Below are 224,982 nucleotides of genomic sequence, written 5' to 3'. Positions count from 1 at the left end.
ATGCAGCTTGCACCCTGATACAAAAACCCAGGATGAAATATCCAAATGGAAGCATGATGTGTCCCAGAGGCAGGTGGGGGCCTGGTAGCACAGGGGTGCTGGGTTTTTGTTTTTTTTTTTTATATATATTTTTTAAGATTTTATTTATTTATTTGACAGACAGAGATCACAAGTAGGCAGACAGGCAGGCAGAGAGAGAGGAAGGGAAACAGGCTCCCCGCTGAGCAGAGAGCCCAACGGTGGGGCTCGATCCCAGGACCCTGGGATCATGACCTGAGCCGAAGGCAGAGGCTTTAACCCACTGAGCCACCCAGGTGCCCCAGGGGTGCTGGTTTTTAAGGATGTATTTTTTTTAAAAGATTTTTATTTATTTATTTGACAGAGAGAGATCACAAGTAGGCAGAGAGGCAGGCAGAGAGAGAGGAAGGGCGGGGTGGGGGGGAAGCAGGCTCCCTGCTGAGCAGAGAGCCCGACGTGGGACTCGATCCCAGGACCCTGAGATCATGACCTGAGCCGAAGGCAGCGGCTTAACCCACTGAGCCACCCAGGCGCCCTTAAGGATGTATTTTTCATGGTTTGCAGGCTTTCCTACTTGGGGCTATAAGTCCATAACTGGATGCCTCTTGTGTCTGATTTTGAAATCTTAAACCTATTCCCTCCTATGAGAAACAACCTAGATTCTGAGCTAGCTCTCCATCTGCACATGCATCTCAAGGTGGGGAGCCAAAGGCTGTGACAGGGTTTTCAGCGTACGTGGCTAACCTGCCATAGTTAAAATCAACTGGGAAAACTAGAAATTCAGGAGGTTATTGTGTTGTCACAATGCCCATGAATTGAGTTGGGGGACTATATGAAAATGGAAGAATATTTTTGGTTTGGCAGTAATTGATAGTGTCATTTGGCAGGAAGTGTCTCAAATTCGCTTATTCAAATTCACTTCTATTTAAGCCAGTCTGTAGAGCCTGCGTAGAGGATCAGAATGTACAGACGGAATTCTTGGCAAAATCTCTGGAAACTTCCAGGATTATCTGGATTCTATAGGGGTCTGGTCTTTCACTGCCCTTGACTATTTTGCAAGTCTATAGAAACTGAAGTTAATTTGTAAAAGGCTGAAGATAATGCAGATAATTCCCATTCTTAGAAATGCAAATGAATTTTGTCCAATGAGGATGCATCAATTTCTACTTAGCGGAAGAGGCCAGTTTTGCCTTTATCAGCAAATTCAGTTCGCTATTCTGGATTGCCTGTAAATAAATGTCTTTTTCCTTGGATTCTCCTTTGAATCAGTTTTTACTTCTCATTAATTTCCTCACTAAGTAATGAGTGAAATAAAATCTTTGACACAAATTCATTTTATATTTGTATGAGTCAACATTTCTAAAAATTACCTTTTAGGACTCTGATTTTCCAGCAACTTAGTTTATTCCCAAAAGTGAGGGGAGTGATGGGAGAACCCTGAATTTCTGACTGAACATTTATCCAGAAGTGACTGATTGAATGAACCACTTGAAAAAACAAGATAATGTTTACACTTATTCCTGGATATAGAGGTTCTAGATTTGGATTGATTTCAGAATAGAGTTATAAAAAGCATTTTATGTCTGCACATCCAAATTTGAGGACTGCTGTGATTCTCCTTTTTTTTAATCCTACCATTTTAACTTTTTCACTTATGTAACAAAAAAATGGTAATAACAGATGTGTTAGGCTTAAGAAAGAGAATGGAAACTTGAACACCATTGGATATCTCTCTGTCTCTGCTTCCATCTTCCCCATCCCCACCCCCTACCTTTCTCTCCAGCGCCTGTTCCCGTGTTAATTTCACTCTCCCAGGCTAGCTTCTCACCCACACTAGTTGTGGTCTGGCTGCTAGCATCTCGGCATCTCTTACTCATATCCTCTGTGGAAAAAAACAAGAGCACCATTAGCATAAGTCTTTTTTCAAAACTGTTGGCATGAGAAGGAGAAGGAGCCTTTTAACTTGGGAAGAAGGGTGGAATTTTTTATAGGGTTTCAGCAGGCAGGGTCACCTGAAGTTCAGCTAGTTTCAAGAATATTTGTTCAAAGATGGTACTCAAGGAAGGGAGGAATTATTCTGATTAATTAGCAGCCATTATATGGACAATTCGGATTTTACTAAGAGAAGTGGAAGGAACAGTGAGGGGCTGAGGTCATGTGCAAGAGGGTGTGCAATCTACAGTGACAAGGACATGGAGGGCCACAGTAGAAACTGTATAGTTTCTATAAGGAAACTATATAGAAACTTCAGTATCTCTTAGACCTTACAGTCCTCAGATCACAGAGACCCTTTTTCCCACGTGCAGTTGGCTAAATCTTAGGGAAGGATTTTGACTGATCGTGCCTATCTCTGGACGACTTACTGTGCTCAGGGAGTGGAGTCAAGAATGAAGAGGCTGTATCTAGGCAGATCCAAAGACTATAGCAGGGTAGGAGCAGGAGGGAGTACCCCAGGCCTGGCCCCAGGGGTCATCAGGAGGGAATAGCCCAGACCATGGCCCATGGGGACTGTGAGCAGGACAGTCCACCCTCCATCTTCATTTATGGTCACAAAAGCTTCCTTTTCTTCCTCCCAGGGAAACAGCTCAATTTTGCCTTTAGGGGACACTGCCTAGGGGAGGACCACTCAGAGAACTTTTTGCTAAATGAGTATGGGGAGCAAGCCCAGGGGAAAGGAAAGCCTCTTCTGAGAGCATCTTAGTGCAAAAGGCTGACACAGCCCTGATGCCCAGATTTCTTCTGAAAGCCTTAAAACTTTCTAAATGATCACCATGGTCACTTCCAGAAGATAGACAAGTTTGGTTTAAATAAACATCCCAATGTTGGCAATGCTCCCTGTCTCTTCATTCTTTTCTATTTCCCCTTTCAGGTGTCCAGTGCCCATGGCCCCTTCTTTCCTATTGTAGAGCCCAGGGCAGGCTGCCCCAAGATGGACCACTGTGGCAAAAAAGATTATTTTGAGTTAAAAGTAATCAAAACCCAACAGATGCAGGAAAAACTCTCTGCCTCCCCCTCAGCTGCCTAAATTTATATAGGAGAGGAGAACCTGTACCAGAGAGCTATTAACAGAGATTCTCTTTACCTAAAAAACTTGTCTGCATAATAGAACAACCTTGCTTTTCCAAACACTCCTTTCACCTTTCTCCCCTTTGTATCCTCAGACCCTATCCCTCTTTAGCTCATATAAATTCCACATTGCCTCATTGTCTTTGGAATTTCATGTTTGTGTGGATTTCCATACATATGCCTATTAAATATGATTTTCTCCTGTTAATCTGTCCCATGTCAATTTGATCCTATCCAGCTAGAAGGACCTTGTAGGACAGATGAAGATCTTCCTTCCTAACACTAAAAATAAGACAGATCTGCCCTATGAACATAGTTAAAATAATTAAGATTCAGGGGAAGGAAATATCTGTCCTTAGCATTTTTATTTTGTTAGAAGAACAAGTTGGTGACATATCATGGACTTTAAAGTCCAAATCCCCAGAATCTGAATCTTGACTTCCCACTTAATTGCTCCATGACTGTGGGCAAATACTTAACCTCAAAAAGTTCCAGTTTTTTCATTTGGGAAATGAGGAATAACGCCTACCTCAAAATTTAAAGGTATCATGCATGTAAAGAACATATGGAATATATTAAAATCCAATTACTATCATTTTTTGTGATGATGATGATGATGATAATTAGGAAGGCATTAAAACCTACTCATTTCTATGTTTTCATCCCTCATTACTATTTTTAAAATAGAATTTCAGGATTAGAAGGGAATTCACAGATGACTTCAGCCAGTGGTCAAGCCTCTCTAAAGAGATCTTAGTTACTCCAGGACCAGCAAGGGGTGTGTGTGTGTGTGTGTGTGTGTGTGTGTCTGTGTCTGGATCTGTGTATGTTGATGGGATGTGATGATTAAGCAGAATGTGACATCAAGAAATTATCAACATTAACACTGATTACAGATACTGGTGAATTAGCAGTGTAGAAAGGGGAAATGAAATTTGGCTTAGCTGTGAAAAAGTAATACTAATTATAGTAATTTACATTAGCCCCTTACCATTTATGCTTAATTACCATGCTGTACAATCATAATTATATGTGTCATTAAATATATGCCCAGTTAACGTCCATGTAAGTTGTCTTGATTAGAATCAACATCTCTGGTCCACTTAGACACCTGTTCAGAGATATATTGCTTAAAGTCATTGCTACTTCGGGGGCTAACAAGAGGGACTTTCTCAAACTAGAGAAAGCAGTTTTCTCTATCATATCCTAAAGTAGGAGGAGGCACAAACAATCTGAGGTTTTTCCTCCTCTACTTCCCCATCAGAAGGTCTTCAGAGTGCCCAGGGAGTTCATCTCACCCCACCTGAGGGGACACACACACACACACACACACACACACACAGCAACAGGTAGCAATAGAGAGATATAGAGATAAATAAAGACATGCAGACCAAGAAACAAGCTGACAGTCAGTAAGACATGCAGGAGATTCAGAGAGTCAGAGAGGTGGCAACAGAGAAGAAAGTAGGCAGAGATAGAGAGATAAAAAGGGGAGGGGTAAATGCACAGACAGAGTCAATTCAGCAAGAATGAATTCACATGCCTTCTCAGACTCAGTTGATTTTCTCTGATAATTTATGAGACAAAATATTTCCTGGAAGTAGACCCAGACAATCATAGCATTCCTCATTGTCGTGGATGGTGATGAAACAGGAAGAACAAGGTGAAAAGAAATGGAAGGTAGAGAGAAGAGAGACAGAGAAGGCAATAGAAAAACAGAGACATGGGGAAAGACAGACAGACATGGAGAGGGGATGAAGGAAAGGGAAGAAGGGTATGAGGGGGTTCATGAGTCTGCTGGATGCTCAGTCTGTGCCATGCTGTGGAGACAGAGAAATGTGGGGGAATGCATTCATGTCCTCTTCATTGTGCTAAAATTTCCATGTCCTTAATGTGCAGTGTGGAGGTGATTTGTTTATTGGGCATCTACTATGTACCTGGAACCAGGCTGAGTGCTTTCACCTATATTGACTCATTGAATCCTCAAAATGACACTAGTTGCCAGGTACTATCAGGATACCCATATTATGGAAAAGGAAACAGAGGCATGTAACTTGCCCAAAGTAACTCAGGTAGTAAGTGAGATTCAAATCCTGCCATCTCCCTGTAGAGCCTATGTTCTCAGCCATGACGTAGCATCAGCAAAGACAGTTATGTAATAAACAATTGTTAAGGGATCCATGATTTAAAAACATTCTTGCTTGGGGCACCTGGCTGGTTCAGTCAGTAGAGTATGTGACTTTGATCTTGGGGTTGTGAGTTCGAGCCCCATGTTGGGGATAGAGATTACTTTAAAATCTTTTTAAAAAACAAAAATAAATAAAAAATTCTTGCTTAATTATAATTTATTTTAAAGTAACTTAATATGCAAATCAATCAACATTTCCAGAATATAACATTTTCATTTCCATGAATACTTCCTTGTCAACTCAGCAAGAGAAGCAAGGGCAGAATTCCAGTGTTGTGGTTGAAAATAAACAAAGAGAAGCCTCCAGGGGTCTCTACTACTTCATGATTTTTCACACAGCAAGATGGGCAGATCCTAGTGTCCTTCCTCCATGGGTCCTACTTCCACAGTGACTTTGGGTTCTGTTGCTTTTTCACTAGGAGACCTTGAAGGGACTGGCATTGGTTTCTCGTGACTCGTTTCCCCTGCGGAAACTTATGTAAAATATCTTCATTGGCTTTCTGATCTGTTAATAAATAATGATAATTTGTAGAAGAGCTCATTTGGTTATCATCCTTGGAGATTAATTGGGTAATTAATTTTAGCTAAGCGCATATGAAATATCAAGTGCCTCATACGTCTTCAGGATTTATGTTCCCGTGTTCTTATGAGGCCCTCAGGCCAGAGATTCTCTGCTTCGAGATGAGAAGCTGATTATGAATGTCCCCAATCAAGGCTGTTTCTCACTAGATTGAGCCAACCCCCCTCAAGAACTCATTGGGAAGGCAGACAATTGTCAGGGTCATTTTTCCTTGCCAGACTGGGACTCTGGAGCTCTGAGCTGCAAATCGAAAGGAACTGGCAAGAAAGAATTTGGCTTCCTGGTTGCTCCAATGCAGATAATCTATGCACCATCTTGAGCACAGTAGGGGGAATCTTTTCTGGGAGCAGCAGTGGTCGTGAAAAGGTCTTCTTATGTCCATGGGAGCTCCAGGGGATACTGGTGCGACTGGAGCCCATGCTTCCTTTCTGTAACTGCTGACTTTTGAGCATACTGACAGCTAACACAAAAAAAAAGGTTAAGAAGGTGACGATACTGGTTTGTGGTTAAGAGCATGAACTTTGGAGTCCTACAGGCTGGGTTTGAGCCTGGCATAACTGTGTCCCACCTACATGCTCACAGCATCCACCATTACTTCTGTGTGGAGAACAACTCAGTTAAACTTATATCACTATAAAAATGACTATGCTAGAACCTTTAGAGAACTCAGTGATTGTGGCAGACTGAACCAAAAAGATCTGTCTGCAGTTAGGGGCACCTGGGTGGCTCAAATCAGTTAAGCGTCTGCCGTGAGCTTCTATCACTACCTCAGGGTGCTGGGATCGAGTCCTGTGTTGGGCTTCCTGCTCAGTGGGGAGTCTGCCTCTTCCTCTCCCCCTGCTCATACTCTCTTTCTCTCCCTCTCAAATAAATAAAGAAAATCTTTTTTAAAAAAATCTGTCCACATTCTAATTCCCCCCAAAACCTGTGAGTATTACCTTATATGGCAAAAAAAAAAAAAAAAAGTATTACCTGATATGGCAAACAATGGGATGATGTTAAGGATTTTTCAAGAGGGTGCTTATCCAGGATTATCCACAGGAGTTTAAATAATCCAGTGACAAGTGTCCTTATACGAATGAGGCAGAGGGAGATTTGACAGAAGAGGCGGCAGCAATGTGACCACGGAGGCAGACTGGAAGTGCTGTGGGCCACCGGAAGCTGGAAGGGTCAGGGGACAGATTCTCCCCGGAGTCATCACAGGGAGCACAGCCCTATTGATTCTTTGGTTTTGGACTTCTGACCTCCAGAATACATTTCTGTGAGAGAATACATTTCTGTTTGTGACACACTTTGTGACAGTAGTCACATACGGCAAACTCCGCCATGGCTCATGGGATGAGGTGAGTCCTAACAGGGAAACCAGTTTGGCTTCATACCTGTTACTGGTTTTCCAACAAAATAACAGTCTCTTAAATCCATTGTTAAGCACTCCGGTTGATCTTAGAACTGCATTCTCACAGCAATGTCTCTTCAGGATAAAAACAGAGCAACCCAAAAGTCATCATTTACATTAAAGAGCTTAATTTATTACCTCTGAAATTTTCCCTCCCTTCATACTTTCCACAGTTGTGAAAACATGTTCCTTTTAGTGCCAAGAACTATACTATATTTAGTTTACTTTGCTATGTGTTTATTCCCGCACCAGAACACACACACTCACATAGAGCTCAATGACTGCATGCACGGTTTAGCTACAGCACCACTACACAGGTCAGACTTCAGCTGGGCACTCTTCTGTTGATACTGCGGGCACTAAACCTGTTTGGAAGAAATCCAAACACATATTACAGAAAAAGTCAATGTTTTGGCCTCCATTAAAGTGCCTGCATGAAAGCATACCTTTTTTAACTCAGATGTATTGAGATGTGATTTACATAGAGTAAAACTTAACCTTTCTTTAGTCTACAGTTCTGAGTTCGAACAGACACCTAGAGTCTTAGAACCACCCCATGATCAAGATACAGAACAGTCCATCATCCCAAAAAGTTCTTTCACAGCCCTTTGTGGTCAGCTCTCTTCCCTGGCTACCAGCGAACTCATGACAGGCACAGATAAGCAGAGCAGAGGTTGGCCTCTGGCTACCACTCCCGCCCTCCAAACGGAGCTGCCTCTGCCTTGGCCACACCAGCCTGACAGGTTCCTTGTGCTCTCCGTGCTCCCACCCACAAGGTCTACCTCTATTAGAACATACTTCTCTGTCTTCTGCACCTAGGTTACCCCTACTCATCCTTGAGATCTCAGCATTGACACCTTTTCCTCAAAGCCTTTCCTGAGTAGCTCCATTCCCTCTACATTGTACTGAGCACAGCGATTTTATATTTGTGTATTCTTTGATTAATGTCTATCTTCCCCTTAAACTTCGAGTTTCGTAAGGGCAGGGACCATGATCTTATGCTTAGTCTATAGTACGATCATAGGTATCCAATAAAGACTAAGTACATGCATAGATACCTTGAAACCAGCAATGTTCTAGGTGTTTGCTTTTGATTCTTTAATAAAAAAAATCTTTGATTTTTTTTTTCGATGTGATGATCTTAAACCATAAATCCTTTGACACTCCTCCCTCCAAAAGGTGGACTCTTAATTCCCCAACCACTGATTCAGTGACTTACTTCTAATGAATAGAATGCAGCAGAAGTGACAGCATCATAGAAGGCACTGCACTTTCTCCTTGCTACCCCCCGGGGTCTCTCAGTCATGGGGCGGGGGATGCCAGTTGCCATGTCATGCAGACATGTGAGAGCAGCCTTATGAAAAAGCCCACATAGTGAGTTACTGAGGCCTTCTGCCAACAGCCACGTCAGTGAGGGAATTGGATCCTTCAGCCCCTGTCAAGCCTCTGGGACTGTAGTCCTGGCCCATGTCTTCACTGCACCCTCAAGAAAGACCCTGAGCAGAAACAATCCAGCTACGCCCCTCCCATATTCCTACCCCGGGAAACTGTGTGAGATGTTTGCTGTTTCAGGCTGCGAAGTTGGAGGATCGTTTGTTACACAACAGTAGCTGAAAGAACTTATAGGGGAAATAAAGAACAGCAAGTGGAGGTGACTTGTTCAAGGTCACACAACCAGTCAATGGCGGGTGCAGGATCCCTGCACAGGTCGTGTGGCTCCGAAGGGCATGTTCTGTGTCCCACACTGCGTTGCCTCCTCAAGATGCTTAGCCTGGCAAATGCAAAATCATCCGGCTGCAAGTATAAAATCTTTGCAAATTGGTTCATGTTACAGTTTTAGGAGGTTGCTTTGCGGAATGCCAAAGAAGCTGCTGACTGGAGGAGTTTCTGGAGAATGGTAAGTAAAAAGGCAATTCTAATGAAGAAGTTATACTGGATTGAACTATTTAGTCTCTGCAAAGACAATTTGTTGGAAGAGTAGATTGAGGCAAGTTTGTTAGAAATTAAAAAAGAGATAACTTAAAAGTTGTTTTTCTTTAGCTCATTATTATGGTATTGTAAACCAGTTTTCACACAGTATGAATGCATTTTCCTAGAATGCTCATTTTTTATATATCCAATATATTTATGTGTTTAGTATTTCACATATTACACATCTTTAATAGTGTAAATATTTGTAAATATGTTTGTAAATAGTGTAAATATTTAGTATATATGTGAAGGAATTACTGAAATTCAGTATTTTTTTTTTAAAGATCTTATTTATTTATTTGACACAGAGAGAGAGATCACAAGCAGGCAGAGAGGCAGGCAGAGAGAGGAGGAAGCAGGCTCACTGCTGAGCAGAGACCCCGACGTGGGGCTCGATCCCAGGACCCTGAGATCATGACCCGAGCCGAAGGCAGAGGCTTAACCCACTGAGCCACCCAGGTGCCCCGAAATTCAGTATTTTTAAAAAGATTTTATTTATTTGTCAGAGAGAGATCATGAGCACAAGCAGGGAGACAGCAGACAGAGGAAGAAGCAGACTCCCGGCTGAGCAGGGAGCTTGATGTGGGACTTGATCCCAGGACCCCAGGACCCCAGAATCATGACCCAAGCCGAAGGCAGAGGCTTAACTGACTGAGCCATCCAGGTGTCCCTTAAATACAGTATTTTGCTCAGATTTCCTAGTTAACATTCCAAAGGCTCGTACCTTGCAGTAGGCAAAGATTTCTTAAATAGGACACAAAAGCATGAATCTCAACATACAAGCTTAATTAGCCATTGCAAGCTATTTATCTGCATGGTGCCCAGTGGTATTGCTGTCTATGCTGATTAGACTGAACATCTTCAACCCATCCCTCTAGAATGATTGACTCATTTCCCTTTCTCCTCTTATGCCTTTCCTTTTCCCAAATTAATAAAACATTCCTGTCATCTAATCACTCCACTCACCTTTATTGTCTTTCTTCATTAAAGCATTGTCACTAGTTCCCTCCTCACGAGTACTGGACTCTTTAAGCTAATTTATGTTGAGGTCTCCTGGCACTAGGATGCAGGAACGTTGCTGGGCCATGGTAAGGCCCGCAAGTGTGAACCAGAGAGATGTCTCTCCATCTGTTGTCAGCGATCCCGTCTTCATGTCTGTGGAGATTTGAGAATTGCTATTCAGTGGCAAACAACATGGAACACTTTCATTTTCCCAATAACTTTGCTTTCAAGAATCTCAATTCACTCTGGAGCTGGAAAAAATTTAATTATGCCAAGTAGCAGCTCCTGGGTCTCTTTGGCTAAATTAAGCCCATTCCAGTGCTTGTCTTTAGAGTGGATTACTAAAATCTCAGCCTCCTGTCCAGTTCACAGCCCATCCCCTCAGTGGGAGCTCAGCTGTCTATGACATGGTGCTTGGCCTCTCTTTTCTATTCCTCTTGGGGCCTGCTTCCCGCTGGTCGGATGAGTGGGGAAAGGGTTCAGGCATGTGAGCATATGAGTGCTGGCACACTGGGGGTGACCATGGGGACACTGAGCAGGTCCATTTGTTCCCTGTGGCTACTTTACCTACCACTGGCTACAAAATGCTGGTGTTGTCTGTGGCTGGGATGGGACTTTTGGGGACCCAAAAAATAACCCCCCTTCCACTGGGAGGCAAACGTGGGACTCAGGCTATGGGAGACAGGAACACCATGGCAACTCCTGATAATGCTTCTACTGGCCTTCAGGGCTTATGGAGCTAAACACAGCATGCAGGTCAATGCTCCATCTCTGCATCGGACAGATGGACCCAGTCATGGCTCCCAACACTGCCACTTTCTCTTATGGCCCTGCAGGGGTGAAGGTGACCATCCTTCCTTTCTCACAGCCAAGAGGGAGAAAGACAGTGCTGAGTGAACACATACAGTTCCTCTACCCCCAATCACCAATTGGGCAAATCCCTCTGCCTCCTGGGATGGGGAGGGTGTGAAACTAGAGGCTGAGAGAAGTCTCAACCAAATAGGACAAAACCAATCAGAATGCACATGTATGAATACACATGCACATTTTAACTTAATTTTATAAGCAACATAATGAAAGATATGGAAGGATACCTGGTAGGTGGCTCACAGCATTGCCCAGTTTGGGGGGTGGTGGGTGGGATATAATGTGAAAGCAGGAGAAGAGAGTATAGAGATAAGCCAAACAAAAAAAAGAAAATCACCAAGAAACAGTATGTACGGTGTGATCACTCTATATTTATGTGTGTGTGTGTGTATGTGTGTATATTTGCCTTAAGAAGTGATACTCAAGGGAACCTGTGTGGCTCAGTGGGTTGGGCCTCTGCCTTCGGCTCGGGTCATGGTTTCGGGGTCTTAGGATCAAGTCCTGCATTGGGCTCTCTCCTTGGCGGGGAGCCTGCTTCCTCCTCTCTCTCTCTCTGCCTGCTTCTCTACCTACTTGTGATCTCTGTCTGTCAAGTAAATAAATAAAGTAAAAAAAAAAAAAAAAAGAAGTGATACTCAAAATTCTTCAACCTGTATAGCATGGTTCATACCCCTCCAGTTAAAGTAGACACCAAAGAACTGGGGCAGAATCCCTGAAAATTCTCTCACTGAACCAGGCATTCATCTGAAGTGGAGGGTGGCCCAAGGGGTTTTGGGAGAGAGACTGGGAGACCAGGGTGGTAGGATGGGATTTGGGGGCTGAGGGTGGTAACACTTGAGACGCTCAAGGCAGTAGCTATTCACTAACCCAATTCAGAAGCACTTCAATGTTTTGACAACATGTCCAGCTCTATCAATGCATTCTACTTGAATAACATACTTGTTGACTTACTCATAAGTTAAGGTCAAATTCTTAAACTGTAATAGGAAAGTTTCCTTCCTATGCTATGTTATCTAATTCAACTGGGAACAGGCACCAGTCATATGAAGAAAATCTGAATTCTGGGGGCCAGAGGAGCCACTTCAAAGCTTCACTCAAATGACTGGAAAGTTGAGGCTTGGCTGTTGGCTGGAAACCTCAACAGGGCTGTGGATTAGTGCCTTGGTTCTTCTCCATCTGGGCCTCTCCTCAGGCTGCTTGTGCTTCCTTTCAGCATGGTGGTTGGGTTCCAAGAGAAATCAGGAGGCGTCCGTTTATAATCAAAGAAGTCACATAGTGTCACTTCATTATAATCTATTGGGCAGGGTAGTCACAGGGGCTCACCCACTTTTTAGGGGAGGGGACTAATACCCCACCCCTCCAGGGAAGGAGTGTTGAGGTCGTACTATAAGAAGAGCATATGGCAAGGAAGACACGGGAGGAAATACAATATGCTACAACACACTTCTGCTGTCTGTGATATCTACAGTCCGTGTTGGCCTGGGTTCCAAAGGTCTCTGCTTTTATTCACGCTGCCACATGTAGGGAACAGATTAGCTAGTATAACCGAAAGATTGGAGGAAGAAGGGAAAAGTTAAAAATGCATAGGCAACCAAAAGAAGAACTAAAGTGAACATTTGTGAAACTCCTACTTAACGTGGCAGGCGTTGTGCTAGGCGCCTCTCATAGGTCCTTATTACTTTCAAGCTTTCAATATCTTTATTAATTTACACCACAGCTGTGTGAGGTAGGTACTATCATTACCACTTGGAAGATAAGGAAATTAAGGCAGAAGAGCTATTTAGCAACTTGTCCAGCTATACAACCTGTAACTGACAGCAGGATGGCAATACTGGGCTGCTCGACTTCAAGCACTATGTTCTTGCTACTATATTGTGCCTCTGAGCATAGAACATAAACACATTCTGTACAATGTTGCTATGTAGTTCATTTTGTTTCTTCTTCTACTTATATAAAAGATCCCCTTTTTTACCTCTCAAAAGGCTTAGAGTAAAATATGGCAAATAGTAGAGATGTATAAATGGGCTTCTCTTTTCCAAATAACTGACAAAGTCTTCTCAAGGAGCACATTAGATAACTTCCTTTTCAGTCAATTCCCTAGTTATCATTTGTCCCTGTAGGAATGTAGAAATTACTAGCTGGGATTAGATAAGAAACCCTTACTAATTATTAAGCTAATTGTGTTATAAGGTAATGTAAATGTTAAGACATAGAGCGGAATTCAACATGGGAGTTTATTAATACAAAATGATGGGTACATTGTGATACAAGTGAAGTCCCAAGAAGCTTTGCATAAATGTACTTTGGGAATATGTATTAATATATTTTTTAAAAGATTTATTTATTTATTTAATTCGAGAGTGAGAGCGTTCGCACCTGGGGTTGAGAAGGGCAGAGGGAGAGGAAGGAGGAGAGCAGCAGACTCCCCACTGAGCATGGAGCCTGGGGTTCCATTTCATGACCCTGAGATCATGACCTTAGCCAAAATCAAGAGACACTTAACTGACTGAGCCACCCAAGCACCCCTGGAAGACATACTAATATTAGATGTACTAATATTAAATATACCACAGGACTCCCTGTTTAAAGAAAATGCACATTTCTCTTGTTGCAGCAGGAATTTCTCTAGAGGGGGACACAGATAATGAAGTTCATCATAATTAGAATGCCCCAGTCATTAACTAGGTGTGTTTAATCTGGGCATAAGGACCCCTGTTGCAATGATCAGGGAGGTTTTCACTGAGATACCTATTTATAATAAGATCTGGCATAGGTGATGGAGAGGATAAGAATACCCCTCTTTCACCTGGTGCTAAATTCGAAAACCCAGAGTGGTGGTGAATGACAGAGACTGAAAGGATGACACGTATTTTACCATAACCTAAACATAAATGCAATTCAACTGTAACACAATATGTCATCAATTCTTGGGGCTACTGAGAGGCTTTTGACACTGACTTGGAAATTCAATTTCCCACTGAGGCCTACTCTTTAAAATGAACAAATGATTGCACAGAATAGAAACATGCTAAGTTACCTGTAAGAAACAGAATGGCTTCCAAGCTAGGAAAGCTCTGCAGTAATTTAGTATTTTCAGAAAGCACTGTGTCCACAAGAATTTAGGTAGAACTGAAAACAAACAAAAGTGGAGTCACTGGGGCAAATGTTGGTTGGGTCTATCTGATCATTGCCCAGGAGGAGGAAGCCTTAGTGGTAAGGACGGTATGGACCATTTTGGATGGTATGGTCCTATTCATTCATTCATTGAACTTTCTCAAGTGCCTCCCTGGCCAGGCATTATCTTACATGCTGGGAATATGGAAGTGAGTAAGTCAAAGTCCTCATGGAGTTCACATTCCAGTGGGGGAGGCAGTCAATACAAAAAAATAAACATATATACTAATAACATGAGGCCTGTGCTTCAAAAAACCTTCACAAGGTAGGAAGACAGTGAATGAGGGAGATGATGAGAAAGGAATATGGTATTACTTTAGATGGAAAGGTCAAGAAAGGCATATCTGAGGTGACATTACGATAGAGATATTTGAATGAAGAAAGGAGGTGAGCCATATGAAGATTAGTGGGGTTAGATTGTTCTAAGTGAACAGAACAGCCAGTAGAAAGCTCAGAGGTTGGAGTGAACCTGTGTGTGCAAGGAACAGAAAGGCTAGTATGGGGAGTCATTAGTGCCATTTGCCAAAATGTTCTGGTGCTCTCTCCTTTTAGGCACAAGGTTGCCTTATCTTGGCTCTTCTGTGGATGGGTAGGACTACACCTAGTGTGTTTTATCTTATTTTGGACAGTGAGGCATGAGCAAAAATGACGTGCCATTTATGGACAGAGCCAGCATGCTCTCTAGAGCACTTTTTTCTGTCTCTGGCTTGATGATAAGTAATACTTCAGACAGTGACTGCTCCAGCAACCACAATCTAAGAGGAAGACAACAAGGCAGGCAAGGTCCTTGGCTGACCCTCAAAAGACATAAATGCGAACAAGAAATACATTTTGTATTGTGTCAAGCTTCTTAGATTTGGAGTTGTTACTTCGGTCTGACATCACCTGTCCTGACCAATACCTGTCCTGGTCAATGTAACTAGTGGGGACAAAGCTAGAGGGAGGGAGGCAGATGTCATCTAAAGGATAAGCAGTGGACAGATAGCGTAGAGCCTTGTAGATTATGGTACATTTGGGTTTCATTCCGTGTGAAAGAAAAACTCTGGACCGAGTTTTGAGCAGGGGAATGACATGAAGATTTGCATTTGAAAAGAATCATTCAGTCATGTATGGGAAGTCCTTATTAGTGGGAAATACATAGTGAGGTTTTTAGGGATATAATGTCCTCAACTCGCTTTCAGTAAATGGTTCAGTAAAAATGTGTGTTTTAGTGTGTGTGGCTTGTGTGCACATGAACAAGGGGTAAAATGGTAGTTGGTAAATCTAGATGAAGGGTAGGTAGGTGTTCATTGTATGCTTTTTTAACTTTTTTGTAGGTTTAAATTTTTTTAAATAGGGGCTCTTGGTGGTTGAGTTGGTTGAGCATCTGACTCTTGATTTTGGCTCAGGTCGTGATCCGGGGGTTGTGCGACAGTCTCTCGTGGGGCTGAAGTCTGCTTCAGATTCTCCCTCCCTCTTCTCTGCCCCTCCCTAGCTACACATGCACACATGCTCTCTCATGAGTAAATCTAAAAAGCTTGGGGGATATCACTCTATCAAGACGGGATAGAAGCAAAGGCCATAGGAAGGCTGCTGCGGGTAAGAGATGAGGTGATTTGGGCTGGAACAACAATTGTGAGAAATGGGTGGCTTTGAAATCTAATTTCTGTGTGGAGCCAGAAGGACTTGCTCATAGACTGGCAATGGGATGTGAAGTAAAGTTTAGAGTCAAGGTGTCTCTTAGGTCTTTGTCCCGAGCATGTGGGAGAGTGGTAGATGCCATTAACTGAGACAGGACAGCAGGGGTGAGCCAGCTTTAGGAGATGGGAAAAAGCAGTTCTGTTCTGGACAAGTTAAGGGTGAGTCTCCGAGTAGAGACTGGGTTGGCAGTTCGGTGAGTGAGCTGGGGCCACAGAGAAGAGGTTGTCTGGGAGAATAAAATTCGAAATCATCAGCATATAGTGGTATAGTGAGCAATCACCTCTCTACCTCTTCCCTACATATGCCCTCACCCCCAAAATTACTGCCCCTACCCCTCCTAGTTTGTGTATTCACTTGGAGTTTAGGTTGCTAACAACTTACTACAAAGCTGCATTGAGTAACTATAATGATGATGTGAGAGATGGTTCTTAAGCTATAGGTTTTTTTTCTTCTTTGCTGGCCCTGATGACAGGAAAGACATATTCTATCCCTTTTGAGAGGGGGTAAACAATCTCTGATAAAAGTTTAGACTCAAACTGCATTCTTCTTCCCTTTCCCTTAGTCTGAAACATGGATACCATGCCACTCTACTTCTGGTATAATATGATTAAATAGCTCCCCTGCTAAAGTTGTTAGGGCTATTCAATAGTCTAATGCCTATTGTTTGGAGAATAAAAATAGCTTATGCTGGCTCAATGAAAAAAAATCAGGAGGTTCATAAAAGTTATTGGGGGAAACGTATTTGTGGGAGGTAATCACGTAACCGCAAAACACAGTAATAAAAAACTCAGTTGAGAAGTTACTGCGTATTTGTCCTTTTCCCCCTTCCAGGGTGTGGTAGATTGTATTTTCCAAAATAGCAGCCTCACTATTTCTCTTCCCACATGCTCTTCTAATAATGGGACATTGACACTCTTCCCACTGAGTGGTGGGGCCTATTTCCCTCTCCTTGAACTTCAGCTGACCTTTGTGACTGCCTGAACCAACAGAATACAGTGGAAGCTGTCCAGCTAAGGCCAGGCAACTCCCACAACCCTGAGAGGGAATAATACAGTAGGTAAAATCTGTTAAGTTTTGAGGTTATTCATTATGCAGCAACAAAAAACAGGAACATGGTTTTGACTTTTAATCATCTTTATATTTTCTTTGTTCTTGATCCTTACATTTATATTCAGATTTTATAGCAATTTTATCTGTTCTTATTGCAGGTCACTTCAAAGCCTTTGTGGAAGAGGGCTTACATACAAATGTAATCAAATTTTTTAAAGTGCTCTTCCGGGCAGCTCTTGTCGGTTAAGTGCCTACCTACGTCACGATCCCAGGGTCCTAGGACAGAGCCCCACATTGGTGGCTCAGCAGGGAGCTTGCTTCTCCCTCTCCCTCTGCTGCTCCCCCAGCTTGTGCTCTCTTGCTGTCAAAAAAATAAATAAATAAATAAATAAAATCTTTAAAAATAATAATAATAAATGCTCTTCTGTCTAACCTGGTGATGTAAGCTCCCTAGTCTTATTCTATAAACTATAAAGATAACCCATGAAAGCTCTAGCACCACTTTTAAGGGATTTAAAAACAAAAAAGAGAGATTTGAAGAGAGTTAAAAAAGACAAGACTGTGGGGTGCCTGGGTGGCTCAGTCGTTAAGCGTCTGTCTTGGGCTCAGGTCATGATCCCAGTGTCCTGGGATCAAGCTCCACATTGGGCTTCCTGCTCAGCAGGAAGCCTGCTTCTCCCTCTCCCACTCCCCCTGCTTGTGTTCCCTCTCTCGCTGTGTCTCTCTGTCAAATAAATAAATATGGTCCATATATACAATGGAGTATTATGCCTCCATCAGAAAGGATGAATACCCAAATTTTATATCAACATGGACAGGACTGGAAGAGATTATGGTGAGTGAAATAAGTCAAGCAGAGAGAGTCAATTAACATATGGTTTCACTTACTTGTGAAGCACAGTGAATAACAGGGAGGACACTGGGAGATGGAGAGGAGAAGTGAGATGGGGGATATCGGAGCGGGAGACAAACCATGAGAAACTGTGGACTATGAGAAACAAACTGAGGGTTTCGGAGGGGAGAGGTGTGGGGGGTTGGGTGAGCCTGGTGGTGGGTATTATGGAGGGCACATATTGCATGGAGCACTGGGTATGGTGCATAAACAATGAATTTTGGAGCACTGAAAAGAAATAAAATGAAATAAAATGGAAAATAAATAAATAAAATCTTTTAAAAAAAGGAGAAAAGATTGCTTTGTGTGGATCTATTCTACCTTGTCTGCTCTTTCTCCCCCAAAACATACCCTTTCCCATGAAACTTTGATGGAAATAATTATGACCTCATCTATGAGGATCAAATGACTAATTCAGTGAATAGTTCCTCAAGAGACATTTACAGGCTACTATTGTATGCTAGATATTAGACCAGGTACCAAAAATACAAAGACGCAGGCCAGCTTACAAAGGGACTTCTGGGCTCCTGATTACTTATAGTTACAAAATGCGTATCATACGCAAGGTCATGTCTAGGCATGTCTGGAAGTCTTTAAATGCCTTCAGTGATGGAGAAGTATTTAAAATAACAATAACGAAATAAAGCAGAACTATCAAATGATCTGACAGATAATTTAAAAAGTGAATGGAAAAAGTTATACAGCAATTTTACAGTAGGTTCATACATCTATGAGTTCGGTATAAGAAACAGAGCTAATTGGGGCACCTGCATGGCTCAGTCAGTTAAGTGACTCTTGATCTTGGCTCAGGTCTTGATCTCAGGGTTCTGAGTTTAAGCCCCATGTTGGGCTCCATGCTGGGTGGGAAGCCTCCTTAAAAAACAAAACAAAAAACCAGAGCTAACTTATTCTCTGCATAACCACAGAAATGAAAATATTATACTAACCTTAAAAAATGAAATTACAGTTAATATGAAAGATCATGAGATACCACAAGATAAGACATTCCTCTTTTTAAGATGTTACAGTTTATTAATACATTCGTAGTCACCACTTTTTAGAGTTTTACTATAATTAGAATTTTAAAATCCGGTTTCCTAAATTGAATCTCAATCCAAGTAGTGTCACATCCATTAACTTTTCAAGAGCGGGGCATGAAGATGGGAACCACAGCTACTTGTTTACCACTGTGTATTCAGCATCTGGCCCATAGCAGGCATTAATTAAGAATTCGTTAAATTTGTGGTGCTCTTGGCTGTTCCAGTGGATTAAGCCTGGCCTCTTGGTTTCAGCTCAGGTTGGTATCTCAGGCGGTGAGATCCAGCCCAGCCACAAGCCCCAAGCTCAGAGTGGAGTCAGCTTCAGACCCTTTCTCCCTCTCCCTCTGCCCTTCTAGCCTACTCTTTCTCTCAAACAAACAAACAAACAAACAAAAGAACTTGTTGAATTTATGTATTGCAAACATGTATTTAAGAGAATAGATTAAATGTAGCAGTTTTAAACAATAGGCAGGTCTGAATACTTGGTACAAACAGCCGTGTTTCGGGTGTTGCAGAGAACTACTAAAAATAGAAGACACTGTGCTTCATGCAGAGTATTACAAGCACTTAAAAACCTTTAAAATGAAATATAAATACTGCAAAATTCACATTTTTGAAATGAAGAATTTTCAGCAGGTCGCAGCTGCTCGAGCAGTGGAAGGAGCTGCAGCAGCCAGACAGCCCAGCTTCCGGAAGGCTCTGGTGCCCCCCCCCCCCCCCCCGCAACCCTGCCAGCTGTGGCAATGATGCCCAGGAGGAAGGGCAGCTCTATCGACAGCACAGCGAAGGAGGAGCCCAAGAGGAAGTCATACAGGTTGTTAGCTAAACCTGCTCCTGCGGAAGTGGAAATGACTCCCAAAAAAAAAAAAAAAAAAAAGGAAAGTAGGAAAGGCAGGATCCAAACTTAGGAGACCATGGTATCTGGGAACTGCTACTGCTGTGCTACTCCAGGCACGACTTTTTCCTAATGAAAAGCCATCCCCAGTTGACTCCACGGTCTTGTGACATTTTCAGTGTCTAAGATTGTGACTGTGAAAGTCTCAATCAGATGTCATACTTGCCTGAAACACAGAAATTTTCTATTTTCCTAAATTTTGTAATAGCAGTAAAAGATTTTTGTTTTCTGGCCTGGGTAAAAAAAAAAAAAATGGATATGGTAATCCTGTTTTTTTACGGTAATATAACATGTCACAGTCATTGTGCTGCAGAATTTTAAAGACTTAAGAAGACTGAAAATACTACTAAGTCTAGTTTGCAAAGGAAATCCATTCTTGTGCTGTGTACATCCTGGTTAGTGCTTGCCCATTCCTTGCGTACTGTGCTTATTATTCTTGACGATAATCCCAAAGCCACAGTTGAGGCCAGGAGAAAGGCTATGTGTAGGTTTTTGAGGATAAAGTTCTCAAGCTAAGGTGCAGTGAATCCGCTTGCCCATTCCTTGCGTACTGTGCTTATTATTCTTGACGATAATCCCAAAGCCACAGTTGAGGCCAGGAGAAAGGCAATGTGTAGGTTTTTGAGGATAAAGTTCTCAAGCTATGGTGCAGTGAATCCGCGTGCAAGGGTACATACATCATGACTTGTGTTCTTTGAGAACATAATGATTTAAATGTTGTGTTGTTGGTTTGTTTTGCAACTATGTATAAGGGAGTACATTACATCCTTCTATTATAAGAAACTCTGAATTAACCCTAAACAACATTGGAGTTGTTTCCCTGGAATACATTCAGGATTACATTGTTCAAATTGAAGGTCTCTGGAATGAACTTGCTCTTGAGTGTAATGTTTAAAAACTTGAGTTGGGAAAGCAAAGTATATGTAAATCATTGTAACTTTGGTTTTGGGTGTAGTATTGAAACCACCTTCTGCAAAGATGTCACCCTTTTCAGGGGAAATTCACAGTATGATTAATTTCTGTACACTCAAAACCTAAGTGAGACTTTGGTGTTAGACCCCTTTTCTAAAAGTGGAAGTTTAGCACTGCATAATCAATTCTTTACTTAAACGCTGTACAGAGGGGCACCTGGGTGGTTCAATCAGTTAAGTGTCTGCCTTTGGCTCAGGTCATGTTCCTAGGGTACTGAGACTGAGACCAGCATCTGGCTCCTTGTTCCGCGGGGAGCCTGCTTCTCCCTCTCCCTTTGCCGCCACTCCCCCCTGCTTGTGCTCACTCTCCCTCTGTCAAATAAATAAATAAAATCTTTAAAAAAAGCAAAAACAAAAACATACCAAATTAATGTAAAAGTCTCAAACTTTCCTTCAGGAGAAAGTTCTACTTTTTTTAAAAAAGTATTCAAAGAAGGTATAAGCAGAGTATGTTAACAGTATTTCTCATAACAGAAAGTAAAACAGTAACTCTGTATAAAAAGTTAAGTAAACCAGGAATTTTTCAAAAAGGCCAAAAAAATAGCGGATCTTGTTGTATAATGATGGAGTAATAATAATATTATTATTACACATCTTTGAGTTTTTTTTTTTTAATTTAAAACCAATTCGCTTAAGTACTAAAGAAAGAAAGAGCAAAAAGGAAGGAAGGAAGGAAGGAAGGAAGGAAGGAAGGAAGGACTTTCAAACTATTTATTACTCTTGAACTCTGGCTATGCACAAAATACTAGAAAAGCCAGCACATACATCAATTATTTTTACAAGCTCTTAGGGGACAGGAAAAAATGACAGAATGAATTTCACAACCTTTCTGAAACTAACTTTTAACTACAGAAAAGAAAATAAGTTTATAGTGCACAAAGTCATATTGCCAGTTATATATTCAGTGGTGTATGGATAGTGAAAAAATATATCCAGGCTTTCCCACATAAAATGGATATAAATAAGGGGATATTTAAAAGTAAAGACTAATTTATATGCTTGAGAAAAAAAATCAAGACTTTTATTCACTGCTTTAGAAATTATGAGTAGAGAAAACAAATTATTCTGAATGAAGCAAATACTGAATTTTGTATTTTAAACCTTTAATACAGGATGACACCTGAAGACTCCATCCAAATCTCAGATTAAATGATTCTATGAACTAAATAAATACGGAAAGGTGAGGACAGATGAAGAGAGTGAAAGAAAATACAGAAAAGCAAAAAGGTGCTATAAGGAAACACCCTCCCATATATACACGAACTAACACAGAGCTGAGACAGGCACCTGTAAGAGGAAGAAAGACACACTTAGTCAGATCTTGGCTTCCCCGTGTGGAAGGCTTCCTCCTCGGAACTGTTCCATAATATTTTCTAGTATTTGTGTCTGAATGTCTGCCAGCCTCCTAGTGTACTTATTCTAAAGGCTTTTTAAGTTTTGATGTTTTCCTAACTAGACTGAATTGATTTGAGAATCAGTTGTCACATCCTTCTTTATTGCTTGAGTTGAATTAAAATTTTAGTTAATAAGAAACTTCCAATTTTATACTTCCTCATCTGAATCTTGGTCATACATTTCCCGAGGATGTCTCCTAATATTGATTACTAAATCAATGGTTAAAATTTTTGTTAAACACTGAAGAACTGAAGTTAGTAATTGGTATTTACCAGCTACTGATTCAAAACCTGTCTGACTGCTCACAATGGGTTGATTGGTTTGTAGTGCACGGAGAGTTCTTATATATATTTTTGGAAAGCTATACTTTCCCTTCTTAGACTTATACAGGATTTGGGGAATGCCTAAAAGAGCATTAGCTATTATCATGCTAACCATAGTTTCTTCTGACTGCTGACATTTTCTGGTATAGTTGAGAAGATAGTAATGTAACAGGATCTCAAAATTACCACCCACTGGCAAAACACAACCTGCTGGTAGAGTGGAGCAGCAGTAACTCTGGGAAGTACACATCTCCAGTGACTTCTCTCTCACTGGCAACATGTTTCCCTTTCCAACAATTTTTGTGACTTGTAAATTTTCAGAGGAAATTTCTATTCCAGTGTTTTCTGCTGTTGAATTAGCAGAATTACTCTCAATAAATGGTTCGTTGTCATCAATTGTCCTGGTTTTAGTTGGAGCTAAACATCTCAGTGTTTCATTTGTCTGGTATGTATCTGTTGGTGTCACTTTTGGTGTGGAACATGGAATACAGGTTTCTAATTCTACACTCGGAACTACCAAATTTGAATATACTTTTAAATATGTTTGAGTCTTTGCCAGATTACCTTTGTTCTTTACAACCGTGCCCTGATACGGCCTTTGTATTAAGCCATTAACAATTTCTGGCAATGGATTACTTTCTCTGCTATCCTTATAAGTAAGAGGACTTGATGTATGGTTTTGATCACTGGTTTGTATCATGTAATTTAGATCAAGATCTTTAAACAGCTGTCGAAGCATTTTAAATGCTCCATGTAAAGCACCTTCATGTTGTTCAACAAGACCCTGCACTGGTCCACAGAGAACTATACAGTGTGGTATAAATGAACATGTGCTAATCAAACCAAGATGAACATACCTTTTGGATCTCAAGATAAGGGGCTTACAAAATTTCACCAAAGCTGTGTTATAGATTTCATACTGGGAAGAGGCCTGTGGTAGTATAAAGGGAGAAAGACCTATGATCCTCTGGATAAGAGAAACTTCTTCCGGTGATAAACACTCTACCACTGATATGCCATTCAGTCCGGCATAATAAGTAACTAAGTCCGGCTGTTTCACACTAGACAGGAGCAATTTTACATTTTGACTCTGTAAATGTTTCATTATTGCTTGTGTCCTTTCCATAATCCAAAACTGAGAGGTCTGAAACTGTGCTTCTGAATTTAGAATAAACTCTGATGCAGAAGCTGAAAAAGGAGGCTGAATGGATTCTGTTACTATTACTATTCTTATGTCACCATCTGCTGGACAGTATACAGAAAAGTCTCTGTGGAGCACAAGCCCAGCTATGATCCTGGAATCTGAGACAGGAAGGCCGGTGACGCCAACATTCAACTCTACAAAATAGTCATCCACTAAGTCAAATACTTCTTCAAACCCACTTTCACAAGCCATACACTTGAAAAAGTAGTTACACATCAACTGTGAAATAAAGTAGTGATTATTTCTCCCCACTCTTCCGCAAAAGTATGCTTCTAGGAGCAGCTCTAAAGAGCTCCTACACAATGCTCTCTCTTTAGTGGATGAAGAAAAGATGGTTAGAAAGTGTTTACTTAAGTAGTGGTCCATAATATAATCTAATGTTTGTGTCTGAAACGTCAGAAGAGCTTGAGAAATAAATTTCCACTGACAACAATTTTTCCAATGCCTTCTATGGGTTTGAATATTTTTGGAAACCAAAGAATCCTGTTCTTTGTCTATGACTGTATGAAGTCCTCTGAGTAAATGACAAAGAAAGATAATAAATGTCTTAGCACCATCTCCTGTTTTTCTTAGATGACTGGAAACACAGGCCACCACCATCCTGTACAGAAAAAGAAAGAAAGCATCTCAGATTTTCAGAGGGCTGCCTTCACACATGTAAACCAAGTTGAAACCATGGTTTCACAACTAAGGTCGTAAGACTTTAATGACTGATGTTTTTAGTTTTACTTTTTACAAAGTTTTACTTTGTTCTATTTTAAGATTCTGGGGTTGGGTGGAGCGAGGAGGGAAATAAATGTTCTTGGGTGTTTGGTAAGATTTGATTTCCAAAAGAACGTTCCACGGGACAACGCTCGATCCCTAAGCATACACTGGTTTCGCCCAAGGTGTCTTCCCAGGAATACAGGCTAAGGGTTCAGGGAGATGGCCTGAGGTGCTCCGCTCTGGGTAGAAGAGTAGGACAAGAGTACCTGGCTATGGGACGCTGTTACGAGCTAGAAATGTGCGACGCAGGTACCTGGCTATGGGATGCTCTAAGTGTAGCGCCTCCAGGAGGCAGCCTCCACTCCGGCTGATCAGCACCTCGCCGGTGGGCTTCGTACACAGAACTTGCCGCCCCTCGGGCCCCACGCAGCGGCTCAAGATGGTCTCCAGCACTTCCGTCACCTGCAACGCCGCCTTCGCAGAACCGAGGACCGCCATGGCGCGTAAAGTTGGAAGAGCTTGCGACGAAAAACCTGCACCACCAGGGAGGAGAGAGGTGGGACGGCCGGAAACGGAAGGGGCGGGGAGGAGGGCAAGCGCCGGGGCTGCTGGGCTTACTCCCTTACCCTCCACGGGCCGAGTATTCGGCCGTTCGGCCACCGGTCCCGATAGTCCGCGAAGCTGGAAAAGTGGTCAGGGCTTCTCAGGAGCTGTACCTGCACTGGAAACTGCCAGCCCTTCCCCTGCTCCCTGGGTGAATTTATTCCCAGCAGTGGCTTCAAGTGCCACCAAATCTGTCTCCCAGGAAACGCCCTTCCTTCCCGGAAGTCCGCAAGCTAGGGGAGCCGACGTGGACGAGAGAATGGGTAGCCTCGGTGGAACCGGTTTCGTGCCCCACCCCTGACAAAATCTCTGCGTTTGACTCAGGAGTATTCTGTCCACGGTATCACCAGTTGCTCTCCTAACCATCACAAAATCAGTGTCTAGATGCGGGACAGCGGCAGGCTTTCCGCTTTCTGCCGGGGACCTTGCCACATTTCCTGGGCGCGGATTTTTGAAAACCCCAGCCACCACACTTTTTCTTTAGCAGAGGAGACAGATGTGAAAACAGCTACATGGGCGATCACTAGTATGCTTTAAAAACATAGTGGCCTGAGATTGTTGGATACAACTGCATAAGATGCCTGGCATATATACCAAGTACTCAACGGCCAAATATTTATAGCACCCCCCCCATTACTGTGATATTCACTAATGTATGGACCCACTCTACAAGAAAAGGATTCTTTTGTAAAGTGCGGAAAAGCCAATTAGGAAGATAGGTAATACGGGACACCTATGACAGTGCAGTCAATATTAGACAACGATCTTGCAGATTTTTCATTGAGGTTAAACAATGAGGGGCTGTCTCCTTAACTCTTATTCCTACGCAAAGAACAGGGGGAACCTGTAAGCCCTCCTCCCCGCCCCCACCTCCAATTAATAAGAACCGAGTGATTATTAGCCAGAAGCAAAACAGACCCTGAGGAGAGAGCAAGAATGGAAGAGGAGGAGGATGGAGGAAAAGAGAAAACCAGACAGGAATGATTTGGAACTCACCTGATGTTGACTCAGTATGGAATAAATGATTTGAGGGGAAAATCTTTTTATATATGTTTTGTATATATACTTGTTTAATAGTAAGTTTTTTTCCTAGTTCCACCCATCACAAAACAATGGTAGATATAGCTATAGTATATAGATTGGAACAGTGGATTACTCCAAACTTTTTTAAAAGGAAAGTACTACCAGCAGGGTTCTATTTAAGTGTACAGTGGAAGAAGAATGGACCTTGAAGCCAGACATGGATTTAAACTTGTGCTTGCCATCACTCTACGTAGCTCCTGGAATCATTTAACTTCTCTGAGTCTCAGATTCTTTATTTATAAAGTTGGGTTAACTTCCACTTACCTTAAGGTTATGATGAGCATTTAAGAAGAATGAACATAAAGCACCAAGGAAAGCATACATAAGGGATTCTAACTATTAAATCCTTCCTAGCCCTTCACCATCCTTCACAAAAATCCCTACAAAAAAGGTTTTTTTTAATTTAAAAACTAGGATGAAGTCATCTTATGTTATATTCAAAGTCATGTGATCACAGTTAGCTCTTTTTAAGAATTTTATTCAGAATACCTACATGTAGAAGTTAGCATAATTTTACAGATTAGAAAAATTCAACTTTTGTCTCTGCAAACATTTATAATAGGTTATTAGGAATAACAGATTAGAAATGTGATACATTACAAAACAGTTGCCTATGACTATCTGTACATCTACTATGCACCTTAGGGAAGGGATTTGACAGTGTGCTGTACTTACACTGCAGATAACATACTTTTATTCTATTATACAAAACTGACCGGTGGTAGTGTTTGAATTTATAAATGGCCATTCAACAGTATATTTAACTTAGATGTATATTTAGCATGCTAAAAAGTGAAAAAATTTTCAACTGAAGTTCTGTGGCTCATCAGTTCAAATGTTTCATGGCATTCTTAAAATAAATTTCAATGTTATAATACTAAAATAATTTTACATGATAAATGCAAAAAGATAATATTTTCCAAACATTTTAGAAAGTATATTCACATTCATTTTGTCATGGGTTTCTTGTGGCTCTTCTAAATATGTTAATCATATGAAGGAGACACTGGTCTTATACAATTTTAACAGTCCATCTTCAATTAAAAACTGTAACAAAACAAACAGTATGTTAAAGAGTAACAAAGAGTAACTTAAATATACTAAATTCACACACTGTATGTAAACAAAATGAAACCAAATTACATAATAGTGGCAGATTACACATTTTAAAGAATTTCTTTATCCATGTAGTCAAATGAGATAGAAGTTGAAATGTAAACTTACTGATTTGTATGGTGTTACCCCTTATTGTTTCAAATTGGAAAATTTGGTATAAATGCTAATATTAGTATTTTATTTCTGTACATTTAACATAATTCAAAATAATCTACAGCATCATGTATGGCTCATCAATATTGCCATCATCACTGTATATCAACCCAAAAAAACCCCCAAATATATTCATTACTCATCAGAAATGCTAAACACTGGAAAAAAGGGAATTTTATACATTTATTTTCTTAAATATTTGACTAAGATATTCTTCAAAAAGTTAAAACTGCCTTCTACAGAATTTTATGTGTATATGGCACAAGTTGACAGCCAAAACAGTGTGAATTCCATCAAAAAGGCACTGTTTACAATACTCAGAATACTCTGACACGTCTACTTCAATGATATCTGAGAGTGAATATATTTGAAATAGTTAAATAGACAAACCCTTATAAAAGTACAGCATTACTGTTTATATATACTAGAGCTATATAAAAGGAAATAAAATGACACAGAGAAATGACCCTTTATGACAAGTAAGCCTATAAACACTTTGAATTATACTGGAGAGTTCTGTAACACAAAAATAACAAAAAGTATTTTGTTAAAGGCACAAAAGCATGAATACTAAATGAGTGTTGTATTTTACAAGGCCAACTTTTTCAATGGAATGGTGACAAAGACTACACTGTACCTTTACAAGTGATACAAAAAAGTACTAACATGAAATACAAATGAAGTATCTATTGCTGAAAATTACTTGTTTTACATGCCCTATTTACTGTCTATTCCTGGGCCAGCTACACCCCACTAAGTGGTAGATAAGTGAAGGCATAGTACATTTAATAACCAAAACAAATGCAAATGTCAATAATTATTACTATCTAAAATTTCCTGTGAAAAAATAAAATTTTTGATCAAATGAAAAAAAAGTGGTCATAAGATCTTAAATCCTAGAAATTGTTATGAGATTCTCAGAAAATTGGGAACTGTAATCACAATTTTTATGAATCCATGTTTGAAGGAATATTAATTTCAGGAAGAGAACATTCAAAGTCAATTACATATATGGCTACATACAAAGTTAATTATGTGTTTTAAAGGATTCACATACTAAGTAAGCCTAGTATAAGCACTGATCTAAAACTAAGCCACCAATTCCTGAGTTTCGTGTTCAGTTCACAGAAAGGAACTCATACAACTAAAAGCATAAGAAGACCATTCGATTAGATATATGCTTTCAGTGTATAAGAAACAGTCATGAGTAACCCTGCTCTTTTTCATGAAATAGTTTTTGACTCGAGTAAAGAACCTAAAACATTGCCTTAAAAAAAGAAAATAATTACCTTTCCAGTCCTAGAAGATACCTATACAAATAAAACACTATTTAGACCATGTGAAAATAATACACAAGTAGGTAAGATTAAAACCCCAAAGTGGGTTATCAACAAAAAATTTAAAATAAGTTTTCAGGGTTTAATGATGAAATGATTTTTGTGATCAGCCAATCAACTTATATATGATATAAATACTAATTTAAACCATAAAAAGGATCAAATTGTACAATATTTACAAAATATCATCTATCAATGAATAGGCCGTTGAGCATACAACATTGGTAACAGAAAGTAAGGACAAAAATTATATTGACAAGTATGAAATACCAAAAGATCCAACCTGTTCTGTGTAGTCATATTATACCTATACTTACACCAGGTGTAGGCATATCTTATTTATATTTCAGTTAATTAAAAAAATGTTTTTGCATGTACATATGGAATACAGCATTATTTTGCCAAAACTACATGGGAAATGGCTCTTTTTAAAACCTCAGGCTACTTAAGATAGCTATATTAGGGGGAAAAAAGCAGGCTCTTTTTCATCACTTTCCATTTTTGCAATTTAGCAATCATTCCTTGATTTTATATTTATCATGGCATAAACAGTTGATTGTAATCTTGCTAGTGTCTCACATCTCTTCTTAATCAAAGGCAAATGTAGCCAGAAGTTATTATTTTATTTTTATTAATAGCCATTTTGAAATCTATACTTTCAGGATTCTGAGACCTATCTTAGGAAAACATGTTCATAAGCTTAACTACATTTGCAAAAATTGCTTCTGAGGAATGTAAACATTTATGAAAAAAGTAAAAATATTACCCCCCAAATTAGGAAAATGTTTGCCTGAGCCTGAACAAAAAAAAATCTTCAATAATTGTGGTTTTATCACAGAATGAAGCTGCTCAGAGGAAGAAAATAAGGAATTAAACTTCAGAACTTGATGCTCTTCTTAAATGCTCAACTTATTGCACACTTTAAAGAAACCAATTGTAATGTACATGTAAATGCTACTACACAAAGTGTCCTTTCTTATCGCTTTTCTCTCTTTTGGCTTTTGAAATAAAATATTGGCTGTAATTTTTTCTATTCTATTTGTTCACTGAACACACTAGGATCTAAATGAAAGCTAAAGTACGTGTTTCATAATGAAAGAAACATAAATTATCAGAATTTCATATGCCCTATAAACATCTCCAGAATGTGGCATATGCTATTGGACCAATGGAGTTACAAAAAACAAAAATAAGAAAAAAGAACAGCAATAAATTTTGACCAGACCTTTTTAAGCAAGTGCTTAAGGTGGTATTGTATAGGTATAAGAAAAGACATAATGAACAGATCCAAATAGCTGCATACCAATTCTTTATATTGATATACACACATACACTTATACTTTTATCTACAAATATTAAATTCTAGGGGTTAAAAAAAATCACGTGTAAACTTTTAAAAAAGCAATTTTCCATCTTGTCTCTCTCAGTACATCAATTTTGACTACACTTTGTTCTTGCTATTTCTAAGAAGACAATTGATCTGGGTACTTTGGAAATGATTTTTTTTTTTTAACAGGACCGTGTTTTGAACTACTGATGTCTATTATGCCATCATTTCCCATTCTGTAATTCCTTATGGGTAAGTCTTGTGCCTGTTTTATGAAGAAAATAGACTGCTATATATATTTCATAAGAATGTTAATGCTATATCTCAGAACATACTATAGAATACAAAGACTACTGTCAGATATATGTAAGACACAATTTTGTATACATGTGGATTTATCATACTCACATGTAAACACATTGTCACAAAAGCTAGAAATGTTCTGGCACTTAACACAGAGATCACTTTAATAACCAATAGTTCTTATTTCAGGTTAAGAATAAAATGTATGAAAGGTCAACACCTCTACATTTATCTCTAAGATTTTTGTTTTAGAAATATTGTGACGTTTTAATAAAGACCAAAGCAACTTGAACATTTGGTCCCAGGCCAAATCTGATCATTCCAGGTCATTGATTCAACTGTAAGGAACTTCTACTTGAACATGAAGTTTATTATAACTTGAAGCAAAATCAGGAGGAAAATGATGAAGTAGTCTTTTTGTTGCAGAAAATAATCCGTGGCAGGTGTGCTTGAAACTAAATGATTTCGAAGAGCCATAATATTTCTACAAAAATAAGAAACAATAAATTTTATAATTACATGTCAAAAGTGTTAGCAGAGAACTCACAATTTGATATATGAGTCTTATTAGAAAAGTCTTAGTTAACCAAACAATTACATTATCTAAAGTAACTAGTTTAATCAATTACGACTACCTAAACAGGAAGCTGATTATTCTACATGTAGCCATTTTTAGGTCTTGTCTAAATCTACATTCCATGTTTTACTGAAAATATTACTCAATGATGTTCATCAAACATAATGTTAAAACTTGATGATATAAAAATCTATCATCTTTCTCTCAGTGTTTTTAAAACAAAAATTATACCTTTTAAGTTAACCCATTAAGGTTCTTTTACCTTTACTTTAGGGAAGATAGAAATAGAGTTGTAGAAAAATGTTAAATTCTCCAGGAAAAAATAATTCAATAGATTTCATGACATTCCTAACCTGAAAAATGCTACACAGGCACTTCATATGCTAACAAAATGTTAACTTAGTCATGAAATGAGCTTATGCCATCCTCATGCTATCCTAAATGCTTTTGGCTAAAAAACACAAAAAAACTGGTTAGTGAAGACACTCCACCCCACTCTCACCCCAACTTCTTCTATTAATGTGTTTTACCAGTATAGAGAAAGAAAGGAAGTAAATGAACAAGTAGGCTCATTAATTTATAAATCTAATTAAACTAGGAAACGAAAATTTTATATAAGGGCTGATGACACCAAGACGCAGAAGACAAGCCCCCTTCTGTAAAAGCACTCATGGTCTGAGGGGGGACAGTGGGGGCAAGGTCAGCAGACACACACAGTAACAACTTTGTAGTCTAGTAAATGCTCAAAAGCATTATGTATGGAGAACTGTACAAGAATGACAAGATTAATAACTACAGGTCATGGTGAGTAATGAGAAATGTTAGTAAAAGGGTGGTATTTGAATTATATTCTGAAGGATAAACAGGGATTTTCTTAATGGGCAGGGTAGGAGGAAGAACAATTCAGTGTTGGCAAAGCTCCAAAGATGACACAGCACAGTGTACCCTGGAGATGTGAGGAGCTTCATTCATAGAACTAGAACATGGGACAGGTGTAGGGGAATGGCAGAAGATGAGGCTGTAAATGAAAACAACAACTAAATGTAAGCCATAAGATCACTAAGAGAAAAATCACCTTAAAAAAACAATTTCTCTGACACAGCAATGGGAGGCAACCAGTCTGCACTCATGCTAGCTTAGCAATGGAGCAGGAACGATCAGGACCCTTCCCCCTCCAAGGAGCCTTCCTACATGTTAATGACCTTGTGCTGCTGGATCAGGAGAGGTGTGTAGGAAGAAGGGTCTGGAACTACAAAAAGAGCACTCAAAGGTCTCAGGCTATTTAACCATTGCTATGAAGTATTTCCGTATTTCAACAACTGATGCACTCCAATTAAAAATCAGCCACATAGAAAGGGACGGCAGAAAACTTTGTTAGTCGACTTTCTCAGAAACCACCCCACTTTCACACCTAACCCAGCTATATTTCTAGTATGCTACAGCAGTAAGATTCTTTTTTTTTTTTTTTAAAGATTTTATTTATTTATTTGACAGACAGAGATCACAAGTAGGCAGAGAGGCAGGCAGAGAGAGAGAGAAAGGGAAGCAGGCTCCCTGCTAAGCAGAGAGCCCGATGTGGGGCTCGATCCCAGGACCCTGAGACCATGACCCGAGCCGAAGGCAGAGGCTTAACCCACTGAGCCACCCAGGCGCCCGTACAGCAGTAAGATTCTAATTCTACCCTCACAGATGAGAAAAAAACCACCACTTTCCCCCCATATTTTAGTGGTGAAGGAATTTCATAAGCGTTAGTCATCAGGCAATAGAAGCCAAGGTTCTATTTTGGCCCAACAATGTTATAAAACTGTAAAGTTTGCATATAATTTCCTACATAACAGGATTCTTAACTATTCCTCTAGACTTAAGTGAACAGCCACTGTCCATATATTACCTTTTAATTTCTTCCTGTGTTTGTTTTATAGATTCGATGGAATTTTGAATGTCTCCCAGTTCTATCCCTTTCTTTCTTCTTGTATTTGGTTTTACTGACTGAGCTGAAAAGACATTTGGAATGAAATTGGTGAAAACAGTGACCACATTTAATTATAAACAATTTACATTTCAGCTTAATGATTCTTGTACAGTAAAATTTTCCTAGGCATTACTTTTATGACTTAGAGAGTAACGTATTAATACTCTGCATTTTTAAAGTTTCAATCATATCACTTCAAAACTAGAAAACTACAAATATGTTTAAAGTAACCACAAATTAGTTACATTTTAGATGGCATCAGTTTTTTAAAACTTATTAAAATAGACAAGAATACATTAAAAATACATGTATACCTTTTCTATACATTTTTACTGTCGACCAGTACACTATATTTTTTCCCCCATCAAGCCTTATATCCATTCCTTCCTTTCTGTTTTTGTTCAGATCTTAACCTCTCTCCACGTCTCAGCTTTCTCATTTGTAAAATAGGAATAACAATAACGCCACACAAACTTCACATGGTAATAGTACAGTGTGTAATATCTAGCTTGGCGCATATTAAGTACTCAGTGAATGTCAGCTAATAAATTACAGGTAAATAGTGGAGTGTGTAAGAGAGTGAATTAGGGAATCAAAATATCTGTATATATTACATATACATACTGCCTTACGGGATATGTGACCCTGAGCAGGTAAATCTGTGCCTCAATTTCCTTTTCTGTAAAATGGGAACAAAATAGTATAACTAATACTGCTCCCTCTAGCACACCAGTACCCTGTGACTCATATTTTTAAACTTTTATTGATTTTATTCCTCTTTTACACTGGAAATCTTGCCCCCCAACCACACCCCTCAAGCCTAGATTGCTATAATCCATTAGAAATCCTAATAATTCATCAGGGTTCCTCTAAGAACTTTCCTCAAACTGAATTCAGCTCCCTTTCCCTTAAACTGTTACTTGTTGTCTACAAACTTCCTGGCATTCATCATTTATTCACCTCTAGTGTAATCTCTGTAAAAATAAGCTACCCAGCTTAGTGTGAGCTCAGTAGAGAACTACAGCTTTATTTTCTCAGATATTACTCGAACACTTTCTTGATTATATCTCAGTGTAATTCAAGACATTTTACACATTATCTGACTTGAACAAGAATGACATACTATTTAATTTAGTCCATAATTTTGATATAGTTATATTTTTACTTGTCTGTAACTTCTAAACACTACAAGAATTTATTCTAAAAATGGAAAACTTTTTTTGAAGCATAGAAATGAGTTCAAAGCTCAAAAATTGCTTCCTGCATTGAATCTAGGAAACCATCAACAATTTTTCAGAAGCTAACAAGACATAAGAATTAGTACTACAGTGCGGTTCTTGATTTTCATGTTCTCTCTTACCTTTCCCTTGTGACCTGGTCTTGAAATTTATCTATAACCTAAAATAGCTTTTTTTGCAAACCATCTCTGTCTCCAAACTCCTACATTAACTTCTTGATTTAAATATGATAAATACTTTTCATATATTAAACATAATGTAGTAATATCCCCCACCTTTTTTTACAGTAATATCCTTTTAAAAGTTTAGTGAATAGTCTGTAGTAAATATTTTTACCTTCACTTCCAGATGAGTCCTGGATATCAGGTTCTGGGGAGGAATAGCCTTTTGCCATTTTCTTCTGTTGCCTGGTTGGCTTATGTTTCATTTTTGGGACACTAACCTGAAAAAGAACCCATGCTATGTGAATTTGCAATGAATTTTTAAATTAAAGATCAATGTTGTACAACTGTCAAAACTATCTATTCATGGGTGCAGTACACTGAAATAAAAACAGACATGAAATAGTCTAATTAAAACTTAACAAGATGTGATACACTTAGACAATCAAATTATTAAATTATAACAAGAAACATTAATTTGGCACAAACAACAAAAAAAATTTTAAAAACATGCAATGAAGAGTTTCTCTTCACTCCTGAACTCTATCAACAAAAATACTTACTATTTCTTTGTATATCCTTCAAGAGACATTTCTATACACAAAAAAATATGAATATAGACTCCCCCCATACTTCTAACTGCACCAGTCAATATCTCTAGTTCAATGTCAAATAAAAGTGTTCTTTTTCAATTGTATTTATCTTGTTCTCAACATTAGAAACATTCCCTTGAATAATGCTGGGTTTCCCATAAAATTATTCACTTACTTTTAATAATATCTGGATAACGTAGAAGGCATCTTTTTATTTTTTTTTAAGTTTTATTTGAGAGAGACAGTGTGTGCGTTAGTAAGCACAAGCAGGGGGAGGGGCAGTGGGAGAGGGAAAAGCAGACTTCCACTGAGGAGGGAGCCTGACATAGGACTCAATCCCAGAACTCTGAGATCATGACCTAAGATGAAGACAGATACTTAACCAACTAAGCCACCCAGGTGCTCCGTTGCAGAGCATGATTTAAACTTTCAGAAAGTAACAACAAAACAAAACAAAAAAATTAAAAAAAAAACCAAAACAACTTATAGAAAGTATTTGAATGCATGCACAAGATTCAGAAGTATATCAAATGATCAACTAAGACTAAATTTTTCTTAAAATAATGTACTTTAGACTCTATTAATAGGCTTGCAATTTTGGAGGTCAATCCTAAGGTTAAAAACTCAAATTCAAGAGAAGAAACTAGAATCAAAAGGGTAATTTATATGTTTAGAAAAACTGGGAACCAGTCATCATAACTCCTAGATTCTATTCATACTATTCTAAATAGGAATCATCTATCAATTACCTATTCTTTTGCAAAATCTTATTCAAAAGACTGAAATTCAAATACAATTTCTATAATTTTATTACAGAAAATAAGTAATGAGCAGATAGGTTCTAGATTCAGCCTAAACTATGCCCTACTTCAAGTCATAGGGACTGAACATTATAGGATTAGAATCCAAATCCACATTCTTAGAGTAGTTCAAACTGGAGACTGATAAAGACTGGTGAGAAGTATTTAAAATGACAAAGGAAGTCAGCAATTGATCTCTCAGTAAATTCCACCTTTAGGAGGAAATACAGATGCCCTGTCTCTATCATGCTAACATTGTTAAAGGAAGAAAAAAATTTTTTAATGTTTTAAAATTTATTTTTAATTTATTATTAAGAGAGGGAGGGAAGGAGGGAGAGTGGGGAGAGAGAGGAGAAAGAGAGAGAGAGAGAGAAATCTTAGGAAGGCTCCATGCCTAAGCATGGAGTCTGATTCAGGGCTTGATCTCACAACCCTGAGATCATGACTTGAGCCAAAATCAAGAGTCAAATGCTTAAATGACTAAACCACCCAGGCACCCCTAAAATGTTTTATAATTTCTAAATGGTGATACCATGTATGTTTACAGATATACATATATATATAATAAATTTTTCCGTCTTAGTCATTTTTAAGTGTACAATTCAGTAGTATTAAGTAGATTCACAGTATTGTGCAAATGTCACAGCTACTTCTAAAACATTTTCATCATCCCAAAGAGAGACTAATAATTAAGCAACAACTTCCCATTCTCTCTTCCCCTCAGTCCAGTAGCCTCTTTTTCACTTTATTCTATTTTTGAGCTCCAGAATTTGGTTCCTTTGTATAATTTCTCTATTGATATTCTAATTTTGTTTATGTATCTTTTTCTTGGTTTTCTTTAGTTCTTTGTTCTTGTTCCCATTTAACTCTGTGGGCACATTTGAGATAACTGTTCTAAAAACTCTGTCTGCTGAGTCTGATGTCTGGATTTCATCAGGGATGGTTTCTGTCAATTTATTCTGTTCCTTTTAATGGGTCATGCTTTCACGCTTCTTTGTATGCCTTGTTATTCTTTTTTTTTTTTTTTTAAAGATTTTATTTATTCATTTAACAGAGAGAGATCACAAGCAGGAAGAGAGGCAGGCAGAGAGAGAGGAGGAAGCAGGCTCCCTGCTGAGCAGAGAGCCCGATGAGGGGCTCGATCCCAGGACCGAGATCATGACCTGAGCCGAAGGCAGCAGCTTAACCCACTGAGCCACCCAGGCGCCCCTGCCTTGTTATTCTTTATGGAAAACCAGAATCTGATTGTTATAATGTGGTAATTCAGGAAATCATATTCTCCACCTTCCCCAGGGCTTGCTGTCTTCTGGACTGATGAAAGCTACAGTACTCCATTTGTTCAGTAAAGTCTCTAAATTGTTTTTGCAAATACTGTATTCCTTGTTCATGGTTACTGAAATCTCTGTTCCTTAGCTTGTGTTCAGCTAGCATTTTGACAGAAGCTTCCTTGAACACCAGTAGCTAAACAAACAAAAACAAAAACAACCACAAAAAACAAAACAAAACAAAAAAAATCTCCCAGCCTTAGCAGACTGGCTCTGTGTAACGGCTCTCTTTCAACACTAAGTCAGGCTTGCACATGTCTTTTTTGAGCAAAAGCATTTTGCCTTGGACATTTCCATGGTTTTCTAAAATCCCTGATTCCCTAATTTCCCAAAAAGATTCTTTCCCTAGCTTTTGTTTCTGGCCTTCCACAGTCTGTTGTTTTGTTTCAGTGGTAATCTTTTGCCCTAGGACTGGGCAGGCTGTCAGATGGCTCACAGTAATTCCAAGCAATGCCTGCAGCCTTCGTGCTGGAGCTCTGAGTTAGTGACAACAGGCATCCTTCAGGTAGCCGCCAGAGAGGTTACAACAGACAAACACAATTTGTGAATAAGGTCTGCTCTGCTCCCTCTGGAACCACGTCTCACACTGGGAATCTGGGGACCCTTCAAGACTACCAGTACACCCATGAGGAGTTAGGGTAAGGATAAATAAAAATGCCATAAAGCTTTCCTATGGCTTTGAGGTCACCTCTGTCTTGATTTAACATTCACTTTGTTGCTGCAAACTTCTGACTATTTTCCATAGTTTTGGAAAATTTGGTTCTGATCATTTTTGCTTGCTTTTTTGTTTCCTTGAAGGGACAAGGGCTTAGAGCTGCCTACTCTGCCATTTTGCTGACCCCAAATTTTAAATTTTGAAGCCAAGTTTTAAACATTGGTGGCCAAAGATACTAAGGGTTTTAAAAATTTGTATGCCTATGTATGCCTGGGTGGCACACTTGGTTAAGAGTCCAACTCCTGGTTCTGGCTTAGGTTGTGATCTCACAAGTTGTGGGATCAAGCCGTGAGTCAGGTACCATGCTCAGGGAGCAATCTCTCTCCCTCTGCCTTGCTCATTTTCTTTTTCTAAAACAAACAAATAAATAAATCTTTAAAAGAAAAATTTGCATACCTAGCAGGTCTTGTTACTTTTTTTTTAATTTTTTTAAAGATTTTATTTATTTATTTGACAGACAGAGATTACAAGTAGGCAGAGAGGCAGGCAGAGAGAGAGAGGAAGAAGCAGGATCCCTGCTGAGCAGAGAGCCCGATGCGGGGCTCCATCCCAGGACTCTGAGATCATGACCTGAGCCAAAGGCAGAGGCCTTAACCCACTGAGCCACCCAGGCGCCCCTCTTGTTACTTTTTTATTACATACCATTGGAGTGCGATGTTTTACTTTGGTCTGGATAACACCATCTTTTTCAAACTGTATCATATCATTAAGTGGATCCCATGGTCTAGTACTGAAAAAATGAAAAAAAAAAAAATCCCACTTGTTTAATAACTGAACAAAACACTCAAATACTTTGCCAAAAATGTATTCTATAAATAGATTTACATTAGCAATTATGAACCTAGCTGTAATATTAAGATTTGTCATATCTAATCTTCTGATCCTCAGCTTATTTTGTAGACTACTTTCATGGGGTCAAATTTATAATGAATGGAACATCAAGTTTAAAAATCTCATACTAATTTATATATGTGGCTTAATGAAAAACTACTTCAACCAACAGTAAAAATTACAGAAATAAAGGCAAAAAACTATGTTGGTATATTGTTTGTAATATACTCTTTTTAATTACTTACTCTGCAAACTTGTAATGCCACTCCCCCGTGAGTGAATCAAGCTCAAATAACTTGCATATCCATTCTTCACTTTTTGTTTTCCGGTCTCTGGCAGCTTGTCTTTGAGCTTCTTCTAAAACATACTTCTCCTGAGTAGCTTCCGTTTGGTCTTTAGCATTTATGGCTCGAGTTACCCGCTGCCAGAGTCTAATACATTTGCAAAAACAGCAATAAAGAGCAAGAGAAAATCAAATCTACATAGAATAGACTTGAATCCCCTTGAGAGAAAATGGTACCCATGTGGGTTTTGGGCTTTGAAAAAGCTTATGCTCACAGGCATCAGAATGTGTCAAAAGATAAAAAGTGGTGCCTTGAGTAGAGAGATCACAGTGGAGACTAATTTTTTTTCTCACCAGGAGAGAGATATTACCTGGGTTCTTAAACATATGGCAATGAATGGTGCTGACCCAAGATGATAAGAATATAATGAAGCCTCAAGAATCTATATTTTTAAGCTCCCTGGATGATTCTTATCAGTTTAAGATTCACTGGCTTCAAAGATCCAATACTGTAATGCATGCTTCTCAACCTTGGATGCACGAATCATCAGGAACTTTTAGAATCAAAACCTTGGGGGTAGGCCCAAGTATTGGTTTTTAAAACATTTTCCAGGTGATTTTGATGTGTAGCCAGTGTTTAGAACCAATGATATAACAGAAAAGACTGAGGTGAAATCTTTTCCCCTACTAAAGTTTAGTTTAGTTTTTTTTTTTTAAAGGTTAGTTTTTTTTATAAGACAAATAAAAATATACTATCTATATTCCATCTACCTAGGAAGACAGCATGTTGTGACTGAAAGAACACAAGCTTTGGAATCAGAGTTGGGATGAATTCTTGGCTGGTGAGCTAAAAGTTACTTATCCTAAGACTCATTTCCTCATCTTTAAAATATGCTAAATTAGATTCACACCTCAAAAATTGCTGTATGCCTTGGCAAAGCTTCACTCTTGATAGAGAGCATCACGTGGTTATAGCTGAAACAATTTTTAGAACTGGTACATACATATTCTTCCATTTTTGACAACCTCAATTTGAATGTAGAAGTAAAGTACACAGACATGAATCCTCATTCCAATGAGATATGAGAATGATATGCATATGAAAACATGTGGTGAGAGCTAAATTGTGTAAAGTACCTGGTAGACTGTCCCTTACATAGAAAACTTCTAACACAAATAAATATATAATAAGAATAGAACTGGGCAATACTTAAACAATATTTTTGGTTCAAAAGTATAAGAGATCAGCAAGAATTTCACAACTTATGAACAGAAACTATCCTGGTAATTATTACCCAACTAATGTAAGTCCTCTAGAAGCCCGCATATCCTGTGACATGATTCTTTTATTTTGAAAACCAAGAGTAATTAGTCCCATGATTTTATACAAAGAGAACATAAGTTTATTATTTTTGTTTTTAATAGGCCCTAGGGCAGATAAGAAAAGGAAAAAAATGGGAAATTTTGGTTTAGAACTGCAGAAAACCAGTATGTTTTGTATATTTATTTGACATTCACATATATCAAAAAAAAGTCCTAACACCTCCCAAAAATGTTAAATTATTTTGCTGAATTAAAATGTGACTGAAAACTGACAGAGAAAAGTGTCCATACTATTGAGGGACTAAAAAACACTCTTCAATATTCATGATATTAGCTGACAAATGGTATACTTACTTCTCTGATTCAAAATCCCCCTGCTCTTCAAATTTTACAGTGTGCCTTATTAATCTCCACTGCTTAATGTCTGGTGTTGGATTCCAGAAAACCTCTGAATTATCAGTCTTTTTGTCATTAATAAAAACTTCACTATCCTACATTTAAAGAAATTAAAAATTAATGTAGAGAATTTTCATTATTTAAAAAGGATTATTTAGTATAACAACATAATAATACTTTCTTCCTGATGTAATCCCACAGTTAAACACATTTTAAAAACAAATACAACTAGCACTTTTCTAAAGGTCCCAAATCTCGTCATTTTATAAAATCATTAAATATGTAATACTAATCATTTAAAAAATTTCAACACACAAAAAGTTCATGAGATTTCACAAGTTTTACTTAATAAACAAATTTCAAACAATTACTTGCAAAAACCTCAACAACCATTTCAGAACTGTCAAAGTAGAGCACAGTATTTGCTAGAACTACGAGATGCTGTTGACTATCTATGTACTCAATATATACAAAAACCTCAACAAGCTTTTCTTACCATTAAAAATTTTAGCACAATCTTAGAAATTTCATTTCTTTAAAAATATATTTTTATCTTTTTTTCCAAATGATTTTTGGGTAGAAGTAAATTTTTAATATTACAGAGCATATGTGGCCTATTGATTGAGTCTCTAGATCTCATCACACTTCTCATTTTCTGCTTATTACAATGTAGAATATAGCATATACTCCTTGTTCACAGAGACTGCATCTAGCCAGTACCATGATATATCCTTCTCATTCATTTAAGCTCCTCTTAACAAAATTACATAAATGTGAATTTACGTCAGTAGAGAAAGAAAGAAAAACCATTGCTCTCAAATACCACTGTATCCTTTCCATGTTCCTCAAAAGGAAATGTAACTCTAACTGGAAATGCCTCTTTCTTCGAGGTGAGAGGCAGTATACTGCTCTGAGTAGAAGCACAGCCCTGGAGCCAGAGAGCATGGGCTGGAATATTGCTCCATCATTTTGAGAGCAAATTAAACTCTCTGTGCCTCAGTGTCCTCCTCTGTAAAACAGAGATAGTTAACAGAACCCACCTCATACAATTATTTAGTATTAAATGAATTAATAAGAGTAACATTTTTAGACAGTGCAGTACATTTTAAGTGGTAAGTGTTAGCTATTTTTATTGAATTCAAGTTTTGGAAAGATAAAGTATTACATGAAACTAAATACTGTTGAAACAGTTCAATGACAAAATATTTGTTAAGCTGAAGCTTATGTTGAATAGTGATGATGCTCTTAGCAATGGAATAAGTGAACTTATAAAATGTTATTTTTATTTTTTTTCACAGAATAAAATTCTTTTTCTAAAGCTAAAATACAAAAATACTTACCCAATGGCCTTCCAAAGTAGCTAGGACTTCTTTTCCCAATTTAAGTTTCCCTGATATTTGATTAACACAGTCACTACTACCTAGAAATGGCTTTTAAAAGAGAAAAATGTTAAGAAATATTTTGCTTTTAACTTATATTTATATATAATGTAGACAAAAAAGAATGAAAGATGTAATTGTATAGTTACAGTGCTACTGAAGGCTAAAAGGGAGAAATTTTAGTCAGAAATGTTCCATGAAAAGAAATTGGAATTTGTGGGGGAAAAAAGGTAAAAACAGAGTGTGTGAAGTCCAAATAAACGTAGTGAGAAAGGTCACAAATGATGACTCATGCCCCTGTGCTCTCTTCCGACTCAACTCTGGTCCATCAATGTTGTAGTCTACTTAAATAATAGTCAGTGGACTTGAGGGACTTAATTCATCTATTAGAATAGCTCTTCCTTCAAAACAATAATAAAATAATAATTAACCAAAAAATCCTCCAAAAATCAAATTAGAAGAAATACACTTTGAGTTATTATATTGCCTTACTGATGGCTCTTATCAGTAACAAAATTTTGATGTTCCAATCTAGTCCTTAAAGGTGTCAGAAATTACTTAAGACATCTTTAGTCATCATTTTCAGATATCATTATCAGCATACAAGCAAAAAATCTGCTAAGATTAAAAAAAAAGGGCACTGCACTAAATAATACTGAAGAGACACTTTTTATCAGAACAAAGCTGCTGATTAGTCACTGGATCAGTTGGATATCAAAATAGAAGAAATTTAGTAACAAATATTAAACAGTTCATAGAAATACTCTTATCTGACCATATGTATTGTCCTAAACCAATAACTGCCACAATGAAAAGGTCTTAAATTTCCCTTCCACTTAGAGGCAGACAAAATTTTCCAAAATACAGCCATCTTCCCATTGAGAAGTGGGGTCTACATCCTTTCCCCCTGAATTTGGGTGGGCTTAGAACTCTTCAATTAACAGAAAATGGTGGAAGTGATGTAATTTGATTTTTCTGCAACCAGGTCATGGATGGCAATGCAGCTTCCACCTTGCTCACGAGAACACCGGCACTTGGAACCATGAGCTCCCAAGTAAGAAGTCTGACTACCCTGAAGCCACTGTGCTGTGAGGAAGCCAAGCCACATGGAAGGGCCATACATACAGGTGTTCAGATCAGCAGTCCTAGTCTTTAAGTTGTCTCTAACCCATGCACCAGACATGTAAGTGATGAGCCTTCAGATGATCTCAGCCCCAGCTGTTGAGTCACTCACAACCTGCAAGTCTTCCTGAGGCCCCAAACATTATGTGGCAGAGATAAACCATCCCCAATATACTCTGTCCAAGTTCCCTACTGATAGGCTCCCTACTGATAGAACCCCCACAGATCAGAGCAAGGTTGTTTTTAAGGCTGTGAGTTTGAGTAGATTGTTAGGCAGAAATAGTAAACAATACAACTCTTAGTGTATAGAACTTTAGCTCAAGTTGATACCTACCTTTGTGGTATCTGTAAAGAAATGCTTTAATTTACTGAGAAATTTCTATCCATTCACTTCATATACCTCATCTCTCATAAAATACCAACAGTTTTATTAATTAAAATCAATAAACAAAAAATGAAGGCCTTCTGTTGATTTGGATCTGCCAAAGCTGCCCTCTGATGAATTCTGGGTTCTTAAATTTATTTTTTAAGGAGGTAAACTGTGCTCTTTGTTCAATATCTATAGCACAGATCCTCTTTAATTAGGTGACACCTTCTATCTGTACTAACCTTTAGTTTGAATTCAAGTATTGCACTGTATCCAGTTTTTTGACATGTAATATTGACTATGCCACCAAGCTCCAATGTCATTGTGCCATAAAGAATTCCTAAAGAAAACAAAATAAAACAATTTTGACAAAAGGTTCAAGAGAGATGCTGGCTAATAATAACAAGCAAAACTTTACAATCTACTCTCCTTCTAGGAGAAACCCGTAATTCAGGGGTATTTTGTCCCACCCAATAACAATCTGTCACATACACAGAGTTGTTTCTGTAGGACTTAAATAGGTAACAGAGGATACAATTATTTGCAGATTCCACTCCATTTGTAGATCCAATTATTTGCAAATTCAAATTCACACTAAAACACGTTAGCAATTCCAAAATAAATACTCACAGCACTTTTGTAGTCCTTCATGGATATGCACAGAGTCGTGAAAAATTTGAGTTGTCCTATGTGCAAATTGCCAGCTGAGGTTGAACAAGGTTAACAGTGCCTTCTGGTTTCATCCCTCATTTGGTAAACAAGTGCCTTTTTTGTGGTATTTTTAAGAGCCACATTTTTCACAGTTTGGTGATTTTTGTTGGTAATTTTACAGTTTAAAATAACCTCCAAATATAGTGCTAAAATGCTGTCTAGCATTCCTAAGCATAGAAGGTTATAATGTACCTTATGGAGAAAATGTGTGTCAAAGCTTGGTTTAGGCATGAGTTAGAGTGCTGTTTGGCTGAATCAATAATATACAATAAGGTATCTTTAAATAGAAACAAGGTTAGATATTGATTGGTTGATGAAAAGGTGACTCAAAGTAACCTAATTTTATGTTTGCCCTAGGGGCAATGGTTTAGTATTCATTAAAATGTGTTTGTGGTAACTTTACCGAACGTAAGTACTGCTAATCACAAGAATTAACTGTAGAAGTAAGACAAACATGTTAAAAAGAAAATCCCTCAAGATAGGTTCTGTGGCTAAAAGTTGAGAAAATTCATTTAACTTAGTTAAAGAGTGTGTTTGTGCAAGACTTGTTCTTGGACTAAACTGTTAAGGGAGCTTTTAATATGCAAATGAATAATGTTAATTTCCAAGAAGGAAGAGACTATACGATGTGTCTCATACTTAATTGGTTATGGAACTCACTTTGTTTTTGTTTTGTTTCTAAATTTAATTTCCTTTCAATGTAACAGAATTCATTGTTTATGCACCACACCCAGTGCTCCATGCAATACATGCCCTCTATAATACCCACCACCAGGCTCCCCCAACCTCCCACCCCCTGCCCCTTCAAAACCCTCAGGTTGTTTTTCAGAGTCCATAGTCTCTTATGGTTCATCTCCCCTTTCAGTTTCCCTCAACTCCCTTCTCCTCTCCATCTCCCTATGCCCACCATGTTATTTGTTATGCTCCACAAATAAGCAAAACCATATGATAACTGACTCTCTCTGCTTGACTTATTTCACTCAGCATAATCTCTTCCAGTCCAGTATGGAACTCACTTTGTAAAACAATTTGTGAAATTAACGATTTGAGGAGAACATCATAGAAAATACACAAGGGTAGGGACGCCTGGGTGGCTCAGTTGGTTGGACGACTGCCTTCGGCTCAGGTCATAATCCTGGAGTCCCGGGATCGAGTCCCACATCGGGCTCCCAGCTCCATGGGGAGTCTGCTTCTCCCTCTGACCTTCTCCTTGCTCATGCTCTCTCTCACTCTCTCTCTCTCAAATAAATAAATAATCTTTAAAAAAAAAAAAAGAAAAAAGAAAATACACAAGGGTAAAAAAGAATCATTTCCTATGCTCATCCATGAGGGGTTATATTCTAAATGATAAAGATTTTAAAATATACTTATCAATTTAGTTCATAATTTCAGATATTTCACTTCATGCCTATTTCAAGAACCACACAGGAAGCTCTAAGAATTATCTAGCCTGAGGCCACAGGTGGCCACTCATACTTCAAACAAGGTAAGTCCATGTTACAGTGGATGGGAGTAAACAAGCCTGGAGTTGAGTCTCAGCGTTCTCACTGGTTTGGCCTTAGATAAGATACTTAACCCTCTCAGTTTTTACATCTGTGAAATGAGGCCACATTAAATAATCCATGTTTTCATGAATCAGTTCCTAAAAGAGGATAATCATTACTCAAAAAAGTTATTTTTCAAAAATGGTTTGCAGGGAAGCCTGGGTAGCTTAGTCAGCTAAGTGTCTGCCTTTGGCTTAGGTCATGATCCCAGAGTCCTGGGCTCAAAGCCCGCATCAGGCTCTTCTCCCCCACCTCTGCCTGCCACTCTCCCAGTTTGTGCTCATGCTCTCTCTGACAAATAAATAAAATCTTAAAAAAAAAAAAAAAAAAAGTGGGTTGCAAAGGATTATACAGATAATGACCAAACTGAGTGTTGAAGCCGATGCCATACAGCTTAATAGTGTAGGTCACAGAGATCTTGACTCTGCAACATCCTAGCTGTTTGATCTCAGGCAAATTAACCTCTGCTATGCCTCAATTTCCACATTCATAAAAGAGACAATATTACCTACTTTATAGGGCTGCTGAAATGATTAAATGAGTTTGTAAATGTAAGGTGCACAGAATGGCTGGGTCCCTGGTCTGTTGTAAATGATAGTATCTTTATCTGTGTCTTGAATAATGGGGTAAAGTATAATACATTAGTTTTTAAGAAATTGCCAAGTGAAGATAAGAAAAATTTTTAAAGGAGTTAGCATACTGAAAAGAAGCAAATTAACATTTTAAAAAGAGGTGGAGGTGCAAAAAAACAAAAATCATTTTTAATAAGATTCTGAAATAACGGGCAGTTTTAAATTTTAAATTTTAAAACCTGTACATTAGGTAAATGGAATTCCATTATTATAACTCAGTCTTTTCCAACCAAAGTATGTGTCATAGAAGTCTGTTGTAGGTGAATTCACCACAGAAACATTCGGTAGATGACAGCGATAATCTTAAATATCTATAAATCAAGGACATTTTCAAACAAAAGGCTGACTCCCTCAATCACAAAACACAACAAATTATAGCCATGTACATTTACTTAAAAAAGGTTTATAGAGTATCTAACTCAAGTATGGAAAACACTTACCTTTACAATGAGCATATGGCATTGTCATGACATAATCTTCACCTCTATTCAAGAAAGTTAATCGTGCTTCTCCTTCTAATATTGCAGATAATGAGTTTCCTAGAATAAATATCATGTATTAAATTTCAGAAAACTAATGCAACCAATTAAAAATAAACAAAATATATTTAGGACACCTACCATACATCTACAGTGGACTATCTTAAAAATGTCTCAATCTCAGTGTGCCCAAATGTGTATTTGTTATTTTATATCCAAAACATATGTGTTCCACATTCCTAGTCTTACAAAATGAGTACTTTTAAAAGGTACAGTTACATGCTTATTATGTTATGTTACTTTATATGAGGCTCTTAAAAATCTTAAACACATAGAACATACAATAAACAAAACACTGTTTTATGGTAGGGCTTAGTAACATATCTGTGTTTGAATAAAAACATTATTTCTTACCTGTATATTACATAGTTAAGTCCCAAGCTTTCAGTACTTAAAACTGACATAATAATATTACAGATAATTTGAAAAAAGAAAACATAAGCATAACCCATCAAAATGCAATTGTTGATAAAATTCCATGGTATTATCTTCTAGCTTTTCTCCCATTTTTCTTCCCCCATCATCAGTTTTATTGAGGCAAAATTTACATATAATATGTGACCTACTCTGATATTTCATTAGTCTTGGTAATTGTATACAGTCATGCAACCATCATCACACAATTATGATACAGAACTTTGCCATCACCCCAAAAACTCCCCCTTGCTTCTAGGTAGCCAATCCTTTCTTCCAGCCCCAGGAAACTACTGGTTTGGTTTTTGTCACTATAGTTTTACCTATTCTAGAATTTATACAGATGGCATCACAGAATATGCAGTTTATTGTGTTTGACTTCTTTTACACAGCAAAATGTTTTTCACATTCATCCATGTTGTTGTATCAACATTTCATGCCACTGTAACAATTTTCAAAATCTAATATACGAACATAGTGTAACTATGTTCTTAAATCTTTAATTTTCCTCAGCAATGCTTCGTAGTTTTTCAGTGTTTACAAGTTTTACGCATTTTTTATTTCTAAATATTTTATTTGTCCACATACTATTGTAATTGAAGATATTTTTAAAACTTCATTCTGTAAGTGTTCATTTTTAGTATATAGAAATACAATTGGCTTTTGTATTTTGACCTTGTATCCACCAACCTTATTAAATTCATTTATCAGTTCTAGTAGTTTTTTGTATATTCCTGAGGGTGTGTTGGCTATGAGTTCTAATACAATTTTGTCCAGAAGTAGTGAGAGTGAACATTTTTGCCTTGTACCTGATCTTAAGTAAAAATTACTTAGTTTTCACCTTAAGAGTATGAAATTGGCTATATATTTTTCACAGATATCTTTAGTCCTAGTTTGTTGAGGGCTTTTATCATAAATGAGTGTTGAAAGTTGTCAAATGCTTTTTCTGCATTTTTAAAAATGATACGGTTTTCCTTCAATTAATATGAACCACACTGATTTTCAATGTTATACCAACATTGTACCTCCAAGAGAAACTCCCCTTGATAAACTGATCATGATATATATCTTTTTAATATATCCTTTTATGTGTGTGTGTACCTCCCTTTATATATACTGATTTGTTACTAATTTTGTAAAGATTTTTAGGTATACATTCATGAGAGACGATGATCTATAGTTTCTTTGTACTGTATGGTCTTGGGATTAGGATATAATGTAGGTCTCATAAAATGAGTTGAGAAATGTTTCTTTCTTTTTTCTGTAAAATGTTCAGTGGTTTTGTTTTTTGGAGTTTTTTTGGTATTATTTTTCTTTAAATATTTAGAAGAACTTAAGACATCTGAAATTGGAGTCTATGTTTGTTTTGTTTTGTTTTTATTTTTTTTTCAAGATTTTTATTTATTTACTGGACAGAGAGACACAGTGAGAGAGGGAATACAAGCAGTGGGAATGGGAGAGGGAAAAGCAGGCTTCCTGCCAAGCAGGGAGCCTGATGCAGGGCTCAATCCTAGGACCCTGGGATCATGACCTGAGCCGAAGGCAGACGCCCAATGACTACGCCACCCAGGTGCCCCTGTTTTGTTTTTTTAAATACTACCTTCCAGAAAAGGGTGCAAACTGAGACAAGGAGAACTCACCATAGAACTTCGACTTGGCCAGGATACTACCACTAAGGCAAAATCCATCCTTTCGGTTACTAACATAAAAGGCAGATATTGGTGGATGATGGGACACCTATTGAACACAGGAAAAAATGTAAATATAATAACATAAGCATATTATTGTGTTATTATCAAAAGCTCAAGTCTTAAAAGTATACTCTAATAAGAAGCAATGTTTGTTAAGTGGTAAAATTAAACATTGGTGATTACAGTAACCAGCCTCCAAGATATCTCCCAAGGAAACCACTTTGTGGTATTCACACCATTAGGTGGACTCCTTTTACACTGTACCAAAGTTACTTTGTGTAAAAGTGACATATGTCACTTCTGAAATTAAGTTATAATACACGATCCATTTTGGTCTCTTGCTCTCTCAGATCATTAGCTCTGAGAAGCCAGCTTCCATGTTGTGAACAATCCCATGGAGAAACCTATGTGGAAAGGAACTGATGTTCTTGTTAAAAGACATGTGATGAGCTTAGAAGTGAAATCTTCCAACTCAGGTTAAGTCTTCAGATAATTACAAAGCTGGCTGACACCTTCACTGCACTCTCATGAGAGACCCTGAGCCAGAACCATCCAGCTAAGCAGCTCTCAGATTCCTAAACTTCACTATAGAAGTTAATAAATGCTTGTTGTTTTAAGCCATTAAATTTTGGCAGTCATTGATTATATAAGCAATGGATAACTAATACAGTGGCTACTCTTCAAATGGATTACAAAATAGGCAATAGGAAACAAAAGCTTTGACAAATATGTTACTTTAGTAATCTAAGACACACACACACACACACACATACACACACACACACATCCCCCTTATGTTTTCTGAAATGAGTCAAAGCTAAAATCAAACTCTTCTCAAGCTTCTCAATTTAGTGAGGAATTATAGTAAACTAAAATGCAAGGTGATATAATAATTTTTAAAAAATTAATACACAGATAAAATGTCTCCACTTGAGAGGTATATCAAAATCTCTAGGGAAAAGAGGAAGGTTTTTCATGAGACACATAATCCTCATCCTTCTTACACTCTAGGTGAGAATAATTACAGTAAGTTGTCCTTGTTATTGAGAAATAACAATGTATTAGGACCAGGGGCAAAGGAGGATGAGGGGAAAAGATTGAGAATCATGAATATGAATGTATATAAGTCTAAATTAATGAAAGGTTAAAACTAAGAAATATTTCTGACTGCTTACTATGCATACAACAAAAAGAGAGGTTTATAGGGAGGGTATTCCTTCAAGGAGCCAACAATTCAATTAGGAAGTAAACAGTCTGTAAAAAGTTAAACAGTGTGTTAAAAATAACAGCTTAATGGATAATCACAAAAAATAATACAAAAGATTGAGAAGCTAGAAATCACTGGGAGATACAGTCACTGGGATCATGAAAGAGGAGCGGGTCAGGGTTGGTTTAGATGGAGAACAGCTGAGAAAAAATACTAGAATGGGAGAATTAAATTATAAAATAATGAGACAAAAAAGTACAAGATCAGGTTGTCTAATTATGAATGCAGAGGTCTGATTACTATAGAGGATTCAGAAAGCCATCTAATTTGAGATTAATTTAGAAAGATATGGAAGACTTTGAATGCCAGAGAAATGGGTGTAAATCTGATTTAGGAACTAGGAAACCACAGGACAATTTTGGTCATAAAGGAAACAAAATCTGGTTCTGGGTAGGGGGAGGCACAGAAAAACAAGATTTTTTTGGTCACAGGCTTCCATGACCATAATAGTAATACTTAAAAATAAGATATTTAGTAGTATTCAGTACTAAAAGGTTAAATGCTTAACTAAATGTTCACTAGTAAGAAAGATTAAGCAACAGTGAATTTACTGAGTTAATATTCTTTATTAAAATATTCCAATAACTTCCAAACCAGTTTTGTTTCTGTAACATGCACTTCTAATACCTGTTCAGCAATATAAAAAGTTTTGCTGTTCGTTCTAGGATGAATCCACAAACAACGGAAAGTTTCACCAAGTATAGGATTGTAAGGTTTCTTCAGTCCCTGGTAAAAAAAAAAAAAAAAAAAAAGAAAGAAAAGAAAAGAAAAAAAAAATACAAGTTTCAAAATACAAATCTGAAAGATTCAAAATAGTTTAAACTAGTCAAAATGGATTTATCGGTGTCATCTGGGATTTATCCATATAAAATTTCACAGTAGAGGGGCGCCTGGGTGGCTCAGTGGGTTAAAGCCTCTGCCTTCAGCTCAGGTCATGATCCCAGGGTCCTGGGATCGAGCCCCTGCTTCGGGCTCTCTGCTCAGCGGGAAGCCTGCTTCCCTTCTTCTCTCTCTGCCTGCCTCTCTGCCTACTTGTGATCTCTGTCTGTCAAATAAATAAATAAAATCTTTAAAAAGAAAATTTAAAATTTCACAGTAGAGACATGAAAAAAACGAAATAAAATGAAATCACTTCAATACACAATACAGGTCTAAATGATCAAGTAGTTTGCAATTTTGCTCACTCAAAGAGGCCTTGTAATGCTTATCAATAAATAAAGATAAATAAATAAGGAGCTCATATAAGGTTAAAGAAAATAAAATATAAACATTACCTTTGGCTTTTTATAGAATCCTGACAAATACCATTTCACTACTTTCTTCAAACGGAAATAAGGATTTTCTTCAAGAGCAGCCCTAAAAAACCAAAATGGTATACACTAAACTTTCACAAAATATATCACAAATTCTCCCTTCTACTTTCAAGTAAACAACCGAGTATGAGATATGACTGGAAAACCTAAGTCATATTTAAAACAGATAATAAAAACAACCATGTATATCAGTCAGTAAGAATAACTTTTCATAGTCTGGTTGCTTTTCTCCCCATTTTTCCTATTGTCTGATATACCGCCCAGGTCTTTGCTCAAGCAGTTTTTGGAAACTCTCCAAACCGAGGTTTTTCAAGTGGGTTCTTGGAGCCCTAGATGTTGTTAGGAGTTCTGTGAGAAATTACAATTAAAAAGTAAAAATAAAAATAAACACATTTGAGATTCAAGGATTGCATGGTTCCTAGCATTTACAACGATGGGGCCAAGCAGTCTCATTAACAGTTTCATTAAAGGTGTTCAGCTCCCTACTTGATTTAGTCTGTTCTCAGTAACTAATGTTAATTAGAGGAGATCAATAACGGGTGAGTGCCATCCTACAAGAAGGGAGGACGATAGGCTGATATTAATATCTCCCATGAAAAATGTTCCATTAAGAAACGGATTGTAGCAAAAATGAACTATTGGGATTTTATCAAGATCAAAAGCTTTTGCACAGCAAAGGAAACAGTTAACAAAACCAAAAGACAACTGACAGAATGGGAGAAGATATTTGCAGATAAAGGGCTAGTGTCCAAAATCTATAAAGAACTTAACAAACTCAACACCCAAAGAACAAATAATCCAATCAAGAAATGGGCAGAAGACATGAGCAGACATTTCTGCAAAGAAAACATCCAGATGGCCAACAGACACATGAAAAAGTGCTCCCCTATCACTTGGCATCAGGGAAATACAAATCAAAACCACAATGAGATATCACCTCATACCAATCGGAATGGCTAAAATTAACAAGTCAGGAAATGACAGATGCTGGCAAGGATGCGGAGAAAGGGGAACCCTCCTGCACTGTTGGTGGGAATGCAAGCTGGTGCAACCACTCTGGAAAACAGCATGGAGGCTCCTCAAAATGTTGAAAATAGAACTACCCTATGACCCAGCAATTGCACTACTGGATATTTACTCTAAAGATACAAACGTAGTGATCCGAAGGGGCACGTGCACCCGAATATTTATAGCAGCAATGTCTACAATAGCCAAACTATGGAAAGAACCTAAATATCCATCAACAGATGAATGGATAAAAAGATGTGGTATATATACACAATGGAATACTATGCAGCCATCAAAAGAAATGAAATCTTGCCATTTGCGATGACGTGGATGGAACTAGAGGGTATCATGCTTAGCGAAATAAGTCAATCGGAGAAAGACAACTATCATATGATCTCCCTGATATGAGGAAGTGGAGATGCAACATGGAGGGTTAAGGGGGTAGGAGAAGAATAAGTGAAACAAGATGGGACTGGGAGGGAGACAAACCATAAGTGACTCTTAATCTTACAAAACAAACTGAGGGTTGCTGGGGGGGCGGCGGTTGGGAGAAGGGGGGTGGGGTTATGGACACTGGGGAGGGTATGTGCTATGGTGAGTGCTGTGAAGTGTGTAAACCTGGTGATTCACAGACCTATACCCCTGGGGATAAAAATATATGTTTATAAAAAAAGAATTAAAAAATATATATAAAAAAAGAAAAGGATTGTATGTTTTTTTAGTTCCTAGTACAAAATACAGAAGTTTCATATCACAAATATGGAAGTTTTAAGATAACTGAGTCATCAAAAAGGATTTAACCTATTCTTAGTGATTTTCCAGTGAATAATATCTATCAGTGTAGCAGATAATCAAAGAACAATTTTCATTTTAAAGAAGAAATTTTTAGAAGCCATTACTCAGCTACCCCCCTTGCCCTTTTGCTGTTGCTATAAACACTGCAGAACACTGACCATGTATGCCACAAGTGAATTCTACTGAGTTTTCATACATACATAACATATAATATATATGAATAATAATTATAATAATTATAATTTAACTATTTATTAGCAAATAGAATTATGTAGCCAGAACACTTTTTAAGTGAAAGAAAAGGTAGCAAACCACACACATTTCTTTGGACCTTGCTTTTTCCACACACGCATAATCCTAACGATCCCTCCAAATCAGGTTATAGACTTCTTATGTATAAAAGTATCATACATTATTTAACCACCTCAACTATGGCTGAATACCTGAGTTATCAAATCTTTTACTATTACAAGCCTTGCTGCAACAATCTTGCATATATGTCATTTTGAATATGCAGAGGTATATCTATAGGAGTTATTACCAGAAGCAGGATTACTGGATCAAAGGACTGAATGAAACTGTAATTCTGATAAATATTGCCGGATTCCCATCAAAAGCACCGTGCTAATTTTTATCAGGCAGCAGCAGAGTACAAGTGCCCATTGCCCCACAAAGCCTTGGCAATGGTATGTGTAGCCAGAACAATTTGGGATAATGGGCTTCTCGCAAGAAGATCTTACTGTGATTTATAGGAACCTGCCTCATACTCTGAGAGTAATGAACTTCTAGACAAATAAAAGAACTATAGTAAGATGTAAAGCACAAGTGGGGTATAAAAGCTTTTGGATTTTGGTCACTGTGATGGATAAAAAATATTAGCTCATAATTTGAACCTGCAGTTTTCTTATTTTGAGTGAGATGTTTAAGGACCGTTTCTATTCATTTTCAAACTCTGGTCATTTCCTCCACTCCTTTTTCTATTAGGTTGCTGATCATTTCATTAAATTTCTAAGAGCCCTTTTTATTTTAGGGAGTTTAACACTTTGGGTGTGCCTTAATTTGCAAAAATCTCCCAGTTTCTCAATTATCTTTTGATTTAGCTTATGATTTTTTTTTGCAATGTTCATTATTGTAACTGGTAGACTAATAATGTAATTACTAAACTGAATACAGATATTGATGCAGAATCTAAAAATCAGGTCATAATACCAGAACTCAGTATCCTAGAAAACAGTGTCTTGAATAGCTGGAATGGGAGCAGCATGCAAAACTTGGAAAGGTATGCATTAAGTTGATGTCTTTCACTGGTTCTCCAGGAAACTGCTAGGAAAGGGGCATCTCTTCCTCCACCTTCTTTATGCCTGCCTTCCTCAGAATTATACCCAGGATCAGCTGGCAGAAAGAAAAGCAAAGATGGAAGTGGGGATTTATATCATGAGCCAGCAACTGGCCTGGTTGTGGTAAGCTGCACATGCCTCATGAGCATGTAGAGAAGATACGTGTAAACAAAAGCACAAGCCCCAGGATGGGACCTGAACAAGAGCTTAGTCGACCCAGGCAGGGGTGGGGGCAAGAGGAACACAAGGAATCCCAATCACCTCTTCCTATGTTAGGACAGTGAACAGGTCAGAGAGCCTGAGAAAGCAGTGCTGTTTTAAAAAAAGGCGGGGGGGGGGGGCACCTGGGTGGCTCAGTGGGTAAAGCCTCCGCCTTTGGCTCAGGTCATGATCTCAGGGTCCTGGGATCGAGCCCCACATCGGGCTCTCTGCTCAGCAGGGAGCCTGCTTCCCCCCCCTCTCTGTCTGCCTCTCTGCCTACTTAAGATCTCTCTCTGTGTGTCAAATAAATAAATAAAATCTTTAAAAAAGCAAGGAAGCAAGCAGTACTGTTGGTAAAGGGGTAGACTCCTTGTCTTCCTCAAGCATGTTGTCTTCCGACACAACTTCATAAATGGAAACATTATAGCAAAGTATTAAATACTCTTATTTAGGTCAACTGTAGAAATGATGAAGAGAGTGAAGAGTGATCTCTCGTAAGAGATGGATTTTGGCAAGGCATAATCACTGTACTTATAGACTTCTGAAAAATCTCTTAAAACCATGAAGTGTCTTTGCTTTTAAAAAATCTACAAAAATCTACAAAAAAAATCTAAGAAAAAGGTAAGAATCTACTTACTCAGACAGGAAATCTGCATGATAGTAGTAATCTGAAAGTTTATCCAGGAAAGAACGAGGTTCCAAAATAAATGTAGGCAGAACCACCCTGGACAGGTCCATGCCAGGACGGACTTGTTTCAGCAGGGTCCAGATAAGGCTTTTGTTTTCTTCAGACACAGTTTCTGTTTGAGAAGCCTCACCTGCCTTTAGCAATTAACAAAAAATACTGAAATATCATATTTATTTCAGGCATTTTAGATATGTAGATAAGACATTTGATGTTGAAATCTGAATATGGTATATAACTATTTCAAGCATTCTTAACATGAGTGGAAATAACTCATAAGGTAGTAAGTCTATAGCTATAAAACTTAAGTAAAATAGTAGTTGTTAATAGACATCACAGGGAAGGATATACACAAAGAATTCATTACACGCTATTATTTTATACTATACTTACTTCTATGCCCTAGCAATAACAAGAAAGTTGTAAGCTCACGTATCTTTGCATTTACATTGTACCTGGCAATGATATCAAGCAGTACTATCCTATTTCAAAAACAAACTGAAGAAAATGTAAACTTTATATTTAACAGAATATGTCGGTACTTGTGTGAGTATATATACGTATTTAATTGTTTATAAATTCTGATATATTTCATATGTATGTGATTTTAAAAATAAAATAGGTATCACACAAATATTTTCTTTCAAAAAATAAGCACTAGGTCAAAGAAATGTCTCCAATCTCACTTGGAAGTTCCCAAGAATTAGAAAAACAGAATCTCTGAAAATGAGATTTTTACCTCTCCAAGTTCTTCATGGCTCTGTTCAGTGTAGGTAGTCTCCTTTAAAGGCTCAATGGGCTCAGGTTCGATATAAGAGTCATCTTGCCTTTCTGATGTATCTGTGTCACTTTCTTCACTTTTTCCCATCACCTCATTATCAGACTCATCATGCTCTTGATCATTTTCTTTATCGGATTTATCAGAGTACATATCTTGGTCCTTAAAATGTTGCCGTTCAATTTCACTATCATTTAACCTTGAGGGAAAGATTAGGAAGAATAAGGAGATTAAGAATATATAATTTATAAATCAGATGATATGAAACATTTATTAAGACTTTAAATGTCAGGCACTATATTCTGTGGTTTACACAACTTTACTCAGTTAACCCTCAAAAATAAGTGTATAAGTATTATTATTATTCTTACCTTACAGATTAGTAAATAAAGGCACAGAAAAATTAAATAAAAACCTGGGAAATATTAAAAGAGAACACTCTGAGTTCTCTCTTTAACACTTAGGGCTAAAAGCTCCTTAAAGCAAAATTTTAGACTTCCCCTTGTTATATTTTTTTCTTAATTTTATAAACATCCTCACTTGAATCAACTTCACTATCAGTTCTGGTCTAAAGAAAAACTTCAAGTAAACGTCATCAGATTCTCAAGTGAGCTCAAATGAATTATGACTTTCTTCCTATAAAGGTCTCTCCAAAGTCAATCAAAGTAAGTGAATATATAAAAGTAATCCTCTATCTTTAATACTTGACTCATGGGCTTAATCTTGAAAAAAAAGTTCAGAAGAATTGCTAATGGAAATTTTGGTTTATAGAAATAAACCTATACTAAAATTGATGAAGTTGCTATACCCCAATTCTATTCTTACTTACAGTGATTAGCATTAATAATTTGTTCAGAAAGGTATTTTTTTTTTAAGATTTTATTTATTTATTTGTTTGACAGAGAGAGAGAGAGATCACAAGTAGGCAAGAGAGGCAGGCAGAGAGAGAGGAGGAAGCAGGCTCCCCGCTGAGCAGAGAGCCCGATGCGGGGCTCGATCCCAGGACCCTGAGATCATGACCTGAGCCGAAGGCAGAGGCTTAACCCACTGAGCCACCCAGGTGCCCCCAGAAAGGTATTTTTTAAAAACCCCTCACTTCCAGAATAAAAAAAATGTAAAATTTCTTTCCCAAAATACTCATTTGTTTGGGTTTTAACAAAAGATACTTAAAAAAAAAAAGATTTTATTTATTTATCTATTAGAGAGAGAGAGTGGGGGCAGGGGCAGAAGGAGAGAAAGAGAATCTCAAGCAGACTCTGTTCTAAGCACAGAGCCAGATGTAGGGTTGGATCCCACAAGAGCTGCATGCTTAATAGAACAAGCCACCCAGGCTCCCCTAACCAAAGCATTTCTAATAGAAATTCATTTTTATAGTACTAATTTTCTTTTGTTCCCTTTATAATCATGTATTTTATAAATGTAGTCTCAAATTCTGTCCCTATTTTCTTACCACCTACTCTCTCCTTGACTTTTCATGGTCTGGCTTTCACTCCCCTGAATCCACTGAATCTGTTCCCTTAAAGGTCACTAATAATGGCTTAGTTGACAAATCCAATGGCCTTGTCTTATCTTCATCTTCTGTGACTTCTCTGTGATTTTTGATGATTATTTTCCTTGAAGTGGTCTTAGTGCTTGGGTTGCATGTAACTATGGTTTGACTCTTTGAGCTCTCTGATCCCTCTTAGTTCGTTCCATCCTTAAGATATTTTATTCTTCCTTGGCCCTTTTATTTTCTTTATCCTTTCTCTCCTTTTGCAAGCTTGCCAATTTCAAGCCTTCATCATCATTTCTATTTGATTTTCAAACCCATGCATGCATAAATAAGCTTCAGGCCCATGTTTTTAAATGCTTGGCTGATATCATCTATATATCCTGGGACCAATGCGTCCTCAGCACGTCCAATATTTAACACACTATCATCTCCCAACACGGTCTTTTTAAAAATTTTACCATCATCTTACCAGTCATTCAGGCTTAAAACCTGCAATATTTACCTTCACTCACTCCCTATCCCTTACATCCAAGCAGACTATATATCTCAGGGAGGCCTCCATTCCCCGCTTCTCTGCATCATCAGCTCTTAGCTCATGTTCTGCCATACAGCCAAATGAACAAATAGCTATGTTGATTCTACCTTTGTAAAAATTTGTTTCCTGATTCCCTAGCTGAATGTTAGCTTCCTATCCTCTAAATTCTCCTGATCCTGTAACATCCTAAAGCATCCCTCCCCTTTGGCTATTTATATCATTCTTATTATTTATAGCTGCCTGGTAATTTTTAGGTTTTAAACAAATCAAAACAAACAAACAAACAAAAACTCTCTTCAGGATCACACAGCTAGTAAAAACTGTTGTACTGGATTCAAATTTAGGTCATATCTGATCTCCCTATTTATAATGCAATGGATAATATAAAAAGTATGTATTATGTCTTATACAGAAAAGAGGCTCAAAAAATTTCAATGAATAAATATGTGAAGAAGATGATGGTTTAAGATTCCAAAATAATAGCACTTAAAAATTACCTGGGATTCAAAAAAAATAATGGACTATTAATAGCTGAAGAGCTTTGAGGGAAAAATCTTGGGAAGAAGCCCCAACATTCATTCATTCATTCCTAACTTTGAGGAAAGTCACCTCAATGCTGATGAGACTAAGTAGTTTCAGAACAGAAGTTGAGTACTGGGACAAGGGAAGGGAAATCTAATTTTTTTCATACAAAGCAACAAGCTGTGTGAACCTCAAACTAAGTATTGGTTAGGTTCCACAGGGAAATGTTTTTTAGTATTAACTACAATGACTATCTCAGAGGATAAAACCACAAACAGGATACAGTTCTAACTTGAAAACACTTAAAATAGGAGAATTCCACAAATACCAGATAGAATCAGTGCCATTATCAAAAAAATTAAAAAGTGTTACAGAACAGCTATAGAAGAACAGATTACACCTTACTGTCATGAAGCAATAAAGGCTTTGCATTTGATGTAATATTTGAGATTGGTCTTGAAGAAAAGCATTATTATAGGAAAAAAGAGCAAGGAGGACTAGGAAATGTTGTTAATGGAGGGAACACCATGTACAAAGACAAGGTATATATTTGGGAAAGAACAATTAATTCATATTAGCTGAAATCAAGGAAATAACTTTCCATACCTTATAATAGCAACTAAAAAGATCTCCAACCAGCCCTGAAGCCATATAATGGGAAGAAAACAGACAAGTTCAATTTCAGATACACTACAAAAATTCTAGGCTGACCAACTAACCTAGTGAACAACATAGTCCCTCATAAAAATTAGTGACAGAAGCTACTCACTGAAAGTTGTCACCACTGTGGAGATTGTTAGCACGTAATAAGCCATACAAAGTCACATGTGTGCTCTCTGATGAAATACTCAGGTCATGTTCCTTTCCTTCCCTGATCATTGTACGTTTAAGAAGACTAGAACATTTCAAAGCCAACTCCAAAGCATCCATCCAGCACCTTCCTAGAAGAACACAGATTCATATGCAGTGTAGATCAAGAAACTATAAAAACCAGTAGCATCTTAATTTAACACTGTTAACCTTTAAGCATTCTATTATTTCTTTGAGAAACATGAACTGGCAAAGTTAATTTGAATATAAAATCTTGCAAGGATAATTTTAATGCAATTTTTCATTTTAACAAGTTTTTTTTTAATTAACATATAATGTATTATTTGTTTCAGGGGTACAGGTCTGTGAATCATCAGTCTTAGACAATTCATAGCACTCACCATAGCACATACCTCCCCAATGTTAACAAGTGCTTTTTACAGACAAAGCAGCTAGTAACCACGGGTTAATGAACAGCATATAGGATGCATTAGAAAGTACACCTAATCTAAAATAAATGTACTTTATTTTTAAAATCTTAGAGCAGTAACACGTAGTATAATTTGCAACTACCAAAGAAGGCACATAAAATATACTGAAGATATTAGGTTTCTAATAAACAAACTTATCAAAACAATGGTTTGTTGTTGATAAAAGGTCTATCCCCAGGTTTACCATCCATTCTACTTACATGTATGAAAATTTCTGAGTCATGGAAATGCCTATATGGTATTGTCCTGAACTGCCGTATTAGTAGAAACACTAATTACCTAATTTTTAAAATTAAAATTTATTTATTTTTATTTATTTTTTAAAAGATTTTTTAATTTATTTGATAGAGAGAGAGAGGTCACAAGTAGGCAGAGAGACAGGCAGAGAGAGGAAGGGAAGCAGGCTCCCTGCCGAGCAGAGAGCCCGATGCGGGGCTCGATCCCAGAACCCTGGGATCATGACCTGAGCCGAAGGCAGAGGCTTTAACTCACTAAGCCACCCAGGCGCCCCTAAAATTAAAATTTAGAACTGTATTAGCAAAACAAAAAACCTGTTAGTTGCTCTTAAAAACGTATATATATTTTAATATGTGCTGGAAATATCAGGCACGTAAAACACTTTTCGTAATGTGGTATTTTAATTTTAAAAATCATCATCAGGTAATGTAAACTTTGAAAACTTACAAGATTTTCTAGGCTAAGCTAAATTATGAAACATTAAAGTGAGGAAGAAATCCATTATCAATTATTAAGATTTAAAGTTAGTTTTGCTATAACATAAGTTTTATTCTCCCCATATTGTTTTAAGAATTAAGTGCAAAGTTTGTACTTGAATCTCTTACATAAAAAAACTCAAAACAGTGTATCTGTGTTATAATGTTAATTTAAAAAATTTTATTTATTTATTTGACACAGAGAGAGTACAAGCAAGGGGAGTGGCAGGCTGGGAGAGAGGGAGAAACAGACTCCCCTCGCTGAGCAGGGAGCCTGATGTGGGGCTTGATCCCAGGACCCTGAGATCATGACCTAAGCCGAAGGCAAATGCTTAACCGACTGAGCCACCCAGGTACCCCTGAATGTTAATTTTTTTTTTTAAAGATTCATTTATTTGAGAGAAAGAGTACATGTGCAAGAACACGGAAGAGGGGCAGAGGGGAAACAGACTCCCTGCTGAGTGCGGAGCTTGACGTGGGGCTTGATCTCCCAGTCAAGCTAGAACTAACAGTTGGACGCTCAACCAACTGAGCTACCCAGGCACCCCATAAACGTTAATTTTTATAATAAAATACAAATAGTATATTAAATATACCTCTAAAATTATAAAACTTAATGAGTTACCACAAAGAACACTAACAAAGTCAAAAGGTGTTAATACATCAATGGAGGATGAAGAAGATAACTTCAGGTTGCCCATTTGTCACTTGATTTTACAATGCTTCCTTCCTATCAGATTTCCCTGTTTGTCTACAACGTTAATGATATTTTAGTATCATAAGCAATTTATGATTACAATACCTCTGCTGCAAATACCATACTAAAGAGATTATCCCCAAAGGTAAATACACAGTGGTATATAAAATAAACCCTTAAAAATCAGGACCCAAATCAAATCCATCAAAATCTGTATTTACCATCTGACTCTGAAGTAGCTCGGATGATCAGATAACTGCTAGGTAAGGGCTGAGTTATAGATCCAACTGCTTCACCTTTTGGACCCTTAAAACAAAATAAAATAAACAGTATACAGTAGGTATTATGAAATCTCAACTTGATATTATCCATTATTACCTGTAACAATCTAAGATAGGTATGGGTTATAACCTAAAAGCAAACAAGCTTTAATCCCATGCTTAAGAAAGCAGATGGTAAGTATAAGAAAAGTTTTCCTCTTCCAACAAATATTGCTCCTTACCAGAAAACTGAATAACTTATAGCTAACTTATTTATGTAGTAAAGAGAAACCTGCAATTTATTATACTAGACCAAACTTCAATTTAAAAGAGAAATTTCCATCCCACAGATACTACTAAGATAAATAATATTAAATTTCGAGAGACCTAAAAAAAAGCTGGAAATATAATTTATAAGAAAAAAAAATGAATTTTGACTAGATCTAGGGGAAAAAAATCTCCATTTCACAACCATTGATAAAACTGTTATAAAATACCAATGAAAAAAGCTAATTTTATTTTTCCAGAAAGAAATGAGTTTTGTTATTGCTGTTTTTTGGCCAGGAATATACAGCACCAAGAACTCTACAGTAATTAGTATCACCAAGGCTAACCTCAGGTGAACCCAGTTCTTCCCTGGAGAGAAAATCTGAGGATAGAATTAATAGTATAATTTTGACAGACAAACCATAATTTTAAGCTGTAAGATCAAAGAATAAAATGAATTTGAGAAGCATAAACATAAAGAAGATATAGATTCAAAATGAAAGAAAAACAAAAAACAAAAAAAGAAAAAGTCAATATAATTTTAACAAGTCCTGTAATACCACTTGGGTATTTTCAAATAGCTTTATATTTTATAGGCCAGCTCCTAGAACCAGCAGAGAGTAGGATCCAGTCACACTACTTGGGTTTTGAGCTTGGTTCCATGCTAGAAAAATTACTTAAGTAACCTATTTAGGCCTCAATCTCTTAATATGGGTAACAGAGAAAATTACAATCTGCTAAGGTATGAGAATTTTTAAGAGTCCACAAAAGTGCTCAAGAGTACCTTATACAAAGTAAGAACTGATAAATATTACTTTTACCCTATCATAGGATACTGACTTTAAAGTTGTTTAAACAATGTCCTAAGCATATTTTGCTTGTGGAAATGTTCTGATGATGATCTAATGGACAAATTTCCCTCCCAACAATAGTGAGAATTCAATAAATTTGACATTAAAAATATTTTTTAATAATTTAAAAATTCATTATAACTCATACAATCCCTAAAAGTAGTAGTGAAGAATAAATACTGTGCATAAAAGGTTTTGAAAGTTATTTTTTTTCTTTTTTCACTTGAGAATGACATGATACATAATGAACAGACGTTATTTGGGTTAAATTCTTTCCCTGTGGGAAATGCCTAATCCCGGAATGGAATTAACTCTCTAATCCTAAATTTGGTCCTGCTATGACTATAGGCTACTGAAATCAAGGTTAAAAGTCCAGATATTTTATAGGTGTATATATATTGCCTAATTAAGCAAAACCAAGAAATATTTAAAAGCTGAAGTTACTTTTGTTTAACCCCAAGTCTCAATTAGGTGGCTTCCCCCAAACCCTTTATTTATGTAAAACTGACCTTTTTAGAAACTAAAACAGTTGCTTTGTCAAAATTTAAACTAAATCCATTTATTTTATTAGCATGTAGTGCATTTTTAAGTTAGATCTTAAAGGAAAACAAAGCCTTTTGGTGTACACAGTTCATCGCGGGTAGAGATAAAAAGAGGAATAATGCACTTAAAAACAAGCAAATTTAGACGTCCTGGCAGGGGTCAGATTGATTTATCTCCATTTTGAAACTCACAGGTGATCATCTTTACCTTTCACCTATGTAACAAGCGCTTACTTACCTTCACTGCCCAAATAGACTGCTCTAAAGGATGAAAAAGTTTGAAACAAAAGCCATCCTTTTTTGATGGACGTTCAATGATTTCACAGGCATTCAGAAGGACTGTTCCTACCCACTGACCATTTTTCTGGGTTTTATAAATCAGTAGCACACCGGGTTTCAAAACACACCACAACTTGGTCCAGCTCTTTAGAGTACCACGAATCTACAGAAAGATAAGTTTGTTTAGGAAATAAAGCTCTTTTTCTTTTTTGCTCTGCAATATAAAAACTCAGTTTTTATATAGGATATTTTAATCTAAAATTTCCACAAAATATACACTTTAGACTCAGTAGATTTTTTTTTAAGCTACTAGATGGTAAGCTACTACCTGCACACAAAGGTAAAAATAGCATGGCTCCTGCCTCTGAGTAACTTAAAGTCTAGCCAGGGGCTAGTGAACAGTTTCAAAATAATGCCAAACCCTCCCGGCCAGCTCAGGAGCCATTAAAACATACTTTCCTAGTATCGAGATTCTCCTCTTACTAGCAGCTACTGTAATTTTATCTGTGAGAGTATAAGAAAATTCCACCCTTTTAAAAAAGATTTTTATTTATTTGTTAGAGAGAGAGAGAAGGAGAGTGCGTGCGCCTGTGCAAACAAGCAGGGGGAGCACCAGGCAGAGCGTGAAGCAGGCTCCCAGCTTAGCAGGAAGCCCGAGGTGGGACTTGATCCCAGGACTATGGGATCATGACCTGAGCCCAAGGCAGCCTTAACTGACTGAGCCACCCAGGCATCCCAAGATTATTCTACCTTTTAAGACCCCTCCCCACACCCAACACACACACTACATCAACAGTGCTGAAATCACTGCTAGCACATACACCAGGCATTTATTCCCTATGTATTCACTGAGTGGTAGGAAGAGGGAAGAACTCTCTTCCAACCCCTAAAATTACCTTCTCTAAATTACTTTGTTCTTAGTAATTACTTAAAGTAGGCCATTTAAGTTCTTGGGGGAATTTAAAAATACAGTTACCTGAATCTCTCTCTCTAGTCTCAAAATGTTCCTTATCCCAGGGTTTAATGTTATGTCAGTAACAGGTCTATAACTGTTTCTCCTATCAATTTCTATTTCTGTCATCCACTAAAATGTTTCTATGCAAGTCACTGAATTCACAATACTGAAAAGAATGCTAATATATTTAGAATAAAAACTAGTAATTATCCTCATTTTTATTTACTGTAAAACATCTGCTCTCTCAACAAACACTTTTATGAATTATGAAATAAATATAGGACTCCCTAAGTCTGAAATAGGCATACCACTGTAATTGTAAAGAAGAAAAAATTAGTAAGGGGGAATTTTGAGCCAGGAATGAAGAAACGAGAATATCTTTGAGAAAAGTATGTGCTTATATATAAGAAATTAAAAGACAAGAAAAGCAAAACAGTTATCCTAAGATAACATTCTAGATCTGGGACATGTGACAATAGAACATGGATGGCAAATATCAAAATGAAGGTATGATTTAGAAAGTCACGCAGGGGATGTGTTGGAGACTTCTAGGGGATTAGTTGTAGGAATCCAATGTTAGAAGACAGAAAGAAGTTTAGCTCTGAAAAACTCAAGTGAGACATAGAGCTTAAAGACTTCTAAGTAGAGTCAAAGTAAGTCAGAATGTGTTTTCAGCACAACACTGAAGAAAACCCTAGTACTACCTGAACTAACAAGAAAACTATCATTAGGTTCCCATTTTAATGAGAGAACATCCACAAAAGATCTAACAATTTTACTTTGGAGGTTCGACCAACTTTTTGGGAGAGTGGAAAACTTTCAGGGCTGAGGTGATTTTTAGGTTAAGGTCAGGAACTAAATTTCCTAGGAGTCAGAATCTGAACAAGATCATTCTTAAACTTAGCATTAGTCTGAAAGATTCCAACTGAATATTCATCAGGTAAGAATGAGGAGGAGGATAGTGGGGGATGATAAAAAAGGAAATAAAAGTAAGTGGAAAGAACATCAATATGCATGTTTTTCTAAAAATTAATCCTTTCTGAATGATAACTTTTACATTAATTTTATTTCATATCTTCTCAATAATGCATACACCAAGTCTACAATAATACTAAATGACAGTCTGAACAGCAAAATATTTCTCTAGACTGTATAATACCACACAAACTAAAAAGCTTTTTAAAAAGAACTGCTATCTATATTTATGTTATTTCAAGACAGACAACGTTAAGTTTCCTTCTCCCCATTAAGACTGGAACATAGATCCTCTGGGATACAATTAATAGGTTGCCAGTGATAAACAATCATCCCAGGAGTTGTTTTTGTCTTGAAGGCTTTAGGTGCACTCTGGGCTTTCCTGTTCCAGTAGGTAAACATCCAGCAATTTGAATTCAAGCTTCAATGCAAACTGACCTTCAACCAATCAGCCATAACAATAACAGAAGGATCTGTGATTGTACTGAGTAACTCCTTTGTGGCTCTTTTCTTTTCTTCTCTGTAATTTTTCTTTTGCACCTATTTTATACAAATAATAGAAAAATTAAAAATTCATTAGAAATGGGCAATTTCTTTCCAAAAATTTTAGGTCTATAACATGTAGAATATAAGATTCTAAACCTGTTTTAGAATTCTAGCATCTTAGGATTTAAAAAAAACACTTTTTAAGAGCTGGTAGGAATTTTTAGAGGTTAGAATCTAGTTTTTCTGATCACTAGTTCTCTGTTATCTTTTTGAAGAATTTTATCTTTTTAAATTACACAATACTACATGTATCTATCCACTCTCATGGTAAGAATTTGAAACAACACAAATAAAGCTAAAAGCTGTCTTTACTATACTCTACCCTATTCCAATCCCCAGAATTGACCACTATTAACACTTTTGGAAAACACTATCTTTTCAGGTTTTTTCTATGTATATAATCTATAGAGATACACAGCTTTCGTGGCTTTGTTTTTTTAAACGTTTTTTTTTTTTTAAAGTTCTCCCATTCAATATTTTTTGGAGCATCTCCACGCCTACTTCATTCATTTAATTGCCACATAAGCTTCATAGTATGAAAAAAACAGTAACAGCTAAATGTTTACTGGACACATTCTGCACACCCGTTACTGTTCTAAGCACTTTACAAGTACCATCTCATTTAATCTTCAAAATAACCCCAGAAAGTAAGACAATTATTATCCTTATTTTACAGATGAGAAAACTGTGGCACAAACAGTAACTTGCCCAGGATCACACAGCTAGTAAGTCATGGAGGCACGATTCATCAAAGGCAGACTGGCTTTAAAGGACATGCTCTTAACCATCATGCTAACTGCTTCTATAATTTTTCTTAAGTTCTCTTACTGATGGAAATCCATTCTGTTATCAGTTTTTTCATATTACAAACAATGCTGCATTTGTTTTCAACTGGCAATTTTGTTTTCCTGATATGAAGATACGAGATATAAATAATTAAGAAATCATAAAATGATATTAATTCATTCAAAATATCAAAATACCTTCATAAGTTACCTCTCAGATAATCTGGGAAGGTTGCAGTGGATTAATATAGTCTTATTATTACTTTATTGTTATTACATGGATGGGAGAAGAGTGGTGATAAACTATCAGTAATACATTTCTTTTAGCTATAAAACACTCCTAGTTGCACTTAATGACAAAAAGACTATATACATCTAAAAAATTTAAATAATTCTATGGCCAAAAAACTTCAAACTTTTAGTCTTTATTAATATGCATATCTGAATAACAGTTGATTTAATATGGGATTGTAAACACAAATGCATCCAGGATCAGATATAAGAAAAAAAGGGGTAAAACAGACCATGCAGGGATCAGAGTCAATTAGAAAGCATGTATTTCTGAAGATCCAGGATCTGTGGCCATTCTGGAAGGCAAGCCCAAGGCCGTATTTCTTAAAGAGAGGCTGGAAAGCTGAACTTGTATTTGTTACCTCAAATTTTTAGAACATTGTATAGATTAAAATATATCTACCTGTGGGTCAAATTCAGCCCATAATCCTGCAGTTAGTAAACTTGAATTTCAAAAAGCACTAGAGCTTCCCATTACACGTTCTACAACACAGTGATGTGCCTAAATAGGTACAACTGTGCAGAGCTATCCAGTCCTCAGCCAAAGGCATGGCCAGTTGAGGCCCGACGCAGCACTGGACAGTCATCAAGTAGCCTCCTCTGTTGACTCCAGTGTGCCATACAAATATTAACATTCTTTATGTGTGCCTGTCTGGATACTATTTTTCTTTCCTTAGGAGACACCTATTTATCTTGTTAGCCCATTTTCAAAAGCACATGCAAAGCATAATGTTATTTATGATAATAACTGGAAACAAACCTTGAGAGATTCTTTTTTTGTGAGCTTGCTTGAAGCAGAACTATCCTTCTCTGAGCCATTATAAAGTTTAGATTCAGACTGAAATCACATAGAAATAAACAAAAGAGAAATCATAATCAAACCTTCACTTTTTTATACATACAGAATATAAAAATTAATGTTAAAGCTATGTTTGTGAATTCTTCCCATTTATTGCTGTGATTTAGGCTAAAATAAATTTTCAAGTGTCAATTTTCTCTATATAGATAGATAGTTTCAGTTTAAAGTAATCCATGTTAAATCCACAAAAGCACAAAACACTAATCAAGGATGCCTGGTTGGCTCAGTCAGAAAAGGATGCAATTCTTGATTTTGGGATTGTGACTGCAAGCCTCATGTTGGATGTAGAGATTACTTAAAAAAAAAAAAACCTAACTAAAAAAACCCCAAAACCCTAATCAATAAATTAATCTACAATGTGAGGTTAAATAAGATCATTTGTAATTTGTGCATTCCATTTTCCAGAATATTTCTAAGACGCATATGCAATTATTTATTCTTAAAAGTATCCAAAGTAACGTAATTTCTTAAGTTAAAATATTCTAAATAAACCAAACCATGTACATTCTAGCAAGTTACTGCACACATTGCCCTACTGCTACACATGTATCATCAGAAATTAGTATTTAAACACCATCTAATTTGTAAATTTGTAGTGTTTAAAAACCAGTATTCCTAGCATCTACTTCTTCCTGCCTATCCAGTGTCCGTTATTATTGTCTTAAACTTGTTTTCCGACTTTGCTCATACTTATTTTTATTTGATCTTCATAAGAACCTTGACAAATAGAGGCGCCTGGGTAGCTCAGTCAATTAAGCAGCTGACTCTTGATTTTGGCTCAGGTTATGATCTCAGGGTGTGAGATCCAGACCCACATTGGGGTCTGCGCTTAATGGAGTTCACTCCTCTCTCTCTGCCCGTCCCCATAGGTGCACTCTTACTCTCTCTCCCTCTCTCAGATAAAGAAATCAATCTTGAATAGACATAACAAGTGATTTTATCTCCATTTTACAAATTGTGAAAGGGAGGTTCTGGAGGTGATTTTCTAAACTAACAATGTAACAGGGACCAGAATAATAGGTCTCCTAATACAGCACTCTTTTGAAGAGACTACATTCTTTCACCAGAATAAAAGAGCATAAATGTGAAAGTTGCTTTTGTAAATCTTGGACAATAAAATTAAACATGTTTAGTGTCATGTGTCCTATGATTTTCATTTTTATCTACTGTTTTATCTATTATTAGACACAGAAGAAGGTATTCAAAGTTCTTAGCATGACTCTTGGGGCCAAAAAAGTATACGGGGCTTGATCCAAATGGTGGCTTTCAAATGCTGAATCGTTATACCTGCAAAGCACTAGGTGTGATTATATATAACAAAATTCTGGGTATAAATTCCCTCACTCAATTTTAAGAGCCATGAAGGCAGGGACCATACTTATTCACCAATGGTACCTAGCTATCACCTGGGGAAAAGAAAGGGCTCACTAAATATCTGATGAATTAATAAAATAAAAATTAAACTAGCATGTGGAACTCATTTTTTTTACCTCTCTGAAAAAACACCTCTGCTACTCGATACAAAATATGGGTTATTGGGGCATCTGGGTGGCTCAGTTGGTTAAGCGTCTGCCTTTGGCTCAGGTCATGATCCCAGGGTCACGGAATTGAGCCCTATATCCGGCTCCTTGCTCAGCAGGAAGCCTGCTTCTCCCAATGCCTGCTCTGACTGATGCTCCCCTTGCTTGTGCTTGCTCTCACTCTCTCTCCCTGACAAATAAATAAATAAAATTTTTAAAAACAAAAACAAAAACTGATACAAGGAAGTTGAGAGGCAACATGGGGTGTTTGGGGGGTAGGAAAGGAATAAATGGAACAAGGTGGGATCGGAAGGAAGACAAACCATAAGAGACTCTTAATCTCACAAAACAAACTGAGGGTTGGGGGAGGTAGGGAGAGGATGGTTGGGCTATGGACATTGGGGAAGGTATGTGCTATGGTGAGTGCTGTGAACTGTAAACCTGGCGGTTCACAGACCTGCACCCCTGGGGCTAATAATACATTATATGTTAATAAAAAAAATTTTTAGGGAGCAAATAAGGAAATATTGAAAAAAAATAAAAATGTTACTTAATTTAAAAAAATACGGGTTATTATGGTGATGATGACAATAACTGGCTGCACTAGATAGAAGGGAACTGCAAACTATGCTTAATGCAGAAGGTGGGGATCAACCCAATTAAATTTTTGTTGAAGTCACTCCCTTGAGAACTGAACTTGAAACATCATACTACTTACTCTCGTGGCAATGGCATTGATTGTGATACCAAAACAAATTTATAAAGTTGCTCAATCCCAAATGGTCTCTGTCTTCTCCTTGTCCCCAAAAACCTAAAGATGGCATAGCTACCATCAGAACAGGATGATTTCTATTTCTCACATCTTAATAGGAAAATGTGTGTTATAATGTACTTCTTAGACACTAGTAAGTGAAGAATAAACACTAATGGAAAGTAATGGGTGCTTATTCTTTACCAAGAACTTTTCTAAACACTTCATGTGCACTACCTCATTCCACTACATCATATAACCTTAAAGCAATCCTATGAGATAGTAACAGTATCTCCCTTTTGCTAATAACCAATTAGAAATAACTTCCCAAATTTCTAACCAATTAGAAATAACTTCCCAAAGTCACAGAGCCAGTAAGTAGATGAACTGGGATTTGTACCCTGGTCTACCTAATTCTCATGCTCTTAGCCATTTCACTGTAATGATTTCTCACCTTTTAAAACTATTCACACAGAATTTTAGTCAGACTCAAATTTAAGATTTATCTTCATGAATAACAGGAAATGCTTCCCTCACATGACATGATCTGGCTTGGTGATTCCTAAAAGATTCTAGTATATAAAGCACCAGCAGGCCAGAAGGGGGGGTCCATGTGAACTTGGTAAATTTTAGAGAACACATTATTTCAAGGAATCCTTGCCATTCTGTGTAGGCAGTTCTGGGGAAACAACAACAACAACAACAACAATAAAAAACCCCACTGACCAAGTTTTACAAGTTTTTTAAATACACTACACTTAAGTTTTCTGGATCAACAGGTTTCCTTTTAAATAGCAAAACACAAACTATTTTTGTTGGAAATATTTTATAAAACTAATTTGCCCTTCTTTTAAAATCTCAATTGGGGGCGCCTGGGTGGCTCAGTGGGTTAAGCCTCTGCCTTTGGCTCAGGTCATGATCCCAGGATCCTGGGATTGAGTCCCGCACTGGGCTCTCTGCTCAGCATGGAGCCTGCTTCCCTTCCTCTCTCTCTCTCTGCCTGCCTCTCTGCCTACCTGTGATCTGTGTCTGTCAAATAAATAAATGAAATCTTTAAAGAAAAAATAACCTTGGGGTGCCTGGGTGGCTCAGTGAATTAAAGCCTTTACCTTCGGCTCCAGTCTTGATCCCAGGGTCCTGGGATTGAGCCCTGCATCGGGCTCCCTACTTAGGAGGGAGCCTGCTTACCTCCACCCTGCCCCAACCCCGCCGCCTGCCTCTCTGCCTACTTGTGATCTCTGTCAAATAAATAAAATCTTAAAAAAAAAAGAAACAATAAATAAAAATAAAACAACACAAACTAAAATTATAAAAAAAAATCTTAAAAATATAAATTAAAAAACAAAACAAAACAAAACCCTTAACTGAACACTATCTTAATGATAACCACAGGGTTTAATGTATAGTATCGTTTGTTTCTTCATTAAATGGCCTTAGAATGCTCAGTATGTTATATTTTCTTTTCCCTTCTTTCTTTTCATCACCTACCCCCCTGTAACTATTGTCCTCTTAAGGGCTGTGTGACTTCAGGTTATTCAATCTCTTTCAGTCTTAGTTTCCTTGTTTGTAAAATAAGAATATTCCTATTGTAGGGTTGCTTTGAGGGTTAAATGAGGTAGTGTGCATGATATGTTTAACATACTACTTGGTATATATTGCGTTTCAGGTTTGTGACTATAGAGGGCAAGTGCTGTCAAAAATCTGACCTTTAAATAACTGGAACATTAACACATAAGAATACTTTCCTCTTGCTTTGAAAACTTAAAATACTACAGATATAAGGGATAATAATAATGTTAATATGACTAATTCAGATATCCTGATTTGGAGGGTTTCTTAAATATCCCGGTAAATATATTTTTACAGCAAGTAATAGATATTTAGCATCCCTATAGATAAGCAGATGTATGTATGACTGGAGAATCAAGTCAATACATAGATCTGGGCTCAAAAACCACTATCCTTGTAACAGGATTACTTTTATCCCACTAAATACATTACCCATGCTGGTAATTCCTTCTGTTGAGATGGACTACTAAAAATACCTTTAAAAATGCTAACAGCAAGATGGGACGGATTTGATTAACTGACTTTTTCAATTCAATCACTTAAAAGATGCATGAGAAATAGAAACTGCCTTTATTTTTTAAAAATGGGGGGGGGTAAAAAAAGTGTATTCATATATTTTAAGAAATAATCCCAAATCCCATGACCAAAATGGCAGTATTAATACTTTTTGCATCAAATTCAGAAAAATATAAGGTTAAAATTATGATGGTCTCAGTTATGCACACTGATTATAGAAGGAGTAACAAAACTCTGTTTCCTGAAGTTACTTAAGTATGGTTAACATGATCAGAATTCCATGAGACTGTGGCTTAATGATAAATGTATAAATTTTAGGATTGTCGTGAAAAACAAGAGTGGGTTTTGTGTTAGAATATTTAAGGACAAACAGGTGACTATGCATCTCTTCAGCTAACAGAATAAACAAGGATTAAATCTAAGTTAAGGCAGAATCGATAGGTTTCAACTATTGGAAAATATCAGGATTTAAGTACAATTTTACTTACACTAGTTACCATGTTAAGAATCCCACTCATTTACTATAATCCCCCCCTCTTAAATAAACTCCGTGTTCAATGTGGGGCCTGAACTCAGGATCCCAAGATCAAGAGTCACATGCTCTACCAACTGAGCCAACCAGGTGTCCCCCACTGTAATTCTTATTCAAAGAAAGAAGATGAATTCTCAAATACCTACTATTAACCAGGTACTCTGTCAGGCAGTTGCAGTATCATAATCTGGGACAAGGACCTTATCTCCTTTGTACAGATAAGAAAACTGAAGCCATTTTGAATCTCAGCTTTACTACTCTAACCCTTATTTAATTTCTCTAAGCTTCAGTTGTTCACTTAGAAAATGGGGCCAATAATATCTACTACTTTCTAGTACTGTTATGAGTTAAGGGGACACATAGTAAGCTCTTAAAATAAAATAGCTATTAAAATAACTGTAATTGGTATCCAAGAAGTCACAGGTAATGTATATGAATCTCAAACTTGCTTTTTTGACTTTAAAGTGCTGTCCAGCAGAGCTTTCTGAAAGACAGAAATGCCATATGTGGTGGCTACTGAGCCCTTGAAATGTGGCTAGTGTAACTGAGGAACTAAACTTCTAATTTCATTTGATTTTTGTTAATTTAAAGAGTCATATATGATTGGCGTTATTAGAAGTACAGCTCTAACGCCGATTTTTTTTTTTTCATTTATCCACCCTGCTTCATTAAGGTATGTAAATTTTCTTTTTGGGGGGCTCCCTACCCTCCCTCTTTCCCTCCCCCCAATTTAGACACTACATATAGGTGGCTCTGATATATAAGTGTGGGGTTTAAGTATTTAGACTTCTGAGTAGGAATACTGTTCTACCATATATTCACCAACTCTGGTATTAACTGCTTGAAAATAGGTTTTAAAAACTCTATAAATTTCATTATATATCTAGCTACTGAAGACTCCAGATAAATTATTTTCTCTTTAATTACACATCCCATAAAATGATCAAGAAATTTCTTACACACACACACACGTTACTATGAAAACTTCTATCCTAAGTACTTTTACACATATGATAGATATTTAAGTAATGAATACTTGAAAAGTCTGGATAAAATTTGGGTAAAATTATACATTAAAAAAAAAGTCATGGACCCTTCCCAACCACTGCCATGAATGGAAACAAAAATGTAGGGTTTTTTCATGTTCTGTTCGTCACACATATGCCCACTTCTATTTTGCTAAGAAAGGGGTGTTTAATCATTTAACAGTTTTTCACAGTGGAATGCCACAACTGCTACCATAAGGACAGCTAAAGACTAGTAGCTACGGCAGGAAAATAATGGGTAGTAGCTCTCAGTAGCTATGAACCGCAGAGAATTTACTAGCTTAAGAAACAGAATTTTCTGACAGTCACTGAACTTTGATTCCACAACCAAAAACTTCTTGCAGTATAACTCTGGAGAGAACACACTGGTTACCAATAGGCTGTATTTCCAAGTAACCAAGAGGACCAACATCAACCCCAGTGGAACTCCTTTCTTCATATACACTGCATGATTTAGATATACCAACATAAAAACATACCCTAAAAATCTGATAGAATTTTATTGTTAGTTCTTCTTCTTAAATATTAGAAAAATGTCATAATCATTTATTTGGGAATAACACATCCTTACCTTGCTCTTTGACATAGAAAGTGAAGATTCATCTTTATTTTGAGAAATGTCTTCCTTTCCTCTTTCAAAACCTTTAAAAAACATTGTTATTATTTTAGTATTACTATATAGCATTCAGGCATTAAGAAGCAAATGCATATAAGTCATCCAATTTCAAATATACATTGTATTTGATATATATTGGTACAAAAAGCCTAGACTAATTACAGTTTGAAATACTTTTAAGGGATCATATGTAGTATAATAACTCTTTAGAATGAAGTAAGGCTTGTTAATTATTAACTGATAATTATTATCTGATAACTGATAATAATTAATTAATTATTAACTGAACCCATCAACATGAAGCTAAATACCTCTTTTCTGTGCTCCTAGAGCACTCTGCATGAACTCAGGCCTCATGGAGCTTTTATTCTAGTGAACTTTTTTTTTTTAAGGATTTATTTATTTATTTTGAGAGAGAGAGAGAGACAGAGAGAAAGAGAGGGACTCCCCAACTGAGTGCAGAGCCTGACATGGGAGGGGCTCGATCTCAGGACCCTGAGATCAACACCTGAGCTGAAACCAAGTCAGTTGCTCAAGTGACTGAGCCACCCATGCTACCCTGTAGTGAGCTTTTTTCTAATGAACAATCCTAACTGAAAGAGCCAACCCAGCATCTTTTAATACCTCTTGCCAAATTGTAAACAATTCTACAACTGGTGATAAAAGACTAGAGGAAAATCAACCTAAACTGAGGGACAGACTTAAAAAAATATTAACAATGTTTTTATTGTGAGAATTAAATGAGGATCCATTAGAGAGCATTTAGCATACTATTTTCCACATAGTATACATTCAATTCATGTTGACTCTTAAGATGATCATCAGTACCGACTACTGTATACAAATTCTAAAAGGATGAATCTAAAATACATAAATGCACAAGGATGAACATGCAGGGATCCCTGCAATTATGTAACATATTAACATAACAGTATGCCAAAAGCAATGAACAGATTAATGTTATTAACAGTATAATTAGAGAAATGTTAACACTGAAATTTGTGTGGCAGATATAAAAGGAGCAGTATTCAATTTAAAAATGTTCCTTCTACTTTTAAAGGCAAGTATTATTAACTCTTCCCTATAACCATTTGTTCTAAGTCCAACAAAAGCCTATATTAAAAATACATACATCATTATTCATAAAGTAGCACTTAAAAAAATCATCAGTAGCACCAGTGCCTGAAGCATTTAAAAATCATTTCTAACATATTAATTATACTTTTTTCTCTATTTCACTTATATTAGCTAAAAACAAATCCATTCCAATTTCCTAATCCAGAGATTTTATTGAATTGGTTTCTATAATACGAAGAAGGAAGTATTTTCCCCTACTCTCCAACTGCAGTAAGGATGATCACTTAATCCCAATACTAGGGAGAAATTAAACTATTCCATAAATGCAACATGAAATTTTAAATAACTTATCAAAATTTTAGACTTTAGTATAAAGCAAACCAAAGTTACCTAATTCAGTTGAAAAACTCTAAAATATTTATTCAGAGTAGTAATATTTTATAAGTAATTCTTTCTTTTTTAAGATTTGTTTATTAGAGAGAGAGCAAGTGCGAGCATGGAGGGAGAGGGCAAGATAATCTTTTTTTTGTTTTTTTAAGATTTTATGTATTTACTTGACAGAGTGAGATAGAGCTAGCACAAGCAGGGGGAGTGGCATAGGGAGAAGGAGAAGTAGGCTCCCCACAGAGCAGGTAGCCAGATGTGGAGCTGGATCCCAGAACCCTGGGATCATAACCTGAGCCAAAGGCAGATGTGTAACCAACTGAGCCACCCAGGCGCCCCTATAGTAAGTGATTCTTAATATTAATAAATTATTATTTTCTACAATGTGTGGGAGATAAAAATTACTTTAAAATTACTTTTTTAAAAAAGTGGTATTTATAGACAAAATTCTGAAGCTTGTAACACATTATTGACCATTATTAATAATGCAGAGCAGTTTCAGATCATAACTTTTTACCAAGTTTGCTTGTTAGTGATTTTAGGTAGTAAATTCTCTTCCTACTATCCTCCCCACTGCCTTAATGATACAGAAATCTATACCCTATCAAAATGGCTAAAATTAAAGGGATACTACCTTCCAAGTACAGATGAGAATGTGGAGCAACTGGATCTCTACTCACTACTGGTAAGAATATAATGGGGCATAACCTCTTTGGAAAACTGTTTGAAAGTACATACTAAAGCGGAATTTACGGATATTCTAACACAATGCAATTCTAATCCTAGATATACCCAACAGAAATGGTTGGGTATATTTGTCAAAATAAGATACAAAAATGTTCATAGCAGCTTTCTTCATAATAGCCAAAGTCTGAAACCAACTCAAATGGTTATTAAGAGTTGAAAAAGTGGTGCTCGCTTCAGCAGCACATGTACTAAAATTGGAACGATACAGAGAAGATTAGCATGGCCCCTGCGCAAGGATGACATAAATTCGTGAGGCGTTCCATATTTTTTTTTGTATCAACGTGGACGGGACTAGAAGAGATTATGCTGAGTGAAATAAGTCAAGCAGAGAGAGTCAATTATCATATGGTTTCACTTATTTGTGGAGCATAACAAATAACATGGAGGACAAAGGGAGATAGAGAGGAGAAGGGAGTTGAGGGAAATTGGAAGGGGAGATGAACCATGAGAGACTATACACTCTGAAAAACAATCTGAGGGTTTTGAAGGGGCAGGGGTGGGAGGTTGGGGGAGCCAGGTGGTGGGTATTATGGAGGGTACGTATTGCATGGAGCACTGGGTGTGGTGCATAAACAATGAATTCTGTTATGCTGAAAAGAAATTAAAAAAAAAAAAGTTGAATAAGTGAATATATTTGCACAATGGAATGTTTTACAGCAATGTAGTAGTAATTAAAGGAACCAATTACTACTACAGAAACAACAGACACAATTTTGAGTGAAAAAAGCCGTCTTTCCACACAGACAAAAAAAGCATATACTGTATGATTCCACTTATACACAGTTGAGGAACTGTCAAACCTAATCTATAGAGTTAGAGGTTGTTACAGTGGTTTACCTTTGTTATAGAAGGAATGGACTGGGAGGGGCAAGAGGCAGTCTTATGTGGATCTGGGAAGTGGTTACGGGGTCTATATATAACTTAAAATCAAAAGGTTATGCATTTAACTATATGTAAGTTATGTCTCAATAAAAAAATAAAAGCTCAGCCTTCTCTATTCTTTCAGTTTATTAGACCTCTCCTGCTTTGACATCCTTCCTCACTTAGTCTATATCCCTTTAACTTATTTTGCACCTAGCTAATTCTAATTCATCAATAGTAATTAACATAATATTAATGAAAACAACAATAAAGGAACCAATATCCATTTGTAAGAACACTTGTGATTACGACACTATGCTAGATGCTCTACTTAGTTACTTTAAAACAACACCACAAAAACCCCTACGTATTAACTATATTTTATATAATTAAAGAAAAACCAACGTTCACAGAAATTAAGGAACTTGACAATGTTAGTAAGTCAAAGTATCAGAGCTGATTCAAACTTGGGTCTAACTTTAAAATTCATGCTATTTTTAGAATGCTGGGTGTCCCTCAAGACCCAAGGACACCTCTTCTGGGTGGCCTTGCTCTGATTCTATAGGCAGAGTTAGCTCTCCCATTCTCTGAGATATATAGCATTTCATACATATTTGTACTACCCCATTTATCACAATATACTTCAATTATTTGTTTTCATGTTCATATTCCATACTTAACTGTGAATTCCTAAAAAGAAAGGTCTAATCCTTATTCACCCTTTCAAACATAAAAATTTGATTATTTGATCCAAAAATTAGCAAAACTGGACTCCAGTTATTTGTAATCATTTTATTAAATATGTAAAATATAGAACAGCTTCAGAAAATGCATAAAATGTAAATGTATAATTTAATGTATACAGTGAATACCGGCAGAACCACCACCCAAATTAAAAAAAAAAAAAATAGTCAAAATACCATAAGATCCTCCCTACTTCCCAGCACCATTCTTGATCACAGTCTAATCTCCTCAAAGGCAACCACCTTGACTTTTGCAAACATTCTTTACCAGCACGTCAAGCACGTATTTCACTCATTTTCATTGCATATTGGAATCCAATTGCATGACTATACCACTATGTATCTATCGATTATAGATACGCATTTGGGTTGTTCCTAATTTGTCCCTCTTATCAACAACAGTGCCACAAATATTCTTGGCAGTGTATCCTGGGAGACATATATATATATATATACCTACCTGTGATTTTCTCTAAATTCTAGAATTCCTGGGTTATACTATATGTGTATCTTTAACTTTGAGGATACCAAATTGTTTATTTTTCTACTAATAGTATGTAAGAGTTCTCCTTTCTCCATATTCATGGTAACATCAATATTGACAAGTTTTTAATATTTTTGCTAATCTGTGGGGTGCGTATATCAATGGTATAATGAGGTTCTAGTTTGCATGTCCCTGACTATTAATGAAGTTGAGCACTTTCTCATGTTAATTAGCCATTTTAACATTCTCTTTGTGAAGGACCTTCTCAGATCTTTTGGGCATTTATTTTTTTTTAAAGATTTATTTATTTGAGAGAGTGCACACATGCATGCGCTCACACACCCAGGGGGAGGGGGAGAGAGAGAATCTTCAAGCAGGCTCCCCACTGAGCGTGGAGCCTGACAAGAGGCTCAATCCCACGACCCATGAGATCATGACCTGAGCCAAAACCAGGAGTCGGATGCTTAACTGACTAAATCACCTAGGTGCCCCAATCCTTTGTGCATTAAAATATAAATAAATATATTGTCTTTTTCTTATTGATTTATATAGGAATTTTTGATGTATTCCAGGTCCCTTGCCATCTATATGGTACAAATAATTCCCTATTCTTATCTTTTTATTACCTGCATTTTTTTAAATAAACCACTCTTAATTTTAAGGTAGTCAAATTTAAGCCATATCATTCTTTAATGATTAGTCCTTTTTGGTCTTAAGAAAGTCCTCCCTGTATCTGTCACCGTAAAAATATTTTTAAGTAGTATAGTAATACAGAGTTTACTTCCTCCTACTAACCCAATGGAATATTATCCCTAAATAAATTAACACTGTGTCCTTAACTTCTAATTTGTTAACAGAATACAAGTGCTATCATCAACAAGGTATAACCTTTTCATATACTTCCGTAATAAATTTGGTTCAATAAATGTTTAGATATAACAAAGCAAGCTTTATGCTGCTTCAGTCTTGCTAAAATGAGATTATATGTACATTATTTACAAATGCAGATTGAGCAGGTATTTACAAAATATAAATCGATTAACTATATTAAACACAGCCAAGAATCCAGAAATTTTACTAAAAAAAAAAAAAAAACAACAACAAAAAACTCTGAGAAGTCAAAATATACTAAAAAGAAACCTATCTGTGCACTAAAGCTCACACAGTTTGTCCATAAAGTGATTTATTTGCTTAGTTTATTTACTCAAATTTTCTGGTACTATTCTAGAGATTGGTCCAATAAGCATATCTAGAAGTTATACCTAAGACTGGGGAAAGAAACAGATGAGCAGACATGAACTTAAAAAAAAAAAGCACTATGGTGTTACTGGAAATACATGGGCAGGTGGTACCATTTCTATATTATAGCTCAGCATAAAGAAAAAGGCCATACCAATATATTTCTTTAGGAAACTAAAATGAAAAGAAGGTTATGTTCAAAGTAGTAAGGCAAAATGATCTTAAAATACCACTAATGTAGAACCTCTCCTCTAATAACGTCAGGTAAAAACGAATGTATCTAAAAATTTTTTTCAGTACAATGAAAGGTCCCAGAAAAATATAGGTTTTATTTTTTAACTGGAAAAACAACTACAACATCTTCATCTTTATGAATAGAATTCCATTCTATTTCTTATCTGATAAAATGCAAAATACTTTAAAGAGCTTTCCATCATGGCTGGTTGCAGTACAACTATTGGTTGTAAAAAGGGGAATATGGAAGCCTCCCTATGAATATGATTTTATTTCAAGAATTAGAAAACAAAGCCAACCATTTACTTTTCCATTCAAACAAATCAACCCAGGGTGACCTTCAATATACTCTTTGACAAGAGAAACTGACAATTCTGCATTTAGTTACCTAATTAAGTAAATACCAAACTTTTAAAAAGTGAAGTTTTCTGTTGTTTAGTAGAGTCACATGGTTATTCTTTAATATAAGTAGACTCATTGCATGAAAGTCAGCAAACATTTGCTAGCAAGCTTGCTAGCTTAAAAAAAGAGACATACACACAAATAGAAGTAAATCACATTGTAAAAGCAAACAGAGTACTTAGCAACTTTAAAATTTTTCAGTATGTTGTATTTTCAAAGCCACTTCTGAACAAAGACAAATACTAAAACATACACCATTTTGAGAACATAAGAAGCATGACAGTAACCATGCTATACTGAGTAGAGGAAAGACAGATTATGAATGCTGTTCAAAGCTTATGCTCCTTAGGCAACAGTTCAGGACTATGGTTTCCAATTCTTTTTTGAAAGAATTTTTTGAAAGAAAATGAAATCAGTGAATTTATAATAATGTATTTTTACTGTCCAGGTACCACCTTCTATAAGGTGTTTCACGATATCAAAATAATGCATATATCATCTATCAGAATGAATATTCAAAAAAGCTGAGAATAAATGTTAGCATGAAGCAGAAAACATAATACAAATTTAACAAAATGTGTCAGAAAAATCTATAGATGGTTAAAGTAAGCACCAGTTTCAGTGATTTCTTTGCCATGAATATTAAAGAATATTTTCATTTTAAAAGAAAAATATAACCTCAAAAGAGTAGACAAATTTATGTTGCAATTTAAAATTTTAAAAGGAAAAAAGGATTTTAAAATATATATCCAAATCTTTGCTATGATAAATCTTTTTCATACAATTAAATTTAAGATCTATTTCATTAACCAATTATTTAATGTCTAAATCATAGCTGTCAAATGCCCAATTTTATTTTTAAAATGTTATTTTAAAAATAACAATTTCTTAGCACAAACTAATTATACAAAGACACATCTAACAATAAGAAGGCTACTTCAAAAATTATACTTAGAAAACTTCACTTTAGTCAGCATTTGAACTATTAAAGCTTAAGCTAAACATCAATTTAACACAGTTACTATTCTGAAGAAAACAGCGAAACAAGTGTCAATATTAAATATCTGGGTTTTATTGGCAAAAACCTCAGATTAATTTGCTTATTTATAGAATTTTACATCTATCTCAAGTCTAGAAAAGGTTTTGATTTTATCAAAGGGCCATAATATTTATTTCTATAATTAAAGCAAAAATTCATGCTATCAGCAATGTAAGATTTGTAATTCACTGAAACACTAGTTCTCAAGTTTGAGTGTAAGAGATTTTAAGAGAAAACATGGAAAAGCCAAGCCATATAGCAGCAGTCACTAAAACTGAACCTTTCACTACAGAATCTGTTTCATTTAAATAAAAGCAGTTTTAAGATATTGGAATATCTAGTTTAATGAAAAGCCTGCAAGAAATTAAGAAAAGAAGGCAAGATTAAACAAACAAACCTGGCAAAGAAGGAGAAAGTTCATTGTATCCTCCAAATGAAGCATTCCGGACAAGCTTTCGGCCATCAATTCGTGGAGGAAATAAAACAGGCGAAACCACAGTACAGGAAGAAAATCTACGTTGTTGTGAGCTCTCTTCTTTCATGGCTTAGAAGGGCTATTTAACGTATACTTTCGCTCAAAAGGCTAATTTAATTAGATCAGTATGGCAAGGAGAGGCTTTTCTCTCACATCTAAATGTAGCGAAACCCACCAGCACAAACAAAGGACACACACATTAAACAGCAAAGGAGAAGGACCAGAGACTGTCAAATCAGCAATAAACAGAGAAGGCATTAAGCTTGCTAATGGATTGTTGTTTTGTTTTGGTTTTTTAATGAACTGATAAACGTGAAAGGCTATTCCACTAATGTTTTACCTTTTTATCAAACCAGCAATGCCCTGAACTGAACAGCTGCTTTAGTAAAACAAAGCAAGATCAATAGAGATTTAGGATGAAGTAAAATGCAACCTTTTCTCATATCTGTTATGTTTTTTGTAGTATCTGCCACACTTCCCACCTCTTCCAATTCCTTCCAGTTTTTGCTTACTTCATATATGGATATAAATATAACACTGTTTATCTTTCCTGAAGCCTCTAGATCTGTATCTAATCCACTGCTTGCTTCAGCCATATTTAAGAATTCATAAGGAAAGATATTCTCTCAAGTACAATTTTGATGGATTCTAGCAGCTAAAGTGGTAACAAATATTTAAGTTTTATCTCTAGCAAGGATATTTGAGTCATTAAGACGATGTTAATGCAAACCAATCCAGAGGGAAGACTGAAGACACCAAAATAACAGAGTCCTCTAATACATGTCCTCTTGAAACAGATATGAGGTGCTATAGTTCCTGTTCATTGCATTTAAACTTTGCAAAATATATCACCTACCAATAAGTATTTTCCACTTAAAACTCTATTTAAAGAAAAATGCAACTTTATTATCACAATAACAAATGGACTATCTTTCTTTACTAGGTTAAAACTAAGTTACTGGTATGATCTCACATTATTAAATCTAATAGTAAAGTACAAATAGCCAAATTTATATACTATGCTATCTCTTTATAACTAACCTTTAAAATTTCAACTGACAGTGGTTCATTTTTATAGGTACCTTACTATACAATCTCAGTTTCCTTCCTACTATTATGCATACATTTCAAGGCTAGTTCTCCACTCAAGATACAATAGCACCCCATGTAATCTAAGTCTGTCTCTCTTTACTAGAAAGTACACTTAACAACAAATACATTTCCTTTATGTAACATGTTCTCTATTGGGTAAAGGCATTTCAAAAATCAAAGGTAAAAATAAGTTTACAGTTGATAATTACAACTACAAACAAGGATTTGGGTTGTTTTGTTTTGCTTTTCTCCATGTCATGAAATATAAATGACCATTAATTATAGACGAGAGAGAAATAACTATAATTCACTCAATTGTGCTTGACTCTCAAGGCATTATAATGTTAATGTGGTTCAAATCCCAGCTGGAGGCATTCAATTATGTTAATTTCTGTGGGTCTCTGTTTCCTCATCTATAAAATGCTAATAATATTACCTGTATTATCAGATTGTTATTAGGATCAAATTGGGTAATATGTGTGAAATCTAGAAAGGTTTCACATTAAAATGGCAGAATGAAGACACTAACCTAATGTACTCCCTCCTAAAACTAAAATTATAAGAGAGGGGTTATTTCTTAAAAATATAAAACAAGTATAGGTATGTATTCCACAAGTATGGATCCAGGATACGATACAATAACAACATATATTTGACATCAGAAAGCATGAGATTAACAAGTAGTCACTGTCTTGCTGAATCACAAACCAGCAATGGTAAAAACTGAGAACCAGCCCTATTTATACCAAAGAATCCTTTTGTATATAATTCATAACACCAAGTTCCTCTAGATCAGGAATCAGATAAGCTATTGACATCACCAACAATTCTGGAATCAGGACCAAAATATAAGCAACGCTTTCAAAATTGGAAGGAAAATGACTTCCAACTTAAAATTCCATACCCAGCTAAACTATCAATTACATATTAGGGCAAAATAAAGATATTTTTAGACATATATAGTCTAAAATTTACTTTCCATGCAAATTTTCAAATAACTTACTAGAGTAGACCTTCTCACCTGGGATTCATTGGGCCTACTGCATTGAAACATCCACTTTTCAATATGAATTAACCTTTTTTCCCCAACATCTATAATGGCAATACCCATGAATAATCCTTGGAAGAACTCAGAAAATATTCACTTAAAATTATTTTCTAAAGGCCTTACTTCCCTCATATGACCCCACTTGAGAATGGATATCATAGAATATGTATTTTACCAAAAAGTTGATAGCAAAAGTAAGAATGCATGGGATACAGGAAACAGGATACTCAATATAAAAGAGCTTTTATCAGGGTGCCTGGCTGGCTCAGTGGGTTAAAACCTCTGCCTTGGGCTCAGGTCATGATCCCAGGGTCCTGGGATCAAGCCCCACAAGCTCTCTGCTCAGCAGGGAGCCTGCTCCTCCCCCCCACCTGCCTCTCTGCCTACTTGTAATCTCTGTCAAATAAGTAAATAAAATCTTTAACAAAAAAAAAAAAAAAAAAAAGGAGCTTTTATCACCCAAGCTTTTATTACTTCTTTGTAAACCAAGGACAAGCTGTTTGGGTGAACTCTGCCCAACTTTTTTTCTGACTTTGGCTTGTCTTGATAGTATGCTGATGAAGTTTCTTCTCTGTTCCCCCATGCCATGATGTTTGGATAAGGTGAGTACACTTGCAGTACACTGAAGTGTTCTACTTTTATTTATTTATTTATTTATTTTAAGATTTTTATTTATTTGACAGAGAGAGAGACAGTGAGAGAGGGAACACAAGCAGGGGAATGGGAGAGGGAGAAGAAGGCTTCCCACTGAGCAGGGAGCCCAATGTGGGGCTCAATCTCAGGACCCTGGGATTATGAACTGAGCCAAAGGCAGACACTTAATGATTGAGCCACCCAGGCGCCCCTCTACTTTTTTTTTTTTTAAGATTTTATTTTTTAAGAGAAGTTTTAGGTTCACAGCAAAATTGAGAGGAAGATAAAGAGATCTCCCATATACCCCTGCCTCCACATATGCAAGATCTCCCCTATTATAAATTCCCCACACCAGAGTGGGACGTTTGTTCTAATTGATGAACCTACATTGAGACATCATAATCACCCAAATTCCATAGTTTATCTTAGGGTTCACTTTTTGTTGTTGTACATGCCATGGGTTTGGACAAATGCATAATGACATGTATCTATCATTACAATATCATACATATTTTAACTGCCATAAAAACCTGTGCTCTGCTTATTCACCACTGCCTCCCTGCTAACTCCTAGAAAGGACTGATCTTTTCACTGTTGTTCCATAGTTTTGCTTTTGCCACAATGTCATGTAGAACTCTAATGAGCAACATTAGTTCAAAGTCTCTGTTGTTGGTGTTTCATTTGTCTCTATTTCAGCACCAACACCTCCTGTCTTACTTACTGGACCATTATGGTAAGTATTAAATAGCCCCTGACTCTTGCTTGGCTCCAGTTCTTCAGGGGGGTCTTGACTCTTCTTTGCCCTTTGTTCTCCCTAGATAGTTAAGGATAATCTTATCAAGTACCATGAAAAAATCCAGTTGAGATATGAATTCAAAATACCTTTAACAGATGAAATCAATTTGAGAACTGACATACTAATAATATTGAATTTTCCTACTAGAAATATGGTATGCCTCACCATTTATTGAGAATACACCATTTTAGTGTTATACTTTTCTACATAAAGATACTATGTTAGCTTTTTTTAGACTTATTGCTAGGTACCTTACTTTCTGTTATTTTTAAGTGGTATTTTTTGAACTGCATTTTTCTAACCATTTGTCTCTGGTATATACAACCACAGTTAACATGTATCCAGTAATTTCTTAAAACTTTAATAATTTACCTGTGAATTTGGGAGAGCTTCTATATAAACAATTATACTAACTACAAATAAAATTTGTTTGCTCCTTTATTTTTATTTCGTTTGATCTTATTCACTAGCTAAATTCCAAGTACAACATTGAAATGAAGTATAGATGGTATACACCTTTTGTTCCTAATTCTAACTTTACAAGGTTAAGAGTTTCCTTCTATATTTCAAATACATTTTATTAATGGGATGATAACATAGTTTTTCTTCTTTAAGCTGTGTGTTACATAACATCATAGTTTTTTTTTTTTTTTAAGATTTTATTTATTTATTTTAATGGGGGGAGAAGGAGAGAGAATCTGAAACTGACTCTGGACTGGGCACAGAGCCAACTTGGGACTCTGATCCCACAACCACAAGATCTGAGCCAAAACCAAGAAATCAAGCCCCCTGGCTCCAGCATGGAGCCTGCTTTTAAGAGTCTCTCTGTCCCTCTCTCTCTGCCTCTGCTCCTGCCGCCAACATCTTTTCCCCCTCTTAAAAAAAAAAAAAAAATCAAATCCAATTTCAGAGACGTTAAAGTAGGAGGAGGGGTCCTTTTTTAGACTTAATGAAATACAGTTTTAAGGCAAAACTGGAATTCTATTTCTCCCTAAATGTTCAGTAGAACTTGTTTGTAAATCTATCTTGGCCTATGATGTCTTTGTATAGCTAATTTATAATACTAATTAGAATACAAAAATCACCAGAATTTTCTATTACTGAATAAATTTTGGGAAGTACAATATTTCTAAAACACTTTCAAATTTATTGGCTAGTTATTTATATCTTTTAAACACCTGCCTATATTTTTAGTTGTGTCTTTTAAAAAAATATATTTTATTTATTTATTTGACACAGAGAGAGAGAGAGAGATCACAAGAGATCACAAGGCAGAGAGGCAGGCAGAGAGAGTGGGGGAAGCAGGCTCCCTGCCAAGCAGAGAGACTGATGTGGGGCTCCATTACAGGACCCTGAGATCATGACCTCAGCCAAAGGCAGAGGCTCAACCCACTGAGCCACCCAGGCACCCCTACTTGTATCTTTTTATTCCTCATGATTATTTCCTCTAGTCTTGCTCAAGTTTTGATAACTTTTATTAGCCTTTTCAAACAATCAATTTTGTCTTTCTTGCTCTCACCTACATCTATTCTCTTATCTTTATTCTTTCCTTCCTTCTATCTACTTTGCATTTATCCTATTACTTTCCTAATACTAAGTTAATGCTTACTTGATTCATTACTTTTCAGCTCTCCTTCTTGTCAAGTATCAGCATTAAAACTATTACTGTTTAGGGTGCCTGGGTGGCTCAGTCAGTTAAGCATCTGCTTTCAGCTCAGGTTAAGTCCTGGGATCAAGTCCTGCATCAGGCTCTCTGCTCAATGGGGAGCCTGTTTCTCCCTCTTACTCTCCCTCTGTGCTTTCTCTCAAATAAATAAAATCTTAGAAAAAACCAACAACTATTAATGTTTACATTTCCTGCTTGGGAATGGTGAGGCCTCCTTAATCAGAGGGTTGCTGTCTTCCACCCTTGATTTATTTATTTTAAAGATTGTATTTATTTATTGGGAGAGAGAAAGAGTGAGAGAAAGAGTGAGAGAAAGAGCATGTACACACAAGTGGAGAGGAAGAGAGAGACTCCCAAGCAGACTCTGTGTTGAGCATGGAGCCCAATGTGGTGCTCAATTTCACAACCCTGAGATCATGACCTGAGACAAAATGGAGAGTCAGACACTTAACTGAATGAGCCACCCATTCATTCTTCTGAAAGGCTCCCAGCATTATCTTTCAATATTGTCTTTAACCCATCAAATCATATTCTGGCATTTGTAATTTTAATTGGTGCAGATGCTGGTCTGGATGGCAGGCAGTTTATGCAGATTCCCTCTGATGGTGGCTTGTTACCTCGTGTGTTTACCGATTTTTCCACATCATAATGCTATCTTGTTGTTTTGTTTATACATGAGCTCATAACTAAAAATCAGTAATTTCTGGAGGCATGTGTTTAAACCTCTCCTCTAACAAGTATCTGCATTGATTGTTCTAGGCACCTGGGAATACTAATAACTCAAGATCATTTTAAACTAAACTGAAGGGTATTTTTGTTTTTTGCCCCAGAGATTGTATGAATTCTGACCCCGAGCCTACAGTAGTATATGTTTGTGCTTCTCAAAGAAGAGTTCCTCTCTCACCCATTCTACCTGGAGTTACAAACAAGATAGGCAAATACACCAGCATCCTCCTCCATGGCTATGCTTTTCAGGTTTTTTTTTTTTTTTTTTAAACTAAGAAGGACTCCTTTTTTCACATGGAGACATCTCCAATCCAAATTTCCATCATTAATGGGCCACCTTTTCTCCCTTTTTCTCATTAAACTCAAGCTCTAGACCTTCAGAAAGTAGCAAGTGCTAGTCAGGACAAATGCTGACTCCAGAACTTATCACCTCTCTGGATTCCCACTTTCAATAATTCTGCTCCACCTGCTAATTCCCTTACTTTGTTGACAGTTCAACCATACATTTTCTTTTTTTAAAGAGTTAACAAAAAATAATATTTATGTGAGAGAGAGAGAGAGAAAAAGAGAACAAGTAGGGGGAAGGAGACAGAGGGAGAGAATCTCAAGCAGATTCCCCACTGAGCACAGAGTGACTCAGGCCTTCATGTTATGAGCCTGAGATCACGACCTGAGCCGAAATCAAGAGTCAGATGCCCAACTAACTGAGGTGCCCAGGCACCCCTCAACTGCACTTTAAAAACAAAATTTTATTTATTCATTCATTCATTCATTTCAGAGAGAGAGCGTGAGAGAGAGAGAGAGAGAGCATGAGGTGGGGGGAGAAGCCAACTTCCTGCTGAGCAGGGAACCCAATTCAGGACTCGATCCCAGAACCCTGGGATCATGACCTGAGCTGAAGTCAGACACTTCACTGACTGAGCCACCCAGGTGCTCCCCAAACTGTGTGTCTTAATGGCACAACAGTAAAGTTTGAAATACGGGATGTAGCTGGCAAGAACGATACCATAGCACGAATGTACTAGAGAGGAACAAAGCAGCCATAGTTGTAGATGATATCACAAATGACAAGCCCTTTGCCAGAACAAAAAATGGATTAAAGAACTTAAGAGGCAAGCCGATTCTAATGCTGTAATAGCTTTATCAGGAAACAAGGCTGACCTTGCAAATGAAAGAGCTATCGATTTCTAGGAAGCACAGTCCTGTGTAGATGACAACAGTTACTCAGGGAGACATGAGCTAAAACATTGACGAATATAAATGAAATATTCATGGCAGCAGCTAAAAAGTGGCCAAAGATGAATGACTGAATCCAGGAGCAAATTCTGTCGGAGGAAGAGGAGTAGATCTACTGAACCCAGAGAGCCAACTAGGAGTCAGTGTTGTGATAACTAAACCTCCAGTTTGAACTTGCTGGAATATTCTTCTGCTTCCTAAATGTTAATGAGAGTGGAAATGGAGCACTTAACTGGTCCAGTGTAACTTCCATAAAGAAGAGACTTATGTTAGAGTCAATTTCTAATATTGAATTATTTTAAGTGTTTTGAGCTTAATTTTTAATAACATGTACGTGACCCTCTGACTAATGTTTCAGAAGTAGAAGTGGGGAATGTGCACTGTGTGTGCACGTTTGTTTTCTTGGATGGTTAGGGGGAATCATTTCTCAACAGCAGGGACAGAGACAAATGATGATGTAAACCCAGAGTTAACCGGCCAGCTCTATGAAAAAGATTAGGTACCTATTAATTTAGGCTTTTCAAAAACACTCTTTTTTGAAGGAGATTCTACAGATATATATGCTTAGCTACAGTATTCAGGCTACTGGTAATTTCTCTTAGTATGCTTACTTAAAATGAACATTCCACATTTTAACAAATTAACCATAATGAAGTCCCACATCTTCAGGGGGAGAAAACAAACATTAATGGCATGGAAATTATAACTAGTCTTGGTATTTTTAGTGGGGTAAAAAAAAAGTCAAATGTATCCTCATGTTGTTTTAGGTATATGAAAAGCATTAAGTGCACCTTAATGGACAGTGTTCCCTTCAAACATGTGAGCTCTTCAACAGAAATGAAACCAATCAGGTGTCTGTGATTTCTGTTTAATCAGAGCTGGTCACTACATAGGTTTTTTTGTTTTGGTCAGGGGGCAGGTTTTTGTACTCTTTGGACATAATATAGTCAAGGCACTAACAATTATATACATTCAAAACTTGGTTATATTAAGTTTGATCTTCAGTGGTACTATAAATAGGGTTCTGCACTGCAGTCTCCAAATATGTTCATTACTTTTCTGTAATATTTATGCTGCTTAAAAGTACAGAAAATGTAGTTGCTAAAGGAGCTAATTTTTTCTTTTCTCTCCCTTTGAAAGGAAGGGGGTCTAGTTGTTCCTACATGGCCAGAACAATGTATGAGTAATTTGTAACATAAGTATTGCAGTGTGTTAGTAATAATCTTGCAACGCTGTTTCCCAAAGTTCATTTTATTTTGATCAGTTCAGTATACTGCACTAATTACTTTAGGTATTTTCATTATATGAAATCTACCATGTGTCAGAGATGACTGAATCTAAGTGTTGAACTGCTAGAACTTGTACATTTATAGCAATTCAGAATTAGTGAAGGAATATAGTTCACCAGTGTTTAGTTTAACACTGAAGTGCTCCGGTTAGAATAAGGTGGTATAAAAAAACAGAAACAAAAACAAAAATATAAAAAAAACCCCCTACCATATCCATCATTTTGATGTTCTTACTAGGAGGGTTTTTTCTGAATGTCTAGTTTGCTATATTACTCAAACTGTAATGTAAAGCTCACGTACATGTTTTTATGCTTCCTTATGTTTCCCTACTGCCTGTCCTGAAATTTCCCAATTACAAATTGGGACTGAGAATATCATGTCTGGTTTGTTTCTGCTTTCTAGTACAGAACTCTGTACAAAACGGAATAAAGGCCAGCTTGCATGAGACCCTTAGAAAATCCTGTAGTCTCCAGGGGGAATTTGTCCATCTGTCACAAACCCTTCCTTTATCTGCAAAACAGGAGTTTGCTAAACTTCACTGTGTCGTACTTAAATAAAACCTACGTATGTTCAAAATTACAACAACCAAAATGAAAACAGAAAAATTTCTATGAAACTGTTTATCTTCTCTCAGAAATTATACAAATACTGGTAAATTAAGTTATTATCTTGTTATATATTTACTAACAATACAGAAAACTTGCGTCTCCATGCCTCAAATAAGGAAAGGAAAATTGTAGCTGTTAACTCTATAGGTGAAACTATTTTACCACTCTTGCTAAGAAGGCAATCTCAACCTCTCAGACTCTGGAAACAAATAGGAGGAAATCCCAACAGAAAACAGCTGAGAAACTAGTCCAAGTGGTACTTGATAATTCTTTAATGTTATTTAAATGTATTTAATTAAATGTTAATAAATATTAAATGTATTTAAAGTAATGTTATTTAAATGTATTTAAAGTAAACACACACACACAAACACACATACACACACACACCTTAAATAAATATATATATGTACACACACATATACATAATTTAGATATACAAAGAACATATATAAAGAAAAAAGTATCCTTTAGTATTCTTTATGTTCATCTTACTGCTTTAATAGGAAGCAATTAATAAAACCTGGCAAGGGTAAGACAGACTCCTCTCATCTTTGTAAAGATGTTTAAAACACAGCTAATTTATTCATTCTCACTTTTCAATAAATGTTTTCAAAGTATTTCAGTTTTAAAAACAATTGTGTCTTAAGAAATGACTTCAAAAATCTAACAGCAAGGATTCAATATCTCAGAAGAAAATTAACATACCTCTAACACGTACTATCTGTAATGAAAACAATCTATGGCTACAAATCAAAGCACGGCATTAAAAGTACTGGGGATAAACTTAAGTACTCTTTCAGATAAAACAATTTTCATGAAATAGAACACATATATTCAAGACACATTTGTTATGTGTGTGTAGTCTCAAATGTTTATGAATTGATCCTAGGAATATCTTACCAAGGAAGGAAGAATTGCTTCGATTCACGGAGGAAACCGACTTCTTGGTCTCCTTTTGTCTATAAACCATTTTAATGAAGGTGCCACCTGAGATTATACCAGCAAGGTCTAAAACTGTCACCCTGGGGAATCTGGTACTACATCTCCACACTAGCAAACTCTGCAAAGAAAATCCCCTTTACTTTAAAGTTTTCTGTTAAGTTGTAGATATAGACCCATCATGTCATGTTTAATGCTACCAGGGAATTCAAGTGAAGGGACTTGGAAGGGTTAAGAGAATTTGCTGAAGGATAAGAGAAACAGAACACGAAGCATACACATTTTAATTGAAGTTTAGATAAAGCAAGCATGGTCTAAATTCATTCTGATAAATTGTTAAGCAGGTAACATTAAGTAGTAACTTTCAGTTTTAAAAGTTTTTAAATTTTAAACATATAAAATTTGTTTGACATAGACTCCTTTAAAAAGCAACATTTTATGATCTCTTATAAAGCACTACAACTGAAAGATGGTTTTGTAAAACTAAAAGTATGCAGAATAGCTTTTTATGACCAAAGAATTACAAGATGAATTATAGTAACTAATCAAGCTTTGATAACAATCTCAAATGTCATATAGTGAGAACAGAGTATCCATGAGATGAGCTTTAATTTGGTCTCCAGGCTCCCTTGGCATTGCCCTTATTCAAAAGTAGAGGGGAGAAAGGCAGACAACAGACTAATTAATAGATAGGCCTTTCTTTCTTGATGAAAAGTTGAAGCAAAGGTCAAAGAAGTCAGCATAAAACAAATTACCAAACCATTTAAGAGACTGTAATCATACTAAAGTTTTAAAAAATTCTTAAGTAAATTGGTATACTTTAAATAAGGTACGAAATCTGACACATAAATAATTTCTGGAATAATCTGATTCATTACCATAACCTAAACATATGACAAATAAAAGACTACCTTGATGTGCGTGGGCTCTAGTGAGGAGAATCAGTCTCCTTATCTCCTTCAAAAAAAAAAAAGAAAAGAAAACCCTAAAACAATAAAAGGAAACCACACTGCAAACAAACAAACTTAACAACTGTTTTTAAGGGATAATGACCTACATTAAATTGGTATGAATCAATATGCATGAAGGAGACTCAGCTAGAAACAGAAACTATCAGAATCTCTGCCGTCCTAAAGCACTGGCAATATAAACTTCTAACACATAAGCATGAGAAAAAAAGAAAATAGCTTACACTGTAATTCACTCTAGTAGAGTGCAGTAAGACTACAGGCTTTGACAGTCCTGAGATTGAAAACTGCCTCAGACATTTACGAGTTTTGTGAATTTGAACAAATTTCTTAACATCTTTAGTCCTTAGTTTTCTCACTTGTAAAACTGATATAGTAACTGTGCCTGTGTCTTATCATATTATTTCAACAGTTCTGTATAGTTTTGACATACAACTTTTAGCATATTAGCCAAATTCGGTAAGTGCTTGATGAATGGTAGCTGTTAGCATGAGTCCAGGAAATAGGATCAATATAAATGCCATTTCTTCCCGATGCATGCTCTTCCGCTCTCTTGTAAGACTCTCTTTAGCATATACAGGAACAGTATTATATGTGAAGCTCATGTCAGATTCAAGTACATGAATATCACCTCCAAACTTGCATCTATTCATTAAAAAATGAGACTAAAGCTTCAGAAGAGCAGGGACTAGCATATAAAAGGTGCTCAGTAAAGACATTCATTCATTTACTTGACACAAAAGTATCTACATGTTCCAGGTACTATGTGTGCTAGGAATAGTTGAGTAGTTTAAAAAAAAAGAAAGAAAGAAAAAAGAAACGAAAAAAAAAATGGCAAGCTGTCATGAGGAGTTTAATGACAATGACATTTACTCTCTACACCTTTCTTCCTTTTACATTAACCCTCAATTATGTCATCATTTCAGTATTCATCTGCTGGAGAACCCTTGCCTCAGCCCCCACAACCACTTACTTACACAATGCCTTTAAGCTGTCCACTAATTTGGACAGACCTCCCCCCCCTCACCAAAGCATTCACCAAACTCACCCATTAAACCTCCAGTCCCCTGCCAGCATCCCACACTTACTCTGCCATGATTACTTTTATTGCACATACCTAGTAAAACCTAACCTTACAGAAGAAAATCTCACACTAAAGCAGATTAATACTAACCTCAATTGAGGCTTGAACAGCACCCCCACTATCATGGTTCATCTACTTTCCAGCTGTATTCCTAGTCCTGTCAATCCCTTCACCTGCACACTAGATGCCATCCTTGCTGCCTCCTCTGAGACCTACCCTATTAATTCTCCCCTCTTACATGTTTTGTATTTCTCTCTACTGACTATCCTGTCAATGTTTGGACAAGCTCAAATATCTCCTTTCTCTAATCTCCTTCTTGCCCTATGTCTTTCTCTAGCTATCATATACTTTCTGGTCCTTCAAGGGCACAATTCCTGAAGAAGTCTGCTATCTGAATTGTCTCCAATTCCTTATCTTTCTTACTAAATTTTATTGCTATCAGCTTCTGCCTTCAGTACTGTCCCTAAAACTGATTTCACGAAAGCAAGCAATGACATCTTGTCAATGGATAATTTTTCAGCTGTCTTAACTAGCTTGACTTCTGAGCTATATGTAAAACTATAGGTCACTTCCCCTTCCTTCATAAAACCATCTGTTTCATTCTTCTGGGATACAACCCTCCTTTACCAATTCTTTCTCCTTCAGACCCTTAAATGTTGACATTTTTTTAGGATGGTATTCCAACTACTTTTTTCAAGCTTCAATTGTTCCCAAACTTTTTATAACTCACAAGAAGAAATATATTTTAATCAAGTATGTATGTAAGCACAGAGAGTATCAAATAAAAATTTCACAGATCAGATAAGCTCTGATCTTTTGATTCTATTCTACTTCATTTTAAAAACAATACTGTCTGGGAATCTCTCAACTGATGCACATTATTGTTTTAAATGTCCTTAATTACTCTCTCTATGCTGATGACTTCCAAATATACATTTCCAGTGCAGAAGTTTCTAATAAGTCCCAAACTCATAAAGCCAATTTCCTCTTTAACATACCACACAGTAGCTCTAATATACTTCTCATCATGTCCAAATCTCACCATGTCCAAAACTGGAGTTCTGAGCATCTTTCCCCAAAACTTGGTTTTCCTCCATAGTTCCCTATCTTGGTGAACTTTTAAATTAGTTTCCCAAGCAAAATATCTAGAAGTCATTGCTGATTCTTTCTTCACTCTTTCTACTTTCACCTCCATCCAGTCAATCACTAATCGCTGACAAATCTTTTTTTTTTTTTTTCTTTTTTAATTCCCACCACTGTCACTCTCATCCAGGCTGTATACACCTCACCTTGACAGTACAGACTGGTAATGAATCTTCTCATATATACTATATTCTTCCAAAATTATAAATGTAATTCTAATCACTCTGTGTTGCTTACTATTTTGGTTATCTATTGCTATACCTTAAACTACCCAAAACTTACTGGTTTAGAACACGAAATTTTCTGCTCCCAATTCTGCAATTTAGGTTAAGTTGGGGGGGGGGGGCTTATATCTGATTCACAGAGTTATCTGCTAGAACACCCAATACAACTTCCTCACTCATATATCTGGGATCACTACAACAAGTGGGGGCAAGCCAGTATGGGCTTCCACACAGCATGGTAGTATCTGGATAGTGAGAGTTCTTACACGGAAGCTGGCTTCCTCTAATATGTGAAAGCAGAAGTGACCAGGTGTTTTTAAGTTCTGGTCTCAAAAGTCCTAGAATGTCACTTCTGTCATATTCTACTGGTCATAGCAGTCACATGGCCATTCTAGATTGAATGGGGGTTAGGGTAGATTAAGAATAAAGTCCATTTCTTGATAGGCAAGTTGCAAGGACACATTTTTTAAAAAGGCATGTAAGATGAAAGACACTATTGCAGTCATCTTTGAAAATGAAATACACCACAGTCCACCTACTTCACATTCCTTCCACATGTAAAATACACTCATCATCTCCCCCTAACCAAAATGTCATCCTACTATAGCACTGGCTTTAAGGCCAGGATCTAGTTATTTAAGCCACATTCAAGTGCAAATGGTACCCCTCAGGTTTACTTCCTCACATATAGCTCATCAGAGATAGCTCCTCTTAAACCAAAATCCTATCACCTCAAAAGATAACTTATTTGCCCCACTGCAGGAAGCCAGGGATAGGACTGCAATGAAGACTTGAGTTCAAAAGATGCAGAGGATAATGAGTTACACAGAAGGCACAACAGTGCTAGCAATTGTGAAATTTGCTGGGCACACGTCATTATCAGTTTGAGTAGAACACAGTCATGTTCTTTGCAAATAGTCCTTTGTGGATCTAGACTCTGCCCTCTGGGCTCCTCACTCCATTCTGTGAGTCAGTCTCCCTATTTCTTAAGAAATGGTCCATGTTTGCAACAGTGGAGCTTTCTCAGCCTGCTTCATGGCCACTCAAGACTGGGATTTTCCCCACACACACAAAGGCTCTACTTATTTGAACTACCTCTATCCTTTTCCATCTAAGCTGGTGGTGCTTCCATTAGCACCATTCTTGTAAAAACTTTGTGAGTTTCTTATGAATTTTATTAGAATAACTTCAGTGAAACAAATGCCACAATCACAAATTTCTTTGAGATAGACCATACACTACCTAGTGCTATGTCATGGTGCTACAGGACAGCAGACCTTAAGAGCCTCAGAAGCTCTTTTGGCTAGCTGAGACTTTCTAAAAGGTACAGTTTTAAGACCCTTTGAAGCCCTTTGTCTAGCTGAAAGAATCCAAGAGACAATGCCTTAAATCCTCCTGAAGTCTCCACATAAAATCGTACAGAAGCACTCTTAATCTGATCCTTACTCTGAGGCCATTTTTTACTAATGGCACCCTAGTATTTGAGAAGTATTCAGATAAGCAAAGGGAAGGGAGAGGACATTCCATAATGGAGAACCAGGATAAATAAAAGCATAGCCAAGCTAGGGAACAGGGAAGCAAGCTACCTTGCTGGGTTCATGAGGAGGGGAAACACGAAATGAAATTTGAAAGGTACAGTAAAATCAGACAAACTAAGAGTCCTGACTGCCAGATTATGGAATATGGATTTTCTGCTCTCGACTATTTGTCCAAACGTTACTACATCAAAGACACTTGGAGAGCTTTATAAATACATGGTCTTGCCCTCGAGGGGAAAAAAAAAAAAAAAAAAAAAGCTCCTAGAGACTTTATAAGGGTGGAATAGAAATCTGTATCTAAGCAAAGCTACCAGGTGATTCTCAGACACAGCCAGACTCAGCAGCCACTGCTTCAGGCAACAGTCAACTGTCAACTTTTTTGAAAATGGGAGTGACAGAAATGGAGGCATCTAGTGAACTTTCTGGTTACAAGCTTGAAAAATTAAAAGTTATATTTTCCCTTGTAATTTTCTATTTCTCTTTATTCATATTATTTCCCTTGGAGACCTACTTCAGAGGATCTATGTACTCTCTGCCTATATATATCTCTTAAGCCCCATTCCCATTATGATCTCACCTTAACACATAAACAGTAATTTTCTGCTTGGTTGTTTTATTAAGAAAGATGGGCCTGAGGGGAGCCCGGGTGGCTCAGTCGGTTCAACATCCCACTCTTGGTTTTGACTCAGGTCATGACCTCATGGGTCATGGAAATGAGCCCCACATCAGGCTCCTTGTTCAGCAGGGAGTCTGCTTAAAGATTCTCTCCCTCTGCCCCTTGCCCCACTTGCACACATATGCACACTCTTTCTCTAAAATAAATAAATCTTTAAAAAAAGAAAAAGAAAGAAAGATGAGCCTGGTATACTGGAGGGCAAGGTCCTAATAGAATCAGGAGGGTGTGGTACTATGTAACATAGGTCTGAAATGATAAGGACCTGGCTTAAGATGTAACAGTGAGAATGAAAATAAAGAGAGATCAAAGCCTTAATGCTGTAACACTTTCAGAAGAGATCACAGAAAATGTTCTCTGCAACCTTAGGGTACACAAAGATTTCTTTAGTTGTGGGGGGGGGGAGCATGAATCATAGGGCAAAAAATGATAAGCTGGGCTTCATCAATATTAAAAAACACCTGCTTTTTGAAATAAATCATTTGTACAATGAAAAGATACGCCAAAACTTGAAGCAAATACAACACACACAGCTAGCAAAGCATGATACTGAAATACACAAAGAACTCTTAAAACTCAATAATACAATAAACATACCAGTTGTTTAAATGGGTAAAAACTCTGAACTTACACTTCAAATATACCAGTGGCCAATGAGGATGTGAAAAGATGTACATCACAAGTTGTAAGAAAAATACAAATTAAACCCACAACGTGATACCACTACATGCTCAATAGAGTGGTTAAATAAAAAAGGTTGAGAATACAGAGCAACTGAAATGCTCATACACTGCTAACAGATATATAAAATGGTACAACAACTTTGGAACTAGTTTGGCCAATTTCTTATAAAACATAAACTTACCATGCTTCATAATTGCACTGTTACATATTACTCAAAAAAAAAAAAAAAAAAGAAAAAAAGAAAGAAAGAAAAGAAAAAGAAAAAGAAAAAGAAAAAGAAAAATCTCCACAAAAGCATTCAATACATAATGGGGTTCTAACAAAAGACACGGGAGCCAAAGGTAAAAGTTCAGAAAACTTGAACCTCAAAAAATCCAATTACTAATTCATTGAAACAATACAAACAAACATACAAACAAACAAAACAAAAAGAACAAGAACAAAAAACCAAACAAGTTCTGGAATCATATCTAGGTTCAAATTTGAACTCTATCATATGTTAATTGTGTGAATGGGGGCAAGGAAATTACCCTTACCAATTGCTCAATTTCCTCACTTGTGAGACAGGGAGAATGATTCATACACCATAAGGTTCTTGCAAGAATTCCAGTAAGTAATGTGTGTAAAAAGTACTTAGAGATGTAAAAAGCATTAAATGTTAGTCATTATTACTGTCAGTAAGTTTTTGGGAGTCTAACTCTTTCCATTCAGAAGCTGATAATACTAAACAAGAGTATTTGAGACATGCTAGACAATTCAAAGAGGTTCACAGGACAATTGTTCTTTTCCTCCAGCATATCATAATCCTCATATCATCATAATCCTCATCATAATCAAGGGTTAATGGATAGCGGGGTACCTGAGTGGCTCAGTCTGTTGAGTGACTCTTGGTTTCAGCTCTGGTCATGATCTGGTCATGATCTCAGGATTGTGAGATTGAGCCCTGTGTGGAGCTCCTTACTCAGTGGGGAGTCTGCTTGAGATTCTCTCTCTCTCCACCCTTCCCTCTTCCCACTCTATATACTCTCTCCCTTTCTCTAAGATAAATAAGTAAATATTTTTAAAAAGTTAATTAATATATTTTAAACAAATTTGACACTTGGAAACTATTATATAAATTTCAGTAGTTAAACCAGAGGGAGATATTTTGCATAACACAAAGTCAACAGGCTGACTTTAATAAATAATAAATAAATAAATAAGAACATTCAGTATGTAATTCACTCCACAAATAATAACTTACCCATAATTAATACAGAAACATTTAGGTGCAAATCAAGATATAACTGTCACTGCAACTGCTTTATTTTTGCAAATGAGAGGTTTACATGGGCATCCATCCTGAAGGAATCTCTAAATGAGCCTCTGTAAGATGCGGAAGTACAACAACTAAAGTATCAGCTTTCAACCCAAAAGAATCATTTATTTAAAATAATAATAGTAATAATTGTTATTTATTAAATCAGCTGTCATGAATGGTTATTATTTACCAAGCTATGTTCTAGGCTTTTCATATGTATTAACATTTTAAGCCTTATAATAGTACCTAGTGCTAGGTACTACTGTCATCTGCATTTTACCAATAATTGAAATACAATGAGTATATTAAAAGGTATGAAGTTCTTTATCATATTAAAAAAACCCTTAGGGGTGCCTGGGTGGCTCAGTGGGTTAAAGCCTCTGCCTTCAGCTCAGGTCACGATCTCAGGGTCCTGGGATCGAGCCCCGCATTGGGTTCTCTGCTCAGCAGGGAACATGCTTCCCCCTCTCTCTCTGCCTGCTTTTCTGCCTACTTGAGATCTCTGTCAAATAAATAAAATCTTTAAAAAAAAAAAAAAACAAAAAACCTTAAGTGCCAAAAAAATTTATGTGTCACCACTGGGAACAAACTTTATATCATCTCTTTAATCTAAAAACAGGTTCTCTGGAAGAAACAACCATTTATCTTGCCTTTCCTATAGGAACTATACTTCAATGTTTACCAAGCAACTCTATGACAATTATCTCCTCTTTATAGAAAAATTTTAGTAACAAATGTAAAAAGAATGACAAAATTAGAAAATCACCATTTTCAACTCCTAATATTTTAACTGATTAAATGGTCATCAAAGGGTGCTTACACATTTAAGGAAAAAGCTGATGGGGAAAAAGACTATTTACCAGGTGCCAAATGATCTATTTTACTTTAGTGTCAAAAGGGAAGAAAGCATGTAATTTTCAATGAAGAGGATAAGGCTCTTACCACCTGAATCTACTGATTAATCTTAAGTCACTAACAGTAAGACAATCAAACATGAGGCGAATTCTCATGTAATACAGCATTCATTCCCCCACAATACACATCTCCTACAAAATAATGTCCCCACAAATATTCAATCTGAATGTAATCAATGTTGCATTTAACTTTCAGTTTACAGAATATATAGAAGATAGGAAAACAAATTAAATAATCCTGCAATAAGGTGATCCAATGTAAAAAGTCAAACATCCCATAGGAACACTGATCCGGTTTTATTTAAAAAAATTTAAAAAGTCAATAACAACAAGAAAAAATAAAAGTAAACAAGGAGACTCTTTGGGATTAAAGGAAATACAATGACATAACAACCAAACACAATCTATGAGCCTTTTTTGGATCGGCCTACTGTGTAATAAGCCTACTGTTAAAAGATGTGAGAACTGAGGAAATCTGAGTATAGACTAGGTATCAGCCTATATTAAGTAATTATCATTAATTCTGTTAAATAGAGGCTTTAATGGTTATGTAAGAAAAAGTTTCTTAACTGCATGACATATTTTGGTGTGCAACATCATGAGGTCTGTAACTTATTCTAAATATTCTAGCCTTACCCTCAAATAAATGAAACAAATATGAAAAAAAGTTAATAATTTCTTAAATCTACCTAATGGTATATTAGTGTTCCTGTACTATTCTCTCAAATTCTGTTCGCCTGAAAATGTTCATAATAAGTATAAATGAGGGTAGTTTTAATTATTAGTAACTAACCTTTTTCTTGCTTCATTAAGTCCGAAATTAAAGAATTCTTCTAAATATTCTAGTACACAGATAAATGAATTAGATGAAACTATTACAGTCAAAACTGTGGTGCACAGAATGGAAAAACCACATAAGCTATATCCTTTAATGAAGGTTATTTATACCAGTGTGTACCATATATCCACTTTCAAGCCTCAAAAAGCATTTTGGCAACAAAAATGCTAACTTTCCAAAACATATTCAACAACTACTTAATAAACGTTAACATAGTCATTATTTTTGTTTTTATATAAAGTTTTTCCAGTTCCAACAATGGTAAATAAAAATTTTCCAACAACCACTTGACTAGGAAAACATTTTCCACTGAAATAAAGTAGAAAATGATCATGTAACTTACTATTTACCAATTAATATTCATCTAAAAAGAAGTAACTAAAACCTACTTTCAAAGAATAATTCAAAAAGTCACAACACCACTGGGACACCCGGGTGGCTCAGTTAAAAGGCTGCCTTCAGCTCACATCATGATCCTAGTGTCCTGGGATCGAGCCCCACGTCGGGCTCCCTGTTCTAGGGAAGTCTGCTTCTCCCTCTTCCTCTGCCTCTCCCCACAGCTTGCGTGCATGTGCGCTCTCTCTCAAATAAATAAAATCTTTAAAAAATAATATAAAGTCACGACACCAAAACCTGACTAATTATACAGAGATATTGTGATAGTTAAGACTCCAAATTAAATTTTTTAAAGTATTGGGTGTATTTTATTTTTATAGTATTTTATATTTATATTTTATAAAGTATTTTAAAGTGGAGCCTGCTTGGGACTCTTTTTTCCCTCTCTCTCCCTCACCCTCTGCTCCTCCCCACCCCTTGCAATGCTCTCTCTCTTAAATAAAATCTTTAAGAAAAAAATTCCAATGGCACTTTTTCACAGAAAGAGAACAAAACATTCTAAAATTTGTATGGAACCATAAAAGACCCTGAATAATCAAAATATCTGGAAAAAGAAGAACAAAGCTGAAGGCATCTTGCTCCCTGGTTTCAAACTATAAAACAGCTATGGTAATCAAAATGGCATGGTATTGGCATAAAAACAGACACATCAGTGTTTATTAGCTTTCAAACACCAAATTTAAGTGCTCAGTTTTAAAAGCAGAAGTCTTTCCACCATGGCTATTGTAGTACAAGAGTTCAAAGCATTTGATTAAACTTTACTAAGAAGCAGAATTCAATATACAAAATTTATCAATTATGAATTAGGAAGTGAGATCCATAATCCCTGGGAGTCCCCAAGACTCTTTTAGAGAGTCTGCAAGGTCAAAACTGTTCCATAATACATATTCATTATGTTGACATTTGTACTGATGGTACAAAAGCAATATTGGGTAAAACTGCTGGCACCTTAACACATATCAAGGCAGAAGCACCCAACTGTAGTAGTCACTGACTTCTTCACTGCCATTCACTTAAAGTAAAAGGCCCATTTCACTTATAGATGTTCCTGATGAAACACTAAATATTATTAATCTTAAACCTTGAGGACATATGGTTTTAATACTCTGTATGACAAGGGAAACATGCATAAAGCTCATCTTTGTATTGTATTTTAAAATGTGTCACCACTTAATAGATATGCATAATTCAGTAAGCAACTACTTCCCAAATGATTAATGCATGATGTTAAAAAATCATGCACGAGTAAAAAGCCATTCAAAGTTCAAGATAGATCAATGGACTTTATGAAAGTATGAAAAGATTATTGATATGTTTCAGATTCCATCTTGCAACCAGTATTTAAAAAACTACCACTTGTCAAATTTTGCTGTAGTATCAAAAAAGACTATGTGCAATTATGTATCAAGCTATTAATATAATCCTCCCTTTTCTGACTACATGTATGTCTGAGGCTGGATTTTATTCATATACTTCAATCAAATCATCACATCCTAACAGATGAACTGCACAAGCAGATATGAAAATGCAGGTGTCTTTTCTTTAGATAGATATTAAAGAGATTTGCAAAAATTATATGACAGTAATTCTCAACCAAAGATAATTTGGGACATGTGGCAAAGTCTACAGCTATTTCTGGTTGTATACAACTGGGGAAAATGCTATTATCATCTAGTGGGTAGAGGCCAAAGAGGCTGCTAAATATCCCACAAGACACATGACAGCCCCCCACAACAAAGAATTATCCAGCCCAAAATGTCAAAAGTGCCAAATTTGAGCAATTTTTTTCTTTTGAGGAAAAGGGAAGGAGGAACATAGCTGCTTTTTAATAAAAATGTTATTCATATTAACCTGTAATGGGTTTATTATAATTTTAAATGAATTAAAACATTTTTTAAATTTCTTCATTCTAATTTACAATAAATATCCATAGGTTAACCCATGTAAAAGTTCTTTGAGATCTTTTAAAAGATCTACTTTTAACATTCTAAAGCGGTCTTGAGAAAACAAAGTTTGAGAGTCACTCAATTAGACAAAAAGTATAACTTAACCAAGTACACCGGAGAATAGAAGAGGAATTAAAAGGACTTTAAAGGAAAATAAACTCATTTCAAGAGTATAATGGATGACCAAAACAAATAAAAAGAATACCATAAAACCAAAATAAGAAAAAAGTTATGGTAGACCTAAAATGTCATTCTCCCCTTAAAACAACAACAAAATTAAAGCACAATTTCTTACCCTGACTATGAGGGCTTGCTGGACTAAAAGATGGCTGATAAAAATCTTTGGTTGGCGTTGGATAAGCTTCTTTCCCTTGGCGCTGATTCATCTTTGCTGGTGTCAGAAGTTGATATTCGTCACTATTTGCTACCACAGCTCAAGGAAAGAAGAAAAAAGAATTAGTACTTCTGTTATAATTTACAAAATGGCATACTTAATAACAGGGACTAGAACTAATACTGAAACAGCCTCAATGGTTATATTCATTTTACCAATTCCATACTTTAATTTGCTTAATTGCTTTGTTCTTTTAATTTTAGTTTGCCATCAATCCAAGAGAAATTGATAGGTATGCAAGAGTCAAATTACACAGAATATAGACATTATAAAAATGAAAATACATAGTCAACTGATAATGAAAGGTACTCCCAGATTACTATGGACTTTTCATTGTTCTATTAACTCTTTATGTTTGCCAATAAAGCAATAAACAAGGAACACATTTCATAAAAGAAATACAAATGGTCAAGAAACACATGAAGAGAGTCAACCTTCATTAGTAATCAGAAAAAAATACAAATTAACAGCAGAATAAAATATTTACATTCACTAGAATTTCTATTCTAACTTCTAATTTTCCTGAAAAGTAGGTATGATTTCTGTTTTAGAGATAGAAAAACTTGAGGTTCATTCAGAGACTGTCTTGCCTAAGACTAAGTAATAAAGATAGGATGTCCAACTCAGCATTTGCTTCCAAAGTCTAATCTCTTTAAAGTCTGCTGCCCCAATAATCAATTAAAATAGTGTTTAAGGCTGTTATTCACCTATCTGGCCAAGCTTACTAATAAAGATAAACAATGCCCAGATGCAGAGAGAACAGAAAAGAGAAACATACTCAATGAATGAATAGAGTAAATTGTGACCAAATCCACAGTACCCTAAGGTCTCCATGTCCTTTCATTTTACATTTCTGTGCTTTCTGCCTACAAAAACTTTAGGTTTATCTTGAGGGAGAATGATTCTGTCTTCACTACAGATTTAATTTTTAACTTAACCAGAATTTCATGTTCACATTTTTATCACCATATCTTCTAAATCAATTGCTTTAAATTCAAATCATTTAAAAATTATATTGTAGCCCTATAAATTTCAGTGTAAAAATTAAAAAAAACCTCCCCTTAATACCCAAGAATCCTTTTACTTATCCCCTCTTCCACAACTACCACCCTGTTCTGAACTACCGTTGCTTTCCCACTGGATCACAGCAACAGATTTTTACTTGTCTCCAAACTTACTGTCTTGCTCCTTGCTTGTGTAGAATTCATTCTCTACATAGAAGCCTGAACAATCTTTGTAAATCATCAATCAGATCGGCACCATGCAGAAATTTCCTCAATGGCTTTTCTCTATACTTGCAATAAATTCATGGCTTAAGAACTCAGAAGTGGGTGTCCTCCCTCCCCACCGTTACCTTTTCAATCTCATTCTTTACTACACTCCTCTTTAGTTACTTGGCTCTAGCTATAATGGCCTTGGTATTCTTCAAAACATGGCATTTTGCCCCAGTCTCTGGGCCTTTAACTCTCTGGTTCCCTCTACCTGGAAAACTCCGACCCCAGACTTTCACACTACTGACCCCACTCATCATTTGTTATCTGTGTTCAAATGTTATCTCTTCAGAAAAGCTCTTCATGGTACTTGTGATAGATAAGTTCCCAATACAACTTGTAAATTTTTTTTTTGGTTATTGTTCACTCTGCCGCAATTATATCTATCACTTCACTGAACATGATTTTCATTGTAGCTCTTACCACTGTCTGAAATTATACCATTTGTTTGTTTATTGTCTACCTTCTCCATTAGACCATAAGCTCCATAAGCGCCATAAGAAGGGAGTTTTGTCTGCTTTACACTTGCATAAATCCTCAATCCTGGTATGGTTCTGGCATAGTGAAGGTGCTCAATAGAATCTTGCCAAAGGAACCCATCAACAAACTTTATATTTTTATAAAACTTCATTATCATAAAGTAAATAGCAGCTCCTTTGGTTACTAAACTCAAGATCCATTTAATTCCTAAAAATCCTTAGTGAAATTAAAAATGTATGGTACTGGGGTGCCCGGGTAGCTCAGTGGGTTAAAGCCTCTGCCTTCGGCTCAGGTCATGATCCCGGGGTCCTGGGATCGAGCCCCGCATCAGGCTCTCTGCTCAGCGGGGAGCCTGCTTCCCCCTCTCTCTCTGCCTACTGGTAATCTCTTTTTTTTTTTTTTTTGACAGACAAAGTATGGTACTGATGTAGGAAGAGACAATCTGACCTAAAGAACATAACAGAGAGCTCTCATAATCAAACCCATGCATATGTTGAGCCTAGACATTGAAAAGAGGTAGGGAACAAAAAAGACTACTCCATTAATGATACTAGGAAAACTGAGTATTAGAAAATTAGGTCCTACCCTCATACCATGCACAAAGAATAGTTTTACGAAAATTAAAGACATAAATATAAAAAGCAAAACCTAAAACCTTTTAGAAGAAAATATAAAAAGAGTATCTTCATAAACTTGGTAGGGAATGACTCCCTGAAAAAGACACAACAAAGCATTATCCAAAAAACAAAGAACTGATAAATTCTACTATATTAAGATTTTAATCAAAAGGTACCATAAAAAGTTAAGAAGAAAAACAGGATATTTGCAACATATATAATTAACAAAGGGTTGGTATCCAGAACGTTAAAATAATAATAATAACCCTATAAATCAATTGGGAAAGGACCAATTCAATAGGAAAATTTAGGGATATATCAAAAAGCATAAAGAACCTAGGAAATTAAAGACCTATACACTAAAAACTATAAGACAGTGATAAAAGAAATTGAAGACACAAATAAATGGAAAGACAGTCTATGCTCATGGACTGGAATAATTAATAGTTAAAATGTCCATACTAGGTGCCCGGCTAGCTCAGTCGGTAGAGCATGAGACTCTTAAAATATCCATACTACCTAAAGCAACCCACAGATTCATTGCCACCCCTACCAAAATACCAATGGCAGGGTGCCTAGATGGCTCAGTCTGTTAAGTGTTCAACTCCTGATTTCAGCTCAGGTCATGAGATCGAGCCCCACATCAGGCTCCATGCTGAGCCTGGGATTCTTTCCCCATTCCTTTTCCCTCCTCCTCTACCTCCTGTAGCTTATGTGTGCTCTCTCTCTCTAAAGTAAAGAAATAAAATCTTAAAAAAATTTTTTTTAATTCCAGTGGCATTTTTCATAGAAATAAAACAAAAAATTCTAAAATTTGTATGGAGCCTCAAAAGACCCTGAATAATCAAAATAATCTTGAAACAGTAGAACAAAGCTGAAGGCATCATACTCCCTGCTTTCAAACTATAAAAGAGAGCTAAGCAAAACAATAATCAAAGTAATCAAAAGGGTATGGTACTAGCATAAAAACAAGACACAATAGAATAGATCAGAGGGCCCCAAAATACACTTATGCATATATGGTCAAATTAATTTATGACAAAGGAGCCAAGAATACATAATGGGGAAAAGGGCAGTCTCTTCAATAAGTAGTACTAAGGAAAATGGACAGCCACATACAAGAGTGAAACTGGACCACTACCTAACATCATATTCAAAAATTAACTCAAAATGGATCAAAAACTTCAATGTAAGACCTGAAGCCCTAAAACACCTAAAAGGAAACACAGGTGGGGCACCTGGATGTCTCAGTGGGTTGAGCCTCTGCCTTCGGCTCAGGTCATAATCTTAAAGTCCTAGGATCCAGTCCTGCATCCAGCTCTCTGCTCAGCAGGGAGCCTGCTTCCCCCTCTCTCTCTGCCTGCCTCTCTGCCTACTTGTGATCTCTCTGTGTCAAATAAATAAATAAAATCTTTAAGAAAAAAAAAAAAGAAAACACAGGCAATAAGCTCCTTGACATTAGATTTGGTGATGGATTTTTGGATCTGACACCAAAAGCAGAGGCAACGAAAGCAAAAATAAACAACAGGACCCCATCAAACTAAAAAGCTTCTATACCACAAAAGCAGCCATCAACAAAACAAAAAGGAACCCTACTGAATGGGAGAAAATACTTGGAAGTCATGTATCTCATAAGGGGTTAATGTCCAAAATACATCAAGAACTTATACAACTCATCAGCAAAAACCAATTTGACTTAAAAATGGGCAGAAGGATTTGCGACGAAGTGGATGGAACTAGAGGGTATCATGCTTAGCGAAATAAGTCAATCGGAGAAAGACAACTATCATATGATCTCCCTGATATGAGGGAGAGAAGGGGGTAGGAGAAGAGTAAATGAAGCAAGATGGGATTGGGAGGGAGATAAACCATAAGTGACTCTTAATCTCACAAAACAAACTGAGGGTTGCTGGGGGGAGGGGGGTTGGGAGGGGGGGGTGGGGTTATGGACATTGGGGAGGGTATGTGCTATGGTGAGTGCTGTGAAGTGTGTAAACCTGGCGATTCACAGACCTGTACCCCTGGGGAAAAAATATATGTTAAAATATATGTTAAAATAAAATTAAAAAAAAAATAAAAAAAAATGGGCAGAAGGTCTGAATAAACACTTTTCCAGAGAAATAATGGCCAACAGGTACATGAAAAGATGCTAAACATCACTAATCATCAGGGAAATGCAAATCAAAACCATAATGAGCTATATTCTCACACCTATCAGAATGGCTATTATCCAAAAGAAAGGAAATATCAAGTGTTGGCAAGAATATGGAGAAACCTGACTGCCTGTGCACAGTTGCTGGGTATGTAAATTGTTGTAGTCACTATGGAAAACAGCATGGAAGGTCCTCAAGAAGTTAATAATAGAAACTATCATACAATCTAGTAATTCAGCTTCCATATAATTTTCTGAAGAAAAAGAAGACAGAGGGGCACCTGGGTGGCTCAGTGGGTTAAGGCCTCTGCCTTGGGCTCAGGTCATGATCCCAGGGTCCTGGGATCGAGCCCCATGTCGGGCTCTCTGCTCAGTGGGGAGCCTGCTCCCCCCGCCGCCTGCCTCTCTGCCTACTTGTGATCTCTGTCTGTCAAATAAATAAATAAAATCTTTTAAAAAATTAACAAAAAGAAAAAAAAAGAAAATGAAGACAGAAATTTGAAAAGATAAATGTACCCCTATGTTCACCATAGCATGGTATTATTTACCATAACCAAGACATGGAAACAACCTACGTGCCAATGATAAATGAATGGACTACTACTCAGCCATAAAGAAGAATGAAATTTTGCCATTCATAACATGGATGGACCTTGAGAGAACTATGCTAAATAAAATAAGTCTGACAGAGAAAGACAAATATGGTATGATCCAAATTCAAAAACCAAGTTCCAGGGCGCCTGGGTGGCTCAGTGGGTTAACGCCTCTGCCTTCGGCTCAGGTCATGATCTCAGGGTCCTGGGATCGAGCGCAACATCGGGCGCTCAGCTCAGCAGGGAGCCTGCTTCCCCCTTTCTCTCTGCCTGCTTCTCTGCCTGCTTTTGATCTCTGTCAAATAAATAGATAAAATCTTAAAAAACAAAACAAAACCAAGTTCCTAGATCAGACACAAACAGGAGGGTAGTGAGCGGGCAAAATGGGTGAAAGTACAGACTTTCAGTTACAGAATAAGTAAGTCATGTGAATGAAATGTACAGCATGATGATTATAGCTAGTTAATGCTATACTACATATTTGAAAGTTGCTTAGAGAATAAATCTTAAAAGTTCTCATTATAAGAAAATAAAATCTATATGTATGGTGATGGATGTTAACTAGACTTACTGTGGTGACCATTTTGCAAAATATACAAATACTGAATCATCACTGTATACCTGAAACTAATATAAATATGTCAACTGTATCTCAACACAAAAAAGATTTTTAATTAAAGAAAAAGGAAAATGGGGGAGTGGACATGAACAGTGAGTTCATGAAAGAAGAAATGCAAATGGCCAATAAATATACACAAAGATGTTCATCCTCTTTGGTAACCAGAAAAAGACAAACTAAGATCACAATGAGGTAAATATTTTAAATTCAGTAAAACTGACAAAAATTAGTAAGTCTGATAACACCAAATGCTGATAGGGATGGGAATCAATGAGACATTTTAAGCACTGCTGCTGGAGAATAAACTGATACAAGCATATTGGAGAACAATATGGAACTACCTTATAAAATTGAATTTCAGCATACCTTATGGGTCCAACAACTCCACTTTTAGGTTTATGACATACAGCATTTTATCACTCATAAAATTAACCAAGCAAAACTTAGTGATACTTTCGGAATTCAAAAATATAAAAAAATACATTTTTTAAAAAAGCAAATGATAAAACAAAATCTAGTCATCACTTCTTGGGGGCAGGCAACAGGGACAGAGGAGAGAAGGAGCACATGGTTGAATTTGAGGGATTTTAAAGATTCATGTTCTTGAGTGGTAGGTTCAACACATACTCACTGGATGAGTCATCAGTACATTTTAGGCTAATTTAAAATACATTATGAGAAGAACAACTAATAGAATTAAAGTATGTTTCAGTATTCATTCAGTAACAGGTTATCTGAAGAAAATAGTTTGAGAAGTGCAAATTTAGTTGCATCTATAATTTCTTACTAGTTGAGGTATTACTATTTATGATTTTGAGAATGTTGAAGTGAGAGTGTAAAGAAATAGCAATATAGAGAGTATACTGTATATTTAGAAAAAAATTATGATTTTTTCCCTATTTATTCTCTTACCCCATTTGCGAACATTAACAACTAGGCAGACGATAGGATTTGCAAAATATAAAAAATCACTTTAATGTCCTACATCATTTGTACAATCTTAGACTATTTGAATGTAAGCTCAAGAAGGGCATTCACTTTGTTTTCATCTGTACCCCTTGGCCTAAAACTGACAATAAATACTTGCTAAATGACGAGGCAGACATTTGACAAATGAATCACTCACTGCATGATTCCAGAATACTTTCTGACACAATTCCCTTACTTACTCAAGATAGCATAATAGTGCCCTCTTCTGGTTCTACTTTATAGTGGAAATAAAGTAACCTACTTTGCTATTCATGTTGCATTATTATCTTAAGTATAGTAGAAACCAACAATGCTAGAATAATTAATAGTAACATAATTAACGCACCAGCTGTAACTCTAAGAAGAACATGATTCTATAATTACCATCTTTATTAAGTCAACTCATCAATACAAAAATCTGAAGAATTTTTTTAAGCTTCATAGTCTGGTGTTTGCACTTAATCTAAGGAAGCTCAGACAAAGTTAAGTAATTAAAGTCATAAGTAATCTCTATGTAAACCATAAAACTCCCCTTACAGATGGTGTACCTTTTCTCAAACACTTAAAGAATCTAAGTATGTTTGCATATATTAAAGTTTTTTTCATTCAATACAGATCCTAATATTAATGAAATTACTTTTCACTCTAAAAGATATGTGATCTCCAGTAAATATACAGTTTCAACCTTCTAATAGTTGACAGAGTATAATATAAACTCATCTCTAATAAATATTATATAGTCTTGTTTGTGTATGCAGAAAATATGTAATCACAATAAATCTCTTCTATTCCAAGTGGTAAGTAAAGACCCCCATTTATAAAATCCAATTCCTAAAACAGAACTGTTTTAACTTGTATTAAAAATTCAATTCTATTTTTCAGTTCAGCACTGCCAATCAGCTCACCTAAGCCAACATTTAAATATATGAGGTAACTAAAGTAATTGGAAAATCCACTCAGGTATCACAAGTAAGGCTGCCAAGAAAACATAAAAATATTTTGATATCTATATACTTTTTTCAACTTTTAAAATTTCTACTATTCTAAGGGCACTTGGGTGGCTCAGTGGGTTAAGCCTCTACCTTCAGCTCAGGTCATGATCCTGGGGTGCTGGGATCGAGCCCTACGTTAGGCTCTCTGCTAGCAGGAAGCCTGCTTTCCCCTCCCCGCTCTCTGCGTCTCTGCCTATTTGTGATCTCTGTCTGTCAAATAAATAAATAAAATCTTAAAAAACTTTTTTTCTACTATTCTAATAATGCTAGTTATAAAATAAACAATATATTTAAAATACTATGAATTGTTGTAATTATGAATTTTTAAAAGGATTTTTGAAAAAGATTTTATTTTTAAGTAATATCTACACTCGGGATGCCCGGTGGCTCAATTGGTTAAGCATCTGCCTTCAGCTCAGGTCATGAACCCAGGGTGCTGGGATTCAGTCCCACACTGGGCTCCTTGCTCAGCAGGGAATCTGCTTCTCCCTCTGCCTGCCACTCCCCTTGCTTGGGTGCACTCACTCTATCTCTCTCTCAAATAAATAAAATCTTAAATAATAATAATAATAAAATTTTTTAAAAGTAATCTCTACACCCAACATGGGGCTTGAACTTACAACCCCAAAATCAAGATTGGCATGCTCTATGGACTGAGCCAGGTAGGTGCCACTTTAAAAAGGAATTTTAACATATTACTTTAAATAGTCTCTTTTTAGAAAAAAAATTACATACATACTATAATCAGTATTGGAGACAAACAGCAACCAATCCATACCAAAGAATTTTACAGCTAGAAAAATGGTTGCCGTTACCCTGCTCAGTCTCCTTCTTTAGCCAATGGGGGAAAAATGAGCCCCAGAGCAGTGAACTGACTTGCAATTGTCAGGTAACTGTTTAGGAATAAATACTAAAACTTTCTAAATCAATGTAATTTCTACATTGCCATTCAATAAAGTTTAAATCTTTTTTTTTTTTTTTAGATTTTATTTATTTGACAGAGAGATCACAAGTAGACAGAGAGACAGGCAGAGAGAGAGAGAGGAGAAGCAGGCTCCCTGCTGAGCAGAGAGCCCGATGCGGGCTCAATCCCAGGACCCTGAGATCATGACCTGAGTTTAAGGTAGAGGCTTAACCTACTGAGCCACCCAGATGCCCCAAAGTTTAAATCTTTATCTGATTTATGACACAGTAATATTTTAATTATGTGGTCAGATCTGAATTCAGCAAACTGATGGTTTCATTATGATGTTTTAAAACCAGGAAAGAACACACTGGGCTAGTACCCAACTCTAATCCCTTGATCCTTTAAGTTCTTAGCTTCAGGCTCTGTATCTACAAAGTTAATGCTTTATTAGATGATATCTGAGGTTCCTTTCACCTCAGTAATTCTGTGATTTTCCAATACAAAAGTTGCCTCTATTACAATGCTCTGAAATTATCTATTAATGGGGGTATAACTCCCCTGGCTAGACTATCATGATCCTTTAGGGCAGGGCACATGTTTTACTCATCATATATCACTCCACATAGGTAGCACAGTGGTCAAAAAACCTTTTTTTCAGACATAAATTTAATGTATATATTTTCTAAATCCCTTAGATGAAACATGTTTCACTTATGAAATCCCAAAGTACAAATAAATGTATTTCATAACCAAATTATCTATTATGTAAAGATTATGAAAAAAACAAAAGTTTTCATTTTCAAATGGTAGTGAATTTCTTGTTCCATATCTAGTCTCAAAGAAGTCTAGTCTATGCTTTATGATGATTGTACAAAGGAATACTATGAAAAAGAGTTCCTGAATTATGAATCAGATAATTAGCTAAGTAAATAATCCATCTTTAGACAATCAAGAAGTAAATATACAAACACTATCAATCTCAGATGGGCACTGACAGCTTTTCAGTGCCTAGAAAGAAAAGTAGATGACTTAATAATCAAAAGAGAAATACTGTATGCCTTTTATAAGTACATAGCAAAATATGTCTCCAAATATGCCATTCAAACTTTGGCTACTTACTTGAGGGCCCAAGGACATCTTTGCTATCACCAAGAAGCTTTAAATGCAGGGTAATTGAGCAGCAAACAAATACAATCCAAACCAGGAAGAAGCAAAATGCATCAGGATTGAAGCAGCAGTGAAACAAAAGGACAAGGAAAATAAGCATTAGTTTATAAGTAGAAAGCACATGCACATCAATCCTAATAATCATAATTCACAAGGAATTTCCTTTGCCACATGTAAAAAGAAGTTGGCTTAAGCATTATCAAATATTTGTTTAAATTTTGGAAAACAAAGATGGAAAGACAAAAATGAAATCAACTAAGTATTTTGTTTTGAAAATTATTCAAATCAAAAATTACTTTCAATTTTAACTCAAGATATGGGTTAGGAGTGGTACAATTATTTAGAAATGTAAGGGAAAGCCCAAAGTCGCTCATTCTTTATATTTAAATGGTTTTAAAATCTATAGCACCCATGCACTATTAAATATTAGTTCTGCATGCCATGAAAGCACTAACTCTACATAGAAATTCAGCCTGTTTCTTCTATAAAAAGAAAGGAACATTTACCGAGTGCTTATTATATGCCAAGCATTGTGCAAAGAGCTTGTACAAAGACATCAATAAAGTAGAACAAATTTTTTCTCAAATGGCCAAAAAAACAGAGGAATATTGATTAGAATGATAAATTGATAAATTTTATTGTCAGGCAAACTTTCTTAGGAGCCACTAAATAGGAACTATTAGCACATGGAACTACTGATCTTTAGGAAGTAAGAAGATCCAATTCTGAAATGAGTAACTTGCAATTAACTAAAAGAAACAGTAAAAGACTACTGACCTTTTGTCTAGTAACTATTTTAACATAGAACATTATGCTAAATGTTGCCTACGGAGATTATGCTAAATGTTGCCTACGGACAAGTGTTTTGGTCTCCTTTGGTAGAAATAGAGTCCTTAGCTTTCTTTCATCTCAAATACCAAGTATAGTAACATCAAAACTAAAGTTACAACAAAAATAAAAAAATTCCCACTGATTACATTATTGCTTGCTTTTATTTAAAGGGAATGAAGGAATCAATTATCTGTGACCAAAAAGAAAGGTAGCAGTTGTTTGCTTTGCCTCTTTCAGAAAAATCTTGGCCCTGTTGCTTCCCTAAAGCTCAAAATTGTGTTTTAACTCCTTTAAAGATATTTACTCTAGTCATTTTTCTGCAGTTGCCCATTCTTCTACAAACTGATTTCAACTTCACAGATAAACTAAAAAAATGTATCTATAATGACAATGAACTAATTGTGCTCAAGTCCCTGTTACTTATGGCCATGTTACCACAACTAGCAAACATGTGGGAAAAGATTAAAGTATTTTTGGCAGGAGAGCTCTACAAAGGCTCCAGTGATCCCCAGGTCTTTGTGTATAATCCCTTCTCTTAGAGAGTATTTTGGACTCACTTAAACACTTCTAATGAACAGAATATGGCAGAAGTGAATGGATGTCATTTCCAAGATTACACAGTAAAACGACCATGACCTCCATCTTATTTATAGTCTCTCGCTCTCCTTGGGGAAAGCCAACTGCAGAGTCATGAGGCAGCCTTGTAGGTAGGCCCATGAGGTGAAGGAATGATGTCTGTCAACAACTGACTACTTGAGTTTGTAAATAAATCTCCTGCATTGACCCTCCTTGTCCTCCATCCACCTGGTCCAGCTTTCAGGTGAGAGTGCAGCACACAGCCTCCCCAGTAGCTTGACTGCAACCATTTGAGAGATTTTTGAGTCAGAGACACCTAGTAAACTGCTCTTGGATTCCTGACCCACAGAAATTATAAAATAACAAGTACTGTTGATTTATGCTACTTAATTTTTGGATAATTTGCTATATATCAATAAATAACTAATATGATAACAGAAAGAAGGAAACTGACTTGACAGGTATTTCATAGACAGTCTCTAAAAATATCTTTTTGTATTGATATGAATAATTACTAATTTCCCTAGAATTACCATTAAATATGAATTTCTTGAAGGAGAACAATGGTTCTAACCATATATGCACAGCTGGGACTATTTAATTTCACAAGGCCAGTCATTTCTGAAGGTTTTTTAGTTGGGTCTTCTATTTAGGATAAACGATTAAGTTCACTTTCATCGTACATATTTTCAAATTCTGTTAATTAACAGCATTATATCAACTTCTTTGCAGCTGTACTCCTTGCCTGTTTGCTCCCAGAAAATAATCCCTAACATACAGCTACAAATTCTGGTATTTGTTTCAAATTATGCTTTCAACATAACTTCAAACATGTTTGTCATAGAGATCTGATTCTATTAATCTATCTTTTTTTCATATTGAGACACTGAGGAATCAAAATAAACACTGTCTATTCCTATCACTGATGGCCCCATCCAAGTATTTATGAGTACCTATTACATAGACAGGTATTTCAGGCACCAAGGGATAATAGCAGTGAACAAAAAAGACAAAAAGTTTGCCCTTTGTGGTAGTTATGTTCTAGTGGGAGAGAGGTACAATAACATACTAAACAAGTAAAAATGTGTTGCATATTATATAGTATAAAAACTAAGGAAAAAATAAGCAGAGAACAAGGACACATAAAGTGTTAAGGAAGAGGGAGTTATAATTTAAGATAAGGTAGCCTAAGAAGACTTCACTACAGAATTGATTGAATAAAATGAGGGAGTTTATCATAACGACATGAAGGGGAAGAGTATTCTAGGCAGAGAGAGGAACAAGTGTAGAGTTGAGGAGTGGGATGGGAGCAAGTCTGGAAGGCTTGGAGCATAGTAAAAAGTCCAGAGAGGCAGGAATACAAGGAGGAGAGTAGTAGGAAATGAAGTCAAAGAAGTAAAGGGGTGCCAGATTATGTAGGACCTAGTCAGGACTTGGCTTTATTCTGAATGAGATAGGAAGCCACTGGATTTCTGAGAAAAGGAGTGACATAATCTTATTATGTTTTAACAGGATTGTTCTGGCTGCTGTGTTGAGAACGGACTAGAGGGACAAGAGTATAATCAGTTAGGAAGTTACTGTAATACTCTAGGGGAGAGCTGAAGGGAAACTTGGACCACGTGGTAGCAGTAAGGGTGAGAGGAAGTAGGTGAGTTCTAAATATATTTTGAAAGTAAAGCCAACAGGATTTCCAAACAGAAAAAGTATGAAGTTTTGTTGCTGTTGTTGTTGTATTTTTTTTTTTTAAAGGAATCAAAATGATAGAAGAGTTGCAGTCTGAGTACCTGGAAGAATGGAACTCTCACTGTCTAAGATGGAAAAGACAGTGAGAAGGGTTAGTTTACAGAAAGAAACAGAAGTGCTAAGTTTGAGACAGGTTACGTTTGAAATCTCATTAGCCATCCAACTCAAAACATCAAGCAGGCAACTGGACATACAAACCTGTATAGAGAAAGGTTCAGGTTGGTAAGAAACAGTATATAGTATGTGTGACAGGTAGGGTGTAAGACCTGAATGGCTAATCACAGGAGACTAAAAATGCAACAGAAAAAAAGAACAGGCACCAGAAAACATACATTATAATGGAACAACAGAACTAAGAATTAAGCTAAAACACTCTAAACAAAAGTGGAAATAAAATTAAAAAAAAAAAAATACGCAAGACTTCAGAAACCTTCCCCAGAATGTTGCAGATACAGAGGCATTAAACTGTAATACAAATGAAATTACCCTCCCAGAATTGCCTGTAAGTAATGCCAAAGGGAAATGGGATATAAGTAATTGAAGATATATTAATTTTACCAAGTAACTTATAACACTTGTATGCATGGCTAAAATTGCATACTACGCTTCTTACTTTTACTGCTTTTAGGACCTGGGCCTAATTTGTACAGCTCCATGTTGTATAACACATGAATAAAGACAATGCGAAATTATTGATGTGGGAACACTCTACGCAAGTATCTTGTAAAGTTTAAAAAGTAAAAAGCTAGCCACTCTTCTTGGCTTTTGTTAGAGAACCAAAATATTACGTGAAACTCAAAGAATCCCAGAACTTTTCCTCAGCTTGTTCAAAAAAAGACCATTAAAGATATGATAGAAACATTTTCTCTAACTGAATAACACCATATTTGTCATTATACCTTCAACAATGTCCACACAGTCATTTCAACAGTTTCTTTCTCCTATACACAGATTCTCTGTTTTGGCACAAAGTATGGGGTGAAAGTGATAAAATAATAGTAACATGCCTAGAATTGTTCTATTTATTACTAATTAGTATGCTAACAACTATTTTAACTAAAAGCATGAAATACAGCCATTACCTAAATCTTTACTGAATTTCGTTGACAAACCTCAGAGAAAGAGCATTATGCAAAAATGGGATTTTACTTAATGTACTTCTAAATACTTGCCACACCACCTATAATTAGCATAAAACTTTCAGAAGTATAAATGAATAGGCAGAAATTCATAATCACACAACCTTCATCCTGGGAAAACCTTTAGTCCTAAGCAATTCAGGACAGATGGCCACTTTATAACACAGAAATAATACTATAAGAACTATTAAGCCTGATTCCATTGCCTTAAGCACAGCACCTCCCCCTTAACATACATATGGATTTGACTTAAGCCATCTTTTGAGCTTAAGCCAAAGCACAGCTTTGCTACAACTTGAAAATAAAGTTAAAAAAAAAAAAAAAAAAGAAGTTTCAAGCAAGTTGCTCCTCTTCCCCCAATATAGTTAGTCAAGTTGTGTTCATAGAAGCAATCCTTCTGCAGCTGGCTCTCAGAAGCCACAATTTGGAAGGAGGATTATATAAAACACCCCAAGAGTGCTCTATTTAGTGTTATCTTTGGCCCTTGAAGTAAGAGTCTTCAGTGAGAGATCTAAAACACAGCAGAGATTTGTTTGTTCTTCCTACAGGAGTCCTCTTTCAACACTCAACTTAACTTTTTATATTCTTGCAATCAACTGCGAAACACACATTGTGTACATTTTATCCCTGGGTTTTATAGGAGATATTTACAGAAATATTTTTCTAGGAACTAGAGCTTATCACTGTTAGATAGAGATTATTAATTGGCCTGCCAGGCAGTTATTTTAAAATAACCTAATCAGACTTTTGATTCAGCAAATGCACTTCTACGAATGTACACTAAAGTGATCACCCAAAATATTTAAAAAGATGTGTCCACAGATATTTATCACATCACTCAGAGTAATCTAAAAGAGTATTCTATTATTAAATAATACATTCATACAATGAAATACTATGTAGCCATTGAAGTTTTTTTCCCACTGGCCGAACATCATTCATTATGTGCTGACTTTTAAAATAGGTTAAAAAAAAGTTTTTATGACTCCACTTTTATAAAATTTCATATGTAAGACATATACATATGAAGAAATTTAGTAAAGAGGCCACCAAAATACTAAAAGTGGTTGCCTCTAGAAGGTAGAACTTCATTTATTATATTCTTCTGTATTGTTTAAATATGCCCCCATTGGTATGTATTATTTTTACAGTTAAAATTTAAAAAAAATTAAATCCATTCGCATTTTGGAAAAAATGAAAACATTTTTAAAGTGATCTTTTCAATCTACATGAATTACTTAGTGTAACGACATATAATCTATGATAAAATACAGTGAAAAATATATTTTAAGAATCCAACTTGAAATCCTCAAAAAATAAAAAAATGTTAACATTTCAAACATAGCACCATATATTACTCACTGTCTCTTGAACTTCAGCAACTTCTGAATATGGCAAGATCTAAAAAAAAAACAAATTTTCTCAGGAGTGATTTAATGTCAAATACTTGAATCTGAATTTAGAAAGCATCCAGTGTATAAATGAATTGAGTGGTGCATTAATCTTTTAAGTAGTAGCCCCCCACCCCCCCAAAAAAAGTGCAACAATATGTTTACACTGGAAACCAAATCCTTTTAAAAACAACAACAAAAAACTCTGAGGCTTTGGGAAATTCCAGTCAATCTGATAATCTGTGAAGTCCTCTCTGGTATGCTCTGGGGCTTTTTCACAGTTTTTATCCTCCCTGCATGTATTTAATTCTATCAGCCTTTTCCCCACGTAAACTTTCTCCACTTTTGGTTTCTAAAGTACTCTACTCCTCTGCCTTCCCTTCTCCTGTTTTCCTGACTCTACTCTTCTCATTCAGTAAGTCAGTGGCCATAACCAGTGCTCAGTCCTCAACTGTTTGTTGTTTTTTTCCTCTATCTACTCTTTTTCTGCAGATTGTGTTCATGCTCAAGGTGTATTTATCACCTTTATTCAGAAGACTTCCAAGTCCTACCCCATCTCTAAAACTTCACTCCAAAACATTGCTACCTGTATGTTCAGACATTAGCGCAAATTAACTTCTGGTTCTAAAATCTATAAACAAAGGAAGGGCTCTAAAACCAGGAAAGTGGTTTTAGAAAGCATCTTTAAGTAAAAAATAGCACTCAGTAGTTTCTCTCCAAAACTAGCTTCCATGGCAATTTGCCCAAGTCTTTCAATGGTAGCATCTTTCTCTCACTCAGACCAAAACCCTTAAATCATCTGAGACTCTTTCCCCCCAACATCTCATGAAGTCATTAAGTTCTGATGATATTTATTGAGACAATGTCTACTTCACGTCTAGTATTTTCCTTCAATTCTCATTAATACTATTACCTAGGCCAGACCCACATCTTCATTTCTCATCTTCCCTTTCAATAAATGTCCCTGCATTACATTTCACCTCACTCATTCATTTACTCTGCTAGGTACTAGAATTCAAAAACACAATAAAGACATGATTCCTACTGCCAACAAGATGACCATATATTGAAGACTGTATGTACTGTAATAGCAATTTATGTGACATTGAGGTAAGTTATCTTGTTCAACCAATATTACTCCTCCTTTGAGCTAGCACAATCATTACCAGGTTATTGAACTCTGAGATTTTCTTCTCAGTGAATACATAATTATAAATATTACAACTTTCCAGAATCACTGTGAGGCTTAACAACAGTTTACATAAGTGGTACAGTTTACATAAGTGTACTTTGTAGATTTTTTTAAAAAGCAGTATGCAGACATAGGTAGGATTACTTAGGAGTGCACAAATGACAAAGACTAAGAAAAAACCAAGAACTTCATTTAGCAAATTAATTCCATAAACTATCACATTGGCCGGCCATGTTACTCCTCCATTTAAAAACATTTGATAGTACCCATTCTTTGGAAAATAAGTGCGAAACCTGATACTGAAATTGTCTACACCATGGACCAGTTATTCATGCCACAGGGTGTTCTGATCCCACATAAGATAGCTTTGCAATTTACCTAAATTCTCTGTCTAGTAAAATTGATTATGCTCAGAGTGATTTGCAATTCTCTCCCTTTCTTTTTGCTTCCCTGTTCAATAGCTTGAAAGTTCCCTGGACCTTGAAGACTCAGCTCAAATTGCCAATTCTGCTACCACAGTTCAAGATAAAACTCTGACTCCCTAATATCAGTTCTTCATCAACATAATTAGTTGTCTCATAGTATTTTCTCTATTGCTACCACAAATAAGAAAAAAATGAATTTTCATTTAACTTTTCCCTAATATTATAATGTTCTAGTACTCTGCTACCAAATAGAACTTTCTTCAATGATGGAAATAGTTTATATCTACAATATCCAGTAGAGTAGCTACTAACTACATGTAGCTGTTAAATTCTTGAAATGTGGCTACTGAAAACTGAGGCACTGAATTTATTTAATTTAAACATAAGTGGCTATCTTATTAGACATTTCAAGTCTAACCAATCTTACCATTCCCAGCTAAACCTCACTGATCACTCTTTAGGACTAGCCATCACGGATCATTCCTTTTCTCAAACTCTCTCCCTTTCCCCAGTTTCCAAGCTATTTTCTCTTTTTTCTTCTTCCCTCTTGTTGCTTGGCTCCCTTTCCCTTCTGCCCCTGCCCTCCAGGTTGTATCTTAGAATCTCTTTTGTTTCCATTCAACATCCTTTCCCCAGATGATTCCATTGACTTAATTTTTAAATGGGGTCTATTCACCAACAACTCCTCAAATTAGTTTCCCTCCTAAACCTCTCCTGAGTTCCCGCTCCTTAAAGGTTTCCCAGTCACCATCCTGCTGCATTCATTCTTCTTATCTCAGATAAAGTATCACATCCTCGGTGAGGGATTTCCTGAACTCCCACACCAGGCAAAACAAAGGGATACTATATCTGTGTTGTCACTGCATCCTTCTATCAGGTAGAACTGCAGGGGAGAGCCCACAGAGTTCCATGTGCTCTTAGAGACAGTGCCACTGCAGCACACCACCATTTTCCTGACTAAGGAGGTGAAAGACACCTAATTCACCTTCCCCACAAACCTCAACACTTAAAACAGCGGAAGCACCACAGCCTGCCTAACAGACCTGCAAGCTCCACAATGGCAATTATCCTTTAGGACTCTGTTCAAAAGTAACTTCATCAAGGGCACCTGCGTGACTCAGTCAGTTAAGCATCTGACTCTTGATTTCAGCTCAGGTCATCATCTCAGGGTCGTGAGATGGAGCGCCATGGGGGGTTAAGATTCTTTTAAGATTCTGCTTAAGATTCTCTCTTTCTCTCCCTCTCTCAGTGCCTGGGTGGCTCAGTTGGTTAAGTATCTGCCTTGGGCTAAGGTCATGATCTCAGGGTCCTAGGAGTTACATGTTGGTCTCCCTGCAGCAGGGAGTCTGCTTCTCCCCTCTCCCTCTACACTCCTGCTCATGCTCGCTCTCTCTCTTTCTCTCCAATAAATGAAATCTTAAAAAAAAAAAAAAAAAATTGTCTCTCCCTCTGACCCACCCCCACTCTTAAAAAAAAAAAAAAGTAACTTCATCAGAAGACTTCCACAGTATTCTCAGAAAATAGCAACACCCATCCCCTAGATTCTCTATCCATCTTACCCTGCTTTATTTTTCATCACAACAATCACCACTTAACGGTATATATTTATGTATTTTTTTTTTCCTTCCTCCACTAGAATGTTAGCTCTACTGAAGTAGGAACCTAAGTTTGTTTTGGTCACTGTTGTATCCCTTAAGACTAGAACAGAGCCTGGCACTTGGGAGGCAATCAACAAATACTGAATGACAAATGCATGAATGAAAAAAAAAGGTTTAGTCATTATTATAACTCTAATACCTAGCAAAGAATTTCTTAAATGTAGTTTGCTGAGTTCCTGTTTATGAAATGAATTGGTTTAAATTCTCTAGCAGCAAAAAAAGTCTTATTCATCTCTGTATTTTCCAAACCTTAACATTCTGCATGTTTCACATAGATACACAAAGAACTAATATGGACTTGCATTCTGAAATCTGAGTTCTAAGCCTAGCTCTCTCAATATTCCCTGGATAAACCTGAATAAATATCTCGAATTCAGCTTTTTTATTTGCTCACAAGATCTGTTAAAGTCTTAAAATTCTGTTATAATAACAATTCAACATAGAAAATTACCTCAAAACCTGAGAACATCTTAAGCTGTAATGTAAAGCATATTCATATTTTCTTCCACTTTTAGTCTTTGGCTATCATATGCCCAAAGTCCTTTGTTAGGAATTCCATTATTTCTCTTAAATAATTCTGTCCTTTATAAATAACACTGTTACAGATTCACCACCTGTCTTTGGTAATGAAGCATAAGTTCTATTTCTTCTGGTAATGGTGGTCTCTTGTTAAGATGAAAGCAACCTCCTTCATCAAGGACTTCATACACAAGGAAAGTTCAAAACTGACTTTGTCAGTTGTAACTAATGTCATGCATCTGGTGAGACTGCTGGTGAAGTCTGTGGTTATGCAACAAGAATTAAATCTTGGCCTTTGACCTCATTAACATTCTCCCCTATATTTGAGCTAACCATCCTTTGTCACCTGATAAGCATAAAGAAACCATGTAATCACATCACAATCATGCCAGGGATGACAATAAGCTTGTATACAAAAATATTTCAGTGTATGATGCTTAATCTTATGACCTACTTAACTCTGATTTTCAGTCTCAAGTAAGAGTTATGTTACTTGGTATTTTATTCCGGCCAATTCCTTACACAGATACATACACCCACATTCTATATTAAATCATGACCAGGATCTGAATTAAGACATAAGGGCTGTATAACAAATAGCTTCTTTCCTTCTAGAGTTCAATTTCTAACAAATCACTGATTAGCATATCATGTTGTTCAGTAGCCAGAGGAAAGACTGCTAATATTGGAAACATCAACTTCCATGACTCATATTATCTGTTGGGTCCCCCAATAATGGGTCCATGGTCAAAGGAGCGAGACTGATAAAAAGCGAAGGTCAAGCAAAGCTTTATTGCTCGCCAAGCATCAAGAATCAAACCGACCGGCAAACAGACCAGTCCGGGCCGCCCCTTACCTGCCTCACAGACTAACTTATAGAGCAAAGGCCATGTGGTTGAGCCTGGCCACACACAGGTGGTGAATGAGATTGTAACGCACAGAGAAAGCTGCACAGTCATGCTAGGTCGCACACAGGTGGCCAACTGAACTACAATTCACCCCATAGTAGCTATCTGAACTAGCCTATCCCCCTTAGTTGGAATTGGCGCCCAAAAGGTGGGGCCCACACTCCTTGGTAGCCAGGGAGACAGTATGCGAGCTTTACTGATTGGATGTCTCCACCTGACCTGACTCATCCCTGGACTCATCCCTGCATTCCTGCCGTTATCTCCATCTGACCTGACACACCCTTGTATTTGGGCTCTGCACCTGGGACTGGTTTACCGGACTTTCTTTTAAGTAAGTTCCCCTTGGGGGGCAGGGTCAATTTAAGTTTTACTGCATAGACAACAAAATGGCTGTTTAACCGGGGTGGGGCCGCTCTGGCTGAAGAGGCCCTTACGATATCTACCACACATAAAAATGCAGTTAACAACTGTTCTTCAATTGTATACTGCCTTAATGCCAAAATATTCACTCCAGATAGAAAAATCAAAATTAGTTATAGAATGGCCAAAATTAGCAAGACAGGAAACAACATGTGTTGGAGGGGATGTGGAGAAAGGGGAACCCTCTTACACTATTGGTGGGAATGCAAGTTGGTGCAGCCACTTTGAAGAACAGCGTGGAGATTCCTCAAGAAAATAAAAATAGAGCTTCCCTATGATCCTGCAATTGCACTACTGGGTATTTACCCCAAAGGTACAGATGTAGTGAAAAGAAGGGCCATCTGTACCCCGATGTTTATAGCAGCAGTGGCCATGGTCGCCAAACTGTGGAAAGAACCAAGATGCCCTTCAACAGACGAATGGATAAGGAAGATGTGGTCCATATACACTATGGAGTATTATGCCTCCATCAGAAAGGATGAATACCCAACTTTTGTAGCAACATGGACGGGACTGGAAGAGATTATGCTGAGTGAAATAAGTCAAGCAGAGAGAGTCAGTTATCATATGGTTTCACTTATTTGTGGAGCCTAACAAATAGCATGGAGGACAAGGGGAGTTAGAGAGGAGAAGGGAGTTGGGGGAAATTGGAAGGGGAGGTGAACCATGAGAGACTATGGACTCTGAAAAACAATCTGAGGGGTTTGAAGCAGCAGGGGGTGGGAGGTTGGGGGAACCAGGTGGTGGGTATTGGAGAGGGCACGGATTGCATGAAGCACTGGGTGTGGTGCAAAAACAAGGAATACTGTTATGCTGGGAAAAAAAAATAAAATTAAAAAAACTTAGTTATAGGAGAACAAAGCTTTGAGTTAAATAAAATAGATCATGTATCACATACTTTTTCAAGTACACATTATACTAGGTAATGCACACAAAAATTTTAAAAGGCTGTGCCTGACATAGATCAATTTATAATAAAAACATTAGCCTTTACATTCAATGACAAGAATAACAAAATCGGAGTACATGTATTTAAATCCTAACATGACGCACTGATTAGCTATGTGATCTCAGAAAAAATTACTAACTCCCTCAGAGTCTCAGTTTCCTCATCTTTAAAAACAGAGTAAATGTCTACCCCACAGTACTACGGAAATTAAATGAGAAAGTATGTGAGACACCGAGCCGAGATCAGGACACATAGTTAAGTATGCAAAAATACATTGGTTTGTTTGTTTGTTCTCCATACTAATAAATTAACCCAAATATGGAATGTGCAAATTCTAAAAATCTAGGGAAAAAAAGCAAAATCCAAAAGGGACATATTTTCTATTCAGCTACTATTACCCTATAAGTTTTAAATGCCCTCTACCTAGATTACACAACTGCATGCTAACTTATTCCCTGGGCTAACCACCTCTATTTTTATAGTTCTCAACTTTGGCCAAAAATCAACTGGGAGACTTTTAAAAAGTACTAATGTCTGCATCTCACTCTCTGAGACTCTAATTGAAATGAACAGGGGTGCAACGTGGGCACTGGGATTTTTCAAGACACCTCAGAGATAGCTCTATAATGTTTAGCTGGTTGTCCCTGCAATATCCCATAATTTTGCAAGATTTTCCCAAGTCACAATTCTAAACAGGTTTTGCTCCAAAAAACAAGAACAAAAAAATTCAATAGTCTGACATTACCTTAAAAACAAAAATTTCAAACTATAGAAACTGTATTCAAGGATCTGTATATTCTGATTCTAACTTGGTTGAGATGCAGTATAGGAAAATAATTAAAGCTTGGCTTATGGAGCCAAATGTATCTCAGTTCTGCCACTTACTAGTTGTATGACCCTGGGCAACTTACTTATTTCTGTGTTCTCTTCTATTAAATGAGGTATTAAATTAATATCCACATTAAATGAGGGTAATAATGCTATCTCATAAGGTTATTAGAAAATTACTTAAGTTTACCTGAAAAGCACTAGGAATAGCTTCTGGCACAGAACAGAAATTTAACAAATGTTAGTTGCTATTAATTTCTTATAGTTTTATTTTCTTGGGGTGAGGGGAGACTTTTTATTTATATATTTGAGAGAGAGCGCACAAGGAGAGAGAAGAGGCAGAGGGAGAGGCAGAGGGAGCCCAAGGCAGGACTCAATCCCAGGACCCTGGCTGGGTTCATGACCTGAGCCAAAGGCAGACACTTAACTGACTGAGTCACGCAGGCTAATGTACCTCTAACATGCTAAAATTCTAATCCTTCACAGGCTAATCTGAGGTTTGATAGGATACATTTTATTTTCTAAAAAAAAAATACAAGAAGAAATTTAAGTAAGAGTTAAATGTAGAAGGGCACCTGAGTGGCTCAGTCTGTTACGAGATTGTCTTCTGCTCAGGTCATGATCCTGGGGTCCTGGGATAGAGCCCTACATGGGGCCTCCCTGCTCAGTTGGGGAATCGGTTTCTCCTTCTACCCTTCCCACTGCTCAAGCACTCGCATGTGCACTTGCTCTCTCTCTCAAATAAATAAAATCTTCAGGAAAAAAAAAGGTTAAATGTAGAGCAGTGGCTTTAATGATATTCTGCTTACAGAAGCACCCACATGTCTTAAAACAGGAGAACCACCAAGTAAAAATATTCATAAAAAATCTTCAATCCATACTTTTAAAAACTGAATGATTGCATTATTTATGGATATTAAAAGAAATAACAAAATTTGAAACCTGTTTCTCCTCAAGTCTAGTCTAGCAAAACAAATAGCTCTCTATTGGATAATCTATTTACTTGCAAGTTAAGTGCTTAATAGTTCTACTTTTGTTTTTTAAACTATGGGCATGTCACAGCAGCCAAAGGTCTTAATAGGAATGAACTGTTAAAAACAATGCTGCTGGGCGCCTGGGTGGCTCAGTGGGTTAAGCTGCTGCCTTCGGCTCAGGTCATGATCTCAGGGTCCTGGGATCGAGTCCCGCATCGGGCTCTCTGCTCAGCAGGGAGCCTGCTTCCCTCTGTCTGTCTCTCTGCCTGCCTCTCTGCCTACTTGTGATCTCTGTCAAATAAATAAATAAAATCTTTAAAAAAAAAAAAACAAAAAACACAATGCTGCTGTTCTTTTGATTTTTTTAGTCCCCTCTCACTCACCACCACAGCTATTCTACATACAGAGAACACAAAGCCAAAAAGAAAGTAACCAGCTTCTTTTACAAATGGGAGCTGAGTTACTTACTAGTGAAATAACTAATACTCTCCCTGAACCTGTTTTTAAAGATGGATGTATGGCAGGCAACCTTAGACCAGAACAAGTATAGTACCACAGATGGAGAAAAGGCCGGAAGATAGGAGGGAGGGTTGGAAGTCATCTTTCTGTGCCCTTTTTTCTTGGCAATACTGGACAGATCACTGCCCACCCTGTCCTCAGTACCAGGGTAGAACATGATTTAATACCAACTAGAAACATTAAACACCATTCTAAACACTTTGTTGTTAAACTGTAGGTGGCTCAGTGGGTTAAGGATCTGACTCTTCATCTCAGCTCAGGTCTTGATCTGAGTCGTGAGTTCAAGCCCCACACTAGGCTCCACTACTTAAAAATAAATAGAACAGAACAGAACAGAACTGTGCATATGTCCAGCTGCAGTATTGCAGGAAAGGAGGTTGACCACTATCTCTCACTGCTCTTTTCCCCAAATGAGCTAAGTGATAACAACTAGAGAGGCAGCTTGTGACTATGAGCTATGCTCAGAGCAAATACACAGAAAAATTCCCTAAGAAATAGAAATATTGGTGCGAGGGCAAGTGGAAAATGATGAAGCAATGATTTTAAGAGATTCTTTACTCTACAATACATATTCCCTAGATCAGCTAAAAGAGCCCCTAGGCTCTTTCTCTTCTATCTAGGACAGTATCAATCAGACAAAGCAATGATTATTCCCAAGATAATATTATTCCCAAGGAAGTATAAACTCATAAACAAAAATAATTAATATCCTAAGGAGTCCAAATGCTATGAAAGAAAAACTCAAGAGTCTCAGCTGGAGAACTAATTAGTGAACCAAACCCATCAAAAACTTAAAATAATGATAATAAATATGCTCAAAAAGATAAGAGAGGATATTATAAAAATGATTTATAACCAAACATTCACAGAAAAGCAGCTAGTAATAATGAGTATAAAAATATTATGATAAAAAAATATTATGATGAAACAAAGTATATAGCAGGATTGACAAGCAAAACAAATATAATAAATAAATTAGTGAGCAGCAAGAGTGATGAAGGAATTCAACAAGGCATAATGAAAAGAAGGAAAACACGAGAGATAAAAAACAGAAACAAAAGTGCCACATTCCCCAAAGAGTAGACCCCTTAAATAGGACACAATGTATTCCAAAAAAGCAACAAAATAATAAATCTTAAATGATTTTGAAAATTATTAAAAAAATAGATTAATTTCTGAAAAAACATAAAACGCTATAACCATTCCATTAACTTTCACCTGCAGGCATACATACACAGAACAATAGTTCTAACTGTATAAGGACTGGAAAGAAATAAAATATTATTTGCAGATGAATCAGACAAAACATTAAAACTCTTAAAGACAAAATAGGTAAGCATTCAACCAGTATCTGTAAATGTCAAAATGAAAAAGGAAAAAAAACAAAAACAAAAACTGTTTGAAAGATAGAGATCATAATGCTAGCACTATATTACAATTTTTTAATAGTTAAATTTTATTGTGATCATCACTCCCTCATTCCTGAAGACTCTGTCATTTCTTCTTTCTACCCTGCCCCCACCCCATCCCTTCTGGATCCCTCTTTTCATATCAGGTAGCTATAAGTTATTCTTCTTTAAAGTGTTAATTACTAAAGGCTTGAGGAATTTTCAAACTTTTGGGTCTCCAGATCCCTTCACTGTCCCAGAAGTTACTGAAGACTGCAAAGAACTGTTCTTTACTGTGGATTATATTTGCCCTATTAAAAATTAAAAATGAGAAACTCACTATTTCAGCCACATAATCAAAATCAACATCAGAAATGACAAGTCAGATTGACAGTATATACACTTGGCAATGATGTGATGAAATGGCATTTTACTTTTGTGGTCTCTTCCCCAAAACCCATAAGGACCAGAGAAAAACAGACAAATCTCAATTGAAGGACATTGTGCAAAATATCTAACCAGTACTTCTCAAAATTATCAAGGCCATCAAAAACAAGGAAATCACAGTCAAGAGGACCCTAAGGAAACATGACTACTAAATGTAATGTGCTATTCTAGATAGGATCTTGGAACAGAAAAGGACAACAGGTAAAAACTAAGGAAATCTGAATTGAGTATGGACTTTAGCTAATAATGTTATCAACCTAGACTCATTAATTATATCAAATGTACCATAAATATGTTAATAATAAGGGAATTTGAGTAAAAAGTATATGGGAACTCTAGAATTTTTTTCTATGCCTAAAACTATTCTAAAAAAATAGAGTTTGTTTAAATAAAAAAGCATTGCTTAGTAAAAAACTGAACTAAGGAAACTTGAAAACACAAGAATACACAAGCACACACTCCATTAGCCAGTAGATTGATGACATCAGCACCTCAGGTAGTCTCTGGAATAGTGCACTGTACACTCATGAGAGAATGAGAAAAGAGGCAAACAACATAGAATACCATTTACTGAAGAAGCTTTCCAAGCATAATGGAAATACCAAAGATTTCTGGCTTAGAATTCTGCCGATGTACTGTGTAAATCACTGGTTATTTTTCTCTTTCAAAGCTAACTCTTGTGCAACTGGGTGGCTCAGTCAATTAAGCATCTGCCTTCAGCTCAGGTCATGATATCAGGGTCCTGGCATCGAGTCTCAAGTCAGGCTCCCTGCTGCTTTTCCCTCTCCCTAGGCTACTCCCCCTGTTCACGCTCTCTTTCTCTCAAATAAAATCTCAGTTAAAAAAAGCTATTTTCAACTCCCATTAGAGGTGATTAGAGTCCCATTATATATCTGCAAATTTTTTATGTTATATTATTCAAGCTTTTAATAAGAACATTTAACAAGTCAAAAAAATGAAGCAATAATAAGATAGAATCTAAGTACCCTTACAGTAAGAAATAACTGAGTGGTATTTTCCCACTTGGGAAGTGCAAACATTACAAATGCTGAATACTACTAACTTGTAATGTTCATAAGTTAAAGATGATAATAAAGCATAAAGCATATTTGTCAAATTGCTTTATCCTTTTAAAAACTGTCTCCCTTTAGTAGAAGGTTCAACAAAGTTGTAAAATGGCAAAATGATTAATAGTTTAAAAGATAAAATATATGTGGGTTGGTTCGTGTGAAAGGTAAGGACTAGTCACAGTTATTCTCTCCAGTCCCCATTTGTGTAAGCCAGTTAGGACATTAATTTATACCATCAGTGAATTAACGTATCGAGGCAATGATCATCCATGGCTGCTATTATCACAAGAAGAGAGACAGACATTATATGCCTCCTGATGGTAACACACAACACCCTCAATAAGTATACTTGTCAAAAAAGAGTCTGAGCAAGTCTCTAACTCTAATGACCAACTTGCGAGAAATTTAGGTGACTGAAGAACACATTAAATAATCACCATGGGGGAAAATCCAGACTGTGGGAAATTCTACAGGACAAACTACCTTATTTATTTATTTCAATAAACTGAAAAGGAAAAATTAAAAAGAGATACAGAGAGACTTAAAAGATTAAAAAAAGACCTCAATGACTTATCAACCAAGGCCAACATAAGGATTATAAGAAAATAATATTTATGAGACAATCAGGAAAATTTAAGCATTGACTAGTTATTTGATTAAGGAATTACTTGTTTTTAGGATAGTAATGATATTTATGGTTGAAGTTTAAAGAAAAGTCTTTATATTTTAGAGATATTTACAGAAATACTTACAAACAAAATGATTTATCCAGGATTTGCTCCAAAAAAACATGGGATAGGAAGGTGGGACTACAGATGATACAACACTGACCTGAACTGTTAATTATTGAGGACAAGTGATAAGCACGTGATGATTCACTACACTAGTCCATCTTTTTAAAAATATATTTGAAATTTTCCATAATAAAAAGTTCAAGAAAGATAGCACCACTCTTAAATGTGATTAAAATATAAATTCTTACAGTTAGAAGCAGCTATTAGAAAGAAAGAAATCTTTTAATATAAGAGAGAACAAATATGTAGGTAACAAACTGGTGACTAAAATTTCTAGTTGTTTCATTATTTTACATTAGAAGATCTCTGCAACCTAAGAAGTTACATAATTTAGGACCACTCAAAATAATACTTGATGTTACCAAATACTGGGGCAATTCCGTTAACTGGCATGGCAAAATATACAAGCTATACAATGTTGCCAAATATTATATATAGTAGTCACATTTCTTAGAATAGGATTTAAAACTCTTGGTGAAGTCTAGTAACATACCAATTTTACTTTATGAACACCAAATCACAGTAAACATGAAAAAAATCACCTAGTAAGTATGTAAAAATAGAAGTTTCAGGATGCTGGATAATCTCTAGGTTCATTAGAAAGACACTCATTTACTACATTCTAAGAATTACTGAACTAAATCATCTTTGCATTTCCTTACATTTCAGAAATTCTTTGATTCAAAGTACCCCATTTACGTCAGAATCTTAAGAAAGATTACTTCAATTGAGAGCGTCTTATAATACAAAAGATTCACGAGTATTTTAAAAACTATGTTCTCTTCTGAAGTCATTTATATAATTCATTTATAATACAAAAGATTTTTACCTTTAACAGACCTTCTAAAAGAAGGTTTCTTCCAGCAACGGAAATAATATATAAAATATTTTTAAAAATACAATGACTGTCCTTAAAGTGAAAAACCTATTCAGGTTTTGAATTTAAAAAAAAAAAAAAAAAAAAAGCTTCACTTAATCTACCTCAATCTATTAATAAAAATTTAACTCCTACACTTTTAAGCATTTCTTAGTGGTTAAATGCTAAAGTGGTCTAAGTTCTGGACTTTTAAAAACTACCATAAGATACATATTAAATGTATACTTGTGTCCTGAAATATAGTAGTTCCATGTACAGATATTCAATTCCTATTTTTTCAATATTTACTAATTAAGACAACACTACCACAAAAACTGAACTATACACAAGTGGAATAGTGAATGGGCAAAAGAATTTTTTTAAAAGAGAAAGTAAGGTTGCTTGGGTAGCTCAATGGGTTAAGAGTCCAACTCCTGACTTCAGTTTAGGTCTTGATCTCAGGGTTGTGAGTTCAAGCTACTGCTGGGAGTGGAGCCTACTTAAAAAAAAAGGAAAGAAAAAGAAAAAGTAAACTTCTATGGAAGAAGAATACTAAATTAATGGACACTGACAGTCATACTGAGTCCAAACTTTTAACAATCTCACACCAAGACTCCTGTAATAGTCTCTTAGTATCTTTTATTCTTCCTAATTGTTTTATATTTTACTTCCAGATTCATTGATCTACATAAAAATATCCAATGATATACTATGGCTTTCAGATTCAAGTTCAAAATCCCAGGTATGGCACTCAAAACCTATAATTTTGGTCTCTTTCTGTCTCATGAATCATTTTTCCTGTAAATAGCACTACCTTCCAATCTACCTTAATTTTTATAATTCATTTCTCCCTAAAAAAAAAAAAAAAGCCATAAGCAGTTAATTCTCCCCATTTAGCTTTGCCTCTTGTTATCCTCCCTTCCTAGAATACTCTCCTTGCTCATTTTCAATCCTCTACTATTTACCTGTGCTAGTCAAAGTGCATGTTCTCTTAAGAAAACTCTTCTAACTACCCCAGTGTATAACAACCACCCACTCTTCACAGCTTGTAAATCTTGCCTTGTTTTATGTTCATCACTTAACACTGAGTAAATCTGTTTTTGCCTTATCTATCCATCTCTCTAGTCTTCCCCAAATAAACCTAATTCAGAATATATTGTATATATCTTGGCATTCCCTTCACCAGGAATAGTACTTTGTACAAAGGCGGCAATTTTAAAAAGTCTACTATTATCTTAAAAACTAGTATCTGCGATCATTTTTTAAAAACACTACGAACTCATACTGACACACTACTTCATATTTTCAAAGAACTTTCTGGTTTCTCTTGATCATACTGACGCTATCAAGTACTCAGAAGGAATATTCTTGCCTATATATTTTTTATTGAAGTAGAGTGCCTCAATATTTTAAGAAGAAAAACTGAGATTCTGAGAAAGTATAAAGCCAAAATTACTGAATAGCCTAGGGCTTTTTTCAATGTGTATTACTGCCTCTCCTGCCTTCTAATTATTTATCTTTTTGGACAAAAAGCTTAACACAGCTAGGTATATCAACAATAATAGTAATAGCTTTTATTTACTGGTTTATAATGTCTGTGGCTTTATAATAGCCACTTTATAGATATATTATCCCAATCAAAACTCAAAACAGGGAAGCCTGGGTGGCTCAATCAGTTAAGCATCTGCCTTTGGCTCAGGTCAGGATCCCAGGCTCCTGGGATCAGATCTGGCACTGGGCTTCCTACTCAGCAGGGAACCTGCTTCCCCCTCTGCCTGTGGCTCCTCCTGCTTGTGCTCTCTCTCCCTTTCTCTCTCTGACAAATCAATAAAATCTTTAAAAAAACAAAAACAAAACAAAACCTCAAAACAATTCTGGAAGGTAGATATTACTATTATCTTTATATAATAGATGAAGAAACTGAAAGCCTAGAGAATTTAATTAACTACCCAGGTCATACAACAAAGCAACAAAGCTTAGATTCTAATATGTAGCTAAATGTCTACAGAGCCCGTGTACTTATCCACTTCTCTTAGATCTAAACAGTAACCAGCTTAGGCAGTGCAGTTCAAAGGTGATATTTTATAAATAGGTAACTCAAAAGTAGATCTCAAGATTAGTTTCAAATACATAATATTTGAGTAGTGCAAATGAAATTTTTGGTATTTTTTTCTCTATAATAAGCTACAATATTTCACAAAAGAAACTGAATGAACAAGAAAAAGAAAACTGTTCTCATTGCTTTTTAAATATCTTGCTCCAATCTCTCTAAATATCAGCACGAGGGACACCTGAGTGGTTCAGTGGGTTAAGCCACTGCCTTCAGCTCAGGTCATGATCCTAGGGTCCTGGGATCGAGTCCCACATCGGGCTCCTTGCTCAGTGGGGAGCCTGCTTCTCTCTCTGCCTCTGCCTGCCACTCTGCCTGCTTGTGCATGCTCTCTTTCTCTGACAAATAAATAAATAAAATCTTTAAAAAATAAAAAAAAATTAAAAATAAATAAATAAATAAATAAATATTAGCACGATTTAGAATTAAAAATGAATTAAATTTTATTAATACATCACAGATATTCTGGTATAGAATTTAATACTGTCTAGATATTAGTTTAAAAGAGGGGCACCTGGGTGGCTCAGTGACTGGTTAAAGCTTCTGCCTTCGGCTCAGGTTGTGAAACCAAGGTCCTGGGATTGAGCCCCACATGGAGCCCCACATCGAGCTCTCTGATCGGCAGGGAGCCTGCTTCCCCTCTCTCTCTCTCTCTCTCTCTCTGCCTGCCTCTCTGCCTACTTGTGATCTCTATCAAATAAATAAAATAAATAAAATCTTAAAAAAAAAAGATAACAGTAAATTTTAAGTAATTCTATTCAGAAAGACAGGCACAGAGCCAATACATTAGTGGCAAAGTACTGAAACACCCCTTATGCTGTGTGAGCTCTTAGAGAAGATAATTAACCTTCAGCTCAGAACCATTTTCTCTATCTTTAAAAGTGAGAATAAACAAATACGTACCTTTAATGGCTGTTGTGAGGGCAGTCTGACAAAGCACACACTTAGAGAATAGCAACTGTTGTTATTATTGGCATTTTTATTATCAATGAGATTTAAAATATTTCAGCTAAAATACTTAAGTCCACTAACCTTAAATAAGATATTTACGGCAAAGTATACATGTTCTAAGACAAGGTTTTAATCTTAACTTTTCGTTGAAATCATACTGAAAATAAAATAACCTACCATCAGTTTTCCTTTCATAATCGCTGTGACAATAACCTTCGTAAACCAAGTTACTTCCATGCCCATTTTATTTTCTATTAACAAGTTATTTTAAAGTTTAACTTTCTTTGACCCTTTAAGAAACTAAAACAAGTCTGAACCAGAAATTCAAAAAAGGCTGGGAACAATTTAACACAAATAAGCAAAATAGCATTTTGCTATCAATCCTTAGACTGTCCCTAAATCTGAGTCTGAACGAAGGACTTTCACTAAATTAAAATTTACAAACATTTCAATATAATTCCATAGCAATATGAAACATAGAAAAGTTGGCCTCTGCATTATCCCAAAGAATTTACCATCCCAAGGGTTGGAACCAAATTAATACAAGTAAGCAGAGAAGGAGATAGGATGGAAATATCAGAAAACTGACTGGGTTCTGCTTCAACAAGCTTTAAAATATCTGTCATTTTCATACCAGCAAGAGTTAAAGAATTATTTTAAATTTTTTTAGGTTTGTTTTAAATACATTTTTTTAAGATAAAATAATGGCTTAGATCAAACACTTCATAGCTATAGGTGATAGTACCTTATTATGCTACATTTGAACCACTCACCGAAGTTTGATCAGGTTCTCCATCTGCCAAACCTCCATCCATAGTGAAAGAAGGTAAGTATATGCTTCTCTTTCCGTTAATATTTAGCCATCCTGTAAATTTGAAAATCCTGGAAGAAAAAAAATCCTATGTATTAGGACTAGTATAAAACTGTGAGAAATGGAAAAATCAGTAAGTATATTAGGAGGAAGAAATCATTTTAGGATGAGGTTGCTGGGAAATCCAATCATGAAGAAAACAGATTTTGACATGGGCCTTTAAGAATGGTAAAGATTCAGAGAAAAAAAATGAAGAAAAGAAAATATACCAAGTAACGAACAGCAAGAACAAGGTTACAGATATGAGATTGTTTGAAGTAAAATGTTTAAATCTACCTACAATTAAGGAAATAAGTGTTCTTTTTTCTCATGATTACATTGGCAAATATGCTAATATTGCCAACACTGGCAAGAATGTAGGACAAAGTATTCTCATATACTTTGGGAGAAGAATATAAATTATAACAATTTTTGGCAGGGCAATTAAAAAATATGTATACTTTAATCCAGTAATTTTGAGGCTAATAATTATGCCATATTTGTTTATACAAATGCACAAAGATATATAAACACATCCAACAAAGTAATAGAAATGATGAGAAAACTCGAACTTTAATGTCAATCATTAGGAGTTTGCTTAAATTATACTATAGACATAAAATGGAGTATCATGTAGCAACTTCTAAAAATCAGGTAGGTCTTTACATACTCTTAAGTATTTACTTTATACATAAACTAGAATGAGGGCCAATTAGGTGGAAATGGAAAATTATAGAACATTATATATAAAATACTCTTCGTGTTTCTGTGTTTTCCCATTTTTACAATGAATATGTATCACTTTTATATCTTTATTTTGAAAGTCTTAGAAGCATGTCTTTATAACAAGTCTTTTTCTTCTGAACTTTTTTTAAGAAACCTCCAAACTGAACTCTTACAATAACTATATATATTCAAATGTCTCTAATAACCTCTCTCATAATCCTTCCTTAAAAGCACTAACAAAACCAAAATCAGTAAGTCAGCAAAATTCTGGTCCTTTCTTTAAGTCTGAAAAACATTTTCTTGTTTCTGCAAATATAAAAGGCTACAATGAAGTATGAACAGTGGGGATAATACTTTTTAATTGGGCTTTGGATGGCTATCATTTGGTTTCTTTGATATAATCAATACAATCAGCCCAAGCTAAGTGGACTTTCAATTTATAAACCTTAGGTATCCCTCCTTACTTTATGTATTACAATGCATTGTAATTATTTGTTTTCATGATCTAATTCTCTTCAGGAACAAAGACTGCATTCTACTGATCTTTCTACCCAGTGCTAGTTCATGGTAGACATTTAATAAACACTTGTTGCACTGAATGTCACCTCAATTACCTGTATGAATAATGATCCAAAACAGATCATATAAAAATTACTTATGTCTGAGATGCACACTAAAATTACTTGAATACTGACAGGCATTATTCTAGAAATTGGCAAAACTAAAAACAAAATAATAAAACACCCACAGGAAGCTTCAACTTCAAAAGTATTTTACCAATTTTTTTCATCCTACCCATTCCATTTTAAGGGTTTATTTATTCCTAGACATCATATTAGGCACTTAAAATACATAAGTGAAGGAGTTCCCCTCTACTTGCTAGATGGGATGCTGCCTGATTCATTAATCATTTAATAAAACCAACTGGATCTTTCAAATAATAAAATACATCAATAAACAAAACAGCCCTAATCTCATGGAGTTTATATTCTAGGAAGAGACAAACAATAAATACAATAAATTAAAAGTCATGTGTTAGAAACCAATATTGCACTATATGTTAACTAAGTAAAATTTTTTTAGAAAAAGGTTTTATGTTAGGGCATGATGCTATGAGAAAAAAATAAGGCAGACTAAGAAAAAAACAGGGAGGAAAGGGTGATAATTTTATATAGCATGTTCATGATAGGTCTCATTGAAAAGATGACATCTGATCAAACATTTGAAGTAGGGAGGAAATTAGCCCTATAGATATCTAAAAAAGCATTTTCAGGTCAGAGGGAATACCCAGTGCAAAAAAAGCCTTAAGTGCCTAACTTGGAAGTTTGAGATTTAGCAAGAAAGCAATGTGCCTAGAACAACATGAGCAAAGGGATGAAAGAGTAGGAAGAGATCTGATCACAGAAGTAAGAGAACAAAAGTAGTAGATCCAGTAAGTCCAGTGGGTCACTGTAGATCTTAGCTTTTAATTCTAAGTAATACGAGAAATCACTGGAGGGTTCAGAAGAAGGAATATGATTTGACTTACATTTTTAAAGTTTCTCTCTGTGTTGACAATAACTGTAGTAGTGGGGGAAGGGTAGGAATTGGGAATTCAGTTAAGAGGCTATTGCAATAATCCCAGAGAGAAACAATGATACTAGGTTTAATGACAGCCATAAAGATACTCAGAAGTAGTAGAAATCGATATATATTTAGATAGTAGAAGCAACAGGATTTCCTGAAGGGATTGACTATGAAGTGGGAAAGAGAAAGGAATCCATAATCACAAAGATGTTTGGCCTGAATGAATGAAAAGATGGCCATCAGATGAGATGGGGAAGTCTGATGGGGGTGGTACTTGGTCAGGGTAAACATATTTAGTTTGGGATATGTTAAGTTTGAGATGTCTATTTGATATTCAAGTGGGCATGTTAAGCAAGCAGTTGGATGTAATATAGCACACTGAATCTAAGATAGCAAAATGAGAAGTGTTTGAATACATTTAATTTTTAAAGACATGAATGTTATTCTTAATAGTAGGCATGTGACAAATGTTTGTTAGCCTGTGAATAGCATATATATATTTCTCAAATCATTTTTTAAACCAGTATTTGGCTTTGCAGTAATTTTGTAAGAGGAGATTGGTTCCATTATGCTTATATTTATACTTTAGCAATAAGAAGCTCTCAAAAGTTTTATGTAAACAAAATAGTAATGAAACCATACATGACAAGGAATTCAGTGTGTAAAACAGGTCACAAAATGTAAGGCAAATGGCTGTGATTTTGGTTCTTTTCAAGCAATATTTTAAGGGTGAAAACTTACACATATAACAATGTAGATTTAGAGCCTGTCCTAAAACACTGGAAGACGTGGCAACACTGAGCAATAACTGATTAGAGCTAAGCAGCAGCCATCCACTTTACAAGGGGAAACATTCTCCAGTTTGCACCCACCTCTCATACTCTATCTGCACTTGTACTTCACTGCTTCTCCTTTTTGCCAACTGCCTAAGTTCTGTAAATACTTAAGTTCTGACTGAACTTTAAAGTTACCTGTACAGAATCTTTTCTAAAACAAAGAAACGTTCAATAACATAAACAACTACTTTTAAAAGAGAGCAATTTTAAAAGCTCCCATTTTGAGTTTCTTCTCTATCAGCCACCATCTTTCCTGTGATTAAGCTTTCTACCCGTATTTTCGAGCTACTTTCTTCTAGCACCTAATGACAGTACAGAACTCTACTATAAGAATTTGTCCTGTCAGTTTGATTTGTCCATAATGCTCAAACCTCCCTGATTGTTAAAAAGTACTTTCTCAGTTCTACTTTCCTGAAAATTACCCTCCTATGTCTGTTTTATCTCTATTGGAAAATTTCATAAATGTTCACACATTTATTTCCTCTCTTTCTCCCCCCCTGCTTTCATGCCTACATATATTATGTTGGTTCTACACTGAGGTTAATATGAAGCACAGATGTGCATGTATGTGTCTGTCTGTTGTATGTGTAGCTTTTGGTGACCTAATGTTTTCTTGACTTATCCCAATTTATGATTAAATGCTACGCCTTCCTTAATCATCATTGTCTGGAAATGAAGACTTCTGCCCAATAAAATTTTCAATTAGCTGAATCTTCCCATACTATATGCAATAAAAGGGCAAGAGTGAGAATCCTTGTCTTGTACCTGACCTCAGCGGGAAAGTTTTCAGCTTTTCACCACTAAATATGATGTTAGCTGTGGGCTTGTCATATATGGCTTTTACTATACTGAGGTACATTCCCTCTTATCTGCTTCATTGAGATGCAACAGATGTTGAACTTTGTCAAATGCTTTTTCTGCATCTATGGATATGATCGGATGATTTTTATACTGTAGTTTATTAATATGGTATACCACATTGACGGATTTGTGGATGTTGAACCATCCTCTCACCCCTGGAATAAACTCACTTGATCATGGTGTATGATCTTTTTGATGTATTGTTTAGTTAAGTTTGCTAATTTTTTTTTTTTTCAGGATTTTTGCATCTTTGTTCCTCGAGGATATTAACCTGTAATTTTTTCTTGTGACATCCTTGTCTGGTATGGTATCAGGGAAATGCTGACCTTGTCAAATTAATCTGGAAGAGTTTTCTCCTCTTTCATACTTTGGAAGAGTTTGAGAAGGATTGATATTAATTCTTTGTTTGGTTTGGTATGTTTGGTAGAATATACAAGTAAAGTTACATGATCTTGGATTCTCACTTGTAAGAAGTTTTTAAATTGCTTATTTAATCTCCTTACTAGTAATTGATCTGTTCAGATTTTCTATTTCATCATGATTTAGTCTGAATAGCTTGCATATTTCTAGAAATTTGCCCATTTCTTTTAGATTGTCCAATTTGTTGGCATATAATTATAATTTTTCATAGTAGTTTTTGGTGATCCTTTGTATTTCTCTGGTATCAGTTGTAGTATCTCCTCTTTCATTTTTTTTATTGTATTTATTTATGAGTCCTCTTATTCCCTTAGTGAGTTTTAGCTAAAAGCTTTCCAATTTTGTTTATCTTTTCAAAGGATCAGCTCTTAGTTTCATTGATATTTTCTACTGTCATTTTAGTCTCTATTTCATTATTTCTGCTCTAATCTTTGTTATTTCCTTCCTTCTACTAACTTTGGGCTTAGTTTGTTCTTTTTATATTTCCTCAAGCTGTAAAGTCGGGTTGTTTATGAGATTTTTCTTGTTTCTTGAGCTACAGCAGTTATCACTGTAAACTTCTCTCTCAGGATGGCTTTTGATATATCCCACAAATTCTGGTATATTTCCATTTTTGTTTGTTTTGAGGTATTTTTGATTTTTCTTGACTCATATGGTTGTTTAGAAGCATGTTGTTTAATCTCCACATATCTGTAAATTTTCCAGTTTTCTTCAAGTAATTCATTTCTAGTTTTCAACCATTGTGGTAAAAATGATGCTTGATATGACTTCAATACTCTTTAATAGATTAAGACTTGTTTTGCTAATGATGTAGTATATGTTGATTTATTGAACATAATAATAAAATTTTTTAAAATAAAATAAAGACTTGTAGCTTAACATACAACCTATTCTAGAGAATATTCCATGTGTACTTGAAAAGAATGTGCACTCTGTTGCTTTTAGATGTAATGTTCTGATTATGTTAATTCCATCTGGTCTAACATGTTATTTAAGGGCAGTTTTTTCCTATTGCTTTTCTGTCTGGATTATCTATCCAGTGATGCTGGGGTATTAACATCCCTTATTATTACTGTATTGCTATCTACTTCTCTTTAGGTCTTGTAAATACTTGCTTTATGTATGTAATGCTCCAATGTTGGTGTATAAATATTTACGAATGTTAATACTACTTTTGGATTGATCCCTTTATCATTATATGATGCCCATCTTTGTCTTATTACAGTTTTAAAGTGTATTTTGTTTGATATAAATACAGCTACTCCAGCTTTCTTTTAGTTTCCATTTGCATGGAATATCTTTTTCCATCCCTCCCTTTTCAGACTTCTGTGTGTCCTAATATCTAAAGTAAATCTCTTCAGGCAGCACACAGATGGGTCTTGTTTTTTTTTTTTTTTGCTGTTATTATTGTTGTTTTATCTATCCAGCCACTATCCAATCTTTGATTGGAGAATTTAGTCCAATCAAATTTAAAATAATTTATTATTTAAATAATTATTTATAGGGGCGCCTGGGTGGCTCAGTGGGTTAAGGCCTCTGCCTTCGGCTCAGGTCGTGGTCCCAGGGTCCTGGGTTCGAGCCCCACATCAGGCTCTCAGCTCAGCGGGAAGCCTGTATCCTCCTCTCTCTCTCTGCCTGACTCTCTGCTGACCTGTGATCTCTGTCAAATAAATAAAAATCTTTTTAAAAATAAATAAATATTTATTTATTTATTTATAAGTATGTACTTATTGCCATTTTGTTAACTGCTTTCTGGATATTTTCATAATTCCTCTTTTCATCTCTCCTCTTACTTTCTTCCTTTTTGGTTTGGTGACTTTAATGGTATGCTTACATTCTTTTTGCTTCATCTTTTGTGTTTTTACCATAGGTTTTTATTTTGTGGTTGTAATGAGGCTTACATATAACAATTTCTAACTATAGCAGTGTATTTTAAGTTGATAACAACTTAAGTTTGATCCCATGGTAAAGCATATCATTTTTACCCCCACCCCACCCTCACACATTTAAAAATTTAAAAGATGAAACTGGATGAGAGTCCCTGGGTTATCTGTGCAGACAGAAAAAAGGATCAAGTTCAGATCCCTGAGGTACTTGAATATTAAAGGATCACTATTTATAGAATGAATGAATCCCAATTTTTGCTTTTCAACTTGGAAAAACTACTCCATGTAATTACTAATGTGGAGAACAAAGACAAAAGAAAAAAATTAAACTTCCTTATAACTTAATAGCCATAGACAATTTCTTGAGATAGGCAGAGTGACCTTTCTCAAGAAGCTTAGCTGCTTCCATGTTAACACTTTGCCCAAGGCAAAAGGCAACCATGGCTATACAGTAGCTCAACCTCCAAAATTCTGGTTTAAAATTTTAAAAAAAAAATCTCTTTGGAAACTTCCTTTATCTCTACAACTACCCCCCCCACAAAGATATAAGTTAGCAATCATCCTCCAAACTTATGGCCCACTGATACACATCTCAAGGGATCTCATGATGAAGGTTTTACTAGCCAGTAGTAAATGACCTTTTCCTTAAAAAATAAATTAACTAAAAAGTAGCCCCTCAAGGTCCTGGTAACCTTGCTTTCAAATTTCTGAGAAACTTACACTATCCCTAACCCCCTCTCAATCTGAAAGTATACTATCAGCAATCCTCACAACCCTAGTGCTGCTCTTTCTGCCCTCCGGTCCTATCCCCATGCTTTAATAAAACCACCCTTTTTGCACCTAAGACATCTCAAGAATTCTTTCTTGACTGTTCGTTGTCAAACCCCAACATGTACATCAATTACATTATGTAAAAACTGAATTAACCAATATAAAAGGCAAAGAAGATACACACACATACAAAAGTCAAATCATAATATGACTGATTTAAAAGAGGAAGCTGGAAGTGGAGAAGAAAGATAAAATTAAGGATAGGTGCCCTAAATTCTTTACCTTTGATAATAGGAAGTTGAAATAAGAGACATTATTAATATGTCAAGAAATAAGTTTTTAGTACTTTCCTTGAAGCCAAAGACTACAACATATGAAACAAAAAATCCTAGAGGGAGAGGGTGATTGATTGGAGGCTTAAAGTATAAGCATAATAATTTCCCCATCTTTCAGAGGTGAAAGTCAAAAGATTTTATATTGATGCAGTTTTGCAACATTAGGGAGATCTTTTAAAGCCTACAGACAAAAAAGAATTCTTCAGACGTCTTTGGCACAAAAAGTTGATTTTATTAAAGCTTGGAGATTGGTGGGCAGAAAGCGCAGCTGCACTGGGGTTCTGAGGAATGGCTGATTATATATTTGGGTGTTGGGGGGAGGTAAAGAAAAAACGGGAGCTGCCCAAAAGGACGTTGATATGCTAAAGAAGACTCTCAGGATACTGGAGGCCTGGCTATTGTGAAACTAAGGTTGTTTTTCCCTACAACAAAGCATTACCATTAATATAGTTGGAAGTTTTCTGAAGAATGTCACATGTATGTATTCCACACAGGAGGGGGGTTGGGTGGGTAGGTTGTGGGGTGTCAGCTAGTGCTTTGTCCTTGGCCTGCCTTCTGCTCCCTCATCAAAATGATAATCTAAGAATTAAAAAGTTTATTTCCTAAAAGTTTAAATGGTAACTAAACACAAACTTAATGGCAGTAGGCACAAGGGAGTAGGCTTGAGAAGAAATATTTTCTGCCATTTAAAAAAAATTTTTAACAGTATATGTTACATACAAGAAGAAAGTGTAATAAAATTTTTGTAAAAGAGTACAATGTGTCATAATCCTGAAGATTCCTTTCTCCAAATTGCAGGGCTAAAGCTAGGCCTGCATCCAAATTTAAATATAATTACTAGTCAAAGGCAAATTTTAAAGAAGACTTTGTTCCCTCTTTTGTTCCTTTTGTTATTAGTACTCTAGCCATTGTTTGGGGAATTGGTGCCTCACTGTCTACACTTAAAAAGTTCCTGAAAAAGTAATTTTTTATAATAGCTCTTCTTTACTGGGGGCTTAAATTGCTACTTCAGTAACAGAGAAAAGGAAGGAGCAACTCCTAAGCAATGCTAATATCTTTAACACATGTCACTTAATCTTTAAAAAAAAAAAAAGATTTTATTTATTTATTCGAGAGAGACAGAGACCACAAGCAGGGGGAGGGGCAGAGGGAGAGGGACAAGCATACTCCCCACTGAGCAGGGAATCCCACTCCAGGAGTTCGATCCCCTGGGATCAGAACGTGAGCCAAAGGCAGACACTTAACCCACTGAGTCACCCAAGTGCCCTTCTTAATCTTAACAACTTTATGATGCTATAATGAATGATGGCTCCATTTGAAGGCATCAACAAGTTGTATATGATTAATATTTCCTCCTAACTCACAGGATACCTCAGAAGTTATTTGTTCTGTTTTGTTAAATGATTATGTAACAATAAAAAATATTCTCAAAAGCAAGAATGCTTATCAATGAACACATCATACTTCTAAAGAATAACATACTAGAAGAGTATTAGATTCAATAATCCTAATCTCTCTCACTGCCAGTTTGGAAAAAAAAAAAAAAAGGTTGCAAATAAAAACAATTTCATTTAACTATTCTGACCTAATATACAGTATTTACACTAAGTCAAATCCTTAAGGAAAGCCTAGTATGAGAAATTCATCACATGAATGTGACAGTTCCCAAAGAGTAAGCCAGCAGCACCAACATCATAATCACAAGCACTTTGACAAAAAAAATTATGTAAATGGATTGCTGGAATAAAGCAATCATCTATCCAAATGGCTTTCATCTAAATTATTGCAAAATAGTGCAGTACATATGTTTCTTAGAGTATAATAATATTTTGGCATCTATGAATTGTGTTAAAATTCCTTTCATTCTAAAAATAATAACAACAACAATGATGATAATAAAATACACAATATGTAGAATTCAGCCAAAATAATATCATTAGCAATTTGCCCAGAGGAAAACCAACAGTGTTCGACTAAGTTCAATGAAAAACAGAAAATCACTACTACTAAATTTCTGGTAAGATACAAAACAAATTCCCCTTCCCATTTTCTTTAGATTAACCATTAATATACATAACTCATAACTTTTAAGGCTTAAAATAAGCCTTTATACCTATATTGCTTCACCATCAATTATATGTCCTAAAAGGGCTCAAAACACATTCATCAAATATTTATTTACTTCTTGTCACGTAGGAGACACTGTTGTAGATTCTGGACACATATGGAACAATCAATATCATTCCTGTACTAGCCAAAAAAAGGCAAAATAAACTGACCAGTATACTACAATGTAATGAGCCTATGACAAAGCTACATGTATGATGTTACCTACGTAGCACATAAGGATATTAAACCCAGCCTTCTGGAGGTAGTAGAGTAACAACACAAAAAAACAGAACTTTGCAAAGCCTTTTTATATTAAATAAAACAAATTAACTACCAGAAGTAGAATATATAAATAAATCTAACTAGGATTAATTAATGCAGAATCTTTTATAAATCTTTATAATCTAATGGCTTTCTTAACTTTTGCAGTCTATTTTGAACTTTGGTTACATTTTTTTGAGATTCATCTATCCGGTTTTAGACCTAGTAACAAAACTAGTTTACCTTATCTCCCAATAAATACCTAATTCTACAAAATATAAAATAAAATAATATAAAATAATGAAGTAATCTCAAATAAATTACTATAGAGTACAGTTTTTCTAAAAAATACATGTGGAAAAGGAACAGATTAGAAAGGTAAGTTCATAATTTAAAAATAAATTTTGGCACAGCAAGATTCTATTTTATGTATCTATTCTATATGTTATATAGAATAGTTATATATCTAACTCACTGGACATTTTGCAGAGTTGGATACAGAGAAGAAAGTATGAATGACAGAATATAACTCAAGGTAATACATTTCCTTAAAAGTATCAAGCCAATCTGCAAAGAACTATGTAAGATCCCTCTTACTATACATTCATACTTCCCTTTTAATACTTCAAGAAAAAAATCATTCCAAAGTGAAATATGGAGTTTATGGGTTTAAAAGGAAATAGCAAAACAGCACATAGAGACAATAACCAACCTAGTAGCAACCAGACCCAGCATCCAGTCTGTGATCTCCATCATTTCTCATTAAAAGATATCAGGGCTTCTTTGAGAAATGGCATATTCTAGGTCTAAGAAAACAAATGTACAAGGTATGCCTAGAGTATCTTACATTCCAGTATCTTGCATATCCAAGCAAAATGCAAGGAATTATATAATGAAGACTCAGGAGCCAACTCAAAAGGACTCTCTATGGCCAACATAGGACCACTTTATAGAGAAAATTTATATCTATAAAACGTAGTTTGAAAATCAAAGACCTAAACAACCATTTCAAAAAATCTGAGGGACGCCTGGGTGGCTCAGTTGGTTAAGCCACTGCCTTTGGCTCAGGTCATGATCCTGGAGTCCCAGGATCGAGTCCCACATCAGGCTCCCTGCTCAGTGGGGAGTCTGCCTCTCCCTCTGATCCTCCCCTCTCTCATGCTATTCTCTCTCTCAAATAAATTAAAAAAAAAATTTTTTTTTAATTTGAAAGAGGAGCAAATTAAACCTAAAAAAGTAAAAGGAAGGAAATAACAAAGAGCAGAAATACAAGAGAGAAAACTAAAATACAGAGAGAAAAATCTACAAGGTCAAAAGTTAGTTCTTTAAAAAGATTCAATTTGATGAAGGCTAGGTAAAAAGCAAGGAGGGAAAAAGAGACCACAAAAATAACCAATATTATGACTGACAAAGGAGAAATCATAACAAATCCTCCAAACATTAAAGATATCCTGAAAGAAAATTATAAATAACTATACCAATAAATTTGAAAATTTGTAAGAAAAAGAAATCCTAGAAAAATCCAACTTATTGGGCACCTGAATGGCTCAGTTGGTTAAACCTCAGGTCATGTGCTCAGGGTCCTGGGATTGAGACACACACTACACACTACTGGGTGGCTCAACTGGTTGTATCAGACTCTTGATCCTAGCTCAGGTCTTTATGTCAGGGTCATGAGTTCAAGCCCCTCACTGGGCTCCGTATTAGGTATAGGACCTACTTAAAACAATAAAAGAAAGAAGACCAAACCAGACCAGACCAGACCAACAGCCAGCACAAAGACAGATTTCACTAGCTTTTGCCCCACAGGTATTTGAGTTCACAGACTCTAGCTGCCTGATCCTCCACATACAAATACATTCCTTCCTCTCATCTGCCCCCACCAGAGCCTGGGAATCATACCAGCAGCCAGTCCAGGCATCTGTGATTGCTGAGTTCAAGACACCGGCCTAGACTCCCACAGCTGACTTCTACTGATAGGCATGTGCTCAGATGAGCTCCTCCAGTTGTGTACTTGCACACTACTGGCCTGACATCTGGTACTACCTTCCACTATCACATGCACATACATACACATTTTGGAGACTGCAACCAAAGAAGAGCACACCAACAGCCGGGGCCATCATAGCTTCTTGTGGGAGCACACCAACAGCCAGGGCCATCATAGCTTCTTGTGGGTCCAGATCAGGCCCTGTCTTCTGTCACTGGCCGGTACCACTGAATCACTTACAGCTAGCCCCTTGAGCTGTGCACCTGCACACCCTGGCCCAACTCCATCACTGTCCTCTACTGCCACACACCCATACCAAGACACAGCAAGCATGTGGTGCACACCTACAGCCAAGGCCCCAGCAGCTATCTACCTGCCCTGAGCCCCACCATTACATGTCTGTTTGTGACCACACCTGCCACTAGCTGCACCCCTAGCTAGTCCTTATAGCTGAGTGTGTGAATACCACAAGTTCCAGACACTACCCTGCTTGCCCTGGACCCTAGGTGCTGAATCTGGAGGTGCTACTGAGGACCACAACAATCCTCAGTGACTCTGCAGAACTCCCACAACACCAGCCAAAAACCACACATTTGTTGATGCTATGGACCCCAATGGCTTTAGCCAATGGGCCACAATGGCCACTGAAGACCCAGTGCTGCCACATGCCCCTGCACTTGGTACCCTAATACCACGAGACTCAGGGATACCACATGCTCTAGCATGCCCCACCAGTCGATGAAAGTCTTCTCCTACTGAAATCAGTCTATAAAGTCAGGAAGGGGTGACTGATTCTTCAAATACATAGACACAAAGATACAAGACTATAAAATATCAAGAAAACATAGCTAAACCAAAGCAATATGGTAAACCTCCAGAAACAAACTGGCTCTAAAGAAATGGGAGATCCAGGAATTGCCCAACAAAGAATTCAAAATAATCTTTCTAAAGATGCTCAGAGAGCTACAAAAGAACACAGGAAAACAATTTAACAGTATCAAGAAATAATACAAGAAGATAAACAGTTCAGCAAAGAGACAGAAAACAAAAAAGAACAAATAAATTTTGGAACTGAAGAATACAATAACTAAACCGAAGAATTCAACAGAAAGCTTCAACAGCAGATCGAAGAACAAAAGAAATAATCAGGGGGCTTGAAGACAGATCTTTTGAAATCATCCAGAAAGGCAAGAAAGAAATAAGGAGAAAAAAGAAAAGGTATGCAGATGTCTATGGGTCTCTATGGGTCTTGTAAGATACCAATAAGAGAAGCAAGGTATACATTAAGGTATACAAATGTAAAAAACACATTTAAAGAAATAACAGCTGAGAAGACAAACTTGGGATATTTGTCTGGACATCCCGGTTCATGAAGCTAATAGGTCACCATATTTTCAATCCAAACAATCTTCTCCAAAAGCAAAGAGGATTTTAAAAGCAGCAAGAGGAAAAAAAAAAATTCTTGCATATAAGGGAACCCCCATGTCTATCAATGGATTTCTCAACATAGGCCTTGCAGGTCAGGAGAGAAGAGGGTGATATAGTCAAAGTATGGAAAGAAAGAAATTGTCAACCAAGAATGTTTTACCCAGGATGATTGTCCTTCAGTAATGAAAGCAAGATAAAGACCTTCCCAAACAAAACCTGAGGGAGTTCTTTACCACTAGACCTCCCTTACAAGAAATATTGAAAGGACCTCTTCAAGCTGAAACTAAATGACATTAATCAGTAACGTGGAAACTTATGAAAATAAATAGCCATATTTATAATAAAGGCAAGTAAGTAGTCTAATTCCGAATACTCTAATACTGTAATATGGTGGTGTGTTAACTCTAGTATAAAGGTTGAAGGACAAAAATAGTTATAGGTATAATAATTTGTAAATTGATACACAATATAAAAAGATTAAAATGTGACATCAAAACACAAAATGTGAGGGAGGGGAATGAAAGAGCAGTTTTCTGTTTGTTGGTTTTGTTCTGTTTTCTTGAGACCAAAGTTAAGTTGATATCAGCTTAAAATAGATTGTTATATCTATAAGATGTTTCAAGTAAGCCTCAGGGCAACCAAAAAACAAAAACTTAAAGAAGGCACACACAAAATAAAGAGATGGTAATCAAAGTGTACCAATAAAGAAAATCATCACTTTATAAAGAAGGAGAACAAGAGAGGAAGAAAGGCACAAAGGAACTATAATATGGCCAGAAAACAATTAGCAAGATAGAAATAATAAGTCCTTACTTATCAATAATTACCTTAAATGTAAATAGATTAAACACTCCAATGAGAAGGCACAGAGCAGCTGAATTGATTAAAAAAAAAAAGACCCAACTATATGCTGCCTACAAGAGACTCACTTCAGCTTCAAGGACACACATAGGCTCAAAGAGAAGAGGTGAAAAAACATTTCATGCAAATAGAAACCAAAAGAGAACAGAGGTAACTATAATTTTATCAGAGAAAATAGACTTGAAGTCAAAAATTGAAATGAGACAAAAATGGTCATTAAATAATGAAAAAGGGGTCAATTCATCATGAGGATATAATAATTGTAAATATATATGCACTCAACATTGAAGCAACTAAATATATTAAGCAAATTATACTAACAGATTTGAAGACAGAGAGCAATATAATAATGGGGGGGACTTCAATACCCCACTTTCAAAAATGTACAAACCTTCCAGAAAGAAAATCAATAAGGAAACACTGGACTTGAACCATACCTTAGATTAAATGTACCTAACAGACATATACAGATTATGCGCAACAGCAGCAGAATACACATTTTTCTCAAGTGCACATGCAACATTCTCCAGGATAAAGCATATGTTAGGTTACAAAACAAGTCTCAGCAAATTTTAAGAGACTGAAATCATGCTAGGATCTCTTCAAACCACAAAGATTTGGAACTAGAAATCAATAATAAGAAAAGCAGAAAATTCACAAACGTGGAATTTAAATAATGCACTCCTGAACAACCACAGAGTCAAAGAGGAAATTAACAGGGAAATAAAGAAATATTTTGAAATAAATGCAAATGTAAATACAACATACCAAGTTTATGGAATACAGCAAAAGAGTTTATAGGGATAAATGCCTAAACTAAGAAAAAGGAATGATCTCAAGCAACCTAACTTTACACCTCAAAAAATGAAAAAAACAAGAACTAAGCCCAAAGTTAACAGAAGAAAGAAGTTAAAGATCAGAGATGAAAAAAATGAAAGAGAGAATAGAAAAACAATACAAACACCAATGAAACTAAGAATTGGTTTTATGAAAAAATAAATGAGAAAAAAACAAATTAAAAATGGAAAGAGACATTACAGCAGATAGCACAGAAATACAAAGGCCCATAAGACACTATGATGAACAATTATACACCAACAAATGAACAACCTACAAGAAATGGCTCAATTCCTAGAAGCATACAACCTACCAAGTCCAAATCATAAAGAAATAAAAATTCTGAGCTGACCAAGTAATAAGTTAAGGAGATTGAAGCAATAATCAAAACCCCCAATAAAGAAAAGCCTGGGATCAGATGCCTACATGGGTAAATTTTACCAAAATTTTAAAGATTTAACACCAATTCTTCTCAAACCCTTCAAAATAAACTAGAGAAGGGAATACGCCTTAATTCATTTAATGAGGTCAGCATTATCCTGATACCAAAGACAATGATACTACAAGAAAACAGGCCAATATCCTGATAACTATAAACACAAAAATCCTCAACAAAATACTAGTAAACAGAATTCAATAGCACATTAAGTAGATCACACACAATGATCAAATAGGATTTATCCCCTAGGATGCAAGGATAGTTCAACACATGCAAATCAGTAAATGTAAATATGCTACATTACTAAAATGAAGGACAAAAATCACATGATCATCTCAACAGCTGCAGAAAAAGCATTTGACAAAATTCAACATCCTTTCATAATTAACTGGGGAAAAAAAAGCTCAACAAACTGGGTATAGAAGGTAACATATCTCAACATAAAGATCATATATGAAAAACCCACAGTGAACATTCAGTGGAAGGCTGAAAGCTTTCCTTTCAAGATCAGGAACAGTACAGGGGTGCCCATTCTCATGACTTCTATTTGATTTCCAGTCCCAGCCAGAGCAATTAGGCAAGAAAAAGAAATAAAAGGCATCCAAACTGGAAAGGAAAAAGCAAAAGTGTCTCGGAGCGCCTGGGTGGCTCAAATGGTGTCTGCCTTTGACTCAGGTCACGATCTCCAGGTCCTGGGATCAAGCCCGCCCTACATCAGTATCTGCTCAGTGGGGAGTCTGCTTTCCCTCACCCTTCTCCTGCTCTCTCTCTCTCATTCTCTCTTGCAAATAAATAAATAAAACCTTAAAAAAAAAAGTGTCTTTGTTTGCTGATAATATAATCTTGTATACAGAAAATCCTAAACACTAGTTAAAAAACTGACAGATCTAATGAACATATTCAGTAAAACTGCAAGATAGGAAAATCAAAAATTACTATAGTACAATAAACTATGTGGGAAAAAACAAAGAAGTCAATACCATTTATAATAGCATCAAAAAGAATAAAATACTTAGGAATAATTTTTTTTAAAGAATTGGTTTTATTTATTTATTTTTAAGATTTTATTTTATTTATTTGACAGAGAAAGACACAAGGAGAGAGGGAACACAAGCAGGGAGAGTGGGAAAGGGAGAAGCAGGCTTCCCCTTGAGCAGGAAGCCAAATGCCGGACTTGATCCCAGGATCCTGGGATCATGACCTGAGCTGAAGGCAGACACTTAACAACTGAGCCACCCAGGCGACCCGGCTTTATTTTATTTTTAATTTTTTTTCAAGTAAGCTTTACACCCAAAGTGGTCCTTGAACTCGTGACTCCAAATGACTCATGACTCATGACTCCAAAATCAAGAGTCATGTGCTCTACTGACTGAGCCTGCCAGGTACCCCACTTAGGAATAAATTGAACCAAGGAAGTGAAAGATCTAAATACTGAACACTGTAAGACTCCAAGGAAGAAATTAATGTAGACATCCCATATTCATGGATCAGAAGAATTAATATTGTTATATATTCATACTATCCAAAGTCATCATTGATTCAGTGCAACCCCTACCATTATTTCAAAGACACATTTCACACTAAAATACAAAAACAATCCTTAAATTCCAGCGGAACTATAAAAGACCCCAAATAGCCAAAGCAATCTTCAGAAGAACGAAATTGGAGGCATTACAATTTCTCTTTTCAAATTATATTACAAAGTTATAGTAACCAAAACAATATGGTCCTAGCATAAAAACAGACACAGACCAATGGGACAGAACAGAGAACTCAGTAATAAACTCTTAAGTATATGGTCAACTAATATTTGACAAGGGAGCCAAAAATACTCAATGGGGAAAGAATCGTCCTTTCGGTAAATGATGTTGGGAAAACTGGAAAGTCACAGGCAAAAGAATGAAACTGGATCCCTATCTTACACCATACACAAAAATCAACTCAAAGTGGACTAAGACTTAAACCTAAGACCTGAAACCAAATAACTTCCAGAAGAAAACAAAGGAAAAAGCTCCTTGACATCAGTCATGGCATTGATTTGGGGGGGGGCCCTATGTATCAAATATACAAGCTACAAAAGCAACATTGGTATACCTTCTTTTTATAGGAATAAGACTGGACTATATGAAACTAAAAAGCTCCTGCACAGCAAAAGAAACAATAAATATGAAAAGGCAATCTACAAAATGTGATGAAATATTTGTGAACCACATGTCCGATAAAGGATTAATATTCAAAAGACATAAGGAACTCGTACAACTTGACAGCCAAAAAAAAAAAAAAAATCTGATTTAAATATGGGCAGAGGACTTGAATAGACATTTTCCTGAAGACATACAAATGACCAACAACTACATGAAAAGGGGCTCAACATCACTGATCGTAGAGGAAATGCAAATCAAAACCACAATGATTGCGGTGCCTGGGTGGCTCAGCTGTTACATTACACACCTGCCTGTGGCTCAGGTCATGATCCCAGGGTCCTAGGATTTGAGCCCCGAATAGGGCTCCCTGCTCAGCAGGAAGCCTGCTTCCCTCCTCTCAAACTCCCCCGCTTGTATACCCTCTCTCACTATGTCTTGCTGGCAAATAAATAAAATCTTTAAAAAAAAAAACAACCCACAATGATTAATCAACTCACACCTGTTAGAATGACTATTCTCAAAAAAACAAGAGATAACAAATGTAGGTGAGGATATGAAGAAAAAGGAACCCTAGTGCACTGCTGCCAGGAATATAAACTGGTACAGCCACTATGGAAAACAGTATGGAGATTCCTCAGGAAGTTAAAAAAAGGACTACCATATGATCCAGCAATTCCATTACTGGGTATTTATCTGAAGGAAACAAAATCATTATCTTGAAGAGATATCCCATGTTCATGCAGCATTATTCACAATAGCCAAAACATGGAAATTTTATTTATAAAATAAAATTATTGGGGCGCCTGGGTGGCTCAGTGGGTTAAAGCCTCTGCTTTCGGCTCAGGTCATGATCCCAGGGTCCTGGGATCGAGCCCTGCATCGGGCTCTCTGCTCCGCAGGGAGCCTGCTTCCTCCTCTCTCTCTCTCTGCCTGCCTCTCTGCCTACTTGTGATCTCTGTCTGTCAGATAAATAAATAAAATATTTTAAAAAATATATAAATAAAAATAAAATAAAATAAAATTATTCAGCCACTAAGAAAAGGAAATCTTGCCATTTCCAACATGGATAGCCCTTGAAGACATTATGCTAAGTGAACTTAAATCAGACAGAGAAAGACAAATATTGTATGACCTCAATTATATGTGGAATCTAAAAACACTGAACTCATAGAAACAGTGCAGAATGGTGGTTGCCAGGGGCCTCAGGGGAAGAGGAAATGAAGAAATATTGGTCAAAGTGTATAAACTTCCAGGTGTAAGATGAATAGATTCCAAGGATATAATGTACAGCATGGTGACTACAGTTGACAATACTGTATTGTATATTTGAAAGCTGCTATGACAGCAGAGCTTTAATGTTCTCACAACAACATAACAAAATGGTAATTATGCGACACAAAGTTGTGGTAAACATCCTGCAGCATATACATGGATCAAATCATCACACTGTATACCTTAAACTTACACAGTATAATATGTCAATTATATATCAAGGCTGGGGGGAAAGGTATGTTTGCTCTTATTTATTTTTGAAACCTCAGTTTCTTGCACAGTACCTGGCACATAGCAAGCACTGGAAAAAAAAATTCAGTAAGTGAATAACGGGAACAAAGAAAAACTTCCTTCACAAGTAATTAAGACTACATGGTTTAGGGGCGCCGGGTGGCTCAGTGGGTTAAGCCTCTGCCTTCGGCTCAGGTCATGATCTCAGGGTCCTGGGATCGAGCCCCGCATCGGGCTCTCTGCTCAGCGGGGAGCCTGCTTCTCCCTCTCTGCCTGCCTCTCTGCCTGCTTGTGATCTCTGTCTGTCAAATAAATAAATAAAATCTTTAAAAAAAAAAAGACTACATGGTTTAAATCATTCAGTCACTTAAGGGTATGAACAAAAGATAGAAGAAAAACAACTGATGTATAAAGCAGAGTAGTCTTCATGGGCATTTAATAAATGATCATGGCAAATCTATAAAGGCTGAAAAGTTTGAGTTCAGCCAAGAAATGTTAAAACTGCATTATAAGATTAAAGAAATATTATGTCACCCTAGAAACTACAGCAGTAATGGATTTTTTTTAACCTGTACATGTTGACTTCCCCTTCCCGTAATAATATGTACCTTGATCTTCCCTTGAAGAAAGAACCCTCCTCCAATGTATGCAATCTTGCTTGGTACCCTGCTCTCCCCTAACAAAGACTGAGCAATAAACCCAAACCAAGTCAATCAGTCCCTATCTGACTCACTCTCTGAGACAGCTGACTCATGAGCAGAGTGATCACATGAATGGAAAAACAATTAGACAACTATCTAGCTTAAGGGAGGCTCCACAAAGACTATCCATTGCTTCCTGCTCTCTAGATCCCTGGAGCTGCTTAAGTGTCTGTTCTTTCTAAATCACGGTTTTCCAACTTTTACTTCAGGAAAATGAGCTTATCGTTCTGGTATATTATTTAAGTCAGCAAAAGTTTCCTACTGCTTGAACCAAAGAACCCTAACTGAACGTATTTCAGCCTTGTACAACTAAAATAAGCAAGCCTTGAATAACAAAGTCAAGGCTAACTTCAAATGAAGCCACAAAAGTGGTATGTGAGACCTGAAACATAAAACACCATATACACTATAAGGAAAAAAAGCAACAACAGCATTATATTCACCTATGTGTTTCCAGCTAGGTGTTTTAATTCCATTAATAAGATCTATCACATAAACATCATTAAGACCAGGGTTTAACCAGAATGATAAGGAGAAAAAGGAGAAAAAACCGTGTTTAATCTGAAATGTGACCTCTGTCTCAATTTTAGTCCGGTCTTACTATCCAAAATGCCTCCTCTGGAGCTCTTATATCTTAGTTTCTCATCCCCTGTCAAATGAAGGATTTGTGGTCAACTGCATGATTAGTATTAAGAGGAGAAACATATCTAAAAATATTTGAGCAGCTGACAGTTCCATTTGTCTGATCTTATAATCTATGCAGTCTTTCTGAAGTAAACAGTGGAAACAAAGTATATGACCAATCCTTATAAGGCCCAAGACCATAATCAACCCATCTCGATAACTAAAAAAAGGGGAAGCTATAACTCCACCTCTATCTCATCACCTCTCTGGTTTCTAAAAATTCTAAGTTATATCAAATGCAAAGCTTAGAAACATGTTTCAAATGATAAGTGTGATTTCTGTAGGAAGAAAAAAATACACACATATTTCTACCATCGCATAGGACTTATTAGTTACAAGAACAAGTTAATTAAAATGCATAATCAAGACTCATCAATGTTTCCAATATGTGAGAAGTAAAGAAAAAGGATACAGAACAAACAGAAGATAAAATCCCAAGGACAAAAAGAAAAAGAGAGAGAGAGAGAGAATTGAAAGAAAACATTAAAAGAGAGAGAAATGAAACAAAACATTGATAAATAAAAATCAATACAAAATTGAATGTCACATTTATCACTTCTATTATTTTTATTCTAAAATAAGACAGTTTAAGAAGAAAAATGAAAGCATCTGGGCACTATTTTGAAACCACAAATAGTATTCATTTTTTTACTTCAATTTACATGTAGTTAAACTAAATTAAGTGCAATCTGTATCTAACGTTTTTCTTCAATTCAACATGTTCCCTCTTAAACACCCTTTAGTTTTGGCAACTGCCATTAGTGTTTCTCAAATACACATGTGAAAGAATGCTTTAGGCAAAGCTAAGATGCTTCTGTTAAAGAGACACAGGAGAGGGAGAAAAAAACATGATTTTAAAGTAACTGAGAAGTGTTACAATTTCATTTCCCAACCAATTTCAGATTTGGTATTTAAACACTTGGCTTCTGACACACACTTTTGGTATTGCAGACCCTATTAACTGACCTCCAACATCATACAGATATGCCACTGAAACCTAGTATTACTTATCACCAATGATTTTTAGGAAAAGGAAGATCATCAACTGCTGTCTAATTCCTTCTCACCAGCTGAAAGTACTTAGCATCTTCCTTAAAACAAACAATATCTGCCCAAAAAATATCAAGCACAGAGCCCTACTGGCGGCAACATTCTGAAAACATAAACAAAAACAAGTAAATGAAAACAAAAATCACCATGTACACAAACATAAGCAGTGAGGGCAAGAGAGCAAATTATATAAGGACTTTTTTTCTATTTTCAAGATGATTTGGGGTTAGGGGATTTACACTACCTCCAAAATTTATTACAAAAATGAAGCAAAAGAGTTTGACTTTGGCATAACATACCACTGGAAGAGAACAGAAAGTCCAGAAATGACATCCGTGGTCAATTAGTTTGCAAGAGAAGTGCCAAGGAAACCCAATAAAAAGAAAAATATTTTAAATAAAAGTCTCATTAAAAGGGGGGGGAACCTGACTTACACTAAACACAAATATTAATTCAAAATAAATCACAGACCTAAATATAAAAGCCAACATAAATGTAAACATAAATATTTCAATATAAAACTTTTAGATTAAAATAGCAAAAATCTTCACAAATTTGGGGTAGGCAAACATTTCTTAGGAGACTAGAAAACACAAACCATAAAAGAAAAAACTGGTATGCTAGACTCCATAAAAATTAAAAGCTTCTCTTCAGAAACAGAGTTAGGAAAATGAAAAGGTAAGCCAGACTAGGAAGAAACATACACAATACATACATTTGACAAAGAACTAGTATCAGACCATAAGAAGAACTCTTAAAAGTCAATAATAAGAAAAAGCAAAAGTTTTTAAATAGACAAAAGATTTAAACAATAAATAATACAAATGACCAACAAACTAATAAAAAGATGCTCAATACACTACTGGTCATCAGTAAAATGCAAATGTAAAACCACAACGAGATACTACTACTCAACCACTAGAAACTAAAATTTTTTAAACTGTTGACAAGGAGAAGGAACAACTGGAACTCTTATATACTGTTGGTGGAAGCAGAAAACAGTAGAACTATCCCGAGGTATTTACCCAGGAGAAATGGAAATATGTCTGCTCAAAGACTTGCACATGGATTTTTCATAACAGTTTTTTTTTTTAAGATTTTATTTATTTATTTGAAAGAGATAGTACAAGCTGAGGGGGGGGGGTGCAACTGGGAGAAGCAGGCTCACTGCTGAGCAGGAAGCCTGATGCAGGACTCTGGGATCATGACCTAAGCTGAAGGCAGACGCTTAACTGACTGAGCCACCTGGGTGGCCCTCACAACATTTTTAATAGTCAAGTCAAATATCTAAGTGAATAAACAAATTGCAGTACATTCATACAATGGAATACTATCCAGCAATAAAAAAGAATAATCTCAAAAACATGCTGAGCAAAAGAAGCCACACAAGAGTACATATTCTATGATTTCATTTACATGAAATCCTAGAACAGACAAAAAACAATGTGTCGTGAATAGAACTCAGATCAGTTGTTGCCTGAAGAAGAGCTGGGAAAGTGGGGACAGTGGAGAAGGGGAAATATTAAGTGGGAAAAGGGCACAAGGGATTTTGGGGACTGATGAAAATGTTCTATATCTTCTTTATGGTAGTGATAGTTACATGGGCGTATGCATCTGTCAAAATGCATCACATTATATACATAAAATGGGTACATTTTATTCTATGGAAATTATATCCAAATAGTGTTTGTTTTTTTTTCCTTTAAGTGCTATTGGTAGGTTAAGTGATAAAAACCAAGAAAGGAAAGAATACTGAAATACGTAAGGCAGAATAATACTATAAAAAGCAACTTTTTTTAAATGATAGGAAAAGCTCACATTTTAGAACAGCTAAAGCTAGGAATGTACCAGAATTTATTTAATTTCAATTTAAAATGAGCACAACTCATAAGACAGCTGTGAAAATTAAATGAGATAGTTAACACTGTACCTGGTATATCACAGTAACACAACTCATACTGGTTGACGCTGTATCTATCCATGTTAAGTGTTAAGGTAAAACCAAGAAAATCATGAAAGAACTTTTAGGGGAAATAATTTTAGATGCCAATTTTAAAAGGAGAAAAGGAGATGGATGAAAAGGAAGGAGGGCATTGCTGGTGGAGGGAATGGTAATATACAGAAGAACGGAGGCGGCAAGGAGCAAGCTGCATGTTCTGAGAAGGAAAAATTAGCACGCATGTGGCAGCAAGTCCATATACGGGAATAACTAAAAAAGCAGGGTAATCTTCCCATCTGACATAAATATTCATTTAAATTTTACAGTAGGATCCAGAATAGCAACTTCATCCAGTTGACGCTATGATACAACATAAATAAACTCAACTTCACAAGAAAAATAAATTCGGCTATTTAAAATCAGAAAAAGGAAAAGGTTCTTTCTGTTTAAAAAATATGAATGATTATAATCATCAGCTTTAGTCTCTTGGAGGTTAGCCATAGTTCTTTCCCTAAAGAAAAAATAATTATTAAAATATAATTATAGCAAGGCAACATATGGACTTACTGTGCAGTTGTCACTGCACTCCTAAAATTATGAAAGCTATACTTTACAGAATCTAAAATCTGTAAGTGATCACTCTGAAAAACAAGATATAAAAAATCTCCTCAAAAGAACTAATCAGCTACAACAATAATTATCTCATGGCATGCTACTTAATGTCAGAATGCTACAGTTATATTCCAAGAGACCTGAAGTGAACAAGATCAGGATTCTTGAGCACTTACATAATTTTGAAATGTTATTACATGTTGCATTTTTAAATGTGTTTAATAAAAAGAACGCAGGGGTAGCATTCTTGTAGCATTCAAACTAACCTGAATCCTTATTAAGATTTTACATATTCAGCAGAGTAACTAACTCCTTTCTATATTTTATACATAAAACATTTAAGTGTCATTTCAGTGTTTTAATTCTGGAAAGAGACAGCCACGATCATCAGTAATAACTTAGGCTAATTTAGTTCCCAGAATGAGAGAAATGTACAGAAATGTAGAAAGAGAATGAGATGCACAATGAAAAAGGAAATATTAAAGGGCAATAATACTGACCTTTAAAAAGAGTAGCAGCAATATCACTATGGTGAAGACAACAAAGCTAGAAGATTAAATTAAGTCAAGTATCTTGTTGAGGAAGGATGTAATAGAGTGACAGCTAACATAAGGTTCCATCTGCTCCATCTATACCAAAGCAATACCCAGTTAGAGGCCTTGGCTCAAACTGGAACGTGCAGAGACTAAAGAATGACCTTATCTAGTTCTGCTTTCTTAGGCCCACATGATATCTTAGGCCCACATCAATGTAATACCTGAAATAATTATGAATGCATAAAAATTATGAATGTGCTATATCATCCAGAATTATGATTTTCCCTTTAAAATTTCCTTTTGATGATTTTTTTTTAAAAAGATTTTATGTATTTCATGTATTTATTTGACAGAGAGATATCACAAACAGGCAGAGAGGCAGGCAGAGAGAGAGAGGGAAGCAGATAGTCCGACTCGGGACTCGATCCCAGGACCCTGAGATCATGACCTGAGCCAAAGGCAGAGGCTTAACCCACTGAGCCACCCAAGTGCCCCTTGATGATTGTATTTCATACTTAAAATATCTTTTAAAATATTTCCTGTACCTATATACACTAAAAAAGGAAGTTACTATTTTAAGAAACATAAATTTTTTAAAAAGTTTTTAACAGTAAGATTAGCAATAAATATTAGTTAAGACCTGCCACTGTTTGGGATGCCAGGGTGGCTCAGTCGGTTAAGCATCTGCCTTGGATCAGGTCATAATCGCAGAGTTCCACGATAGAGCACCACAGCCAGGGCACCGCAGCCGGGCTCCTGCTCAGCGGGGAGTCTGCTTCTCCCTCTCCCTCTCGCCCTGCTGTCATACTCTCTTTCACTCTCTCTCTCTCAAATAAATAAATAGAAATACTTAAAAAAAAAAAAAAAAAGACCTGCCACTATTTTTCTGTTTTTTGTTTCAAAGATTTTAGGAGGCTGATAGTGCTAAAAAGTATTCTTTTTAAAATGAGGACTATGTTCCTCCCTCTCTCTGCCTGCCTCTTCCTGCTTGTGATCTCTGTCAAATAAATAAATAAATAATTTTTAAAAAATGAGGACTGTGAAACTTTTTAAGTCAAGCACCTTCAAAATGACTAAAGGTATGACAATATGAGAACAGACCCTTTTTGTGTACTTCATAGGCTTTATCACTGTAAATAAACATTTTATGTAGGGGTGAGAAATTTGTCCATGGGGCATCTGCATCACTCAGATTAAAGATTTGAGGAATTTATTTATTTATTTATTTATTTTTTTAAAGATTTTATTTATTTATTTGACAGACAGAGATCACAAGTAGACAGAGAGGCAGGCAGAGAGAGAGAGAGGGAAGCAGGCTCCCTGCTGAGCAGAGAGCCCGATGCGGGACCCGATCCCAGGACCCTGAGATCATGACCTGAGCCGAAGGCAGCAGCTTAACCCACTGAGCCACCCAGGCGCCCAAAGATTTGAGGAATTTAAAAGAAGAGCCACTACTGGGTAAGTGGAAGGGGAATAAAAGTAGCTTGATCTCTTGCTGAGGGTGTGAAGTAACTTTTTTGGTTATTCATCTTAGAAACATGACACCCAACAACCAGCTATATAGAAAAAAGAATACACACAATAAAAAGTAAATTTAAGGGGCACCTGGGTGGCTCAGTGGGTTAAGCCTCTGCCTTCAGCTCAGGTCATGATCCCAGGGTCCTGGGATTGAGCCCCGCATCAGGCTCTCTGCTCAGCGGGGAGCTTGCTTCCCGCCTCTCTCTCTGCCTGCCTCTCTGACTACTTGTGATCTCTGTCAAATAAATAAATAAAATCTTACAAAAAAAAAAAGTAAATTTAAATTAAAGCTCTCCCCGGGCAAGCTACTGTTGGAGTCACTAGTTTCCTCAATGATTCTTCTTCATAACTTTTTGTGGCTTTGCCTTCCTAAAATCTTACTTGAGGGAAAAACAACAATAACAACAACAACTAAATTTTAAAAAAGAATTTAAGCAAAAAATCAAATGAAAAGGGCAGAGTTAAAATACATAAAAGTGACAAGAAAATATTAGAAAAATAAAAGCTAAAGATTAGGAATAAGTACATAAAATGTTAGTGGACACACTATGGACAAAGATGAAAGCAACTAAAAACAAGTAAAAAATTAAAAGGAAATAAAATCAGCAACTTAAGACACCAAGAGCAGAAAAACAAAAGCTATCTTTTATTTTATTTTATTTTATTTTATTTTAAAGATTTTATTTATTTGTCAGAGAGAGCAAGAAAGAGCACAAGCAGGGGGAGTGGCAGAGGGAGAGGAACAAGCAGACTCCCTGCGGAGCAAGGAGCCCAATGCAGGACTTGAACCCAGGACCTTGGGATCATGACTGGAGCCGAAGGCAGATGCTTAACCAACTAAGCCACCCAAGCACCCCCAAAACTATTATATATATAATATATATAATATATATATCATATATATTATATATATTATATATTATAATTATATATATTAATATTATATATATAATATTAATACTATTAATAACAAGAAAATAATGCTAATTCAAGAGCTGAACACTTTCACTCAGATTCTTTAAACTAAGGGGCACCTGAGTGGCTCAGTGGGTTGAGCATCCAACTCTTGGTTTCAGTTCAGTGTGGAATTAAGCCCCTATCTCAATCTCTTCAGGAGATTCTTGAGCCCCTATCTTCAAATCTCTTCAGGAGATTCTCTCCCTCTGCCCTTCTGCACCCCCTTTAAAAATAAATAAATCTTTTAAAAAGCTGGGGGGGAAAAGGGGGGAATCCCTGGGTGTCTCAGTTTAGGGTCTGCCTTCAGCTCAGGTCATGATTCCAGGTTCCTGGGTTCAAGTCCCACATCAGGCCCCCGTTTGTGCGTGCTCTCTCTGATAAATAAAATTAAAAAAAAAAATTATTTAAACTAAGACTTCTTTGCCTTCTCAAGTGTTTCCTGAATACATAACACAGCTCCCAGCCACATAGCAATGACTCCTACTCCTAATACCTTGGCTTTTATAAGACACTTATGTGAGAAGGTGACACAATTCCTTAAAAAATGCTGTACAGGGGCCCCTGGGTGGCTCAGTGGGTTAAGGCCTCTGCCTTCGGCTCGGGTCATGATCTCAGGGTCCTGGGATCGAGCCCCGCATCGGGCTCTCTGCTTGGCGGGGAGCCTGCTTCCCCCTCTCTCTCTCTGCCTGCCTCTCTGCCTGCTTGTGATCTCTGCCTGTCAAATAAAGTTAAAATCTTAAAAAAAAAAAAAATGCTGTGCAGTAAGCATGATGATTGGGTGTTCACACCATTGTGTGACATGTGCTTCCCTCAATCCTTGTTACCACTGTGGCACATTACCCATCTGATGTGGAGAAAAAAAACACTGAGCGGGGCCATAAGTCCCATTTGTCTCATCTGCCGTTAGTACTCAGTGAGTAAAACCAAACCCTGACCCACCTACATCCCACACCCCCAAAAAGTGATAGAAATTTTTAGTGTAAAAACTTAATCAGTTCTGTGAAAACCCTTTTGTTTCTGTTTTGTTTTGGTCAACAATTCCCAAAAAGCATCAGGTATGCCTGCTAAGTAAGTACCCTAGTAAATGATTAGATATTATTTTTTTAATCTTGTTTCTAGTATTAGTGCTTCCTCCCCAAGCTACTATGTTTTTAACTTGGCAACAACTACTCCCATGAGGCATTCACAGGTGGATTAAGGTAATCACTTTTCATATAAAAGTGAAGGAAATGTCTGCCCTTTGAAATCCTAGCATTCCTAAACAAATTTTAAAGCTATCAGAAACCTTCAAGTCAACCACTCACTATCTCTAAATTTTACAGATGAAGAAACTAAAAAGAGAAGGGCTAAGTGACTTGCCCAAGATCATGAAGCCAAAAGAAACCATAATGCAAGTCTCTTAAGTCCTGGACTAATGTTCTAAGAACAAAATATAAAGTCAATGGAAGGAATATTTAGAATTTAGCCTTTTAGATTTAAGATGTACTGATTGGTAAGAAAAAAGAAAAAAAAAAAAAACCCTGAAAACAGTATAATACTAGGTTTATGTTTGTTTGCTTGTTTGTTTTTTAAGAATTAACATACAGGTGTATCCATACAGGCAGGGTACAGGGAGTAGGGAGTAAGCAGACTATCTAGAATCATAATATCAAACTGCTAATAAATGGGCTATTTTGAACATAAAGTGTGGTCTAGTAACAGCAGAAACTAACTTTGAGTTTCTGTAGCTGTTGAATTTTATAGTCAACACATGTTGACATAATAACCTAATTTTTTCTTTAAAAAAAAAAAAGAAAAAAAAACTAGGGCACCTGGCTGGCTCAGTTGGTAGAGTGTGTGACTCCTGATCTCAGAATTCTGAGTTGGGTTGGGCATGGAGTCTACCTAAAATTTTAAATAAATAAAAAATTTAGAAATACAAATACATAATTTACCCTGAAAAGAAAATGCATTTTGAAATGGTTTAGGTCTCAATCTCCCTCTCTCCTTGTCTCTCCTCCACCCCACTACTATGTGTTAGTGCATGTGGACACACATACACATGAACGTGCACGCACACACACACACACACACACTCACTCCAAAGATATTACTATGCAATTGGAGTTCACCTTCAGATTATCTTAACTTTTCTTCACATTAAATGTGGTCTTCCCTTAAGAACAGCACAGCATTGGGGCGCCTGGGTGGCTCACAGTGGGTTAAAGCCTCAGCCTTCAGCTCAGGTCATGATCCCAGGGTCCTGGGATCGAGCCCCACGTCGGGCTCTCTGCTCAGCAGGGAGCCTGCTTTCTCCTCTCTCTCTGCCTGCCTCTCTGCCTACTTGTGATCTCTGTCAAATAAATAAATAAAATCTTTAAAAAAAAAAAAAAGAATAGCACAGCATTAATATGTCAGAATAATTCTGAAAAATTAAGGTAATTTAAGTAAAAGACTGAATTATAAAATTCATTTAAAGACATTTTCCTTTAGATACACAGTAGTAATAAAAAGTGAATTAATGTATTTATAATGAGTAAGAGTATTTGTAATTTAAAAATTATTTTTATATAAATGCATACTGCTAAAGTCGTTTTGATCATGTTAAAAAACATCATTCTTGGTAGGCTAAACATACTCTCCACGCCCCCACACCCCCCACATAGTTTAACTATTATTTTACTATGGTATTCCTCACAAGATGGTAAAGATAGTGATACTCATTCCTCCATGTAAATTATGAATTTCAGAATCTGTAAGTCCAAACAATATTTTATTAGAGTTCTCCACAGATTCTTATGCTGTTCCTCAAGGTTATTTATGGTGTCCCTCAAAGTTATTTATTTTTATTTCCTAAAATTATGGAGTATTAAATATCTGTCCAAAAAGTAAGGGATGTCTTAAATGAGTAAATTATATTTCTTTCACTCCTCTCCCAATTTCTTTTTCAACCTGTTGACATTGGTGCCCAACCTTGTAATTCCACTACAATTACACAAAGATCATTTACTGACAAATTTAATGCTTAATTTGCCACACCCTTATTCAAAGACTCTTCTGACCTTCTAGTCCCCCTAACCAATCATTTTTTGGTTCCTTCACTAGATCCCTTCACTCTGTCTGGGACTAAAGTATCTCAGGGTTTCATTCTATTGGAACCTCTTCTCTCTCCCTCACTTTCAACTACCACTTCCATGCAGTAGCTCCTTATCCATACTACCAGCCTAGAACTTTCTCCTACATTCAAGCCACATATCTAATGACCTGCAAAGTTCAAAAACTTTTAGGATGCATCAGAACCACCTAGAAGGCTTGCTCAAAAAACAGATTTCTGAGACCCACCTGCAAAATTTTTGATTCAGTGGGTCTGAGCAGAAACCTAAGAATCTGCATTTCTAATTAGTTCCCCAGTGACACACACTTTGAGAATCACTGGCCTCCATGATTCTCCCTCAGATAAATTTCAGATACCTTAATTTCAACGCAACCTAATGGGTCTCCCAGCATGCAGCCGGGCTGCCTCCAAACCATTCTTTACACAGCATCCAGAGTGGTCATTCTAATCCTGATGATTTCATGATCCTTTGTTTAAAATATCCCAATGGTTTCCAAGGGATCTTGAGACAAAAATCAGAATCCTTAACATGATCTATCAAGCCTTACATGACCTAACCTTTGCCTACTGCACCACACTGTTATCATTCCTTTTTTTTTTTTTTTTTTTTTTAACACTCCAGCCACAGTGGGCTCTTTCAGTTCCTAGCAAAAGCCAAGTTCCTTGCTGTTCCAGGATATTTAAACAAGATGTTCTGCCAGAAATATTCTTTTTTTCCCCAGCTCAAGTCACCTTCCTTGGCTCCCCTCCCCCACTAGGTCAGCAAATTCTTATATTGCCCTATATTTCTTGCTTTTAGCACTCTCCACATGGTAATTACACAGTGAATTGTGCAATTAGTAGTTTGCTATCTATTCCACAGCTTCCCACAAATACAAGCTAAAAGAGGCCACATGTCTATCTAGTTCCCACTAAATTTTTAGACTCCTGCATAATGACCTGTTGAATTAATGGTCTTATAACATTATTTTGAAACCCAAAAAGGAAAAGTATTATTAAAAAGGGATTAGAGGGGTGCCTGGATGGCTCAGTGGGTTAAAACCTCTGCCTTCGGCTCAGGTCATGATCCCAGGGACCTGGGATTTAGCCTCACATCGGGTTCTCTGCTCAGCAGGGAACCTGCTTCCTCTTCTCTCTCTGCCTGCCTCTCTGCCTACTTGTGATCTTTGTCTGTCAAATAAATAAATAAAATCTTTAAAAAAGGGGGGGGATTAGAAGCATTTTTTTATTATCCTCTGATCCCACAAATAAGGAGGCTTCATTAAACTCCACTATCTGGAAGTTCAAAATCTAGAAAAATAACACCTTCAAAGGGTAAAATGAAATCTTCCTATCACAAGTTCCTATGCAGTCAGATATACAGATTACTGTTTAGTAACTGCACTAAAAAAGTACTAATATCTAAAAGCTATTCACTAATATATAAGTGTACAAGGCAGCCAAAGATAATTTTTGCACAAAAATAAATTTACATGTAAGCTTGCATCACAGTATACTCAGGTTTAGCAAGAGAAGTAGTTTTAGTTCACGCCAGAAAGTGGGATGGTGTAGCTGTCTAGAATTAAATCCTTATGTGGATACCACAAATTACATAATATTAATATAACCAGAATTAAATTACTGTGCAAATAAATGTTCTATAGATTGTCATCTCCTTTAAAATGGAAAGAGTATCTGCTATCTGTAATTGATTCATCAACTCTTTTTCTCTAAAGTGCATGCTAAGTCAGCATAGCACTAACCTAAGCGGCAAACACAACAGATATAACTACCTTAAGATATAACTTTAATATACTAGAATTTATAGCCAAATAAAGGTTAAACTCCATTCAGAGTAGTCATTTTTAGAGGCTATTTCAAGTTGTCATCACACAAAACATTTGCGACTGCTCTTTTCTAATCACTTCCTTAACTACCTTACAAGAGACATTAGGATAATAGGTTTTGTCTCCTTGGTCTGCTTATTTTTAACTAAAAATGACATTCCTCATTTTGAACCCTAATTTTATGTTTGAGACTTGGTTCAGAATGACTTCCCACTTTTCCACAGATCAAATCCATTCTCAAAGATGTCAACTGCCCCCACAGAATGTAGGTTAAAAGAATAAGGGAACACTGGGGTGGCTAAGTCAGTTAAGGATCTGACTCTGATTTTCACTAAGGTCATGGCCTCAGGGTGGTGAGATCGAGACCTACATTGGGCTCCACACTGGGAATGGAGCTGCTTGAGATTCTCTCTCCCTCTCCCCATCTCTCAAAAAAACAAACAAACAAAAAAAAACTGATGCTAAGCAGCCTAAGAAATACAGAAAGAATAGTTCCAAAAGTGTTTCTGAACAACAGTGACACTGCTGAAATAAATTCAAGATAACTCTGAATAGACACACCAATCATCTCTTAGATAAATATGTTCTATTATATTTATTTAAAAATCAGTCCCATTTCCACTTTGGGCACAATTCATGGATAGGCCTGATCCATGACTTCTAGTTTTCCTGAATAACAGATGCATTAAAGCATAAGCACATTTACTATAAACTAAAAGATTAAGAAATGAAACAAGTTTTAGAAATAAAACCTTGTGGTCTACTCTAATATGGTTTGCAGAGATAATATGGTATACTAAATAGAATATGAATATAGAATGAGATAGGCTCAACTTCTTACTTGGCCCCTTAGTAGCTACGTTAAGTGAGCATGCTATATGAACACGGAGTCTGTACAACATGAATAACAGCATCGGTAAAATGGTAGTAATACCATTATTTCAGAGCTATTATAAGGATATGGTCTAACTGGAATTCTAGCCCCTGACATCTTCAAGGAATCCTCAAAAGAATCTAAGAAGCTATCTGTTCCAAGTTCTCCATTTTACTAAGACCCACGAGACTAAGTGGTTTGCCAAGGTCACAGAGTTACTTAGTAGGAAAGACAATACTTTTGGCAGGTTTCTTATTCTCCCAGTGCATCTGTTTACTATATCAGTTAGTGTTTATAATGTTATGGTGTCCAAGCCTTTGACAGAGGGTTTCAAAGAGAGTTTGAGACAGTAACAAATCAAGACCACATAAGGGCAGTACTTACAAATATGATACTGGCAATCACGTATTAATAATTTAGTTCTATATATTAAATGTCTCTCTTGGATTTTAAGTCTTTTTTCTTAAAGCTAGGTATTTTAAATTACAGCTAAAAACTACCCGATTAGGCATAAATTTTCAGTTTCTTGAAAGGTTCTTTTTTAAGGAAAGTATGAACCTTGTCTTAAATCAAGATACTGGGAAAAAATAAACGTGCTTCTCATTTTTTAAGTGTGGCAACCGGTACAGTAAGCCAAAGAGTTACCTAATTTCCTAAAAGTAATGCCCATACTTCAGCTAAGAGTTCTTTATCAAGGATCAAAGCTCAAAATGCAAGATCTAAAATTAATTTGAGACAATCTAAAAAAATTTTATTATTGATTTTCTTATTCATTCCCAAAAACAGTTTCTTCATATTTTGATAGAGACTAAGAATGGCTTTCTATCTTGGACATAAAAGAAAAATAAGTATTTGAGTGCCTAACTCTGGCATCTAGGCCTAGATGCTTCTGGGTTTTGAATTCTAGGTATAAATTACCGCAACCAAAGTACTCATCATCTTTAATTTATCATGTAAGTAAACAAGACACATAATTACAGTTCTGCATGCTGAGTCAAAAAGGATCTATGAGAACCAATACAATTTTAATACTTTAAAAATGACTACCAAATATGCAAAACTATGGAGATAAGTCTCATATGGAAATTCTATTCTGAAAAGAAAACTGATAAATACAATGAAAAAATTCTTGAGAATTCTAAAAAAATATTTTCTGAATTTTAATTAAAATCATAATCTGCCTCATAGCCACAAAATGTATCACTGATTAATTTAATCTTCTGAGTATGAAGAGGCTAATTACTACTACCTTGAATTAAGATAACAGAAGAAATGAAATCCTACTTGTTAAAAAACTAAATATGTTAAGTAATCAACCTTTTAAATGAATCTCTATTTTTCCTGAGGAGTTTTCTCTCAAATAGTGACAGAATATTATTTTCTTTTAATTCCTACATCGTAATGATAAATTCTTGGGAAAATGAAGATATAAAAACCATAATTTCCCAAACAACCAAACCTTTGAAAGTAGTACAATATTATCTATATAATGCTAAAGATTATAGTTTAAAATTTCAGGAAGAGTAAGAAAAAGTACCAAAACTATAAACATAATCAAACAATAAAGGATACTGTAATGAGCCAATCAAGAAGGAAATTAATCATGACAACAGATATCTGAAAGGAAAAAATGTTAAGGATATGTAAAAAAGGTAAAGAAAGAGACCTAAGGTAAAACAACTACAACCTAATCTAATCTCTGAATTCTAAAAATAAAGAGTTTCACGGAATATAAAAGAAGCTCACAAATAATCAGTAAATAGATAACCACTGCATTAGGGAATACTTACAACACTGACTTCCCCTATATTAGGAATATATAAACATACATATATATATATATATATATATGTAGAAAGAAACTGCATAAGAGCCAATTTATTTTCTAAACTATTTTAATTTCAATTAAGTATTTACTATGAAGGTCCTATAAGATCTTATGTAATCACGTCAAATCTGGGGGTTTAACAAGCCGTCTGAATCACAACCCTTCTGACAAGATTTCAACAGCAAAGTCGTCAGCATTTCTTAAATCTGGATTGTAAAAAGTTCTGATTGCAGGAGAATTATAACTCTAATCATAAAAATACATTCCAGCATAGAAATCAGGGCTATAGAAGAAAGAATTACGAAGTCTCATGAGAGAAGACTTAAAAAGATTAATGGGGAAATGGAGCAATACCACAGAAAAGAAGGGAAAGAAACAGATGAATTTAAATTTATTTGCCCAGGATAACTTACGATCAATGTGGTACCTAAAGATTCAGGAAAAGGAGAGTGGGAAATAAAAAAGAGAACAGGCTGAAGAAATTTTCTAAGAATGCTGGGAAATTTTTATGAATATAAAATGAAAGGAGGAGATGAAAACTAAGGCCTTCAATGAACTAGCTAGGCAATTTAAATTCAACACTTAAACAGTACCAGAGATTATAAGGTAGAATAGAAAAAAAATGGAGAAAAGTATCAATAACTACTGAACCAAAGTAGCTATAACAATTAAAGCAGAGAAGTAAATAAAAAAAGAATAATACCTCACCAGCCTGCATACAGTTAAGAAACAGAAAATAAGTAAAGATACCTCAATAATCAAAATATCACAAGAGCCATGTGATAAAGCTAAAAGGCCATTCTCTGAAGCAAAGGCACTATTTTATGCACAATTCTAAATGGTGTTACTCAGTTTCCAAGTAGCAAAGTAGAAAATGGCAAGAAAATCGTAATATGTGCAAATTGGAGTAGATGACAAAAGAAAAGGAATTAGAAAAACTAAGAGGCAAACAAGAATTCAAAAAGAGTACAAGTTTTAGGACAAACTGGTATAGAGATATAAACACCTATATAAATCAATAATTAAGGAACAATACTGTATTTTAACAGTATCATGATAATTCCCATGAATATGCCTGCCTTTAAAAAATTAGTTCAAAAAAATAAATTGAAGAAATAAATAATTCAATAGTTCTATATACCTTAAGTTTAAGAAGCTAGAAAAGGACTATAATAAAAAAAATGGTAGACTATATATAAAATTTCCCTCCAGTTACCCCAACTATCCCATTGAAATAAAAACAATTCATACAGAAAAAAAAAATGTAAGAGCAAATAAATTTAAAATTGGAGATGGGGTAGAATGTGTGTATATGTATGTATATGTGTGTACAGAGATGGATAGATAAATAGATATAACAAGCAAACTACACCCTTGTTATACCTTGTAAGTGATGCAAAAAGGTGGGAACCCATATGTCTGACAGGACTCCAGAGAGGCATGACTGCAAACTACATGACACAGCAAAGGGTGAAAATAGTAGGGCCAAAACCAGAATTAAACATTACTTGACTGTCTAAGAAACAACTAACTACATTTCCCATCCCCCATCTCCATCTCCAAGCAACACCTAAGCAACTGACATTTACCCCCAGGTAAAAAGATATTCTGCTTTTCTCTAAGATAAATGAATTACTATAAGACTAAAGTGGCGATGCTGGCAAAGTAATAAACCTTTTTCATCAGACATTTAGAAGGCCCACAGGCTAGAAGCTAGCTCTTCTCCCTTCTACCCTAAAACAATGTTTGCCAAGAGACAGGCCCTACCCTGTACTGTCCAGCCCCTTAAGTGCTGTGGCCCCAATTCCTATTCTAATGCAAAACTAGTAGGGATAACAGCCCAAGGAACGGAGTGGGAGAAGGGTGACCCAGACCAGAAACACAGTCCTGCTTTCTGAAACATGAATGGACAACCAGGAAACACTAGTCATATAAGGAAAACTAAGCATGAAAAATAAGAATTACAAAAACACTTAAAGTGACCAGAGTAGAAAAATAGATAGTTGAGGGAACACAAGATATCTTTTTTTTTTTTTTAAGATTTTATTTATTTGTCAGAGAGAGAGAAGGCGTGCACACAACCATGGCAGCAGCAGGCAGAGGGAGAAGCAACACCCCCGCCCCCTCGCCCTGCCCTGAGCAAGAAGCCTGATGTGATCCCAGGACCTTAGGATCATGACTTGAGCAGAAGGCAGCAGATGCTTAACTGACTGAGCCACCCACGCATCCCCACAAGATACCTTTAAAAAATCTATTTTACATATTCTAAGACTAAAGGTAGTATTACAACTGAAACAGAAGAGAATGATAGGAAGAAAAGAAAAAGAGAACAAGAAAATTCATAGATTACCTGTCCCCAAAAAGTCAGCCAAAAAAACTAGGGGGAAAAAAATTCCCCTGCACATAGAGCAAAGAGATTCGCAAGATATGAAAGTAAAAATGAGACAAAAAGGATCAATCCACGAGACAGTATCTGCTTACTACTGGGGAAATAGATAACATGAAGGGAGAAAGACATCAAAAACATAATAGATAAGAAGTTCCTAGAGTTAGAAGAATCTCATTTAGACAATAAGGACAACTGAGTGCCTAGAAGAAACAACCAAAATAAAATTAAAAACCTTTATTCGGACAGAATAAAGAACAGATCACCTTATTAAAAAAACAAAACCCCACAAACCCACAGTGAATTAGATAACATATGGCTTCCTGGATGCTAGAAGACAATCAAGCAATGCTTTCAGAGTTCTTTTTTTTTTTTTTAAAGATTTTATTTTTTTGACAGACAGAGATCACAAGTAGGCAGAGTGGCAGGGAGAGAGAGAGGAGGAAGCAGGCTCCCCGCTGAGCAGAGAGCCTGATATGGGGCTCTATCTCAAGACCCTGGGACCATGACCCGAGCCGAAGGCAGAGGCTTTAACCCACTGAGCCACCCAGGCGCCCCAATGCTTTCAGAGTACTAAAGGAAAATTGCTTGCAACCTACAGTACAGTCAGTGCCCAGACAAGCTATCAGTCAAATATTAGACTAGGATGAAGACAACTTGTACATAGAGTAATTCAGAAAGTTTGCCTCTCACATTTTTTTCAGGATAATTCAGAAAGTTTGCCTCTCAAACACACTTTCTCAGGAAGATACTTGGGGACTCCAGAAAAAAAGATCAAATAAATTTAGGAAAAAAAAAAAAAAAAGATCTAAAATAAAATGGATTCAATTCAAAAGGAGATTCTCAGAAGAGACTTAAAAGGCAGCTAGTCCAAACTGAGGCAGAACTAGAGGCAACTCCAGAAAAATAGGGAACACACTATAAAATGCAATATGCTGAAGAGTTGAGGGGAAGAGGAAACTATAATAAAGGCAATCAAGAAAAAGGCTGGTTAGAAACACCAAGAAAGCAGGAAGTCATGTCCATTTCTTTTTTTAATTTAATGGCTAGATTTTGAGCAGTTAATACAATTAAGTAAAATAAAATCCACTAGACCTTGATTTTATTATGGACATGTTTCTTCAGGTGGCCTAAGGGTAGAAATCATAATCTGGGCATAGTACCAAGCCCAGCATTAACTAATATTTACAAGTCATAATATTGAAACTATTTATCGGTTTTCATAATTAAAGAGAACCTGTGGACATGACAGCTGGGGTTACAGATGGGGGCAGGGGAAAGGGTGTAATGTGTTTAAGTGATAAGAAGTTTGGGAAGAAAAGGAAAGAAAGAAAAAATGGAAAATTCAGATAATGTCTAAATCGATAAATTAATATGTGTAGATTAACATTCAATAGAAAGCAGTATGTTTTATAAAAACAACAGAGCTTCCTTTGTTGCATATTCACAAACATCCCCCATGAACTCCATCTTTTAGAATAAAGGTAAATGTCTTTCAGCTTAAAATAATTTTTCAGGTTAACTCAATTTTTAAGGCAGTAGTTCTCTACCAGGGGCGATTCTGCCTCCAGAGGACATTTAACAATGTCTGGAGACATTTTTGGTTGTATAATTAAGGGGAGTTGCTACTGGTATCTAATGGATAGAGGAACAGGATGCTGCTATACATGCCACAACGCAAAAGATGGCCACTCATAGCAAAGAATTATCTGACCCAAAATGTCAACAGTGCCAATTTGGAGAAACCTTGCTTTACAAGAACTTTTCCGACTTTTATAGAAAAATGTTTATAGTTTCTCACAGCTCCTCATTCTTATAATGGTATTTGGGCATAGTAGGAAAGTTTTCATGGGTGCAGTAAGTATTTATGATTGATCTGAATGTAGATCTATGGGCTCTACATTCTGTGTCCTCATGGGCTTCAGAGGTTTAGGAGAGTCATAATGGCCCATGTTGATGAATATTCTGGAACCAACATTCAATGGATGTTGGGAGCTCAACTACCCATTCCATGCAGCCCATGCTTACAGTAATTTTACACAACTGAAATTTCTCATTAAAATTACAACCTGGGGGCGCCTGGGTGGTTCAGTGGGTTAAGCCTCTGCCTTCAGCTCGGATCATGATCTTGGGGTCCTGGGATCGAGCCCCACATGGGGCTCTCTGCTCAGCGGGGAGCCTGCTTCCTCCTCTCTCTCTCTGCCTGTCTCTCTGCCTACTTGTGATCTCTCTCTGTCAAATAAATAAAAATAAAATTTAAAAAAATAAAATAAATAAAATAAAATTACAACCTGTGCACAACTTTTTCTACATGGTAATTTAAAGACTCTAGATCCTTCCACCCTCTAAGTGCTCCATATTTCTTGGACTAGAAAAAAGAAGTTAGAGAAAGAACACCTGCTTTTCTGTCACCTCTACCCAGAAGTGAAAACACATCATTTCCATTCACATTCCACTAGTAAAAATCAGTCACATACATGGCTCTACCTAGATGCAGAGAGGGATGACAAGGAAAGAGGACAAAATGACAGAAATGCATGCCTGGTTGAGTAACCACTTCCCAGTGTTCATTGTACTGAAGCAAGAGAAAACACAAATTTTGGTGGGCATTGCACCAAATTGGCAGTTGCCCTCCCCCCACCCCCAATCATTACTGCATGGTCTCTCCCTTCACAGTAGTAATCTAATAACAAGCTTGTTGGCTCCCACTGTTAACTTCTATTTCTTTCACTAGGATTTTCTGAAAACTTCTAGATCTCTTTCATACTATCTAAGAACCACTGGAAACTCATAGGGTGCATCTCTGGGCCTTACTCTGCCTCAACACACCATCTTCTTCCACTATCAGCACAGTAGGTCAGTGCCAGACCAGGTACTGGGCAATAAGGTACTAAGTGGCTGTAAAGGCTGTGAACTTAAGCAGTCTGGCTCTAAAGCCTGTGTTATTCTGCCTCTTTAGATTTCTAAAATAATAGGTAGTAAGAGAGTCCCTTCCAGGATCATTCATAAAGCATTCACATCTTACAAAGCAGTCTAAGAACTATTACAAATTCCCCACTATGATGCACAGCGCTATTTTTCTTTACTTCTGGATTGCTGACTTTAAATATTATAGTCCAAACAATAGGCAAAATTAAACAGTAAGCAAAGCTGGTCTTCAGAATTCCCTAACCCCACTCTGTACTGTAGAAGTGTACCCATGCCCTCATGTCCAAGGCATTCCACCTCCTTACTCCTACTCAGTAATAATGTTACTTAGAGTAGACTCCTTTCTCCCCAGATCTACCATACTCCCCATCAAAACTTATATACCAGACTGCATAAAATACAAATACAAATAAACTATGTAATCTGATAAACTAATCCTGCTAATATGTGGCATCTGGCAGCCAAAAAACAAGTTACTTTAATGGAAATTTCATTTGGAAATTTCAATAGATTTCAATTACACAGATCTGTGACCCTCAAATATCTCTACATAAAACCTATCCATACCATGTCTATGCATCAGTCTTACTCTTAGAAAGTATGAATTTTAAAAGTTTTTTTTTTTAAGATTTTATTTATTTATTTGACAGAGATCACAAGCAGAGAGGCAGGCAGAGAGGGGAAGGGAAGCAGGCTCCCCACTGAGCAGAGAGCCTGATCCAGGGCTCTCTATCCCAGGACCCTAGGACCATGACCTGAGCCGAAGGCAGAGGCTTTAATCCACTGAGCCAGTGAGGCGCCCCGAAAGTATGAATTTTAAAAATTTTAACAAGTCGCCTTAAAATACCATATCTACTATATTCTTATATTTCTAGTTTAGTTTGGAATTTCCTGGAGAGAAATTGGCAGCTGAACGAACAACAAATAATTTTTTGCTTTAGTGTAAGTATTTCCAAGATTTACAAAATAGGATGTCAAACACGTGTGAAATTTTTAAAAAATCGAGGCTATACGGCATCTTATTACAAAATATATTTTCATTTCAGATCATACAGTTGATATGGACATGAAGGTCAAGACTTGTCATAAGGGGCAACTGCAAATAAACTTTACAAGGCAGTATAATGTGGTGATTAAAAGGACAGGCTCTTAAATCAAAGCTCAGGTTAAACTTCTAATTCAAATCCTTTTGGTAGGCTCAACAACCTGCCACTTAGCTTCCCTGAGACTTTGGTTTAGTCCAAATCCTGGCTCCACTATCTACCACTTAATCTCTCAGTGCCGGAGGTTTAAAAAAGGAAAAAAAAAAAAATCTGATGGGGAGGGGGAGGTGCTCATTGTGAGGATTAAATGTGATAACATAGCAAATATTTCTAAACTTGTAACTGATACATAGTAATCAACACGTATTATTTAGTAGTAGTAGTAGTAGTAGTATTACCAACTATGCCTACTAAGACACCTTCAGGAGCTATAACAATCTCCTTCGGAATCTATCATGTTAACAACCCTAAATCAAAAAGTTTCTCCTTTTTATCTGAAAAGAGTCTTCAAGCTCAAAACCATTTGCTCTTTTTTTCAGTCTTTTGTGAATAAGGAAGGTGATGGGTAAATGGCTTCTTTTTCATTTTAAGACTCAAGACTCTTTAGTTTTTAAAATAATTCTCTTGCAAATATTATACACAAGATAGATTGCTCTGTGGATTATAAAGGCTATGAAGAGTTCACAAAATATAATGAAATTTTGAGATTTATAAAAGAACAGCTACCAGACCAAAAAGCTTAGATAAGAAATGAGGCAGAAGTCCATTAGCCTGATCAAGAAATATTGAATTCTAAAATAAAGCACAGCAGGTAGAGATCCTTCATGGTTTATAGTCACTCAAATCACTAAAAACACATAAAGGATACTTCTGGTAATTTTTTTTTTAACTTAATAGCAGGAAAATCCCGTTTCTTCACAACAATGAATAGATGGCACAATAGGCAATGGGATATTTCTTCAAAAACAAATTATCTAGGGAAGAAATGCCTAAAGGCTTAGATTTTCAGCCATACACATCCCTTACTTAAAGCTTTAAAAATCTGAGGCATCTAGCATTTCTGTGGTAACATTAAAGTAAAAAAGTTAGGCTTCATTTCTATCAGAAAACATTATGCTTCACTGAAAGAAAACTAAGCATCTAAAATTTTAATACTCAAAAATGTAAAGGTAATTTAAAGGGTCAAATCAAAGGTCAAGTAGATATTAGAGTTCATGATAAATACACCAACATATTTTTTAATAATCTAAAGGTTTTTTTTTCCCCCCCTGAGAGAGAATGAGAGCAAGCAAGCATGGTGGGGAGCAAAGGAGGGAGAGAGAATCCCAAGCAGGCTCCATGACCAGTGGAGCCTGACATGGGGCTCAATCCCACAACCCTGAGATCATGACCTGAGCCAAAATCAAGAGTCAGATGCTCAACTGAATGAGACACCCTGGCACCCCTGACAAAGATCTGTTTCAAACAATTTAACATGAAGTCCTCCTATGTGTTAGATCCCCTCCATATACATGATGTAATTTTATTCTCCCAACAACCAGAGTAAGGATTATTGTCCTTTTACAAATGAGGAAACTAAGGCCCAGAGATTTGCCTACACTTGCTTGTGTAAGATTTAATCAAAAATCTAATTCAAATTTTCTGACACCCCAGTTCAATGCTCTTGCTTTCACTATACCACTGTCACTTCCACAATTCAAGTACTCTAATCTTAGTTCTTATGAAGTATACTAATCTCTTCATCTGGGAGAGGCAACAGTTGTAAGGGGAGAAGAAAAATTATTCATAATGTCACCATGAAAGGGGAAAAGAAAAATTATTCATAATGTCACCAAAAAAAAAAAAAAAACCTCATTGTGCTTATTAATCCCACATGATTACTCCGTCCGATGTAAATGCTTTGTTCATACTGTCTACCCCCTTAAAACACCTGCTTATCTTCAGATACACAGCTTTAACCAAAATCTAACTCAAGAATTACTTCCCCTAAAAGAGCTTCCCAATTATGACCTGTTCCCTTCCTCTCAATCCAACATCCTTCCTTACCATCTCATTCCTTGTATCTATTCTGGACTACATTATCACACACTCCTCTGTTCTCCTGCCATATATTTGGAACTACACTTTTTTCATTCAGTAACTATTAAGCATTTGAAGAGCTAATGGTGAACAAAAAAGACAGGTCCTTGCTATCACAGATGATTTACATTGTTTGCATCTTTTAAAAAGGTAAAAATAAGATAGGGTAAAAGAGTATGATGTTCTACAAGGATTCCTTCCTTACAAGGTCTCTGAAGAAACCTTTCTCGCTTGCGTACTTGGTAACATTTTTCTGGGAGGAAAAATTCCTACTGTCACAACTTTCAGATGAGACCTTCAATTTAATGCCTTCAAAGAAATATGTGGGAGTGAGGAACCAAGGTAGAAAGAAGGATAGATCTAAAATCTTTCAAGGGTTTCCAACGTAGGAACGTAAATCTACATCTACACATTAGTCCAGACATCCCTTCCTGAGTCCCATCCACAAGAAAATGATACTATAGCCACAACTGCTCCAATCGAGCATCTCCACCAATCTCCTTGCACCCAGCCACTTTAATGCAGTACTCAGAGACTTTTTAATTCATGTTATATTTATGGATTACATGTACAATCATATTCAAAAAAATAAGGTAAGACATATGCCTTCTACAAGATCACGGCTATAAATGCATTCAGCTTTGGATATTATAAATATTCAACCGTAACACTTCAGATATTGCTATTAGCATAAGACTTTTCCACAAAATCAGAAAACTACGTATAAGTATCATCCCTTACTCTGTCAATCATGTTCCAAGTAACCTGCTCTTGAAGGATTATTTATAAACCAAAACAAGTTTAAATGTACTAACAGTACTCACTAAAGAAATTCTGCAATTTGTCTTTTAACAAGACAGATACTTTTGTAATGAAAATTTAATAAAATCATGTTATCATTTTTTTCTTAAATCAAAACTAAAATATAACTTCATTACACAGAATTGTAATTTATTTATCCCCAGAGTGTAAGGGTTTTCCATTAAAAAATGAACCAAGAAACTAGATCTTGCCAAATTTATAAGTGCCATAAATGTGCTGCTGTAAAAACCATATTTGATTGCCTTGAAAATGTAATAGTACTCTAACTTAAAAAGGTCAGCACCTTTTTCAGATCACAGATACCATATTAATATTCAACAAGAAAGAAACCACGACCCTTTTTAAATTAAACAACCAGTTCCAAGCAGCTGTGTACAATGTATGTGGCTCAAACAGTCCACATGGAATTTGACCGCAACAACCTAATCTCCATAATTAAAGACCTAAAAGGTAGTTCTTATGTTTCATCTATTCCCTTTCCCAGTACTTTGAACAGGCATATTACAGTCATTCCATACATAGTTGGTATCAAAAAAGGGGCAACAAATACTTGAAATTAGCTGTACTTTCTATAAAGGACAAACCATACCCTTACTCTCCCTTTCCCAACCTGTTCTATAAAATTAGCATGATCAGGGGCGCCTGGGTGGCTCAGTGGGTTAAGCCGCTGCCTTCAGCTCAGGTCATGATCTCAGGGTCCTGGGATCGAGTCCCGCATCGGGCTCTCTGCTCAGCAAGAAGCCTGCTTGCTTCCCTCTCTCTCTCTGCCTGACTCTCCGTCTACTTGTGATCTCTGTCTGTCAAATAAATAAATAAAATCTTTAAAAAAAAAAAAATTAGCATGATCATAATTCCACTGTAAAACAGGTTTCTAGCAAGCATAAAAATTGACCACAGTCTCTTAACATGATCAACTGCAGACAACAGCTGACGGAATGGAGAAAATCTAACAAGCAATTCATCCACATTCCTCTACAATCCTTGTTTTGAAATCCTAAGAGGCAAAAACAAAAAACAAAACAAAAACAAAAACAACAAACCCACATTTTTAAATGATTATGTGAAAAGACCTTAAGTGGCACTAATTTGAGGTTAACTTTCAAGGGAAGTTAATAAAAACTAATAACCCCACTATAGTATTCTCATACTAATCAGAAGTCACTCAAAGTCCTCTAGCATTAGAAAGGCAAAAACTTCATTAAATTATTTAACACAAATATGCTTATAATATTATCAGATAAGTTTTCCCATCTGTTTGAGGGGTCCAAGTTATCTATCATTTCAGACAATATTTAGATAAAATGAAACTAGGCAAGTTCCCTAAAGCAGATGTCTCTCATAAAGAAGAGTGTTATATGACTTTTGTGAATGGAAAATCTGCGTATACTGTTGCTTCACTCAGCTGGTCTCGAGTGGGCGGCTCAATGAACCAGAAGCGTGCTCCTTGTGAAGCTCCTAAGAACCTGAGTCCACTCCTGAGAAAGGACTCAGAAACAAACATTACATTTAAAAGTACGACAAAGGCTTTGTCTTCCTCCTACATTACAAGTCGGCCACAGGAACTGAGTTTAGAGGAACGACACCGTGTCACTCGGCTCTGTATGGGCGGGTGCGGTTGCGGTGCGCGGCACAGCCTCCTCCGAGGCTGTCACAGGAAAACCGAAGCCTCGCCTTAACCGCGCCAAGTGACAAAGCACCAGCTCTCCCCCGCGCGGGGGCTTCCGGCGAGACCCAGCCGTCCGCCCAAACTTCGGGAGGAGGCACTCAGGGTGGTCAGAAAGCTCTCACCACCCCCGGGCCCCTGACTTGGCTTTGTAAGGTTTGCACACGCACGTACTGTGGGCCCCAAAACACTCCACCCCCGCCGGCCTTTGGAATCCCCCACTCCAAAAAGGGACAAAGAAGCTGAAGAGGAACTTCGGCGCGGGGAGCTCCCGCCGAGCCGAGCTCAAAACGTGGGGATAAGGGAGTGCAGTCGCCCAGGAGGGTGCAGACCCGTCGGCCCCCGACTCAGGGACGGGCGTGACACTCACCGGTGCGGAGCCCCCGGAGAGGCGGGCAGCAGAGGGCCGGTTCCTCCGGGGCCCTGCAGGCGCCCGGGCGGACACCAACTTCTCTCGGCTGCTGTAGCCGGCGGGAGCTAGGGCGCGAGCCCAGACCGAGGGCGCTGGCTCGCTGCCGCGGAGACGCTGCCGGCTCTGCACGAGAGGGGAGCGGGAACTCCGGGTCCGCGGTCCTCTGGCCAGGGCGGGATCCCCCTTCCCCTCGTCTGCCCGATTCTCGCTGCGGCTCTTGGCGCGGTAAAACCTAACGCCACAGCCGCTCGGGCTACCGCTCCCACCACCCCCCTGCCCGGAGCTCGTCGCGGCCTAATGTTGTCATCGGCCGCGTCGCCGCCTCTCTGGGAACTTGGAGCCTCCGAGATACTTCACATCCGAGCGCCTTCCCTTTCCAGGCCCCGCCCCGCAGCTCGCGCGCTCCAGCCAACCCCCCCCCTTCCCGTCACGTGACAGAGTGCGGAGGCGGCCGCGGAATCGCCTCTCTTTCGGGCATGGCGGTGACTCGCGCGGGAGCAACTGTCAACACCTTGTTCTGCCAGAGTCTTATCGCCGCCGAATTGCCTCCGCATACCCGAAGGCGGCTTCGGAATGCGAGACCACCGCCTTCCGCCCCACGCCTGTAACCTGCCGAGGCGAGGCCTTCTGGACCGGTCTTACAGGGCCCCGTCTAATCTGAGGAGACTGCACAGTGCAGGTCCCTGGTGAGGGCTTAGGACCCCACGCCCACTCGGAGGCGTGAGGGTGACGCCCGCCTCCTCAGCCCTGGCTTGGCTAAAGTTTTAGCCAAACAAAGGAAAAAAGAAGGCATCGTGGTGTCTGGGTGAAAAAGCAGTAACTAATTCTTCCGATTTCTAGTAGCACGTTAATTTGTGGCATTTAATTTACTGTTTTCCTCATTAGAGGTTTTTATTTTTGAGGAAAGGATGGTGCGTTTCAATCATGCTGGGATGAAAATAGCCTAGCAAACTTATTTTTGTTCCTAATCAGTTTCGGCATCCTTCGTGCCAGTTTTGCAGTCATTAAGTCTTACACTGTGTTAGGTTGGTGGCAGTTGAAACAGATAACACAGGATTTTGGCAATTTGTTCCATTTTTAAAATAAAGACTAATCCTCCCCGCCCCCCAAGTACCTTAACTTTTGGACATACCTTTTGCCTCACTTTTAAACCATGGTCCGAGAAACTCTCACCCCCACCCCTCAACACTGGTGAGGAGGAGAAAAGAATATGCTGGACACCGGAGGAAAAGCAACAATACAGAAATGAGGGGGGTAGAAAAGCAAAAAGATCATAATCAAACCCTGTGAACAATGAAAGCACGTGAGAAAGCTTTCTCGGTTTGCAAGTCATTTTTACTTTTGGCCCAGAACTAAGGGTTTTTGCTTAAGCAAGTCTTACACCCTCATTACATTTTCTTAATATGACATCAAAAAGCTTTCTGATCAGCTGGATACTTTGAAATGAATAAGCAATAGAGTTTGGCCTGTTTAAATCATTATGATTAATGTATTTTATGGGTACACTAAGAAACAGACTTTAAGACTCACCATTAGTTCATGTTACTCAAGACAGAAAAACACTGCCAATTAAACTATGCCATGCCACTGATATTTTTAGGATACATCTTGAATTCAGAGATTGTTAAATGTGTAAAACAATGAGTCTTAGAATCTGTGAGACGTAATGAGCTGGTGTTCCAATGAAGAAAAGATTCTACAGGTTCTGTTCTGAACTCTGAGATAATTGTAGTTCAAATAAATATGTGAGACATGTATTATTCTGTGAATGACACTATTTCAGCAAAGCTAGTAACTTTGGAGTTTGTCAGTAAATTGAAACCTGTCTCCTATTTTCTAGAGAAGTATTTTTTATACAGACTCAAAAATTAATTTATTTTTTAATGAAATAAGCTAGAATTGAATAGAATATAAAGACCAGACTACATACTTAGTGTGAACAAGAAATTGCTCTGTGAAATTTTTGTTTCATTTGTGGGGAAGGATAAGAGTGTGTCCTATGTTGTGATTTAAATTGTTTCTTATTGTGAGGTGCAGTCAAATAGATTTGAAAAAGAATACTCTTAGAGCACAAATAACACACAAAATATACACTCTGGGCTATGTCTCTTTGGTACTTTTCCTTTACTTTGGGAACTAAAACTAAAGATTAGAAAGAGAAGGCAAATTACCTTGACAATCCTCTCCTGCCTCAGCCCAAATTTCTTACACAGGCAGTAGAAAATAAATGGTCTTTTTCCGGAAAAGGAAGCACCCTTCTGGAAGCAAGGTGGCCTTGGTTATAGACTTTGCTAATTAGACGTTTGACTAGATGAATTACTCTCTGCATTTCAAATTCTGGTAAAAGTAGGAAGTTGGACTATATGCTGTTTAGCCAATGTTACTCAACCTTTTTTTTCAGTGATGATATTCACATTTGAAACAAATAGCCATTGTATACTCAGGACAGTGCAAATTCTTATCAGACTAGTTAAAACTCCTATCAACCACACTAAAAAAAAAAATCAGAATGCAAATTCATGAAACTAAAGATATGGAACAACAAATGTAAGTATATCTTTTGCAGTTGTCTGTATTTTAACTGTTGCTAATAATAATTGCTTGCCATGGATGATGATTTTGACATACCTCACAACTGATTGCAACAAAATGATGTATCAATATATTCAAATTCAGAAAGACATACTTTTCAGATCCTTTCAAATCTAATATTCTATGATTCCAGGAAATGATCATTCAATCTAGCATTTGTGATATAATCACAACATAAACAGAAACTGTAATATGTGATCCTGCTCTATAATTGAGAAATATCCTGTAACTCTCATTTGCTATGTTGAGATACCCTACAAGTTTTCTACTCTTAAAATAATTTTTAAGAATAACATTTTTGAGGGGCGCTTGGGTGGCTCAGTGGGTTAAAGCCTCTACCTTCGGCTCAGGTCATGATCCTAGGATCCTGGGATCAAGCCCCGCATCAAGCCCCGCATCACATCATCAGGGTCTCTGCTCAGCAGGGAGCCTGCTTCCACCTCTTTCTCTGCCTGCCTCCCTGCCTACTTGTGATCTCTGCCTGTCAAATAAATAAAATCTTTGAAAAAAAAAAAACATTTTTGAACAAAACTTTTTATTAAAACTATGCACTTTTATTATAACTATCCAATTTTAACTCCAATGAGAATTAATCTCTTATTGCCCAGTGTTTAATTAATTATACATTTCTGAGAATGAGAAGTTCTTTTTCCAAATCGGTTAAAGCACTGACAGGCATGATAATTTTTCCCACAGAATATGTATGAACCCTGACCTAAAATGAGAGAGATTGGCTTGAGGTTGTTTTTTGTTTTACCTTTAGCCTTTCCATTTAGACATCTGTGTTGCCAAAAATTGCTGATGAGGATTTTCTATTAAAATGCTCATTTTCTCAAAGAAGATTAAGAGTAACCTTAAACATGAATAAGGTATTGAACACAATAAGATTGTGGTAGATTATATTTATTACCCTTGGCCCTGTAACTTGCTCTAGCCAGTGGTTTATAAACAGATGCAATACATGCTAACTACTTTAAATTTTAGTGCAACATTCAGGTCAATCTCTTAGTCTCATGCTGCCTGCCATGAGAAAGGCATTTTTCAAATAGGCTATCAGAATGAGAAAATACATGGAGCAGACCTGCAATTTACCTTTACCCTGGAGCAATACAGTAGTAGCAACTGATTTGCTGCTACTAACATGAAATAAGAATAAATCATAAATATTTGTTACAGAGATTTTGAATTTATTATGTAGTATAATCTCACAAGTCAGGTTAAGTGCATGTAAACTAACAGATTAGTGGTTCAAAGGCTAAATGTACTGTAGAACAATATTACTCTTCTATTTAGTAAAATAAAGTAATAGGCACTTACAAAATAGTCACCTAGATATTTGGTAAGCACCCAACTAAAAATTTATATGAAAAAGTAGTCTATGGGTCAGGCCAGGTGGAGGTATTCAATCAGTGGGGGCGCATACTGTCTCCTACCTGCCAAGGAGTATGGGCCCCGCCCTTTGGGCACATTTTGGGTGCCAATTCTGAACTAGGTGATGGTTGGTTCAAATGTCTACTAGGGTAAATTGTAATTCAGTTGGTCGCCTAGCATCACTGTGGAGTTTCCTGTGTGTGTTACAATCTCATTGGCCACCTGTGTGTGGCTAGGCCCTATCGCATAGCCTTTGCTCTATAAAGGTTAGTCTGGAAAGCAGGGAGGGGTCGTCCTCTCTGTAGGGGCGGCCCCAACTGGTCTGTTTGACGGTTGGTCTGATTCCTGATGCTTGGCATGAAATAAAGCTTTGCTTGACCTTCAAAAAAAAAAGTAGTCTATTTATAATATCTGAAGATTTGCTTACAAAATATTTACGTATTGATGCAGGGCTCAATCCTAGGACCCTGAGATCGTGACTTGAGCTGAAGCCAAGAGTTGGGTGCTTAACCAACCAAGCCACCCAGGCACCCCGAGCAGCTCACATTTTAAAAAATAACAAGCACAGAAGAAAATGAGACACCATTGGTAAGAAACAGTGAACATAGATAGCATAAACATATTCAAAAGGACTTTACATACTGAAATTACACATAGACTGTAAAATAACTATATAAAATATGAATAAAAGACAACCTTGAAAATATGTACAGAGAACAAGAGAGTACAAAGAATAACTAAAGGTGTTTTTTGTAAAATAGAATTTAAAAAATTAAAAAATATAAATTATTAAAATTTAAAACTCAGTAGACATGTTTAATAGCCTATTTGACATAGCAGAAGTACAATTTAGTGAACTGGGAGATAGAGATGAAGAAATTGGCCAAATTCAATAGAAAAAAGAAAAATAAATGAAAAATGCTAAAGAGACTTTAAGTGACATGGAAGACATTGTGAGAAAGTCTGAAATAAATCAGTACTCCAAAAGAATAGGAAATAGGAAAGAGAAAATATGGCAAAACAGTCCCTGTTAAGATAATGGTTGAAAACTTCCCAGAACTGATGAAAGAAAGACTCTAACCCACAGACTTAGGAAATCCCCAGCAAGTTAAAGAATAATAAATCTACACTTATATATATGATAGTAAAACTGTCAAACACCAAAAACAAAAAAAGAAAACTTTAAAAGTAGAAGGTTAAAAAAAAATAGATTATACTCAAAATATCTGGTAATTGGCTTTCCTCAAGAGAATCAGAAGACAGTGAAAAAATGTCTTCAGTGGGCTACAAGAAAATGACTGTCAGCCTAGAATTCAATGCCCACTGAAGAGATTTTTTTTTTTTTTAAAGATTTTATTTATTTATTTGACAGACAGAGATCACGAGTAGGCAGAGAAGCAGGCAGAGAGAGGAGGAAGCAGGCTCCCGGCTGAGTAGAGAGCCTGACGCGGGGTTCGATCCCAGAACCCTGGGATCATGACCTGAGCTGAAGGCAGAGGCTTTAATCCACTGAGCCACCCAGGCGCCCCTGAAGAGATCTTTAAGAATGAAGCCAAAATGAAGGCATTTTTCAGGCAAGCAAAAGCAGAGTTTGCTGCTAATATTGATTCTCACTAATAGAAAGTCTAAAGAAATTTCTTTCTACAGAAAAAAATGAAATCATCCCAATTAAAAGGTCTGAAAGTTAAGACTAAAGGAGCAGCATTGAAAGTGTTAAATATTTGCATGAATCTAAAAACCATTGACTATGCAAAACAGAATTGTTAAAAATAATTAATAATATTTTTAAAAGAAAAAATAGCAATTATCATATTCCTAGCATCAGAGTAAGTCCAATCAGATTCTTATTTTATACCTACTATTAAACAGACCTCATCAGACCAAGTATTTTATCCATTTGTATTATTTTCATCTGGTATATGCCCTTAAAAGCAAAAATACTAAACATTTCCATTTTTTTCCCCTCTTTTCCGGTCCATTTAGCCAAAACTGTGTTAATGTTTTAGCGGTATTCTCTTTTTAAATAACTCTCCTGATGTAGCATTTTAAATATTTTTCTTCATGACATTTTTATTTCAAATTTGCCTAATGTACCAGTGAAGATGATTTATTAATAATCAGATTAAGAAATTAACACATATTTTGGAGATCACAATTTAGAGTAATAAAAAACAGAATTACATACTATTTTTCAAATAACTATGAAGCATTAATGAGTCCCACCATAGAAGTCTAAAAATGAAAGTTCATCATAACAAATTATATAATTATGTATTCACAGGTTAAGAACAATTAACTCTTATTGAAAAGCTCTGCCTACTCTTTCCACCCACATTGCCTTTTCAATGTTCATGCTATGACTTTTTAACACCATCTCTGGATATAGTTAGAAATCTATGCTCAGGATTTAAAGATTGACTCCTGAGTTTTAATTAAGCTCAGAGGGCATCCTGAACTCCAAATAAATTTTTATAAAGGAAGAAGAACCCATTTCTCTCTGATATCTGCCTAGCCTGCACATTCCCAGTTGTAAATATGTTCTTCATTTCAATTTCAAGAGAGTGTATAAAAAGCTATTTATCATAGTTATGTAAACATGTAAAGCATAGGACACATAATTCCTTAATTTCTGAAGTTGTGGTAACTACAATGCAAAGAAATTATACCTTACTTTTTTTTTTAACCAAAGCTTTACTCTTTCTTTTCCTCAGCCACATAAGATTATTCGAAACATATTTACTTTTATAATACTTTCCTGAGAAAACCAAATCATAATTTCACTGCACAATGTCCAAATGACTTTCATTACCTTATATATATATTTTTTAAAGATTTTATTTATTTATTTGACAGAGAGAGACAGAGCGGCATCACAAGTAGGCAGAGCATCAGGCAGAGAGAGAGGGGGAAGCAGGCTCCCTGCTGAACAGAAAGCCCGATATGGGACTCGGTCCCAGGACCCTGAGATCGTGACCTGAGCTGAAGGCAGAGGCTTTAACCCACTGAGCCACCCAGGCGCCCCTATTTTTTAACGTATAAGAGATTATATATTGCTAGAATAGATTATTCCAGTTAGCTTTCTCATACCTGTGTTTATACATCCATAAACTTTCTGATAGTTCACAAGTAATGCATATAAACCAGACTGTACATTAATTCTTTCAACTTAATAAGTTACTGGTTTTTACTGTGTCCAAGGCTCATCCTATTTACAAAAAAATTATTTAAGTATCTGTAGTTTACTTCACCTCTTTTCTGAAATGAATGGGAAGCTAGCAAGAGGCCTCACTCTACAGTGTTTCAAAACTGCCATTTGTGCTCTTCTCTCCTAGCAATGAAGGTGCCATACGTACAACATTATCAGGTAGCAGCCATCTACCCACCTCTCCCAACAAGGACAGGAGCTACCTAGATGACTTTTGTCAAATCTCCTACTAGTTATTTATTTTTCTGATTCTTCCAGAACACTGGTGCCCAGAGGTGACAAGGTGAAGAAAGAAGACACCGTCCCTATATTCCAGTAATGTCTGTCCAAAGCATTCTTGTCCAGTTCATCCCTTGGTTCTAGGCCCTGTTGATATTTTCCCATAGTTGTTCTCAGTCAGTTCCTATGGGAACATAACTTACTGGTATTATACGCACAGACAGCTGAGACCAGATTTCCAATCCATTCCCCAGCTATTTCCTTTAACCCCTAATCCCTATAACACCCTCCTGGAACAGGAGAATTTTCCAGACAGGAGAGAATGGAACATGAGTGGGCCTGATAACTGGGGCAGTGAAAGAGGGGTATTTCATCAGTGGAAGCATGAGCAGAAATGGGCAGGGAGGAAGATGCAGAGCAGTGGGTGCTGGAGAGCGAGGTGGCTTCATGGTCAAAGGACCAGATCTTGATCTAGGCCCACGTGTAGATCTAGATGAAGACTCTGGCAATGTGCAATTTAAGCTTAAATGACAATGCGATTCTAGATGATCTGGCAGACTTCATTAAGCAGTGTGAAGTTGTTAAGATGAACAAGAGAACTAGACAACCCATGATCCATATCTACTTGGACAACGAAACAGGAAAGCCCAAAGGCGGTGCTAGAGTGTCCTGTGAAGACCCACCAGCTGTCAAGGTTGCCATGGAGTGGTTTGATGGGAAAGATTTTCAAGGGAGCAAACTTAAGGTTTCTCTTGCTAAGAAGCAGCCTCCGATGAACAGCATGCCTGGTAGTATGCCTCCCCGTGAGGGCAGAAGGATGTCAAAGTCACTCTGGAGGTCCAGGTAGTCCACAAGGGCCTGGGGGTCCCATGGGTCACATGAGAGACCGAGGAGGAGACAGAAGTGACTTTCCCTCAAGAGGGTCCCAGAGTTTCTAAGGGAACCCATCCAGAGGAGGAAACATCCAGCACAGAGCTGGAGACTGGCAGTGTCCCAATCCAGGGTATGGAAACCAGAACTTCGCCTGGAGAACAGAATGAACCATTCTAAGGTCCCAGAGCCTGAAGGCTTCCTTCCACTACCCTTCCCACCACTGGGTGGTGACTGTGGCAGAGGCAGCCCTAGTGGCAGGCAGGGAGGAAGAAGTGGCCTCATGAGCTATGGTGGTCAGTGTGGGATGTTCAAAAATGGTCATGGTGGAGAAAGAGGTGGCTTTCTGGTGGCTGCAGCATGGACAGAGGTGACATTGGTGAAGGAAGATGGGGTGACCCTAATGGGTCCCCTGGACCTTTGATGGAACAGATGGGAAGAAGACGACATGGGGGTGAAAGACCTGGAAAAATGATAAAGGCGAGCACCATCAGGAACACAGAGACCAAACCTACTAGATGCAGAGACCCTGAAGAGCTTCACTGACTACAGATTTATTTTTAAACCATAACATGTTTTAAATTTATAATTCCATATTTATAATATTGGCCACAACATTATGATTATTCCTTGTCTGTACTGTCGTATTTTTCAATATTTGTGAGGAAACATTTAAACAAGTTAAATGGTAGTGTGCTGTTTTTTTCCTTCTTTTAAAGATGGTTGTTTAAGGATGCCTGGGTGGCTTAGTCATTAAACATCTGCCTTTGGCTCGGGTCATGATCCCAGGACCCTGGGATCGAGCCCAGCATTAGGCTTCTGCTCAGAGGGAGGCCTGTTTCTCCTTCTCCTCATTCCCCTGCTTGTGTTCCCTTTCTGCTATGTTTCCCTCTGTTAAATAAATAAATAAAATCTTTAAATAAGTAAATAAAGGTGGTTGTTTAAAATAAGACTAAATAATGGAAACCCCTTGTGAACATGCTCAGTATCATTGTGGAGGACCAAGAGGGCCTCTAATTATAACAGTGTTCATGGTTGTGATGTTCTATTTTTATTTAATAAACATTACAAATGTTTATTAAAAAAAATAGACTCATCAGACATATCAACCAAATGCAGTATGTGGACCTCTTTTAGATTGTTTCAAATCACTTTTATAAAAGACACTATTGAGACAATCAGGGAGATATTAATACTTGTTGGATATTACATGATATCAAGGAATTATTATTAATTATCTTAGGTATAATAATATGTGATTATGTTTTTTTTAATGTCTCGTTTCTTAGAGGTACATACTGTATAATTGGGCCCCTACTTTAAAGGAAAAAAAACCCATGTTCAAATTATGTCACTTTCTTTTCTCTATCTGTAGGTCAAATCCATGGGAATGTACTCTACAATTACTACTTGTTATTTTCTACCCTTAAGACAGTAATCATTTACTCTTTGTCATTTCTATTTTTTAAGATTTTATTTATTTGAGAGAGAATGAGAAAGATCATGAGCAGGGAGAGGGAGAAACAGACTCCCTGCCAAGCAGGAAGCCCCATGCAGGGCTCAATCCCAGGACCCCAAGATCACAACCTAAGCTGAAGACTTAACTGACTGAGCCACCCAGGTTCCCCACGTCTATGACTATTTTTTGGTAAAAGTATTCAAATCAAAAGCAACTCATGCGGGGCACCTGTGTGGCTCAGTGGTTTGAGCCTCTGCCTTTGGCTCAGGTCATGATCCCAGGGTCCTGGGATCGAGCCCTGCATTGGGCTCTCTGCTCAGCAGGGAGCCTGTTTCCCTTCCTCTCTCTCTGCCTGCTTGTGATCTCTCTCTGTCAAATAAATAAATAAAAATCTTAAAAAAAATAAAAAGCAACTCATGCTATCTGTTATTTGCTCCAAACCTCTATTAAACCACTGTGAAAGGTCAAATAGCTCATGACCTATGGTAAATAAATCTGATTAAGCACATTAACATGTTCAAATTTATATAAAGCATTCTGCAAATACAGATTACTCTAGAGATGCTAAGAAGCAGATGTACTGATCTCCTTGGCATTCACATGATTCAGCTACAAATAGAATTTGAACACATTCCAAATGCACGACTGTCAAATTCATAAAAAGTAGCAAAAAAAAGTCAAGTGAAAGTTTAGGCTTTGGCTTGATTAGCAGTGACTGTTTTCTGGAAAATAAATAGTTGAAACTATTCTGTTAATGTTTTATTTCTTCAGTGCTAATATTTGACAAAAACTAAGTACTTTCATTTTATGCGGAGATGTTCCCATTAGGTTAGCAGTGATAATCCAGAAACTGTTATGAGTTAGTATTACTATTAAGTTGGTAGAAAATCTTGAAATCAGTTTAATCAAAGAGGTGCCTGGGTGGCTCAGTTAGTTAAGAAGCTGATTCTTGATTTCACCTCAGGTCATGATCTCAGGGTCCTGAGATCAAGCTTTGTGCTCAGAGGGGAGTCTGCTTGAGGATTCTCTCTCTCCCTCTGCCCCTCTCTCATGCACACACTCTTTCCCTCTTTAAAATAAATAAGTCTTGGAATGCTTGGGTAGCTCAGTTGATTAAGCATCTGTCTTTGGGTTAGGTCATTATTCCAAGGTCGTGGGATCAAGTCCCACATCGGGCTTCTTGCTCAGTGCAGAGCTGGCTCTCCATCTACCTGCTGCTTCCCCTGCTTGTGCTCTGACAAATAAAATATTTAAAAATAGATAAATCTTTCTAAAAAATCAATTTAATCAATATTACAAAGTTTATCAGTATAAACTTGACTCGCTGAAGTAGTATAGTGCAGTGGGGTTGAACTCCAATTCTAACAACAGATAAATAATGCTAACCCCATCATATACTGGCTGTAAGACCTCACCAAGATTCTTTCCTCATATGTAAAGTGGAGTAAAAAATTTTTTTTAAATTTTACAGTGTTGTGATAAGAAAGAACTCAAGAAACATTAACTGTTATGATTACTCTTTGGAGAACATGATACACAATATTACTAACTGTATTTTCACTTTTCTCAGTTGTGAAAAAATATTACAAATAGACTATACTCTACCAACCTTCCATTGATACCAAGACTTTGTGGCAACTGGCCTAATTCTGAGAATTATAGAAGATACATAGATGGGCATAACTTCAGGCCATGGAAGCAGATTTATTTAAGAATCTCAAACACCCCCATTCAAGTATCAGGTCTCACATGTGATGTGAGAATGAAAGCTATTTCTTTGGCAACCAGGAAATGGACTCAATTTGAGAGTTGTACTTTCTGTTCAAATAAGACTTCAAACAGACTTTAGAGTGTTGCAATACATGAAGTCAACACTCTAAGCCAGTCCTCTCTTGCCAGACTTATTTCTTAAGTACAATGAATCATAGTAAAACAAAATTTATCTCTAAGCACAATGCAGTAATGCATACGTCTCGTTATTCTCCTGCCCTTGCAACGTTACTTAACAATACAGAACACCTTGTTTATAATAGTCAATAGATATAAAAATGACCTTTTGAAATATTTGGGAAATATTATATGTAAAGATTTGGTAGATTCAAGTTAAACTTTTGAGCTAGAATAATTATAGGTAATTTAGTATATTTTGTATAGTATCTTTCATGTTATTCAATTAATGTTCAATTAGTAATGCTTAGACTGATATTGAAATAATGATATGGCAGTCTCATCCATATGTTATAAACTCATGACTAGGAAGTTATTTGTATGGCATTATTTTGATACCATGCATATGCTTAGTTTCTCTTCAAACAAACCTCATGTTTTAACATGTTGAAAAGCCTTGTATGAGTCAATAATTTCAATAAGAATTGTAAGATTAAAAAAAAAGAATTGCAAGATAATTTTAATACCATCATGCATTCTATATTCTGGCTTTTTTTTCCCCAGCAAAATAGAGGTTGACTTTATACGTAGAACTATTTGGTTACCTTAAAATACAGTTCATACAGGAAAGAAAAAACAAATAATTCCTTAGTTTTAGTTAGTTATTTTCAGAATAAAGATAATTTGGTGACTAATGGGGAAATCTGCATTTGAGTTTTAGATAAGATGAAAATTCATTGACTAGGAAAGGTAGAGATTGTTAATTTTAAAAAAGTAAGGTTGTAAAACTGCACACCAGGTATGAAACCATTTGGGTTAAAAATATATATATTTATATGCATATATAGAGATAAGTAAAGGTATGGAAAGATATACAATAAGCTGTTAACAATGGTAATAGATTGGAAATATGGTTTTTATTTTTCTATTTTACCTATATATAATTTCCAACTTTCTACCATGTGTGTACTACTTTAATAGTAACAGAAGTTTATTTATTTTTTTTAAACGAAAATCACTATTTCCTACTGGGCCTACATATAGCTTCTGAGTCATCATCAACATGAGACTGTAAACATTTCAGCATGAGGAACTTCCAGGGCACCAACATAGCTGGTTACTTCTTTAAAGCCTCTCTGCTTGTAGATTTCCGTTGCCTTTGCATCTTATCCACGGTTTGTAGGCTGCTTCAGCACTAGATCCATGTAGCCTTCACACTGTAGCAGTCTTCATGAGTTGGCAGCTTGTTTGGCCTTGGGCAGAAACTCACTTCTTTACAGTTTTTATGTCATCATATTTTCTTCCTACCTTTCTGACTTTTCCTCATGCTCTACAAGTTTATCTTTCTGTCATTTTATTTATTACTCCAAAATTTCATACTCAGCCCTCTTCTCTTTTCACTTTACATCTTCTTCCTAGAAAAGAGAGGAGAAAATGAATCTTGTGTTCTCATTCTTTTTGATCTAATATGTATCTCTAGTCTAGTCCTCTCTCCTGAGCAACAAAATCATATTTATAATCAGTGATTATTATACTCTCTAGTTAGACATTTATATATTTATAAATTATTATATTTACATATTTAGGTGCTCCCCTGCCTGACTGTTAAAAATAGGAATATGCTACTTTCAGAACTTTAGGAAAGAGTAACTTCCATTTTTATTTCTGCCACCTTCCCTAAGATGAAAGAGTTATTTCACATAATTGGTGATTTAGGAAAAAAATAAGACCCAGCCCCTTTCTTGCCACGTTTTTCAAACCTACCTACCCACAACAGATTATATTCTGTTCTGTTTCTTATTCTGCATAATAATCTAAAAACACATGAATCAGAGCTTAGGCTTGCTTTCTAGAGGCAGGTCTGAGTCCTAACCCTCGTTTTTTCTATGGTTGACCTCACTGGGTATGGAAAGCAGTGATTCTGCTCAAGTTTATCTGTCCTGTAGACCCAAATTTTCTTTTTATTATACCATTTCCCATTTGGACTAGAGGAGAAGTATTGAAAAGCCTGGTTGTGGCTATACCTTGAAGTCATATTGTCCAAACAGCTTTATCAGAAAGATGGTGGTTTTTCATCTTTCTCTATCTGGCTCCCTATTTATTGGTTCTGAATTCAGAAGAGAGTTAAGATAAATGAACAGTTCTCACTGCCCAAGCTCCATTATTGCTAGGACAACTCTATCCAAAAGTAATTGTTTAATGAGAACCTAGATCTGATAAAAGGACTGGAAAATGAAATCTTACCAATCTAACAAGGGAATAAATGATCCTAGAATAAAATGATAGCAAATATCAGAGAATCAGCAAAATAAGAATTTGTTCATTTATTCCTGAATGCCTACTGTGTGTTAGGCATTGTTTCAAGAATTTGAAGAGTTAGAATACTTTAAACAAAAGTTACCTGGTACTCTATGGGGCACCTGGGTGGCTTAATTGGTTAAGTCTCCAGCTTTGGGGTTTAGCTTAGGTTGTGATCTCATGGGTTCTGAGACTGAACCCTGCTTTGTCAGGCTATGGGAGTCTACTTGGTGATTCTCTCCCTCCGCCCCTCCCCCCACTTGGGTGCTAGCTCACTTGCTCACACCTTCCCCCAATAAATAAATAAATAAGTTACCTGGTACTCTAATTTGACAGAATTTTGAATCATTATAATAATCAACAACAAAGCAATACCTTATATTCAAAGCTAATATGACTGATTCAATATAATCCAATATATTGAATTCAATATAATATTCAAGTGCTATTATTTATCAAACAAGCAATTCCCATACCATATCTGATTGAATCATCAAAACAACTCTCTGAGGCAGAACAGAATAGTCTAGGTTATGCTGCAGTTGAAAAAAAAAGTCAATGATTTAACTGAACAAAGATTTATTTCTTATTCTAAAATGTTGGCTCTGGCTGCAGGGAACTGTCTTTCATACAATGGTATGATAATCTAGGCTCTTTCAACCTTGTGGTGCCACCATCTTATTATGATTCTTTTTACATGATTGCCCCAGTAGGAGAAGGGCTGGGGAATTTCATATTGGCTTTTCATGGCTTTATCCAGAAACTGATACATGTCAATTCCACAGTATTTCATTGCCAGACCAAGTCACATGGATCCATCTAGTTGCTGGGGTGCTGAGAAAGAACAGTCAATCCACTGAGTGCCCAGAAGAGGAAGAGAACTGAATATTGATTAATACAAACAATGTGTACCATAATTAGTCATCATTACTGCTCTTTTTGTATAGGTGAGGAAATGGAGGATTAGCAAAGTTAAGTAACTCATCCAAGGGTACATAGAAAGTAAGCAGAAAGAGCACTATGTGAACCTAGATCATCTGACCCCAGAGTTCATGCTTAACCTCTATCCCATAGTACTTCCCAACTCCACAGTGGAACCCTAGCAGAGCCCAGCCACCCCTAGAGATATGTAATTCCATTTATGTAAATTCAGTTCAATTCAGTCCACATACGTTTACTGAATGCTCTCATTGTGAGGGTCATTGCACTTGCATTTGAAGGAAGGTTGGATTATTTGACCATATAGATCTCTTCCAACACAGTTGGTTCTGTTTCGATGAAGAACCATGACTAATATAACAACCTTAAAATTAGTTATCTATAAAAGAAGGTTAGGAAATGATACTCTATTAAATTTTAAGTTAAAGATGAGATCTTATGCAATTCTTAATTACTTTGATCTTAGAACGTCAAGTGCAATAGAAGAATTCTAGAATAACCAGAAATTAACCAGTCAATGTTTGTTGTATTTTCTGTAACACAAAGTTTAAAAAAAACCTCATTGGTTATAAAATATATAGATTTTTGCAAAGAATCTTGTGAACTGAAAGAACAATCAAAACAACCTGCCAAATATAGGCCATAGTATATAGATTTTACTTAGGAGAGTGTTCTGATTATCTTCACAAATTCAATATTGTGAGAATGTGGTGAGGTGTTAATTATCGTTTTAGAAGGAATTTAGTTCTATACAACTGAGAATGCTCATAGTCTCTCCAATTTTAATGTTTCCCTGTACATGTACATGATGCTGTTTCTGAAATATTTAGTTGCCCCCTGCTGGTCACATAATTATAAAATTCCTAAAGATACGTATTTTTCAAATTGCATGGAATGACAAACTTCTGAGATGCATTAAACGTTTTCATCAAATGAATTTACAATGGATTTCCAGTGCTCAATTGAAATATGTAAGTTAACCCAGAGTTCTTAAATACAATCTTCTTCCTATAAAATGCATTTCATATTTTATGTCTCTTCAAGTCCTTTTTGAAACCATGTGGGGATAAATTATCAAACTGAGAGGGAAAAACAGCACTTGTTCAAATATTTTAAAAATGATTTTTATCCTTTCTCTGCAACAGCTTCTCTGGCTAATGTTGGACAAGGCACTTTAACTTCTTTATATCCATTTCCTAATCTGTAATATGAAGAATAATTGACATATAATAAACTGTGCATATTTAAAGTATAATTTGATAAGTTTGACATATGTGTTCAGCTGTGAACTATTGCTACCATAATTCGAGATAGCTCAAGATAGGGAACATATTTATCATTCCCAAAGGTTTTTTTAAGTTAATTTACTTATTTTGAGAGAGAGAGAGAGAGGGAGAGAGCACACAAGTGGAAGGAGGGACAGAGAGAAAGTATCCCAAGCAGACTCCCTGCCTAGAAGGGAGCCTGATGCAGGACTGGATCCCACGACCCTGCGATCATGACTTGAGCTGAAATTAAGAGCTAGAGGCTTAACCTACTGAGCTATCCAGGCACCCTATTCCCAAAAGTTTTTTTGTGCCACTTTGTATTTCCCTCTTCCTGCCTCCTGCCCCTCCCAGCCCTCTCCCATCCTCCAGTAACCACTGATGCGCTTTCTGTCACTATAGACTAGTTAGCGTCTTCCAGAGAAAAACAAAAATCTTAAGCTCACTAGTTTAAAGACTAAAACGAGGTATGGAAACACTTAAATTCTTTCTAAATATTAAAAACTTTACTTAGATGGTGCCTGCGTGGCTCAGTCAGTTAAGCATCTGCCTTCAGCTCAGGTCATGATCCCAAAGTTCTGGGATTGAGTGCCTCTGTGCTCAGTGGGGAGCGTACTTTTCCTTCTCCCTCTGCCTGCTGCTGCTCCTGCTTTTGCTTGCTCTCTCTCTCTGTCAAATAAATACATAAAATCTTAAAAAAAAAAGTTTAAAAAAGAAGGCTTTAACTTTAGTGTCAGCAGATATGAGCTTGGGTCTTGGCTATTTTGTTTACTAACTGTGTGACCCTAGGTAAGTTATTCAACATCCTAACTCCAAGCTTAACAGTTTCCCCATACTTAGGAAAAAGGATAAGAATATCATCTATCCCCATAAAGTCGTTGGGAAATTGCATGCAAAGCAATTAGCTTAGTGCTGGGCCTATAACATAATATACTCAACCAATAGCAGCCATATACCTTTAGACATTTCAAAGAGCACCAATCCAGTTTTAAGAAAAGGAAATGAGACCCCTGACCATGTAGCCAGTATAACCTTAAGGTAACCATTTTAGAAGTTTTATGTGAGAATAATTCACTGTGTTAGCCACGGTATCCAGATGACTCTGACTCAGGTCCTTTTCTTAAGCACCCCATTGGTTTTCCTTCCTCATAACTCCTTCCCCAAGTGTCATAATTTTCCTTTCTTTGTAATTCCATCCCTACCAAACATAGGACCTGACAGTCCTCTCATTTCACCTTTATGATCTGACAAATAACTTGACCAATATAAAGTGAAAGTTACTCTACCAAAGCAGAATGAATGGTGGTTACCACTTGAAATGACAGACATCATGGAATAGAGATAACAAAGAAACTAGTGTGTTTTTGTGTGTGTTCTTTAATAGTTTTCTCCTCTATTTTCAAAGATTTCTGTCATTCTTTTTGTGCTGGCAAGCTCTGCCAGGTTCATACTTGATAAAATCCTCTCTCTACAACAGAAATTTATCGAGCTCCACTCATCAGCCTAGCCCAATCCAGTACCCAGGGCAAGTTCTGCCTTTCCAGAAGAGAGATACTATATCTTGGAATCCTTTTGTGTGCTTTCTTCCATGAAGTTTAAGCATTGCATTTAGCATTGAATCATTACTTCTGAGAAATTATGTGTGTGTGACAAATAGGCTAGGGTCACTCCCAGTGATCTGTGTCTTCCAGTATGAATGCCCCTACCCCCAAATATAGGTTGCTAACCTGAAAAATAAAAGGCAGTTATTTTACCAGCAAAAATTGATTTATTTGGGAAAAACAGAATTGTAATTCGGGATAACAAATTGTAGCAAAATTATTGACAAGTCTAGCAAAGGAAAGGAGTGATATTTTACGTAAAAGGAGGAAGTTGGGGGGAGTTATTTTGATCCAAAGTTGGAGAAAAACACGAGTCTAGGGTAATGAAAGCCTCTCATTGGCTGAGTTGCAAGGGTAGCTAATTTCTTGTAGCAGACGCAATGTACATCTTTCCCTCTTGGAGCCTGTATTTGATGATTCTTCCCTATTGAAAATTCTTTTTATAGGGGTCTGTAATTGACAATTCTTCCTATAATTGACAGTGAGTAGTATGGTTTCCCATTCCAGCTTTCCCTTCTATTATCCCAAGTTCACTTTAATGAGGTTTCCCCTTTATTAATTTTCACAAGATACAGTCTGTGAATTGCTTCTAACCAATAGAATATGGCAAAGGTGATAAGAAATTACTCCCATAATTATATTACATTGTATCATAGATGTGGTAGGATACCTCACTCTCATCATTATGTCACATTTTATAAGAATCCATCTTGTTAGCAGAATTGTTCTTTCTTACTCTCCTGCTGGCTTTGATGAAGCAAGCTGTTACTTTGTGAGCTGCCTGTGGAGAGGACCATGTGGCAAGAAACTCAGGTGGCCTCTAGAAACTGAAGACAGCCACTGGCTGACAGCCAGGAAAAACACTCCAAAGCTCTTACTCCTACAGCTGCAAGGAAATGAATTTTGTTAAAAATCTGAGGGAGTCTGGGAGCAGATTCTTCTTCACTTGAGCCTCCAGATGGGAACACAGCCCAGCCAATACATTCAGTGTAGTCTGGAGAGACCTAAAAGTGGAAAGCCCAACTGGCTGTGCCTGGACTCCTGACCCACAGAAACAGAGATAATAAAGTGTGTTGTTTGAAGCTGCTAAATTTATGGGATTTGTTACACATAAATAGAAAACTATACAGATTTTGATACCCAGAAGTGGAGTACTGTTATAACAAATACCTAAAAATGTGTCTGTGGATGGAGTAGTGGGTAGAGGGTGCAGAATGTTGAAGAGCATGATAAAACCTAACTTGCCATGACCAGATTATCAGTAGAAATATGGAACTGAGGACATCACTACTGAGGGCTCAGAAGGAAGTGAGGAACATGTTACTGGAAACTAGAGGAAAGGGAATCCTAGAGGCAGACAACTGCCACTTAGTTGTCTTAGTGAAATTGGCTTCTGCCATTACGTTGAAAGCAGAACTTGTAAGTGATCAACTTGGTTATATAGTTAAGGAGATTTCCAAGCAAAATGTTGAAGGTGACAACTGGTTTATTCTTGCTACTTATAAAAATTCAAGAAAAGAGAGATAATTTAAGGGAAGAGTTGTTGAGCAAAAAGGGGTCAGGACTTGATGATTTTGAAAATCTTCATTTTCCCCAGGTGGTAAAAATCATAACACTAGGAGATGGTTTCTGAACACTGTCGGGGAATTTTACTCTCGAGAAAATGACCAGGGAGTAACTCCACAACCTTTTGTTAAGACCTCCAAGAGATCAAAAGACAAGGTGTTTAATCACACAAAGGACTATGTCAAGAGATTGAGGGTGTTCCTCAGATCTCTTCAGTCAAACTTTTGGGCCTCTAAGAAGTTTAAAGGTGCGATTCCTCAGTTCTAGGCTCTTAGCAGGAGACAAAGATAAAGATGAGATTATTTTATGGAAACCAACTGTAGTAGATTGTGTGGTCTTTGTCTAATGGAGTGAACCTCACTGAAATACTTGAAGACCCACCAAGTTCCTGAGAAATTTATTTCAGCAGAAACAGTGCTAGCTTGGAACTAGAAAGACAGAGTGTAAAACAAAAGGAGGCTGTAAGACTGTCCCATCCCCAATTTTATAGGCAGGAAAAAGGCTGATAAACCTACTTGTCTGTGAACACATGCTACCTTCTATTAAAAACGAAGGATGACTCAGAGGCCAAACCAGGCCAATCCAGGGGCCAGAGCCAAGAGCCTTGCAGGATTATCTGCAAGCCAGAGAACCTAATCAAAGAACTTCCAACATTCATCCAGTTGTATTTCAAAATGCTATGGACCAAGAAACTTACCTTTCATTTTTTTCTTTTTGGGTATGTTGGAGGCAGATCACTCGTTACTTTAGTTTCTCAGGCCCTTAGATGAAGAGTAATTGTATGCAGGAGCTATCTTTTTGAATCCACTCAAAATGGGTAACCTTCCAAGTCACCCCAAGTGTTGTATATGATGGTTCTCTGTGCCTTTTTCCTAGTGGTAGGATACTTCTCACTTCATTCTCCTTTCTAGTTTTCCATCAGTACCTTCTAATGGCTGAACCTAACTGGAGACGAATTGACAAATGGATACTGGAAAATATGGTTTAACCTGGTCATGTCCTGTGATTCAGAATATAGAGCAAGGAAGAGTCTGAGAAGGATGGACATAAGAGAAAATAGGTTAATGACCACCACAGTTAGCACTTAGAATACTTTTTACATCTGGGAATTTGCTACACCTCAGCCCTAATTTGGTCTGTTCTCCAATGAAAGATTAGACCCCGTTAGGGTACGGAGTCAACCACTCCTCAATTAGACAGAGAACACTCTCGATAATGCAAGTCACACAGCGAGGTTTATTTCCAGCTAGCTGGGGTCCAAGTATCTGCCCAGCACAGCAGGTTTCAACAAGGACCCCAAGTTCTCAGAGCCAAGGGTTTATATAGCATTTTCAAGGCACTTTTTCATAGCTACAGCCATCTCTTGCACCACACTTTGACAGTTTAACTCTGTTTAGCTTTTCGCCACCCAGGCGTCACCCTGGCGGTTAGGTGAGATTAGGTTTAGAAGAAATTTAACTTTATTTACATTTCCCTCTGCCTCAGCTTCCTTCAGTTTTATGGTGGGGAGGGCGACATCAGGCTTCAAGGAACTGAGCCATTTGTCCCTGGAAATTGGGCTATTGAGAAGACAGCTTCTTTGTTGTAAATCACTAGGACATTTGTAAACCAAGGGAGACCCCTGTCTTGCAGGATTGTGATCTCTGCAAGTTAACTACTTGTTTTTCATTAACATCTGGTCCCTGTGGCTCCACTGCCTAACCGCCCTGGTGGTATATGATCAAGTTGTTTTTTAGGTTTTAGCTAGTTTTTCTTATCTCAAGTCACGTACGCAGTGTCGGCCGGTTAGGGACGCTCAGTAAAATGGCTTCCCGGCCTTCAGGATGGCCACTCTTATGCTAACCCACTCTTACAGTGCAAGGTGCTAGCTTTTGCTTTGCTAAGATGGCTGTACTTATGTCAGGGCTAGACTTGAGGAGGGTACAGCCTTGTTTTTCTTGGCCTCCACACCTGGAGCTGGTTTCTGGGACTTGTTTTTAAGTCCCCTGGGGGAAGGGGAGCAGGGACAGTTTAAGGGTTAAACAACAGAGTTATTGTTTAACCTCAATGGAAGCCTCTGGCTAAAATAAAAATATAAAATAAGTCCTTACAAACCTCCTTCCCATTTCTATCCTGTTTTTGTCAGTGTTTTTTGTTTTTTGGGGTTTTTTTTGTGTGTGGGGGGGTTTTTTTGCTTTGTTTTGTTTTGTTTTACAGCTTAGGTCAACATTTGCTTTTTCCTTTATTAGCTTTTTCTAATTGACAGACCATTGCCTATCGTTGAGACAAGTAATTAGACCATTTTCCTTTTCATTACTGAATTCCCCCAATAGCAATAATACAGCCCTCCACTTTAAATGTCAAACCCTCCTTTCCACATTAACTACATTTTCCATTTTCCTTGTCCTTCGTGTCTTTCACTATACTTTAGCCATGTACAACTAGTTTGGGGAACTACAAACTATTTAAACCAGCAAGTAAATGCTCTTTCACGAAACTGATGCAGTTCTGATGGTCTACTACAATTTATGTCAGGGGAACTCTTGCATAGAGGAGACCAGATTTGGGCTGGTTATGAAAATCTCATTCCTAATGCCCTCTAAACACTATCCAATCTCTTCTTGTGCCTTCTTTCCACCACCAAGATCATAAAATTAAAACTCCTCTTCATTTTCTTTCTCAATTGGTATTTGACCAGTTTCTCTTCCTCTAAAGCAAAATAAGCTCCCCAGTTTCTTGCAGCCCACATTCTCCTCTCCCATTCTAGTGGATGATATAGATTATGAGTCTAGACCACCTGATCACCTAACTACAGTGAAAATAATTGTAGTTTTCTTAACTAGGAAAGGTATGCTTCAGAACAGACCTAGGACCTCAGCACCCAAATCCACAAATTGCAACCAATCTGGGAGTTCTATTGTCATTAAGCCCAGGCCCCAATCTGTCTTCGAGAGGCTACTTTGAGGTGGGGACATCAGAACTCTGACCAAATAAAGCTAAAGTTTGGATCAGACATCAATAAACCAAGGGATGTAGATAATCCTAACTTCATCTGACTCTGCTACTTTGGCCAAAGTAGCAGATTTGAACAATTTCTGAACCAAAAATACATAGTCATTTATGCAGTCATTTATGCTACCCATTCCTTAACCTCTGTTTCCTAATAGTCCTAAGAAGATTGCCCTGGGGTAGGGCTATCAAGGGCAGCAGTTCTTAAATGTTTGATCTCAGGACCCATTTATACTTTAAAAAATTATGGAGAATTCCAAACAGCTTTTGTTTATATGAATTATATTTGTTGATATTTACCATGTTAGAAATTTAAAGCATAATTTTAAAAAAATTATTGATTCCTCTAAAAATTACAATAATAAACTCATTATATTTTAACATAAATAACATATATTTCATAAAGTTCAACTGTAGTTTCCAAAATAATTTAGTGAAAAGAATAGTATTGGTTTTGCCTATTTTGCAAATACCTTTAATGGCTGGCTTTATAGAGGACAGCTCAATTCCTTTATTATTATTTTTTTATTATTTATTTGTTTTAGAGAGAGAGAGAAGGTGGGGAGGGGGAGAGCAAGGGACAAGCTGACTTGGTGCTGAGTGCAGAGCTGACGCAAACCTTGATCCTACAACCCTGAGACCATGACCTTATTTATTTATTTAGAGACAGAGACAGAGAGAGAGAGAGGTGAGAGAGAGAGAGAGCGAGCGCGCACATGGGGAGGGGCAGTAGGAGAGGGAGAAAAGCAGCCTCCCTACTGAGGGAGCCCAACCTGAGGCAATCCCATGACACTGAGATCATGACTCTAGTGAAAATCAAGAGTTGGATGCTTCATTGACTATGCCACCCAGACGCCCCTGGTATTTCTATTTTTAATTTTTTGAGGTGACTCTATACCAGTTGTCCATAGTGGCTGCACCAATTTACATTCCCACAAATAGTATATAAAGGTTCCCTTTTCTCCACATCCTTGCCAATACTTATTATTTCCTTTTTGATACTAACCATTTAGACTGGTGTTCTGGTGGTGACTGGTGTTCACTTGGCTTTGATTTGCAATTTCCTGATGATTAATGATATTGAACATCTTTTCATCTGTCTGTTGACCATCTGCATGTCTTTTTTGTAAGAATATCTGTACAGGTCCTCTGCTTATTTTTTAACTGGATTGTTCATTTTTATGTGTGTGTTGAGTTGTATGAGTTTTTTGTGTATTTTGGATAGTAACCTCCTGTTGAATATTTCATTTGCAAATATATTATTTCATTCAGTAGGGTTTTTTTTTCATTTTTTAATCATTTCCTTCACTGTGCAAAAGCTTTTTAATTTAATGTCATCCCAACTTTTAATTTTTGCTTTTATTTCCCTTGCTTGAGGGGACAGATCCAGAAAAATACTAAGTCCAATTTCTAAGAGTTCACTGCCTATGTTTTCTTTTAGAAGTTTTATGGTTTCAGGTCTTGTATGTAGGTCTTTAATCCATTTTGAGTGTATTTTTGTTTATGGTGTAAAAAGTGGTCCCATTTTGTTCTTTTGCATGTAGCTGTCCAGTTTTCACAAAACAATTTATTGAAGAGACTGTTTTTTCCCCATTGTATATTCTTGTCACATTTACCATAAATTAATAGACTATGTAAGTATGGGTTTATTTCTGAGCTCTCTATTCTGTTCTATTGATCTACTTGTCTGTTTGTGCCAGTACCATACTGTTTTGATTACTATAGCTTTGCAGTATAGTTTGAAACCTGGGATTGTGATACCTCTAGCTTTGCTCTTCTTTCTCAAGATTGCTTTGGTAATTCAGTATCATCTGTGGATTCCATACAAATTTTAGGATTATTTATTTTAGTTCCGTGAAAAAATACTTTGGTATTTTGATAAGGATTGTGTTGAATCTGTAGATTGCTTTGGGTAGGATGGACATTTTAACAGTATTAATTATTCCAGTCCATGAGCATGGTATATCTTTTCATTTGTGTCATTTTCAATTTCTTTCATCAGTGTTTTATAATTTTCAGAGCACAGATCTTTCACCTTCTTAATTTTTTTCCTAGGTATTTTGTGGTTTTTTTTGATGCAACTGTAAGTGGGATGATTTTCTTAATTTCTTTTTCTGTTACTTTGTTACTAATGTTTAGAAATGCAACATATTTCTGTAAAATTGATTTTGTATCCTGCAACCTGAATTCATTTATTAGTTTTAATAGTCCTTTGGTGGAGTCTTTAGGGTTCTCCCCATACTGTATCATGTCATCTACAAATAGTGACAGTTTTACATTTTCCTCACCAATTTGGATGCATTTTACTTCTTTTTCCTGTCTGATTTCTGTGGGTAGGACTTCCACTATTATGTTGAGTAAAAGCACTGAGAGTAGGCATCCTTGTCTTGTTCCTGATCTTAGAGAAAACACTTTCAGTCTTTCATCGTTGAGTGTGATGTTAGCTATGGGTTTGTCTTTAGCTATGGCCTTTATTATGTTGAGGTATGTTCACTCTAAGCCCACTTTGTTGAGAGTTTTTTTTTTTTTATCATGATGGATGTTAAATTTTGTCAACTGTTTTTTTCTGCATCTATTGAGATGATCATACAATTTTTATATTTCATTTTGTTAATGTGATATATCACATCAATGATTTGATAATATTGAGCCATCCCTGCATCTCCAGATTAAATCTCACTTGACATGCTGAATGATCCTTTTGATGTATTTTTTAAGTTTTAATTTTTTCAAGTTAGTTAGCATATTAATGTATTTTTGAATTCAGTTTGATAATATTTTATTGAGGATTTTTGCATCTAGGTTTATCAGGAGTATTGGTTTGTAATTTTCTTTTTTTGTACTGTTTTGTCTGGTTCTGGTAGAATGAATTTGGAAGCTTTCTTTCCTCTTCTATTTTTTAGAATAATTTGAGAAAAATAGATATTAATCCTCCTTTAAATGTTTGGTAGAATTCACCTCTGAAACTATTGGGTCCTGGACTTTTGCTTGTTGAAAGTCTCACACATATATGTAGTTGGAAAAGGAAGGAATGTTTTAGTTTTTTAAAAAGGTAATTGTGAATATTCTTCTTTGATATCATACTGCCAAAATCCTACAAGTGATAGTTTCTTGAAGATTAGTAGAAAGGTGGAATCTGAAATCATATGTATGGACATTTATATACTGTAATATTAAAATCTACTGATATAAATATGGTGTATCTGGAACTCTGAATGGATCTTTTACCTATGCATTATTTTGTAACGTCATGTATTGGTCATTTGGAATATAGTGGTTTATTGAGGTATGCATATCTTCCAAATATTGATACATTTCATTTGAAATATCAAAGACTCACATTCATGACTATCACCACTGATCTCAACAGGAAAGTCCTTAAGAATTAGGAAATCATCAAACTCATGGGTAGATACAAGTTTCCCCAAATTCTGAATTTTTTCTTGAAAGCTTGAATTTTACCTTTTTTAAAAAATTTTTTTTAAAGATTTTATTTATTTATTTGACAGACAGAGATCACAAGTAGGCAGAGAGGCAGGCAGAGAGAGAGGAGGAAGCAGGCTCCCCGCTGAGCAGAGAGCCCAATGGGGGCTCGATTCCAGTACCCTGGGATCATGACCTGGGCCGAAGGCAGAGACTTTAACCCACTGAGCCACCCAGGCGCCCCTTGAATTTTATCTTTAACAACAAATGCTGTGCGTTGTTTTCATTGAAGTGACAGACTTCACTAAGTTTTGAGACAATGTCTGCCAAATACCCAAGTCTGAATAACTATATTTTATTTACCTGTCATTCTTTTTTAAAATTTTTTTTTAAGATTTTATTTATTTATTTGACAGACAGAGATCACAAGTAGATGGAGAGGCAGGCAGAGAGAGAGAGAGAGGGAAGCAGGCTCCCTGCTGAGCAGAGAGCCCGATGCGGGACTCGATCCCAGGACCCCGAGATCATGACCTGAGCCGAACGCAGCGGCTTAACCCACTGAGCCACCCAGGCACCCCTCTTTTTTAAATTTTTATTTTATTTAAATTCAATTAGTTGGTGTGCCTGGGTGACTCAGTTGGTTAAGCCTCAGCCTTTGGCTCAGGTCATGATCGCCCGGTCCTGGGATGGAGCCCCATAGTGGGGAGACTACTTCTCCCTCTCCCATTGCCTCTGCTTATGCTCTCTCTTTATCTCTCTGTGTCAAATAAATAAATAAAATCTTAAAAAAATAAATAAATTCAATTAGTTAACATATAGTGCATTAATACTTTCAGAGGTAGAGTTCAGTAATTCATCAGTTGCATATAACACCCAGGGCTCATTACATCACATGCCCTCCTCAATGCCCATCACCCAGTTACCCCATCTGCTCACCCACCCCCTTCCAGCAACACTCAATTTGTTTCCTATAGTTAAGAGTCTCTTACGATTTGTCTCCCTCTCTGACTTTGTCTTATTTTATTTTTCCCTCCCTTCCCCTATGATCCTCTTTTTTGTTTCTTAAATTCCACATATGAATGAAATCATATGATAATTGTTTTTCTGTAATTGACTTATTTCACTTAGCATAATACCCTTTAGTTCCATCCACATCATTGCAAATGGTAATATTTCACTTTTTTGTTGGCTGAGTAATATTTCTTGTATATGTGTTCCACATCTTCTTTACCCATTCATCTGTTGATAGATACCTGGGCTCTTTCCATAGTTCGACTATTGTGGATATTGCTGCTGTGAACATTAGAGGGCAGGTGCCCCTTTAGATCATTATGTTTGAATCCTTTGGGTGAATACCTAGTAATGCAATTGTTGGGTCATAAGGTAGCTCTATTTTTAACTTTTTGAGGAACCTCTATGCTGTTTTCCAAAGTGACTATACTAGCTTGCATTCCCACTAGCAGTAAAGAGTGTACTCCTTTCTCTAAATTATCACCAATATTTTTTGTTTCCTGACTAGTTAATTTTAACCATTCTGACTGGTGTGAAGTGGTATCTCATTGTAGTTTTGATCTGTATTTCCCTGATTCCGAGTGATGTTGAACATTTTTTCATGTGTCTGTCGACCATTTGTATGTCTTCTTTGGAGAAATGTCTGTTCATGTCTTCCATTTCTTGACTGGATTATATATTTTTTGGATGTTGAATTTAATAAGTTCTTTATAGATCTTGGATACTAGCCCTTTATCTTATAAGACACTTGCAAATATCTTCTACCATTCTGTAGGTTATCTTTAGGCTTTGTCAACTGTTTCGCTGGCAAAAGCGTTTTATCTAGATGAAGTCCCAGTAGTTCATTTTGTCATGTCATTCTTTCAAGGAAAAATGGTGTTCCATATAAAAAGTGGCTTGTTCAACTCACAACTGAATCACATAAATCCTTTTTTCTCAGAACAACCATTGTACCTTGGTATTCAGTAGTAGTTCTTTGTGCATTTTGTATCATAGAATTTTTAAAAGGCATGAAATCAGAAGTTCAGATTAAATAAAATTATTAATTGTTGCTATTTTATCAAGCATATTATTAAATGAAACTTTTTTTTTTCTTGTGAGTATATAGCAGTGACCAATACAATGGCTATTAGTCTAGGCTGGTATTGCTGTCTTGATTTCTATTAATGCACCAGCAATTTTACCCACCATTACCTTTGTATTATAATACAAATGTTAACATAGTTTGAAAGGCAAATAATGTCATAGTATTATTTTGAAAATAGTTCTGACCTTGCAGATACTTGAAACGTTTTCAAGGACTCTATGGGGTCTACAGACCACATTTTGAGAACCGCTGGCCAAGAGCAAACTAACTTTTAAGCTAGCAATCCATTTTTCACACAATTTGCAATCACACAGTATTTTTCCCACTCTGAGAAGAGTCTATGGTGTTTTAACAAATCTTAGCCTAACTGTTCTCATGAACCTCTTCTGCTTACTGGTAATCATAACCCATCATATTCTATTCTGGTTCTAGCTTATTTTGCCATTTCTAACCTTCCATTCTTCTTGTCAAAATAAAGACTACTGGCCTCTCTTTTTGTCTGCCTAATCAAACTCTATATCAATTTTCTAATGATTCCAGTTTAATTCTTAATTTTATTGCCAGGAATCAACCTATCCCTTCAGGGTAGAATTTTATTTCTTTGTATGTATGTATATATTTAATGAATTAAGTAAATTCATTGATTTTAAAATGGATTTTCTGCAAATCTACTATTTCACTTGCTAGAGATATAGCATTTGCTTGGGCCTTAAAGAGTGACATGATTTGGACAGGTGAAATGAAACTGCATATTTTTCAAAGTATAAGAAATAATAATAGTTGTATGAAGGTAAAAAAGCACAGGGATTGCTTAGGAAAAGGCAAGAAGGATGCAGATAATAGAGCAATTAGAAGACATGGTCAGAAAGGTAGTAAGGGGTCATGTCGTGGAAGGTGTTGCATGCCTAGAGTTCATTTAGTAAGCAGTGGGGAGCTGCCAGAGATGTTTCAGAAGAGGCAGAGTTAATGTGGTAAAACAGGCTCAATAATCAAAGCATTAGGGGCGCCTGGGTGGCTCAGTGGGTTAAGCCGCTGCCTTCGGCTCAGGTCATGATCTGCTTCCTCCTCTCTCTCTGCCTGCTTGTGATCTCTCTGTCAAATAAATAAATAAAATCTTTAAAAAAAAATAATCAAAGCATTATTTGTTTAAGATTTATTTGGCAACTACAGATGAAAAGAATTTGATGGAGAAAAGAGGCCTGAGGCAAGAAAACCAGGTTGGAGGCCTGAATTAGGGTGGTGGTCCTTAATGTGGAGACAGGTGGAAATAGATTTTGAGAACACTGAGGAAGTAAGATCAGTAAGTGGTCGTGAGGGAGAAGTGGTTGTGAAAAAATGGTTAAAGTGTTAAGTATGAGTTACTGAGAGAACGGTGATGCTATTCATAGAAATCAGGAAGTCAAAAAAAGGAACGGTTTGTGTGAGGCAAAATGATGAGTTCAGTTCTCTGCCTATTAGGCATATAAGCAGTATACCCAAGGCGAACTAATTTTATACCACTTACAAGAACTGGAACCTAACAGATATTAGAAGATTGTGGTTATTATGTGTATAAGTGGCTACACTCAAGGGGAAACTAATTTTATAGCACTTATAAGAACTGAAACCTAATAGATTAGGATATTAGAAGATGGTGGTTATAGCTGGACTGACTTTATATTGTCTCTTTACAATATAAATGTAAGGGGGAAAATGCAGTCAATATTTTAATTCTCTGTAGAGTTTCTAGACATCTGTAGGTTTCTTGTGGTCCATGTAACAAAAAGATAGCTCTAATAAAGTGATACATATTATCAAATGATTTACATGTATTATTTATTATGCTAAATTTTGTCAGTCAGTCCTCACGACAACACTTAGATAGTATCACCTGGATTTTCATAAGAGAAATCAAGGTGCAAAGAGGTTAAGTAACTTTATTGAGGTCAAACAAGAAATGGTGGAAGGACATTTGAAACCAGGTTCTGTGTGATTTCAAAGTTCTTGTTTCTTCTACTCTGTGTAGCTACAGTATTTATTCGCCTTTCTCCCTTTTCCTTTTCACAAAATGAAAAGGAAATAGTGCATTTTAGCATGGGCTTTTTTAGCATGGGTTTTTACTATATGATTGTATCCAGAGATATATTTAATGCATGCTTAGGACATCTATGTTAAGAAAGGCTTGTGCTCAGGGACCCTTTTTTTTTTTCCTTTTTTTGAGATATATTTGATATACATTACTGTATAAGTTTAAGGTATATAGCATAATGATTTCACTTACGTATATTGTAGAATTATTAGTGCAAGAAGTCTAGTTAGCATCCATCATCTTATATAGATAAAATAAAAAGAGAAAGTAAAAAAACAAACATTTTTTCCCTTGGTGAGGAGAACTCTTAGGATTTACTCTTTTAACAACTTTTCCATAAATCTTACAGCTATGTTGACTATAGTCATCATGTTCTATGTCACATCCCTAGTACTAACTTATCCTGTAATTAGACCTTTTTTACCTTTTGACTGTCTTCCTCCAGTTCCCTTCTCTTTAGGGGTAGGGAGTTACCTTGGTAACCATAAATCTGATCTTTTTTTTATGAGTTTGGTCTATTTTTATTTTTTAATTTAATTTTTATTTTTAAGGATTCTGCATGTGAGATTTTACAGTGTTTGTCTTAATCTGTCTTATTTCCCATAGCATATTGCCCTTAAGTTCTACCCATGTTGTCCCAAATAGCAGGATTCCCTCATTTTTATGGATAAATAATATTCGTGTGTGTGTGTGTGTGTGTGTGTGTGTGTGTGTGTGTATCTCACAACTTCTTTATCCATTCATCCACTGATGAACATTTAGGTTGTTTCCATGTCTTGGCTATTGCAAATAATGCTATAATGAACATAGGGGTACAGATACCCTTTTGATTTAGTGTTTTTGTTTCCTTTGGATATATTCCCAGAAGTAGAATTGCTGGATCAGATGGTATTTCTATTATTAATTTTTTGAGGATCCTCCATACTGTTTTCCATAGTGGTTGTACCAGTTTGCAATCTCACCAACAGTGCACAAGAGTTCCCCTGTCTCTACATTCTTGCCAGCATTTGTTATTTCCTGTCTTTTTGATGATGGCTAGTCTAACATGTTTGAGGTGATATCTAATTGTGGTTTATTTGCATTTTTTAATGACTAGAGATATTGAACATCTTTTCATGTACCTGTTGGCCTTTCATATATCTTCTTTGGGAAAATGTCTATTCAGATTCTTTGCCTATTTTTAATTGGATTATTATTATTATTATTATTATTATGGCTATTGAGTTGTATGAGTCCTTTATATATTTTAGTTGTTAACCTCTTATCAGATATATGCTTTGCAAATGTTTCTTTTCCCATTCTGTGTGTTGTCTTTTCATTTTGTTGGTTGTATTTTTGCTGTGCAACAGCTTTTTAGTTTGATGTATTTCTACTTGTTAATCTTTTATTTTGTTGCTAGTGCTTTAGGTGTAACATCTGAAAAATTATTGCCAAGATCCATGTAAAGGAACTTTTTTCCCTAATTTTCTTCTATGAGTTTCATGGCTTCAGGTCTTGTTTTTAAGTTTTAAATCCATTTCAAGTTGATTTTTGTGAGTGGTATAAGATAAGGGTCTAGTTTCATTCTTTTTCATGTGAATATCAAATTTTCTCCGCAGTATTTATAGAAGAGACTTTCTTTTCTCCAGTGAGTGGCTCTCCTTGGGGGGCAACTACTTCTTTTGCTGGAATGACAATTCCTATCTTTTGTTTAAGTTTTCAAATGTAACTATAGTAAAGTCATTTAAAAAATAATAAAGGGCTAGGTAAGTTCCTCTAATGCCACTTGAAATTTACACAAATAGCAAAGAATGCTCTTAATAGCAAGTCTGAGCATTCAAGTGTGGAAGTCTTCCTCTAGACAGAGGATGTTGAGTCTAGAAATTAATGTTATGATTAGATGCTCCCACAAGGTGCAATGAGCAGGGATCCAAGAAAGACATGCCTGTGCTATGTCCTTTACATGCACCACATGGCACTTGGTACTTAATGAATTTAAGTCCCCTTCCCTTTTGCATTTTGCAAGACGCTTCCACATATTTCGTTTTTCTATATATTAAAAAGAAAATCCCAAGGAATAGACCATTATTCTTATTGTACTAATACATAAGAATCTTTATTCACTGAGGTTGAGAATGATTGGATAATTCTGCAGTTCAGTCTCTGTAAACTGAATGTTCCGGACTGGCTAAATTGATCATGTAGGAATTGGTCATATGTCCCTCTGGCCGCTGAGATATGATAATGACAGAAAGTCTGATAGGAAAGGTCTTCTTGTTTATAATCCAAAGTGAACATGGTTCCCACTTAAGTGAAGACTCATGACACTTTCTATGTAACACCATTGAACTTGCCTTGTGCAGTGGCTGAGGACACTACTGTTAGTCCCTTTATCTCTAGGGTTGAACGGGTAACATTTTGTATTGCAAAAATATACCAGTTGTTTAATTTCACAGAGTTCTCAAAGAAAGTCTCATGGAAAGTCTCAGACATGAGATGGAGAAGGTGGAGTTTCTAGAACTGAACATTTGTGTAAGTTAAAAAGAGCTTTGAAAGTGTATCAGACATGTAGAAAAGCAAAGCATGTTGCAATCATGTCACACAAAGGAGACCTGCATGCAAACAGCATAAAAGGAAAATAGAAGATGAGGTTAACTAGACAGGTATTCAAAGTTTCAGACAATAGAAGATGCTGACTAGGAAGATTATAGATTTTGACTGTAATGTATTTAAGAAAAATTTGACTATTAAGAAGGAAAGAATTTATTTGCAAGTAAAGCCATATAACCTTATTTAAGACACATTCTTTTTTTTTTTAAAGATTTTATTTATTTATTAGTCAGAGAGAGAGAGGGAGAGCGAGCACAGGCAGAGGCAGAGAGAGAAGCAGGCTCCCTGCTGAGCAAGGAGCCCGATGTGGGACTCGATCCCAGGACGCCGGGATCATGACCTGAGGCGATGGCAGACGCTTAACCAACTGAGTCACCTAGGCGTCTCTTAAGACACATTCTTATGTCTTTATTTCAGGCTCCTTCATTCTGCGAAAAGAAAAGGGAAGTAAAGCATAATGACTGAGTAACTCAGGAGAACCACAGACCTCATGTTCTCTAGAGGAGAGTAGGAAGAGTAACTCTCAGAACAGTATGGGTGATTGGGGTGCCTGGCTGGCTCAGTCGTTAGAGCATGCAACTTTTGATCTCAGGATTTTGAGTTTGAACTCCACGTGGGGTGTAGAGATTACTTAAATAAGAAAAAAAATTTTTTTAAGGAAAAAAACAAAACAAAACCCCAGGGGCTCCTGGTGGCTTGGTCAGTTAAGCATCTGCTTTTGGCTTGGGTCATGATCCCAGGGTCCTGGAATTGAGCCCCACATAAGGCTTCCTGCTCTGCGGGGAGCTGCTTCTCCCCCTGCTTGTGCTCTCTCTCTGTCTCTTTGTCAAATAAATAAATAAAATCTATTTTAAAAAGAAAAAAAAAAAGAACGGTATAGGTGACTTCTTCCCTCAGCTAGTGTCTAGTGTCTGACATTAGGAAACTCAGAAAATTTCCTTATCATACTAATTTCGGGCCCTTACAAAATCAGAATCATGAGATAGTTAAGCTAAGCTTCCTAACTCTCTTTTATACAATCACCTAGAAAAAAAACAGTGGCATCCTGAGTGAGCCAGAATACCTGCAAAAAAAAGCTTAAATAGATCTGCGTTGGATCTAATATCTATATATCATACCTAGTATCTATATTCTATTAGTTCATTCAATCAATATATATAAATTCCCTACTATATGTCAGGCAGTGAGGATACAGTGTTTTGAGACAGATGAGATCCCTGACCTCATAGAACTTGCAGTCTCCTATGGAAAATAGGCATTATATAACAAAGCATTCATTTATACCTGTATTCCTTTGTAAAAAGCAGATATCTTTTGAGGTTTTATGCTAGGTGTAGATGATACCAAAATTGCTGTATTCAAGAAAGTGCAAGTTGAATCTACTTGGTGGGAATGTATCACATTGGTAAAACTTTGCTAATTGTTACTTTTAGTGTCCAGTAATGCTGGACATTTCTATTACCTTATAACATAATTCAACCCAAATCCCCTTTCTGTTCAAATCCCCATCTAAATCCACTTCCAGCTATTATAGAATACTATCACTTGTTACTACTGAAGGCTAATCAAAAGAGCCTATGTATTCTTCCACTGAACAGAATTTCTCTGCCATATTGAACCTCAGCTGACATGAAACAGGCCTATTCGCTTCTGTTTCAGAAAGGAGAAAGGTACATTTTCTTTTATCTGAGGGCTTATGGAACTCACAAGATCTGAAAAGCCTGTTTTAGAAACTGTCACAGATAAAGACTCTGGTCCAATAGTTTTATTTTTAGGACTTGTCCGCATGTGTTAACAAGAGTTTCAGATTATAAGAAGTTTATAGTTTAGGCCACTTTAGGGCAATATAACTAGAGGCAAAGGTAAGCACACTACCCTCAAAAAACATCAGAGGGGCTATTTCTGAGTCATCAGACAAATACAGTAAGAGCTTATATCTTTTGAGTTCACCCCTCTAAAAATAGACCAGGAAAAGTCTCTGAGCATATAGAGCATTTAGGTTTCTGGTCTCAACTTTGGAGCTATAGAGTGATTCATTGCATTTATTAGCTGACAATCATCAGTACAAGAAATCCAAAAGTCAACACTGTCAAAGGTTCAACTAAGACTGCAATAATTTGAGATATATTACCTTTATGCAATAATTTTAATAGTGAATAACCTTTTAAAAATTCAGTCTGGCTCCTCCAACTAAAAGAAAAGAAAAATACTCAAATAGAATTCCTAAAGGATTCCATAGTGTCACAAATTTGGAAATGTATATTTAAATAAAATTTTAGGGGCTCCTGGGTGGCTCAGTGGGTTAAAGTCCCTGCCTTCAGCTCAGGTCATGATCTCAGGGTCCTGGGATCAAGCCCCGCATTGGGCTCTTTGCTCAGTGGGGAGCCTGCTTCCCTTCCTCTCTCTCTCTGCCTGCTTCTCTGCCTACTTGTGATCTCTGTCTCCTAATAAATAAATAAAATCTTAAAAAATTTTTTAAAAAATATTAACAACTGTTCCATTGAATGCTTTTTTTTAAAAAAATTGGTGAATTCAAGGGAGAGCAGAGATACGTATGGTATGCTGATAAACTGACTTTCTGAAAAACAAAAACAAAACCCAACAACTCTGATTTCAAGTCTTCCTTGATTTCTTTAGCATAAATACCCCCACCATGGCCAATTTCAAGTTACCAACCTGAAATCACTGAGCTTAGAGTTGGAAGAGATGTGCACAATCTGCTCTTATGAGCCTGTGGAAGCCAGCTCCAGCACCCACCGACCGTGATCTGAGGAAGAGAAATATTACTTTAGTTTCTGTTGAGGAGCCAAAAGACTACATTTTTTTCTGAGGTAGTTCCTAGAAAATCCAGTCTTTGGAATTATACCTATGTTTGGTTTTAATGTTTTATCATGCTAAGGATTCCTTTTATAAATCTTTTCAATGATGCACACTTTGATGTGATTTAGGTTGAAACGTGGCAATCAGTTTTCCCTAATGAGAAATATAAGATATAAATGTTTGTATCAAGGCAATAATATTAGAAAGATTTCTAATAAAATTTCAAGTTGCTCAACTTAGCAGTAATGTTTCTATTCTATTGGACGAAGTCAATTTATATTTAAACTTGATTTATTTATGTCCACCAGATGGCAGACGTTTCACAGCAACCTTACAAACAAGGCACATCATTTCTACAAGGCTGAGCAGTAATTTTTGAAGATGCTAAAGGGAATTAAAAGAACTTTCATTACACAAGAAATGCAGGAGCGCATTTGCAACTTGGACTGTACTCTTATTTCCCTCCCTCCAGCCCACATCACTTCTTTGGGTTCCAGAGGGCATTATCTCACTTCTCTTTTCTTGATATTTTCATTACAGAAACATGGGAATTTAAACACAGTTGAAACTGAACTTTCCTTCCTCTACACTTCTCTTTTAGCCTTTCTTTCCAGCTGTTCATTTCAGAAACCTGGACATCACCTTTGATAGTTTCACTTTTCCTACCTTCTCTATTGAATTCAACATCAATCCTACGGATTCCTGTCTATCATCTTTTCTTGGAATGATTACCACGGTCTCCTAACTCATCTCCTTTCTATTCTCCACACAACAGAAAAAGCATTGTTTTAAAAATGTAAATCAGGGGTGCCTGGGTGGCTCAGTTGGTTGGGCTACTGCCTTCGGCTCAGGTCATGATCCTGGAGTCCCAGGATTGAGTCCCACATGCAGCTCTCTGCTCCACAGGAAGTCTGCTTCTCCTGCTGACCTCTCTCCTCTCATGCTTTCTCTCCCTCTCTTTCAATTAAATAAATAAAAATCTAGTATGTGTATGTATGTGTGTATGTATGTATGTGTATATATATATATATAAATCAGAACACGTTATTCTTTTAAAATCCTTTAGTGGCTTGCATGAACCTGAAGAAAATTTTTCCTTTCAGTGTTGATCTTTTTTACCCTTTAAGGTAATTAGCTTCTTACTTTTTTTTCTTTTTTTAGCTTTTTTTTTCTTTAGTTTCTTACTTTTTAAAACAGAGTCTCAAAAATAAATAAGTAAGTAAATAAATAAATAAATAAAAACAAAGTCTCATAATGAACTAGTAAATGTGAGTAGATAAAAGGAAAAGCAATAAACTGCAATAATTTCACTGGATATAGCTAGTAGTATAGCATAGTGCAGATGCTGTTCTGTAGTTGGTTCTGTAGAGTAGTGCAGGTGCTCTCAACAGAAAATAAGTTGTTACTTTAGCGTCCTTAGGGTCATAATCTATATGCCACCTACCACAGGAAAAATTATTTGCTTGTCTACCTCAGAGAGGTTAAAGGCAGATTTTAGGATCTTATTTTGAGGGAATGGAAGTCTCTTGAGAGAAATTGTGAAGGGAAATTTGGGATGATGGTTAGATCTGAAGACAATAATATTAAGTGCTTCTGACTAGAAAATGTTGAGCTAAATCTACCTCATTTCCTTGGGAGTATTCTTCTCTGTTCCAGTTATCTATAGCTGTATTACAAACCACCTCAATTCAGTAGCCCAGAACAGTAGTCCATTTATTATTATTATCACTACTCCTGGCTTTGGAGGCTAACTAGATTAAGTTAAGCCCAGCCTCTCGTGGTTGCAGTCAGACTGTGGCTGGAGCTGGAGTCATCTTGAGGCTTCTTGCATCCACATGTGTACAGAGATACGGGCTATTGGCTGGAACCTTAGCAACAGCTTTTGACTGGAACATGTACACATGTCCTTTCTATGTGGTTTGGGCTTCTTCAAAATAATTGATCAGTGTGGAAGCATAAAAACCATCTTGGGGCCAGCCTGGGACAGTGCAGAAGGGCCATTTCAGTTCTAGAGCTCCCTGAGCATCAGCCAAGGTTATCACTGGGACTGCATCACAATTCCAACTTCTCCCTCTGTCTACTCTTGCTTTGCTTCCCTTCCCTTCCCTTCCACAGGTGCTAATCCCAAGGCATTCCTTAATAAACATCATACACAATAACTTAGTCTTAGAGTTGGCTCCTGGGGAACCCAGCTTACAGCAACATGGGAGCTATAAATTCGGTTGGGAAGACTAACTTGTGAGAGTCAAATGAAGTAGACCCATATGAGGCCAGTCAGTGTTGATGCCAGAATTTTCACTTGGGGACATTGGAAGCAGCATTATGTTTTGCATATGTGTGTGTTTAAGGAAATTGGAGTGGGGGAGGGGAACTTACTTTGGGGGTTTATTTTGAAATTGCTTATATAGAAGTACACTATGACTTCATTGTATATTTATTTATGGGACTTGTTTGGGCAGCTGATGAAGATAAAGGGATGAGAATAAAAGACCCTGTGTACCTATACACAAACACTCCACTCCCCACTTGTCACTCTTAGGATGACCATCTAAGGGTGGCTGAAAGAGTTGTGGAATTCTCCAGAGAAAACTAAAAAACTAAAGCACTTACCATTGTTGGTGGTGTTTTGTGGCCAAAGATGAGCAAGAGAATAATCGTAGGGGCAGAATGAGAAACTGCCATGACAGAGCTGAGGGAGGAGGGCACATGAACCAGTAACATTCACTGCTTAAATTTGGATTTTCTTGGGGCGCCTGGGTGGCTCAGTGGGTTAAAGCCTCTGCCTTTGGCTCAGGTCATGCTCCCAGGGTCCTGGGATCGAGCCCTGCATCGGGTTGTCTGCTCAGCGGGAAGCCTGCTTCCCTTCCTCTCTCTCTGCCTACTTGTCATCTCTGTCCATCAAATAAATAAATAAAGTCTTTAAAAAAAATAGGATTTTCTTGTAGGAAAATTCACTTGATGACTTTAAGAAGACTGTTGGAGTCTGTTTGAGAATCAAGGAAAAAAAAAAACTCAGGGCTTCAAAACTCATTCCCTCCCAAATATTAACATAGTTTACTCACTTTGTTTCCTTTAATTTTTTGTCAAATATCTCCTTCTCAAAGCTGTTTCCTTGGCCATTCTCTCTACTTAGACTAGAACCTCTTTTGATGGTGGATATTTTCTGGCCTATGGTCTGCAGAACAGAGACATCTAGTGTACAGGAAGAGAGAAGAATGTAGACTTGGAAGGGAAGAAGAGACCCCCCCACCCACCCAGAACTGAGAGCCTCTTTTGATTTCCCATTGGTGCTTGAGGCTCTGGATCCTGTATCTTTGCTCTTTTCCCCTTTTTCCCTCTTCATGTAACTCAGTTGGGTCTCTATCAATTGCCACCAAAGGTTCTAACAACATGCTTTTCTTTAGTAATTTTTAGGTCTTACCCTTTTCCCTCTAACTACCCCTGAAATTTTTTAGAAAAGCAAAGATGGGGAAAGGTATTCTTTTTTCTCTTATAGAGAAGCAGACACTGCTCAGCAGCATAAAGGTATTTCTGATAAAAGGTTGAATCTAAGACGTTCAGGAAAGTATCAGTCTAATTTTTCTGTTCATTTGAGGGCACTTGTAAAAACCTCACCCTTGGAGAACCTGGGTGGCTCAGTTGGTTAAGCATCCAACTCTTGATTTTGGCTCATCAGGTCATGATCTCATGGGTAATGAAATCAAGCCCTGCTTCCAGCTTCACCCTCAGTGGGGAAGTTGTTTGAAGATTATCTCCCTCTGCAACCCCTCACGTGCCCATTCTCTCTCTCTCTCTCTCTCTCTCAAATAAATAAATAATAAATCCTAAAAAAAAAAAAACCCATAATCCTGTACTATTTTCTGTTGTTTTAAAATTCTCTGAAAGATATTTATACAAAGAAGTCTTTTAAAAGCAGGCAGACTTGAGGAGACATTGCTATGTCCTCTGAGAAGTTCTCTACAACCTGGGACACTCTGCAGACCTAACCGCTTATCTTAATAATTTGTTTCCCTAGTAATTATTTTAAAAATGACATCTTTACTCTTTATTTTTTTTATAAAGACTTTTATTTATCTATTTGACAGACAGAGATCACAAGTAGGCAGAGAGGCAGGCAGAGAGAGAAGAAGGGAAACAGGCTCTGCGCTGAGCAGACAGCCCAATGTAGGGCTCAATCCCAGGACCCTGAGATCATGACCTGAGCGGAAGGCAGAGGCCTTAACCCACTGAGCCACCCAGGCGCCCCAACATCTTTACTCTTTAAAAGATAATTAAGTATTTGTGAGGTTTCTTTGTTAAACCAGAAAAAAGATTTTAGATTGTCTTTTTCTCTTTTTTTAAAAAATTTTTAAAAATATTTATTTATTTATTTGTCAGAGGGAGCAAGCACAAGCTGTGGAAGCTGCAGGCAGAGGGAGAAGCAGGCTTCCCAATGAGCAGGGACTGATGTTGAGCAGGGAGACTCAATCTCATGACCCTGGGATCATGACCTGAGCCAAAGGCAGACGCTTAACCAACTGAACTACCCAGGCATCCCAAGAAAGTCTTTTTCTCTTTATGCACAAATGAATAACATCTTTGACTCTTGGCTTCCTTATTCAAGTAGGTGAGAGCTTTCATCTCATTAACTGGAACTAGGCAAGGTTGCAATTGCTTCCCAATTCAAACTTATCTTAACTGTTATCATTCAATTTATTTTAATTAACTGATCCCTAATACTAGGGAAAGTATTTTAATTCTATGGGTGTTTATTTCTTATTATTTCCCAAACAATATTAAAAGACAGATTTTTTATATCTATAGTAAAAACTTACTGCTTATCAGGATCCTAGGGCTTGAATGAATATGAGTGCTACTTGAAGAAGAAATGTTTTATTTTTGCAGTCTCTTAGAAAAGCATAAAGCTCTCCGTAGCATCATTTTGTCAGGAAAGCAGATTTACTTTTGAGTGCATCTCCAAATACTGTATATCTTATTTGGTGTACTTGAATGGTGTTTTCTAAATTTTAGAGACTTACTTGGTTCTAGGATTGTTTATTTGAGTACATAGTCCAGATCTGGGCAACACAAGTTAAGGAAGGGACCAAATTGTTGGTGAACTGGGGCCTTATTATCTTTGGTGAAACTAGTCAAAGGTATGCTTTAACTGAAGCCTGCCCAGGGTTTCTCAAATGTAGGTGTTGTTTTTGTTTTTGCCATATTTATCCAAAGAATGGATTTTGTCTTCTCCTTTCCTTATTGCTCTTGGTCTACTGGGTCATCTACCTATTACATCTTAGCTATGCAGTGAAAGCACAAAGCTTTTGTAATATATGTGGGGAAATTTTGGCATACGTACAAAAAGGTAATCTGATTCACAACTAATTTCTTCATTTGCTTCCAGTCCATATAGAGAACTCTCTTACTTTTCCTGATTTCCTAGGAAGTGAGATTTCTTTCCTTCTTTATTTTTCTAGGTTAACTTTTGAAATGAAAGTCATTTCATGGGTGCTTGTAATGTCTTATACACTTTAAGTCTCTTACTCATTGAAGCTTATTCTTAACCAGTCCCTCTTTTCCCCAGGCACATAGGCTCTGAACAATAAACTTGATATTTTTTTTTTCCTTTTTAAAAAAGAATTTTCCAAGGATGCCTGGGTGGCTTGGTGGGATAAGGTGGTCCGACTCTTGATTTCAGTTTAGGTCATGATCTCAGGGTATTTAGCTGGAGCCTGCACAGTGGGCTGTCTGCCTGAGATTCTCTCCTTCTCCCCTACCCCCACTCACACCTGTGCGCTCGCTCTCTTTCTCTCTCAAATACATCAATAAATCTTTAAAAAAACTTTTTCCCAGTTCTTGAGAGTTTCAAGGCCACCTAGCTGGTAGATGAAGATGTCATAATTCAAAATCAGGCAGTCTCTTTCTAGAGCCTGGAGTCTTAGTCACTGTAGTACCTCTTCTAAAGAATGGACATGGATGAGCATGAGGCAGAGGACCGAAGATTGGAGAGGTTCCAGTGCAGTTATTCCAAATATCTTGAGAATAAGGGGAGGTAATACAGCCAGGCTAGATTAAAAAAAAACAAAGCCAAAGGCAGGGTGGGTATAGCTTTTGTTTCATCATTTTCTTGTGGTAAGTATTAATTATGGACGACTATGAAACTTAATACCAATTCCGAATCTTTATACTTTCTTCTTGTAGACTTTTGGGTCTACATGAAAATAGAATTCTTAGGTAACTTTTTTTTTTTTTAAGTTCCCAAAGTAGAACATACAGATTTGTACCCTCCTCCCCAAGTAGGCACATATCCATGAGCAGACACATACACACACACACACACACACACACACGCACACAGACATATCCATTCTCTATATGACATGTGCTGTAATTAGCTCTTTCAAAACTACCAAAATACAAACTTCTCTCATTTCAGTTCTTTCCCTCTCAGGTCTTCCCAGTACGTATTTCTTCTAGTAATACTAACATACTTATTCCAGTCATAATTGCTGTGTAAGAAACCACCTCCAACTTAGTGGAGTTAAACAACAACAAACATTTTATTATGGTTTCTGTGAATCAGGCTTAGAGACTCTCATGCTAGTGACATCAGACACTGACTGAAATTGTAACAGCATTTGGGGCATTTTAGGGCTACAAAATAAGAGTGTTCCAGCCAAAAAGACATAAACTGCATCACCTTTAATGACCTAGCCTCAGAAGTTAGATAGTGTCTTTGATTATAAGCAAGTCACAAGCCTGTCCACATCTATTAATTTCATTGCTTTCTGCCTTTCCATTGGTAATAAGATCATGATGGAATCATAAGCCCAAAAGGAACCTCAAAAGTTACCTAATCCCATCCTTTATTTCATGCAAGTTTTAATAACTCTCTGAAAAAAAATTTCTGTTATTTACATTGACTTTCTCTTCAAATTT

The 224,982-nt window shown here is 36.5% G+C and overlaps 2 protein-coding genes, 2 long non-coding RNA genes, 3 other non-coding genes and 2 pseudogenes across 20 annotated transcripts; 5 read left to right on the top strand and 4 right to left on the bottom strand.

Annotated features, from left to right (window-relative positions):
* Nucleotides 1-5,513: 5,513 nt before the first annotated feature.
* LOC116866087 lies at nucleotides 5,514-17,271 on the bottom strand. The gene is made up of 5 exons (XR_004382325.1): nucleotides 17,248-17,271; nucleotides 14,126-14,217; nucleotides 7,516-7,613; nucleotides 6,825-7,111; nucleotides 5,514-6,312 (listed from the first exon to the last, which is right to left on the bottom strand). It is a non-coding gene; the product is annotated as an uncharacterized LOC116866087 (long non-coding RNA).
* A 4,215-nt stretch (nucleotides 17,272-21,486) lies between these two features.
* On the bottom strand, nucleotides 21,487-24,931 carry BBS10 (Bardet-Biedl syndrome 10). 2 transcript variants are annotated; one of them, XM_032854737.1, is made up of 2 exons: nucleotides 24,731-24,931; nucleotides 21,487-24,313 (listed from the first exon to the last, which is right to left on the bottom strand). In XM_032854737.1, the coding sequence occupies exons 1-2, from the start codon at nucleotides 24,913-24,915 to the stop codon at nucleotides 22,333-22,335; spliced, it is 2,166 nt and encodes a 721-aa protein (XP_032710628.1). In that variant the 5' UTR covers nucleotides 24,916-24,931; the 3' UTR covers nucleotides 21,487-22,332. The 2 variants fall into 2 exon arrangements, with proteins under 2 accessions (XP_032710628.1, XP_032710629.1); XM_032854738.1 differs by having other exon boundaries at nucleotides 24,684-24,770.
* A 1,634-nt stretch (nucleotides 24,932-26,565) lies between these two features.
* Nucleotides 26,566-183,143, bottom strand: OSBPL8 (oxysterol binding protein like 8). Of its 11 annotated transcripts, none has more exons than XM_032854726.1 (25): nucleotides 182,765-183,143; nucleotides 136,808-136,916; nucleotides 119,998-120,036; nucleotides 114,299-114,335; nucleotides 104,481-104,618; nucleotides 74,712-74,782; nucleotides 68,108-68,185; nucleotides 66,164-66,265; nucleotides 63,755-63,958; nucleotides 61,818-61,902; nucleotides 59,655-59,826; nucleotides 56,298-56,535; nucleotides 55,511-55,695; nucleotides 51,494-51,575; nucleotides 50,847-50,945; nucleotides 48,902-48,998; nucleotides 46,749-46,847; nucleotides 43,664-43,761; nucleotides 41,894-41,983; nucleotides 40,512-40,648; nucleotides 38,797-38,982; nucleotides 38,363-38,450; nucleotides 34,463-34,568; nucleotides 32,808-32,910; nucleotides 26,566-30,823 (listed from the first exon to the last, which is right to left on the bottom strand). In XM_032854726.1, the coding sequence occupies exons 2-25, from the start codon at nucleotides 136,847-136,849 to the stop codon at nucleotides 30,691-30,693; spliced, it is 2,709 nt and encodes a 902-aa protein (XP_032710617.1). In that variant the 5' UTR covers nucleotides 136,850-136,916; nucleotides 182,765-183,143; the 3' UTR covers nucleotides 26,566-30,690. The 11 variants fall into 11 exon arrangements, with proteins under 11 accessions (XP_032710617.1, XP_032710618.1, XP_032710619.1 ...); XM_032854727.1 differs by having other exon boundaries at nucleotides 104,481-104,609; XM_032854728.1 differs by lacking the exon at nucleotides 119,998-120,036.
* Nucleotides 74,239-74,366, bottom strand: LOC116866484. The gene has a single exon (XR_004382413.1). It is a non-coding gene; the product is annotated as a small nucleolar RNA SNORA41 (small nucleolar RNA).
* LOC116866462 lies at nucleotides 77,129-77,233 on the top strand. The gene has a single exon (XR_004382394.1). It is a non-coding gene; the product is annotated as a U6 spliceosomal RNA (small nuclear RNA).
* On the top strand, nucleotides 84,730-89,797 carry LOC116866361 (annotated as a pseudogene).
* LOC116866488 lies at nucleotides 164,603-164,701 on the top strand. The gene has a single exon (XR_004382417.1). It is a non-coding gene; the product is annotated as a small nucleolar RNA U13 (small nucleolar RNA).
* Nucleotides 183,144-183,293: 150 nt separating the features above from the next.
* LOC116866085 lies at nucleotides 183,294-190,442 on the top strand. Of its 3 annotated transcripts, none has more exons than XR_004382323.1 (3): nucleotides 183,294-183,492; nucleotides 185,208-185,353; nucleotides 190,233-190,442. It is a non-coding gene; the product is annotated as an uncharacterized LOC116866085 (long non-coding RNA). The 3 variants fall into 3 exon arrangements; XR_004382324.1 differs by having other exon boundaries at nucleotides 183,294-183,611; XR_004382322.1 differs by having other exon boundaries at nucleotides 183,294-183,622.
* Nucleotides 190,443-190,497: 55 nt separating this feature from the next.
* Nucleotides 190,498-191,748, top strand: LOC116866084 (annotated as a pseudogene).
* Nucleotides 191,749-224,982: the final 33,234 nt, after the last annotated feature.

This window comes from Lontra canadensis, unplaced genomic scaffold, assembly GCF_010015895.1.
Source record: "Lontra canadensis isolate GAN:19392208 unplaced genomic scaffold, GSC_riverotter_1.0 scaffold9, whole genome shotgun sequence".
Classification (NCBI taxonomy): domain Eukaryota; kingdom Metazoa; phylum Chordata; class Mammalia; order Carnivora; family Mustelidae; genus Lontra; species Lontra canadensis.
This window is presented reverse-complemented; position numbering and strand designations above follow the sequence as displayed.

Coding starts and splice junctions, on each gene's coding strand:
- BBS10 (XM_032854737.1), bottom strand. CDS start 24,915: ATGGCGGTCCTCGGTTCTGCGAAGGCGGCGTTGCAGGTGACGGAAGTG. Junction 24,314..24,730: donor TTAGAGCATCCCATAGCCAG/GTACCTGCGTCG, acceptor TTTTCTGTACAG/GATGGTGGTGGCCTGTGTTT.
- OSBPL8 (XM_032854726.1), bottom strand. CDS start 136,849: ATGGATGGAGGTTTGGCAGATGGAGAACCTGATCAAACTTCG. Junction 38,451..38,796: donor TGGCATTACAAGTTTGCAGA/GTAAGTAATTAA, acceptor TCATTTTTTCAG/TACTAGACCATGGGATCCAC. Junction 34,569..38,362: donor TAAAACATCGCACTCCAATG/GTATGTAATAAA, acceptor GTTCTTTTTCAG/GTTAGTGTCCCAAAAATGAA.